Source organism: Pan paniscus, chromosome 7 (assembly GCF_029289425.2).
Source record: "Pan paniscus chromosome 7, NHGRI_mPanPan1-v2.0_pri, whole genome shotgun sequence".
NCBI lineage: Eukaryota > Metazoa > Chordata > Mammalia > Primates > Hominidae > Pan > Pan paniscus.
Genome location: NC_073256.2, coordinates 140,438,892 through 140,727,249, shown reverse-complemented (window position 1 = coordinate 140,727,249; position 288,358 = coordinate 140,438,892). Strand labels below are relative to the sequence as shown.

Sequence of the window (288,358 nt, the reverse complement as noted above, 5' to 3'; positions counted from 1 at the left end):
CTCTCAGTAAAATACTTGTTTATATCTATATCATACCACTATCTCTGCTTATTCTAGGAATCTATAAGCTTCTTGAGAATAAATACTGTGTCTTTGTATTTCTAGTGATAAAAGTACACAATAAATACTTGTTAAATAATTGAATTAATGCTAGAGGCAAATGCTAGAACCAACGTTTCATTCAACAGAAAACTGGTGGAGTTATGATTGCCTGGAAGTAATGATGGAAAGAAAGAACAAGTATTTTAAGTTCCTCCCCTTGAAGTGGATCTTCCTCAGAAGATGGGGAGGTTGTCATGTGAGAATAAGGTGAGGAAGGAAATGAAAGAGGTTTTGAATTCATTTTATATGAAGGAGAATTTCTCACCTTGGAGTAGGAATGCTATAGATTTCAAAGCAAAATGTAGGAGAATGGTTTTCGCTTTTTAAAATTTTTGGTCAGGGAGAAGAACATGATTGGAATAGGGCATAGCAAGTTGCAAAAACACTTCTTCAAATTAGTCTAAGGGGATCAGTGACAGCCATGTGACCGAATCAATGTGTACTTTTTTAGTCTTTTTTAATATTCTGTCACTTAGCATCATTCCATGAAATACAGCATACAGCTTTCTTGAAACAAATTTTTTCTTCTGCCTGCTTTTTTATGCCGACTCTACACTCATGTGGTTTTTCCTCTGTGGCTGTTCTTTTGTTCTTAAACATTTTGCCTTTTTTTTTTTTTTTTTTTTTTAATTGAGGTAAGTCTCCTCTGTGACCTAGGCTGGAGTGCAGTGGCACAATCTTGGCTCACTGCAACCTCCGCCTCCCAGATTCAAGCAATTCTCCTGCCTCAGTCTCTCGAATAGCTGGGATTACAGGCGCCTGCCACCACACCCGGCTAATTTTTGTATTTTTAGTAGAGACAGGATTTCACTATGTTGGCAAGGCTGGTCTTGAACTCCTGGCCTCAGGTAATCCGCCTGCCTCAGCCTCTCAAAGTGCTGGGATTACAGGTGTGAGCCACCGCGCCCGGCCTTTTTGCCTTTTTGATGGCATCCTCCTCTACCTTTAGCTTCATGTTGTTCTGCAGAGTTGGTGTGGGGTTCTGTTCTCTTACCAGTCGACACTGTTTTCCCAGGTGGTGTTTTCTACTCTCAAGGCTTTAAATACCATCTGTATATCAACTGCTCCCAAATTTCTATCTCTAGGCCATATCATTTTTCTGAACTACAAGCCCATGTATCTTGATCTTCCCCTGAAATCTGCTGCTCTTCCAAAGTTCCTTGTATCAATAATTCCACTACCATCCATCTAAATGCTGAAACCAGAAACAAAGCTTCTCTCTCCCTTTTTTTTTTTTTGGAGATGGAGTTTCACTCTTGTTGCCCAAGCTGGAGTGCAATGGCACAATCTTAGCTCACTGCAACCTCCGCCTCCCAAGTTCAAGCGATTCTCCTGCCTCAGCCTCCGGAGTAGCTGGGATTACGGGCGCCTGCCACCACGCCCCGCTAATTTTTTTGTATTTTTAATAGAAATGGAGTTTCACCATGTCAGCCAGGCTGGTCTCGAACTTCTGACCTCAGGTGATCCACCCACCTTGGCCTCCCAAAGTGCTGGGATTACAGGCATGAGCCACTGCGCCCGGCCTACACTTGTCCTTTTTAAAGTTCTTTTTCTTACCTCTGGGCTCTTTCATATGCTGTTCTTTTGTCTAGAATGCTCTTTCCTTCTCCTGTACCTATCTAACCTCTATTCCTTATCCTTCATTTATCAGCATAGAAGTCACTGTCTTAGAGAAGTTTTTCTTACCCCTTGAATCTAAACAAGACTTCGTATTTTAACCTCTCATTTAATGTACAATATTTCTATATTACATATTTCATGATTTTTAGCTAGGTATTTTTTTAAAGGTATCAAAGTGGCCTTTATTCATTTAATTTTCCTTTTAACTTTTATAAATGCTATCACAAATTCTAAAAAATCTAGACAAGTGAAAATTTTTTATTATGAAGATATAGATCTAAGAACAGAAGGATAACTATATGCTAGCTTATATATAGTTCCTTGTAAAAATAATGATACATTTAAAAAATAGTAGAAAATGAAAATCTTGGCTGGGCACAGTGGCTCACGCCTGTAATCCCAGCACTTTGGAAGGCCAAGGCAGGTGGATCACCTGAGGTTGGGAGTTCAAGACCAGCCTGATCAACATGGAGAAACCACATGTCTACTAAAAATACAAAAGTTAGCTAGGTGTTGTGGTGCATGCCTGCAATCCCTGCTACTCAGGAGGCTGAGGCAGGAGAATCGCTTGAACCTGGGAGGCGGAGGTTGTGGTGAGCCGAGATCGTGCCATTGCACTCCAGCCTGGGCAACAAGAGCGAAACTGGGTCTCAAAAAAAAAAAAAAAAAAATCTGAAAACTTATCTGACATCTGAAAATGGTAAGTAACTTCCTCTGCGTCTTAGTTCTGATCACTTCTGCAGAAGAATCAAGCATATTTGGGTGAAGAGAGTATTTAATCATTCTGTTTTTATTAATAATATAGTGTGCCCTTCAGAAATTGGTGTAGTCTTTTTTTTTTTCTTTTTTTGAGACTGAGTATCGCTCTGTCACCCAGAGTGGAGTGCAATGGTGCAGTCTCAGCTCACCACAACCTCCTCCTCCCGGGTTCAAGCGACTCTCCTGCCTCAGCCTCCTGAGTAGCTGGGATTACAGGTGTCTGCCACCACACCCAGCTAATTTTTGTATTTTTAGTAGAGACGGGTTTCAGTTGGTCAGGCTAGTCTCGAACTCCTGACCTCGTGATCCACCCACCTCGACCTCTCAAAGTGCTGGGATTACAGGCGTGAGCCACCGCACCCAGCCAGAACCTGGTGTAGTCTTTAAGAATCATCTGAAGTTTCTGGCTCAGCATAATGTTCCCTCTGGCCTTCAGTCTGCCAGTAACAGATGCCTTCTGAGGGTCAAGCTTGCCTAGAACTACCTCCATGAAATCTTCATCTGAAAGTATGCATCAGCAAAACCTTTTCCAGGTTTTGATACACTTTTCCAGAACCACTTTTCAGGTCACTTAGCTGCAATATTTCCACCTTTAGTAATATGCCACTCAAATACAGCATTTACTTTCTTTGCCATCTCACGCCCAACATCCTTAAAAGGCAGTAAGTGACCTTTTTCCTCAAATACAAGGGTATTCTGAAGTTCCTCACCTTCAGAGGGTGTCTTAGCTGAAATATCAGATGTTGGCATAAGATTCACATATGCATTTGAAATGACAGTGTCTCCAGGTCCTTGGACCGTGGTTTGAAAGTGAATTCTGTTTTCTTCCTTCCACATCTCAGTTTGTAGAGTTTGCCCTGGATACACTGGTTTTGCAAAACAAGTCTTAATCACTTTGAATCTTGACAGATTATAAAACATGCCTGGCAAAAAATCTAAATGTACATAATCCATGTACACATAATCCATGTACACATGTCAAAACATGCTAGGCTAGCAAAGTTAGGATCAACGTGTAACAGATTTCAGTTTCTGCTGAGGCAGTACAAAGCAGCCTGATTAAGAGAGATGGTATCTACAAGTATAGCATCAGGTGGTCTATTAGGTATGGCTACAGCTACCTTGACTTTCAGGTCCATTTTCCACCAAAGCCTCCAGAGCCAATGAGAAAGAGAGAGGACTGATTATAGCACATAAATTCCTTCTTAGAATAAGAATAGACATCCATAAGAATTACTACACCAGATCCTTTATCTAGGACATCAGCAACAACTGTTTCACATTTTCATTTTCCTGCTCTAGGAAGTGGTTTATATAACTGCAAGTATTGTTCCCCATAAAGAACCTTTGCAAAGTTCCTTGAAATCCCAGGAACTTCTGCTAATTCTCCACCCATTATCGATTTCTGACTTATGATAACTCCAAAGGTAGGCAAACAGAAGAAATCAGAGCTTCTTTCATGAACAAATTTAAAATCTTTTGGATCCTTGATTGATGCTCCCACTCCAAGGTCATACATAATAGCTTCCAGTTCTGTATAAGCAGAAGAAAATGGAGGGAGTTTATGGCCAATAGCTCCAGCAAATCCTGATGTTGCTGTAGATGTTGCATGACTGATATGATTTGTTGAAACTCCTCCTTCTGAATCTATTTTACTTAGAACTACAATGATACTGCCAGTTGATTTCTGGATACTCTGAGGCTTGCTGGCATTCTCGAAGTCACATGTCTTCTTCCAGTTAGCCTTCACTGCTTCAGCAGTCATCGGCTGATTTTGTCTTACAACCACTCCAAGGGTCCGGTCCCAGAATAATTTTCCAATCCATCCTGCTCCAACCTCAAACAAGCCCCCATTCTCCTCACAACTCTTGGCAAAGCCGAAGGACCAGCGATGCTACATAATCTGGCTTTAGGGCTTCCACAAAATCTTCAGGCATAATCGAGTCAACCCTGATTCAGCATTAGGAGAAATAGTGTTACAATGAATGTTGCTTTTCCTGCCTTCAACTGCAATAGAATTTGCAAGGACCAGAAGACCCAACTTCGCAGCACTATAATTTGCCTGGCCAAAGCTGCCATATATTCCTGAAGCTGATGAAGTGATAATGATCCTTCCATATTTCTGCTTCTTCATGTGATCCCATGCTTTCCAGGGTCACTTGGAATGAGCCCCGCAATTGAACTCTGTGGATGATATCCCAGTCTTCATCACTTATCCTAGCAAAAGAACGGTCCCTCAGAATTCCAGCATTGTTGACCACAACATCTATTCCAAAAGCATCCAGTGCTGTCTTTACAACCTTCTCTTCTGTTTTCACTGAATCATAGCTGGCCACTTTTCCACCTTTGTCTTTTATTTCCTCAACAACCTTATCAGCAACTAAGGATGCTTTACCAACTTCCTCTTAAATAATTCACAACAATTAGTGCTCCTTTTTCTACGAAAGCCAGGGCATAGACTGGGAGCAGTCCTCCCTACACCAGTGACCAGTATCACCAGCTGTTGAAACTCAGTGGTGAGACCATGAGTCCAGCCTGCAGTGACACATACTTTGACTAGGTTTTGTTTTTTTTTTTTTTTTTTTTTGAGACGAAGTCTCGCTCTTGTCCCCCAGGCTGGAGTGCAATGGCGCAATCTCAGCTCACTGCAACCTCTGCCTCCTGGGTTCAAGTGATTCTCCTGCCTCAGCCTCTGGAGTAGCTGGGATTACAGGCGCCTGCCACCATGCCTGGCTAATTTTTGTATTTTTAGTAGAGATGGGATTTCACATATTGGCCAGGCTGGTCTCGAACTCCTGACCTCAGGTGATCCATCCACCTCAGCCTCCCAAAGTGCTGGGATTACAGGCGTGAGCCACTGTGCCCGGAGACTAGGTATTTTTTAATGCTTATTTATTTAATATTTGTCTCACTATGAGATCATAGGCTCTTTAAGGTCAGGAACTAAGTTTGTTTTGTTTTGTTTTATGATTATAGATCTAGCACCTACCACAATCAATTCCCAGTTGGCACTAAATAGGTATCAGTTGACTTAATTGCTGGATAAATAGATAAGAGGATTAAGAAAGCAGAATAGAAAGATATGAGTTTACTAAGAAATGGAGGCACATATAGCTACAGTGAAGGGAAGCCCATACTTCAGAAGGAGAGAAGGATCTTGCTAATAATGGCTTATTTTTTAAAAGATACAAGATCATCTTGATTATATTTTTAGAAGCTGCTTCTGTTAGATTTATCTCATTCCAAGGCCATGAAAGAACAAATTTTCAGTTTGATTTGCTTACAGTTAATTGTTTACATATTGGGCACCTTCCTGAGATTGAAATCCATTTAGTTATGACTGTATATTCTACGCTTTGCATAGTCAGTCAGCAAAATAACTGCAGAAAGGACTGAAAGGTTGTGGGAGTTTTGTTTTGTTTTTTACTAGCTCTGGGAACAAGTATAAAATACCAAGAAATATTATATTTATATAAAAATATTGATAAAAGAAGAGAGCATCCAGCAGTTAATTAAATTATTAGGTTAAAAACAGATGGGGCCGGGCGCAGTGGCTCACACCTGTAATCCCAGCACATTGGGAGGCTGAGGCAAGCCAATCACCTGAGGTCAGGAGTTCAAGACCAGCCTGGCCAAAATGATGTAACCCTGTTTCTACTAAAAATACAAAAATTAGCTAGGCGTGGTGGCGCATGCCTGTAATTCCAGCTACTCAGGAGTTTGAACCTGGGAGGTGGAAGTTTCAGTGAGCTGACATCACACCACTGCACTCCAGCCTGGGTCACAAGGTGAGACTCTGTCTCCAAAAAAAATAAAATAAAATAAAATAAAATAAAAACAGATTGGTTTTTGCTGGACACAGTGGCTCATGCCTGTAATCCTAGCTCTTTGGGAGGCTGAGGTGGTAGGATCGCTTGAGGCCATGATTTTGAGACCAGTCTGGGCAACATAGCAAGACCCATCTCTACAAAAATAATAGTAATAATACTTCGCCAGGTGTAGTGGCGCATGCCTGTAGTCCTAGCTACTTGGGAGGCTGAGGTAGGAGGATCACTTGAGCCCAGGAGTTTGAGACTTCAGTGAGTCATGATTGCCCTACCACGCTTCAGCCTAAAATACAGCTCTAAAAAAAAACAAAAATAAAAAACAGATGGGTTTTATTGGTTAAGATTCTTTGGTTGTAAGTAACAGAAATCCTCTAACTTTAGCAAAAAGGCACATTTTTGAAAGGATGTAAATTACCTCATGGATGTTTAGAACAACCAAAGGTCAATGAGAGGGAACTAGTCCTGCTTCAAGCCCTTGGCTGAAGTTCCTAAAATAGTTGCCATTAATGTGACTTGACAAAGACAAAGCCACCCAGGCTCAGTGATTCTCTGTTCTAGACTTCATAGTACCCTCCTGGTTCCAAAGAATTGGACTGGTCCTGATGTCCACCCTAGTTCCTGCCAGAGACCAATGTCACATAATTTAGACATTATTAGGGGAAACCCATATTATAAGAAAGTGTGACCTTGGCAGGCGACCCGGGAGTTGTCTGCCACAAAAGTTTAACAGATAAAATTTGCTGACTTACTCTCTCATGTCCATTTGAGCCAATTATTTGATACATACGGTGAACACTCACCTTGTGTGCAGTTTATACACAGTATCTCATTCATCCTTACAATGGCCATAAAAGGCCTAGTAGGTAGGTTCTAGTATTATTTTTCTTTTACAAATAAAGAAACAGATGCTGAGACTGATTAAGTCATTCACTCACTATCACACATAAGTGGCAGAAGCAGGACTTAAATGAGGTGTCTGTGACTCGAAACCCATGCTCTTAACAACCTTCCTTGAACAGACACTGTATGGCTTTGGCACTCAGCATTCCAGTATGCGCCAGTGGCAACTCCTGCAAATGTTGGTAACCCTACACCTGAGGGTTTTCTCGTGACTCACGGTGGAGGTGGTCTGGAAGTGGCAAAGAGTTAACACCCCTGTGAGTAGCTTCTGGCTAGACATAGATGGGAGTTGGTGAATAATGCCCCTGTTCCCTTGGCCCTTTGGTGGGATATCTCTGAGCTGTGTTCTACACTTTATCTCTAGGTTCTCCATTAGAGTTGAGCACGAGGTCCCACAGCAGCAACCGGCTAGAAACTGTACCGTTGCTAGCTTCCTTCCCTTCCCTTTCTTATATCCCCACTCCCCTACTCATTCTTCTTGGCATCACCTCCCAAATGAACCACTTGCCCTCATATCCTTTACTCAGGGTCCGTTTTAGGGGCAGCCCAACCTAAGACACCCACTCTCTTTAAAAAATAAAAGTAGGAAAAATTAAATACTCCAACAATAACTTTTTAAAGGTTTCGCAGCTACCAAACCTCACAAACCAGCATTAATATCCCCAATATTTTATGGTGGAAGCATTACAATTTTATTTTCAAATTTCTTCCCATTTTAAAGACTGTTTTATTTATGGCAATGTTAAATTGTGCTTCTAAGAGGGAAAATCTGGAAGTTTTGTGTTTAGGCTATGTAATTTTAGTGTGCAAAGGTTGGAAATGAAATCACTACATTTGAGCCATCAACCCTGCCAACATCCAAGCTCTGGCTGGGAGTCAGAGAACAGCACTTAACATGCAGCGAGAGGGCTCCTGAAATACTTCTACCTTCACAGCACATGCTGAATCAAAATGATTTAAATGCCCAAAAGATATGGAACTAAAATATTTAATAGATCAAAGGGAGCCAGACATGAGTACTCTGGACATACAGACATTGTGAGCTACAAGTATTGATTTAAAGGACCATTGTGAAACTTCAACAGGCTTGAAGATTGACTTGTGAGGAAAAAGGGGGGCTTGATGCAAGAGATAATGTATTCATGAAATAATTTGGAAACTGATTACGTGTGATGAATCCTAATTATAGCTATTTACTCTGGTGAATATTTAGGAAAATCAGGATCTTAAAAAAGACACAAGCTTTTGCTTTAATTATTTAGGAAGAAAAATAAGTTACCCCCAATTTTATGTTCTGTAATTTTTTTTTCATTCAGTTTACATGTTTTATATTTAGGACCACTACATATGTCTCTTTTCTGTTTCTTCCTTAAATTTTTCTTAAGTCTTTTTTCCCATCCCACTAGGGAGAAAATGTAAATTACCATCAACCAAACGAATTCCCTGGTTTCTTCTGAACCTTCACCTCACAGCTGTTGCATGAAATATAATCACTAAAATACTAGCTAAATGAAAAATGTCTACCCAAAAAGACTTTAAAAAATATTCTTAGACCAAATAACCTTGAAGGAGAATAGGCAGAGACAACTACACATTTTCTTTCATCTAAAAATAGCCAGTTTGGAAATACACTGAAATGCTAATAGTGGCTAGGAAGGGAGAAACATAAATGGATTCTCATCTCTATTTTTTAATGTTTCTGTAGTGAATATATTCCTTTGTTCATACAAATGTTTTATAAAAATTTAAAAATTGCTTTTAAGCCAAAATTCTTATTTTGTTATAAAACCCGAAATATCTTAAAGGCGGGCCAAAAAAGATCAGAAAAAAAATCCTTGTGTTTGTAAACTGAAAAATTTAAAAATATAAAATAAATTTAAATATAAAATACAAATAAGTATAAATAATAAAATTTAAATATAAAATATTTAAAAATCTTATATTTTTATATTGTCCCTCAACTGTCTTTGGGCGAGTATTTTTCAAGAAAGTTGTTAAAAGTCTACAAATCTATCTGTATGATCAGAAAGGTGTTTAACCTTTGGGTATATGTGTAACATAAGCACAGCAATATATTATCTTGTTAGCTGTAAACTGCATACTTGCAGTTTCATATCTGGATGCATAAGCTATGAAACAGGAGTGAAATAAATGTGTGAGTAGACTACAAATTGAGAAATTAACTTAGTGAGAAGTCCAAGCTAATCAGTCTATATTTTTAAAAATTGATTTAATATTCTAAAAGCATATGTAGTAACACCTAGGTCTATATTTTCAATTTTTAACATTCATAACTAAAATGAGATCAAGGTAGCTAAAATATATTACAAATGACAAGACCCAACACTAATTTAAGTTATGATTAGGGATTTTTTTTTTTTTTTTTTTTTTGAGACAGGGTCTTGGTCTGTCACCCAGGCTGGAGTGCAATGGCGTGATCACTGCTCACTGCAGCCTTGACCTCCCAGACTCAAGTGTTCCTCTCACCTCAGCCTCTCAAGCAGCTGGGACTACAGGCATGTGCCATGGGGCCTGGCTAGTTTTTTTATTTTTAGTGGAGACGAGGTCTTACTTCAAGACCCAGGCTGGTCTTGAACTCCTGAACTCAAGCGACCCTCTAGCCTCAGCTTCCCCAAGTGTTGGGATTACAGGCATGAGCCACTGAGTCCAGTTGGGGTATTTTAATTATAGTCATGAGGGCAGAGACTGTCTGTTTTGTTCCATAAATATGTGCTAAATTTATGTATATATAAACATATAAGCTATATTAAAGACCTACTGTGTGCAAGGCATTAGGAAAGATACAAATATGAATGCAATATGGTCCCTGCCCCCAAAGAGCTTATAATACAATAAAATATGTCAAGTTGCGTCTAAATCTAATGTAAACATCCAAACTGCATCATACCTCACCAAAGAGTTTAGGTTTGCCTTGACTTTTACTTATTTTTTTGGCAACGGAGTCTCACTCTGTCGCCCAGCCTGGAGTGCAGCAGTCCTGGCTCACTGCAACCTCTGCCTTCTGGGTTCAAGAGAGTTTCCTGCCTCAGCTTCCCAAGTAGCTGGGATTACAGGCGCACATCACCACGCCCGGCTAATTTTTGTATTTTTTGTAGAGACGGGGTTTTGCCATGTTGGCCAGGCTGGTCTTGAACTCCTCACCTCAGGTGATCTGCCTGCCTCGGCCTCCCAAAGTGCTGGGATTACAGGTATCTCCCACCGCGCCCAACCTGCCTTGACTTTTTTAATCATCCAAGGCACAGAAGGATGGACTGTAGGCTTTACTGTGTGGTGGAAAAGGAGGGCCTGTGGAGTCAAACATGTGTTTCAATCTTCTTGAATAGGTTCTCCAAAAAAGATGCCTTTTGTTAAGGTAACATGGAAGAAACATTTACTGCTCACCAAAATACCTATTTGCTCTACCACATTTCCCATAACTAGCCACATTTCTTGTATATGGCCAAAAAGAGGAAGCAGCCTGGGTCCCTGAGTCACCACTTAGAAGCGAATCGCCCTAGAGAATCACTGAGGGCCCAAAGAAGCCTCGATGACTGAAAAGTTATGTTAAGACTGGGTATTTGGGGTTTGTTACAGCAGCATAGCCTAGCCCGTTCGGACAAATAGAGATAATGTGTTCACATGATGGTTGTTGACCTTCTGATGGAAAGATCTCCAGCCCTACCAGCGTCCTGCAACCCAATATTTGAACTTCTGCCTCCACAATTTGTGGAACTTGAGCAAATAAATCTTATGCCCCAATTTTCTTATCTACAAAATGGGGGATGTAGTATTAATACTCATAGGATTGCTCTGAAAATTACATTAGATTATATAGAAAAGTACTGAGCTCAGAACCTGGCAGGTAGAGGTTCTTCATAAAAGTTGGTTACCTCCCTTCCCCCTTGAATGAGGCCAGTGGTTCTCAAAACTGACTGCATTTTGGAATCATCTGGGAAGCTTTTTAAAAACAAAACAAAAGAGTGCCTGTATCTCACCATAAACTGAATAAATCAGAATCTTCGGGGGGGTAGAGCTGGGGTGCAGATTTTTTTTCTTTCTTTGAATAGACCAATAAAAAATAGATGTTTTCAGAAAACACCAGGTGATTCTATTGTCTAGCTGAAAACCATTGCCTTCGGCAATGTGGAAACAAAATGCTATTTGATTAAACATAAGATAAACTCGCCATAATATAAAAAGCCTTCAAAAAGTAGCCAGTATGACCACCCTTTTCATAGACTTGGAACTTTAAAAAATTACAAACCACAGAGAGTCAGTAAGTAGTTACTGAATATTCTTAGGGACTGAAAGACATTCGGAAATGCAGAACTGTGGATAAGCCCAGGAAAGAACAGGCTGAGATACTACTTGCATTTTGTAGTTTATAATGATTACTGTTTTCCTCCTACTATGGGCTGAATTGTGACTCCCTCAGAATTCATATGTTAAAGCCCTAACTCCCAGTGCCTTAGAACGTGACACAGGTTGGACACAGGGTCTTTGCAGAGGTCATTTAAAATGACGTCAGGAGGGTAGATCCTAATCCTGTGTACTGGTGTCCTTATAAGGAGAGCAAATTTGAACACCAACATATACAGAGGGAAGATGATGTGGAGACGCAGGGAGAAGATGGCCATCTGCAAGTCAAGGAGACAGGCATGGAAAAGATCCTTCCCTGATAGCCCTCAGAAGAAACCTCAACCCTGGCTAGGCGCAGTGGCTCACGCCTGTATTCCCAGAACTTTGGGAGGCCGAGGCGCGCAGATCACGAGGTCAGGAGATTGAGACCATTCTGGCTAACACGGTGAAACCCCGTCTCTACTAAAAATACAAAAATTAGCCAGGCATAGTGGCGGGCGCCTGTAGTCCCAGCTACTTGGGAGGCTGAGGCAGGAGAATGGTGTGAACCTGGGAGGCGGAGCTTGCAGTAAGCCGAGATTGCGCCACTGCACTCCAGCCTGGGTGACAGAGCTGGACTTTGTCGCAAAAAAAAAAAAAAAAAAAAAAGAAATGTACAGAGAGGAGATGGATTTTATAAGGTCCTTGAAATTGAGTCCTTTCACTATTTGATGGAAAGGTAAACTCAAATTGTAGAGAAGGCGACGTATGTCCAGGAGATGTAAAGCGTTGTCTTTGCTGGCTCACAGCCATCTTCTGAAGGAACCGTCGTTGCTTACAGCCTCTGCTGCCCAAGTAAAACTGCTCTTTCCCCACAAGACTGGCTTCCCCTCCTAACCTGGCAGATTGCACTAAGCTGACCTTTTAAGAAGAAATGTGCTGGACCAATCAGGTTCTCTCTTTAGATTTGGGAATTGGGGCATTAACTCTAATGAACAGAGCTCAACAGTCATGTTGGACTCCTTGGCTGAGGCTACTTAGCCAGGCCATGTTCTCGAGGAGACTTAAAAGGAGTCAAGAGGCCAGGCGCGGTGGCTCATGACTGTAATCCTAGCACTTTGGGAGGCCGAGGTGGATGGATCACATGAGGGCGGGAGTTCGAGACCAGCCTGACCAACATGGAGAAATCCCATCTCTACTAAGAATACAAAATTAGCAGGGCATGGTGGCCCATGCCTGTAATCCCAGCTACTGAGGAGGCTGAGGCAGGAGAATCGCTTGAACCTGGGAGGCAGACGTTGCCGTGAGCCGAGATTGCGCCACTGCATTCCAGCCTGGGCAAAAAGAGTGAAACTCTGTCTCAAAAAAAAAAAAAAAATTTTAAAAAAGGGAGTCAAGAGAGGAGACGATGGAGTAGACCTGCAGGGTCAAAGAGTAGCTTTCATTCCTGGATTGAGCTAGCTTAAGAAAGTTTCGGTACCTCACAACCAGAACTATGTTGACTGAACAGTATGAAATCAAGAGTAAGAAAATCAGGGCTAACGTCCTTCCCTGAGGAGCCACATAAATCAGCCTGGTCTCTCTTCCATGCAAATTCATAAGACTTTCAGGCTGGAAAGACCATAGAGAGCATCATCAGGCTGATATTTTCTGGGAAGTTAAGGTAACTTTTCATCAACTATTAACCCTTTGATATAGGACACAACAATTGTAATGTTATCTTCATTTTACAGATGAGTGAAAACATAGACAGGTTAAGAAACCTGCCTTCAGTCACATAGTGTGGTAACTCAATGACAGAAATGGCCACAATTATTTGCCGTTCCCGTAACCTCATCCTTTGCAATGTGACTTTGCAGCTGCTTTCAAGAGGTGGGATCAAGCGGAAAATGGCAGTGCACGCCTGTAGTCCTAGCTACTCGGGAGGTTGAGGCAGTAGGATGCCTTGAGCCCAGGAGTTCAAGGCTGCAGTGAGCTATGATTGTGCCACTGCACTTCAGCCTGGGCAACAGCAAGACCCTGTCTCTCTCTCTAAAAAAAAAAAGGAGGTGGAATCAGGGCTGGCTCTGTGATTGGCTTTGGCCAGCAAAATGTGGCAGAAATGACAGTTATGTCAGCTCTGAGCCTAGGCTTCAAGAGATCTTAAAGGCTGCTTCTGGCTTTCTTGGAACACTGTGGCTGCTTGTGAATGAGTCCAGGCTATTCTACTGGAAGATGAGACAAAGTGGCCCAGTTCCTGCTGTGATCAACAGCCAGCCATCCACTGAAGGTGTGGCTGAAGCTGTCCTGCATAAGCCAGCCCCTGGATATATGAATGCAGCTGTCCAAGACCAGGCAGCCCCCAGACAGCCCACCTGCTGACCACAGATGCCTGAGCAAGTCCAGCCGAGATCAGCCAAACCTGCTCCAGTTCAGAACTACCCAGATTAGCAGACTCAACCAGCTGACCCACAGACCTCTGAGGTAACTAATTGCTTCATTTTTTAAGCCACTAAATTGTGGTGGGTTTGTACTTCTTGATACAGTTAGCAAGTGGCAGAGAATCTGGGATTTGACAGTGACCATCTGACTTCAATGACAGTGAATGCTCTCAAATCCAGTGCACACTGTAGCTTGGCGAATGCAATGCCTTCTTTCTTAGAAGCAGTGTATGTAACATCTTTATTAGGATTTAGGACTGGTCAGGATGGATTCAAAATCCAGCTTACTTATCCTGGGTAGGTTAATCTCTCCAAACTTTAGCTTCCTCATATGTTAACTGCAAACAATACCCACTATCTCACAGAGATACTAGGAGGGTATAATGGGATAACATATCTAAAGTGCTCAGAGTTTAATGAGCTGTGACCTTTCCTAGAATATGGAAAGTCTGCAATGGGTCCGAAAGTTCTTATTGACTGAAGGCATTTCCTTCCCAGTGTTGATGTCCATGTAACTGACAATTTTAGGAATGGTATTTCTTTTCAGAGTTTTTGTAGCTTGTAACCCTTAGTTATTTCTACAAGAAATTTTTCCTTAATTATAAGCGTTTGTTTAGACGAGTATTTCTCAAAGTCTGCAGCTGCATGTCAAATGCAGATTCATGGCCTCGTCCCAGACCCACTGAATTAGACTCTTCCAGGAGTGGGGTCTGAGAATCTATTTTTAAAGAAAGTTCTCCATAATTTTCATGAACATTAAAGTTTAAGGACTGCTACTTAGACTTCTCTGCAAAGACTGAAACACAGTGAATTATTGCATTTTCTCACTCTAGCATTGCTTTCTAGTGGAGGAGTGTTCCCTAGGGTTATTTGTATGCTACATTTTTATGTTAAAAAATAGATACTGCCACTTTTTCCTTAGAAGTCATGCTGATACAGCCACTAAGGTTTTTTTGGTTGTTTGTTTTTTTTGAGACAGAGTCTTGCTCTGTCACCCAGGCTGGAGTGCAGTGGTGCACTCTTGGCTCACTGCGGCCTCTGCCTCCCGGGTTCAAGCGATTCTCCTGCCTCAGCCTCCTGAGTAGCTGGGACTATAGGCACATGCCACCACGCTCGGCTAATTTTTGTATTTTTAGTACAGACAGGGTTTCACCATGTTGGCCAGGATGGTCTCGATCTCCTGACCTTGTGATCCACCTGCCTCAGCCTCCCAAAGTGCTGGGATTACAGGCGTGAGGCACCCTGCCTGGCCAAGACACTAAGTTTTGGTGGATATAGAGTTACACACCAATGAATGCATCAACCCAGATGACACTATGATTAAAATATAAAGTGTATCAATGTGTTACTCTTTGAATGAATACTGGAAAATCAGTTTTCCTCTCTGTTTTTCTTGTTTTGCATCTATAGTCCTGTAGTACTATATATGGTCCTATGCTAGAAGTAGAGGGAAAGAGTGGAGTGGGAAGGAATTTTACAAGTACCAAGAATATTGACTTGTTTTTACTGTTGTTACTACCAATAACATTATTATTTTCACAGAGCAAGCACTAAGAGAAACAGGAAACGGCTTGACCCCTAAACTGCCTTAGAAAGTTTATTCAGCCTGAACTAGTTTTAGTAGGAACATTTTTGTTCACCTTCTAATGTAGCCATTACAGAAAATAGTGGGAGCACTTCACTAGGGCTAAATTCTTAAGTTCACCTAACTGTAGTCAAAAGTTTAAAGTGTCTTAGTTTGATGTCTTTTTGGCTGGTCTATTTCATGGTATCATGTTTTTAAAAAGACTTTTTCACAAAAAGTGGAAAAAGGAAAAATAATAACAGAAGGGAACTACTACAAAAAGTGCTGTTGGAAGCCTATTCCTCTTCAGATGACACCAGAGCTTAGAACTTTTTATCCAAAGCTCTTCATTTCCTACCAATATTTTTTTTTCACTGTTCCAAAGGTGGAAGAGGCTCTGAATAGCAAAAGTGCTGTGCTTTTTAAAACCTGCTGAACAACTTCTATCTCTAAGAGTACTGAAGTTTTGCCATACCAGTTTGAGTATGACAAACTGCAAAACATATGCATAAAAAAATCTAGACTTCTAATTGTGCCAATCCATGGTTAAAAAAAAAAAAACTCCTGGAGCCACGCAGCTGTTAAAATCCATCATATTTACAATTTTTATAAATGAATTTATTTTAATAAAAACAAGTTACTCTGTGAGCCTGATCTCTAAGCAGATTTATGTGGGCTGGCACAATCTGCTATGCTAAACATATATTCATATTGCTTAAGTCTGCAACCAGTTTTTTTTTTTTGAGTGGTGATGATAACAGTCTTGCTTTGTAGAAGGATACCAAGTAATTGGCAGCAATTCAGCTAAGGACATTGTTCTCAGCACTGTGTTTTCTTGGACAGAATTGCCCTGTGGGCATGACCCTAAACTGGGAGAATTCTGGACGGCTGGCATTGGACAGTGAACCAGGGAGACAGCTTATAGGGAGGAGGAGGTGACTCTATAAACTAGTGCTAAAGTAGAAGAGGAGAAGGAAGAATAAAGTGAGGGAGGAAGTGGGGGTAAAATGTGAAGTTACAGTCAACAGCTCCACATCCCTAAAGGGGTCTCTTCTCATCTTTCACTTGACACATCTTTATGCTCCTGTTTTTTGCTTGGCTACTTGATTGTAAGTTCCTGAAAGACAGGAAAGTTGACTAACTCAGCTGTACATCTCCCACAGTGCCTGGCATATACTGGCACACACAAAACCTAGTCATCGGCCGGGTGTGGTGGCTCACACCTGTAATGCCAGAACTTTGGGAGGCCAAGGAGGGCGGATCACGAGGTTAGGAGTTTGCAACCAGCCTGACCAACATGGTGAAACCCCGTTTGTACTAAAAATACAAAAATTAGCTGGGTGTGGTGGCACGCGCCTGTAATCCCACCTACTCAAGAGGCTGAGGCAGAAGAGTGACTTGAACCCAGGAGGCAGAGGTTGCAGTGAGCCGAAATCGCACCATTTCACTCCAGCCTGGGCAACAGAGCGAGACTCCGTCTCAAAAACAACAACAACAACAACAACAAAAGAAAACTTGTCATTAACTGTGTAGACAAAAGAATGAATTTCTCTATTTGAAGCATTTCCAGACCTCTTCCTCGGTCTAAAGAGGTTCCCAGCGAGGGCACTACTGCCCCTCAGGGGCATACTGAAATTTTGCCGGGACAGTTTTTGTTTTGCATTCTATTGGTGGCAGAGTATTTACATTGTGAAAACTCTGTTATTTTAAAATTTTTCTTGATATTAGTACATACAGTATTTTATTATGAACTACTTTCTCCTTTTTCACCTTTATTAGAACATTACATTGGTTTCTTGAAATTATTTGTAGAGATAGTTTGCATTAGGAATTTAACTCCAGAAGAGTAAAGCAGTGTTATATTTTTTGTTGTAAATACAGGGCATTGAATGTGGCAGGGTTGAATACCTTTGCTTATAAGATTAAGCCTTATCCTACACAAGTTTTAGGATTCCAGGATGAAACCTACAAATAAAAAGAATATTGTAGAACACTGATTTCAACGATCAGATTCCACGGCCAGGCGCGGTGGCTCACTCCTGTAATCCCAATACTTTGGGAGGCCGAGGCTGGCGGATCACTTGAGTTCAGGAGTTCAAGACCAGCCTGGCCAACATGGCGAAACCCTGTCTCTATCAAAAATACAAAAATTACCCCGGCGTCAGGTGACGGGCCCCTGTAATCCCAACTACTCGGGAGGCTGAGGCAGGAGAATCGCTTGAACCCGGGAGGCAGAGGTTGCAGTGAGCAGAGATCGCGCCATTTCACTTCAGCCTAAGCGACAACGCGAGACTCCGTCTCAAAAAAAAAAAAAAAATCAGACTTCCACTTGAAGCAACTGCATCTTTTAGGATTAATGTGGCTCAGCGGAGCTCTGCTGTGCTTTTAGGATTACTGTGGCTCAGCGGAGCTCTGCACAAAGGGTCCGCGACTGGGATGGGGGTGGGGAGTGAACGTCAAGGGGCCCAGGAGCGCTCGAGCGTCCAAGGCCCGGCGTGTGGAGCGGCTGGAGGGTGAGTCGCCGCTCTCCGCTTTGGTTCTGTTCCTCCACGTTCTGACCGCGGTGCGGGGGAAAGGGAAAGTGACTGGGGAGGGGCGGCGACGCCGGGCAGTGTTCCCGAAACCCCTGGCCCTCGCTGGCCCCGCTGCGGGGCTGGTTCCCTGAAAGCCGACGGGATGTGATGCCCTCGACTCGGACAGAAGCCTCTGGAAGAGCGAGTGGCGGTTCGCAGGGAGGAGGGCGGCTGAGGGGCAGAGGGCGGCTCCGCCTTGCCCGGCGGTTCTGAGTGCAGCTGAACTGAACTTTCGGTGTCAGCGGGTGGAGCTGCGGCCCGCGGAGGAGTGGGGTCCGAAGCGAGGAGAGGTGGAGCTGCCGCTGACAAGGGGCGCGGCGACTTCTGTCAGGGCGCCGGGCTCCCGGCCGGACTCGCAGCAGCCCCCCGAGGGGCGGGGCTTCCGCCCAAAGGGGCGGGGCCTGGGTCGTGTCGCCCCAGGGGATGGGCGTGTGATGACAAGGGGCGTTTCAGTAGAAGCCAGCATGCTTACCTCTCACGATCCAGCAGTGACATTAGGAAGGCGGAGCGCAAGGAAGGCGGGGCTGCCTTCTGTGCTGACCCGAGAGAAGACCAGGCTTCAGTCGACAGCGGGCGGAGCGGTCGCAGGCAAAGGGCGGGGCCATTTCGAGCCCTGGGAAGGCGGGGCTTCTCCTGACAGGGGGCGGAGCTTCCGCAGTCTGGGGCGGGGCTTCTGTTGACAGGGGGGCGGGGCGCCTCCCTACCTCCCGCGGTGCGCCAATCCCCGGACTAGGGGCCGGGGTCGGACCCCAGAGGAGTAGCAGGGTCTGGGCGTGGAGAGCTCGGCGCCGCACGGGGTGGGGGCGCGCGGAGGACGCGCGCGCGGGAGGGCCCCGCCTTGGCCGGCTCTCTCCCTTCCCCCTCCGCCCCCGGACGGCCGCTGGGGCGCGCGCCTCTCCTCGCACCCCCACCCTGAGTCCCCACACTCCGCGGGGCCACCGAGCTGCTGAGGCCCCTTTGCGGGCCCGCCGAGCGGTTCCGGGTTTAGGGTTCACAGGTCAGAGTTGACTCCCTGAAAAGTGCAGCCGGTTTGAAATGCAAGATGGCGGCGGCGTGGCGCTGAGAGGCGCGGCGGCCCCTGCAGGTAGTGGCGCGAGCCGGCTCCGCGACCAGCGGGCCCGGAGACTCTGGGCTGCGGGTGGGAACTGGAGCGCAGAGTCCGCGGCCGGCATGGGAAAGGCGAGTAGCGCGGGGCCTGGCGGGAGGAGGGCAGCCTCACAGCAGAGACTCCTGGGGCTGAGCCCGCTCGCGGCGGCGGGTGGCGGGGTGGACCCGGCGTGGGGCGTCCGAGGGGGAGGGACGGGGCCTGCCTCGCGGCTGGGTAGTCGCCGCAGAGGGACAGACAGACCCACAGCCTCCCTCGCTCTTTTTGGGTGTCTCCGCCACCGAAAGAGCTTGGGGGCGGGGGGCTCTCTGGAGGGCACATCTCAGCCCCCTGCCTTGGTGAGGACCCAGCAACTTAGGATTGTTGAGAGGAGTGAAGACTGCGTATTCCCAGCGGAGGGCGCCGCCGGAGGGAGCACCTCAGTAATGTTGGGAGTCCTAGAGGAGGTCAGGAGCGCTGTCCTCCGGGGGCGTGTGGCTGCCTCGTGGGGGACCCAGTCTCCCTGAGAGTAAGGAGAGATTCTCTTGCTGGAGCTGAGCGCACTGACTGAGGTTGGAGCCCCAGCAAACCCTTCAGGAGAAGTCTTTACCTCCAGTTCAAGGAAGGCTGTGCGCACCCGTTTCGGGGCCAGGCCATGTCCCAACTTTGGGAAAGACTGGGAGTTGAGTCCTTAAGAACCATATTACGATTGTGAGGAAGCCCTGGGATTTAGGGAGAAGTTAATTAAAGAGGATGGTAGGGGCGTGGGGGTGTGGGGGCTGACCCATGGGAATCCTCCAAGCCTTAGGGCCCACAGTGAACAATCTACTAATACCTCAAGGGGTATAAAAGGCTGGGAAGGAGAGGTGTGAGAGGAACAAGGTCTAAGGGCAGGAAAGAAGAGCCCTGGCAGATCCCCTTTCCTTATATATTTACACCAAAGTTGGAGGTAAAGGGACTTGGCAATTCTTTGTTTTAGTACCTTTCCTGTCCTTTCTCCTCCGTGGGTAACTGTAAGGAAAGAGCATAGCCCCTGAGAAGGAAAAGATTCCATTTGATATCCTTAGCTTAGGTTAGTGAAGGATCCAGCAGCTGGGAAGGCGTCAATGAGAGACAGCAGGCGGGGGAATTAGAACAGAGACTAGGGATGAGAAAAGAGGAATACAGGGAAGATATCGGACAGAGCAGGAATTCCACAGCCCTTTTCTGTCAACTCAGCCCAGCTATTAGAAAAAAAAAAAATGCGAAGAGCTAATATTTGAGAGAAAAATGTAAAGGCTGAGACAGAAGTCGTGATGTGATTAGGTTGGGATTCCATGTAACTTAAGCAATTCTCTTGGAGGTTAATGTGATAGCACAAAAAGGAAAATCACAAAATTGGAAAATATACAGCGGTTCACGGTTAGGGAGGAAGAAGCAGTCTCCCCCCAGGAACAGTGAATATTTGGTTTGGGGTGTGTGTGTGTGTTGTGTGTATACATATATAAGAGCACTTTAGATTTGCTGGTGTTGGTCATTGTTTCTCAGTCTTTGTCTGAAAGCTTTAATTTGTGTTATATGGTGCTACATTAATTATCTTTGTTTCTGAAAAATTATTCTGAAAAAGTCATTTGTTTTTATGTCGGGAGCGAAGGTGAGCAGGAGTTGGTTTTAACAGGGAAATTGGCCCTAGTATACCCATCGATTATTTTAATTTCTAAAGTAGCAATTCTGACTCCTGATTTTAAGCAAAAGAAATGTGAGTACTGCCAATGACAATAATGCGGTAACAGGACATAAAAGAAAAAGGGCTTTCATGAATATTTTTTTCCTTTTAGCTTTTCTCTCCTTTCCCAAAGCATGTTAAGGCTAAGCAGACTAATTTTATACAAAGTAAAATGTATAATCGTGGACCTTTTCGATATAAAATGATAGCATTTCAGTTATCAATGAATCTTTTTTGTTGAAGTACCTCTTCAGATGCCTTATTTAACAATCAGGATTAAAATGAGAAAGAGTAATACTTGGGTAACTGATGATAGTGATGATTCATAGAGATTTCTTGAACCATTCTTGTATTTTCGAAAGAGCTTTAACGTCTTCAATGGAAATGTTTTAAAGATACAGTTCAAGTAGAAACTAGTTTAGAACTTTACATTTGGAACATTTTATGCATGTGTGCTGTTCTTTGGTTTCCTCAATGTTCATGTAGCTCTGGTTTTATATTAAATTCTGAACAGATTAGGCTGGGTGAACCAGAGAGGCATTAATGCCAGATGGTTTGAAAATATGCTAAATCCGAAAACATAAATGTGCCTGTGCTAGTGAACACTCATTAGTAGATTTCTTTCCTTTATAGCTAAGCTTATTATTTCACTGGATTTGGGGGGTAGTTCATGCATGATGTAGCAATTATTTCACCTTTAATGATAATTGTAAGTTCTTTTTTTTTCAATAATTGGGGACAAAGTTTTACAGTTATTAGCGAAATTAATAGCATAGGAGAGGTGGTTCATTTTGAAGATTTTTCTCCCTTTTGTATTATTATATTTTATATTAAGATGGAAAGGTTATATTATGATGTATTATATTTCTTTCTTATGCTAATTAAGCATAAAATGTGATATTTGAGACTTAGTTTGCTGTAAATTATAACTTAATACTTAAATGAAAATGCTTTTAAAATTATTAAAATGATCACAAATGTAGCTGAGGAAATAACCCTTTTATTTGTGTTGCAGCATTGTGGATTTGGGCCCAAAGACTTTACTTAAATAAACAGTGTTGAAAGTTCAGCACCTAGTTTTTAATCTAATATCATAGTCAATGCAATTATTCAGAGAGATTTTTGGAATTATCTATTGTACTGTTTATGGTGCTAGCCAGTAATACACATTTTTAAAATCATTATAAATATTTATTTATGTTGTGATAAGCACATTTACTGTTAAGACTAAATTTTTTGAACTTAAAATCCTTTTAAATAATCCTACGTAGTTTCAAAAGTAAGTTATATTTCTGTTTTTAAAACTGATACTATCTTTAGAATAAGAGCCAATGTTTCTATACTATTATTGATAAATTTTATTGTATCCTTGTTGCTCTGATATATTTTTAGTCATCAATAACCAGATTTGCATGACTGAAGTTGCTGACTTAGATTATTAATCAGAATATACATTTGAGTTTACATTTTGGAGATCTGCATTTTATACAGGATATTCTTAAAGTAAATATTAATATGTAACTTTGTATGTAGTTGCCAGGTTTTGATCTTAAAAGATACTTAATCTTGGCATTTTATACAATCAGTTTCCAACTTAAGAGGTAAGACTGTATACCTTTGGTCTAAACAAATGTGATGATATACTTTGTAAAATAAGTATATATGAGCAGTTTAAGAATTATGTTTATTCAAGGGAGCCAGTTGAATACATTTTTTTTTTTTTTTTGAGACAGGGTCTCATTCTGTGGCCCAGGCTGGAGTGCAGTGGCATGATCATGGCTCACTGCACCCTCAAACTCCTGTGCTCAAGCGATCCTCTCTCCTCAGCCTCTTGAGTAGCTAGGACTACAGTCATGTGTCACCCACGCCCGGCTAATTTTTAATTTTTTTTTTTGTAGAGATAGGGTCTTGCTGTGTTGCCCTAGCTGGTCTCAAACTCCTGGCCTCAAGCAATCCTTCTGCCTTGGCCTCCCAACATGCTGGGATTACAGGTGTGAGCCACTGCACTCAGCCAAATAAATCATTTTTAATGCAAGATTTTAATTTTCAGTTCTTAGTTTTAGATTTTAAAAAATATTATTATCAGAATTTATCTTAACAAAATTAAAATATCGAAGTCATAGCCATATCATATATTATTGTAAATAAAATAACTCTTTCATTAAATTTTGGTGATTTCCTATTTCTCAAGATTTCTAACTTCCTTTTTCCCCTTCTTAAAAGTCTTTTCCTTTTTTGTTTTTTAGTGAGAAATGAAAGAAGATAGGAGGTTCTGATATTTCTAAGCACTAAACTAATAATTATATTTTTCTTCTAAGTTTATTCTCTTTTACCATCAAATATTCTTAAAAAGAAGTTTGTTAAAACTTTGCTAGACATGGGCTATACTTGGGAGTGGGGAAGATCATGAGAACAATTTCTCCTCGTTACTATGATAAAATTACTTATATCAGATGTTTGCTAGTTCTATGAAATACCCCTTAAATATGTCATACAGTAATGATTCATTTTGAAGCTAAGGTCAGAAAAAGTTTGTGGGGGAGAGGTTAAATTTGATTGATTAATATCTGCCTTTTGAAGCCAACTTGTTCCAGCATGATTTAATATGCTCAGAGGTATGAAATGGCAAATAAATTTTGTTGGTTGGTTGTTACTCAGATTCTTAAAGTATTTTATCACTTGTCAACAGTTAGCAAATTTTAAACAAAGATTTCTTTGCTAACATTCATTGTGTTCTGAGTACCAAGGAATATTCCAGAAACTTTACACGTGTTACCTATTCCAATCCTCACAACAACCCTATTAAGTAAATAGTATCCTATTAATATTACCAGTCCCATTTATAGATGATGGGGCTGAGGCACAGATAGGCTAAGCCATTTTTCTAAAGTCACACAGCTAGTAAGTGGCATGCTGTATTTGAACCCAGTCTGTTCCAAATTCCAAGCTCTCAGTCTTTTTTTGTAATCCATCTACTACCAGAACAGCTTGTTCTGTTTTATTATATAATGTACATAGCTGAGATGAGCTCTTTAATTTTTGGAATTCACTCATACTAAATTAAGAAAAATACTTTGAATTAGATAGAAATGTTCTAAAGTAATCCCAGTATCAGGAATTTAAATAACATCAGGCAACTAGGATTTTCATTCAAAAGCACTGATGAGCTCATTTTTGCTCCTCTGGTATCCTGGTGCCTTTACATGTCTTGGCAGCTCTTCTCAAGAGACTCATTCGGTAAAATATCTTGCAATTACTGTGTGATTTTAAGAATGGATTGAAGTAGGTTACCAGTTTCCTAAAGTATTAATAATTCATTTTGGAAAATAATCTTCCCTCTTTGGCAGCTGTTTCCTATCTTCTCTTTTAGTCCACATCCTGTAGATTGATGGCTAACGAGTGGCGGAACGAGGAGATACCAGGAAATGAAATTGTAGAGTCCCAGGCTACAGAGATAATAAGATGCTCCACTGGGCCTACCAGGAAAATGCTCTTTTGCTTTTCATGAAAATAGTGTACTTATTCAGCCTAAGTTTTAACTTAACCTAGAGGTATTTTACTAAAGGACTGGTGTATTTACATTGTTTCTTGATGTGAGAAGTTTCTTCATAAACTTGTATGTAATAGTAGCAGGAATCAAAAAATAAGGTTAATTGGGAAAATACTCTTCCTTAATATTTATTCATTATAGTTTACAGAGAATAGTGCTTAAAGAATACAACAAAAGGCCGGTTAGGGATCATGCCTGTAATCCCAGCACTTTGGGAGGCCAAGGCGGGCAGATCACTTGAGCTCAGGAGATAGAGACCATCCTGGCCAACATGGTGAAACCCTGTCTCTACTAAAAATACAAAAATTAGTTGGGTGTGGTGGCGTGTGCCTGTAATCCCAGCTACTTGGGAGGCTGAGGCAGGAGAATCGCTTGAACCAGGGAGTCGGAGATTGCAGTGATTCGAGATTGCGCCACTGCACTCCAGCCGGGCGACACAGTGAGACTCCATCTCAAAAAAAAAAAGAATACAACCAAAATTCTTTAACCCTTCAAAAGTGTTATTTATGACTGTTCTAGTAAGAGAAGCAATTGTAGCTTTATTAAACTTTTCTGATGGGTTTAACTGATCTAGATTATATACAACAACATATTTGGACAGTAATTGAATTTTCAGAGAATTATTTTCTGTTTATTTGATTGCATGATATTAATGCTTCACAGTGCACTGATTGTAAAGCCATTTGGTAGTAGCTTTCAGGCAAAAACGACATGGCTAAACACCAGTCATTTTGTTAGATAACCCCATGTTTGTAGATCAAGTACTACTAGTTTGTTTAACTTGTTTTGGCTTGTGTTGTCAGCATTAATAATCCTCTCCATTCTGATTAACATAATAAATTAGGATACAAATATCACTAGGTTTATGTACTAACACATAAGCATATACAACTACTCCCATTTCTTAGTTTAACTAAATTGTCTTCATAACCTTTGTATACTTATTTATTTATTTATTTATTTATTTAGAGTCAGAGTTTCGCTCTTGTTGCCCAGACTGGGGTGCAATGGCGCAATCTCGGCTCACTGCAACCTCTGCCTCCCCGGTTCAAGCGATTCTCCTGCCTCAGCTTCCCGAGTAGCTGGGATTACAGGCATGCGCCACCACGCCCAGCTAATTTTGTATTTTTAGTAGAGACGGGGTTTCTCCTTGTTGGTCAGACTGGTCTCAAACTCCCAACCTCAGGTGATCCGCCGGCCTCGGCCTCCCAAAGTGCTGGGATTACAGGTGTGAGCCACCGCGCCCGGCCGGTATACTCATTTTAAAGAACTCCCAATTTCTGCATCTCAATTTTCACACTAGAGACGGCATATATTCACGTTTTGAAATTTTATTCAAAATGGTCTAATAGTTATTTAGTTGTTCTATATGATATAGATAGAGTTTTTTAATGTGTAGTTTTTGTGTTTCCTACCAATATTAGGATTGGTATTTAAATGGTTCTTTTAAAGTTTTGATGAGGGAATAAACTTTTTTTTTTCAAAATTACATTTATTTATTAAAAGCTAAGGCATTAAATTGTAAAAATTTCCTGACTAAGGCTAAATTATATCTAGAATAATAAAATACGACTTTTTTGTAGGAGAAGACAGACTGCTGCTTTGGACCTATTGGTAATGATGGCCTGAGCTAAACATCTAACTAGAAGGGATACCCTTCCATTTCAAAGAACAGAATGCTAAGGAAGCTGTGGCAAGTATGTGTTTCATTGTTTTGGTATGGTAAAACTCAGATACTGAATGTACTCACTTTAGATCCCATGATACTATATTTGTCTAAAGTTTTTAAAAGCTTTCCTTAAAAAGCAGCAGACATATGCTTAACACTTTTTTTTAATATACTTTCAAATTTTAAGAGCTGTAACTACAGGACTGCTTTAATTTGAAAGGAGACGGCATCATACTTCATAATAAATCTTGTATATTTATAATTGATTTTAAAATTAGTATTTGATGAAATCTGCTGTGTCAGGCACTATACCAAGTGCTGTGATAACAGAGGTAAACAAGACAAAATGTACCTTTGGTATGGGGAAATTGATCTAGAAATTTTGCTATGCTTTTGCCTATATCCAGAAAAATGCTTCAGGATGTACAAGAACAAATTCTGAAACTGTATTTTCAAAACGTAGGCTACTAATAATAGTTAATTATAAGAGTCAGGATATTAATTAAATACTCTTACTTACATTAACCATACCAAAACTTAAATATTTGAATATTGATCCTTTTGTAGTTCTTAAGTGTGATGATTGGGTTTTCATGCTTATGTGTGAAATGTGCCTTTCTCAAACCTTGTTATGACACTGGCACATTACCTGTGTGACGTAAACAATATATATATATTTGAATGTATTTGTACATAATTGTTTTTATATTTTATCTGATTAATTAATTGGCTTTTATAAGAAGCATTTGTCCTATTGTTATTTTAGATGATTCCAGAAAATACTAGGAAAGATTTGATAAACATTAATGTGGTAGTTTTCATTTTTAAAAAATGGATAACAGAGTTCTTGTAAGTTGATATTACCAATACTGATTACTATTATCTTTCAAAGTATTTTGAAAAATCAAATCATTATATCCTCAGTGAAGTGGGTAACAGTTACCTTACCATTATAAATAGGGAAGATAATGACCAGATGAATGGTTTTTCAGTCTTCAAAGATAATCTCACTTGGAACTGAGAATAGCATTCTTGTGTTAGACTGGCTGTAAAAGACTTGACACACCTTCTTGAGAAAAGTAGGGAAAAATTGTTTTCGGTAGAAAATGACTTTTCGATCACATTCACAAACTCTTCACAAGATAAGAGATTTCATGATACTGCTAGTTTATATATCACTTTCAATGTATTTTACGTACTTACCTACCTACCTGCCAGCTGTGGGGAGAAAACTAGGATGTTAGTGTCCTAGGGAGAGACCTTTCAAAAAGATATTTCACTCCCGCAAATCTGTGGTCAGAGCTTGCCAGAAAAAAAATCTGTCCGATTTGGATTCTTCTTTTAATCTTTAGTGTCATTAAGGTCTGCTTTCTCAGATGGAAAAAAACAGATAGAGAGGATAGGGTTTCTTACCTTTCAGCCTTAATTAGCATTAGCAAAGGTATCCTCTGACATTTGATTATCTTTGACCACAATTTCTTAGATGCTTTCACTTTTATTATTTTTATTCCTGTTTGTATATTCACTTTAATACTTGATTTTCTATTGTCTTGAGACTATTTTTTACAGTTTTCTTGAGACTTATCTCTCAGGTCATGATTGTAGGTTACCAGCAATCTTTAAAAACATTTGCTGTGGATGTAAATTTGTGTTGTCAAATTCCTAATTTAATTTTTTAAGAACTTGATGTTTCTAAATGTTTTAACATTTTATTTTTATTTTTACATTTTAACTTTGAAAATACCTTAATTGTATAAAATCACCTTTATTTTTTTTAACACGGTGGATACCTTTTGTTTTAATATGACCTAATTCTTTGTTCGTACTGTTTAGGCATTCCGTGATTTTTGTAGATTTGTAACTTTTAGTTTAATACAAACGTGTTAAAGTATTTTCAGCTGGCTAAACAGAACTCTTGACTCAGAGAGAAGTGAAACTAAATAGAATACAGAGTCCCAAACATTCTCGGTATATATACAAATGCAGATTCCAAGGGATTCTCAGTGTGTATATTTTTGCTACCTAAGAACAGTTTTATTTTTGATGCTACATCAAAATTAACATGATCCCTAAAAACTATAGTATCTTCTAAATGCTCTTTTTTTTTTTTTTGAGACAGAGTTGTGCTCAGTTATCATCCAGGCTGGAGTGCAATGGCGCAATCTCGGCTTACTGCAACCTTCTTCTCCCAGGTTCAAGCGATTCTCCCGCCTCAACCTCCCGAGTAGCTGGAATTATAAGTGCACGCCACGACGCCGGGCTAATTTTTGTATTTTTAGTAGAGACAGGGTTTCACCATGTTGGCCAGGCTGGTCTCAAACTCCTGACCTCAGGTGATCCACCCGCCTCGGCCTCCCAAAGTGCTGGGATTACATGCGTGAGCCACCTCACTCAGCCCTAAATGCTCTTATTTGACCCAGAATTGTTGTAAAAAACAAAGTTTGTGGCCAGGCACAGTGGGTCATGCCTGTAATCCCAGCACTTTGGGAGGCCGAGGCGGGTGGATTATGATGTCAGGAGTTCAAGACCAGCCTGGACAAGATGGTGAAACCTCGTCTCCACTAAAAAAATACAAAAATTAGCCAGGCGTGATGGCGGGCGCCTGTAATCCCAACTACTTGGGAGGCTGAGGCAGAGAATTGCTTGAACCTGGGAGGCGGCGGTTGCAGTGAGCCGAGATTGTCCCAGTGCACTCCAGCCTGGGCAACAGAGTGAGACTCCGTCTCAAGAAAAAAAAGTTTGTTTTTATTCACGTAAAATCTTACCAAATAGCATGCTTTTGTGGCTAACCAGGCCAACATATTGTTATCTGTTAATCATTTAATTTGAAGTCCAAACAGCCAGAAAAACCAGAAGCTTGCAAATTCAGTGCAGTTGTGGCTCTGTTTAATTATAAAATATTTTAGACTTTTTTTTAGTAGTAGGTAAGCATAGAATTTGAAACAATCCACTAACTTCTTATAGTGTATTACATTGAGGACTTATTTTTAATCTTTTTTAAAATGTAGTAGAACACTATTAAAGTATAGTTTTCTCATAAAACAGAGAAGTAATGATTCTAAGTGCAAATTTGCATTTGCTGTCTTTATAATAACTATACCCTTTTCTCCTGAATTTCACTGCCAAAATCATTCTTTGAATGTTTTATCTCCCTTGTTTTACTCTTAATTCACAGATTTAAATATACTCAATTCATATATAAAACTGATGTATTACAATGACATTTTAGATGTTAGTAAATGTTTATTGAATGTTCATTGCTGTACTTTAGTAAATAGAATGTTTTAGATTCAAGGGTGTTTTAATATTCATGACTAAGGTAATTTTTATTAAGAATTTTACCATCGAAAGTAATCTATAGTAAATCAAGCACAATTGTTTTTATAGCTCTTCTATAAATGAGTGTTTAATGAAGTAAAATGTATGTAATAATACATAGTATAGTTATATTTAAAGATTTTTTTTTTTTGAGATGGAGTCTTCCTCTGTCGCCCAGGCTGGAGTGCAGTGGCGCGATCTCGGCTCACTGCAACCTCTGCCTCCTGGGTTCAAGTGATTCTCCTGCCTCAGTCTCCCAAGTAGCTGGGATTACAGGCACCCATCACCACACTCAGCTAATTTTTCTATTTTTTTAGTAGAGGCAGGGTTTTACCACGTTGACCAGGTTGGTCTCGAACTTCTGACCTCAATTGATCTGCCCACTTTGGCCTCCCAAAGTGCTGGAATTACAGATGTGAGCCACCATGCCTGGCCTAAAGACACTTTTTAGCAAACATTATTGGGGTCCTAATAAGTATTTTGTTGGGCCCTGGGAATATAGTGGATAGCTAAGTAGATACTCTTTCTGATCATAAAAGAAGAACTTGAATAAGAACTCTCAAACTTTTTAGACTGTGATAAAACACATTTTGCTTTCATTAAATGCTTTTCTGTAGAGAACTATTACTTGTAAAATTGTAAAAATTGTAAAAATTGTAATTGTTTTGATGAGTTCAGAATCATAAGTTGATTGATGGGTATCCTACCCTCAGGAGAAGATCCAGTATACAGATAGATCTACGGAAACTGGCTAGTCTAGATCTACACCCTGGAGATTGTGTTTGAGTGGTCTTGAGAGCTCTTAGAGCCAATCTGACTTCTCAGAGCTCCAAAAACTATACCTGAATGCTACATACTGAGGGATTCTTGCTTCCCTGGAAAATCCTTTTTTTTTTTTTTTTTTTTTTTTTTTTTACTTTGATATTTCCTTCCTTCCTTCTTCCAAGCCTCCCTTCCCCTCCACTCCTCTCCCCTCCCCTTCCCACTTCTCTTCCTTCTCTTTCTTCCTTCCTTCCTACTTTCCTCTCTTCCTCCCTCCCTCCCTTTCTTTTCTTTCTTTTTTTTTTTTTTTTTAACAAATTTGCATGTCATCCTTGCCCAAGGGCCATGCTAATCTTCTCCGCATGGTTCCAATTTTAGTATTTGTGCTGTGGAAGCCAGTACTGGAAAATCCTTTATGTAGCCATGTTTTTTGCCTTAATAATAGAAAAGAAACTTTGTTTCCAGCTTGACCGTAGAAAGATTGGTCATAAACTGGCCATAGAAATATTTTAGTCTATTTGCAATTTTAGGGTCTTGAAGCTGTTGTTTGTTGTACTTTATAATAAAGCAATGTGATAACAATATTAAAGAAAATTTGTAGGCTAGGCAGGATAGCTCATGCCTGTAATCCCAACACAGGGAGGCAGAGGTGGGAAGATTACTTGAGCCCAAGAGTTCAAGACCAGCCTGGGCAACGTAACGGGACTCTGTTCTCCCTAAAAAGGAAAAAAACAAAGCAAAAGAAAAAGAAAACTTGTGAAGATCACACATAAAAATGTCACCCATAATCTCGTGAAATTTTCATTTTTTTACATGCTCTCATCTCATCTTTGTTCACATGCATACATATTTCCTCACAGTTATAATTAATATGCAAATTTTCTGAGTTTTAAAAAATTTAATAGTAAATGGGTAGTTTTTCCATATTCCTTAATTACTCTTAAGATTATCAATTTTAATGGCAGTATAGCAATTAAATTAATTTGATCAGTTTTCTAAAAACACTTCCCGTACTGAAAAGTTAACTGAAAGCAGTTTTGAAAAGTAATTACATTTACAGTGCTGGATGCATTGACAGCATACTTTTTTTTATTGGCCAACTTAATTTTAATTGTGTTTTAATTGCAGAGTCACCTAGCTACTGAGTTGTGCAACTGACCTCTAACCTCTTTTTATAGGTAAATAGTGCAAGCTTCCCCAAATTGATTTTGAGCCCTATTTTTAGTTGACCTTCAAATAGAGGATGTGATGCCTTCAGCTAATAGTGATTTCTATACAGCAATTTTCCTGTCCCAGTCCCATTGCACTTTAATGACAAAGGGAGATGAATAGGAACGACATCCTAGAAATTCTTATTCTGTATTTTTACTTTTACTTTTTCATCCAATTTTTGTGCATTTTCAGCTGATTAAGTTGCTAAAAAAAGTGAGAGAATTTATAATATTAAAAAATGGTATTTTTTTCTGGAAAGAATTTTTCAGGGACTGAAAATAGCATCAATTAGGCACCTGCTTTGTATCAAAGTAAGTGAAGGAAGCATTTTTACTTCCTCTGATGTGGATACTACTGTTTCTTTTTCCCCCAGGGAAGCCTTCTCTGCTTCTTTTCTAGAAGCCTCCTGCAGTGTACTGATATCTTTCTTACTGCACTGATCATAGTTATTCTAAGTAATTGTTTACTGCTTGCTTTCCTTGCTTCACTGCTGGTACCTGAAAAACCAGAGACTGCCTGTCTTGGTCACCATTGCATCATTATTGCCTTTCACGTGGTTGACATTCAACAAATTTGTTGAATTGAAGAATCTTGGTTTTATACATGAGAAAATTGAGGTTGAATTGAATAGCTTTTCCAGGCACCTAACTACTAATTGACAAAGGTGACTGCAAAACCTGTGGCTTTACCCTATTCACAATGACTTTATGAATTAATTACTCTGGGCCTGGGATTCTTCTTCCATAAAAATGGGGCAGTTGTACTAAGATTAAGATCCTTGTTTCCTCCAAACTTATGACTTTATAATAATAATTCCGAGGATACCTTTGTTTGCCCTTTGGTCTATTTTTAGACTATACACATTATGCAGAATTGAGCTTTTGGACCAAATCTTGAAACTCTTTTGGGACTTCTCAGTCTCTTTTTAGAAATATGTTAAATAATACACTGACCTTACTTTTGTTAGCAAAATCATGGGGACCTGACAGTGGATTATAGCAAGCAAATAGTCTTTTTTTTGAGACAGAGTCTCTCTCTGTCACCCAGGCTGGAATGCAGTGGTGCGATCTTGGCTCACTGCATCCTCCACCTCCCGGATTCAAGTGATTCTCCTGCCTCAGCCTCCTGAGTAGCTGGGATTACAGGCGCCCACCACCATGCCCAGCTAATTTTTGTATTTTTAGTAGAGATGGGGTTTCACCATGTTGGCCAGGCTGGTCTCGAACTCCTGACCTCAAGTGATGCACCGCGCCCCCGCCAGCTTCCCAAAGTGCTGGGGTTACAGGCATGAGCCACTGCACCTGTCCTCTCTAGATGAGTTTTCAAATTTCATGGCTGAGCAATGGCTCAATGAGAGGAGGATTTTTGATGAAACTGATATATTGTCTTGAGATCTCTCTCTATATATATATGTGGGGTTTTTTTGTTTTTTGTTTTTTGTTTGAGATGGAGTGTTGCTCTGTTGCCCAGGCTGGAGTGCAGTGGTTTGATCTCGGCTCACTGCAACCTCCACCTCCCGAGTTCAAGTGATTCTCCTGCCTCAGCCTTCCGAGTAGCGGGATTACAGGTGCACGCCACCACTCCCGGCTAACTTTTATATTTTTAGTAGAGACGGGATTTCACCATGTTGGCCAGCCTGGTCTCAAACTCCCGACCTCAAGTGATCCATCCTTCTCAGCCTCCCAAAGTGCTAGGATTACAGGCTCATCCAGCCGATATGTTTAAGTTTTAAGCAAAAGGCTTTTAAACACATCTCAGAACCCCTGAAAGGTGGAAGTGGGGATTGTAAGATTCGTGGAATTTGGTCAGAGAGTAGTTTAGCCTCTGCCTCCTCCAACCAGATAGCTCCTCTTTTTTTCTTTTCTTTCTTTTTTTCTTTTTTTGAGACAGAGTCTCGCTCTGTCACCCAGGCTGGAGTGCAGTGGCTTGATCTTGGCTCACTGCAACCTCCACCTCCCGAGTTCAAGTGATTATTTTGCCTCAGCCTTCCGAGTAGCTGGGATTACAGGCGCCCGCCACCACGCCTGTACGGCTAACTTTTGTATTTTTAGTAGAGACGGGGTTTCACTGTTGGCTAGGATGGTTGATCTCCTGACCTTGTGATCCACTGGCCTCGGCCTCCCAAAGTGCTGGGATTAAAGGCTTGAGCCACTGCGCCTGGCCGATGGCTTCTCTTTTATCTGTTTTGACCTGGGATTTCTCATAGCATTTTGTTTGATGAAAGGGCTCCCCTGCTTAAAACAAAAAGTTTGAAAACCACCATTTTGAGGAAAAAGTTTCAGAAAGAAACCCTCTTGCCTTCCAACTATTATTATACCCCAATTAAATATAGTCTCTCTCAGATTCCAGGAAAGTAACAGTCACAAAATAGGTTACTCCTCTGCCTTTCAACAATTCCCTTTACTGTTCAAAATATGAGTGCTGCTCATTTATTACTCTTCCACTTACTATTTTTTTTAGAAACAGTATCTTACCATGTTGCCCAGTCTTGAACTCGTAGACTCAAGGAATCTTCCTGCCTTAGCTTCCTGAATAGCTGGATTACAGATGTGTACCACCATGTCTGGACCACTTATTTGGAGCCATTTAAGGAATTCCCTGTTTCTAATGACAAAAAATGATCAAACATCTGTGTTGATACTTGAAAAAAAAATGGCAACCCCTATTTGATTAAAAGATAACATTGGCTTAGTTTATAACATTTGGTTAAGAAATAGTTGTAAATATCAGTGATTTCTTTATAATATCTTAGAAATCAAGAGTGTTTTAAAGAAAAAAAGAATGACATCTTTGAGAGTAGGGATCTGGATTATTAATACCACTATTATTTTTAAACTGATGCTCTTTATTTGGTAATATGGGAAATTAGGGAACAAAGGACATTTAGTCCAATTTTCCTTCTGCTACTTGGATGTGTAGTCTGTATTTGAATAATTCCAGTGAGGAGGATTTTACCATCCTTCAAAGTCAGGATATTCTCTCTTAGGACTGCTCTCTTTCCTAAAAATGTCTCTCCATTTACTGACTAGATGTATTGTCTCATAGGGACCTGGTTTTGCTTAATAATTTTTGAAGCAAACTCTCTTCTTCTCCATTCAGCTGGGATGCCAGTAAATTAAAAATAGCTCTAATTTGTGGTGGAGAATAAATGAAATCACTTACCCATTTTATTCATTTTCAGTTGGATTAGACTTCAGAAACACAAACTTTACTTAGCATAAAACTTTTTATTTTAAAAATTTTAGGTATAAAATTTATTTAAATATATTTTATGATCCTAATTCATTTTTTCTTGATTATTTAAAGTTATTATTGTGAATTTCAGATACTGTTCTCTATGGTGATGCCTCCTGCAGGTCCTGTTGAGTTTTGTAGGACTATTTTCCTCTTCATTCTAGTCAATTTAATAAACATTGAGTGATTACCTCCCTAAATTCAGGCTTCTTATATGCACTTGGGAATGCAACATTAATGAGATGTCAGCCAAAATAGCTCAGCTGGGAGAGTATTAGGTTGAAGATACAAAGTTCCTTGGCTCAATCCAGAGTTTTGGGGACTTTGTTTTATCTCAAAAAAGCTGTGTCTCAGTCTCTTTGTGTTCCTATAAAGGAATACCCAGAGCTAGGTAATTTAGAAAGATAAAGGGTTTCTTTGGTTCACAGTTTTGCAGACTGTACAAGAAGCATGGCTCCAGCATCTGCTTCTGGTGATGGCCTCAGGCAGCTTCCACTCATGACAGAAGATGATGGGGAATGCATGTGGGCAGAGATCACATGGCAAGAAAGGAAGCAAGAGAGACAGTGGGGAGGTGCCAGGCTCTTCCTAACAACCAGCTCCTGCAGGAACTGGTAGAGCGAGAACTCACTCATTACCACATGGACAGCACCAAACTGTTGATGAGGGATCTGACCCCATGACCCAGACACCTCCTATTAGGCTCTGCCTCCAAGATTGGGGATCGAATTTCAACATGAGATTTGGAGGGATCAAACATCCAAATTATAGCAAGCTGTTATTCAAAATGAGACACAATATCTAGAGTAAGGAGACCACAGATATGGATGGTGGTGCAGGGACAGAAATGTAACATTACTCTGCCATGTACAGTATGGTAAGTACTAGACTAGAAAATAAACGGGAGGAAATGGGACCAAATGAAAGGGAGAAGGTGATCTCTAGTAGGGGTCCCCAACCCCTGTGCCATGGACCAGTACCAATCCATGACCTGTTAGGAACTAGGCCGCACAGCAGAAGGTGAGAGGTAGGCAAGCAAGCATTACCGCCTGAACTCTGCCTTCTGTTAGATGAGCAGCAGCATTAGATTCTCATAGGAGCACAACCCTATTGTGACTGTGCATGCGAGGGCTCTAGGTTGCGCACTCCCTGTGAGAATCTAATGCCAGATCTGAGGTGGAAGAGTTTCATCCCAAAACCATCTCATCCCCTCGCACCGCGGTACGTGGAAAAATGGTCTTCCATGAGACCGGTCCCTGGTGCCAAAAAGGTTGAGGACTGCTGTCCTAGAGGGCACACAGATCAACATATCAAGTGTCCTAACCTAAGGAAGGGCCTGAGTAAGGGTCTGAAAGTGCATTGAATGTCTGTGGAATGGCAGCCATTTCTGGTATACCTAAAGCATAAGGAAACAGGAGGAAGGAAAGTGAGGTTAGACTAGGTTGTGAAAGGGATTATATGTCCCGCAAGGAGTTTGAACTTTGTTCCTTCAACATTAGGAACCTGTGTCAGGAGACTGATGTGATTAGATCTGCTTTATAACTTTTGGTAGCATTGTGGCAAGTGCTAAGAATAATGTTTCTGGTAGGCCAGGCACGGTGGCTCATGCCTGTAATCTCAGCACTTTTGGAGTCCAAAGCGGACAGATCACCTGAGGTCAGGAGTTCGAGTCCAGCCTGGCCAACGTGGTGAAACCCCGTCTCTACTAAAACTACAAAAATTAGCCAGGCGTGGTGGCAAGCGCCTGTAATCCCAGCTACTCAGGAGGCTAAGGTAAGAGAATCATTTGAACCCAGGAGGTAGAGGTCACAGTGAGCCGAGATTGCGCCACTGCACTCCAGCCTGGGTGGCAGAGTGAGACTCTGTCTCAAAAAAAAAAAATAATAATAATAATGTTTCTGAAACTTTGATCATTCATCCTCCATCTTTGCTATTTTTGCCATACTTGAAGCATGCTTTTGGCTGATGAGATAGACCAGTAGGAAGAAGAGGACATAACTAATGAACTAATGGATTAAATTTCTTGTCTTTTTTTTTTTTTTGAGATGGAGTCTCACTCTGTTGCCCAGGCTGGAATGTAGTGGCATGATCTTGGCTTACAGCAATCTCTGCCTCCTGGGTTCAAGCGATTCTCCTACCTCAGCCTCTGGAGAAGCTGGGACTACAGGCACCTGCCACCACACCTGGCTAATTTTTGTGTTTTTAGTAGAGACGGAGTTTCACCATGTTGGCCAGGCTGAATTTCTTACACACTTAATGGCCATAATATTTTAGTATCTGTGAATGCTTTTTATAGTGTTAAAGTTCCTCCCTTGTTAACATTGCCATTTCACATTAATAATAGTGTGCTTGCCAAAGCAGGCCCTTTCCCCCTTGTCTTCTAATATATAGCTGGCTAAAAAATTTAAATGAATAAGCTTGTGTCTGACCCAAGGTAAAGTACTTAACATTCAATGAGCTGGCCTGGAGAGATTTATTTTGATCTTTAGAGGACATTTTTTTCTGATTCTTATCTTATTCTAGATCTTTGTAACTGAGCTATCCAGCCACTTCATATAAGTGAACTATAACTATAATTTGTTTAAAAGATCATAGTTACTCATTTTAAAACATTTTTAAATTTATTTTAATGTAGGTGATTGGAGTTGTGCTTCAAAAATTTCAGAAATTCAGCAGTATTTTATCTGCCAACAATAAGCTCTTTACTTGATTGCACCATGAGAAAGCTGCTAATGAGACTTGTTGAGCACAAAAATGGACTTGAAGAACCAAAAGCCATTGTTTTCAAATGAAGAACACTGAACAGTTTTAAGCCTCGATGCTTTTTAATCACCACTGAGCTTTTCCTCATAACATCAGAATGGCAAGCAGGCGAAAATCAACAACACCTTGCATGGTCCTTGCCAGTGAACAAGATCCAGACCTTGAGTTGATATCAGATTTGGATGAAGGTCCTCCTGTGCTTACACCTGTAGAAAACACCAGAGCAGAGAGTATCTCAAGTGATGAAGAGGTTCATGAATCTGTGGATTCAGACAATCAGCAAAATAAAAAAGTTGAAGGTGGATATGAATGTAAATATTGTACTTTTCAAACTCCAGATCTAAATATGTTTACTTTTCATGTGGATTCGGAACATCCCAATGTAGTGCTAAATTCATCCTATGTTTGTGTCGAATGCAATTTTCTTACCAAAAGGTATGATGCACTTTCTGAGCATAATCTGAAATATCACCCAGGAGAAGAGAATTTTAAGTTGACTATGGTGAAACGTAATAACCAGACAATCTTTGAACAAACAATAAATGATCTGACTTTTGATGGTAGTTTTATTAAAGAGGAGAATGCAGAGCAAGCAGAATCTACAGAAGTTTCTTCTTCGGGAATATCTATCAGTAAAACTCCTATCATGAAAATGATGAAAAATAAAGTGGAAAATAAACGGATTGCAGTTCATCATAACTCAGTTGAGGACGTTCCTGAAGAGAAAGAGAATGAAATCAAACCAGATCGTGAAGAAATTGTAGAAAATCCAAGTTCTTCAGCTTCTGAATCTAATACAAGTACTTCCATTGTAAACAGAATACATCCAAGTACTGCCAGCACAGTAGTGACACCAGCAGCAGTTCTTCCTGGATTGGCACAGGTGATAACTGCTGTATCTGCTCAGCAGAATTCTAATTTGATTCCCAAAGTCTTAATCCCTGTTAATAGCATTCCCACCTACAATGCTGCATTGGATAACAATCCCCTTTTACTTAACACCTACAACAAGTTCCCTTACCCAACAATGTCAGAAATTACAGTTCTTTCTGCTCAAGCAAAATACACAGAGGAACAGATCAAGATATGGTTTTCAGCCCAACGTTTAAAACATGGTGTTAGTTGGACTCCCGAGGAAGTAGAGGAGGCAAGAAGGAAACAATTCAATGGAACAGTGCATACTGTACCTCAGACCATAACTGTTATTCCTACACACATTTCCACAGGGAGTAATGGTTTACCATCTATTTTACAGACATGCCAAATAGTTGGTCAGCCTGGTCTGGTCCTTACTCAAGTGGCTGGAACAAACACCTTGCCAGTTACAGCACCTATAGCCTTGACAGTGGCAGGCGTTCCAAGTCAAAATAATATACAGAAAAGTCAGGTACCTGCTGCTCAGCCTACTGCAGAAACAAAGCCAGCAACAGCAGCAGTTCCAACTTCTCAAAGTGTCAAACATGAAACTGCATTGGTAAACCCTGATTCATTTGGCATTCGGGCAAAAAAGACAAAAGAGCAACTGGCAGAATTAAAAGTTAGCTACCTTAAAAATCAGTTTCCCCATGATTCAGAAATTATCAGACTTATGAAAATAACAGGCCTGACGAAAGGAGAGATTAAAAAATGGTTTAGTGACACAAGGTACAACCAGAGAAATTCAAAGAGTAATCAGTGCTTACATCTCAACAATGATTCCTCTACCACCATTATTATAGACTCCAGTGATGAAACCACGGAATCCCCAACTGTTGGTACTGCACAGCCTAAGCAATCCTGGAATCCTTTTCCTGACTTTACTCCCCAAAAGTTTAAAGAGAAAACTGCAGAGCAGCTTCGTGTCCTTCAGGCAAGTTTTCTCAACAGCTCTGTACTTACAGATGAAGAATTAAATAGGTTAAGGGCACAAACCAAACTTACCAGAAGAGAAATCGATGCTTGGTTTACAGAGAAGAAGAAATCAAAAGCTTTAAAGGAAGAGAAAATGGAAATAGATGAAAGTAATGCAGGTAGTTCCAAAGAAGAAGCTGGAGAAACTTCTCCTGGAGATGAATCTGGTGCACCTAAGTCAGGGAGTACAGGCAAGATATGTAAAAAAACACCTGAGCAGCTGCACATGCTTAAGAGTGCATTTGTCCGGACACAGTGGCCATCACCAGAAGAGTATGACAAGTTGGCCAAAGAAAGTGGGCTTGCTAGAACAGACATAGTTAGTTGGTTTGGGGACACCCGTTATGCTTGGAAGAATGGAAACTTGAAATGGTACTACTACTATCAGAGCGCCAATTCAAGTAGTATGAATGGTCTGTCTTCCCTTAGGAAAAGAGGGAGAGGGAGACCCAAAGGACGGGGAAGAGGAAGACCGCGTGGGCGGCCTAGAGGAAGCAAAAGAATTAACAACTGGGACAGGGGACCATCACTCATAAAATTTAAAACTGGAACTGCAATACTTAAGGATTATTACCTGAAGCACAAGTTTCTTAATGAGCAAGACCTTGATGAACTTGTTAACAAATCACATATGGGCTATGAGCAGGTCAGAGAGTGGTTTGCAGAAAGACAGAGAAGATCAGAATTAGGTATAGAATTATTTGAGGAAAATGAGGAGGAAGATGAAGTTATTGATGACCAGGAAGAGGATGAAGAAGAAACAGATGATAGTGACACTTGGGAACCTCCACGACATGTGAAACGGAAGCTGTCTAAATCAGATGACTGAAATGTAAGTTAAGAAAATTTTTAATCTGCGTATATGTTCATCAACCACATACATTTTGAACAGTCACCTTGTTGTATCAGTCATCTTCATTTTTGATATTTTCTGAAGTAGTTTTTCTTTTCCCTAATAAGACTAGGTACCACTAGTATAGCTAAGAGATAAATGATTATCATGTGTAGTTTTATTATTATTATGTAGAGTTTAATGTCTTAATTATTATTTTTCATATGAATTGGGTTTTTTTAACTTTGTTTTGAAGGAAAGTTACCCAATCTCTATGAAGGGAGACTGGCAGGCGGGTTGAGGGGATTCACAAACAAATACTAAAGATAACTAAAATGTATTTTATTGCAATGCCCCCTTCACTAAAGCTTCATTTTTTGCCTATTTAAGGAAATAATTCAAAAATGAAAACTAAAAAGAAGGGGAAAAGTACACCAAAGGAAAGACTTACCACAGGGTTGAGGATTGTGCAGTTTTAGGAAACTAGGTGAAAATGGGTATCTTTTCTTCTTCATTGCATTGCTCCCAAAACTTTACTAGACTTTTAACTAGAGTTTAAAATGCTTTATGTATTTATGAAATTACTCAGTATCTTTTTAGTAATTTATAAAATTACTCAATATCTTTTTCTGTTAAAAGTCAAAGGTCTGTTTTAGGCCATATATAAATTCATGTTTGCTTAGGCGGCATCTGTCTTTGAAAACTGTGATATAAATTATTTCTGTTTTAGAGATCAAAAGGCAAATAACAGATTTGATATAAACCCAATTGCTTAAAATATCTTTTCATTCTTTGGTATAAAACAAACCTGCTACCAGCACTAACATTGTATTTGATTTAAAGTATATCTCTGTAGTCTTAAAAATGCAAATAAATATGGCTTAAATTTGAAAGGTTTTGGCATTTTCCTTAAATCTTAGTTCTTTTATAAATTGGATTAAAGTTGAACTGTAGTTGCAAATCAGATACCTGCTTTGGAGTTAGGAATTGAATTCTTAATACTTCTGGAATTTAATAACATAGTTTTATTCTTTGCTATTCTTTGTTTTGGAGTGTTCCGGGGTAAAAGTACACTGTTTTGAAAACAATGCAGTTGTCATGAAATGTTTGTGTATGTCTGTCAGTAGTCCAAATAGCATCTTGCTATCAGAAATGACTGCAGTGTTCTCAAACAGTAAGGAAGGAAATGAGACGTAGACCCTCATTATTATTTTACACGTGAGCATGCTTGCTTATTTCCTTGGCTTTTTGCATCAGTATCCCATCCCCTACTTTTATGCTCTGTTATTCTGTGCAGTTTTTCCTTAATTCCCTTACATCTTCTCTCTGGTTTTATTTATTTTAACAATTATTTATAGAGAGCTTAATATGTACCAGGCACTATTCTTACTGCTTGGCAATCCTTTTTCAGGTTTTCTCCTTGTTAATATTTTTTAAGGGATAACAGATGAAACTAAAAATGTACCTGTTTTAATAAGCAGTATAAATATCATTCCAGGTTATAGGGTATAATGTAATCATTTTAGGTTATAAGAAGTTAAACAGTTTCATACAGCTTTATCCTGAAGTGCAGCCCTCCATTTCCTAATGTCAGAAATCTTCAGAGCAGGCTTTCTTCTGACCCAGATACATAAAATATTTTTAACAGGCATTTTTTTTATTGCTAAACACAAGAATGTGCACTCAGCCAAGATTAAATCAACAAATTTGTTGCTGCAGTGAATGTTGTTGTTGTAACCTCTGCAATGATTTTTTTGGGGAGTTGCAGTCTTCCAAAAATAATGTGAATTTTTCTGTACAGTTTAGTTCGACCTTTAATTTTGTATAGATAATTCTTATGTTATATATTAACACTGTAATGGATACTAATTCTGGTCAGAAAATTCATCCTAAAACTACAGTTTTCAAAAGACTGTATGATGTATGCTATACATGCCCTGTATTAGTCCATTTTCACACTGCTATAAAGAACTACCTGAGACTGGGTAATTTATGAAGAAAAGAGGTTTAGTTGACTCACAGTTCTGCCGGCTTAACAAGAAGCATGACTGGGAGGCCCCAAGAAACTTACAGTCATGGCAGAAGGCAAAGGGGAAGAAGGGGAAGCAAGCACATCTCACCATGACCGAACAGGAGAGAGAGCGAAAGGGGATGTTCCACACAACTTTCAAACAACCAGATCTCCTGAGAACTCACTCACTATCATGAGAACAGCCAGAGGGGAAGTCCACCCCCATGATTCAGTCACCTCCCACCAGGCTCCCTCCCCCAACACTCCCTGATTAAAAGTTATGTATGGGCTTATACAATTTCAAATGTAAAAACAGCCTATTTACATATGTTGAAACAATAAGATTTTGTGGTATCACTGTCCCTTAATAATTACAATTCAAGGTAAGATTTGGATGGGGACACAGAGCCAAACCATATTATATACTTTTGTGATAGCATAGAAGCATGCCTTGCTTTTTAAATACACAAAAGTCTAAATTTCTGAAACATCAAGTTATCCTTGGCTGAGTAAAATAATTTTTCACTTGTAAGAGGATTCACCATAGCCTTCTCTAAATAGTTATTTCTTCATTTAAATATTGTTCAATTTACCAAAAAAGTTACCAAAACCTTCCCAAAATAGTTATTACAGGAAGTGAGGACATATATATCTTTTGCACCTTGTATAGAAATAGAAAAAAGTACAAGTCTTTAGATTTCATAGTCTGCTTATTACAGATACTGACAATGAAATATATACTCCCTGCTCATACAGTTTGAAATAAATTATTACATAAAGATGATAAATGTTTATAAGTAAATCTAGCATATGAAGAACATATACATAGATGAGTTGCACACAAAGCCTAGTGTATTATGGAAGACATATGTGGCAGGTAATCTCAAGAGAATACAAAAGATGTATTTTCATGAATAATCGATACTTTTATTTCTAAAAGTAGTAAAAATTAAAATATGGTTTTCTTTAAATTTTCAGTTTTTTATGATGTTTTTCTTTTTTAGCTGCCTAAAACGTTGAAGGAGAATCAATTCTTCAACTCAAGATGTCTGATTTACTGTGAATTTGCCCAATCTTTGATGACATTGAAAACGTTTTGGGGCATACACACTCAAAAAGCAGGATCCAATACCCAAAAGAAATGGAACTTAATGTTGTGCCAAAGTTAAACTACTGCAGTTGGTGGAAGTTCTGCAATGTAAATAGAACACTAATTAAAAAACAACTTGTAAAAATGCAATTTAAATTTTAATACAGTACATTTTTATTCTAATATGATGGAGACATTCTGAATCTTAGACTTTCTGAGGGGGTTTAATGACCACTAGAGCTTGTCCTCATATTCAGTCCAGTTTAATACTGTATGTCTAGTAAGATGGGCTATATATTGCCTCTATTCTTTGAGATGTGATTAAGCTTAGAACTTTGACCAAAAATTTTACAGTAAAAATTGTTAGAAATGGGTAAAAAAAAAAAAAAAACCCTGATTTATTACTATGTCTTATTTATCAGACCCTGCACTAAGATTAAAAGTTGTGCATGGGCTTATACAATTTCAAATGTAAAAACAGCCTATTTATATATGTTGAAACAATAAGATTTTATGGTTTCACTGGCCCTTAATAATTGGATCCTTCATTAAACACATCCATGAATACCACTGTTTCTACTGTTACTTGTTCCATTAGAAGCTGATTTGCTTTTTATTAAACTGCAGGAAATTAATTCTGAAGAAGGAAAAGAAACTGGCATGGTAATTTGGATAGGGTGAAGCTTTGAAATAAATACTGCACCAAAAATGTGAAAAAGAATCACGTAGTAAATGTATACTTAGTGTTTTCTTACAATCATGGAAATCAGAAATGTTTATACAGGTGTCAGATCAGAATTTTTAAGAGTTATCTTTCAGTGAAATTTTACTTTTATAACAGTTTCAGTGAATAGAGAAAAAATTCTGAACTGATCATAATGAGTTAAAAGTTAGCTTTTCACTTATGAATCATGGGAGTGTTAACTGTTAGCTCTTGCCATATCAGGAGACTGAAAGTTCATACTAATTTACAAACTTTGTAAAGACTGGTGCTGTTCATTCATATTGGGAAGAACCCTTTCTTTTGTGACCATAGGACCATTTTTCAAAATGCGCTTTCTTCGTAGAAGAAATGTTCAGTTTAATTAGCTTTGGATTTTAACATGTTTTTCTGAATGACCAGATGTAGGCTTAGCCAGTTTATTTTCTCTAATTTAATGGATAATAAATATTAAGCTCTTGGTTAAATGTTTTTCAGCCATTGAAAATGTTATGAAAAAGCCTTGAATATGCATGCTGCTTTCATTTTTATAAACTTTTTATTTTTTAACTATAGCTTTATTAGTAATTCCAAAATGCTGCAATGTAGCTGATTTCCTCACTCAGACAGCTGGCTTTGTGGGTGGCTTTTTTCATACTACTGTTAACTTTTTTAAAAAAGAAGCAATGTAAAGACCGTAATGCACTAAGCTTTTTTTTTTCTTTTACACGTTTAAAAACTTCTTAAAGCACTCTGTAATATAATGATTAAATTGCTCCCTTTTATAAACATTGCTAATGTGGTCTGAGTTTTGTTTGACAATAATTTTAATGTTCTCAAAATTTGAAATGTCAAGTATTAGAAATGAAGCCTTTGAATATAGTTGTTTCCCTTGCAATATGTTAACTCTGTGTAGCTGTATATAACTATTAATAAATTTCCCTCATCTCTTTTATAGGCCTGATAAAACTCTTCTCTGACGTTTGCTAGCTTTTAAATATATTTATTTGACAGAGCAAAAGAACCCTCTTCTGGTTGATTGTGACCTTGAATACAAAATAAAAGTTAGTAGTGATTAGTAGTTTACAGTGACCTTTTTTTTTCATTTTATTAACAAAGTCAATTTTTAAAACATTGTGGTAAAATATATATCACATACTATTTGCCATTATACCAGTTTTTAAGTGTAAATTCAATGGCATTAATTATATTCACAGTGCTGCACCACCTTCACCACTTTTCCAAAAGTTTTTCATCACCCCAGACAGAAACTCGGAACCATTAAGCAATAACTCCCCATTCCTCCCAGCCCCTGGTAACCTCTAATCTACTTTTTGTCTCTATGAATTTGTGTATTCTTGATATTTCAAAGAAGTAGAATCCTACAATATTTGCCCTTTTGTGTCTGGCTTATTTTAACTTATAATGTTTTCAAGGTTCATCCATGTTGTAGCATATATCAAGACTTTGTTTCTTTTCATGGCTGAATTATGTTTTATTATGTGTGTGTGTGTGTGTCTGTACACGTGCACTTCCCCCCACACACATTTTGTTTATCCATGTATCTGTTGATGGAAACTTGTTTTTTTCCCGCCTTTTGGCAGTTGTGAATAATGCTGCGGTGAACATTGGTATACAAGGATCTGAGTACCCATTTTCAGTTCTTTTGAGTATATCAAGGAGTAGTATTCCTGAATCATGTGGTATTCTGTGTTTAATTTGTTGATGAACCACCAAACTCTTCCACAGTGCTAAAATGTTCTCTGAAGCACCTGTACCATTTTACGTTCCACTAGCAATATACAAGCATTCCAGTTTCTCCACATTTTTGCCAACACCTTTCATTTTCAGTTTTAAAAAGTCATTATAAGCCCAGTGCGATGGTCTGTGTCTGTAGTCCCAGCTACCAGGGAGGCTGAGGTGGGAGGATCTCTTGAGCCTAGGTGTTTGAGGCCAGTGAGAGCAATATAGTGAGACCCCATCTCTAAAAATAAAATAATAAAAATTATAACCATCCTAGTAAGTATGAAGCAGTGTCTCATTGTGGTTTTGATTTGTGTTTCCCTAATGATGAGTGATAATGTCATTAGGAAAATGCAAATCAAAACTACATCTTTTCACATAATTATTTGTATATCTTCCTTTGAATATATTGAAAGTTTGTTCAATCCTTTGCCCAGTTTTTAATTGGGTTGCCTTTTTGTTGCTGAGTTTTAGTTCTTTATATATTCTGGATGTTACAGCTTTATCAGATACAGATGCTTCTTGACTTAGAATGGGGTTTGTCCTGATAAACCCATTGTAAGTTAAAATTTTTGTAAGTTGAAAATCCATTTAATACCCTGATGAACTCACCATAAACTTGAACTATCATAAACTATTACTATTTTTTGAGACAGAGTCTCTGTTGCCCAGGCTGGAGTGCAGTGGCACCATCTTAGTTCACTGCAACCTCTGCCTCCTTGGTTCATGCGATTCTCATGCCTCAGCCTCCCAAGTAGCTGGGATTACAGGTGCCCGCCACCATGCCAATCTAATTTTTTGTATTTTTAGTAGAGACGGGGTTTCACCATGTTGGCCAGATTGGTCTCAAACTCCTGACCTCAGGTGATCCACCCACCTCGGCCTCCCAAAGTGCCAGGATTACAGGCGTGAGCCACTGCACCCGGTCACAATCATAAATTATAAATCCATGTGTTTCTCAGTTTACTATGGGGTTAGGTTACCATGGGATTATGTGTTAGTAAATCCATCTTAAGTCCATCATAAGTTGGGGACTGTCTGTATTATGATTTGCAAATAAGTTGATCCTCATTATGGATTCTGTATATGCAAATTTGCCTACACATTAAAATGTATTTGTAACCCCCAAATCAGTATTCATAGTACTTCCTTGGTCATTCCTGCACATGTACAGAATGGCAAAAAAAAAATGTTCCCAGCAAAGGTCAACCAAAGAGATGCTTTGCCTTGTTTCAGGTCTCATACTGTAGAGAAGTGTGTGTGTGTGTGTCCATAGGAATGAAAAAGCATCCTTTTGTAGTCTATTTAGTGCTGTGTTTTCCATATTTTTCTGCTTTCTGCAGTTTAAAATGGTCCCAAGTGTAGTGCTGAAGTGTTGTCAGTGTTTCTAAATATTAGAAGGCTGTCATGTGCCCTATGGAGAAAATATGCGTTAGATAAGCTTCATTCAGGCATGAGTTACAGTGCTGTTAGTCGTGAGTTCAGTGTTAATCAATCAACAGTGTTAAATAAGGTGTCTTTAAACAGAAAAATACAAAACATGGTGATGTTTTGATTGATTGATAAATATATTGTGACCAGAGGCTCCCAGGACCCTAACCCTAGGAGCATGTGTTCAGGATTTGCTAATTCAGTGTGACTTTATAGAATGTAATAACTGTGAATAATGAGAATTAGCTGTATTTTTCCCATTCTGTAGGCTGTATTTTCATTTTCTTGATAATGTCATTGATGCACAAAAAAGTTTTAAGTTTTCCGAAGCCCAGTTTATCTATTTTTGTTGTTGTTGCTTGTGCTTTTGGTGTGATAGCTAAGAATCTATTATCAGGCTGGGCGCAGTGGCTCACACCTGTAATCCCAATGCTTTGGGAGGCCAAGGCAGGTGGATCACCTGAGGTCAAGAGTTCAAAACCAGCCTGGCCAACATGGCAAAACCCTGTCTCTACAAATATAAAAAAATTAGCTAGGTGTGGTGGCACACTCCTGTAATCCTAGCTACTCAGTAGGCTGAAGCAGGAGAATCACTTGAACCCAGGAGGTGAAGGTTGCAGTGAGCTGAGATCGCACCACTGCACTCCAGCCTGGGTGATAAACCGAGACTCTGTCTCAAAAAAAAAAAAAAAAATCTGTTACCAAATTCAAGGTCATGAATAATTTTCTTCTAAGGGTTTTATGATTTTTAGCTCTTATATTTAGGTTATTAATCCATTCTGAGTTAATTTCTTAATATGGTGTGAGGCAGGGGTCCAACTTCATTCTTTTGCATGTGGTAATCCAATTGTCCTAGCATCATCTGTTGAAGCAATTATTCTTTCCCCCATTGAATGGACTTGGAACCCTTGTCAAAAACCAATTGGCTATAAATGTGTGAAGGTTTATTTCTGGACTCTTAGTTCTGTTCCATTGGTCGATATTTCTATCCTTATGCCAGTACCACACTGTTTTAATTACTGTAGCTCTGTGGTAAGCTCAGGCTAGAGAGGCCATGTTTGGGATGTGTACAAACAAGGCAGAGAAAGCCATTCTGCCTAGACAAACAGAATAAATGAGAGTACCTAAGGTGCTAGAATATGGGGCAGGCAGAACCAGCCAGTGACAGACAGTTCTCCAAGTCTCCATGAAGCTCTGCCATTTTGTTTTTGGGGGATATTTAACAACATGTCAAATAAAGTTAACTTTGAACTGATCTGCTCACTGCCTGGGACTTTAGACAGGTTACCTCTCAGATCCTATTAATATTTCCTCATCTATAAAAATGGGAATAATAGTATCTAAACTCAGAGAGATTATGAGAATAAATAAAAACAATAGGGTGCCCATAGCATGACCTCATTATAGATGCTCAATAAGTGTTGGTTCTTTCCCTCCCCTACTTGCAGATAGGACATGAACAACTGACTTAGAACTGAGAAGTGCTCCTCTGTTCCTTTTGCCATTTCCTGGTTCTCTCTCTCTCTTTTTTTTTGAGATGTAGTTTCGCTCTTGTTTCCTAGGCTGAAGTGCAGTGGTGTGATCTCAGCTCACTGCAACCTCTGCCTCCTGGGTTCAAGCGATTCTCCTGCCTAAGCCTCCTGAGAAGCTGGGATCACAGGCATGTGCCACCATGCCTGGCTAATTTTGTATTTTTAGTAGAGATGGGGTTTCTCCATGTTGGTCACACTGGTCTTGAACTCCCTATCTCAGGTGATCCGCCAGCCTCAGCCTCCCAAAGTGCTGGGATTACAGGCGTGAGCCACCTTGCCCGGCTCCTTTCTTTCATTTACCCATTCACCCATCCATTCAACAGGATTTGGATCTCCATTAAATCAAAAAAACACATTTACTGCAGTGGTCTGGGCCAATCCCTGACTGGGGGCTGAGTTGACAAGAGTGAAAAAGACACCACCTCTAACCTCCAACAGTCCACAGAGTGCTAAATGCCACCGTGGATGGATAGAAGCATGGAAGAATTACAGGAAAGAAGGAGGGCTGCCTGGAGGAGGTGCTGGTTACCTTGTGATGGGGAACTCAATCAGTCACCTCAATCAAAAATCAGATTTTTATAGATAAAATTCTACAGAAACAGGTTTTAATCACAACCACACAATTTTGGATACTTGCAGAATTCCAGTTTCCTAACACTGCCTAACACTTGGCATTTCCTTAGTGTATAAGGTGGATTTAACAGTTACAGAGCATATAATACCCTTCTATTTTATTGGTTTACTTTTGAAAAATGACATTACCCTAGCACCTCTCTATCAAATGAGGCAGTGGTGTGTAACTTGGGGTCCCAGACCCCTGGTCCTCAGTAGTGATAGGAGTCTTTGAAGTGTTTTCATTATTGCCAGAGGTCCGATGCTAATCATATTTTACTTTTCTTCAGGCTTCCCAGGGCCCTAAGAGCTGGTGCTTTGCTTTCAAGTGGAATTCTAATGTACAATGAGGCAATGCCAGTAGACTCAGGCTGGGTAGAAGTTTGGATTGGCTGTTATATAGGATCTGGATTCTATTTTTTAAAGGAAAAATAATTATTAGCTAATAAATGCTGTTTTATTTTATATAGAAATCCTCCACAACTTTCAGGGAGAAACTGAAAGGGTCATTAGTGGTAAAAAGGCTGGAAACACCCGAGCCCAGGAATCCTGAGTCTAAAGGGCAAATAACTACCTTTTATCCATAAGCACCCTGACACTTCCTGACCGTTTCAGCAGAAAAAAAAAAATTTTTTTTTTTTTTTTGAGGCGGAGTTTCGCTCTTGTTGCCCAGGCTGGAGTGCAATGGTGTGATCTCAGCTCCCGCAACCTCCGCCCCCCAAGTTCACGGGATTCTCCTGCCTCAGCCTCCCAAGTAGCTGGGATTACAGGCATGCACCACCACACCCTGCTAATTTTGTATTTTTAGTAGAGATGGGGTTTCTCCATGTTGGCCAGGCTGGTCTCGAACTCCCGACCTCAGGTGATCCACCAGCCTTGGCCTTCCAAAGTGCTGGGATTACAGGCGTGAGCCACCACTCCCGGCCAGAAAAATGTTCTTAAGTGGATCTTGATGAATTCATTCATCAGTAACTAATGCCTGGAGGCCGTTCAGCTGGAGCCTCCCACCTGAGGCTGCTGGATAAATGAGCTGGTTCCAGATTTTGGCAATAATTAGCAGAGAGATGGATTCTGAAACCTGGGGTTGTGGATTAGGTGAGTTTGTGGAGGAAAAAGTTGGGTTGAAGAAAGAACGCTGAACCTGGTCAACATGAAAGAACCCCTCTGTACTGAAAATACAAAAAAGTAGCAGTGTGTGGTGGCCCGCGGGAGGCTGAGGTGGGAGGATGGCTTGAGCCAAGGAGGTTGAGGACGCAGTGAGCCGAAATTGCGCCTCTGCACCCCAGCCTGGGCGACAGAGCGAGACCCTGTCTCAGAAATAAATAAACAGATAAAATAAAATTTTAAAAAACAAACCTGGAAGACAGATAAATGGTGGAAGAGAAACTGGTGAGAGTGAAGAGGAACAGGAAAAAAATCGGGGAAAACCTTTATGTTTATTTCCTACTGTGTAATATGGCACAATATTGTGCTGTACAGTATTGGCCAGCATTTTGTCAACAATCTTTACTTTCTAGAGTCAAGAAATATCTTAAAAGTATAAGAATTGTAGTAAATGTTAGTCTTAGAATTTTGAGATTTGGTGTTCTCCAGGTCGAATGAATGCTCCCTGATCTAGCCTCCCACGGTATATTTCTGTGTCTTTTCTTTCATAAATGCGTGAATGACTCCGGTCTTTGTTATTGGTGGTAGTGTCTCTTGTCCGGAAGCACGGAGAGTACGCATTCATTTCTGTATTTCCCAAGTTTCAGCCACATAATGACCGAAACTTAACAAGTTACTTAACCTCTCCAAACTCCAATATCTTCAAAATAGGATTTGCAAAATGGGAATCACTTTGGCTTTCATAAGGTGGTTGTTAGCCGAAAAGAAAAAATGTGCTTAACACAGTGACAGGAATGCACAGTGGTTGACAATTGGTACTTGCACCGGGCTTAGTGGCTCACGCCTATAATCCCAGCACTTTGGGAGAACGAGGTGGGCGGATCGCTTGAGATCAGGTTCGAGACCAGCCTGGGCAACGTAGTGAAACCCAGTCTCCACAAAAAATACACAAGTTAGCCGGTCATGGTGGCACGCGCCTGTAGCCCCAGCTACTTGGGGGACTGAGGCGGGATGATAGGTTGAGTCTGGGAGTTCGAGGCTGCAGTGAGCCATGATCTCACCACTGCACTCCAACCTGGGCGACAGAGCGAGACCCTGTCTCGAAATTATTTTATTTATTTTATTTTATTTTATTTTTTATTTTGAGACGAAGTTTCACTCTTGTTGCCTAGGCTGGAGTGCAATGATGCGATCTTGGCTCACCACAACCTCCGCCTCCCGGGTTCAAGCGATTCTCCTGCCTCAGCCTACCGAGTAGCTGGGATTACAGGCGCGCGCCACTACGGCCGGCTAATTTTTGTATTTTCAGTACAGACCTGGTTACTCAATGTTGGTCAGGCTGGTCTCGAACTCCCGACCTCAAGTGATCCGCCCACCTTGGCCTCCCAAAGTGCTGGGATTACAGGCTTGAGCCACCGCGCCCGGCCTCTTATTTTAATTTTTAAAAAGGTACCTGCGAGTTTTAAACAGCTACTCTGGGGCCAGCGTGCTTTTTGATGGGTGCAGGTAAGGATCATTCTGTCCATCTCCTGACACAGAGAAGTCAAAACCTCCTTCCTGGGGTTCGGTCAGTTAGTGGGTCAGATAATCATCTCAGCTCAACCACTACTCCCAACCAGCAGCGGCCACGTCCCCGCGTCGCCCTCAAAGACTACAAGTCCCAGCGTGCCGCGCTCTGGGCCGTGGAAGCCCCGCCTTTTCCGGCGGGCCCCGCCTCCTCGTTGCCCCCGTCGCGGGCGCGCGATGGATTCCGGGTGCTGGTTGTTCGGCGGCGAGTTCGAGGACTCGGTGTTCGAGGAGAGGCCGGAGCGGCGGTCAGGACCGCCCGCGTCCTACTGCGCCAAGTTCTGCGAGCCGCAGGTGAGAAGCTGGGGCCTCTTCGCCTTATCCCGGGCCCCAGGCCTCGCCCTCCGCGGGGCCCCGGCCCCGGCCTCGCCCCTCCGCCCGCGCGAACGCAAACCCTGGCAGGCTCCAGCGCCCGCCGCGTCCCCCGCCGTCCCTCCTCCTCCACGGGGAAGCGGCTTTCCCAGGCCCCATTCCGGGTCCATGGGCGAGAATCCCCGCGTTGTCAGCGGCTTGACTCCCACTTGGCATTTGGCCGGCCTGGCTGCTGCCGGCTGGTCTCAACGCCCCTGCCCTGCAATCTCCGGTACCTCCCGTTTGTCTTCACTGCTCTTACAGCCGGGCAGTCAGGCCTCCCAAAACGGTGACCTCCGGCAAACCCACTCTCCCCTCCCTCTTCGGCGAGCTCCCCCTGCCCGTACCAACCCCGCGCTGATGGTTAAAGTCCTTCAGTTATATCCGTTTTTCAAGGCACATCTTAAATGTCATCTCCTCTAGGAAGTCTTTTCTGATTTCGTCTTCCAGCCAAATATTTTTGTCTTTGGCCCCCTTCCCTCTATTTAGCTTCTACTTAAAGCACTTGTCAGTATTCCCACAAAGTCCTGAGACCGGGAGTGCTAAATGATCGCACCAGCATGAGTTCTTGATGCCCTTGGCAGTGCCTAAGAGTTTTTATTCATAATAGTGACTCCGCGAATATTTTTGAATTAGTAGAGTATTACTTCCTATTCTTTCATGAGTGTAAATAGTTCATCAGTCAAAACTAATATTTATGGAAAATACGGAAGTGTTCCGGGCACTGTGGTGGGTTCCTTCGCATATACTGTCTCATTCGTTCCTCACAATTGTACTGACAAGATGCCAGGCACTCGATAATTACTGAATTGTGTTTTTGGTTATTTCAGTTGCATTTTCTCCTTATCACATACGATCTTTCAAAGTTACCTTCAGCCCTGGATCATGTAGACTCAAAACAGGGATTGGGCTTGGAAATCATGTGGCAGAACATTAAAAAAACTCTGGTTATGAGATAGGACTCTTGAATTCCAGTGTTGGCTTTACCACTTGCCTTGAAGGTGTCAGCTCCTTATTTGTCCCTTCAGAAAAATAATACATGCTGGCTCACAGAGTTATCGTGGGAGTGAAATGAGATAATGTATATGAAAATACTTTGTCAGATCTGATGTGCTGTACAGGTGCATAGAATTTAATATAAATTCTAAAATGAAGTGATTTTTTTTTTTTTTTTTTTTTTGAGGTGGAGTTTGTTGCCCATGCTGGAGTGCAGTGGCGCGATCTCGGGTCACCCCAACCTCCACCTCCCGGGTTAAAGCGATTCTCCTGCCTCATCCTCCCAGCTAGCTGGGATTACAGACGTGTGCCACCATGCCGGCCTAATTTTGTATTTTTAGTAGAGACAGGGTTTCTCTACTGTTGTTAGCCAGGCTGGTCTCAAACTCCTAACCTCAAGTGATCTGCCCGCCTCGGCCTCCCAAATTGCTGGGATTACAGGTGTAAGCCACTGCGTTTCGCTACATTATTTATTCAATAGTCAAGCAATCTCAGTCTCACTTTCCTTTTTATCCATAGGATTTAAATCAGTAGAAAAGCAAATAAAGTATCCCAGATGGGTATTTCCTCAGACTTCTCTCCTACAGGTTTTTGGTATTTGGTTGCATTGGAGCCTCCTTCTAGCCTTAATTTCTGTCTCCTTTGCTGAAATTCTAGTTTTTTGCCATTATGACATTTTCATAATAGCACCATATCTATAATTCTTCTTTCCTATGTCCTTTCAGTAAAGAATTGTCAATCCCTATTCCAGTCACACTAAAATTTATCTACAAGAAAGCATGTCTCATTTTAAAGAACCAATGTGGGCTGGGTGCGGTGGCTCACACCTGTAATCCCAGCACTTTGGGAGGCCAAGGTGGGCAGAGGCAGGATCACTTGCGCTCAGGAGTTCAAGACTAACCTGGCCAACATGGTGAAACCCTATCTCTACAAAAAAAAAATACAAAAATTAGCTGGGTGTGGTGGCGCGCACCTGTAATACCAGCTACTTGGGAGGCCGAGGCATGAGAATTGCTTGAACCCAGGAAGTGGAAGTTGAGTGAGCCGAGATTGTACCACTGCACTCCAGCCTGGGCGACAGGGTGAGACTCTCAAAAAAATAAATCCGTAAATAAAGAACTAGTGTGAACTATGCTAGATAAATGTAGGTTCCCAGGCACCACAGCCCTATGTATTGAAAATGCTGCAGATAAAACCATACAGTTGTGTGCTGCTTTTCTAGAGAGGTATCATATTATTGATGTGCTTATTACCTGTGATAATTTTTTTTTTGCTTATTAAATTTATTTTTAATTGAGACAGGGTCTCACTCTGTTGCCCTGGCTGGAGTGCTGCTGTGATCTGAACACAGCTCACTGTAGTCTCCAAGTCCCAGACTCAAGCAGTTCTCCCACCTCAGCCTCCCAAGTAACCACATCCCACATCTGGCTCCTTTTTTTTTTTTTCTTTTTTTTTTGTAGAAATGAGGTCTCCCTATGTTGCCCAGGCTGGTCTCAAACTCCTGGGCTCAAGCAATATTCCCACCTCAGCTTCCTGAGCAGCTGGAACTACAGGTGCATGCCACCATGCCCAGCTAATTGGGTTTTTTTGTTTGTTTGTTTGTTTTTTGAGACAGTCTCGCACTGTCGCCCAGGCTGGGGTGCAGTGGGATGATCTCTGCTCACTGCAACCTCCACCTCCCGGGTTTAAGCAATTCTCCTGCCTCAGCCTCCCAAGTAGCTAGTATTACAGGCGCCCGCCACCACACCCAGCTAGTTTTTGTATTTTCAGTAGAGACAGGGTTTTGCCATGTTGTGCAGGCTGGTCGTGAACTCCTGGGCTTAAGCTATCCAGCGGCCTCGGCCTCCCAAAGTGCTAGGATTATAGGCATGAGCCACTGCGCCTGGCCTGCCCAGCTAATTTTTAAATATTTTGTAGAGATAGGGTTTTTCTCTATGTTGCCCAGAGTGGTGTCAGACTCCTGGCATCAAGCATTCTACCCACCTGGGCCTCCCAAAGTGCTAGGATTACAGGTGTAAGCCGCTGCACCTGACCAGCTTGTGAACATTTTAATAAAAACAGCCATAATTAAAATGTTCATTCTTTGTCAGTGTGTTTCTCTTGAGTCTCATCTTGAAGAAGTCTTTTTTTGACGTTTAATCAATTATATTATGGGAAATTGCTTCTGAATATGAGGTGGAAAAGCATAGCTCACTCTGTAATAGGCTATTTTCATGATTTCAAGTGGTTTTATGAAGAAACAGAAAGCAGTGATGATGTTGAAGTGCTGACTCTCAAGAAATTCAAAGGAGACCTGGCCTACAGACGACAAGAGTATCAGGTAGAATTCAACATATAGAAGATGGTGGTGCTTGAAGTGGGCTCTTGTTTTATCAGTTATGGCATATGTAAATAACAGTGTACCAAGTTAGTGTGGTGTTTATGAAGATGAGTTTAATCTTTTGTGATGTGTGTTTATAATCTGAGGCTCCCAAGTTTCCGTTCTTTTCTGCTTGGCTCTGTATGATTTGTTTGTTTCCTGTAACTCCAACAAAAGGATCTCTTTGGGGTCCTTGTCCTTGTAGGCTTATTCCTCAAGGTTCTGAATCTCCTCATTACTTAGGACCCTCTAGCACAGACATTTCACAGTGCCACAGGAGCAAATCACCCCAAAATGTATAAGAAAAAGAACAACTAGATGTTAGATTGCGTTACATATGTATCTCATTTCATCTGCATGAGAATCCTGTTTTTATTTTGCTGATGAAAAGGTTATAAAGTAAGTTAGTGGCAATACCAGAATTCAAAGCCTAGTATATTTGGTCCCAGAATGTTCTTTCTGCTATATCATGATGCTTTCCATAGTAGTAGTGATTATATTCTCTAGCCATTCCTTCTCTACCTTTTAGGAAAGTAGGATTGACTAGATGTATTAGTCCATTTCCATACTGCCATGAAGAAATACCCAAGACTAGATAATTTATTTAAAAAAAAAAAAGAGGTTTAATGGACTCACAGTTCTACATGGCTGGGGAGGCCTCACAATCATGGCAGAAGGTGAAGGAGGAGCAAAGTCACGTCTTACATGGCGGCAGGCAAAGAGAGTGTGTGCAGGGGAACTGCCTTTTATGAAACTATCAGATCTCGTGAGACTAACTACCATGAGAATAGCATGGGAAAAACCCACCCCCATGATTCAGTTACCTCCCACCAGGTCCCTCCCACAACATATGGGGGTTATGGGAGCTGCAATTTAAGATGAGATTTGGGTGGGGACACAGCTAAACCATATCACTAGAATACTGAAATCTTCTTTAATTCATTTAAATATTCATGTAATTCATTGGTCAGTTATAACATTACTTTCCACCTAGGAAAAAAAATCACCCCTATTCTGAATCCTTTTTTCTGTTATGTTTTCCTCCTTTCATTTCTTTATTTAACAAATAATTTCCAGAAAGCACTGCAGGAGTATTCCAGTATCTCTGAAAAATTGTCATCGACCAATTTTGCCATGAAAAGGGATGTCCAGGAAGGTCAGGCTCGGTGTCTGGCTCACCTGGGTAGGCATATAGAGGCGCTGGAGATTGCTGCAAACTTGGTGAGTGATTTTATTGCTTATTTTCACACACATTCCTATAAGGGTGGTCGAATGGTGTATTTTTTGAAAACAAAACAAACTTCTTGCTAGCTATGGGTTTGGATAAGCAGAAGAAAATTGTCAGGGGTGTGAGAGTTTTATTATGATGAACAACTTGGAACCTAGACATAATCATTTTCTTGTAATATTTTTCTTGTGTCATGCTCAAAATTCTGTATTGCCTGAAAATCTCCTTTGCAGAGGTTTTTCTCTTGTTAGGAGTAACATTCAGTGTGGAAGGACTATGAGTGATCTGTTTTCTTCGTTAGATTGTTTTTAGACGTTGTTCTCCAAAATTTCTACAATGAACAGTATTTTTCTAAGCCAAAAAAGGTCCCCCCCACAAAATGACTAAATACTCATTACCAAGCCACACTTAGTAGTCCTTTTTATTTTTAAGTGGAATTTGCAGAATTTTTTTTTCTTTTTCCTTTTCCCCAGTCAACGAAAGGGACACTTTATGACACTTTATTGAGGCCCCAGGGCCATGAGGCCTGGGCAGGACCCCGCTCTTTGGGGAAGGAAGAGCCTTCTTTGTCCTTCGTCTTGGGGTACAGGTTGTTGGTGTGGCCGCGCTTCTTGCAGGAGTTGACAGCACGGGGTGGTGCAGGCGGGCACAGCACTTGCGGCAGATCATCTTGTTGTAGTTGTATTTCTGGGCGAGCTGGCGGAGGGAAGGCTCAGTAATGCCACCTCGCAGGCGCAGCACCAGGTGCAGAGTGGACTCTTTCTGGATGTTGTAGTCTGAGAGAGTGCGGCCATCCTCCAGCTGTTTGCCCGCAAGTATCAGACGCTGCTGGTCAGGTGGGATGCCCTCCTTGTCCTGAATTTTGGCGTTGCTGGGCTCGATCTCAAGGGTGATGGTCTTGCCTGTGAGGGTCTTCACAAAGATCTGCATCTCTGCGTCTGGAGCTCGGCAGCCTCGCTGAAGAAAAAGAGGGAATTTTTCTTTCTTTCTTTCTTTCTTTATTTCTTTTTTTTTTTTTTTTTTTGAGACAGAGTCTCACTCTGTCACCCAGGCTGGAGTGCAGTGGAGTGATCCCGGCTTGCCGCAACCTCCGCCTCCCGGATTCAAACGATTCTCCTGCCTCAGCCTCCTGAGTAGCTAGGATTACAGGCATGCACCACCACACCCAGCTAATTTTTGTATTTTTAGTAGAGACGGGGTTTCACCATGTTGGTCAGGCTGGTCTCAAACTGACCTTGTGATCCACCCGCCTCGGCCTTCCAAAGTGCTGGGATTATAGGCGTGAGCCACTGCACCCGGCCTTCTTTTTCTTTAAAAAAAAATTTTATTGCCTTTTTCCACACGTTCTAAAGCGGAATTTTTTTTTAAGGGATAAAGAAAGGTAGTTCTTTCCAGTTCTAGATTTTATTGCTTTTGTTTCTAGGTTAAGGCATTATTTGTATTGATTGTTGTGTAAATTTTATATGGGAATTAGTCTAAATGGACTAGTTTTCTTCCTCGGAGGGAATTAAGGAGACACTGTGGCACCGATTTTGAGCTTTGTGGATGTACCGCCCAGCGATCAGCCTAACGTATGCACACAATTGAGCTGACATCTGCCATCTCATTAACTAAGAGAAATCCCTAACCTTTGTTTGCTTAAGCCTTCACTGCATAGGACCTCAGCCTCTTGCAATTCGAGGAAACTTTGGCAGTAATTGTTCTAAGAACATGGAAAACAGCTGTGTTTTGTTCTTTCTTTTCTGTTCTCTACTAATTGGGGGTTAGTGCTTAAGCTGAAAGATAGATAAATCGACTTCTTAAGGAAGCGTTTGCATGAGCAGTTAACTTGATGGGATTTCATTGTGTTCATTTCTAGTCTTCCCCAGTCCGCAAATTAACAGTGCTCTTGGCCCTTCCGGTGCCTTTCTGTAGCCTTTATTACTGTCCTGCTCGCTCGGCGTTTCTTGCACGTCACTGTTGTGCTTCCTCCTCCTCCTCTTTGATTGTTGAAGGTAGTGGCAGCTGGATTCCTGGCAGGGGTTGGGTCATCTCTGGTTCCTTCTAGCTTAGGGAATCTGTTTCGGTGGCTCAGAGAAGGATCTGTTGCCAATCAGCCGATGCCAGGTCTCCGGTGCTGGGGATGGTTACTAGGCAGGAGAAACACCAGTCAGAAAACCCTGGACTTTCAGAACTGTGCATCAGGCGTCCTGGCAACCTGTTGGGCAGGACTGTCAGGTGGAAAGTGGGCTCGTGGGGTTCGCCCCTTTCTGTCGGCTTCACACATGATCTCAGCGGACCTTGCGTGTCTGCACGGCATTCTCATTTCCTGGTAAGCTGTGTTTTGTTTTGTTTTTTAAAATTTCTTCTCTACCTGAGGACCCTCGCCTTTTGTTACTAGCTCTGGCCCATATCTGTTTTTTTGTGACGGTGGTTACTGTCTTTTCACATTCTGTAGGGGGACCTGTCGCAGTATGTAACATTGAACAAAATAGACAGCAAGTCCCGGGGTGGCCATCAAGATTCGAACATTTTCTATTCACAATTTCTGCTGAAATTCATTCACCTCTTTTCATGATTTTTGGATAAAATTTATAGTAGGACTTATTTCTTAAATAATTACAACATTTTCTTATAGTGGTTGGTATGCCTGTGTGGTAACTGGTAAGAAAATGACTTTCTGGTAGTAAGTGACTCCTTTTCATTTATCCACTCAGCACTCAACAAACATTTCAGTCCTACTATTTTCCTGGTTCTGGGTTCGATGCTAAGGAGACAAACAATATATCGTGTACATGCAGTGCTCATCTAGTGTCTGGTCGGTTTAGCCAGCGCACATACATATCAGATCTTTTTTTCTTTTTGAGATGGAGTCTTGCTCTGTTGCCCAGGCTGGAGTGCAGTGGTGCGATCTTGGCTCACTGCAGCCTCCTCCTCCCAGGTTCAAGCGATTCACCTGTCTCAGCCACCCAAGTAGCTGGGATTATAGGCATGTGTCACCACACCTGGCTACATTTTTTTTTGTTTTTTTGTTTTTGTTTTTTTTGTTTTTTAGATGGAGTCTCGCACTGTCGCCCAGGCTGGAGTGCAGTGGCGCGATCTTGGCTCACTGCAACCTCCGCCTCCTGGGTTCAAGCGATTCTCCTGTCTCAGCCTCCCAAGTAGCTGGGATTCGAGATGCCCGCCACCACATCTGGCTAATTTTTTGTATTTTAGTAGAGACGGGGTTTCACCATATTGTCCAGGCTGGTCTCGAACTCCTGAGCTCAGGTAGTCCACCCGCCTCAGCCTCCCAAAGTCCTAGGATTATAGGGATGAGCCACTGCACCCGGCCTTTTTTGTATTTTTAATAGAGACGGGGTTTCATCATGTTGTCCAGTCTGGTCTCGAACTCCTGAGCTCAGGCAGTCCACCCGCCTCAGCCTCCCGAAGTACTAGGATTATAGGGATGAGCCACTGCGCCCAGCCTTTTTTGTATTTTTAATAGAGACAGGGTTTCACCATGTTGGCCAGGCTGATCTTGAACTCCTGACCTCAAGTGATCTGCCCACCTCGGCTTCCCAAAGTGCTGAGATTACAGGGGTGAGCCACCTTGCCCGGCCATATCAGCTCTTCGTAAGTACCTTTTATTCCTTGACTTTTAGTATAACTGACTGTAGCTCTCCTGCTTACCAGCCATATTATGGCAGGCAAGTTATCTAACCTCTCTGTGACCCAGTTGCCTTATCTGTAACATAAGGAAAATTACTGAATCTATTTTAAAGCACTGTCAGGAGGATTAAATGAGGAAAACACTTAGAATAGTGCCTGGCACTGCGTAAACACTCAGTAAATGTTAACTGTCATCATCATGTTATTGTTACAGAAAGAGTTGCAGTATTCTGGAAAAATCACTCACTCATTTAAATAGATTTTTTTTTTTTTTTTTTTTGAGATGAAGTCTCGTTCTGTTGCCCAGGCTGGAGTGCAGTGGCGTGATCTTGGCTTACTGCAAGCTCTGCCTCCCGGGTTCATGCCATTCTCCTGCCTCAACCTCCTGAGTAGCTAGGACTACAGGTGCCCGCCACCACACCTGGCTAATTTTTTGTATTTTTAGTAGAGATGGGGTTTCGCCATGTTAGCCAGGATGGTCTCGATCTCCTGAACTCATGATCCGCCCGCCTTGGCCTCCCAAAGTGCTGGGATTACAGGTGTGAGCCACCACGCCCGGCCTAAATAGAATTTAATTTCCAGAAAGGAGTTTACTAATCCACCTCTCAAAACCCTACTATTGACAGGGCGCAGTGGCTCATGCCTGTATTCCCAGCACTTTGGGAGGCCGAGGTGGGCGAAGGTCAGGAGTTCAAGACCAGCCTGGCCAACATGGTGAAACCGCATCCCTAATAACAATTTTAAAAACTCTCTTGGTGTGGTGGTGGGCACCTGTAGTCCCAGCTACTTGGGAGGTTGAGGTGGGAGGACTGCTTGAACCTGGGAGGTGGAGATTGCAGTGAGTCAAGATCACGCCACTGCACTCCAGCCTGGGCAAAAGAATGAGACTCCATCTCAAACAAATAAAACCCTGTCATCAGGATCATAGTTTGTGAGTAACAGCCTCCACCCTAACACACACTTGCTTTATCAATATCAAAATGTTTTTGAGGCTGGGCACAGTGGTTCATGCCTGTAAGCCCAGCACTTTCAGAGGCCGAGGGGGGTGGATCACTTGAGGTCAGGAGTTCGAGACCAGCCTGGCCAATATGGCTAAACCGTGTCTCTACTTTATGCAAAAATTAGCTGGGTGTGGTGGCAGGCACCCGTCATCCCAGCTACTCCGGAGGCTGAGGCAGGAGGATTGCTTGAACCAGGGAGGCAGAGGTTGCGGTGAGCTGAGATCGCACCATTGCACTCCAGCCTGGGCGACGAGAGCGAAACTCTGTCTCAAAAAAAAAGTTTTTGAACAATATAAAGCCCTATAGACTGGTTACAGAAGAAGGGTAGCATTTGTTACAGATGTAGTCTATACATGTTGTTTTCCTTATAAATGACATGATTTGACTTTAGAAAAGTCATTACTCAAACGTGATTTAACATCTGTGATGGCCGAGGAGCTGTGCTCTGTACTAGGAATTTACATTGAACAAAAGCTCTTATGGAGCTAAATGGTCTGTTGGGAAGGACAGATGCTGAACAATAGTAACAATAAAACGAGATGTGTTCTGTCTTTGGGAAGGTACAGTGTCACCAAATCAGTCGTATGGGGCTTTATCTCCTATCTTTTCACTCAATGTGGGAATATTTAGAGCTGCCCGCAGGCCTTCACTTGCTGGTGTACAGTTTCCTGGGGCCGTACACCAGGTAGTTTTGCTCATGTTTCATGCTCAGTGTGGTTCTGTGAGGGAGCCTGATCTGGACGCTTGCAGGCCAGGCTTTCCTTAGACCTCACATCAACTTGAGGGTAATTTGAGTCTGCCATCTGCTCTCCGCAAACTTCAACTTAGAAAAAGCAGGCCTGTTTTTACTAACCCAGAGGACATTTGCCATATGGCAAGTTAGGCAAGAGATGGTGGCGCTGGTTAAGGAGATTTGAAAAGGATTTTCTGATCAAAAGGAAACTAAGCAACCCCTTTTGGCCAAAAATAATAATTGATCTTGGTAGTGGTTACCAGGGAAGGCATTTGGATTCAATTAGAATGCGTCATGAAGCATGGAGAGCTTCAGGGCTATCCTGTTTAAAATGTCTAAGCCAAATAAAATTTGGAAGTGGAGTTTGTTCAAATCCTCAAGGAAATTACCATTTGGATTTTTAGAAAGCCTTGAATATTACAATGGAATCATTAGGCCAGGATCTAAGAAAATTGGCTGGGTCTTTCAGATATCTGGCTGAAGACAGTAAAGATTATAATAAAAATTGGAAATAAATGGATATTTATGTTTTTGATGCTGAACATTTGGCAGGCCACCATCTAGGAATTGTTAAGTTATTATGACATTAGGATGTTTGGGAATGGCTGGTGACTCTTTCTCTAGGTAGCATATATCTCTCTGGGTTTACGGTTTCAAACATGAGATATATTGAAATATATTTAGGTCACTCGTATAGCTACTGAAAGATACTTCTAATTTATAACATATACAACTTGGTTTTTTAGGCATTCTCATTTTATATGGAAAATTCTTTGAAGTTTAAACTTCTTAACCTTTTTTTTTTTCTCCTTAGGAAAATAAAGCAACCAACACAGACCATTTAACCACGGTACTCTACCTCCAGCTTGCTATTTGTTCAAGTTTGCAGAACTTGGAGAAAACAATTTTCTGCCTGCAGAAACTGATTTCTTTGCATCCTTTTAATCCTTGGAACTGGGGCAAATTGGCAGAGGCTTACCTGAATCTGGGGCCAGCTCTTTCAGCAGCACTTGCGTCATCTCAGAAACAGCACAGTTTCACCTCAAGTGACAAAACTCTCAAATCCTTCTTTCCATACTCAGGAAAAGACTGTCTTTTGTGTTTTCCTGAAACCTTGCCTGAGAGCTCTTTATTTTCTGTGGAAGCGAGTAGCAGTAATAGCCAGAAAAATGAGAAAGCTCTGACAAATATCCAAAACTGTATGGCAGAAAAGAGAGAAACAGTGTTGATAGAGACTCAGCTGAAAGCATGTGCCTCTTTTATACGAACCAGGTAAGCTGAGAGTCACTGAAGCAACGCTTGGTAATCAGCTCAGAGTAAAGACTTTATTTTCTAATTTTAAGCTTCAGAAAGTTCTAGGCTAGACATTTGGTATATATTTTGGAATTTTTCCTATGGTTCTGTTAAACGTTTGTCATTCTAGTGTGTAATACTTGGAAACAAAACTACATTTGTTTAAGAATACAACCTGTGTTAGCTGGTGTGGTAGCACATACCTGTAATCCCAGCATTTTGGGAGGCTGAGGCAGGTGGATCGTTTGAGCTCAGGAGTTTGAGACCAGCCTGAGCAACATGGTGAAATCCCATTTCTACAAAAAATTTTTTTGAAAAGTTAACTATGTGGGCCGGGCGCGGTGGCTCACGCCTGTAATCCCAGCACTTTGGGAGGGTGAGGTGGGTGGATCACAAGGTCAGGAGATCGAGACCAGCCTGGCCAACGTGGTGAAACCCTGTCTCTACTAAAATACAAAAAATTAGCTGGGCATGGTGGCACGTGCCTGTAGTCCCAGCTACTCAGGAGGCTGAGGCAGGGGAATCGCTGAACCCGGGAGGCGGAGGTTGCAGTGAGCTGACATCGTGCCACTGCACTCCATCCTGGCGACAGGGCAAGACTCCGTCTCAAAAAAAAAAAAAGAGTTGACCAGGCATGGTGGTGCGTGCCTGTAGTCCCAGTTACTCAGGAGGCTGAGATGGAATGATTGCTTGAGCCTGGTACGTCAAGGCTGCAGTGAGCTGAGATCACACCACAGCACTCCAGCCTAGGCAACAGAATGAAACTCTGTCTCAGAAACAAAAAGGAATATAACCTGTGTCATTGCCCAAGATGGAATGTTAAGATTAGAAAACATTAAAAAATTAGGAAAATAAAAATATATAAAACACTGAAAAAGGGAGAGGAGATATTTTAAAGAAGGAATTTTCTGTTCGTATATTCCACAGAAATCTACTAAAGAAGAAAATTAGCTCTTGTATTTGAATTGCTGATAATGGGAGTAGATGATGCTTAATTCATTCTACAGAGAATTCCCATGGTTTGTGCCTAGGAATACCAAGTACTTTTTATCCTTAAAGTATAAGAGTTTGAGGGAAGGGTAGGGAGAATACACTTGACCAGTTCTATAAATGATGAGAAAAGAAGCAGACTCTCTCATGTTTCAAATGGTACCAAAGAATGTACAGATTTTTTAACTCAGGAGGATTCAAGAAATATTAACAGTGAGGCTTACTGAGAAGTGGTATCTATTTGGCAAATTTTATTTTATTATTATTATTTTTTTGAGACGGAGTTTTGCTCTTATTGCCCAGGCTGGAGTGCAGTGGTGTGATCTCCACTCACTGCAACGTCTGTCTCCAGGTTCAAGCAATTCTCCTGCCTCAGCCTCCTGAGTAGCTGGGATTACAGCTGTGCACCACCACACCTGGCTAATTTTTGTATTTTTAGTAGAGACGGGGTTTCACCATGTTGGCCAGGCTGGTCTCGAACTCCTGACCTCAGGTGATCCACCCGCCTCAGCTTCCCAAAGTGCTGGGATTACAGGAGTGAGCTACCGTTCCCAGCTATTTGGCAAATTTTAAAATGTATTCAGTGGATGCTTGTTTAGATTGACCGTGTCACTAATTCAGAGGCACATTGAATGACAACCGTGTGCCAGACATGTGCTTGGTGCTAGGATCACAAAGATCATTTAAAAAGCAGTCCCTTATGCCCCTCACTCACTCAGAGAAATGGTATGTCTAGCCTGTAACTGCCAGCACAGGTGCTAAATAGTATATCAGTGCTGTGAGCAGAATTCTGGGGGGACCAACGTCAGGGAGCTGTTGGCGTGGCCAAAAGAAGGAAGCCTTTACAGAGGGGATGATGCCTCTGCTGAATGGTCCCTGTAGGAACCCTTGTCAGTTGACTGAGTGCTAGATGCTTTGTATACATTATTTCATTTTAATCCTCATGACTCTGGGATACCTATTGGGATCCCACTAGATGGATCAGGAAACTATTAAAATCATTCCCAAAGTGGTGCAGCTGTGAGGTGCAGGGCCAGGATTTGGAGCTGGTCTCTGATTCCAGACCCATTCTTTCAGCTTATCTTGCTCACTCCACGTTAATATTCCCCACGTGGGAAGAGGCATGCTAGGTAAAAAGAAAGCACCGCCCAGAGGGGCAGAGGATCCGTTCTAGAACAGTGTTGTCACATTGTCTGGTGGTAAGAGCAGCATTGGTGGTAAGGGCTCAAGATAGGCTATGGCCACAGTGCCAGGGTGGCAGAGGAAGTAGGAAGTAGGACTTTGGTGTCAGAACTGGTTTTGAAGAACTTAGTAAATTGCTGATGCTAAGTGGATGAACCTGAACTCTTGCAAGCGGTCTGACCTTGCACAGATTCCTTAAACTCTGCTCTCTAGTTGCTTAATCTTGACAGATGGAGAAATGGGGAAAATGCCTGCTTCCTGGGGTTGTAGAATTAAAGTATTTAAAGTACTTATTGTCCTGCATGGTATGTAGTAGGCATTTGGTAAATGTTAGATTAGTACTTTTATTTTTGTTGTTTTTATTGTTAACACAAGATGTTTGGTGTCACAAGGGTTTGGTCTTTGTGCCGAAGGCCTGAAGAGTATTTGCAGGTTTTAAATACAGGAGCATGTGATAAGACTGTGTGTGTGTGTGTTTTGGGTTTTGGTTTTTTTTTTTTTTTGAGACGGAGTTTCACTCTTGTTGCCCAGGTGGGAGTGCAATGGCACGATCTCGGCTCACCGCAACCTCTGCTTCTCAGGTTCAAGCAATTCTCCTGCCTCAGCCTCCCGAGTAGCTGGGATTACAGGCATGCACCACCATGCCAGGCTAATTTTGTGTTTTTAGTAGAGATGGGATTTCTCCATGTTGGTCAGGCCGGTCTCGAATTCCCGACCTCAGGTGATCCACTGGCCTCGGCCTCCCAAAGTGCTGGGATTACAGGCGTGAGCCACCGCACCTGGCCAAAACCTGTGATTTAGAGAGCTCTGGTGACTGCGATGCTGGATTAGAAGGAGGAGCTAAGGACTGGAGGTTGTGGAGTAATTAGTGGAAGATGATGAGGGCCTGACCTAGGCTGGTACAGTGGTAATAAAAAAAAGAAATGGATGTCACTGCACGATATAATAGACAGGACTTGGTGACCAGCGGAGTGTGTGGGAAGGTTGAGGGTGAGGAGAACGGAAGAGTCTCTACAGAGTCTCTCGAGGATGCACAGGTGGATGGTGGTGCCTTCCGCTGAGATAGGACACCTGGGAGGATGAGCAGAGCCGATTTGGGGTGGAAGGCAATGATTTTAGGCTTGAAGTACCGAGTCGCAGGTGCCTGGAGTATATCCAGAGGGCAGAAAGCAAGTTACATCAAAGGGGTAACGAAGGTGAATGCTTCCCGAGGCCGGGTAGGTGATGTCAACAGGTCAGACTGAAGCAGACAGATGATCATTTTACCTGTGAGTCAGGTCAGGCTCCTTTCTGAAACGTCCAGATGGCTTCCCATTGCACTTACGTCAATTCCGCATTTCTTTCCATGGCCTGCAAGATCTGATTTGAATTGGCCCTGCCTTTTTTTCCCACCTCATTTACTACACAGTTTTCTCTCTGTGTTCCAGCCACAGTGATCTTAGTGATTTTCAAGCATATCAAATTTGTTCCTGTGTCAGAGCCCCCTTCTCCCTGGCCAAGCCCTCGCCACCAGATGTTCCCCCACTGGTTCCTCATCAGGTAGCTCGTAGCTTGCCTGGTATCTCAAGGAAGCCTTCCTGCCTATACCACCGCATCTGAAGAGGTTACTGTGTCCACCCTGTCTTGGGTTTTTTTCCATAGCACTTGTCACTACCTGAAATACTTATGTGCTGTCTCCCTCCTTCCATTCATTCCATGAGGCCACAAGTGTGTTTTGCTCATCAGTATCTCTCATTGCCTAGCGTAGTGTTGGACATGTTCCACAGCATGGAGAGCCAGTGCTTCTGGGCATCGCAGTAGGTACCAGTGAGAAAAAAGGGGAAAATCTGCATATTGAGTATTTATTAAAAAAAAAAAAAAAAAAGCCAAATGAGGAAGACAGGAGGAAGTTAAATGAGAGAGGAGACCAGCTATGATCATGACGGGGAAGTCAGTGGTAAGGTATCGCAGAGTGGTTGTCAGAGGGTCATCAAAGATTTGGCCCTGCTTGGGGTAATTGAAGTGTGCTAGCGAATCTAATTAGTCCTTGCGGTCAAGTTGCTGTGGGGTCAGCGAGATGGAAGGGTCACAGAACACTGACTTCAAAGGAGCAAATCCAGAGGGCCTGTGTGAGAGGAGTCTGATTGGGAGGCTCGTTCCTTTCACTCCAAATTACTTATCCTTTCAATCCCTTGACTTCCACAGGAAGCTCTTTTGAGGCCGGAAGCTCTTTTCAGGTGTTGCTCTCTGAAGATTTCTTTGAGCAGTTTTAGTCTTTATATTTTAGAAAAGATGAATCTCCAATGTAAAGTTGGGCAATTGATTCCAAGTCGGAAGCTTTAGGGATTGAAATGATAGTTCTAGTGAGGGTGGGTACCTGCTTTTTAACCTGGTGGGACTTGCAGCCGACTCAATACCTGGGCTCTCTGAACGTTTCCTCGCAGCTTTCCTTTATCTGGAAGCGTTGGGACTTTTCGCCACGCATTGAGACTTTTCGGTTTTTCAGGCTTCTGCTTCAGTTTACCCAACCTCAGCAAACATCGTTTGCTTTGGAGAGGAACTTAAGGACTCAGCAGGAAATTGAAGATAAAATGAAAGGGTTCAGCTTCAAAGAAGACACTTTGCTGTTGATAGCTGAGGTGAGTGTATCCCTCGGGTTTATGTGAAACGAAGCATCATAGATATTTTCCCTGGCTCTGATAGCATTTTTTAAAAAGCAGGGCCAAATTTAATCTACTGAAGGACTTGTCTCCCTCCTCTGTGTGCCTTTGGATCACTCAGCAATCACCAAGGCGGCCTCTTGATCGGCATTCCCCTGCAGCGTGCGGGACCGCAGGGGCTGTGTTTCATGTACTTGTCAGTGCTTGTTAGCACCTGCCTGCCTGAACATCATCAATGCCCAATAATTGTTTGTTTCAGTGCTGAGTAAATGAATGAATGAGTGCTTACATTTGTGTAGCAGTTCTGTTTTTTTTCCTCCATTCATCATAACAGCTTGTGAAGATGAGTAGAGCTAGAATTGAGGCTCAGAGAGCTTGTGACTTGCCTGCGGTCAGATTTTCAGTGGGAGAGCTGGTCTGGAGCTTGTGTTTGGCAGCTGCAAGTCCATTTTATTCCTGCTCTACCCTGTTACTACTTTGATGGTTGCATAGAAATTCAAAGGTAATTTTTTTTAAACTAACATGTAAACCTTCCTCGACTTTTTTTTTTTTGAGACAGAGTCTTGCTTTGTCGCCCAGGCTGGAGTGCAGTGGCACGATCTCGGCTCCCTGCAACCTCTACCTCTTGGGTTCAAGCGATTCTCATGTCTCAGCCTCCCGAGTAGCTGGGATCACAGGCATGTGCCACCACGCCCTGCTAATTTTTGTATTTTTAGTAGAGACAGGGTTCACCATGTTGGCCAGTCTGTCTTGAACTCCTGGCCTCAAGCAATCTACCCACCTCAGCCTCCCAAAGTGCTGGGATTACAGGCCTGGGCCACCATGCCTGATCTCTTCCTTTTACTTCTGAGAGGCTACACTGGTTTGTTTTTCTCCTGTGTTTCTTAATGTTCCTCTGCCTCTTGGGACTCAGCTGGTTTCTTCTGTAGCGTAAGTAATGGCATGCTAAAGATTCCCTTGACCTCTCTGTTTTCTACTTTTCTGTCACAGAAATCATCACCACACCCCTAGGTTCCATTGTCACCTCTGGGTTGATTACTCTCCAGTCTTTATCTCTAGTCTTATCTCTGGGACATGTGTCTCACATCAGATTAATTGCCTACTAGGTGGTTAACCTGGGATAATTATTGATTACTCTTCTGTCACTTCAAGTACAAAATGTCTAAAATGGAACTACTCATCAGAACACTTCCTGTAATCCCAGCACTTTGGGAGGCCAAGGTGGGTGGATCACTTGAGGTCAGGAGCTCAAGACCAGCCTGGCCAACATGGTGAAACCCCATCTCTACTAAAAATACAAAAAACTAGCCGGTCGAGGTGGCAGGCACCTGTAATCCCAGCTACTCGAGAGGCTAAGGCGGGAGAACTGCTTGAACCCGGGAGGTGGAGGTTGCAGTGAGCCAAGATTGTGTCACTGCACTACAGCCTGGGCAACAGAGGGAGACTCCGTCTCAAAAAACAAAACACAAAAAAACACTTCTGGTCAGTCTTTTAGTTCTCCCAAGTTCCACATCCTCCAGGAAGCTTTTCCGGAATATTCTGCTCTGTGGTCATTTCTCCTTCCTCTGAGCTCAGATAGTGATTGCTTAAATAGATAGCTCTTTGGGCCCTAAGAAGACATAAGAATGTGTCTTATGTTTTCAACTAGATACTAGGTTCCTTATAAGTAATAGTATGTTTTGGCATCTTTGTATTCTTCACCATGCTCGATAAATCTGTTGGTTGGGTGGAAGGGTAGTTTCCTGTGTAGACAATGCATGTGATATACCAGTGGAGCTTTTTAAAAAGATGGAAAATGTCTGGGCCCTCGTTAGGATTGTAATTAGGATTATAATGTACATTTTGTTTTGTGCTTGTTTTTATTTTTTAAAAGGTCTCATTCTGTTACTCAGGCTAGGCTGCAGTGCATAATCTTAGCTCACTGCAGCCTGAAATTCCTAGGCTCAAGTGGTCCTTTCACCTCAGCTTCCCAAGTTCGTAGGATTACAGGCACCCACCACCATGTCCAGCTAATTTTAAAATTTTTTGTAGAGGCAGGGTCTTGCTATGTTGCCCAGTCTGGTCCCAAACTCCTGGCCTCAAATGATCGTCCCGCCTTGGCCTCCCTAAGTGCTAGGATTATAGGTGTGAGCCACCATGCCTGGCCTTTATTTTGTGCTTTTAATTTTAGTTGACTTGTAATAACATAGCCCCATATCCTTAAATATTCTATGATCACATGCTTTTTTTTCCTGTTTGTAATTCTTTTATTTGAATTAGGATCCAAATAAGGTCTAAATACTATATGTGGCCCTTTTGTCTCATGTCTTTTTTATTCTATAACAACTGCTCTTCTCCCTCTTTCTTTTTTACTCTGATAAAATATGTAACTTAAATTTGCCATCTTAATCATTGTTAAATGTACAATTCAATGGTATTAAGTACGTATACAGTGTTGTGCCGCCATGACCATTATTTCCAAAATTTTTTCATCACCCCAAACAGAAACTCTACCCATTAAGCAATAACTCCCTATTTTCTTCTCTCTCTACCCGCTAGAACCTCTAATCTACTATTTTTCTCTGTGAATTTATCTATTCTAGATATTTTAAATAAGTGGAATCATACCATATGTGTCCTTTTGTGTCTGCTTTATTTCACTTAGCATAATGTTTTCAAGGTTTATCCATATTTAGCATTTATCAAAACTTCATACCTTCTTATGGCTAAATAATATTCATATATATGTACATATCTCATTTTGTTTATCTACTCATCTTTTGATGGATACTTGAGTTGTTTCTACCTTTTGGATATTGTGAATAATGCTGCTATGAACATTAGCATATAAGTATGTTTGAGTCTCTTTTTTTGTTTGTTTTTTTTTGTTTGAGATGGAGTCTTGCTCTGTCACCCAGGCAGGAGTACAGTGGCACTATCTCGGCTCACTGCAGCCTCTGCCTTCCAGGTTCAAGCAATTCTCCTGTCTCAACCTCCCAAGTAGCTGGGACTACAGGCGGGTGCCACCATGCCCAGCTAATTTTTATGTTTTTAGTAGAGACGGGCTTTCACCATATTGGCCAGGCTGGTCTCGAACTCCTGATCTCAAGTGATCTGCCTGCCTCGGCCTCCCAAAGTACTGGGATTACAGGCATGAGCCACTGCACCTGGCTAAGTCTCTGTTTTTAATTCTTTTGGATATATACCTAGGAGTGGAATTACTGCGTCATATATTAGCTCTGTTTAACTTTTTTAGGAACTACCAAACTGTACATTTTATTTTCTGTTTTCTGATATTTACCTAACATTATGACATGGGCATGACCCTATATCCTAAATATTATTTGAGTACATAATTTTTAATGACTGGATAGTAGTCAATTTTTGGACAAACTATAATTTACTTAGTTCCCTGTGTTGAACATTTAACAAATACTCAGTACCTATTTTAATAAATCCTTGCAAGAAAATCAATATGTGCCTTTGTACCTTTTGGAACAGATTATTAGAAATAGAATTGCTGGATTTAAATATATGAGCATTTTTAAAGACTTAAGCACATTTCCAAATTGTCATTTAGAAAAGTTAGTTCAATTTATATATCCTCTAGCAATATGTGAAAGCATTGTTTTTTCTACCCTGATCCTGACTATTAGATTGAACCATGTGAAATCAATCATTTTGACCTCTGTTTTATATAATTTAACTTAATAATATTACTTTAAAAATTGATAGCTTGGTAGATAAAAATGTAATGTTTTTAGCATTAATGTTTATTTCTTTACTATTAAGATGAACAATTTTTTCATGTGTTATTGGCCATTTGTATCATGTCAAATGCCTAGTCTTGCTTTTGCTTCATTATTCTTTGTTTTTCGTAGCAATTTTAAGAGTTCTCTCTATATTAGACTTAAGTATCTTTCTATAGTTACTATATTTTCTGAAGTTTATGATTTTTTTTGGCATATGGAAGTTTAAAATGTTTATGTGGCTGAATGTTTTGGCAGATTTTTTGACACCTGTAAATATTGTGCCTGTCTGTCCCTCTTTTGGGAATAGTGTGTTGTTTGGGTCTTACTATTATTCATTTATCTTTTTTTAAGAAAGGCATTTTTGGTGTTTTATCCCAGATTTTAAAATACTACATTTCACTGAATCCAGGAAATCATCAGTTTTAAGACATATCATTTGATGTGTCACTAAAAGAAAAATAAAATGCCTGCCAGGCGTGGTGGCGCACGCCTGTAATCCCAGCACTTTGGGAGGCCGAAGCGGGTGGATCATGAGATCAGATCAAGACCATCCTGGGTAACACGGTGAAACCCTGTCTCTACTAAAAATACAAAAATTAGCCAGGCCTGGTGGTGCACGCCTGTAATCCCAGCTACTTGGGAGGCTGAGGCAGGAGAATAGCTTCAATCCAGGAGGCAGAGGTTGCAGTGAGCCAAGATTGCACCACTGCACTCCAGCCTGGGCGACAGAGTGAGACTCTGACCCCCCCCCCTCCAAAAAAAAAAGAAAAATAAGATGCCATTTACACTATCACATAGAGCCTCACTCCAGTGGTTATCAAATACATTTAAAAAAATTTTTTTTGGAGGCGGGGTCTCACTCTATCTCCCAGGCTGAAGTGCAGTGGCACAGTCATAGCTCACTGCAGCCTCCAACTCCTGGGCTCACGGCATCTTCCCACCTCCGCCTCCCAAGTAGTTGCTGGGACTATAGTTGAGTGCTGCCATACCCGGCTGATTTTTAAAAAATTTTTTGGCCGGGCACAGTGGTTCATTCACATCTATAATCCCAGCACTTTGGGAGGCAAAGGTGGGTGGATCAGTTGAGGTCAGGAGCTCAAGACCAGCCTGACCAACATGATGAAACCCCGTTTCTACTAAAAATACAAAAATTAGCTGGGCATGGTGGCACTTGCCTGTAGTCCCAGCTACTTTGGAGGCTGAGGTGGGAGAATTGCTTGAACCCAGGAGACAGAGGTCGCAGTGAGCCAAGATCGCACCACTGCACTCCATCCTGGGCTACAGAGCGAGACTCTGACTCAAAAAAATGATAATTTGTTTTGTAGGGACGGGGATCTTGCTCTGTTGCCCTGGCCGTTCTCTAACTCCTGGCCTTAAGCGACCATCCTGCCTCGGCCTTCCAAAGTGTTGGTGTTACAGGTGTGAACCACCACACCTGGCTCAGATACATCTTGATTTTAGAGATGTTAAAATACAAAAACAAAAAAGTATCTTAGAACTGGTGAAATACCAGGCTTTAGTAAGTACTGACTGTTGCCTAGTGAAGCTTGGCTCTCATTGGCAATTTCCTCAAACAATATGTAATCTTTGAAGATTTAAACCCAGTCCGCAAAACCATTATTTGAGCCTGCTTCTAATTCATTATAATTTGAGTTTTCATGAACACATTCAATATCCGGGTTTGCAGGAACCTTGGAGATTATCTAATGCAAATCTATGTGGAACTTAAATTCCCTCTACAACATCCCTGCTCCATGACTACATAAGCTTTCGTGACAGATGGTATGAAATGTTTTGGAACTTAAGTTTAGTTCATTGTCATTAAGGGCAGTCTGCTTACTTAGTGGGTTCAGGTACAAGCTTTCTACAACCTAACTTTGTGATGTCTTCTCAAAGAAACTAACCCAGAATCTTGGGACATGACCCTGTGTTCATCTGGGCCTGATTCTGACCAGTAGGGAGCAGTATTGTACCTTCATTGGTAACCGGCTCCTTAAATCCCCAAGATTGCTTTGGTTATAGAGGGATTAGAGTCCTTTTGGGTCAGGAAAAGGTGGGCCCAGCTACATGCTACAGTTGCATTCTCACCAACAGAATATGCTCTTTGAAACAAAAAGGGTAACTCAGTACTCCTGGTAAGCCAAATAGTACTGCTGCTGCAGCAGCACCAGAGTGATTCTTTCACTTGGGGAGAATGAGGGTAGAAATATGGGATATTTTATTTGTCCTTGGATAACTACTTCTGAGATCAGATGAGATCGGGCACAGTCAGGGTGGTATGGCCATAGACGGATAACTACTTCTAAACAAACATCTTTTCAATGTGTTGGGAATGTCCCCTGGCTGCTCAAGTATTTTCTGCCTTTGAATGAAAGCCTTCACAGTTGATAACTAGCATTCCATGTCTGCTGCCTCTTTTATTGGGACAGTTTTTTTTTTCCTCCTGTTACAGGTTATGGGAGAAGATATCCCAGAAAAAATAAAAGATGAAGTTCACCCAGAGGTGAAGTGTGTTGGCTCCGTAGCCCTGACTGCCTTGGTGACTGCATCCTCAGAAGAATTTGAAGACAAGTGGTTCAGAAAGATCAAAGACCATTTCTGTCCATTTGAAAATCAGTTCCATACAGAGATACAAATCTTGGCTTAGTGGGTTATAAAAAACAAAACCACAAATATCTTGTACTGTATTAATTGTCCTTGTTTACTTAAGACAGTATCCATTGCTAATCATGGAGTATAAATGATTATTTATGTTTTATAAAACTGGCTTCTGTCTCAAATGATTTCTACTGCATTCAGTTTATGTTTTGTTTTCTTTTTGGATTTCTCCTATCCCGTTACAAGTACTGTATCTTAGGACTATTATGCCTTTGGAAGATAATCTGTTGCGGAAGTGTATCAAGGAGGCTTTTAGATTTGTGGTCTTTTAAAAACAGTTACTATATTATAGCCAGCAGCATAAGAATCCACATTGGTTAGGTAAATTCATTGGGAATGACCAAGAATGTTGAGATGTGAAACTAAGCTATTTCTAAGAAGGGTGTGCCAAGCACTGTGAAGGGTCTGAGATCTTACCCTACTTGTAAGCTAACAGCTTAGCCTCTCCCGCTTTTCATGGATGCTGGCAGAAAGGAGACTCCTGGGTCAGAGACAAAGGATTTTATAACCCATGGCCCAGCAAGCAGTATAAACTTCAGTGTATTTGCATCAGTTTCTCTTGCCTCCAAGTCCCAAGGGCACATAATAGGCACAGAAGGAATGCCTACGCTCACATACAGTGAATGTGCATTACCATGTCTCGTGATGCAATATGACTGGTTGCCGTACAGGAGAGGAGTGCTGAGTTTGGGAAACTCTAGTCTTTGATAATGGGCAGTGAGCATGCTTGCCCTTTGCTCCAGAGGTGGATGCTGTCTCCTTTTTAAGGCTGCTCGCCCTGCAGACATCTTGGAGAAGATAGTCTGGAGCAAAGAACACTGAGTGCCTCTCTCACAAGATGCACAGAAACACGAGAGAGCTGTGGAGCTTTGTCTGCCAGGTTGATCATCCTGTCCTTTTTCAGCCACATGACTTTTAATCACAGTCTGTAACATCATCTTAAATACAAAGGGCGATTACCTTACTCAGTGAATTAGCTGGGATGGAAGAGCTCCCTGATGAGGAATTTAATAATAAATCAAAAACCAGCAAATGTCCTGCACAACTTTTTTTTTTTTTTTTTTTTTGAGACAGAGTCTAGCTGTTGCCCAGGCTGGAGTGCAGTGGTGTGATCTCGGCTTGCTGCAACCTCTGCCTCCCAGGTTCAAGCGATCCTCCTACCTCAGCCTCCCAAGTAGCCGGGATTAGAGGCATGCACCAACATGCCTGGCTAATTTTTGTATTTTTGTCCCGCACAATTTTTATTTGATCTCTCTCAGCAGAGGAAGAGAAAGCCAGCCATGGGCTAAAAGGTGCAGTCATCAGGGTTTCCCTTCCACACTCTTCTGTCTCACTCGCCCTTTCTAATACTCTCCTCAAAACAGGCAGAGAACTGCTCTTATATTTTGAACAACTCTTTTTTTTTTTTTTTTCTTTTTGAGATGGAGTCTCACTCTGTTGCCCAGGCTGGAGTGCAGTGGCACGATTGCGGCTCACTGCTGCAACCTCTGCCTCCCGGGTTCAAGCAATTCTCCTGCCTCAGCCTCCCAAGTAGCTGAGATTACAGGCATGCACCATCACGCCCGGCTAATTTATGTATTTTTAGTAGAGATGGGGTTTCGCCATGTTGGCCAGTCTGGTCTCAAACTCCTGAACTCGTGATCCACCTGCCTCGGCTTCCCAAAGTGCTGGGATTACAGGCATGAGCCACCGCGTCCAGTTGAACAGTTCTTTTAGTGACTTCGATAGCATGACCAGCAGTTGCACGTTTAGTCTTTAATGTGAAGCCAAAGACTGTATCATTAGTAGACATTTCAATTTTAGGAATTAAAAATTGTGAAGATCCTTCCACAGCACCTCATTGGTGTCCCTCTATGCATTCGGTCGTTACCTGTCAAGTATTGAGCTATGATGTGTCAAGCATTGTGTGGTTGCTGGGGAGACACTGGTTATCGTGGAGTTTGTGGTCTAGCTGTCGATTGCCCTCGGGATGGGACATAGACTCTAGCATGGCTTGCCAAGCCCTTCATGGTACAGCTCTGGCTACCTAGAGCCCCATCCTTCACTGCTGCTCGCCTTTAAATGGACTGTGACCTTCACCTCAACCCATCCCCGCCCCCATCCAATGGCTAATTCACATTCATTTTTCAGGTCTGGTTTAGATGTAGCTTCCTGGAAGTCTTTCTGACCTGCCAGTGGTGGGAGGTTTCCCACTTCTGTGCTCCCTTACTGCTCGTTCAGTCCTATACTGACTCTTATTCCTGTGTTTTGTATTCCATGTTTGCCTGATGGTTTGCCACTAAATTTTTTAAAGTCAGGGACTATGACTGTTTTGTATATATTTGTGTCCCCAAGGCAGAATAACCTGGCATCTCACTAAATATTTTTTGGAAGAATTACTGAATGAATTGGCCAGCATCTTAATTTTGCAAAAGGTTAATACCCTGCAGATCTGATACTGTGCTGAGGCAGTCCTAGCACTCTGCCTGTTTCTGTCTGTAGCTAAACCTCTTCCTTCTGTCCATGTGATCTCCCTAGAAATGCCCCATTTTTTTCCTCTAACCCCTCTCGGCTTCTGGTCTGTATCCTAGCCCACTTGCCAACTTGGCCCTTGCTTTGAGCATTTCATCTTCTGGCTTTCCTCTCCAACTTGCTGTCTGCATCATCCTGAATGCCCAAGTGGTCTTCACAGATCCTACTCACACCTCACTTCCGCCCCGCCTCGCCTTCCTGGCAGCAGTGTGTTGACGCAAGTGAGAACCTGGCCTCTTGAACTCTGATGCCTCTGCTGTAATAAAGGGTGGGAAAGGACACCCAGGAATACTGGGCACCTCTGGGTTTCATCACACAAAGTCATCACAATCATTTCCAGCACAGATGGTGAAGGTAATTGAGCAATGATTACACTAAAGAAAAACCTTCAGGCCTGCCAATTCAGACATCACTACCCTTAACAGTGAGTGAGTCACTTAGAAGGTGAGCAAATGTGCACCACAGATGTGACTGCACTCCAGGTGCATGGGGTGGGACCTAAGGGAAATTTCTTGCCTCTTCCACTCTCAAAAGGCCTGTCTTCAACATTTGCTCCTCAAGGGGAATCTATGCTGGATGTCTGAGAGGGTAAGAGTCTTTTTTTTTTTTTTTTTTTTTGAGGTGGAGTCTTGCTCTGTTGCCCAGGCTATAGTCCAATGGCACGATCTCGGCTCCCTACAACCTCCCCCTCCCAGGTTCAAGCGATTCTCGTGCCTCAGCCTCCCAAGTAGTTGGGATTACAGGCACGCACCACCACACCCAGCTAATTTTTGTATTTGTAGTAGAGATGGGAGTTTTACCATGTTGGCCAGGCTGGCTCAAACTCCTGAACTCAGGTGATCTGCCTGCCGCAGCCTCCCAAGGCTCTGAGATTACAGGTATGAGCCACTGCGCCTGGCCATCTTTTGTCCTTTATATTCTCACACCCCTACCATCCTCACACTGGGTCAGAGGGATCTTGGAAAGATATTCTCACAGTCCTGGCCGGGCACAGTGGCTCACTCATGCCTGTAATCCCAGCACTTTGGGAGGCCAAGGTGGGTGGATCACGAGGTCAGGAGTTCAAGATCAACCTGGCCCAAATGGTGAAACCCCGTCTCTACTAAAAATACAAAAATTAAAAAAAAAAATACAAAAATTAGCCGGGCATGGTGGCAGGCACCTGTAATCCCAGTTACTCGGGATGCTGAGGCAGAGAATTGCTTGAACCTGGGAGGCGGAGATTGCAGTGAGCCGAGATCGCGCCACTGCACTCCAGCCTGGGGAACAGAGTGAGACTCTGTCTCAAAAAAACGAAGAACACGTCATTCTCATAGTCCTTCATGAGGCCTGCGAGGCCCCACATGGCCTGGCCCTGACCCACTCCAGCCCAACTCGCTTTGCTTCCCTTGGTACTGTACCCACCCTGGTTTCCTCTCTTGTACTTGGACTCCTCAAGCTTGCCCTTGCTCAAGCCTTTGCCCATCCAGTCACCTCCACTTTGAACATTCTCCCCTGCACTCCCCCAGCCCAGCCTTAAACGTCCCCTTCCTGTGGATCTCCACCCAAAGGTCACTCTCAGACAAGATGCTCCCGATCCCCAGACTGGCTCGGGTTCCCCTTCAAATGTCATCATATGCCCTGTGCTTTTTTTTTTTAAATAGCTTATTGGAATTGTAATTAATTTATTGTATAATTCCTCCTGGCCAGATCACAAGCTCTAGGGTGGTGTCTCTGGTTTGCCTTCTGTGGTGGAGCTGAGCTCCATGGACGTGCAGTGGCATCTGCCATTGCTGCCTTCCTGGAGCTCAGGCCCTTGCAGAGGCAGTCTGAGGCATGGCAAGCCACAAGCACACAGCCTGTCCCCACCAAACCCCACTTCTGGCGCCAGAGGTGGCCCTGTACCCTGCACAGAACCATGTTTCAAAAAAATGTGCTTCCTTTTAGGAAAACCTTAGGCAAAAAATCTCTACAAAACAAATCTAAGGCCACCATTTATTAAAAGATGTTTTAAAGGGCAGCTTTATAGTGCTTTTGAACTTGAATCTAGGTAGTCTGTTTACACCCTGCTTTCCAGGGGATTAATCAAAACAACAAAACAATGAGCAAACAGAGAGGGATGTGCAGAAGAGCCCAGAACTCTGCCAGTGTGGCTGCACATGCAGTCAAGTCGGACTCGGTCATCCACACGCGCTCGCTTTCTCTGTGCCTGGCCCTGTGCTGTAGGGTCAGAAGCTGAAGAGAATGCCCCCCCAACCTGCAGAAGAACATTCCGAAGAGTGGCAGCTCCATTTCTGTTTTCCTAGTCAAAATGTGTCCATCAGGAGACTTTGCTAAAGAAGTTTGGAGAGGAAAGGCATTTGTCCTCCTTGTCCTTTTCTCCCTCCTTCGCACAGGGTGGCTTCATCACCTAGCGTTTTGGTGTTGTATCTGCCCAGCTTCTGAGCTAACCACCACCCTTGCCCCCCCTCCTCTCTCTTTCACAGGGGTGAGTACCTAGCAATCATGTTTGTACTCAACTACCTTAACTGATGCGGGAGTCAGGGGGTGTACCTGACCCAAGCTGTACCTGGCTAATCAGATTCTCTCCCAGAGGTTCAGAGATGATTCTTCTCATGGGTCTGACCCTAACAAGCTCAAAAGTAGGGGGGTGGCTGTGTTCTGCCAAAGTGACTGAGGAATAGACAGGGCAGGACTGCAGAGAAGCAAAATGAAGGAGATGCCCCAAAGGGGCAGAGGGACAGTTCTCTGCTTTGCTACTTTTTTTTTTTTTCTTTTTTCATTATTTGAGACAGAGTTTCACTCCTGTTGCCCAGGCTGGAGTGCAATGGCGCGATCTCGGCTCATCACAACCCCTGCCTCCTGGGATCAAGCAATTCTCCTGCCTCAGCCTCCTGAGTAGCATTCACCACCATGCCTGGCTAATTTTGTATTTTTAGTAGAGACGGGGTGGTCTCGAACTCCCGACCTCAGGTGATCCGCCCGCCTTGGCCTCCCAAAGTGCTGGGATTACAGGTGTGAGCCACCACCCCTGCCTGCTTTACTACTTAGGATTCCAGGCTCTTCCTGGTCTCTAGGGCCTGAGGCCTCCATGAGAACCCTGGAGTGTGGTCGGCGTGCCCACATCCTAATCCCCAGAACCTATGAATACATTAGGTTACATGGCAAAGGGGAATTGAGGTTTCTAATCAGCTGACATTAAAATAGGGAGATTATCCTGCGTTATCCAAGTGGGCCCAATGTCATTGCTGAGATCTTTAAAAATGGAAGGTCGAGGTGGAGAAAATCAGAGTCGGAAAGATGCTATGGCACTAACTTAAAGATGGAGGAAGGAGCTATGAGCCAAGAAATTTGGGTAGAAAAGGCAAGGAAACATTCTCTCCTACAGTGTGTCCCGGAAAGAGCACAGCCCTGTAGACACCTTGATTCGAGCCCAGTGAGACCCGTCTTGAGAATCGGAATGAGAGAATTGTAGATGAAAATGTGTTGCTCTAAGTCACTGTGCGTGTGGTCATTTCTTACAGCAGCAATAGGAAACCAACACACCAAGTAACCCAATCCTTGCAACTCAAGAATCCTAATATGGGCCACTTGAATCCTTCTAACCTTGGCTTGAGAATAACACTTCGTGTCTCAGAAGGCTCTTTATAAATGACATACTTTCACTCATTGGCTTAATGGTAAACCTTGATTTAGCATTGTGGTAGGCAATATCAAAGATCAGAGGCCACACTGGCTTTTAGGCAGCTCCCATCTACTAGAGTTCAGGACATCCACAGAAGTGGAACTGTTTTGTTTGTTTGTTTGTTTGTTTGTTTTTGAGATGGAGTTTTGCTCTTGTTGCCCAGGCTGGAGTGCAATGGTGCGGTCTCGGCTCACTGCAACCTCTGCCTCCCAGGTTCAAGCAATTCTCCTGCCTCAGCCTCCCAAGTAGCTGGGATTATAGGCGCCCATCACCACGCCGGGCTAATTTTTGTATTTTTAGTAGAGATGGCGTTTCACCATGTTGGCCAGGCTGGTCTCAAACTCCTGACCTCAGGTGATCCGCCTGCCTCGGCCTCCCAAAATGCTGGGATTATAGTTGTGAGCCACCACGCCCGGCCAGAAGTGGCACTTAAGAGGGGGCAGGAGGGAGCGAGGCCTGGATAGTGCAGCATGCAGACAAGGGCTGGGGCTCTCAAAGAAGCTTCAGGAAGGAGGTAACATCTGAGTTGGGCCTCAGGAGAGACGAAGGTTTGCAGCAGGCTCAGTGGAGAATGAGAGGTACCGTGTCAGGATCCTCAGCTGAGGGATAAGGAGAGCAAAGGCAGAGAGGAAGTGGAGGCTGGTGGCCAGCTGAGCGGCCGCAAGGGAGGTGGTGGGGAATGGGGCTGGCAGGTGAGCCAGCGCTGAATCACGAGGCCCCATCGATACCCTGGTGAGCAGCTTGGCTGTAGTCAGACGGAAAGCTTGTGAACAGGAGAATGGCTGGTATTGGGCTGTGCTTTAAATGGCAAATCTGATTTTACTTTCTAAATGTTAAACTACCTTTGAGCTTCAAGCAGTATGTGTTTTCTGGGAGAGCCCCAGGTATAAGTGCTCACCTGGAGGGTGGAGGTGAACTCAAGACACCCAAGAAGAGGTGCCTTGGGGATCCACACTGATGGAGAGGGCATCACTCTCGGCTGCTGTTGAACAGAGCCAAGCTCTTCCCCAAGGCTCTCCCCTCTGGCTGGCATGCCTTGCCTGCCTTTTGTGTGGCTGGCTCTGTCTCCCTTCCAGGGCTCAGCACTGATGTCTCCCCTCATACAGACCTTCCCTGGCCCCTGTCACTGCTCCATATCATTCTCTCGCAGTCCAACAAACCTCAGATCAGGGCAGTGCAAACCCCAGAGGCAGCAAGGCTCCGGACACCTTCATGTGAGCTGAGTGCCAGCACGATTCTCTTTCCCCTGGCACGTTGTAGGCCACAATTGTGATGAAATACATGAATGCAGGCCCCTTTGAAGCGGAACCCAAGGCTGGCCTCCCCAAGCCCAGACCTCCAGGGCTCTACACCCCCTTTTTAATTGCAAATCCAGGATTTGGAATAGGATATTCAGCAGGGGAACCACTGCATGAGTCCCGTCCGGATTAGGAAGGATAATCTGCTTTACTCAATCTACAAAGTCAGGTGTTAGTATCATCCAGAAACACCCTCGCAGAAACATCGAGAAGAATGTTTGTCCAAATATCTGGACGCTCCATAGCCAAGTTGAAACATGAAATTAACCATCATAAGTCCACCTGGCATCTGTGCACAGCTCCTTAAACTCTTCATCCAATTGACTGGTGTCCTTATAAGAAGAGGAAATTGGAGATGCAGGGAGACCCCAGGGGCGCAGGCACACAGAGGGATGGCCACATGAAGGGGCAGCAAAAGAAAGGAGAAAGGCTATCTGTGAGCCAAGGAGAGCGGCCACAGAAGAATCTAGCTCTGTGGACACCTTGGTCTTGGACTTCCAGCCTCCAGAACTATGAGAGAATACATTTCTGTTGTTGAAGCTGCCCATTGTGTGGTGTTTATGTTTCAGCAGCCCTAGCTAGGTACACACTGCCCTTCCAAACACAAACAGGGAAAGCCCCCTGCAGAGGATTTTCTTACTCTTCCCTTTTCTCTGGGCTGCTTTGTGTGCTTCGTCGGTGGCATCTTCCTTATCTCCAGGGTTTGCATTTGTTATTCCTCCACGTTCCTGAAAATCAAGGGAAAGGCCTGCTTGTATTTTTCCGGGGAGACTGGGAAGATAGGGCTCAACGACCTTGGGGATTCTTCACTCACCACCATGTCAGTGGGAGAATCTGAAAATCTCTGTTCTCAAGTCAAGGCCACTAGCCTAGAAAGTGTCTTTGTGTGAATTTGTGAAGGGCGTCCTTGCCTGACTCAGGGAGTGGGCAGTAGGGGAAGGTGGCCTTGGCAAGCATAGCTATGGAGGACTTCAGCCTCCCCGGCGCGCCGCCGTCGTCTGCGCTGCGCCTCTCCATCCGCCCCGTGTGCTGCATCATGGTTTCATGCTCTCCTTCACCACACGCTACAGAGGAAAGAAGGATGGAGCGCCCTAGGAAGCAATGCCTGGGTCAAACGAAATACAGTGAACAACAGCAAGAGAAGGTTGTGTTTATGTTTGCACGTGTGTCTGCAGTATTTACATCCTCTAATAACAGTTCCAACACAGAGACACTCTTCAGGAGGAAGCTAGGAAAGTGAGTGACAGTTTCTCTGTGTCCACCGGCTTCTTGGATCAAGTTCAGAAAGTGAAATATTTGGGCCAGACGCAGTGGCTCACGCCTGTAACCCCAGCCCTTTGGGAGGCTGAGGTGGGTGGATCACCTGAGGTCGTGAGTTTGAGACCAGCCTGGCCAACATGGCAAAACCCCATCTCTACAAAAAATACAAAAATTAGTCGATGTGGCGGCGGGCGCCTGTAATCCCAGCTACAGGGCAGGAGAATTGCTTGAAACTGGGAGGTAGTGGTTGCAGTGAGCTGAGATCGCACCACTCCAGCCTGGGCGACAGAGCAAGACTGTCTCAAAAAAAAAAAAAAAAGTGAATTATTTGAAGAAGCTGCTTTGACATTTTCATGACAGGCTAGCAGGGTCAGCACGAAGACTAAGTGAAGGCGAGGCAGCCCTTCCTCCCCTACATTCTGGAGGGACAGAGAGTGAAGGTGGTCTTGGGGTATCTGATTATTTGTCTCCCCTGTAGGAGCAAAGCTCCTCACCAATGTTCAACCAGGGAGGACTGACTGTGCCCTTGGACTGTCTGTGGCACCATTGTAGCATCCTGTGGGTCCAGAGAGATACCTTTGGTCTCTGGGCTCTTATGATGTAAATGGAGAGACAGGAGAGCAGTATCTGATGAGGACCAAGTGCAGGTAACAGATCATTCCTAGGAGAGAGGGGCTCTGAGGAGCAGGGTTGATCATTAGCAACCCACACCTCAGTCCATGTTGGCTGACTGTCCTGTAGATAGGTCCCATGATCCTAAGTCCCTGGTTTGGGGGATGTGTTTGACCCTAGGTGAGGTACCCCAGGACATGAAGATCATAGTATTTCTTCATTCTCTCATGTTCTTCATGGTGGCTGTTCACATGCAGGTCCCTCCCAGCCCTCTCCGTGCCCTGGGAGTTCTTTGAGGCTGATAGATGCGTGTCCCGGAGCTGACACAGTGCCTGGCACATGGGAGATGCTAAGCTGCAGCTGTTGAAATTCACACTGTAGTAGAGACTCCATATGTTTAAAGACACGGAGTGACACTCTAGCAAGCAGGCCCCAGCAAGGGAGGTACAGGTGTGATTATAACCCAGAGCAGAATTAAAGATGGAACGTGACCCGGTTTTGTAGGATTTGAAAGTTGGATAAAGACTTCTTCTAGCTTTCAGATAGACAATTGCCAGGTGTGTCAAACCACCCCTAATCCTGTGGTGGAAATAGTTTGTGTGTCGGGGGGTCTTGGGAATCCAGAGCAATGGCCTAGCCTGGAGTTGGGGGGTCTCAGAGGCTGTATCACTCGGGCAAAGCTAGATCATGGTGCAGGAAGAAACAACCCCCAAATCGCAGTGGCTTAAACAACAAAGGTTTATTTCTTGCTCACTACATATCCATTGTGGGTTGGTGGGGTGGGAGTGGGGGATTCTGCTCATCGCTTAGGACCCCAGGCTGGCAGAGGAGGGCTTCAGCTGGAGAGCTGCTTCTATGTGGCAACCTGGACCCAGGCTCTCAAAGCTTCTGCCCAGAAGTGACCCTTGGAGGTTCTGCTCATGCTCCACTCGCCGGGGCAGCCCCGACCTAACCTCCCAGCAGGCAGCGCATCACACGTTACAGGTGCCCAGGAGAGGAGAAACTGCACCTTTGTCAACAAAGACGACCACGGAGGGGAGACTGCTGATGGAGGGTGGTCAGGAGTAGGGGGGCTTGTTCCCGCCTGCAGGTTCTCCCCTATCTACCAGGACTGAGCTCGACACAGGCACAGGCTGAGGCCTTTGGAAAGCTGGGCTTGGGAGCTTCTGTGACCTGGCAAGCTTTGCCTTCCTTAAACTTTCTCAGCAGATGGTGAAATCCAATTTGGAATGTTCAGCCGGGCCCAGTCATTCTAACCTCATCTCAGCCGTCAGCTGTGAAACAACAAGGTCAGGGCTGGGTTCAGAAAGCCATCAGGAACCAAAGTGTTGTTTGTTTTTTTGTTTTTGTTTTGTTTTGTTTACTTTCAGGAACTAAGGAGGAAAAAAGTGAAGGACAGGAATACAATAATTAATAATAATAATAATAAAAGAAACCAGAAGCCAAGATGCCCCAGATCATGCTGGGAGCAGTGGAGAATTGGAACAGAGGGATGGATGGGCAGAGGGGACTAGGGAGGATGCCACAGGCCGTCAGGGGTCAGAGGCCACCAGCAGGAAGAGCTCTGTGCTCTCGTCCCTCCACAGCGAAGGCTGAGCTTCCCCGCCAAAAACCGACAAGGGAGGAGAGGGCCTAGAAACAGGAGAAGGATGTGGAGTTGGCACCTGCTCCCCTCTGGCTGCCCAGCCTGGATCACATACCACTGACCCCGCTATCACACCTGAGGTGCAGGGTTAACTGTTACTTTCTCTGGGAAGTGTCTCTGACATCCCACCCACCACAGGGCTGGCCAACCCTCCTCTATGCTCTCTCTCTCTCTCTCTTTTTTTTTTTCTGTGACGGAGTCTCGCTTTTTTGCCCATGCTGGAGTGCAGTGATGCAATCTCAGCTCATTGCAACCTCTGCTTCCTGGGTTCAAGCAATTCTCCTATCTCAGCCTAATTTTTGTATTTTTAGTAGAGACGGGGTTTCACCATATTGGTCAGGCTGGTCTCGAGACCAGGTAATCCACCTGATCTCAGGTAATCCACCCACCTTGGCATCCCAAAGTTCTGGGATTACAGGCATGAGCCACCACGCCTGGCCCCTCCTGTATGCTTTCTAAGCATCCTATATTTCTTTGCACTCAGCTAGGCTGTGCCCTCAGGACCTAGTTCCACCCCAGAAACAAAGAGGGGCACTGTGAATTGAGAAGGAATGAATGATGGGGCTTGTGAGGTTCAGCATTTATTCCTCAGGAGGTGACCAGGCTGGTCAGAGGCACCTGGATCTGGGGACAGCTGAGCCCTCCCTGCTGCTCAAGACTGGCCTGGGCACCGCAGTGGGGCCAGTCCTGGCCCCTGACAACTCAAGCTCCTAGGTCCAGTCTAGACTCCGGGGACCTCCAGGCCAGCCCAAGGCTCTTTGAAGCAAGAATCTGAGTCTACTAAACTGCCTTGTCCAACCCAACACCCCAAACTCCTCAGCTAGCTCCATCCCTGGTGGCTACAGCTTCAGATGGCTCCCCCATACAACTCATAGATACCGGTTCTGGGGCCTCACCCCTAATTCATTGGGCCCAAGGATACCCTAGTATTAGCCTTTCCTAGGAGGAGGAGTTTCCCCAACTCTCCCGAAACATCCAGAATGTTCCCACACCTTCTCCTCAGTCTTTCTTTCCTGAATTTCTTGGGAGTGGACCATTCCTGGACACTGGGAACCAGAAGTACCAAACTACCATCTATCTCTCAGTGCCTCTGTTTACCCATTTGTAAAACTTGGGCTGCATTTCCTGCTTCTTACGGAGTTTTGGGGATCATTAATATTAAAGCCCGGGATGATCTCTGGAAGACAGGGACTCTGCTTTCATGATTTTATCCTCTAGCTGCCCCACAACCTCCCTGGAACCTTCTGGAATGTGCTGCACAGGTCAAACTAGAGCGGGGAACCCAAGGACTGGTGGGGGCCGGCAAGTGGATGGCCTGGGGCCTGGGAACATTGAACCGTGGCAGTGATTTTGAGTGTCTTTTCAAAGGGAAGTGGCTCAACGCCACTCGTCGTTGAGGTGGGTCTTTGGGTCTCAGGGAGTGCCCAGCCCTGGGCCTGCGAAGGGCAGCAGGGGAAGGGACCTTCAGAAGTGAGGGGAGGCCTGCAGGAAGGGCCTCCAGGTTGGAGTCAGCCTCGGCACCAGGCCCAGCTGCTCCAGCTGCAGCCGTGTGGGCCTGTAGGCCCCCAGGTTGCTGTAGACAGCGGCGGGCGGGCCGTCGTGGGGCCGCGGGGAGAGGTGGGCCTGGGGACTCGGGGCTCCCCAAGGGCCGTGGTGGGGCTGGAACCGGGGCGGTGGAGGCGGGTGTGGGGCCGCGGGGCTACCGGGCCCCGAAGACGCGGACACACTTCGGGTACCGGGGTGGCTGCCTGCCGAGCGGCCGCTGAAGGGGTTGGAGGACGTGCGGTCACTGGCGGAGCCACTGCTGCTGCTAAGGCGGCCATTGGCCGGGGCTGCTCCGGGCGGGACGGGGGCGACCAGCCGCGGGGACTTCAGGCCCATCACAGGCTTGGAGGAGGCGTAGAGGTGGCGGAACTCCTCGTCAAACAGCTCCACCGCCTGGCCTGTGAACTTGGAGAGGATGTTCCGGTGCACGTGTCCGCAGAGCCAGGTGAAGCTGGAGGGGAAGAGGAGAGAGAGTGATGGAGGAGAAGGGGGAAGGATGGGGAGGGGAAGTGGAGGAGGAGCGGGAGGGGAGGAAGAGGGAGGGAGGAGGTGGAGGAAGGAGAAGGAGGGAGAGGGGAAGTGGGAGGGGGAAGAGGAAGAGGAGGAGGGGAGGGGGAAGGGAAGTGGGAAGGGGAGGAGGAGGAAGAGGAGGACAGATAGGAGGCTTCGCCGGCCCAGGCCCCAAGATCCTCCTGGGGGACCAGTCTGGGAGTTGTGGGTCCCCTCGGGGCAGGGACGGAAGGGGACCAACCCATGCCCACTGCCCCTCCTCTCGGGCTCATTTCATCCTGGCAGAAACCCTGAGAGGGAGACATTGCGACACCTCTCTTACAGACGACAAAACTGAGGCTCAGGGGCCAGAATGTGTTTGCGGGTGAATAATTAAGATGCCAGAGCGAATCCCTGGCCTCAAGGCTCCCTCCTGGTGCTCAGATTGCAGCCCCTTAGAGGCTCCCTGAGGAGGCAGAAGGGAGCTGAGTCCCAGGGGCCCGGAGTCTGTGCTTAGGGTAGTCACCCAGCAGCCGGGGCCTTCTCGTCTCCACCTGTGCAATGTGGAGCGCCAGCGCCTTTAACCACACAGGGGTCGGGAAAGCCCCTGCAAAAGGCGGCTGCTCTTGGGAAGCCGGGCTGTGTTTTCATGAAAATCTAAAGCGTTCCTGAAAGGATTCGGCTCCATTTTCAGGCACAGGGACCCAGCAGGGATGAGTGGAGGAGGAGCACCGTGCGCCTCCCGTTGACGCTGACAGGAGTGGTTTATGGAGGAAGCACCCAGACAAGAGGCCGGGGCTGTCGGGGGGAGGGGTGGTGGAAGACACCCTCAAGGAGAGGCCTTGGGCCACCACTTACAGGTTTTAGGGAAAAACAAAATGCCTAAGGCAGTTATTACTTTGTATGATTCCCAGATTTTTTTTTTTTTTTGAGAGTCTTACTCTGTCACCTAGGCTGGAGTGCAATGGTGCGATCTCGTCCCACTGCAACCTCCGCCTCTCGGGTTCAAACGATTATTCTGCCTCAACCTCCCAAGTAGCTGGGATTACAGGCGCCCGCCACCACGCCCAGCTAATTTTTGTATTTTTAGTAGAGACGGGGGTTCACCATGTTGGCCAGGCTGGTCTCGAACTCCTGACCTCGTGATCCGCCCGCCTCAGCCTCCCAAAGTGCTGGGATTACAGGCGTGAGCCACCGCGCCCGGCCTGTTTCCCAGATTTAACCCAAACTCTTTTCTGTTTCCGATGGAAAACTCCTTTCGTTCCTCCCCCCGCCCCCTCAATGCTTGAAACTCTGGTAACAGCATAGACCTCCCGAGAGCACCAGGCTAGAGGCTCCTGGGCTCCTGCTCAGGTGAACTTGAAGCAAGAGGGAGAGGATGGTCGGGGGAATGGTCGCCGAGCCGGGACAGCGCCAGAGCTAAGCAGAAACGGGCCCGCCAAAGATAGGATCGCAGCCCCCAGCCCCCAGCCCACCTGTCTTGCCACCCAAAGGCCTGGCCTCAGCCCAGGGTTGGGAGTTCTCTGCTCTGTGAGGCAGGGCGGGGCCGCACAAGGCTCGGATAATCCTGGGAACAGCAATGAGGCTTTGTTTAAATCTCACCTCCCGCCGGGAACCACCCACACCCCCAGAGAGGTGAGCAGCTGATGCCGAGCCAAGCGCCAGCCCTGCCACGGGACAGGAGGCAAGCGCAGGGACAAAGGGCCACACTGCACTCAGAAGCCAGTCGCCCTATGTTGTCTGAATCAGGCTGCATGGGGCAACATAGCTGCTGCTTTGCTCAACAGAACAAGTCCAAAGAACAAGTCCAAAGACTTCCTGGCAAGTCCTCAGGTCCCCAGCACCTGTGTCCCCGATTGCACTGTGCCCTGCCCCAGAGCACCCCCACACCTGCACACCCGCGCATCTCACGCTTTAGCTTTTTTTTTCTTTTCTTTTAAAATTTTTTTTTTGAGACGCAGTCTTGCTCTGTCACCCAGGCTGGAGTGCAGTGGCGTGATCTCGGCTCATCGCAGCCTCTGCCTCCTGGGTTAAAGCAATTCTCTGCCTCAGTCTCCAGAGTAGCTGGGATTACAGGTGCCCGCCACCACACCTGGCTAATTTTTTGTATTTTTAGTAGAGACAGGGTTTCACCATCTTGGCCAGCCTGGTCTTGAACTCCTGACCTTGTGATCCACTTGCCTCTGCCTGCCAAAGTGCTGGGATTACAGGTGTGAGCCACTGCCCCTGGCCACGCTTTAGCTTTTATACTTTTGATCACAGCCCATGAGCAGAAATACGTTTCCTTTCTTTTTTTCTTTTTTTTTTTTTTTTTGAGACAGAGTCTGGCTCTGTCGCCCAGGCTGGAGTGCAGTGGCGCAATCTCGGCTTACTGCAAGCTCGCCTCCCGGGTTCAAGCCATTCTCCTGCCTCAGCCTCCCAAGTAGCTGGGACCCGCCACCATGCCCGGCTAATTTTTTTGTATTTTTAGTAGAGACGGGGTTTCACCGTGTTAGCCAGGATGGTCTCGATCTCCTGACCTCGTGATCCGCCCGCCTCGGCCTCCTAAAGTGGTGGGATTACAGGCGTGAGCCACTGCGCCCGGCCAATACATTTTATTTCTATTGTTGTTTGGCCCATAAGTACATAGCATTCACTTAATCATCTTTGGCTCATGACCAAACTCTACTCATTGGTCTATTCATCACCCATTTTCACTTATTTAACTATTTAATTGGTGATTTTAAGTAATATAGTAAGCACTTATGAACCCACTACCTAAAAGAAAAGGTCACATCTTTTTTTAAAATTTTTTCTCTTAAAAAAATTTTTTTTGGGGCTGAGATGGGATCTTGCTATTTTGCCCAGACTGGTCTTGAACTCCTGGCTTCAAGTGATCCTCCCTGCTTGGCCTCCCGAAGTGCTGAGATTACAGGCATGAGCCACCACACCTGGCCAAGGTAGCATCTTGAGGATAGTCCACATCTAGCCATAGGGTCCCTTCTTGCATCCCTTTCCCAGGACCCCTGAACTAGAACTCAGCACATCATGAATCCTGTGATCATAACGCCCTTGCTTTCCTTTTTCCATAATTACAGAATTTTTTTTTGTCCTTTTTTTTTTTTTTTTGAGTTGGAGTTTCACTCTTGTTGCCCAGGCTGGAGTGCAGTGGCGCGATCTAGGCTCACTGCAACCTCTGCCTCCTGGGTTCAAGCGCTTCTTCTGCCTCAGCCTCCCAAGTAACTGAGATTACAACAATGCTGGCTAATTTTTTGTTTTGTTTTTTTAACCATGTGTTGCCTCTTTGGTGAAACGCCTGCTTATGTCTCCCACCCACTTTTCTGCTGTGCTCTTGTGCTCTTGTGAGTCTCAGCACTAATCTCTGTCAGGGGTGTGCATCTTGAATAGCTGCTTCCAGTTTGTAACTGACTTTTCACTTTCTTTAAGATGTCTTTCTTTTTTTCTTTTCTTACTTTTTTTTTTTTTTTTTGAGACAGATCTCATTCTGTCCCCCAGGCTGGAGTGCAGTGGCTTGATCTCAGCTCACTGCAACCTCTGCCTCCCGGATTCAAGTGATCCTCCCGCCTCAGCCTCCCGAGTAGTTGGGACTATAGGCGCGTGCCACCACACTCGGCTAATTTTTGTATTTTTAGTAGAGACAGGATTTTACCATGTTGGCCAGGCTGGTCTTGAACTCTTGACCTCAGGTGATCCACCTTCCTCTGCCTCCCAAGGTGCTGGGATTACAGATGTGAACCACCACACCCAGCCAAGATGTCTTTCAGTGAGCCAACATTCTTAATTGTAATATAGTCAGATTAAGCAAACTTTTACGGTCACTGCTTTTTTTTTTTTTTTAATGTGTGTATGTTTTCCTTTTAAAGAAATCTACTGAGAGTTTTAGTTTATTTTCAACATTCAAATTCTTTTCAACTATTGCAAGTTGATTTGTAAACAAACGCGTGCATGGTGGGTAGTAATCCCATTTTACATACGGGGAGTTATTTTTTCCAGTTCCTCCTTTCCCCACTGCTCTGTCATGCCCTGTGGTGTGTGAATATGTGCCTGAGCTTTCTGTTCTGTGTGTCAATTTGTCCCTCCTCCAATGACACATTGTCTTGATTACTGCAATTTCATGACAAGTTCTGAACTCTGGTAGGGCAAGTCGTCCCTGCTTGTTTTTCTTTTTCGGATTTATCTTGGCTATTCTTGGAAAAGCACATTTAACATCATGACCCACAAGTACATAACCACACAATAATTTCCAGAACATCCTTTACCTCAGCGTGGTCTGATTATTTTTGTTCTATTCCGTGTCATTTAAAAAAAATGCTAGACATCATCTACTAAATTGATTTCACACCCCGCTAATGGATGGTGAGGCACAGTTTGAAAAACTGCATTCTTTCAGGACACTGAATGGTCAGAACCCAATGTGCTTTTATTCATTCATTCAACAAATATTTGTGGCCATGTATAATGTATCAGGTGCTGTATTTACTGTACTTCATGCCAGAAAAGCAACAGAGAAGAAAACATACCCAGTCCAGTCCCTGACCTCATGTCATTTACAATCTCAGCTAATCAAGTTCACAAATAAATAATTCCAAATCATGATGGGAGTGAAGCCATAGAGGATAAGAGGGCTCGGGGTGGGGTGATCAGAAGTCTCTGAGGCAATGATCTGGAAGCTGCCACCTACAAGATAAAGAGTAAGCAAGATAGAGACAGCAGGAATGAGCTCTCCGACGGAGGGCATGAACAGCAAGTGCAAAGGCCCTGCGACTCGAAAGAGCATGAAAGACTGAGGAAGCGGCCAATGTGGCTCCAACACAGTGGAGGAGTCGGGGGATCCTACTGAGATAGAGGCCCTGGTAAGGATGTAGATTTTTGTTGTTGTTGTTGTTCCTAGGAGCAGTGGCGAGTATTGAAGGATTTTAAAGTGGTTTGATCTGGTTTGTGTTTCTGTTCCTGGGAGAGAAAACCCATGGATGGCAGTGGGGGCGGGGCAGGAGGCCAATTAGAAGCCAGGATGATGTCTTGCTGTTGTTCCCCATCCTGTTCCCAATGCCCAATTTTGCCTGCCTCTTCCCCACCAGGGCTGAATAATTCTCATCCTTCAAGGCCCAACTCCAGCCAATGGCACCGACCTCCTGGACCTGCTAGGCAGAAGTGGTGGCTCCCTCTCAGCTGACCCCAGAGCACTTCCTTAGCTCCTGCTGATCTCAGAGCACACACACCAATCCACTCTGGCCACTCAGCAATTTTTCTTAATGGCCCTGGCATGGCACCTATGCTGGGGTCAGACCCTCAACCAGCCCTTCAGTGTTGAAATGCACAACCTCAGCCCTCTAGCCTCAGCGGAGGAAGCAGGGCTCTTCAGTTTGGGAGAACCATATACAACCAGAAGAAGGGGCCAAAATATCTGAAGCCCCCAGGTAGCGGGGCTAAAAGAAAGGGATAAATGGCCTCTTCTGTTTTTTTTTTCTTTGTTTGTTTTTGTTTTTACTGGAAACAACTCTAAGGGGAGACTGGTCCCAGGGAAGATGATCCCCTGAAAGGCTAGTAAGCAGATCACCTTTGAATGTCAAGGGCAAAATCATTGTTGGTGTCCTGTTCTCCCTCCAGGAGCTGGCTCCTCCGCAGCTCCCAGGAATGACAGTAAACACAGACGGCCCTGCATGTATTCAGGCTATGGCCGCCTTCCTCCTGGGCTGCACATCAGGCTAACAAGCCCAGCCCTCAGCTTCACAGAGATTGGAGAGCTGGTGACCCTAGTCAAGGAAGCTGGTGACCCTGGATCAGTTGCCTCCCCTCTCTGTGCCTAAATCCCCCACCCCACTTCTGTCAATTAGGAGGATGATGCCTTCTTCAAAGTGTTGTCATAAAGATTAAATCCTTATTAAAGTCTGTTTTTGTTTTTGTTTTTTTTTTTTTTTTTGAGACAGTCTCACTCTGTCGCCCAGGCTGGAGTGCATCTTGGCTCACTACAACCTCCACCTCCCAGGTTCAAGTAATTCTCCTGCCTCAGCCTCCCTAGTAGCTGAGATTACAGGCGCGTGCCACCACACCAGCTAATTTTTTTTGTATATATATATATTTTTGTTTGTTTGTTTGTTTGAGACAGAGTCTCGCTCTGTCACCTAGGCTGGAGTGGATCTCAGCTCACTGCAACCTCTGCCTCCCAGGTTCAAGCAATTCTACTGCCTCAGCCTCCCAAGTAGCTGGAATTACAGGCACCCACCGCCACATCTGGCTAATTTTTTGTACTTTTAGTAGAGACAGGGTTTTGCCATGTTGGCCAGGCTGGCCTCGAACTCCTGACCTCAGGTGATTCACCCGCCTCGGCCTCCCAAAGTGCTGGGATTACAGGTGTGAGCCATCGCGCCCCTCCTGATTTTTTATATTTTTAGTAGAGATGGGGTTTCACCATGTTGACCTGGCTGTTCTCAAATTCCTGACCGCAAGTGACCCACCCCGCTCAGCCTCCCAAAGTGTTGGGATTACAGGCATGAGCCGCCACACCTGGCCCTTATTAAAGTTCTGATCACACCTGGCCCAGTCCCTGACATCCTTCAGCAATGTTAGTTCTGCTTCCTCCTGTCCCTGCCCAGGGCGAGGGCCCCCCAGCTGCGTGATGGACTCTGGAAGGGCAAGTGCAAATTAAAAATGAGATGCTTAATTCTTCCCACTGAAAATAAGGGAAGAGACCTTCCCCTTCTTCCTTTTCTACTTCAAAAATTTTAGCTGTATGCAAATCACACTCCATCCTCCGGTGTTCTGGAAGAAGGTGGGCCTGACTGCAGCTGTCCTCTGACTCCACAAGCAGAACCTCCCTACTGTAATGGGTTGGATCCACTTTGCCATATGAAAGAGTGAGGTTTTGTTCTGCCTGCTGTCTCTGTAGTGAGTTGCCCATCATGTGCATCATATTCTGGTCTAATGCTTACTTGATAACACAATTGTTTTCCTTCACTTCTACTTTCGTAGGGAAGTTTTCTGAGAGGAGATTTTGTTTCTCATTTTAATTCCCCAGTAGCTCCCATAAGACAGGGAGAGATGAACTCCACTCCCATCTGCCTTGTGTGGAAATGCTTTCAGACTTCTCTGCTGGCTTCTTTAGTTGGAGAGTGGGCTGGGCAGCGGGGCTGAGAGGTGTTGAGGGTTGAGGGCTGGGGGAAGGCATGTTTTCCAGCACTTTCCCTCTAACAAACCCTGCAGAAGGATAACACACAGGAAGGGCCCTTACCTCCTGGAATAATGCTTCACAAATAAAAAAATTAGTATACTTTCATAATAATAGCTCTTTTCTTTCTTTCTTTCTTTTTTTTTTTGAGACAGAATTTCACTCTTGTTGCCCAGGCTGGAGTGCAATGGTGCAATCTTGGCTCACCGCAACCTCTGCCTCCTGGGTTCAAGCTATTCTCCTGCCTCAGCCTCCTGAGCAGCTGGGATTACAGGCATGGGCCACCACACATGGCTAATTTTGTATTTTTAGTAGAGATGGGGTTTCTCCATGTTGGTCTGGCTGGTCTCGAACTCCTGACCTCAGGTGATCTGCCCACCTTGGCCTCCCAAAGTGCTGGGATTACAGGCGTGAGCCACCGCGCCTGGCCAATGATAGCTCTTTTCTAATTCACAGAAACCCACTGGAAAGTGAGGTCAAACCACTTTATACAACAGACCAATGTTAGTTAAGCATAAAAATGCTGGTAACAGTAATAATCACGGCCTGCCTGGTAAAACTCACGAATCCTTTTCAAACAGACCCTGCTTGGAATTATAATTATTAATATGAAAATAAATTTGAAAGTATAAATAATACCAATGTCTTAAACAACAATACACTTTTTTTTTTTTTGAGACGGAGTCTCGCTCTGTCGGCGGGATCTCAGCTCACTGCAAGCTCCGCCTCCCGGGTTCACGCCATTCTCCTGCCTCAGCCTCCCGAGTAGCTGGGACTACAGGCGCCCGCCACCATGCCCGGCTAATTTTTTGTATTTTTAGTAGAGACGGGGTTTCACTGTGTTAGCCAGGATGGTCTCGATCTCCTGACCTCATGATCCGCCCGCCTCTGCCTCCCAAAGTGCTGGGATTACAGGCGTGAGCCACCGCGCCCGGCCACAACAATACACTCTTAAGTGACCTTTTTTTAGTGCATCTCAGATGCCCAGCAGCGAAGTATTTACACTTGCTGTTTTACTTAATTTTACAACAATTCTAATACAAATGGAGTGCGTTATTGTTTTCCATTTTGTTCTGATGAGGAAACAGGCCCAGAGAGATGGCAGGTACACAGCTATTGAAAGTTGGGTATAGAAGCTGGGAGCAGTGGCTGACGCCTGTAATCCCAGCACTTTCGGAGGCCGAGGAGGGCGCATCAATTGAGGTCAAGAGTTCGAGACCAGCCTGGCCAACATAGTGAAACCCCCGTCTCTACTAAATATACAAGACAATTACCCGGGTGTGGTGGCACACGCCTGTAATTCCAGCTACTCAGGAGGCTGAGGTGGAAGTATCGCTTGAACCAGGAGGCTGAGGCTGCAGTGAGCCGAGATCACGCCACCACCACGCTAGGCAAAAGAGCGTCTCAAAAAAAAGAGTGGGGTACAACCTAACACATTCAAATTCTTCTTCTTCTAGGAGAAAGCATAATGTATGAGATATTGTTTGGTTTAAAAGTGAAATGATATGGATTTGAGGATTCGAGGGTGGAACAATTCATATTTCGAGAAGCTGAAGACAGACATTCTGTTTTCCTGAAGGTGTTAAAGGGAAGTTTATCTTGGGAATGTGTTTCAGCTTAATCTGCCCAGCATTTGACACCATTTGGTAGAGGGAGGAAGCCCCCACTCCTAGCGCAGTTCTGATCTCCCTGAAATGTTTGAAATCCCTCCCGGTCGCTTAAGCTCCTTCATCAGTTTTCATCATGCGCACAGATAATAAGAACTTGTTTCTCAGCCTTTTATCTTTACATCTTTGTTTCCAAATGCCTGTGTTCCCGGGCCTTCTCCTTTTTTCCACAGAGATAACTGCCCCATGGTCGTGTGCAATGCAGCTAGTGGGTCCTGGGAGGGCGCAACGTTTCTCAAAAATAATTGCCTAATCTTGAACTTTGGGGCAGGACATTATAGATAAGAGCCTCCGGGTAAGAAGACTTTTTTAAAAAAACATCCAAACTTTGATCTACTGAAGTTCAGATCACTTTATTTATTTATTTATTTATTTTAAGGGAGAGTCTCACTCTGTCACCCAGGCTGGAGTGCAGTGGTGCGATCTCTGCTCACTGCAGCCTACGCCTCCTGGGTTCAAAGTGATTCTCATGCCTCAGCCTCCCCAGCAGCTGGGATTACAGGTGCTTGTCACCATGCCCAGCTAATTTTTGTATTTTTAATAGAGACAGGGTTTCACCATGTTGGCCAGGCTGGTCTCAAACTACTGACCTCAGGTGATCTACCCGCCTTGGCCTGTCAAAGTGCTGGGATTACAGGCGTGAGCCGCTGCACCTGGCCCAGATCACTTTACAGTGTATCATGTGCTTTGGGGCTACTGAGGAGACAGCTCAGCTGCACCTGTTCTTTGATTTCAAACTGCACCTGTTCTTTGATTTCAAACTGTACCTGTTCTTTGATTTCTTCCCCCATGTTCCGGGAATCCTCAGCTATTCTAGCCCTTGGCTCAACCTCCTTCTTCCCTTTAGTGATGCAAAACCTAAGTTCCCCGGGGAATAATGTGTGCCTTGAAATGGAGTGTCAAGAGCGCCGCAAGAATTCCTCAGCTAATATTCACAATCGCCGAAAGGGGGAAACAACCCAATGTCTATTGATTGGTGACCAGATAAACCAACTGTGGTCCATCCTGTCCATGGAATATTTGCTCAGCCATGAAAAGGGAGGAAGCACTGACACACGCTACAGCTCGGATGAGCCTGGAAAACGTTATGTTAAGTGAAAGAAGCCAGCCACAAAATGCCACATATTGAATGATAATTCCATTTACATGAAACAGGCACTTACATGGGGACCCTCGGTGCTATGAAGGACATTCTAGACCTCAAGGCAAGCTGGGAAGGAAGGTGTGAACTGCACTTGTGTGAATGTGCCTCCTAAGCCACATTCTCTTTTTTTCCCATAGCCTTGTTCTCCTACCTTCAAATTCTATAAAGTTTGAGGACGGAATGACATATTTTAGAGATTCTTCTCTGAAAACTTGCCCCACCCTAGGCCTGAGTGAAGGGCAGCCATGTTTTTGCCACATGCCAAGTTCCCTTCTGCCACCCCTGCCCCAGCCACAGGTAACTGGCTCAGGGGTGGACACCAGACTCAGAGACAGCTCATCCACTGGTGGGTGATCTGGGCTGACAGAATGGTTGGACCAGGGGTGATGGTGGTGGGGGCTGGGCTGGGAAGCCCCAAAGTTTAGGGATGAGGAGGTCAGATTTAACTTATGCAATCCATGAGGCAGGAGAGAGAACCAGAAAAAGTAGCTAAACAACAGGCCTGTGGACCCATGAAAGCCAGAGTGAGCAGCTTTTACCCTAGCTTTTCCCAGACTTGGGGAGGCCTGGCAGCCCCTGGTCCTGCCCTTGGCTGTGCCTGAGATTAATTGCCACAGCCTTACAACACCCCCTTCTGCCTTTACTTAGCCAGTTTAAGTAGATTTTCTGTGCCTTACAGTGAAACAGCCTTGACGAACTTAATAGGAACCAAAATGTCGAAAAACAGTGCAGGAAGGTCCTTGTTGTATTGGGGAAGAGAGGAGAATTATCACACAATTTTGGACTTGGTTTGGAAAATATGTAAAGTATTTTAAAAACTGAAGGAGTCCCATTAAAAGAAAAGAATAAAAATATAAATTATTAAGCTTCGTAGCAAGCAGAGAAAAAAAGGAGCTATCTAAAAAAGAAGCAATATGAAAACCTCTCCATTCAACTGCAAACACAAAAGGGGAAAAGCAAAGCAAAGTCAAAATATAAATATTAGAAATAAATCCAAATACATCAGCAATCACAATAACTAACTGGATTAGACCTATTAAAAGACAGAGATGATAAAACTATACTTTTAAAAACTTCAATGAGGCTGGGAGTGGTGGCTCATGCCTATAATCCCTGCACTTTGGGAGGCTGAGGTGGGTGGATCATCTGAGGTCAGTAGTTTGAGACCAGTCTGGCCATCATGGCAAAACCCCATCTTTACTAAAAATGCAAAAATTAGCCGAGCATGGTGGCAGGCACCTGTAATCCCAGCTACAAGGGAGGCTGAGGCAGGAGAATCACTTGAACCTGGGAGGCAGAGGTTGCAGTGAACTGGGATTGCACCACTGCACTCCAGCCTGGGTGACAGAGCGAGACTCCGTCTCAAAAAAACAAAAATTAATGATATGTTGTTCACCAAAGACACACTTAAAATCTATCAGCAAGTTTGAAAATAATGGGATGGAGAGAAAGTTATACTCTGTGCTGTAGACTGAATGTCTGTTTCTGCTCCAGATTCATATTTGAAATCCTAATCCCCAATGTGATGCTATTAGCGTGTAGGGCCTTTGGGGCATAATTAGGTCATGAAGGTAGAACCTTCAGGAATGGGGTTAGTGCCCTTGCAGAAGAGGCCCCAGTGAGCTCCCTCACCTTTTTTTACCATGAAGGGATAAAGATACACTTTCACTGTGTCACACAGTGAAAAGGCAGCAGTCTATGAGACAGAAGGTGGGCCTTCCCCAGGCACTGAATCTGCCCACACCTTGACCTAGGACTTCCCAGCCTTCAGGACTGTGAGTAATGGGTTTCCATTGTGTATAAGCTACCCAGTCTATGGGATTTTATTATAGCAGCCCAAATGGACTAAGACACTGTACAAATATAAGCACAAGGAAGACTGGAGGTAGCAATGTTAATATCATTAAAAGTGGAATTTCAGCTAAACGGCACTAATAAGGCTAAAGAAAGATAGCACATTTTAAATGTAAGGGTTTTTCCCCCCCTTTCTCTCTTTCCCTTTATGCTCATTTGTCTCTGGCTAGAGATTTGCCAGTTGGCTTCACCTAGCTTTGGAACAGCATTGCGGACTCCTGCTCCCTGGGGAAAGACTGCATCCTTAACACCCCCTGGAAACCTGCCTTCCACTCCCAGCTTATCCCAATGTTTGTGCTCATATTTCACTGGTCACTACTATGTGTTTGCAGCAGAGGAAGCAAGAAAAGATGTAACCAGTTGCCCTCCTCTGCACTCTCTGTCACACTCATCACCTTCCTAAACAAATGTTCCCAAATGACCTTCGGCTGTTCCTCCCTTCCTCAATTGCTCTCTCATTTCATCCCTCCCACAAAACCCACCATCAAATCCACTTCCCTAGCGCCGCCACTGAGAACATTTCAAAGAATATCTTTTAAGCTCTGAAGTCAAGTTTCAAAGGCAGACCCAGGCAAGGTAGCATTGTTAGAATAAATGGGTGGTCAGTCATTTGGATGTAGGAGTCTATGTGTGAGGGTCTAAACACAAATTGAGGCCGGGCGCAGGGGCTCATGCCTGTAATCCCAACACTTTGGGAGGCTGAGGCTGGTGGGTTGCTTGAGCAAATAATAAAAATTTAAAAAATAAAATGGGGCTGGGTGCAGTGGCTCACGCCTGTAATCTCAGCACTTTGGGAGGCCACATGGGTGGATCACCTGAGGTCAGGAGTTTGATACCAGCCTGGCCAATATGATGAAACCCCGTCTCTACTAAATATACAAAAATTCGCTGGGCGTGGTGGTGGGTGCCTGCAATCCCAGCTACTTGGGGGGCTGAGGGAGGAGAATCGCTTGAATCCTGGAGGTGGAGGTTGCAATGAGCTGTGATTGCACCATTGCACTCCAGCCTGGGTGACAGGGCGAGACTCCATCTCAAAAAAAAAAAAAAAAGCAATGGGATGTGCACACACACAACTAAACAAATTGCATCACTTTATAATCACGTCTAAGATATCCGAGGAGGGAAAAGAAGAGGATTCTATGTCCTATTGCAATATCAAGGGAAACGGAGGCACCTGGAAATGCCTCTCTACCTGGAATTCTTGCCAGAAAGGGTCCACATTTCTTGCCTCTCACCCCATCTATGTGATGCAGCTCCAGCTCCGGGCAGAGGGAGACCTTCTGGGAGCTGCTGGGGGTGTTTGTGTCTGAGCAGCGGGAGCTGGTCTGCACCTCACTCAGCCCTTGTTCTCCATGAATCCTTGACAGGAGATGAATCCAAGGCTCACCTGTAAGATCCAGACAGGACAAATCTCCAGTCTGAGATGATGAACTTCTCCCGGATTTGGCCAGCGAATTTCCTGCCTGACTTGGCACAGTATATCTCTCCTTCCACACTCCGGATGGAAATGTTCTGTTGGAGGGAAAGTCAAGGTGTCACTTCCTAATTCTGTCTATAGAGATACATTTGGGCTTTAGGCTGGATGTTTATGTTCCCTTTACCCCCATTCTGTGTTGAAACCTAATCCCCAGGGTGACGGTACTAGAAGGTGGGGCCTTTGGGAGGAGATTAGGTCATGAAGATGGAGTGCTCATGAATGGGAGGAGTGCCTTATAAAGGAGGCCCAGAGATCTGCCTCACTCCTTCTGCCATGTGAGGACACAGCAAGAAGACAGCCATTTATAAGCCAGGAAGTGGGCTTCACCAGACACCGAATCTGCCAGAACGTTGATCTTGGAGTTCCCAGCCTCTAGAACCATGACGAATAAATTTCTGTTGTTATGAACCACCAGTCTATGGAATTCTGTTATAGCAGCTGTGATAGACTAAGACAATTTGTGCATGAAAATGTCTGGTAGAATGTTCATCAAGATGGAAATGTGTTATCTCTGGTTGGTGGGATTCTGGACCATATTAATATTTTCCCTGGGCTGAATTGTCTAAATTGTCTTCACTGTCCTGGCATCAGCTGGCAACAAAAAAAAAGGAAGGTGGTAGAATTCAAATAAGGCCGCAAATAAAAGAAAAGCAAGGGCCTAATGCCTATGGAGCCCTGAGTCTAGGCCCCCATGAGCCACAGGTGGCCTGGCAGTTACTTGGAGGCAAGCCCAGCCCTGCCTTGTATGTGGCTTGACCTGAGTCCCCGACCCTAAGCTGTTCAGAGGGAAGGCTCGGTGCAGCCAGAGGAGGTGGTTTTGTGGAGGTAGCAATAGACCCTGTATTGTCTTAAGCAAAGGTGAGTCTGCAACCCTACCATGGCTCTATTTATCCCTTGTCTTCCCTGTAGCACCTGCTGCTCCCGCTGTACAGCTGGAAGGCTGGAGAAATGGAAGAGCAGGTAAAGTGTGGGAGTCTCAGGGTTAAGGCTGAGGGAGGTGGAATACTGTCTGGATTCCTCAAAAGACTGCTGGTAGCTTGGCAGGTCCTGGGAAGGGCTGTCCTGCCTCCAGCCGCTTCCCCTGGGCTTCTCCATAGCTCTGTGAGATCTTGAGAGGAGGGACACCATTGTCCTATGGTGAGCAGAGTACTGTCAGGTGTGGCCAGCATAGGCCATGAAAGCAAGGCCAGTTCTGACACTTCTGACCTGTTTCAATGGCCTCGTGCCAAGGAGGTGTGATCCACGTCATGCCAAACAGACCAGCAGCCAGAGGTCCCAAGGCCTGTGGCAGCAGGAGGCAGCACTGAACTCAGCTGCATCTGTGCAGAGGGGAAGGGAGGGAGGGAGGAGGCTTCATTCTTACCTGGGAGGTTCTCCCAGAGGACAGAACCTCTCTTGCCTGAGCTAGAGGAGACTGATCAAAAGAACTCTGAGGGCCACCCATCAGCTGTTCAGCCAGGCCTACTCATGAAAGCTATGGGTGGTGTTCACATTTGAATTAGTTGTCCTCAAATTTGCGTGATGAATCAAACCCTTATCGCTGGGTTTCTTTTCTCTTTGCCAGGAGAGGGAAGTATGGGGTTCAGTTAAGTCCAAGAGGATCAATGTCTTGTTGGGACCAGGGAGTTCTGAACATGCACCCACAGACCCTGGAGGTTGCCTGCCCTGTAAGATGCAATCCCTGGGCTTCACCAGCTGAGAGGAGAACTGGAGTACATGGCAGAGATGCTGCTCACCAGATACTCATGACCCTTTACATTTCCCAGCATCCGTGCATCTGGGTAAGGTCAATGAGTTATAAGAGAAAGCGATGGAAATCTCCTCCAGGTCAGATCCTGGAAACATCCTGCAGAGTCTCCCAGCCTTCTCTTTCCCTGTCATGGTTATCTTAGAGGCCGTGTATTTCTCATGATGTAGCTACAATATGGAGGAAGGCCATCTGACCTACATAGGAGTTTGTTTGAGCAAGAAATGAACCTTTATCGTGTTAAGCTATTAACACAAGATGAGGGACATTTGTTACTATTGCATAGACTATCCTATCTGGACTAATATGAGTACCCTTAGGACTCTCACTGGGGCCCCTACCTTGAGGTGACTGTCAGAGATCTGGACTTTGTCACACATCTCCTGGAAGAGCTTCACACCTCCCTGGTCCAGGAGCACACAAACGAACACCCCACGCTTGTTGGCTGCCTCTAGAATGTCACAGAAGATCTCCACATCCGTGAACACATCCATCAGGATGACCAGGACCTGGGCCAGGGCAGAGTGCTCAGTTACCAGAAAAGTCAGGGCCAGGTGCTAACTGGTTTCACCCAAACTGCCTGAGTCCCAGTGGGCCTGGGAGAGCTGTTCCCATTGGGCCAGAGGGGAGAGGATGGGGTAGAGTGGGTCTGACTGGGCAGGATTAATGGAAGGAAAAGGAAGAGCTGGAGTGGAGGCCCCTGCGCCTGTCCTGATACCATCTCTCCAGTCCCACCACCTATCTGTTGGCCCCTATGCCCATTGTGGGAGTGGGGAGTGCAGAGGAGGAAGGGAAAAGTCTAGAAAGAGAAGGAGAGCAGAGAAGAACAAGAAGAAGCATCTCAACCGGTTCTAGGAGAGGACTAAAGTTAAGGTTATGGATTCTCAGCCACTTGGAGCTAGAGGGCACACTGTGGCCACTGATTTTCAAATGCTGTTAAGCCGTGGAATCCTATCCTCAAACAAAATCCCATGTGGAGGCACCATATATAAGCGCCTAGAACAAGCTGCTCCCCGTGGGATGTAGAAGGGAGTCACACTCTACCCATAGCTACTGCATCATGTGTCACAGTAGAAACTGGGGAGGGGAGTTCTAGACATCCAGCAAGCAGGAGAGACATCTGTGTTCCTCCTGCCAAGCATTCATCCTCCCTTCTTCTGCCAACAGCATCCCAATCTGACTTTAAGGAATTGCCTCTCCTCCACAATCAATGTGGTTTGGAAGGGTCTATTGCCATTCTTTGATTGGATATGGGGAGACCACATGACCAGGGCTAGACCAATGGGAGCATGGCATCCTCTGTTGGCCACAGACATTGGTCCAGAGGTGGTCACATGATCTAAGTTATTCTAATGAGTCAGCCCAGGACTTTAGCTGGGACTCCTGGGAAAAGGAGGTGTTCTTTCTACAAGGTTGCTTAGCTGGTATTTTATAAGCAATGGCTGCTGGCAACCATTTTTGCTACCTCTTGGGGAGAGCCTGCCTGACAATGAAGCCATCCCTGGAGAAAGCAGCCAGGAGGTAGAGACAGAGTCCCAGCAGTGTCATTTGGACACCTGGTTCCAGCCATGCCTGAGACCAGTGCCACCCTTGACTTTTCCGCTGTGGATGTCAATGAATGTTTCTCTTCTTCTTAAGCTTGTTTGGGTTTACTCTCTGTCACCCAGTCATGAGTCCTTTCTAATACCTTAATTGTGATATATTGACAAGCAGCTTATTAGGCAGTCATTAAAAATGTTGATTACTGCTGGGCGCGGTGGCTCATGCCTGTAATACCAACACTTTGGGAGGCCGAGGCGGGCGGATCATTTGAGATCTGGAGCTCGAGACCAGCCTGACCAACATGGTGAAAGCTCATCTCTACTAAAAATACAAAAAAAAAAAAAAAATTAGCTGGGCTGGTAGTGCACGCCTATAGTCCCAGCTACTGGGGAGGCTGAGGCAAGAGAATCGCTTGAACCCAGGAGGCGGAAGTTGCAGTGAGCCGAGATCGCACCACTGCACTCCAGCCTGGGTGACAGAAAGAGACTCTGTCTCAAAATAAAAAAATAAGAAAATAAATAAAAATTTAAAATGTTAATTTTCTTTCTTTCTCTTTTTGTTTGTTTGTTTGTTTGTTTCTTTCTTTCTTTCTTTCTTTTCTTTCTTTTCTTCCTCTCTCTCTTTCATTTTTTTTCTGTAGACATGGGGTTTCACTATGTTGCCCAGGCTGGTCTCGAACTGTTGGGCTTAAGCAATCCTTAAGCCTCAGCCTCCCAAAGTGCTGGGATTACAGGAATGAGCCACCCAACCTGCTCCATTATAATCTTATGGGAGCACTGTCATAGATGTGGTCTGTTACTAACCAAAATGTCATTATTCCATGCATCATTGTAGATAAGCCCAAAGCAAAAACTAGCAGTCATGTTAGGATGGGGGATGTGAACCCAGAAAATAAAACAGGGCTCAGTTAATTTAGAAAGTTTATTTTGCCAAGGTTGAGGACATGCCCGAGGAAGTCCTGATGACATGTGCCCAAGGTGGTCGGGGCACAGCTTGATTTTATACATTTTAGGGAGACATGAGACATCAATTAATAGATGTAAGAAGTACTTTGGTTCAATCTGGAAAGGTGGGACAACTGGAAACAAAGGCAGGAAGACTCAAAGCCAGGAGGGAGCATCCAGGCCACAGATAAGTAAGACAAAAACTGTTGCATTCTTTTGAGTTTCTGATTAGTCTTTCCAAAGGAGGCATCAGATATGCATCTATCTCAGTGAGCAGAGGGGTGACTTTGAATAGAATGGGAGGCAGGTTTGCCCTAAGCAGTTTCCAGCTTGAGTTTTCCTTAGTGATTTTGGGGGCCCAAGATACTTTCCTTTCACAGGGAATACGGCCATTCCCTTTCTTCAAGATTATCTGTAATAATAAGTTTCCACTATCTTTCTAATCATTGCAATATATTTTTTAAAACCATCGCCATCTGGGAAGTAGCCAAGGAAAGAGAGGTGTCTTACTGGCAGGCCAAACTGATGGCTGGTATCCACTTGGAATCAACTTTCTGTGATGTGGATGGATAGCTGGACAGGGGAGGGAACTCCTCAGAGATTGCTCACCCTGGGCAGGGCAGGAAATCGGAAAAGATGTTCTAATAATGAGGCTGTGATCATTAGAACCATGGCCCTGTAATAACACAATTAATTGTCTTGCACACATTTAGCCTTATAGCACTGAAAGCAGCTTAGGCTTTCCCTGTTTGCTGAAAGATAAATGCCTCCTCTTCCAAGGTATTGACAAAAGAAACAATTCCCTCCCTCCCTGATAGGTCAGTAAGTACTTCCAGTTCTATGCCAATGAATCATCATTTTCCTGAGACAGGGCTGGTGAGCTGGTGATTGAACAGAGACAGGGGCAGGTTTGGAAATAACCCAGCATCTTGAATTAAAGGATGCTTGGAAATACAGGCTCACCCTGTTTAGGTTTATCTTGTTTGCTTCCTGTTGGGATTGTCTTCCAGCTGGATTAATTTGAAGCCAGTAACTGGTTTGGACCACTGTTCTTCCTAAGAAGGTATAGTGGGTTGAAGACCAGGCACGGTGGCTTATGCCTATAATCCCAGCACTTTGGGAGGCCGAGGCTGGTGTATTGCTTGAGGCCAAGAGTTTGAAACCAACCTGGGCAACATGGCGAAACCCCATCTCTACTAAAAATACAAAATCAACTCAGTGTGGTGGCGCACGCCTGTAATCCCGGCTACTTGGGAGGCTGGGGCAGGAGAATCGCTTGAACCTGGGAGGCAGTGGTTGCAGTGAGCCGACATCACACCACCGCACTCCAGTCTGGGTGACAGAGCGAGACCCTGTTTCAAAAAATAAAAAAAAAAAAAAAAGAAAGAAAGAAAGAAAAAGAAAAGAAAAAAGAAAAAGAAGGTATAGTGCATTGAATGGTGTCTCCTCAAAAGATACGTCCAACCCTAACCACCAGAACTGTGCATATGACCTCATTTGGAAAAAGCTTCTTTGCAGATGTGATTCAGTAAAGGATCTCAAGATGATCATCCTGGGTTATCTGGTGGGCTCTAAATCCGATGATACATGAGAGATATCAGAAGAGACGCACCGAGAGAAGAGGAGAAAGCCGTGGTGTGAAGCCTAAAGCAGAGATTGGAGCGATGCGGCCATGAACCAGGAATGCCTGGAGCTACCAGAAGCTGGAAGAGGCAGAGAAGAACCCTCTTCTAGGACCTTCATAGTGGGCTCAGCCCAGTGACGCCTGGATTTCTGACTTTTGGCCACCAGAACTGTGAGGGAATAAATTTCTGTAGTTTTAAGCCACAAAATGTGTGGTAATTTGTTATGGCAGCCATAGAAAGCTAACACGAAGAATAGCACATAACCCAGAGAAAAAGCCTTCAGTCTGGAGTCAGGGAACTTTGACGCTCGTCCTGATGCTGCTGGGAATTAGCCTTCAAACAAGTCAATACCTCTCCAGAACTCAGTTTCTTTATCTATAAAACACTACACAATAATAGCACGTTAGCTATCAGAAAAGATGGGTCTAACCATAAACCCAGATAATGTAAATTACAGTACTATAAAATAAAGGTGATTACGTTAGTATATGTTTAAAATATGACTGTCGGTTTTATATGCATTGTTCATGAGAAAGTGTGGGTAATGTTAGAATAACAGAATGCAAGAGTGTTGTTCTAAGCCAGGTTATGGAAGAGGGTTAAAATTAGTGCCCAGGCTGGATGTGGTGGCACATGTCTGTAGTCTTCAGAGGCTGAGGCAAGAGAATTGCTTGAGCCCAGGAGTTCGAGTCTAGTCTGGGCAACATAGTGAGACCCAGTATCTAAAAAAACAAAAAACAAACAAAAAAACCTAGTGCTACTCCTCTATGGGTATAAGCCAAAGAAATAGGATATAGAAGGCTGTGTCTTGTAAGGCCATTCAGAGGGGCCAGCACAGCAGGGAGGGGCTGCCGAGAGGGAGAAGGACACACTCGCCATGACACCAGGCTGAAGAAAGAGGGTCTGGAAGCAGAGCCTGGCATGCTGGTTCCAGGAGTCCCGAGCTCCAGTGAGAGGAGGCGCCCAGCCAGGGGATGCTGTCTGCTGGACCACAGCACTCTCAGGGCCATCCTGTGGGGACCTCACTTCCTGGCTGAGAATTCCTTGCTCCTTGCCAGGTGGATGTGAGTTTCTCAGGGGCTGGAAATCCTCAGGGGAAATGAGATTTGGGTCCTGTTGGGGCTGCCATCCATGTTGGGCACAGTTGTTGGGGCACTCAGCACCCCACCTCCACTCTATTTTCCTCCTTCTTTTTCTCTCGTATGTTTTGGTGCTCCTTCTGAGCCTGCTTTTGAGGGATGAGTAATAACAACAGCAACTTTCTGTTGAGCACCTTCTATCAGACCTGTGTCCACCTCAGATGACTTTCACCACACGATGGCCCGGTTTCCAAATGAGGAGCAGAGGTGCAGGTCACTTTCCGACACCCCCGGGCTAGAATGCAGAGGTGGCCCGGACCCCCACCAGAGTCCATACCTCAGACTTTCTGCTTCAGGACTAAGAGAAGGACTGATGTCCATCTGTCTGCCTATTTGTCTGTCTGTTTCCATCAGATACAGCCTGAGGGAGGGAGAAAGGAGGACATTCTAGAAAAAGAGCAATAGGCCTGGTGCAGTGGCTCATGCCTGTAATCCCAGCACTTTGGGAGGCCGAGGTGGGCAGATCACTTGAGGTCAGGAGTTCGAGACCAGCCTGGCCAACATGGTGAAACCCCATCTCTACTAAAAAAAAAATAATAATAATAATACAAAAGTTAGCTGGGGTGGTGGCATGCGCCTGTAATCCCAGCTACTTGGGAGGCTGAGGCACAAGAATTGCTTGAACCTGGGAGGCGGACGTTGTAGTGAGCTGAGATCGCGCCATTGCACTCCAGCCTGGGTGACAGAGCGAGACTCAGTCTCAGAAAAATAAAAAATAAAAAAATAAAAAAGAAAAAGAAAAGAGCAATAATTCCAGCCCCCAGTTTCCCTGCCAGGAACATCATCCTGCCTCGTCCCCACTTCACTTTCTCCACTGGCCCTGGCTTGCCTGAAAAACTCCATTTTGTGGGCCCCCACAAAAGGGGGTCCATTTTGTGTCAGGACCCCCTTCCACTCTAAAAATTATTGTTGATCTCAAAGAGCTTTTGTTCATGTGGGTTATAGCTATTGGTGTTTGCCATATTAGAAACTAAAACTGAATAGTTTTTGAAATAGTTCTTTATTATTAATAGTTATTTTAAAATATCAATAATAAGCCCATCATATGTTAACATAAAATAACAATTTTAATGAAAAAGAAATGTATTTTCCAAAACAATAACAAAAATGTGGTGAGCAGGGCGGCACTGTTTTGCATTTTTGCAAATCTCTGATGTCTGCACCTTCACCTCGTCAGAGCCGCTTCTGCGTGAATCTGCTGCGAAGGGTTGTCTGGGAGGAAGTGGATGGGAATAATCCAGCCCCACATGGGATAAGTGGTTCGAAAGGGCAGGGTCTTACGGCCGCTGAAAGGGCCCCAGGGACCTCAGGGATCCCCCACACCATGCTTTGGGAACCGCTGCTCTCAGTCTTTGGCTCTGGCCCTGACAGCCTCTATTCCTGTCCTCACCATTTATCACATCCCCAAGCTCTGGTCCCATCACCTCCAAGACACATGGGCCCTCTCAAACCTCCTGACTTTCGCATGTGACCCTCCTTAGGCCTGGAATTCCTTTCCCTTCCTTCTCTGCCCAGCAAACGCTTACTCAGCCTTTGAGACTCAACTCCGAGACCACCTCTTCCGTGAAGCCTGCCCTAATCCCTTCCTCCACTTCCAGGCACCGAGGGTTGCCCAAGCCTGGGACTGCCATCGTCTAATTCTTTCTCCTCTCTCCTAAGGAGCAGGTGGTTGGCAGGGAGCTCCCCAGAGGGAAGGATCCCTCTTGGTCCACTCTGCCATCCTGGGTGTGGGGGCACATTAGGCTTTGTGGAATAAGGGAAGTGTTTTTTTGAGACAGAGTAATCTTGCTCTGTTGCCCAGGCTGGAGTGCAGTGGCACCATCTTGGCTCACTGCAGCCTCCACCTCCCAGGTTCAAGCGATTCTCCTGATTCAGTCTCCTGAGTAGCTGGGATTACAGACATCTGCCACCACACCGAGCTAATTTTTGTATTTTTAGTAGGGACGAGGTTTCACCATCTTGGCCAGGCTGGTCTTGAACTCCTGACCTCAGGAGATCCGCCTGCCTCGGCCTCCCAAAGTGCTGAGATTACACGTGAGAGCCACCGTGCCCAGCCTGGAATAAAGGAATTTGGGCATGAAGGGAAGGAAAGAGAATTCCTGCTTCTTCCAGAGCTGAAACTGCTCCAGGAAACATCTCTCATGCTGGGTCTCTCAGTTGGTTCCCTTCCGGCTCCGCTCGGGGGCTGAGGCTTAGGAGAGGGAGAATTCAAATATATTTCCCCACTCTCTCCTATTCTTCTCATCACCTACTTCCAAGGACAGCCTAGGCTGAGGCTCCAGCTCCCCAGCTGTGTCTATGGGAACTGGCTGTCCCTGAGTCCCTGCACGTGGGGGGGTGTGTAGGTGCATTTGTGTGCATTCGTGTGTGTGTTTGTGTGTGCATATGTGCATGTGTGTGTGACAGGGACATCACAAACCCTTCCTTCCACTCTTAAAAATTATTGGTGATCTCAAAGAGCTTTTCTTCATGTGGATTATAGCTATTTATGTTTGCCATATTAGAAACTATAACTGGCCAGGCACGGTGGCTCATGCCTGTAATCCCAGCACTTTGGGAGGCCGAGGTGGGTGGATCATGAGGTCAGGAGTTCAAGACCAGCCTGGCCAACATGGTGAAACCCCATCTCTACTAAAAATACAAAAATTAGCCTGGTGCGGTGGCAGGTACCTTTAATCCCAGCTACTCGGGAGGCTGAGGCAGGAGAATCGCTTGAATCTGGGGGGCAGAGGTTGCAGTGAGCCAAGATCGAGCCAATGCACTCCAGCCTGGGTGACAGAGTGAGACTCCGTCTCAAAAAATGAAATTAAAACTGTGAATTGTTTGAAATAGTTCTTTATTATTAATAGAGTGCCTGTTAACCAATAATTATAACCAATTAATTATTATTGGGTGCCTGGCAGACACCCAAACGGGTGAACCCCTGAGGGTCCCAGGACAACAGGGAATGGTGGGGACTGTGGCAAAGGGGACCCACCCAACGAAGCAGCCAAACTCCACGCCAGCAGAGCCCACCTGCTAAGAGGAGCTGGAAGTTCTAACTTTCAGGTGAAATCTTCAGATTTTTAAGTGTTGTCCTAAGTTCGTAACATGCTGTGTTGGTCCAAAGGACATCAGCGGTGTCAGGGTCCTAGAGGTGGATGCAGAAGCCTCACTGGGTGTGGAGTGGGGAGGAGAGGGACTCAGCCAGGGGACTCTGTTTTACAAGCCCTAACCAGGCTTCCTTCCAGGGATCCTCCCTCACCCTTCGAGCAGCTGCGATTGACAATTTCCCCCAACAGCACTGGTCCCCACCCCTCGGGAGAGCACTGAACTTCATGCGGAAAGACCAGAACTGGCACACTCAGGAACAGGCCTTTGGAGCCTGGAGGGACTTTAGTCCGTCATAGGAGCTGAGCCCTAAGGAGTCCAGGGACTTGCCTGAGGGGATACAGCCAGCGCCGGGCCACAAAGGCAGCGTGGGCACTCCTGGCCGCCTGCCTGGATGCATCCTCAAATGCCGCCCTGCCACAGAAACATGAAATACTGCTCCAGTATTTAGCAGCCCAGCCACACTAAAAGCCAACGCCCCACCTGTTGTTACCTTCGACTAAATTTTCCAGAACTCTGCTCCCTCCCTCCTCCTCCACACATGGCCTCTTCACCCTTGGATGGTTTATCTGGAAGCTTAAGATTTCACACGGTATTGAACTTTGGAGGGAATTCAGTTATGAGACTGGGACCCTAGCAAAAAACCAACCCAAACATCAGCATGGTCTTTTATGACTTCTTCTAAGTGTAACAAAATAAATAATTTGAATGAGAGAGAGGGAGAGAGGGAGACAGAGAGGATTTTACAGATGATGAATGTTTTTCCTTGGGGTCCATTCTCCCCTGCCCCTCTGCAGCAGCAGGAGTGAGGTGTGGGCACCCACAGCCTGGTGCTGGAGTCATTTTGTGCACCTGGGGTTGAACAAGACCCCTGAGCTCAAGTCCCTTCACTCGTCTCCGGCTGACAGCAGGATATCACTTGAGGGTGGAGATCTCGGGGCATTGGGAGAACTCCTGATCCAGCTCTTACAGTGCCTGAAATCCTACCAGCCCAGCTCTGGGCTTGAAGGGTTTTTCTCTTCTATCTAAAGATACTTATCAAAGTGTGAATATTCTGGGGAGAGAGAAACCCCCTCTGCTGCCTACTCCATCTTCTGCCTGGCCACTGGCTGGATTCAAGAGCCACAAGGTCATCTGTGGGCAGACAGGTCTTAGCAGAGTCTGAGAGGAGAAGGGGCAAAGGTGAGCCCAGCGGAGTGGCCCCGTTACATTTGGAAGCGCAGAGGTGGGCACCTAACACAGCCTGGGGAATTCACGAAAGGTTTTCTGGGGAAGAGGCTTTCATGCTGGGTCCTGAAGCAGGAGTAGGTGTGTATCAAATGAAAAGCAGGGAAGGCAAGCATGGCCAGGCAGAGGGAACAGCACACGCAAAGGCCCAAAGACAAGCTCTACAGGGCACTTGGTATGGAGCAGGAGGAGGTGGAAGCCATGCTAAGGAGTTTGTTCTTCCCATTATGGGCAACTGGGAGCTACCGAAGGCTCTAAGCAGGGAAAAGACCAAATTAGATTTGTCGTACAGAAAAGGTTGCAGGGCACTGGGGCTCACACCTGTAATCCCAGCATTTTGGGAGGCTGAGGTGGGCAGATCACCTAAGGTCAGGAGTTCAAAACCAGCCTGGCCAACATGGTGAAACCTCGTCTCTACTAAAAATACAAAAATCAACTGGGCGTGGTGGCATGCGCCTGTAATCCCAGCTACTCAAGAGGCTGAAGCAGGAGAATCGCTTGAACCCGGGAGTTGGAGGTTGCAGTGACCCGAGATAGTGCCACTACACTCCAGCTTGGGCGACAGAGCAAGAAGAGCAAGACTCTGTCTCAAAAAAAAAAAAAAAAAGAAAAGAAAAAAAAGAAAAAAAAGAAAAAGGGAGGAAAAGCCGCTTTACTGCAGTATGGAGACTGCGACGCTGGGGATCAAAATGGAAGAGGGGGCCAGGCAGGAAGCGACTGTGGGAGTTCCAGTGATAAGTGTTGGTGGCCTGGACCCTGGTTGTGACCGGTGGGATCAGGAGGTCAGTGGTCCAGGGCAAGGCGGACAGCAACGCCCCTCCATCCGAAGCCCCAATTATCTGGACTCTCACCCTGGGAGCAAAATGCACCCCCCTCCCTGCTCCATCAGCCCCCAGATCCTCCCTGCTACTTGGCCACGGAGACAGGGGCTTTGCCATCGGTACCTGGCTAGTCCGGGTGATGCAGCGGCGGACGAGGTCTCTGATGTTGTTGTGCTTGTCGGTCTGGAAGTACACAGTGGCGCTGGATTTTTCCTTCAGGTAGGGCTTCTCAGCTGAGGCCCAGCTGTGCAGTAGGGCCGGCTCGCTGCCCTCTGAGGCCACGGGGAAGTAGGTGCCGGACTGTAGGGAGCTGGAGTCCAGTCCCTTAGGGCCTGCTTCCGCCCCTCCCAGGGTGTCTGGGGGACACGGGGGCTCCCTGGCCTGGGCCTGGATGTACTGGGCCTCCACCGAGGACAAGAAGTCCACCTCGCCTTCCTGGCTGAGCACCCGCCAGTAGGCTTCAGAACCCCCATCCAAGAGGGCGTCCGTGGCCAGCCGGGCACTCTCGTTGTCACTAAAGTCAGCCCTGGCTGGCCGGACCCACTGGCTCTTGACATCTTCCAGACGCTTCCGGATTTTTCCCAGGTGCCTTGACCGGCTCATGCCTCCCGTCCCTGGGTGGTGCTGGGGGAGGCTGGCACGTCAGCTCCTCCCTGGGTGGTGCTGGGGGAGGCTGGCACGTCAGCTCCTCCAGATGTGGGAAGCAAATGGAACACACCACGGAGGAGTGGGGCTCCCGCACCCCCGGGAGGCTGCCTGCTCCCAGGACCAGCGTGTAGGGCACCTCCAAGAAGTGATTTACCGCTGTCCTGAGCAATGCTTCTCAGAACTCCTCATCTGCAGCCGCGGGATTAGCTTATCTCTCAGGGCCACCTGCCCTGCCCTCGGGCCGGGAGGGCTGGCTCAGACACCTCCTTGGCACAGTCAGCCATGGGATATTTCCTCTCCTCCCAGCCGCAGGGGGAGGCGAAGGTGAGCCGGCTTTCCTGCTGGGTTTCACAACTCTCCCTCAGGCCTTTGTTACCAAGCAGGGAGCCTCCCTGGCACCACCAGCCCAGCTGGAGGATGGGCCTGAAGGAGGCCTGCCTGCCTCTGCTCCCCTCCTGGGTGCCTCGATTCCCATGCTGTTTCAAAGATAAGAATTTCCCTGTGGGGGGAAAGATGCCATCCCTGAGATGTGCCCCCCGCTCTGTGTGAGGAGGGAGCTGGACACGGGCCAGGGAGAGCTGTTGACCAGGCGCGCCTCCTCTCCTTGGTCACACCCAAGTGCCCACCCCTCCCTGCCCTATGAAGGAGCTCCTTTCTCCCATGCCCTCTCAAGTGTTTGTCATTGTCGTGTTTGCAGAGACCGCAAAGAGGTTCCAGTTCTCAGGCCAACGCTTCCTCGCTGGAAGTGGCTGCTTGGAACACTGTCTGGAGAACGAGCCGAGGCTGCCGGGCGGCCCACGAGCCCAGGGGACCAGTCGGTCTTGGCGCTGGAGTGAGAGGAGCAGCACGTGGGTTTGAAATCTATGAACTCTGAGGGGAGTGACCACGTGTTCTTTCCAGATCAGATCGTGGTCTGACAATGGGATGGACTGCCTAGAACCCTGACCCTCTTTGGCTGGGCTCTGCTGGAAACAGGCTCTGAGACTAGGATTTGAGTACAAGTGGTTGGTCGGAAGATCATTCTGAGAAGTACAGAGAGAAGTGGGGAAGAGAAACGGGAAGGGAAGGAAGCCAGGCCAGGTGAAGTTGAGGAGCAGGCCACTGTTGTGGACATCTGGGTTCATGGACATCTCTGGGGACATCAGGGGGTTCCAGCCTGTGGGAACCTCTGGGTGATGGTGCCAAATACATCTCAAGGTTTTCCTGCCCAAAGGGTGAGAAAGCTGCGGAGTTTATCTGAGTCCTAGTTATCATTGGCTGAGGGCTGCTCCCGGGGCCAGTTCACCAAGCACAGCCCTGAACCCAGAGAAAGCCTTCAGGCAGTGTCAGGTGCTACAGGCAGAGTGCTGTGGGAGTGGTGAGGAGCGAATAAATGAAAGTAAAGAAATGAAAGCAAAGAAATGAAAGCAAGGCCCTGACGCTATCTGCTCCGGGATGACACCAAGAAATCAGGATTGTGTGGTCTTCAAAGAGCCAGGATATGGTAAGAACCTGATGTCTGTCAGTGGCATAGCCATTCTTTGGAGAAAAACAGCTATGAACACCTGTAACCCTACTGTAGCTGTGGCCCTTGTGCCTGAGCCCAGCAGTACCACAGTATTTTTTAAAGTGTGGCACGGCTGGGTGCAGTGATCACGCCTGTAATCCCAGCACTTTGGGAGGCCGAGGCAGGTGGATCACTTGAGGTCAGGAGTTCAAGACCAGCCTGGCCAACATGGTGAAACACTGTCGCTACTAAAAATACAAAAAGCCGGGCCTGGTGGCATGTGCCTGTAGTCCCAGCTACTGGGGCAGGAGATCAGGCAGGAGAATCGCTTCAACCCAGGAGGCAGAGGCTGCAATGAGCCAAGATCGCACCATTGCACTCCAGCCTGGGCAACAGAGCGAAACTCTGTCTCAAAAAATAAAATAATAAAATAAAATAAAAGGAATCTCTCTCTCTCTTTTTTTTTTTTTGGAACATCGAAGGAATCCAATTCACAATCTTGAGCAATCCTCTCTATTCCATTTTATCTCCTCCCTACAATCCCTGGAGGTCAAAGAGGACAAATCCAATAAACCCTCTCTCCCATTGCCTTTTTGGATCTATGCCTTTTCCCTTCTGCCTTTGCCAACTCTTGCTTCTGGAGATTGATGTAAGCCCCTTTCCCGCATCCTCCTCTCATCTTCCTTCCTCTCTGGTCTGGTCTGGTCTGTGTCCTCCTCAGGTCATTCTCTGTTCCTGCATCACCCAAGTCCTGTCCCTAGTCTAGCGAGATAGACCGGGGGCAGGGCAGTGGTCCATGGATTTGCTCGGCTTCACTCCATGGCTCCAAAGCTGTCCATAGAGACTATACTCTCAGTGACCAGTTCCTGAGTTCATTACTAGAGAAGTTTCTCTGAACGTGTAGAGCACGGGGAGCCAGGAGGGGAAGGTGAGCGTTTTCTCCTGAGCATGAGGTGGCTTTAGGTATTGCTTCATGGCAATTTGGCAACTGCCATGTGCCATTGAAGATGGTTCTTATCTTCCTCTGGAAGAGGAAGAGGACACAGTCTGAGTGGTTCCCATTTATGTTATTTTTTTTTAAGTTGTCAATGGCTCCCCATTGCCTGTTAAACTAAGTACCAAGTCTTGAGCCTACCTGAGAAACTGCACAAAATGGTCCCACATGTTCATTCCAGCATGGCTTCTCCCATACTTGGCCATCGCTGAGTGCTCACTGCATGCTGGCTGTCTGTACTGAGGGAGAAATGGATTATTAGTCCTCATTTCACCAAAGAGGAAACCGAGGCTCAGAAAGGTCGAGTTACTTGCCCAAGATCACTTAGCTGGTAAATGGCAGAGCCCATGTACTTTCCACCATTCCAAGCTTCACTTTTTTCTTTCCCATTCCCCTTCCCTTTCTACTCACAGCACATTACAGATCCTCTTATTGGTTCCTGAATATGCATAGGGGAGAATTTTAAAAGTAGGTGGGTATTCTGGGGTTCTCCTTTCACCTGGAACTAATTCTCTTTCTTGGTTGAATAAATGCTTGAGTGTCTCCCTGAGACAGAGGTGAGTATCCTGTAGGGACCATTTTCTCCTTGTCTTCTCACAGAGCAGCTCTTTAAAACAAAACAAAACAAAAGGAATCCAAATGAAACTTTTCCCTCTAGAGCCCTGCTTCTGTCCCCAGCTCTTGGTCTTCACACAGACCCAGAGATTCTAGTTGAAACCTGTAGAACAGTGAGCAAACACACCGTACATGTTAGTGCCACTCATCCTCCATCCCTGGCAGACATTACTAGTTGATCATAGGATTCTGCCAGTGAGCTGGGAACTGTTCTGTTGCCACTCTTTATAGAGATTATCTTAGTCCATTTATGCTGCTCTAACAGGATGCAACAGACTGGGTGATTTATAATGAACAGAAATTTATTTGGCTCATGGTTCTGGGGGCTGAGAAGTCCAAAAGCATGGTGCCAGTATCTGGTAAGACCTTCTGCACTGTGCATCCCATAGTGCATGGCAGAAGAAAGAGAGAGAAGGAAGGGGCCGAACTCATTTTAACAAACCCACTCCCATGATAATGACATTAATCTCATGAATACATGAAGGCAGAATACTCATGGCCTAATTACTTCTCATTAGGCCCCACCTCCCAACACTTTTGCACTGGGGATCAAGCTTCCAACACATGAACTTTAGGAGACACACTCAAACCATAGCAGTGATCAAAGAGAAGTCCTCACCTGAAGGAATGTTGAAGGTACTGCAAGCTCTTCAGTTACTGATGAGAAAACTGTAGCCCAGAAAGAGGAAGTGACTGTTCTCCAAGTCATCAAACTGGTTGGTGATTCTCATCAGCTTAGTCTCTCATCTCTCCTCGGCAGCCCAGCCCTGTGAAGTATCCTCGTTCTTGCCGGCTGTAATAACAAACTTCCCCACCTAGGATTACACTTCTGAACCAGGAAGTCTGGCCAGCTGTTGAACTGCACGTTCGTACCTTGAAAAATCCTTATCAAGGAGCCCTCAGTGACAGGCACTGTGGATTATGGAGGACTCCACTTCCCTTCTTCCTTCCTGTGGCCATCTGAAGTGTGGTTGTCTCCTTTTCATGAGGTCATCCAACAATAAGAGAAAGGATGAGAAGCCGGGCTCCTGTTAATAAATGAGTGGCATTGGGGCTTCTTGAAAATCCCATTTATCTAGGACAGTGGCACTCAGCTGGAGGTGATTTTGGACCCCCATTCAGGGGACATCAGGCAACATCTGTAGCCATTTTTGGTTGTCATTCTGGGGGCCTGGGTTGCTAACTGGCATTAGTGAGAATAAGCCAGGGGTGTTGCTACAACCAACAACGCACTGGAAAGTCCCCCACAATACAGAGCTGCCTGGCCCAAAACACCTGCAGCGCTGAGGCTGAGGAACACGCTCACAGGTGACGGGCCCTCACCCGGTGACCGATGTGGGGATCCCAGTCCCCTGCCATTGTTCAGTCTGTTCCCCAGTCTTTCCTTCCACCATCATAACTTATTCAAATCTTTCCCAGCATTCAAGGTCTATATCCTGAATCCGACCTATGCTGGGAAGCCCTCCTGGTGAATTACCAAGTGACTGTAACTACTCCTCTTCTGGTCCGCAAGGCGCTTGTAGAATATGTCTCAGGGAGTCTTGTCCTGGTCACTGGTGTATTACCCCATCTCCCACTGCTTCTAATTCCTTGAGCAGTGCAACAGCAAAAGGCTTACATGAACTTTGAGTTGGGCACAACTGTGTCCAGACTGTGCCTATGATAGAGGACCTCAGGAAGGTCACATAGAGGACCTTACTGAACTTCACTTTCCTCATCCCTATAGTAACATTTGTGGGGCACGTCCCATGTGTGTGCGGTGGTGTCCTATGTGCTTTTCATGTGTTAACTCACTTCAGCCTCATGACAACCCTGTGAGTAAGTGCTACTACCATTCCGTTTCATGGATGAAGGAAATAAGGCACAGCGGTAACCTCAAAGGACGTGAGATCTAAGGGCGCTGCACTGGGTGGTCAGTGAACAAACCTTGTCCAGTTTCTGCTTGGCTCTTTAGCTGGAGAGAGTGCCAATGTTTCTGAGCTTTCTACATCATTGATATTGTACTCTCTGTGCAATTTTATATATCTTGCCTTCTTTTTTGCTTAGCATTACTCAGAAGTGTATTTTCCATGTCATTAAAAGTGTGCACGCTTCCCTGCTCCACACCTCCCCTCTCTTTTCTTCTGGAACAATTCAGTCCTAAAGCCACTGGGTGGGTCAGAGCAAGGTGGGTGTCAGTGGTGGGAATGGGCTTGGTGGCTCAGAGCATGTGTCGGAGCCCAGGCCAGGTGAGGAGGTGCAGGGGGCTGAGGGGGTGAGGGAATGCCTGCATAGGGCGTGAGGGTGTGTCCTCACAGGGGCCAGTCAGAGCCCAAACAGGGCAAAGAGGGTGTCCATGTGGGCAGGGGAGCTGCCTGTAAGGGGTGTCAGAGCTCTAGCTGGAGGAGATGGGGAAAGATGGGAGATTGGTTACATACAGGAGCATTGATCAAATAAACAAAGAGATTAAAGGTAAGGGAAACCAGGTTTCTTATTGTCAGAGCAGGGAGCACATAGAGAAAAGGGGGAAACTGAAATGGACTTGTTACATATGAATTGGAGACACTGATTTGAACTCGCAGCTTTCAATACAGATAGATAAACTTAGATAAAAAATAAATCTGAATATATAATATATATTATAAATGAATAGAATATTAATACAGCAAATTCTAGAAATATTATATATACACATATATATGTGTGTGTATATATATATACGTGTGTGTGTGTGTATGTGTGTGTATGTATATATATATATATTCTCCTGTTCTGTCTGCTGACAGCGATGCTCAGACTGCAATGTGTGTGCCTAGTGCCCAGGGCTTCTTGGAGAAATGGCCAATTTCAAGTCCAGAGCAGACAAAGTACAAAGTGATCATGGAGCATCTGATGCCAGAAAGCAGGAAGGAGTTCAAAGAGTGATGAGGCCATGTCAAAAAGACCTGGAAGCCAACTTGAAGGGGTTCCCACTGGCTTACCTGGGACAATCTGAGCATGAAAATCATGGCCATAAAGGATTATAATGCATGAAATAAAGTAGGAAACCACAAGACCAGATTAATACAAATGAATACATATTTTGAAAGTTTGAGAAGGAATGGGATAAAGTTTCAAATAAATTCCTGACAGGGCGTGGTGGCTCACACCTGTAATCCCAGAATTTGGGGAGGCCAAGGTGGGTGGATTGCTTGAGCTCAGGAGTTCGAGACCAGCCTGAGCAACAGGGCAAGACCTCGACTCTACCAAAAAAAAATTAGTGTGGTGGTGTGTGCCTGTAGTCCCAGCTACTTGGGCAGCTGGGGCAGGAGGATCACTGGAGCCCAGGAGGTCCAGGTTGCAGTGAGCCGTCTTCGTGCAAGGCACTCCAGCCTGGGCAACAGAATGAGACCCTTTCTCAAAAAAATAAAATAAAATAAAAATAAACTCCCCATAAAATACTTGATAATTACAAAGGGGAACAAGAAACTTTACAACACAGACACTTATCAGACACCATCCTAATCAAGTGATCAAAGTGACCCTCATCAAAAAGGGACAAACTGAAATCTTGAGCCACCTGAGAGGATGCAACAAGGTGACAGAATCGCTTCTGTGATGTTCCTGGCAAAGATACATGATCAGAATAGAATTAGGAGGAAATATCAGACAAAGCCAAATGCGAGGACATCCTACAAAGTAACTGCCCTCTCATCTCAGAGCTATCAAAGCCATTATCTTAGGGAGGTCTGGGGAACTGCTCCATATTGAAGGAGACTAAAGAGCTCTGATAACTAAATGTAACGTGTGATTCTGCACTGGATTCTTTTGCTACGAAAGACACATTGGGACAGCTGGCAGAACTTGTAGGGGACCTGAGGATTAAAGGGCTGCAATTTATCACTGTTGATTTCCCAATATTGATGGTTGATTTGTAGTTTGTAAGACAGAATCCTAGCTTGTAGGAAACACACAAAAAATAATAGGGATGATGGCACATTCTGTCGGCAGCTTTCTCTCAATGGTTCAAAAGAAAGGAAATGGCTGGGCGCAGTGGCTCATACGTGTAATCCCAACACTTTGGGAGGCTTGGGCCAGGAGTTCCAGACCAGCCTGGTAATATAGTGAAACCCTCATATCTACAATTTCTTTTTAAATTAACCAGGTGTGGTGGTGCATGCACCTGTAGTCCCAGCAACTTGGGAGGCTGAAGTGGGAGGACTGCTTGAGTCGTGGAGGGTGAGGCTGCAGAGAGCCATGATCACACCACCACCCTCCAGCCTGGGTGGCAGAGTGAGACCCTGCTCAAAAAAAAGAAGCAAGACCCTGTCTCAAAAAGAAGAAGAAGAAGAAAAAGAAATAACAGGAGGAGGAGGAGGAGAAGGAGAAAGGAAATACTTTGTATTGGTTTTGCACTGCTTCAATAAGGTTTTGATTTAAAAAAATGTTTTTAGGCCGGGCGCAGTGGCTCACACCTGTAATCCCAGCACTTTGAGAGGCCGAGACGGGCCGATCACGAGGTCAGGAGATCGAGACCATCCTGGCTAATACGGTGAAACTCCGTCTCTACTAAAAATACAAAAAATTAGCCAGGTGTGGTGGCGGGCGCCTGTAGTCCAGCTACTCGGGAGGCTGAGGCAGGAGAATGGCGTGAACCCGGGAGGCGGAGCTTGCAGTGAGCCGAGATCGTGCCACTGCACTCCAGCCTGGGGAACAGAGCAAGACTCCGTCTCAAAAAAAAAAAAATGTTTTTTAGGTCATCCCATGAGAAGGAAACAATCAGAAAAATCCAGAACATGGGACAATCTACAAGACAACGGGCAGGGCGGGTAGAAAGGGCAGCAGCAGGGACGGATAGTCCTGTTGCATATACTCTGCATCCTGGCGCAGCCCGGTAATGTTTTTCTAGATGAGGAAACTGAGGCACAGGGAGGTTAAGTAAATTCCTTAAGGGCCCCATGACAGAGCCTGGATTGGGTTTGTCTGTAACTGCTGGTTTAAGCGGGAATCTCCTCCTTTAGGCTGTGAGCAATTTGGGGTGGGGGTGGGGTCAGGCATGACTTAGCTTCTTGGAACTCCAAGTGCCTATCCCAGTTTGGGGCTGGCACGTCAAAGGCACCGAATGAGCACTTAGGTGAATAGACAGCAAAGAGCTCCTGAATCACAGGCCAGCTCACGCGGATAGAATGCACACAAATAGGACTCCAGAGCTTGTCCACGGGGCAGGAGTCAGGCCAGGGACACAGCGACCTGGAGGAACAGGGTGCCTGTTTGACCTCCAGGGGCAGCTGCCACCCTCTCCTGCCACTTCCTCATCAAGGCCTGCAGCAGCATGAAAATCATACAGTCTCCTTACCCAAAGACCCGAGAAGTGCAATTAAGTTGAAAATTAGTTGGCATAATTAATTAGACGGGTAAATAGCTCCCTGTCAACATCAATCAATCCATTCTGCCTAAAATCAGCTCAGCGAAGGCAGGCCAAAGAGCCCCTGCAGCGCTGGCCTCTGCTGGCAGGCAAGGTCAGAGAGTGGCAGCTGGAACAGGCCAGGGTGTCCTGCCGGGCACCCTAGACCCCACTCCCCCATCGACAGGTCCTTTACAGTTGCTTTTTTTTTTTTCTTTTTTGAGACAGAGTCTCACTCTGTTGCCCAGGCTGGAGTGCAGTGGCACAATCTAGGCTCACTGAAGCCTCCGCCTACCAGGTTCAAGTGATTCTCCTGCCTCAGCCTCCTGAGTAGCTGGGATTACAGACACGTGCCACCATGCCTGGCTAATTTTTGTGTTTTTAGTTGAGACGGGGTTTCACCATGTTGGCCGGGCTGGTCTCCAACTTCTGGCCTCAAGTGATCTGCCCACATCGGCCTCCCAAAGTGCTGGGATTACAGGCATGAGCCACCACACCTGGCCTTACAGTTGCTTTTCATGGGAGCCGTGTCTCTGCAGGGTTGTCCTCAGCGATTCCATCTTCAGCATCTGGCAAAAGCACTGCTCCATTCCCAGAGAGCCACAGCTGCAAATGCCTTTGCCCTCTGGAGTTTCCCAGTTCAGAGTCTCCATTCCATTGCTCAGGATTTCCGACATGCATAAAAACCATGGGACCTCTGATGGTTGGTTAGGGCATTGTAGAAACTTAAAAAATCAAAGTATAACTTATTGGCAATAAAATGTACCCTTGTTAGTGTACAGCTCTCTGAGTTTTGAGAAACACATACAGTTGTGTAACCACCATCATGGTCGAGATACAGAATATGGCGGGGCATGGTGGCTCATGCCTGTAATCCCAGCACTTTGGGAGGCTCAGGCAGCCAGATCACCTGAGGTTAGGAGTTCGAGACCAGCCTGGCCAACATGGTGAAACCCCGTCTCTACTAAAAGTACAAAAATAAGCTGGGCATGGTGGCAGGTGCCAGTAATCCCAGCTACTCGGGAGGCTGAGGCCGGAGAATCTCTTGAACCCAGGAGGCAGAGATTGCAGTGAGATGAGATCACGCCACTGCACTCCAGCCTTGGCAACAGAGCAAGACTCCATCTCATTAAAAAAAAAAAAAAAGATACAGACTATTTCCATCACTGCAAAAGATTCCCCCTGCCCTTTGTAGTCACTGCTTCCCCACCCCATCGCCGGGCAAGAACTGGTGCGTTATCTGTCCCTAAATTTCTGCCTGTCCCAGAATGTCATATAAATGGAACCATACAGTTTAAGCCTTTTGAGTTCTGCTCCTTTCTCTTGGCATAACACACTTGGGATTCATCCGCACTGTGGCATGTGTTGGTGGCTAGCCGCTTTTTATTGCTGAGTAGCATTTTATTGCATGGATGTACCACAGTTTGTTTATCTGCTTCCCAGCTGAAGGAGTTGGGCTCTTTCTAATTTGGGGAGTTTATGACTAAAGCCACTATAAATATTTATATACCGGTTTCTGTACAAACATGCTTTCATTTCACTTAGGTCAACACCTGGACGTGAGATTGCCGGGTCTTATGATAGGTGTCTGTACAACTTGATAAAAAACTGCCAAAGCGCTTGCTGAGGTGCCCGTAACATTTTGTATCCCCAGCAGCAATTTCAGTTGCTCCACATCTTTGCCAATGCATAACTTTAAGAAATGATAACATGCATTGCTGGTCATAGCAGGGCTGGCTGCATAATTTTCTTTTTTCTTTTTTTTTCTTTTTTGAGACGGAGTCTTGCCCTGTCACCCAGGCTGGAGTGCAGTGGCACGATCTTGGCTCACTGCAAGCTCCGCCTCCCGGGTTCATGCCATTCTCCTGCTTCAGCCTCCCGAGTAGCTGGGACTACAGGCGCCCGCCACGACGCCCGGCTAATTTTTGTATTTTTGGTAGAGACAGGGTTTCACTGTGTTAGCCAGGATGGTCTCGATCTCGTGACCTCGTGATCCGCCCGCCTCGGCCTCTCAAAGTGCTGGGATTACAGGCGTGAGCCACTGCGCCCGGCCTGGCTGCATAATTTTCAAGGCCCAATGCAAAATGAAAATGTGGGTCCTTTTGCTCAAAACAAAAGGGAAAAAAAATGCCATGAAATGTACTAAAACAGAAAGGGTTTCCTTTTCTTCTGCAATCTTTCTCTTGACTTCTTGTAGTGTTTTTCTTATTTGCTCTTGGTGTTTTAAGTAAAGAAAATTTAAAATTTAAGATTATTAGTAGTCTGGGTGTGGTGGCTCATGCCTGTGATCCCGACATTTTGGGAGGCTGAGGCAGGCGGATCACTTGAGGTCAGGAGTTCGGGACCAGCCTGACCAACATGGTGAAGCCCCATCTTTACTAAAAATACAAAGAATTAGCTGGGTGTGGTGGCGCATGTCTGTAATCCCAGCTACTGAGGAGGCTGAGGCAGGAGAATCGCTTGAACCCGGGAGGTGGAGGTGGCAGTAAGCAGAGATTGTGCCGCTGCACTCCAGCCTGGGCGATAGAGCAAGACTCCGTCTCAGGAAAAAAAAAAAAAAGATTGTTAGCATTCATGTTTACATTGTGCAATGACATTTTAAATGCAAATATGAGAGTGTTTAACTTGTACATGGAATTACTGAAATTACACAACCCATATTTTGTTTGTACATGCATATGTATTTCATTCTTACCAGAAAGTAGAAATGCTTCACAAAATGAGCTCAACTATTTTTATTTCACTTCTTGATATGCACACATTCTACCAACACTCTCTACCTTTGGCTTACTGATGAATAAGAACGGCAGAGCAGAAAAGAAACTTTGGGTTGCCTTATCTTTTTAATTTTTTTTTGAGACAGAGTCTTGCTCTGTCACCCAGGCTGGAGTGCAGTGGCATGACCTCGGCTCACTGCAACCTCCACCTCCTGGGTTCAAGCGATTCTCCTGCCTCAGCCTCCCGAGTAGCTGGGATTACAAGCACAAGCCACCACACCCAGCTAAATTTTGTATTTTCAGTAGAGATGGGATTTCACCATGTTGGCCAGGCTGGTCTTGAACTCCTGACCTCAGGTGATCTGTCTGCCTCGGCCTCCCAAAGTGCTGGGATTACAGGCGTGAGCCACCAGGCCTGGCAGCCTTATCTTTCTTGGTCTTTCTGTGTCATCATTTTGAGTGTAACCTGGTTGGTCAGTGTGAGGAAACAACACAAGTAAGAAAGCATATGGTAGAATTCCTTGGTCATTTATGTTTCTTGGAGCGCCATTGCCTTTTTTCTGCATTTAGGCAAGTTGCAGTTTGAACAGAAAGTATGGCTTCTCAGCTCTGTCACACCCACTGAGTCACAGAGGTAGAACACTTACCTTGTGCTCACTTTGAGTCTTGCTGACCTCCCATGCATCGTGGGTCTCCTGGAATTAAGTGCTCACGGGACAATGTGAATGCTATATGGGGATGGGTCAGCAAGGGACTCTAGACACCCGAGTTCACTTATCCTTCTGTTCACACCAGCATCAGACCTCACTTATGAAATCCAAGTTCAATGATCAAATCATTGAGGATTTTGAGACATTTGCAACAGAGCATTAAACCAAGTGTGGGGTCCTTCTGAATGTGGGGCCTGTGGGACTGCACACATGAAGCCAGCCTTGGGTGACAGCATAAGGAAATTAGTTTCCTCACATTGCATTATTTGTGAAACCAAATTAAAATATTTTTTGTAATTAAAAATATTAAATCCCCGAAGTCCCATCTAGTTGCATCATTTGGGGAGTTTTTTGTGTTTATCTATCTAACTTGTGCCTTGTCTCTCTGGTGAAATTGTCTCTTTTTCTAGAACGAAGATCATAACTTCTGCTCTTTCATATCCAGCATAGCACCTGGCCGAGGCCAGAGGACCCAGTTCAGAAGCTCAGGAATTCAGAAGGGACTAATTGCTTTTTGGGGAAGTCCACTAAAGGAAGACCGTTTCTTCACCCACAGCAAACTTCTGACACCAAAAGTGTGGGTTTTTCCACACCAAGCAATTATCCAGTTCTCTGCAGGCACCAGCTGGATGTCCTGCAATTTACTTTTATTTTTGAGATAGAGTCTCACTCTGTCACCCAGGCTGGAGTGCAATGGTGTAATCTTGGCTCGCTGCAGCCTCTGTCTCCTGGCTTCAAGCGATTCTCTTGCCTCAGCCTCCAGAGTAGCTGGGACTACAGGTGCCCACCACCAAGCCTGGCTAAGTTTTTACATTTTTAGTAGAGACAGTGTTTCAATATGTTGGCCAGGCTGGTCTTGAATTCCTGACCTCAGGGGATCCACCCACCTCAGCATCCTAAAGTGCTGGGATTACCAGCATGAGCCACGGCACCCAGACGTGTCCTGCAATTTAATTCAACTCTGACACTAAGTACCTGGACTTAGCACAGACCCCACAGGTTAAGGGCTCAGTCCAACAAGACCACTCCCACTTCGGATGCCAGCTGCAAGCAGTGGGGCCTCAGGTTTTCCCACACTTCTGTCTGGCTTGGCTACAAATCAGGAGTTCCCACAATCCTCTCTTCTCATTTGATCACTTGCTATAATGGCTCACAGAACTCAAGGAAACACTTTACTTATGCTTACTAGATTATCATAAGGGATACAAATGAACTGTCCGATGAAAAGGTACAAAGGGTGAGGTGCAGAAGGGTCCCACCCACAGGAGTTTCTGCCCCTGTGGAGCTGAGGTGCACCCTATTCCTTGAATATGGATGTGTTTACCAACTGGGTTTAGGGTTTTTGCGGAGCCTCTGTCCTCCCCAGAGGGTAGGGGTAGGAAGTGAAAGTTCCAGCTATCTAATCATGTCTTGATCTTTCTCATGACCAGCTCCCATTCTGAAGCTATCTAGGGGCCGCCAGCCACCAGTCATCTTACTTTCATCAAAAAGGTACTCTTGTCACTCTGGAGATTCCTAGGGTCTTAGAAGCTCTTGTATCAGGAACGGAGGACTAAGACCAAATATTACAACAAAAGGTACTCCTATCACCCCTGTCACTCAGGAAATTCCAGGGTTTTAGGAGCTCTGTGCTGGGAAGTGGAAACAAAGACCAAATATGTCTTTCTTATTGTATCACAACGTCTCACACACACTGTACTGGAATAAGCTCCCAGAGCCACCCTAGCTTTGTCTGGGTGCTGGGTGGGGAGCAATAGCACTGAAGCCCCCTGCACCACACACACACATACAGCTGTGAGTGGGGGCGAGGAAAGGTTGAAGATGTCAGACGGCACAGGAGGGAATGTATAAGGAGCTCATCCCAACGCCATCTCGTTAACAACTTAGAGGTGATTCTCATGAATAGTAAATAGTTCAGGCCATCAAACAGTCAGAACCTGCCCAAAGTGGCCCTCAGGCTGGCAGGGGTAATCAGAAGGCCTGTCCCTCCAAGCTGGGCTGGGAAACCCTTCTTCCATAGGACTGCATTGTGTCTCCTTTCCTTGAAAATAACACTACTGGCGTTTGCACTTTGTTTTGTAAATATTACATGTTCATTGTAAAAATTTGGGAAAAACAGACAAGCAAAAACAAATAAAATAAAAATTTTAAAAAGCAACAGAACATCTTTCATAGCTGCACCACTGGACATCAAAATAGTTAGGCTGGGTGTGGTGGCTCACGCCTGTAATCCCAGCATTTTGGGAGGCTGAGGTGGGCAGATCACCTGAGGTTGGGAATTTGAGACCAGCCTGACCAACATGGAGAAACTCTGTCTCTACTAAGAAATAGAAAATTAGCCAGGCGTGGTGGTGCGTGCCTGTAATCCCAGCTACTTCGGAGGCTGAGGCAATAGAATTGCTTGAACCTGGGTGGCAGAGGTTGTGGTGAGCTGAGATCGCGCCATTGCACTCCAGCCTCGGCAACAAGAGCAAAATTTCGTCTCGAAAAAAAAAAAAAACAGGCCAGGTGCAGTGGCTCACGCCTGTAATCCCAGCAGTTTGGGAGGCCGAGGCGGGTGGATCACGAGGTCAGGAGATCGAGACCATCCTGGCTAACACGGTGAACCCCGTCTCTAATAGAAATACAAAAAATTAGCCGGGCCTGGTGGCGGGCGCCTGTAGTCCCAGCTACTCGGGAGGCTGAGGCAGGAGAATGGCGTGAACCTGGGAGGCAGAGCTTGCAGTGAGCCGAGATCGTGCCATTGCACTCCAGCCTGGGTGAAAGAGCGAGACTCCGTCTCAAAAAACAACAACAACAACAACAACAAAAACCTGTTACCATTTTGCTGTGTGTTGCAGCAACAGTGTAGATTAGATACCTTGGGGTTCCCTGCAACCTCCCTCGAGTGTTCTCTTCCAAGGCATCTGAGAAGCTCAAAATGTCTTTTCCCTGGCGGGGTACCATGGCTGATGCCTGTATTCCCAGCACTTTGGGAGGCTGAGACAGGTGGATCACCTGAGGTCAGGAGTTCAAGACTAGCCTGGCTAACATGGTGAAACCCCGTCTCTACTAAATATACAAAAATTAGCTGGGCGTGGTGATGCATGCCTGTAATCTCGTCTTCTCGGGAGGCTGAGTCAGGAGAATCGCTTGAACCTGGGAGGCGGAGGTTGCAGTGAGCCAAGATCGTGCCGTTGCATTCCAGCCTGGGCCACAGAGCAAGACTCCATAAAAAAAAAAGAAAAAACCTTTTCCCAGCCCTCCCCAAAGCCAGAGCTCTTCTAGGGACCTGGGTCTGACAAGCAGGAGCATCCCCACATGACTTGGAAGGCATACATGAGCCATCTGAGCAGGTCACATGCAGGTATTGGTTCTTCTTCAGCAGCTTAGACAGGAGCAAGTGCTGGTGCCAGGCCGTGTATCAGAGGGGGAGTTGAGAGTCGCAGCAGGGATGTCCCATGGTGTGGCTGGGCCTCCTCCTGGCTGGGTTGTCCTTGTTTTGTGGCATCCAAGCATGGTTCCCTGATCCTCCTGGAAATTCTGTAATGAATTAACACTCTGTAACAAATCCCTTTCTGCTTAGCTAGCTAGAGTGGATTCTGTTGTCTGCAACAAAGAACTTATTCATTAGGCTTCAGCTTAACTCTCATCACCTCCTTCACAGCACTTACCATAATGTGGAATTAGCTCATTTATGTATTTGTTTACCTACATAATGTCTCTTAATGAGGGAGGAACCATGTCTGTCTTGTTCACCAGTTTAATCCCAGTGGCTGTCTCATAGCTGCACTTCATCAATGTCTGTTGAGTGAAACATCTGGCCACCTTCCAGCAGCCTCTGTCCCAAGGGAGAACAGAATACCAGCTTCAGCCCCTTCTGTGGACCAAGTGGGTTGTATTCCTTTTGTGTGTACTGTACAACCTCTCGCCACCCTCACTGCCAACTCTTGCCGACTGCCTCTTTTTGCAGAGAAAGGCAATGTTCTATAACAGGGGTGTCCAATCTTTTGGCTGCCCTGGGCCACATTGGAAGAAGGAGAATTGTCTTGGGACACACATAAAATACACTGACACTAACAATAGCTGATGCGCTAAAAAAAAAAAAAAAAAAAAAAAAAAAAAAAAAGGATCCGTGCATAAATCTCATAATGCTTTAATAAAGTTTATGAATTTGTGTTGGGCAGCATTCAAAGCTGTCCTGGGCTGCATGCAGTCCTCAGGCCATGGGTTGGACAAGCTTGCTCTAGAAGATTCTGGTTTACACCCCTCTTTGGCTCTAGTCACTTGCAAATTGTAAGGATGAATCAACTCACTGTGACCAATTCCCTGCTTCCCTTCAATAAGCAAAGACCTGCTCTCTCTCTCTCTCTCTGTGTGTGTGTGTGTGTGTGTGTGTGTGTGTGTGAGAAGTGGGGGCAGATGTTTGAATATTAAAAGGCCGATGGACTTATATCATGCATTCACTTATAAACTTATATCATGCATTCATTCCACACTCAGTGAGTGCCTACTGTGTATGTATGTGGGGGTTGCTGGAGTCCCGGTTCTGGGACCCCCAGATCAATCCCTTTTGGGGGCCTGGACCTCCCAGTAAATGCCACTTTGTAATCAGACTTTCTCCCTTGGGCCATCGAGCTGTCATCTAAAGTAGTGAAACCTCTAAGCCTTAAACTATGAGCCAGATGATGCAACTGCCACAATCCAATTGTGCAATTTCAGGCACAAACGCTATGTTTGAGATATAGGCTCAGGGGTAGATTTTCGTGATATGATTTCAAAGGCTTGGTGCTCAGACAGCCCGGTCCCTGCGTGCCTGGCTCCTGGAGATAAGAACCATGAGACCCAGTAGCCTTGTGAAGGAGGGGGCCTCATGGCTCTGTGTCCTCATGGCTCTGGCCTGGGGTGATGGGGACACATACTATTACCCCATTGCTGTTATACCTGTTGGAACTGTGGGCAGAACCACTGTGTTGTTCTAGGCCTGAACTTGGAAGGAGCAGGCCCACAGTTCCTTGGGGCCCCAGGGCTGCTGGGAACACACCCACTCCGACTTATCTCATCTGTCAGTAGGTGCAGAGTGGAAGGGCCCTGTGAGGTGAGTCCTGTAACTCTTTCCTCTCCTCTGGCTAGGGGGCCTCGCTGTCTCCCCACCAAGTATACTGAGAGAGGGCAATGGCCTTAGAGCCCACTCTGGGCCAGTCCATGGAAAGGTTTACTCAGTTACAGAAATCAGAGCCTGCACGCCTTTGGAACTAGAAAATAAGTCTGATCAGACTAAAACCTGGGGATGCAGAAATGAATCAACAACAGTCCCTGCCCTCATGAAAAGCTGAGCCATTACAGTGCAGGGTGGAAAATGTTGCATGCAGTCATCAAACACACAAATGCTCGAGGGCCCACCATGGGCTCTGCACAGTGGGTACCGCATGGCCCCTGCTGTGTGCCTGGTGCTTGTGATCCGGTGGGAACGGCAGTAACTGAGAAATCATGGCACCGCACGGTGATGAGGCTAAGGTCTGGGGAGTACAGGGCTGGGAGGGTGAGCAGCAGGGAGCCAGCTCGGGAGGCCTCTCTGTGGCCACAGAGGAGAGCAGCAGGACAGTCATCAGCCGGGTGGGTGGGGTGGAGGGAATGGAGAGTCCGTGGGGTATGGGGTGGGGGAGGAGTGGGAAGAGATGGGCTGGGAGGTGAGCCCGCAAGGGCACGTGGGCACCCTGGCTTCGATGTCATGGTCAGCGGGAGCTTCCGAGGCTGTTCAGCAGGACACGTTAGCTTTTATGACGGCTCCCTCTGGCCACAGTGTGGGGACAATGGAGCCCCTCTGGGAGCATCTGGGCCTGCAGGGGCGAGGCCTTCCTTCTTCTTCTGGGTGCTCTGTCAGCACCACGCAGAGCGATGGCTCTCAGACCCGTCCAGCAACAACAGGCTGACTCACACCTCGCCGGCCACTTGTTGAGTAGGAAGTTGAGCTGGGAGGACCATGGCCTTCCGCTCCCCTGCACAGATGGCAAAAGAACTGCTGGCTGCTTCCTGCAGGGCACGTCTGGAGAAAACCCTGCTCCCTGCTCTGTACATCCAGGCTCCCTGGGCCTCCCTCGGCTTGCCCAGCTGGCTTGTCACAGCCAGAATGAGGAGCTGAGACACTTGGGCTTACCACCAAGTCCTGCCATGTCACCAAGGCCTACGGGGAAAAGGCCAGACCCGGGAAACCTTCGCTGCTTCCCAAAGCGCCACAGGAGAACTGAAACCCACCACAGGCCCTTCCTCCCCAGCCCCCTCCCGGCCCTGATAATCCTTCCCCTCACCCAGCCCCCGACTCCCTCTGTATCTTTATTATTTTTATTATTTTATTTTATTTTAATTTATTATTTTTAGTTTTGGAGATGGGGTCTTGCTGTGTCACCCAGGCTGGAGTGCAGTGTCGTGATCTCGGCTCACTGCAACCTCTGCCTCCCGAGTTCAGGCAATTCTCCTGCCTCAGCCTCCTGAGTAGCTGGGACCAGAGGTGCACGCTGCCACGCCCAGCTAATTTTTTGTATTTTTAGTAGAGACGGGGTTTCACCGTGTTGCCCAGGCTGGTTTCGAACTCTTGAGCTCAGGCAATCCGCCTGCCTTGGCCTCCCAAGGTGCTGGGATTACAGGTGTGAGCCACCGCGCCCGGCTATTATTTTTATTTTAAGCAGAGAGAACTGGAAAGGAGAGGGGAGTCACGGTGTGCATAGATTCTGGAGCCAACTCACCCTGACGTCCCTCCAGCTGGAGCAGCCCCTGCAGAGAACTGTTTTGAGAAAGCCAGGCTGTGGCTGTGGCCAGGCAAGATGCAGCCCACAGTCCAGCTGTGACCCCTGCCAAGCAGATGGAGACAGTGACCTGTGGCGGGGTGGGATGGAAGTGCAGGAAGAGGCCAGGAGTGAAAAGCGAAGCCCCAGCTCCTGATGCCTGTGAATGCCCTGGCTCGGCTTAGGCCATTCTCGGGGCTTCTGGTCCTCACCCTCAGGGAGACGGAAAATTATTCTGGGTTCCCTGGGGTGAAACAGCAAACCTGCCGAATCTAGGACAGCACAGACTTTTTGGCTGTCCACAAGCTCCGTAGACATTTGTTATCAAATACATGCATAAGATGTTCACTTAGTATTTGTTACTAATTGGGAAGAATGAGATGTTCTAGAATTAGAAGACCTAGGGCTGCTAGGGCTAACATAACAAAAATGCTACAGCCTGGGTGGCTTAAACAACAGAAATTTATTCCTGCACAATGCTGGAGGCTAGGTTGAAGGTGTTGACAGGATTGGTTTCTTCTGCATTCTCTCTCCTTGGCTTGTAGATGGCCACCTTCCTCCTGGGTCTCCTTATCATCTTCTCTCTGTGTGTATCTGTATCCAGATCTCCTCTCCTCAGAGACACTACTGCAGTTACTAAGAACAGGGAAGATATCTATGTATTGGCAAGGAAAGAGGTCCAGCTTACTGTTAAGTGGAAAATGTCACAGAACAGTAAGTACCATATGATCTTACATAGATACCTAAAACCCAAGTGTTTATTTTTATGTTTGTGTGTAGGAAGACCACTCACAGGGCTTCCCTATGGAAGGGGAACAGTATTAGGAGTGACTTGAGGGGACTTGACTTGTGTACATCTATATGTGTGGCACATTGGATTATTCTTTTTTTTTTTTTGAGATGGAGTCTCGCTCTGTTGCCCAGGCTGCAGTACACTGGCGCTATCTCAGCTCACTGCAACCTCCATCTCCCGGGTTGAAGAGATTCTCCTGTCTCAGCCTCCTGAGTAGCTAGGATTACAGGCACATGCCACCATGTCTGGCTAATTTTTGTATTTTTAGTAGAGGTGGGGTTTCACCACCTTGGCCAGGCTGATCTCGAACTCCTGACCTCAAACTATCTGCCAACTTCAGCCTCCTGAAGTGCTGGGATTACAGATGTGAGCCACTGCGCCTGGCCTGGATTATTCTTCATTCTTTTTCCTTTCCTTTGGCCTGAGACTCTGCACCCTCTGCCACAGTAAGCTGAGTATTTTTCCCTGCCCCAGTAATGTTGAACTTGGCCATGTGACTTGCTTGGGCCAAGGGAGTTTTGATGTATATACCCAGAGCAGGGGCCTTAAATGTGCCTCCTTGGCATGGCTTTGTCCCTTGGGCTGTTGTGACTCTTTCAGAAGAATATACCTTAGTGAATGGCTGGTCCAAGGAGAATGCGAAGACTTGAAGGGCAGACTGAACCCAGGCTCAGCCTGGAGCTGAACCCAGCTGATACACAGATTCATGAGCAAGAAAAAGACGTGCTTACCTGAAGCTGAGTGAAACAAGTCAGACACAAAAAGACAAATATGGCAAGCTTCTACTTATATAAAATATCTAGAATACATACATAGAGATGGAAAATAGATTAGAGGTTACCAGGGACTAAGGGAGGAGGAATGAGGAATTATTGCTTAATGAGCACAGAGTTTCTGTCTGGGGTGATGAAAAAGTTTTGGAGCTAGAAAGTAGCAATGGTTTCACAATGCTATGAATGTACTTAGTGTCACTGAATTATAAACTTTAAAAATGGTTAAAATGGTGAAGGATAAAAGACTACACTTTGGGTACACTCCTTCGGGTGACGGATGCACCAAAATCTCAGAAATCACCACTAAAGAACTTATCCATGTAACCAAAAACCACCTGTACCCCCCAAAGGTATTGAAATAAAAAATTTTTAAAAATGGTTAAAATGGGCTGGGTGCGGTAGCTCACACCTGTAATCCCAGCACTTTGGGAGGCTGAGGTGGGCAAATGGCTTGAGCTTAGGAGTTCAAGATCAGCCTAAGCAACATGGCAAAAAATCTGTCTCTGCAAAAAATACAAAAATTAACCGGGTGTGGTGGCACACCCATGTGGTCCCAGCTACTTGGGAGGCTGAGGTGGGAGGATCACTAAGGCTGGGGAGGTGGAGGTTGCAGTGAGCTGTGATCACACCACTGCACTCCAGCCTGGGTGACAGAGCAAGACTCTATCTCAAAAAAAAAAAAAAAAAAAAAAAAAAAAGGTTAAAGTGATAAAGTTTGTGTTACATATATTTACCACAATTTAAAAAAAAATAGGATAACCAAACTCATTTACTTGTACACTTAAAATAGGTGAATTATATGGTATGTGAATTATATGTCAGTAAAGCTGTTTAAAAAATAAAAGGCCAGGTGCGGTGACTCATGCCTGTAATCCCAGCACTTTGGGAGGCCGAGTATATATAAAACTGAGTATATGACATTTACAAATATACCCAATGGGCCGGGCGCAGTGGCTCACACCTGTAATCCCAACACTTTGGGAGGCTGAGGTGGGCAGATCACGAGATCAGGAGTTCGAGAGCCGCCTAACATGGTGGAACCCTGTTTCTACTAAAAATACAAAAATTAGCTGAGTGTGGTGGCGCGCCTGTAATCCCAGCTACTCAGGAGGCTGAGGCAGGAGAATCGCTTGAATTTGGGAGGCGGAAGTTGCAGTGAGCTGAAATTGCACCACTGCACTCCAACCTGGGCAACAGAGTGAGACGCCATCTAAAAAAAAAGAAAAGAAAAAGGAAAACACATGCTTGCTGTTTAAGCCATTACGTTTTGGGTGGTTTGTTAAGCGGCATTAGCACAGTAAGAGCTGACTAATACAGCATGGCTGTATGCGTATATTTTATAATTAGTACATATTATTCGTGCAATTGAAAATAAGCAAAACCAGAATTTATTGCATTCATCCAAACAGGCCCCTCTTTCCTGCTTTCCTCCCCGGCGGTGGCACTGGAATGTTTCTGGACATTGCTCATCCCTGTTTGGAGTGACTTGGCTTCTCTTGACAGCCAGACCCAAGTCCTGTGTCTGTGGAATGTGCCTTCACATGGCTCCCTCCTTTAGCTCTCTGTAACCACCTGCCAGGATGTGTTTTCATCACCTGGGCCTGGATGGTTGCCTGGGTGTGCTGGGGGTCTCCCTGCCTGGGTCCATTTGGCACAAGGGAAAAGGAATCACTCTCAACAGGTTTCCATTAAGTTACCCTGCTCAGTCAGCCAGGAGCCCTCCTCCCAGAACACACACACATACACACACACACACACACACACACAGATACACTTTCCACTCTGTAAAATGGGCTTCTAATAAACTCTATTTCTTGTTGCTCAGAGGCATGCTAGGTGATCAATGAACGCATTCAAACATAAAATATGTACTGTAGGGGGATAGTATTCTGTGGGGGGAAGTAGAATGGAAATGAGTTCAAGGAGGCAGTTAAATGTAAACTTTCCAAATGTTGGGAGACATATTTATATATATTCAAAATAGATTTTGGTTTGTATGGAATCCATAGCATATATAGATGTCATTGGGTACTTTTTTTTTTTCTTTTTTGAGTCGGACTCTCACGCTGTTATCCAGGCTGGAGTGCAGTGGCACGATCTCGGCTCACTGCAACCTCCACCTCCCGGGTTCAAGCCATTCTCCTGCCTTAGCCTCCCGAGTAGCTGGGATCACAGGCGCCCACCACCATGCCCGGCTAATTTTTTGTATTTTTAGTAGAGACGGGGTTTCACCATGTTGGCCAGGCTGGTCTCAAACTTCTGACCTCAGGTGATCCGCCCGCCTCGGCCTCCCAAAGCGTTGGGATTACAGGTGTGAGCCAATGCACCGGGCCCATTGGGTATATTTTTAAATGTCATATACTCAATTTTATATTTTAAAAAAATCACCATTTACATACACTGGTAATTACGTCTTTTGCAATTGTTTATAATGAAACTGTTTTGATATCAACTTAACATTATGAGAGGAGATGCCCAGAAGTTTTTCAACATTATTTTAGGGAATGCACGGGAGGAAAAGGATTTGGAAACTGCTGAGAAGGGGGGCGGTGATCGTTTGAACTTGGTCAGGTCGCCTGACCTTGAGTTTGAGTTTCGCTTTCGTAAGTGAGGGGCAATTGAAGCACTGAGCCCTTCGGGTTGCTCTAGGAGTGGAAGTAAATCAGCCACCGCCGGCAAGGCGCTTAGCTGGGAGGAAGGAGTGCGTTCAGCCTGGGGAGGAGGGTGGGAGAAGGAGGCAGATGAAGGCAATGGGGATCAGGTTTTCGCGGGGGTATGTGACCTCCGACCCGGCTGACGTAGGGCAAGGAAGAGATCCCCGTCTCTACAGAGGGGCCTGAGGGCAGGACACATCAGGCCTAGAGCTGCCGGTGCAAAGGCCTGGGGGCCGGAAGGTCTTGGTCCGGGAGCCCCGGCGCAGGCGCAGGCTGAGGCCCTCGGGTCCCCAGCGGGTCCTCGCCATCAGTCACTCTCTACGGGCCAGACCTGGGGGTCACGGCCTGCAGGAGCCTCCCTGCGCGGCCCCACTCCCTCATCTGCGACCCCGTGGGGAGGCGACCCTGACCACCCTCGTTCCGGACTCCAGCAGGGCGCCTGCAGCCAGCGGTCCCCTCCCGAGTCTCCGCTCCTGCCGGGATTCTGCAGGAGCGGGACCTCATCGCCGCGGCTGGGAAGCCGTTCGAGTTTCATTCCACTCGAAGGCTCAGAAGGTCTTGGAAAATTGGGGACATACATCTTTAAAAGCTGGAGACACTTTACGGAGCGAAATATCTGCACCGCCCCCGCCCCCAACTCCTGTTCTACCTCCCTTCCCCGGGCAGGTCTGGGTGATGGGGCCACCTTGGCGTGGGGATCGCGCCTGGTACCCTGTACCGGCTAGTGGCGCGGTGTGTCCCTAGGCTAATTTGGAAAAAGCCGAAACCTGCGGGGCAGCGGCGGCGACCCCTGGCACAGCGTCCCCTGGCGGCCGCCGGGCTCAGCCAGGTCTGGGAGCCGGGAGGTCGCCGGGAGAGTGGGCCCAAGGCAGGATCAGCCCAGCCCCTCCAGGTAGCCTCCTCCTCCTCCTGCTCCTCCTGCTCCCCTGCCCCCTTTCTCTCTCTCTTTCTCCTTCTCCTCCCCAACTTCCCTTCTTCCTCTCCCTCCTCCCCTCCTCTCCTCCCTTTTCTTCTAATTCCTACAGTTCGCCTTTTAAATTAAGGTACGTCAACATTTAAATAGCTTATAGATTAACATAGTTCAAGTATGTTTTTAAAAAACCTGTTCAAAGGTATACAGTGAAAAGTCTTCATCCCAGAAAAACTGTCAGCCAAATGTTAAAATTGAGGGGCATTCTACAAAATACCCGACTAGTACTCCTCAGAACTGTCAAAGTCATCAAAACCCAGGAAGAATCTGAGAAATTGTCACAGCCAAGAAGAGCCTAAGGAGACAGGACCATTAAATGTAATGTGTCATGGATGAGGTCCTGGAGCAGAAAAACGGACATCTGGTGAAAACTAAGGAAATCCGAGTCAAGATGGACTTTAGTTAAAGCATCAACACCGGTTCATTACTTGTAACAAACAACCCATACCAACGACCAATGCTAATAATATGGGAACCTGGGTGCAGGCTTGATGGAGACTCTTATTATCTTTGCAATTTTTCTGTGACGCTAAAACTGTTTAGAAAATAAAGTGTATTTTTGTAAAAAGAGTCTTCCTCTCACCCCTACCTCCAACCATACAGTTTCCACCCCTCAGCGTATTAATCATCTATCTTAGCTTTTTTTTTTTTTTGAGACGGAGTTTCGCTCTTGTTGCCCAGGCTGGAGTGCAGTGACGCGATCTCGGCTCACCGCAACCTCCGCCTCCCGGGTTCAAGCGATTCTCCTGCTTCGGCCTCCTGTAGCTGGGATTACAGGCATGCGCCACCACACCCGGCTAATTTTGTATTTTTAGTAGAGATGGGGTTTCTTCCATGTTAGTCAGGCTGGTCTCCAACTCTCGACCTCAGGTGGTCCTCCCGCCTAGGCCTCCCAAAATGCTGGGATTACAGACGTGAGCCACCGCATCCGGCAATCTTAGCTTTCTGTGTGCAAATACTAGCAAATATAAACATCTACCCCTTTCTACAGAAATAGTCTCATACTCTTGTTACAGACCATTATGCCTGTGACCAGTCAGTTCCCTGTTGTACACTTGGGTTGTTTCCTTTTCGTTTTTTCTTTTTTTTTTTTTTTTTCCTGTTCAAATACGACTTCAGGGAATAACTGTGGAAGTGGTGAGTTAATATGTTGGGTAGCTTGCCAGTCCTGGGACTGCTACACCCGAAAGTGGGGCTGTTTGTAATTGTGGTAGACAGGACCGTTGGGATTTAATCTGCATGTTAATCAGCATCTCCTCGGGCCTGCAGATCTGGGAGAAACAGCTGGATCTAGGTGACACTCCCAGTCCGCAGTCCGCAGGGGATGCCCCAGCAACCTTACCAGGGAGTATGCCCCCTGGGTCGGATTCCCGCCGGTGCGTGTGGATGCGCGCTTCCCGAGGCTGGCAGAGGTCCTGGGCTTCCCACCCTAGACCGTGGGATCCAGGAGCTTCCCGAGGACTGGGTGTCAGTCTCCGGGTCTGGGGTCCCGGCAGCCTGCCCCACCTCCAACTCCTCCTTCCTCGCCCCTCGGCCACCCGCCCGGCAGCTCCCAGTCCTTCTCCCACTGGGAGGTGGAGCAGGCCCCACCCCCATCCACTCCGAGATTCCTCTTCGCCTATCCTCAGCAATTGTGGTGCCTGCTGTCGAGATGGTATGTCCCTACCTGCTTGTACTCATACTGCCTTTTGCCCCCTTAACACCCCGCCATATCTCTCAAATTCTAGGTGATTAACAAAATTCCACCCCCAATATTTTCTAAGGAAAAACTTCAGACAAATAGAAAAGCTGACAGAGTTGTGCCGTGAATATCCGCACACCCACCTAGGTCCACACGAACCTCTCCCCACTCCCTGTCCTTCCGTCGGTCTGTCCATCACTCGTCCTTTCCCTGGGAGGCACCCAGACCCGCGGGCGTCCACACACTCTCCCCAGGGGTCCCCACGCCCGGCCTTGCCCAGAGTTCTGTCTCAGTTTCCTTTTATAAATGTACCGTATAAACGCCGTATAAATGTACATACGGCGAAAAGTACAAATCCTCAATGTGCCACTGTCTGGCTGATTTTAGACAGTACGTGGAAGAGTCTTTTTTTATTATTATAATAGTTATGTATGTATTTATCTGAACATGTGTTAGAGAAAAACCCTTACCTGTTTTCCATTTATGATAGGGGCACGAAGTTTCCTTTAGCAATAATGTAGGTAAATGAGCTTATATAAAGGGCTGGGAGGAAGGGGAGGGGAGTGAAAGGGAAAGGAGAGGGGGCTTCCCAGTTAACACATTAACTCACTGCTTCCACGGTTATTCCTGAAGTCCTGTTTGAACAGCAAAAAAAAAAAAAAAAAAAAAGGAAGAAAAAATCAGAACCAGCTCAAGTGTGCAACAGGGCACTGGCCACAGGAATGGTGGTGAAAAAGACTGCAGTCCTGCAGTCTTGCAGTCAGAAAGTCTTGCAGTCAGTCCTGCAGTCAGAAAAAGACTGCAGGACTGCGTCCCGGAGCCCGGCAGCCCCTACGAAGCGCAGCCTCAGCCGAGGAGCTGCAGGCGGCCGTGGAAACCTGGGGCGCCGGGAGGAGTCCGGGGACTGGCGGGATCTGGGGTCTGCAGTGGGGGCCGTAACAGCGGGTGTGTGTGTGTGTGTGTGTGTGTGTGTGTGTGCGCGCGCGCCCGTGTGTGTTTTCCAATCGTTATGCATCTTCGCCCAACTCCTTGACCCTGGGTTTGTTCCTGTGAACGCAGCACCCAGCACAGGGCCGGGAACACAGTGGGTGCCTGATAAGTGTTTCATGCGTTCACGAGTGTGCAAACGGTTTGTACGCACTACACAAAAATAACGGTTCACAACAACAGGAGGAAAAATCCCCCTTCTCCGTGTCGCCGCTACCCAGTGAGGCATTGCCAAGCCAGCTACAGTGTTTGTTAATTGACAAACGGGACAGGGGCAGGACGCAGCGAAACTAGAATTCCGAGTATTCTGGACGGGATTTACAGCAGCAGTAAAAGTAAAAGTGGGCATGCGCAGCAGACCAGCTGTATAGCCTCAGAATGATCCGTCCGGATATGCTTACTAGGTGCCTCGTTAGCGCAGTAGGTAGCGCGTCAGTCTCATAATCTGAAGGTCGTGAGTTCGATCCTCACACGGGGCACAATACTTTTGCTTGCTGTACGTACAACCCTGCCGGAAAGAAGCGTTTTGTTTGCTTGTCAAAGTCCGGGGGTGACAACAAGGGGAAAAGACATATCTGCGACGAGTGTCCTGGGACCAGGTGAACCTGTTAAGAAGTACCCCCGCCAAGACCACCCTCGCACTGCGGCCTGAGTGTCCAGGAAAGAGCACGTGTAAGGGCCTGGAGCAGTCCCCGACTCCTCGACCTGCCCTCGCCCTTGCCCTTGGGCACTGGCCGTCGCGGGGCGGGGAGGGGGTGTCGCGCACAGCTCTGGGTTAGGGTAGGAGTCCGGGTGGTCACAGTCCAGGACGGCGCTGCGAGCGCGGCCGAGTTCAAGGCCGTCTAATGGAGGCAACAGAGGAGTGGCTGGGAACACGGTGTGGGCCGGCGAGGGAGCTGCGGGATGGGTAGGCAGCATTGATGAGGGAGGCCAGCGGTGGGCACTGAACCTATCTGGAAATGCAGGTCATGATAGGGTCTGGGAGAGGGGTGTCGGGGAGCTCATGCAGGCAGCTGCGGTATACCATATGCCGGAAGCTGTGTCATGACTGCATCTGAAACAGACGCTGCAACTGCGGTCCTCACCTGCTACGTTCTTGATAACTCAGCCATTCTCAAAGATCCATCTCCCTTCTGCCCAGGTCAAACAGCGAATTAAATTATGATGGAATAGCTATAACCAGCCCTTCATCTTTCAACTCTTTGCTGGTGGCATGAGTCTCTTCAATTTCCCTGGGGATATTTTTTTTTTTTTTTTTGAGACAGGGTCTCACTCTGTTGCCCAGGCTGGACTGTAGCGGCATGGTCTTGGCTCACTGCATCCTCCACCTCCCAGGTTCAACCAATTGTCCTGCCTCAACCTCCCGAGTAGCTGGGACTACAGGCACGTACCACTACACTCGGCTAATTTTTGTATTTTTAGTAGAGACGGAGTTTCACTACGTTGACCAGGCTGGTCTCGAACTCCTGACCTCAGGTGATCCGCCCACCTCGGCCTCCCAAAGTGCTGGGATTACAGGTGTGAGCCACCACGCCCGGCCCCTGGGGATAATTGCGATAACTTTTTACTAACCAGGTTTACTGTCCTGGTAAGGAGGAAATTCCAGGGGCTTTCACTTGAATCTTTCTAGGATAATAGCTCTTACTCAATGGGTCTTAGTGCCAACGAGGAGAGTCTGCCATTTTTCATGTATGTTTATTTCAATGATATATTCAGGTACTCAGAAAATAACCACGGGTTGGTTTCATGGCTCTATTCACCCTCTGTAATTCAAACTTTGCTCAAGACTCCTTTGATCAACTGACCACCGTTAGCTGTGACTTTCACTGGTAGGCCATAGTAATTAGTGTCAATTCAGAAACCATGTTTAGTAATCCCTGTGAGATATGGGTGTTTTCTTTTCCCTAGTATGCAATCCTTCAAGTAAATGGCAAGAGGTTTCTTTGGGGAAGGGTTAAAGAATACTCGTAAGCATGTATATGTCGTAAGCATGTATATGTGGCACTGCTTCAGGGTCCTTCCTCAGGGGGACCTGGCCTCCCCTTCAATCAAGAGGCTTTGGATCTGAGAATTATTTTCATACTGGAAACTGGGTGACAGGTATGACTCTCCATGGTGATGACTCGAGTCAGTTTTTCGGCTACCAGGTCTGGAGTTTTTCCTGTTACATATCTCAAGCAACATTTTAGTAGGCTGTCTATCTATTTCATTCTTAGGGACAGTGTAGTCAATTACCAGTAGCCTAAAATCCTTTACTACTACTACCGCCCTGCTGCCCTTTACTGTAAATGGTTGTCTGGTAATTAAATGGTTCTGCCTGGCCTCTGCTGCCCCAGAATTCCATTATTCCCACTGAAACCAGGGAACACATCTGTGGTGGTGGCATCTCTCACCATCATGTCTTGTTGCATGAGCCACCACAGAGTTTTTCAGGTTTGTGGGTGCTCCTTGCTCAGTGCCTTCATAAAGGAAGTAGCTTTTGGGCCCAGAGCATGGCATTGGGAGGTGAGTGAGGAGGCCAGATGTGATCAATCCACCCCTACATTCCTACCTCCCTGAGCCTTTGGATACCTGCATCCACATCATGCCAGGGAAATTCTGGCATCTGTCTCATTAGATAGAGGCCAACATTGAGTCCACATTCCTGTCAACCAACCAAGTAAACTGTGGAGCCACTTTCAATAGTATGAGCGTGGCAGTTATCAATCATCTCAGGTCTGCAGTGATGGGCTGGGCTCTTGAGGCATTTCTCCTTACAATGCGCATGATGCTGAGCTGTCAATAGAGGGTGCTGGAAGGACACTGCAGGAGAAACAAGGCTTCTCTTCCTTGCTCCAACGTGCTGTTTGGCTTACTCTTGCTCTTGCTTCACGGCCCACCAGCGGTGCGTGTGCATGGGGGACATCTAGTCGTGCTCTGCCCCAACCATGTGCCTAGTGTGCACAATTGCTTTATGACTTCACAGTCCTAGCCCAATGACCATGTCACTATAGTCTTCCCAGCATGGACACTGGCATGTTCTGGGTCTCATGCCAGAAGTACCACCCTGATGCACTCTGAGCACCTGCCTGCTGGCCTGTTTGCCTGTGCCTGAGGGTGGTTTCTTGTGGCTCTCTGGATATGGCCAGCCTGCACACTACCCTGACAAGCGGGGTCCTTATGCCCTGCCTCCCTGTGCATTTTTACCAGCCTTGGATTTTCTGTGCCCAGATTTGTTTCCTGCTGCCTGGAGACATGGACTACCCCTGGCCTGGCCAACTCTGAGACCCTCCCCAATATCCAGTGGTCTGCAACCACACCTTCTTTGACCAGGTCTGACCTAAGCCTGGGGGAGGGAGGAGCCTCCCTTCCAAGTCTGTCCTTCCTTAAGTACTCTCCTCAGTCCTACATACCCTGTAGAGTTCTCTTTACGTCTTCATAGTTGCTCCCATCATAGTTTAGTCTTTACATTAAACTTTCCTTATCCAAACAGCTGTGTAGTTTGCTTCCTGACTGGACCCAGACTGATACAATGAGATTAAACATTAAATCCAGACTCAGATAAGCACACCCATATTAATAAATTAAGCCTTATGCAGCCCTTGCAGTCAACTGCTGTTAACGACCTACACGCAATGACTTTGGAAAGACCTTTAGCAAATGCTGAAATCTTGCTCAACCTGGGAGAATTCATACTAGAGAAAAACTCTATGAGTGTAAATAAATTTGAAAAGGCCCCTAACCAACTTAATAACTTATTTAGCACCACCGAATTCTTATTGGAAAATAACTTTCCAAATGTAGCCCAATGTGGGGAGTGATTCAGCTGAAGCCGAACATTTAGCCAACATTGCAGAATTCACACCAGAGAGAAACTTTATGGATGTAATAAATATGAAAAGGCCTATAGGGACCGCTCTTCTTTAATAAACTCAAGGGAGTAATGGAGATAAACTTTTTGAATGTAACAAGGAATTTTAGCCAAGTTCAGCCCTTATTCAATTCCAGAGAATTCACATTATAAAGAAATTGAAGATTGAAGATATAAATGTCAAGAAGCAGGAAGAAATAATCAGAAATGTCTTTCACATATTTCATTAAATGTGATAACCTTTGCAATATCAACCAAGCACATATGACTGAGGGGATTCAACCAAGTATCTGAAATCTGCTAAGGCAGTGATTGCATCAAGATTACTGGAGAAACGTAGGCTCAGAGACAACTGGAAGCATGTGATAAAAAGAACTTCATTTGGGTGAGAGCATTCATAGTGCACTTTCACTGAATGAACAGGAACTTTTTTCAAAAATTAACTACTGCAGTTCTATATATAAAAAAGAGGGTTTTGTACGTGTATGTGGTGTGTGTAGCTGTAAAACAGACCTGACTAGGTATAAATCCTAGTCAAAGAGGACCTGAAATAGAGGTAAAAAACTGCAATAGACAGCTGTTTCTGGGTGGCAGAACCACAGAATTTTAGAATTTCAATGCTTTCCGGTGAGCAAGCAATTCTAGTCCACCAAAGTTCCCATCACACTCTACATATTCTATATCCTGGGATTCCTGTTGTCAAAAAACACACACCAGCTTGGCCCATGCAGGCATATGTTTGCAGCCACCTAAAAACGTATGGAAAACTAGGCTGAGGAAAATACTCTTGGGAAACCAATGCCGTGTATAATGCCAGGATATCATTTTAGAACTTTGCTTATTGGGCAAGACAGCACTTTGCTGAAAATATTTGATAAACCATAAGATTATGCTTCGTGGCCCCAGAAAAAATAATTAGTACTACATATTGTACACTTACTATGTGTCAAGCACTGGGCCAGGAACTTTTTAGGCCTGATCTTTGTTTTTGTTTTGAGATGGAGTCTCACTCTGTTGCCCAGGCTGGAGTGCGGTGGCGTGATCTCGACTCACTGCAACCTCCGCCTCCTGGGTTCAAGTGATTCCCCTCCCCCTGCCTTCCAAGTAGCTGGGATTACAGGCATGTGCCACCACACTCGGCTAATTTTTGTATTTTTAGTAGAGAAAGAGTTTCATCATGTTGGCCAGGCTGGTCTCGAACTCCTGACCTCAAGTGATCCACCCACCACAGCCTCCCAAAGTGCTGGGATTACAGGTGTGAGCCACCACGTCTGGCCTGCCTGATCTTACTGAATCCTCATATCAAGTATTTCTACCCTCCTTTTAGAGAGTAAGGTTCGGGAAGTCACAAGCAGCCCCACTCTGGAGCTAGGAAGTGGAGGGAGGGAGAAAGAGCAGTCGGTGCTGCCAGAAGAAGCAGGCAGAGGGCAGAAGGAGCTGGGCAGAGATGAGATGTTACAAGTCCGGTGGGGTCCCTGACAAAGAGGGGGTCCCGCTGGCAGAGGTGGGGGTGGGCAGGAAGATGGTGATATAGGCCACTCCACGCTGCTGGCGCTCTCCACCTGCTGCTGACGCTCTCCACCTGCTGCTGAGTTCTCTCTCAGTCCAGGCTACAGAGCTGTTGAGATGGTTTCCTGTTCTTTATTTCTCTATTCATCTTTAAGATAAACCTTTATCAACTAAAGTTATTGAGGTTTATGCTGGTCCCTGCAACCTGAAAGCTTAACACAGCTTTAACAGTTTCTAAAACATTTTTATTGTAAAAAGTTCAAGAAGCCATTTACAAGCCAAAAAGTATCAGAATTAAATAACACATAATTTTTATAGACACATTTTTCTGTACAAAGGGCTGATCTTTATAGGAATTTTAAATAAATAATCTAAAAATCAATGTCACTGATTGCAAAATAGGTCTCTCTCTCGACCGTCTCAAGGTGAAATGCATTCTATGCAGCCAAAAGATGAGGGGTTTGACATCTGTGACGAGCCCGGGCAGTGAGTCTCTGGCGAAGATTTCTCACTTTCTTAATAAGATTCTGTCCCGTGGTGTCCCATTCTACTGCTCTTCTATTTAAAGAAACTTGAAAATGAAATTTAAAATTTAGAAAAGCTGAGTTTTCTGATGTTAGCGGTGATACAGCATTTATTTTAAAGATAAATGTGTTGTAAAAACAAATAATGAAATGCAATTCTAAAACCTAAATTTTACATATAACCTGGCCCTAGGTGGTTCCATTTACAAGCCAAATAATTATTTGTTGGACTGAATGAATGCTAACAGAGAACTTCTCTGCTTTGAAATACTTGGGATACAAACAATCTTAAGTTAGAAACAAAGCTTGTTAATTTAAGAGAGAATTTGAGTTTGTGCAACTGTAAGCTTCCTCACAATGATGCTTAATAGTAATGAGAAAAGGCACTCCAAGTCATAAAACTGTGAAATATATACCATGGCTACCTTTCCAATAAATAAATAAAAATAAGTAAATCAAATGCTTTTTAATATTGGCTAATATCAGGAAGGTCCAGAATCAAGATTAAAATACTACATGTCCAAGTGTAAGAGCGTTACTGATTTAGAGGGGCTAGTGAACACTGAAATTTTTTTTAAAAGCCCTTAAAAATATACTTCTCTGAAATTTAGTTACATATTCAAATAGTCAGTCAGCTTCAATTTCTGAAAAACTGTTTTTCCTCCCAAAGAAATACAACTTTCATGCTTTTGTATTTTGCTGCCAAATAACCTAAGGTCACCAAATAACCATTTGATATGTCAGAATAGAGAGTAGCTGAGAATCTCTCATGCTTCATCTGACTCTTGAATGATTTTTGGTTTAATTCATATTCTGGCACAGAATTTATAGATGCATATAAAAATGTGAGTTAGCAAAAATATTTTACACAATACTGGAATCTCATGACTTGGTATTAGGCATATTTCTTATAAAGCTCGTCTTTTTGGAACATTGTATAAAAGTTTGTTCTTCCAAAAGAACTCAAAAGATCTTGTTAAATACTGCTTCATCTATATGGCAATTTTATTGAAAAAAATTAGTTGAAAGTAAGTTTAACAGAGTGTCTTTTCTCCTCCTCCCTTTTAAAAATAAATAATATACTTTACTGGGAAGATTGTTAGCTTCTTTATGGATGGCCTAATGCTGTGATTACATTTCTGTAAGATGTTTCTACTCTGTCCCTTCTAAAAAACCCCAAACCCTCCAATGAACCCCGTCCAGGGATCAAAAGTCAGCTCATGAGCATGAAGCCATTTGCCTTTGGCCGTTCTACTGCTGCTGGGGCCCAGAATTCCATCGGAGTGCCCAGGGCAGACACATGTTTTCAATGGTTGTTGGAGGGAGCCCAGCCCAGATGAACAGAGTCAAGAAAATCCAACTATGCAATAGCTTTGAAAAACAACGCTGAGATTTTTTTTCACAAGGATGTCAAAATAGTTATGAATCTCATATTATCAACCTAGTTAGAGACTTCTGTTAGAACCTCCAACTATGTTTTTGGGCAGCAGTGCTGGTGCTCAAGAACTGGAGTGGCGTTAGTGGATTCAGCACATTTTCTTTACTTGGAATTTGGTCTGCACCCAGTTCTCCCACTGCGGAATCTGAGAGAATCTTGCTGCCTCCCTTTTAGGATTTTCATTATCAGTGCCCTGGGAAAATGGCGTCCACATGCTATAAATATAATTTAAGCCAAAATTTTGCTTAAATATTGTGAAATTTAAAATGGCAGAATAACATTTTCTTGCTTATCAACTTACTCTGTGTTGAGGGATCCATTTCAGAAGAGTCATTTAATTGTGAGGTTCTAGGCAAACAGCTTGAGTCCTGTTCATTTTGGAACCTGGGTTCTTCTGTTATAAAAGTGAGGAGATTAAGATGATGTTTGGGAGTGAGTAGAAAGGCTTACTAATTCCAAATGGTCCCTAGTAAGTTACAATCACCAAGGATGGCTAAAAACTCCTTTCTTTTCTATTTTAAGAAGAATGCGGTCAACATTCAAAAGGCAAGGAAGTGTCATTAGTGAGAATTAAGAGCTGAGCTGATTTCTGTAAAACGTACTTTAAAAACACTTTCAGCTAAAACAAAAAGCCAACAAACTCAAAAATATGGATATTAAGATAGAGATTACGAAATGTGATCAGCAAGGCTTCCCTGGAAACTGTTATGAGCTGATCACTACTGGTTTTAGCTAGGCAGGGCCTCATCACAACATACAGCAAATCAGAGCCAGCCATAGGCAAGTTTTACCCGAACCCTTCTTAGAGTAGCAGGCAGGGCAGTGCCCTAGCAACTAGTGGTGCCTCCCCTACTTTTATCAATTACTCTCCTCATCTCAAAACTTACACTCACCCTCAGCTGTGTTTTCACTGTTCCCTAACTCCTACAGCAGCACATCCAGTATGACACCAAGGTGTTTTTAAAAACATTTGCATCCTGACATGGCTTATAATGGTCCCTTCCTTTCTACTCCCACCGCTAGCATCTAAGCTCCATGTGTCCAGCCCAGAATGCTGGGAGTCTCATTGAATCGGTAAGATGTCTGCCATTTACCTCCCTGAAAAGCTTTAGCTAATGGTTTTACCTCATAGTTTTAGCTCAATGAGTCATTAAGGTAATGTGACTAATCACCAAATGACTAATTTGAACTGGTGGGGGACTGGAATCTAACATCTGAAGGGCGGGACATGGCGGAGGTAGTAAACGTAATCTGCAATCTGCACTGTTCCAGAGAACGGTTTCTGCGGACAGAACTCAGCGGAAAAAGAAAAACAGAAAAGAAAAAGCAGATTGAACTATTTTACTAAGAAATAACACTTTTTTTTTTTTTTTAGACGGACTCTTGCTCTGTCACCCCAGGCTGGAGTGCAGTGGCGTGATCTCGGCTTACCGCAACCTCCACCTCCTGGGTTCAAGCGATTCTCCTGCCTCAGTCTCTGGAGTAGCTGGGATTACAGGTTCACGCCACCATGCCCGGCTATTTTTAGTAGAGACGAGGTTTCACCATGTCGGCCAGGTCGAACTCCTGACCTCAGGTGTATGAGGGGTTTTAAAAGTAGGCATGATTTGGCCTCCCAAAGTGCTGGGATTAGAGGCGTAAACCACTGCGCCTGGCCAGAAATAACTCCGAAATAAAATACTTGTAGCAAATGGAATAAGGTCACGAGCTTCCCCGTCTACCAGCATTCTGGCACAAGCAGGCTGGCCACTGCTACATCTGCTGCACAGATAAGACGCGAATCAGGTGTGGTTCCTCAGATCTTTTCGTTTCTTTATTTTTTAGAGACAGTCTCACTATGTTGCCCAGGCTGGTCTTGAACCCCTGGGCTCAAGCCATCCTCCCGCCTCAGTCTCCCAAATTGCTAGGATTACAGGCGCCACCATGCCCAGCCAGAGCTGAGATCTCACAGCTCCCTCTCATCTGTCCTCCAAAATTCAACCTGCCCACTCCTGTTCAATTCATCTTCCCAAAGGGCTGTGTTGTAAATATTATCTCTGTTCAAACAACTAATGATTACCTTTTGTCTCCAGCAATGTTTCAAACACTGGCTGGGGATATTCACTCGTGAAACTTTAAAACAAAAATCTAGCTCCCTAGTTTCTACCCTAGAGCTACTGACGGAATTATTACTATTATTAGATCTATTGAATTAAATCACTATTGGTGAGGTCTTGAACATGTGTATTTTTTGAACACATATAGGTTTGTATTTTTTTTTTTTTGAGTGGAGTCTCACTCTGTCGCCCAGGCTGGAGTGCAGTGGTGCAATCTTGGCTTACTGCAACCTCTGCCTCCTGGGTTCAAGCGATTCTCCTGCCTCAGCATCCTGAGTAGCTGCGATTACAGGTGTGTACCACCACGCCTGGCTAATTTTTGTATTTTTAGTAGAGATGGGGTTTCACCATATTGGCCAGGCTGGTCTCAAACTCCTGACCTTGTGATCTGCCCACCGCAGCCTCCCAAAGTGCTGGGATTACAGGAGTGAGCCACCGCGCCGGGCTCAAAAATGTCATTTTCTTAATGGTAGGTGATTATCTCCTGCTTTTAGGATTAAATGAATCTGATTAAATCTATATACCCTGATTAAGAACATGACTGACACATCATTCAGTCATAAACTTGAGACTTTTGAAAACTGGATGTTTATTAATCAAATTATCTCTATTGGTGAAATTCAGCAAGGTTAAAAAACATACATGGTTGACTGGTCAGCCAAAAAAAATTTAGCACGGAGGGAAGACATCATGGAGGCAGAGGGGCAAAGGTGTAGGAAAACTACCAATGACGAAAGCTTTTCACAGTTTCTTACCTTTCTCTATTTCTACGTAGATAGCTCTCTAAAGATTTTCTATTTTTCTTTCTAAAACAAGGGTAAGGCTGGGTGCGGTGGATCACACCTGTAATCCCAGCACTTTGGGAGGGCCACGCAGGAGGATCACGAGGGTCAAGAGATCGAGACCACCCTGCCCAACATGGTGAAACCCCGTCTCTACTAAAAATACAAAAATTAGCTGGGCGTGGTGGTGGGCGCCTGTTGTCCCAGCTACTTGGGAGGCTGAGGCAGGAGAATCGCTTGAACCCAGGAGGTGGAGGTTGCAGTGAGCCGAGATTGTGCCACTGCACTCCAGCCTGGCGACAAAGCGAGACTCCTTCTCAAAAAAGCAAACAACCAAAAAAAAAAACAAGGGTAAGTGTGAGAGGGTGAGGGAGAAGTGACAGCTCCCATGATTAGTATCTTTTGTAAGCCAGTTTTAAATATTTAATTCGTGCAGAGTCACATTCTACTCCTCTCCACCTCCCTGAAGTACTCTTGGTGCTATTTGGGACCACTAAATCTCAAGTATGAGTGGTAATGAGGGGTTTTAAGAGCAGGCATGATTTGGCCGGGTGAGGTATAATCCCAGCACTTTGGGAGGTCAAAGTGGCCAGATCACTCGAGGCCAGGAGTTCAAGACAAGCCTGGGCAACATGGCGAAACCCCATCTCTACTAAAGATTAGCTGGGCATGGTGGCATGCGCCTGTAGTCCCAGCGACTCAGGAAGCCGAGGCAGGAGAATTTCTTGAATGCAGGAGGCAGAGGTTGCAGTAAGCCAAGATCGTGCCACTGCAGTCCAACCTGGGCAACAGAGTGAAGTTCTGTCTTTAAAAAAAAGAAAAAGGTAGGCATAATTAAATGACCTAACCTATATTTTCACTCTTCAAATTTGTGAAATGAAAAAGTAATGCACATAGCATATTCATGAAGCCAAAAATTGGAAAGAATCCAGATGTCCATCGACTGATGAATAGATTAAAAAAATACATAATATCCACACAATGGAATATTATTCAGCAATAAAAAGGAATGAAGTACTGGTACATGCTACAACATGGTTGAATCTCAAGACATTATGCCAAGTACAAGAAACCAGACACAGAAGACCATATATTACATGAATACATTTACATGAAACTTCCTGAATAGGTGAATGGACACAAGGTAGTTAGTAGCTGCCAGGGGCTTGGGGGAGTGAGTGGAAATGGGGAGTGACTGCTAATGGGTACTGGGTTTATTTTGAAGTGCTGAAAAATGCTCTAAACTTGCTTGTGGTGATGGCTGCATGACTATGTAAGTGTATTTTTTATACATGATAATATAATGACATTGAATAATACATTTTAAATAGGTGAATTAGGCTGCGTGCGGTGCTGGGCACGCCTGTAATCCCAGCACTTTGGGAGGCTGAGGCGGGTGGATCACCTGAGGTGAGGAGTTCGAGACCAGCATGGCCAACATGGCGAAAACCCATCTCTACTAAAATAAAACAATTAGCCAGGCATGGTGGTGTAAGCCTGTAATCCCAGCTACTCAGGAGGCTAAGGCAGGAGAATCACTTGAACCTGGGTGGTGGAGGTTGCAGTGAGCTGAGATCACACCACTGCATTCCAGCCTGGGAGACAAGAGCGAAACTCTGTCTCAAAAAAAAAAAGAAAAAGAGAAAGCAAAAAGGTGAATTATAGGGCATGTGAATTATGTATCAACAAAGCTATTATTTTAAAAAGCAATGTATACACATTATAAAAGGCTGAAACAAAATAAAACACAGTAAAATAAAAGCTCCTTGTTAACTGTACTCTATAATTTTTGGAAATCTTTTTTTTTTTTTTTTTTTTTTTTTTTAAAGAGACAGGGTCTTCTCTGGTGCCCAGGCTAGAGTTCAGTGGTGTGATAATAGCTCACTGCAGCCTCAAACTCCTGGGCTCAAAGAGATCCTCTCGCCTCAGCCTCCAGGGTATTTTACAGTTTTAAATTATAATTTTGATTTTTCAGTTGATGCCACTGTAAGCCTTGTATCGAAACCTAATGTTGGATCAAATCCTATGAGAAGTTTCCATGTGATACTTGAATATACTGTTGTTCTGAGGACCAGCTTTTGGCAAAGTACATATTTTACCTTGGAGCAACAGAATCAAACAGAACTCCACAGGACAGTCTGCACAAACTTTTTCCTCGACTGGGACTCTGTTTCTGTAATAGTCCCACCTCAGCCCACCCTTTCCCACCAAAAATATGGTAACCAGTGATTACTTTTTACTTGAGCAGTAGATTGAATAGAAGTGCCAAAATACATCCCAATAATTTATTCACTGGCCAGGCACAGTGGCTCACGCCTATAATCCCAGCACTTTGAGAGGCAAGGCGGGAGGATGGTTTGAACCCAGCAGTTTGAGACCAGCTTGGGCAACATAGTGAGATCTCATCTCTACAAATAATTTAACAAATTAGCTAGGTGTGGGGATACACGCCTATGGTCCCAGCTACTTGGGAGGCTGAGATGGGAGAATTGCTTGAGCTCAGGAGGTCGAGGCTGCACTGAGCCATGATTGCATCACTACACTCCAGCTTGGGTGACAGAACAAGACCCTATCTCAAAAAAAAAAAAAAAATCATAATAATAGACCCTACTAAAAGAATAAATCTGTAACATCATGGAGAGAAAGGCCTCTCAGACACTCACCTTTATGACATGGATTTTCAGCATGTTCTACAGCCGCATTTATCTCTTGCTTTAAAAACCACTTTCTAGACGCATCTGAAAGAGCAGAGGCTTTCTTTGCTGATCTCAAACGGAACTCTTTTCCTTCAGCTTCCTTCCACTAAATTCAAATAAATGGAAAAAAAGATTACATAAAAAGTACAGTAATACACATTTCACAGTGGAATGAGCCCCTTCTGTCTTCTCTATCCACTTTCCTTTATATTCCCATGGCAAGTAGGATCTGTTTGGTGTTATGGTAACTGGGGTGCCTGTGTTGGCCCAAGGCTATTAAGAGCCTTGAAAGCAGAGGCAGGTTTTATCCAACCCCCAGTATTGCAGAGTGCCACAAAGCACACAACTATATCCCAATAATTGCTGAAATAATAATGCATTTCAATAAGTTTCAAATCTCAAATCTTATGAGACTAAGCTAGTTTTGTATTAGTGGCAATTGCATTTTATTTAATTTGAATGCTCTATCTTAATAATAAAATCTACAAAATTCAGAGAATGAACTCTTTGCCCAGCTCTGGTCCACATGATGACCACAGGGAAGTCAAGTGATTTCTATTCACCCTTATTTTCTTCTCCATAAAATGAGAAAATAATAATCTTAAAATTAGCTCAGAAGGTAACTAAAATAAATTTAAAATCCAACTCCTAAAGTTTGCCGAAATTCTGGAAAAGCTACAGCTTTTACATGGAAACACATAATTTTTATGCTATAGAAATAATAATGCATTAAATAACAAAAACTTTTTTAAAAATCACAAAATAGGGCAAGGAAGGATCACAGAAATCCATCCCTTTCATGTTACTGATGAGGGGGCTGATTCTGAGCAATTTCCCAAGGCCACGCAGTAGTCAAGTCAGCTTTACAACGCAAGACACTAGACACAAGGAAGGATTTCTGCAGAACGTGAAAGGCCCCTACAATGATTCTCAGCGAATTCTCAAAAGTACCATTTTACCCAAAGTCCAGCAGCAGTGAATTTCACACAGTATAGCCCTAGTGTCAGCAATGTTTATGATGAGAATGTGAGCTTCCACCCCTGTTTTCCTGAGAACAGCCTCAGGGTTCTGGATATTACTCCCACCCTCTCCAAGCCCTTCTTTCCTGTCCTAGAATGGAAGGGTTATAAGATAAGGCTCCATGCCACTGGGATGGGGTAGGAGGAAAATGAATCCGGAATAGTGACTTGAAGGAAATACACTGTAAGAAGCCAGCTTTCAGAATAGACATTGTGATACAGCAACAGAGAGAAGCAATTAAGCCAGGTATCTAGATCTTGATCTTTCCCCAGCTCCTCAGGGTCCTTAGGAAAGTCTATGGTACCTGCGATAATATCTCCAGAGCACAGATCCCAGAGTCTTTGCGAGGATCAACCAAAAGATACACATGTGTGACATATACTATTAATTACCTCCTCGGACTCCATTCTTTGATTCTTCTTTAGCAGTAGAATCTTTTGTTTTTATTTTTAGCTATCTTATTAACTGATAGGAACAGAATCTTAATTTTATTTGGGATGATAATGCTCCCTGTGAAGAATACTATTTTTCTCAGCATCCTTTGCTGACAAATGTGGCTTGAAATATGATATGAAACTCCTGGAAAGAAGTTAGAAGGGAGTGTGACTCAGATGGGAGGCAGAACATTCGCACTTGTGCTCTCCCTTCTCCCTGCTGCCTGGAATGTGTATGTGATGGCTGGAACTCCAGGAGTCATCTTGGATGGTAAGGTAACCTTGAAAATGAAAGCCATACACTAAGAAGAGGTGCAGAAAGGCTGAAAGATGGCATTTCCTTGATAACCTTGGAGCCACAATACTAACCCTAGACTCCCTACCTCCAGACTATATTTTCTATCCTGTTCATAGTCACTGTAATTTGGGGTTTTGTTACTAGCAGCTGTGTACCATTTCTACCTATTCAGCATCTTTTACATTGTAAGTATAAAGAATTAGCTAAATTAAAGTACTAATATTATTCAATCAGCCAGAACAAAAATCCAGGAAGTTGAGAAATTGAAGCACACTAATGTAAATGAGAAAGACGCTTAGTCATTTTTAGGTAGTATCAATATTAGACGACGTCTCTGACAAACACCTATTAAAATCAGATTATCTTTTCCAGCAAAAACGACTTGGTATGATGCTTTTGTCATTTGACTCTGTACTATTTCAAAATTTCAGTGCTTAGGCTGGATAAAGGGGCTGACGTCTGTAATCCCAGCACTTTGGGAGGCTGATGCAGGCAGATTGCTTAAGGCCCCGAGTTTGAATTTTGAGGCTGTACAACAAAGTGAGACTCTGTCTCTTAAAAAAAAAAAAAAATCAATGCTTGATATTAAAAAGTTTATAACACTATTTTTTACCTTCTTGGCTTCCTCCTCCACCATTGCATTTATTATCTCTATTTCTTTCCTTCTGTTTTCCCTAAGGAGTTTGGCTACTTCTTGGTAACATTTGTTTCGTTGTAGATCATCACATTTTTGTTTATGTAAAGACTGAATCTGCCAGTCAGTATTTAGGCATGCTTGTTCAGCCTTTGCCAAATTTTCTTTAATCACCTAGGAAAAAGTTATACATTTCAGAAACAAGGTCAAACTACTAGTACATAAAATGAAGGTATAACCATTCAATGTATCCAAGTGTCTGGGGCAGTTGTTCACAACTCCGGCTGCATATTAGAATCACCTGGGAGTGTTTAAAATAAGCTGATGTCTGGGCCCTGCCACAAGCCAATTAAACCAGTCACTGGACAGTGGGGTACCAGCACCTTTAAAAAGCTCTTCAAGTAGAAATTAGCTGGGCGTGGCGGCGCGCGCCTGTAGTCACAGCTTCTCGGGAGGCTGAGGCAGGATAATTGCTTGAACCCAGGAGGTGGAGGTTGCAGTGAGCTGAGATTGTGCCACTGCACTCCAGCCTGGGTAACAGAGTAAGACTCCATCTCTACAAAAAAAAAAAAAAAAGAGCTCTTCAAGTGACTCTAATTTACAGCCAAGGTTAAGAACTTATCGGCTAGGGTATGGGTGGGATTCAACAATTTCCATGTTTTCAGCACTCTGAAGAGGAGACTCTGAAGAAGAGCCCATTTTAACAGACTGGACAGAAGCCTATTAAAAAAAATGGAATATCTTGAGGAAATCACCTAAGAGACTGTTGTACAACAGAAGGTATCTACGGTACACTATTCCTGGTTTTTGGAATAGGAGCAGACTGGTACACATACCCATTTAACATTTTGTTAAAGAGATAATAGAGAAAGCTCTTCTTTGAAAGTCTCAAGTTCTATTTCAATTCACTTAAGTCAGCATTTCTGAAAGCGTACTCCGTAAGAAATTCTCTGAAATACATCTTGGAAATTCTCTTAAATATTCACAAATGTACAGTATCCTCAAATTTGGCATGAACAATACCTCACTTTAAGACAGCATTTCCAATACTTATTTGACCATCCCCCATCTTATTGAATAATAGTTAATAGTCCACACAATACACTTGGAAGTGCTGGCTTACATACCATGCAGGGACCATGCAGGGACCTGATGCTTTGAACCTAATCAACTCAGGGACAATTTCAGAGGCAGAACACAGAAGGACAGTATAATTTGTAAAGTCACTATTCCTTTGCATTTTCTTTTAAGTCACTATTCCTTCGTATTTTCTTCTAAGTCACTACTCCTTTGTATTTTCTTGTCACTATTCCTTTGTATTTTCTTTGAGGAAATTCCTTTGTATTTCCTCAAACTGTAGGAAAAAGACATGCATATCATGTGATTGTCAGTGAAGTAAGCATCCCATATATAAAAGGAAGCAATGTGAGATTCTAGGAACTGTGACAACTGAAGCAAAGAAACAAACTAACTCAACTTCACAGAGTTTAATTTCGATTTTGTTCTCTTAAGAGGGTGAAAGATGAAAATTTCTCCTCTGCATGTACACTAAATGGATCATATTTTTACCTTCTGAGTTTTCTGGCTCTGGGTTTCACCTGCTTCTATCAGCTTATGAAACATGTGTTCTTCAAGATCCACTTTTCGTCTATAGGCATCTGCATCTGCTCGCATTTCTTTTGCAACAGCTTCTTGATTTTCAGTAAGATTCTGTTAAAATCATTTGTAAAAAAAAATCACTAATTTATATAACGCTAGAATATAAAAATGACTTTTTTGAGATAGTAATATGCACACAAATAAAAGCTGTAATCATCTAATTTTCAAAGTAAAATTCAAAGACTGGAGACATCAGCAAAAATGGCAGAGTAAGGACTCCTGGAAATCCTCTCATCTATAAAAGCATTGAGAACACTGATAAAAAAAAAATGTCAAAATGAACTTTTTCAGCATTCTGGAAATTAACCAAAGGCTTGGAGCTATCTGGGGAGCATTTACTTATAAAAGTGGCTGAATCTTGGTAAGAACAGCTAGCTCTCTGACATTTCATCTTGCATTTTTCCTGTTCCCACCCCACTCCCAAGCTATGCATTAGTCTTTTTATTTTTTGAGACAGAGTCTCACTCTGTCACCCAGGCTGGAGTGCAGTGGCACAATCTCAGCTCACTGCAACCTCCACCTCCCGGGTTCAAGTGATTCTCCTGCCTCAGCCTCCCGAGTAGCTGGGATTACAGGTGCATGCCACCACGCCTGGTTAACTTTTTTGTATTTTTAGTAGAGACAGGGTTTCACCATGTTGGCTAGGCTGGTCTCGAACTCCTGACCTCATGTGATCGGCCTGCCTCGGCCTCCCAAAATGCTAGGATTACAGGTGTGAGCCACCATGTCCAGCCTATGCATTAGTCTTGAAAACCAGCAGCCTGGAAGCCAAGGAAGGAAGCCAAGCAAAAGGGGGTTGGATGGAGCTCCTTCAAACCACCATTGCTGGAGAACTGTCACTGTTTGACCTGTCTGGTGGTCCCTGAAAGACCACTCCTAAGGCTGTCTTTTTTGATCTCACTCAGAGCTCACCTAGTGCAGAACAGCCTTATCCCTGGGGAAGTTGCTGAAAACAATTAGAGCAAACTGTTGAGTATCTTGGCTACTTGGGGCAGTAGATCTTAGAAGAGCAACCAATAGGCTAAGTAAAAAGCTTAACAGGAAAAACTGGAGAATCAGATGTCCCCAGGAGGCTTAAAAAAGCTCTGATAGGTTCCTGGAAGGTCATGTGCATGTGTAAGGCTGTGCATATGCTAAGGGCTGTGTTCTCAGACCAGAGAAAGACCTAAGATCTCACACTTCTGGTCAACTCTGAGGTTTTGCATAACCAGGAAGCGGAATCTAAAAAGTATAAACTGCCTAGCTGAGTGATAAAGGCGTGCCCTAACATGCACACAGAGCCCCTCAACAACTACTAGAAGCTTACTGGTTCAAAGAATCTATTAAAATCTCTGTTCAATCATTTGCTGACCCCCAAACTACCTGAGTAGAGATGTCAGTGGTTATATACAACAAAGAATAGGGACTTTCAAAATTAGTTCAGAAAAGTCACTAAGCAAAGAAACAAGAAGAAACCCTGGGGAGGGGAGACAATCTTATTTCCAAAATTGCCACATTATATTCCAGACAGTCTTTGAGTTGACGTAATGATTTTTTGATTTTATGATGGGTCTCTCAGGGTGTTACATGAATTTTCAACTTAACAATATTTCTATAAGTTATCAGGACATAACCCCATCATAAGTTGAGGAGCATTGTATTTAAAATGTCTAGTTTTCAACAAAAAATCACATGACTATTTGAAAAAAAAAAAAAAAAAAAACAAGAAATATGTGCCAGGCATAGTGGCTTATACGTATAATCCCAGCACTTTGGGAGGCCAAGGTGGGAGGACTGTTTGAGCCCAGGAGTTTGAAACCAGCATGAGCAACATAGTAAAACCCTCTCTATAAAAACTACAAAAATTAGCAGGGTGTGATGGTGTGCGCCTGTAGTCCCAGCTACTTGGGAGGCTGAGGCAGGAAGATTGCAGGAGCCCGGGAGGCAGAAGTTGCAGTGAGCTGAGATCACGCCACTGCACTCCAGCCTGGGTGACAGAGTGGGACTCTGTCTCAAAAACAAAACAAAACAAGAAATATGACCCATACATACTTTAAGTAAACATTAATCACACTATCTCCAAAGAAAATATAAAATGGCCAATAAACATATGAAAAGATGCTTAACATGCTAAGTGAAAGAAGCCAGTCATAAAAAATCACACATTGTATGATTCCATTTATATGAAATATCCAGAATAGGCAAATCCATGGGCACAGAAAGTAGCTTCGTGGCTGCCAGGGGCAGGGATATAGGAGAGTAAATGCTAACAGGTACAGTAGTTGGGAGAAGGATAGTAAACAGCCTTCATGAAAATGTAGGTTAAAAAAGCCAAATACAAATTGTATGTATCAAATAATCTCATATCACTATTAATGACATTAGCAGTTGTTATTTCTCGAGGGATTTTTTTCTACTTTTCTAATCATCTATAGACAGCATAATTACCTTTATAATTTGCTAAAAATAAAAATATCTTTCAATTATATGCAAAAAGATATATATGTAAAGATGCTTATTATCAAAAATTGTAAACCACTTAAACATCTAACAACAGAAGAAAGCTTAAATAAGTTATGGTTCACCAGCAGCCACTACCAATGACAGTTACAAAAATATGTAGCCATTTAGAAAAAGAATTTTAAAAAGAATTTTATTAAGCGAAGAAGAAAAGCAGAACATAGAATTTTAGCTACTCCATAAAGAAGTAAAATCATGTATGTGTAGAGATTAAGGACTAAGAGGAAACAATGGAACTCTAAAAATGGTGAAGAGGATCAAAGATTGGGTAGTGGTATGAAGAAACATATTGGACGACGTGTGCATACTGGAGTTGTCCATTAGCTTTTTAAAATAATAGAGCTTTTTACGCCAAAGGGAAAAGAGGGAAACTAGTATCTATCCAATATGTATCATACATCAGACACTGTGCAATAAAGGGTTAACTCAGTAGGCCTGAGTAATTCAAAACCTGCACATTCTAAAGAAAAGACTGGCCCTTGATCAGTTCCTGGGAGATAATCTCTAAGCCCCTGGAATACTCTGCCTGATAAGAGTGTCTGTATACCTGGAGATATTGGCCATGCCAGCTGGTTTATACTAAATGATGGGATCTGGTGGGAACCATGGGCCATACTCTATCAGTTTGACCTTTGGAGGGGCTGTAGAGAAAGTAACTAAAGTCAGCCACATATACACTCCATGTCTACATGACCCCCAGTAAAACCCTGGACACCAAGGCTTGAGTGAGCTTGCTTGGTAGGCAATAGTCTTACATACTGTCGCACATCTTTGCAGGAAATTAAATGCTGTCTGTACAACTCCACTGGGAGAGGACAACTAGAAGCTTCTGCCTGGTCTCTCCTGGACTCCACTCCATGTGCCTTTTACCTTTACTGATTTTAATCTGTATTCCTCTACTATAATAAAATGTAACCATGAATATAAGAGCTTTTCTGGAGTTCTGTGAATCCTAGTGAATCACTGAATCTGAGGGTGGTCTTGGGGACCCCTGACACAGAAAAATACATATTAACTCATTTAATCTTTATAGCCATCTTTGCAAGACTGGTATTATGCGAAGGAGAAGGTACATACATGTGAAAGACAGATAGAAAACAGACTTGATAAATGAGGTCCTAGAAGATTATGAGGGGATGGGATCTGGAGTACAGGTCAGTATTTACTTGTTTCTTTTAGTTTATACTTAGTTTCATTCTTTTGTTGAACAATAATTTGATTCAAATTAGATACATATGGAATGTTGAGCTCATGTGGAGGTAATCATAATATTGTTGGTTTTCTGGGACATAATTTCTTTAGAAATAGATACATTTAATCAACCTAATGTAAGAGATAAATTGGGCAGGTAAAGTGGCAATCACTACAGCCAATTTGAAAAAGGTAGTGGCAGCATATCCGTACCTAACTGACCAGATAAAGTTCAGGATTTCATATATTTGTTTTGATGAATAGTTTAACTCTTCTCTAATCCTATTGGTTTGTTTAAATAAATAATTCCTTCAAAAGACAGCAAAAAGAGATTAACAAACATTTGCCTCCCATTCTGATACACAGAAAAAAAACTCAGCATAGGCTGGGAGCAGTCACTCACACCTGTAATCTCAGCTTTTGGGAGGCCGAGGCGGGCGGATTACCTGAGGTCAGGAGTTCGAAACCAGGCTGGCCAATATGGTGAAACCCCATCTCTATTAAAAATACAAAAATTAGCCAGGTGCGGTCGTGGGCACCTGTAATCCCAGCTACTCGGGAGGCTAAGGCAGGAGAATTTCTTGAACCCGGGAGGCAGAGGTTGCAGTGAGCCGAGATCGCGCCATTGTACTCCAGCCTGGGTGACAGAGTGAGACTCCATCTCAAAACATAACTTCTGTTGCAGGAATGCCACAGATTAAAGTTATGCACTCCTATGGGTAACTTAAATCTTCTCATGAAGAAACAACAGCCAAATGCTAATTAAGGGACATTCTACAAATTATCTGGTTTACATGCTTCAAAAAATATCAATGTCATAAAATACAAAGACAGAATCACGAACATTTCTTATTTTAAAGGAGACTAAAGTGACAACAACAAAACAATGGATGAGAGCTCAGATTTTCTTTTGCTCTAAAGGACATTTTGGATACAATGGATCAAATCTGAATAAGGTTTATATATCAGATCATCTTATGTTAATTTCTGATTTTGAGAACTGTACTGTGGTTATATAAGAAGATTCCTTGGTCTTAGGAAATATACACTGAAGTATTTAGAGGTAAAGGAGCATCAGGTCTGTAACAGTTCAGAAAAACAAGTATATGTTTGTGTGTATATATGTGCATAGGTAGAGAAAAAGAGGAAGAGAAAGCAAATTTAGTAGAATGTTAGTGTTTAAAAATCTGAGAGACAAATATCTGGAAATTCTTAGTATTTTTCTTGCAAATTCCCTGTTAGTTCTAAAATTATACCCTTCGATTGCCACTATCCTCCACCCCCAAAGAAAATATAGTAAAGTTTAGCTTAGTCCAAATGAATTACATCTAATTCCAAATCATGGGAGACTCAGCCAAACTGTAAATCCCTTGCTCAGTTCTAGAAGAAATTCAGTGTGGAGACTTTAAAAGTGGTATAGGTGTAAATGGATGCTATATGGTTTAAATCTCACCTAATGTGGATATCAAACATATATGTTATGTGTTGTGAATTCACAGTTATCACTAATTTCAAACTAAAAGTATGACTTTTTTTTTGAGACAGGGTCTCACTCTGTCACCCAGGCTGAAGTGCACAATCTTGGCTCACTGCAGCCTCCGTCCCCCGGGCTCAAGTGATCCTCCCACCTCAGCGTCCTGAATAGCTGGCACCACAGGTGCGCACTACCACATTTGGCTATTTCTTTGTATTTCTAGTACAGAGGGGGTCTTGCTGTGTTGCCCAGGCTAAAAGGTCTGACTTTTTAAGTGGGCTGAAAGAAGTGAAAACTTACAGTTTCAACACTAAATGAGTAACAAAACATTTTTCCTAAATAATAAAAATTTATATTAACAAAGCTCCTTTTTTCCAGTGTCTTGAAAACTGAATAGTAAGTACTAAGCAGATATTTGCTGAGTTAACTCCAGAAGATTCCAATTTAAAGTACTTTACAGGCCAGGCGTGGTGGCTCATGCCTGTAATCCTAGCACTTCAGGAGGTCGAGGTGTGAAGATTGCTTGAGCCCAGGAGTTTGGGACCAGCCTGGGCAACAAGGTGAAACCCTATCTCTACAAAAAACACAAAAATTAGATAGGCTTGGTGGCGCACATCTGTAGTCCCAGCTACTGGGGAGGCTGACGTGGGAGAATCACTGGAGCAGGGGAGGTGAAGGTTGTAGTGAGCTGAGATGGTGCCACTGCACTGCAGCCTGGGCAACTGAGTAAGACTGTCTCAAAAATAAATACATAAAAATACAAATAAAGAAAGAAAGTACTTTACAGCTCCTGACTGATTTACCTTTCAGGATCCTTGTGAGGTATTGAGGTAATTTTGTAGTCACTATTACGTAATTACAGGAAAATTTAGTAAGTTGGTAAAAAATCCTGAGGCAAAATCTGGGGCCTACATCTGGTGCTTCAGACACTAGACTAAGCTGCTAACAGAAACATGAATTAAATAATTACAACAAACTGTACATTCAGACATTTTGGCTACCTTACAATCCTGCATGGCACTATATTCTGCTTAAAAAGTGAATAAAATGAACACTAGAAAACCATGAATAAATACAGTCTAAAATGGGTTTATACAAACCCTGCTTTTCTTTTTCCTTCTTTTTTTTTTTTTTGGAGATAGGGTCTCGCTCTGTTTGCCCAGGCTGGAGTACAGTGATGTGATTATGGTTCACTGCAGCCTCGAACTCCAGGGCTCAAGTGATCTTCCTGCCTCAGCCTCCTGAGTAGTTGGGACTACAGGTAAGCATAACCAGCTAAATTTTAAACTTTCAGTAGAGATGGGGTCTCACTATATTGCCCAGGTCTGGTCTGGAATTCCTTAGCTCAAGTGATCCTCCTTCCACCTCATCCTCCCAAAGTGCTGGGATTACAGGTTTGAGCCACTGAGCCTGGCCAAAACCTGCTTTTCTTATGTTGGAAATAACTGAATTATACCTTCTCATAAAGTCTCTTTTGTGATTCGAGTTCCAGCTGTCTCATTTCTAGGTCTCTGGCTGTGGCAGCAATTTCTCGATCTCTCATATATACCTATGGCCAAACAACAAACTGTAAATACCAAAAAGAATTTACAAAATAATTTTTAACATATTTAGTAATCCTGAAATCTGAACGACCTACTAACAGTATTTAAAATAACAGCAATTGGGTTTTTGAAACCAGAGTAACAGACAAAGATTAATATTCACGGCAGAATCTAGGAATAATCTCTCAGTTAAAGTTAAGTTTAATTTAAAAATAAAAAGCACAGTACCATATGCCCATCTACTCAGACTGGAATAACAGACAGCAGTTCTTACAGTATTACAGTAACCAATATCATGAGTTAGAAAAACTTGAGCAATTTAAATCTGGGGTAGATAAAAATATAACATTTATTTAATGCTCTTTTTGACTAAACTTCTCTACTTTTATAAGTATGGTTTGACAATTAACAATTCTAGGTTTAAATTTCTTGCAGACGGTTCAACCTGTATGTGTTCTGCTCCAAGTGAATTAATTTAGAGTTCACCTATTTCCAAAATTTGATTAGTTGGAGGCTTTTTATTCCTATATACTAGAGGCTTTGGATATGGGATATAGCACTCTCTAGAGACTCTTAGAAATGATCTTAGATATAAGGTGAAATGTTAGATATTGTCATTATGGTAAAAGACATGCTATCGAATACCTAAAATAGGAGAAACACTAAATGAGAATACAGTTGGATGTGCAAACATATATATATATCCAAAGACTAAAAGAGAAACATGGACCAGGACCAGTTCAATTTAAAGAGGTTATTGGGAAAGGAGCTAGCTCAAAGGTTGGGGGAAGCTTGATTGTGTGAAGCAAGAACAGTAATAATGCCAGGAAGTGGAGGAGAGGTGTGGCCTAGCAAATCACGCTTTTTAGGAATTTCAATTACAGAGCTCTTTTACTTATGAATTTTCAGAGATACAAACAGCTATGTGCCACAGCAAAAACCAATCAGCTTTGCTTGCTGCTAACAGATGTTCACAGTCACATGTACTTGTCACTTCAGATTCAAGCAGCCTTTCCTGCTAGAGTCTGAACCATGAGAAGAGCTTTTGCAGTTTGGCAGGGTCAGAGCACAACATCAGAACAGGTAGCTGGGAGGACAGGAGGCTGGAAGGGTAGGCGGAGGCCAGATCATGTTGCTGAAAGGAGTTTATAGAATCCTTGGACCAAAAAATGCCTCCTCCTGTTTCAAAGGGGTTTAGAATAAAGACATCAGAGTTCTGAGCTTACTTTGCGGGAAGAACATACACTTTTCTACAGTAATGAAGTATCAATCTCATTCACTAGACGAGAAAATTAAAAGAAATCTTGGATTTTGAAAACCAATTTAAAATTAACAAGCTTTAAACAAAACAAGAAGTATCATGCTATAAAGAGATGACAGATTTCTAATACTATTGAATTAAAAATACTTTGAAAGACTTAGGCCAGGTGCCTGTAATCCCAGCACTTTGGGAGGCCGAGGTGGGCAGATCACTTGAAGTCAGGAGTTGAAGATCAGCCTGACCAACATGGTGAAACCCTGTCTCTACTAAAAATACAAAAATTAGATGGGTGTTGTGGCAGGCACCTGTAATCCCATCTGCTCAGGAGGCTGAGGCATGAGAATTGCTTGAATCTGGGAGGTGGAGGTTGCAGTGAGCCGGGATCGCACCACTGTACTCCAGCCCAGGTGACAGAATGAGACCCTGTCTCAAAAAAAAAAAAAAAAAAAAGACTTAAAAAATACTTAGTATTTTATCAAAACTAGGCTTGAAACTCTAAATTAGTGCATAAAGTCAGTGCAATCCTAATAAAAATTCCAATAGGATTAGGAGAGGTGAGAATTCCAAAAGTGAAACAATTCTTAAAGTCTACTTGGAATGATAAACATTTGAGAATACTGAGGAAAACTCTGAAAAGGAAGACTAATGAGTGAGAACTAGGCCTAGTTAGTAAAACACTTCAAAGCTACTGTCATTCAAACAGTGTGGTACTGGCTTAGGAATAGAAAAAGCGAGGAAGGAGATCAAATATGTAAGAGAATTTAATATGTAAAAACCATCAGTTGGCAAATGACTTGGATAATAGTCAACAAATGGTGTTGGGACAATTGACTTGCCTTTTGGAAATAAGTAAGCTAACCTGACAGAAAGTTAAGTCTAACTTGACAAAAAGATGGACAAATGATACAAATATGTAATGTGTAATTCTACAAATGGAAGATAAGTAACAGAAAAGATACTTAACCTCACTAACAATAAAAAAAGGCAAATTAAAATAGACGATTTGTCATCTATCTGCTTGGCAAATATTAAGACTGATGCAGTACAATTGACTATACTAGGGAGTGGGTACTCTTACAGACTTAAAAGAGCTGAAACTGTTTCATTTTTAGAGAACAATTTGGCATAATTTAGAAGTTACTCAACAAAAGTATGTGTGCAAGTACTCAAAGACTTTTACAATGTAGCATGGTTTTGTTATTTGCAAAACACTGCAAATAACCGAAATGTCCAATAGCAAAGGATTAAATAAGCTATTAATTCAATGGAATATTATACAACCACAAAAAGAGAAATAGATACACATATAACAAATATGAAAAGATATTCAGCATATGTAATTTTAAAAAGCAGGTTACAAAAACAATGTATAATAAGAATAATCCCATTTTTGTATAAATATAGGAAAACATGACTATAATTACTCCTCTATCTATAGAACATACCTGAAAGTCTATGTAATTAACCTTTTTTTTTTGTTTTTTGAGACTGAGTCTCACTCTGTCGCTCAGGCTGGAGTGCAGTGGCATGATCTCGGCTCACTGCAGCATCCACCTCCCAGGGTCAAGCAATTCTCCTGCCTCAGCCTCCCTGCGTAGCTTGGATTACAAGCGCCTGCCACCATGCCCAGCTAATTCTTGTATTTTTAGTAGAGACAGCGTTTCACCATGTTGGCCAGGCTGGTTCCGAACTCCTGACCTCAGGTGATCTGCCCGCCTCAGCCTCCCAAAGTGCTGGGATTACGGGCATGAGCCACCGCACCCAGCCAATTAACCATTTTTTAATAGTGTTTCTCTGGGGATGATATGAGAACTAATGGAGAAGGTCAATTTTGAATTCTGTATGTTTTGTACTGGAAATTATTTTTATTCTGGCCACAGATAATTTTTATATGAAAAAAGAATATGTCCCCTAATTAAAAATTAACTGCCGGGCTTGGTGGCTCACGCCTGTAACCCCAGCACTTTGGGAGGCCAAGGTGGGCAGATCACCTGGGGTCATGAGTTTGAGATCAGCCTAGCCAACATGATGAAATCCCGTCTCTAAGAAAAATACAAAAATTAGCTGGGTGTGGTGGCGTGCACTTGTAATCCCAACTACTTGGGAGGCTGAGGCAGGAGAATCACTTGAACCCGGGAGGCGGAGGTTGCACTGAGCTGAGGTCACGCCACTGCACTCCAGCCTGAGCAACAGAGCGAGACTCTGTCTCAAAAAAAACCCAAAAAAAACCAAAAAAAAACTTAATGGCTAACTGATACTGATATTTCTAGTTTTAGAGAAATAGTCACCAAGGACACTCGACTAATTTTCCTGGCATTTCTTAAATATTTAGCCATTTATGAAATACAAAAGAGAATGAGAAAGCTGAGGTGAAAAGTAAATAAAATTAAAGTGGCTATTTAGTATTCATGGTGGACTCTAAGAATATTATTTAATTTGAAGGTGTTCATTACATTTAAGTGAGAGTAAATGGAGATGATGTATGAGAACTAAGTTAAGAATAATAAACCTTTCTCCCAATTTCATCATCCAGTCTTCTTAGTTCCATTTCCTGTTGATCTTGCTGAAGCTTCAGAAAACGCCTTCTTGCAGCATCTTGTAAGTGCATTTCCTTTACTTTCAGCTCTCTTTTCACAGCAGCTAGCCTTAAATACAAAATACATCAAGTGGAACAAATACAGCAATTCCTAATATGATTTAGTTTTTTCATAACAGGTCTGCCATGCTGATCATTTCAATACAATTGATATCCTTTATTTGAAAGAAGAATGCCAGAACTGCTCCACCGTTACCAAAGATGATGTATACTTATGCTTTGAGAATTTTAGTAGAAAGCTCACTGGCTCAGTTCAGTAATTCCTTTTAACCCACACTATAAATCTGTTACATAAAGTTCCATCTAAGAATAAGAATCAATAAACACAGAAGTGAGTTTCCCAACTATTGGGCTTAGTCTCAATGTTTATCCCAATTTACACATTTTACCTTATTAACATACTTTTATGTATTTATTTTTAAGTTTTTTCTTTTTATTTTTTAAGAGACAGGGTCTCACTATGTTGACCTCCTGGGCTCAAGTGATCCTACCTAGTAGCTGGGACTATAGGTATGTGGCACCACACCCAGCTAACATACTTTTGACTAAGCATTTAATACTCATTCCCCTGTCCTCCGAAGTGTTAAATGGGTAATGACATAATCATTCTATGTTACAACTGTCAGGTCACACAGATATGTTTAAAACACAATTAAAAAAATTATACTCCACTAAAGGTGATGTACCTAGCATTCTATTACAAAGCATTTCTGCCCACTATAGAATAATGTTTCTAAATAATGTCCTTCAAGGAACATTAATCCGTGCAAAGCTGTATTATATTCAGCATAGCTTTAGAATTACATTTTACTACATAGCAATTTTTTTTGAAAAGTGGTATATAAAGATTCTTTTTATTAACTTAATAGTTGCTTTATAGAAATGCTACAGCTGGGTAATCCTATATATAATGTTGTTTCTAAAATGAAAAAATGAAAGAGCATAAAAATTATTCAACTAATTTATATGTCCAGATTTTTTTTTTAAAGTGATAACACATACCTCTGTCTTTGTTGTATCATTTTCTCCTCCTCTTGTAAGAGCATTTCTCTTCTTGTTTCTTCAGCTTTACGAAGCAGCTCCTGTTTCTGGTACCAAGCTTCATCTTCAACTCTTTGCTGGTCGACTTTAGCTTGCATATCTTCAACTGTCTGCCTTAAGTAGGTAATATTATTATGAAAACACAAAGAAGAAAGCTAAGAATCATCAAAACACAAAATGTATACCGATTAATGTATAATCTATTTTATTTCCATATGCAAGAATTAACTATCTTTAATATTTCTAGCCTTCAAACTCTGATTTTACACAAATACTCATAATTTAAATGCATTTTTTTTTTTTTGAGATGAAGTCTCACTCTGTCGCCCAGGCTGGAGTGCAATGGCGTGATCTCCGCTCACTGCAACCTCCTCCTCCTGGGTTCAAGTGATTCTCCTGCCTCAGCTTCCTGAGTAGCTAGGACTACAGGCGCGTGCCACCATGCCTGGCTAATTTTTTGTATTTTTAGTAGAGATGGGGTTTCACCACGTTGGCCAGGCTGGTCTCGAACTCCTGACCTTGCGATCCGCCTGCCTTGGCCTCCCAAAGTGCTGGGACTACAGGCCTGAGCCACCACACTCAGCCAAATGTATTTTTCATTAAAATTTTCTTATTATGTTTATAACATAATATCAGAAAAAGAAAAACTATTCCATAATTACCTCTCTCTTAAGTAATCCAGTTCATCATTCCTTATTCTTTCTCGTTCCTGTGTTTGATAGTCCACAATAAACTTTGGATATTGATTAAATACTGGATACTGCCCTTTTGTCAGTGCAACAAAAACATTAAGCATGCTGTCTGGATGAATGTCAGTAGGCGTGGTCTCCATGAGATGATAAACTTGTCTAATCACAACATTTATATCCAGGTTATTCCGATGGTGAAAAAAAAACTGTAAGAAAACTTGGTGTTTAAATCAAGATTTACCTGACAAAGCAATTATGAGGTAGAATTAAAACAAGAATTTAAAAAAAGTATATCTATCTTTAAGAATATATATTTTTTTGCAAATTCATTAAAGCTTTTCTTTACTCAAGTTTTACAACGAAGACAATTTATTTAAAAAATGTAAGAGTTTCACAATCATAAGAAATTCTGACATAAAATTAAAAAATGAAGGCTTTTCTTACAATAGAAAAAGAATGCTTCAACAATGGAACAAACTCTGCTTGGATTTTTTTTTTCTTCAAAATCCAAAATAAATTATAAATTAGCCTTTGAAAATAAATTAGCTTGCTTCTTTAAAAATATCTAAAAAGTTTCCACATTATCTTGTTTTGCTGGAAGATCCAAATTAATGTATCACGGGATTATGAAGTAAAAATAAAGTGTAATTGGACAGTAACCACTAAATAAGTAACACACACACACACACACAAGAACCCAACTAATTCATCTCGTCTACCAAAAGAGCGTCTACTTTTTATAATGATCTTAATGCTTTCTTTCAGACACTTTCCTGCCAAGTCTCAAAACTCTCATAGTTACCTTTTGCATGTGTAATAAGCATTCAGACCCTCTAAGACCAGATGGGTCATGATAAGATTATGCACAGAATAACAACTCTCTACCTGTTAAACATCCTTTATAAAAGCAAAAAGCAGCCGGGCGTGGTGGCTCATGCCTGTAATCCCAGCACTTTGGGAGGCCGAGGCAGGTGGATCATCTGAGGTCAGGGGTTCGAGACCAGCCTGGGTAACCTAGTGAAATCCTGTCTCTATTAAAAATACAAAAAACTTAGCTGGGCGTGGTGGCGGGCACCTGTAATCCCAGCTACTCGGGAGGCTGAGGCAGGAGAATCTCTTGAACCCAGGAGGCAGAGGTTGCAGTGAGCCGGGATTGCGCCATTGCACTCCAGCCTGGGCAACAGAGCGAGACTCTGTCTCCAAAAAAAAAAAAAAAAAAAAAAAAAAAATGCAAAAAGCACAAACCCCAATATTATCATGATTCTTTTCTTAAGCTATGATTATAAGACTACTAGCCTGCTATAATTGCCTACTTTATTGTCTATAAACTGTACACAGGCAGGGATGTGGTCTAACTTGTTATCCTTTATATTCCTACTACCTAGCACCAGTGTCTGACATATAACAGGGACTCAATAAATAAATGGATTTTTCAGTTGAAATAACTGATATGGCCTGGCACTGTGGCTCACGCCTATAATCCCAGCACTTTGGGAGGCCGAGGTGGGTGGATCACGAGGTCAGGAGTTTGAGACCAGCCTGACAGCATGGTGAAACCCCATCTCTACTAAAAATACAAAAATTAGCTGGGCATGATGGTGCGCACCTGTAATCCCAGCTACTCAGGAGGCTGAGGCAGGAGAATCGCTTGATCTCAGGAAGCGGAGGTTGCAGTGAGCCGAGATCACGCCATTGCACTCCAGCCTGGGCAACATAGCGAGACTCTGTCTCAAAAAATTTAAAAAAAAAAAAAAAAGAGAGAAATAACTGATACTTGAGAATCTTCTCTTAAGAACAAGGACCGTTACCTCAAAGTCATCTTTAAGATTACAGCTGAGCAGAGGCGTTCTAGAACATATGTTGTAGGCTACAACAGTCATCAGAAGGAAGGAAGGATGGTTGGAAAAGATATTATCAAACAATTTCAGCCACTCCTCTCTTGTCAGCACTTCTGAGAACACAGTTTCAAGAAGAGGCCATGCATATAGCTAAAACAGATAAGGAAAAATTTATTATTTTTCTAGGGAAAAGTAAAAAGGGAGTCATTGGTAATATTCCCTTACCTTCGATTTAAGCTATGAAAATCATATTAAATACATAATTATGAAAATAACTACCTTAATTTGGACCCTTCTTTACAGACTTTCAGGAAGGCAGTTTAATGAAGAAAAAGAATGGAATACTGTTAAAAATACAACATGTAGTATGCTTTTTATTATACTCCTTCAAGAAAAGACTGTTTATACCAGAACCAATGTTAGCTTACAAAATAAGGCATGTTATTCTAAAAACCTTATGCTTCTTACCTGGGAGGTTATATCATGATCTATGAAGTGTTGCAGCAGTTCCTTGTCATGAAATGCCAAAACATTTTCTATCATGCTAAGAATATTGATAGGAGGATTAGGAAAATATTCAAACCAGTGTTGACACCAATTGACTATGAAGGAAAAAAAAGAAAACATATCTTTAAATATCTTTCTATGTTATCAAAACTCTTTGCAATTCTTAAATGTATCCAATCTTTATGTTCTCAATATGTCCATGAATAATAAAAAAAAACTCTTTCTATTGTATGACAATCGATTTTAAAATTCTATCATGTTAACATAGTATGTTTACAGAAATTTTGCGAATTTCCTTACAGTAGTCAATGAAAAAGTGTTAATTAAAACAATCACAACTTCCCAAAGTACTCCTGATGGCATTCTGGCTCCTGACTCCTGCTTTGTTCATCACCTGATTAACGAAATGATCTTTTTAAAAAGGGCCCCTATTTAACCCTTCATTAAATGTAATCAACATTAGCATGCCAATCTCCTCAAATCTACTAAAATTCACATGTAATCAAAATTAGAAAACTTAAGGAAAATGTTCAAAATTACATCAGCAATATACAAAAACAAATGTGTATATACTGTATCCCTAATCCCTTAAACATTATAATGACAATAAAAATGTCCTCATTCTGAGGAAAAGACTGATTGTTCTATAAGCACGGTAATAAGGAATAACCAGGAAATAGCCACCAGGACTGGTTTTATATCTAATTGATCATTGACAACTTGTTTCAGTAAACTTGACTTGAAAACCAACCAATCAGTAACAGTGGCATTCTTTGAAAGTCAGCTAGTCCAAAGTAGAATATATTCAACTAACTCTAAGGCTGACTTTGACTCACTTGCACTCTGTAATCAGTAGAACGACCCACAGATTGTTCTCAAAACCGTATATAAGACCATCGATTTCTTTTGTTCAATAAGACTATGTTTAACTTCTTTAATTTTTAAATTTTTTTAATTTTAAATATTGAGTTGTAGATTCATCCTTTGATAATAAGATCTCCTATCTCAAAATAGCAAAAGAAGGCTTTATCAGCAGAATATTAGATTACAGTGGTTTATAAGAACTTTCCAATTCTGGAGTTCCATTATTTCACTTATTATTGATCATTTAAATTTGAGTTAATAATGAAGTCAGAAATAAAATCTTGCAAAGACTGAGCTTTAAAAAATATTTCAAATTCTCTGTAGCTCTTAATTTTTTTTTTTTTTTTTTTTGGTGAGACGGAGTCTCACTCTGTGGCCCAGGCTGGAGTGCAGTGGCGCGATCTTGGCTCACTGCAACCTCTGCCTCCCGGGTTCAAGTGATTATCTTGTCTCAGCCTCCCAATTAGCTGGGATTACAGGCACCTATCACCATGCCCAGCTCATTTTTTTTTTTTTTTTGTATTTTCAGTAGAGACAGGGTTTCACTATGTTGGCCAGTTTGGTCTCGAACCCCTGACCTCAGTTGATCCACCCGCCTTTGCCGTCCCAAGTGCTGGGATTACAGGTGTGAGCCACTGCGCCCAGCCCAGCTCTTAATTTTAAGTGGAAAAATATGGTTCAGTACCTGAGTACTTGTTATGTCTCAGACACTGGTAGTTCTGAGAACTTAAAACACCACACATATACCCAAAGGCCTGATCCTTACAATCTTCATTAAGAGAGCACTGTTTTTCCTTAGCAAGAGGATATCCTACTGCATACAGTAACCGTCTGCCTGCTCTTAAGTATTTTTATTCTGCTTTGATGCCACCACAAAAGCATGGGTAGAGGACCTAGAGAGAGAACTGACAGATAGCAAAATACAGAGAAATGATAATTGTGTGGAGAGTCTTTGTTAAACCAAAAGACTTTATGTCTGGTCATAAAAGAGACTCTAGTGTCTAAAAAAGACTTTTACAAATACATTCCAAATTATACGTAGATGTGACTTTTCCTTCAAAATGTCTTCTAAGTCCCAACTAGACTATAAACCTAAAAGCCAAAACGATGGCATATCCCAGCAGTGCTAGTGCTTAGCTGAAGTTCAGTAAATTTTTTTAAATTGTGCTTACTTAGAAGCACTCAGAATGTCAACAAAACAGTTGCAACTTTTTTTTTTTTTTTGCAATTATGGAGTGGTATTCAGTTAACAAAACATTTATTTTGTATAAGCTACATTAGAGAAAACTGAAGATGAAAAACTACTATCCCCATTCAAAATAACTAATTTGTGCTGTGGATTAACAAAAACTTGCTTTTAAATTTCCATGCCAATTTATAATCCCCATAGTGTACCAAGCGAAGTTAATCCTATTGAAAATATCACCAGGACAAGACTATCCAAAGACATTCGATAGGGTGTTAACTATACAAAAAAAGACACTGTACAGTTTAAACAAATGTTCCGGAGCCTTACATTTCAAATTTTTTCTTTAAAAGAAGTGAGTGTGTACAGGACTGTTAAATGCTCTATAGACAAGAAGAAAATTCTGTGCCAGAACCAACTTATTCATTGTCTTCTTGATCTTCCTCATCCTCCTCCTTTTTCTTGCTTTTTTCAGCCTTGATGGTTCTCATTTTTGCTGCATCAGGCTTTCCTTTAGCTTGGTATGCAGCAATATCCTTTTTACATTTTTCCTTTGGCTTTGCAGCCTTCTTGTCAAAAGGCTGTTTGTTATCTCCAGTGGTGTTGCTCCACGTCTCTCCCAGTTTCTTTGCAGCATCACCAATGGATAGGCTGAATGTTCTCCTTTGATTTCAAGGCAATATTAAGAACAGAACAAGAAAAAGGCCAAAGGAGGCCTCTTGTGAGATGCATTGGGATCCTCGAACTTCTTTGTTTCCCCTTTAGGAGGGATGTAGGTTTTCATTTCTTTCATGATGAAACTTCATCTGCCTTTGCCATGTCTTCAACTTTTCCCTTCCCTTTAGCAGACGTGGCCTGCCATTTCTCTGAAGCCCTTCTTAGAAAACTCTGAGAAGGTGACTGGAGTATCTGGGTGCTTCTTATGCTTCTCCTGGCAAATCTGCACAAAGAACGCACGTGATGACATTCTGCCTCTCAGCTTCTTGGAATTGCCTTGCCAGTGTTTAGTTCTTTTTCCTCAGCAAGGGTAGAGTCACCCAGTGTCCACTGGGCTCGCATCTGTGCAAGTGGAGCTCCAGGTACTGCAATGGCCGTGAAAGCAGGAGTCAGACGCAGCCTCCTCACTTGCTCCCCTCTGAAAGGTTACTCTTTAATAAATGTTTATTGAGTAAAACTAATTTGAGACCCTTGATAAAAATCCATCACTCATGCTGACCATCCAAGAGGAAACAATAATCTCCCAAATTTAGATTTCAGGCATGTTTGTTTAGAAGAGAAAAATCAATTTCCTTAGTATAAAACATTTTAGCTATGTAACAAGATTTTACCAGAAATAAAAAATTTAGTTTTGCATGCATACCTAAATTAACTATAATCTATTTCTTTCTGTATTAATTATAGTAAAATAGATGTTATTTGCCACTTTAACCATTTTTAAGTATACAATTCAGAGGTATTAATCCCATTCAGGGTTATACAATGATCCCATTCAGGGTTATACTATCTATTCCCCAAATCCTTTCAATACCCCAAATAGAAACTCTGTATCCATTCAGGACTAGCTCTCTGTCCCACTTTCCCTAGCCCCTGTAACCTCTAATTTATTTTCTGTGTCTATGAATTTACCTATTCTAGATATTTCCTAAGTGAAATCATACAATAACTGTCCTTTCGTATCTAGTGTATTTCACTAAGCATGATGTTCTCAAGGTTCACCCGTGTGGTAGCTAGCATGCAGCAGGACCTCATTGCTTTTGAGAGCTGGATAACATTCCATTGCGTGTATTTACCACACTTTGCTTACCCATTAATCTGTTAATAGATTGTTTCCATCTTTTGGCTATTGGGAATAATGATGCTATGAACATTCACACGTGGGTATCTGTCTAAGTCTCAGTTTTCAATTCTTTTGGGTATATACCCAGGAGTGAAATGATTGGGTTACACGGTAATTCTATGTTTGGAATTTTGAAGAAATGGCAAATTGTTTTTTCATAGTGACTGCACCATTTTACATGTCTACCAGCAATAAATGAAGGTCCCAATTTTCCCACATCCTCATTAACATGTATATAACATTGTTAAATTATAGCTGTCCTAGTAGGTATGAAGTGGCATCTCACTGTGGTTTTGGTTTGCATTTCCCTAATGACTAATGATGCTGAGCATCTTTTCATATGCTTGATGGTCATTTGTATACTGCCTATGGAGAAATGTCTATTCAAGTCCTTTACTCATTTTTTAATTGGCTTGTTTGTCTTTTTGTTATTGTGTTTCTTTTGCTTTTAAAACACGGTAGTGCTATTGGCAGGTAAACTAATACTTGTATTAGTCTGATTTTCTATTGCTATAAAGAAATACCTGAGACTGGGTAATTTATAAAGAAAAGGGTTGAATTGACTCATGGCTCTGCAGGCTGTGCAAGCAGGGCTCCAGCACCTGCTTCAGGAAGTGAAGAGAGCAGGAGCGACAGATAAGTTGAGGGCCTCTGGAAGAGGGCAGGAACGAGAGCACAGGGCAGGTGGTGCCACACTCTTTTAAACAACTAGATCTCGTGTGAACTAACTGAGCGAGAACTCGCTTACAACCAAGGCAATGGCACTAAGCCATTTATGAATGATTCACCCTCATGGTCCAATACCTCCCACTAGGCCCCACCTCCAACATCAGGGATCACATTTCAACACGACATTTGGAGAGGACACACATCCAAACCATATGACAACCCTTTTGGGGAATCAATTATTCACATTTTATGACCCGATAACACCAATTCTGGGAATCTACCCAAAGGGAACTATTATGTTCGCATGCGAAGATAGTTATAACATTGTTACTTTTAATAGATAAAATGCCGGGTGCCGGGGGCTCACGTCTGTAATCCCAGCACTTTGGGAGGCCGAGGTGGGCGCGAAGATAGTTATAACACTGTTACTTTTAATAGATAAAATGCCGGGTGCCGGGGGCTCACGTCTGTAATCCCAGCACTTTGGGAGGCCGAGGTGGGCGGATCACTTGGGGTCAGGAGTTCGAGACCAGCCTGGCCAATGTGGTGAAACTCTGTCTCTACTAAAAAAATACAAAAATTAGCCGGGCATGGTGTGGCGGGTGCCTGTAATCCCAGCTACTCGGGAGGCTGAGGCAGGAGAATTACATGAACTCAGGAGGTGGAGGTTGCAGTGAGCACTACTGCACTCCAGCCTAGGTGACACAGTGAGACTCCCGTCTCAAAAAAAAAAAAAAAAAAAAAAAAAAGAGGTTAAAATTAGAAACAATCTAAATATCCAAGAAGATTAAACTAGTACATGCACATTATGTAATAATAGCCAATAAAAAATGTTTATGAAATTTAATGTATAAAAATAAGGGAAATATATATAACATGAAGTAAAAGTAGTATAACAACAAAAAACTGCTTTAAAAGTGTGGAAAAATTAGAAAAATAAAATTCTTGCACTTGGGGAATATATAAATGATATATCCATAAAATGAAATACTATATTATGCAGACAATAAATTATTATTATTATTTTATTTTTATTTTTGAGATGGGGTCTTGCTCTGTCTTGCCCAGGCTGGAGTGCTGTAGAGCAATCTCAGCTCACTGCAGCCTCCGCCTCCTGGGTTCAAGTGATTCTCCTGCCTCAGCCTCCTGAGTAGCTGGGATTATAGGCATGCACCACCACACCCGGCTAATTTTTGTATTTTTAGTAGAGACAGGGTTTCACCACGTTGGCCAGGCTGGTCTCGAACTCCTGACCTCAGGTGATCTGCCCGCCTCGGCCTCCCAAAGTGCTGGGATTACAGGCATGAGCCACCGTGCCCGGCCTCCAGATTTTCTTCTAAATAAAAAGGTTTACATATAAATGCTTCAATTGTCTATTTTATGTTTGATACCTTATTGTTTCACACTTTCGTGACTTAAAAGTAGAGACATCTAGAATTGTTAAATGTTGCAAAGGTGCAAAGACATCAGGAAAATGTATAAGAATCCATTCTTGATCTTATACTTTAACAAGTATTTACTTACTTATGAGAGTAGCAATAACTTCAAAACAGATGAGTTGGTTGTTCTGGAATAATTTTACAAATGGAAATGCCAAGAGTGGAAGATACGGTGTGTCACTAAAAATGACAGACCAGTGAGCTAATGCAGATAAGGTTCTGTGAATAAAATAACTTAGCATTAAAATTTATTTGAATAAATAATATCTTCACATGATAAAAATTTGATACAAAAAGTATATTTGGTGAAAATTCTTCCTTGTACCCCTATCATCTAGTTCACCTCTCCAGAAGTAACCATTGTTAAAAGTATAAATCCTTTCTTAAAAAACCACAAATGGTAGTATATTATAAAAATTGTTCTGTACTTTGCATTTTTCAATTAATGGTATCTTGGAAATAGTTTATATCAGTATATGCAGAACTTCCTTACATTTTACAGATGGATATGATAGCTTCGTACCGATACACCTTCATTTCTTTTTTTTCTTTTGTTTTCCCGAAACAGGGCCTCGCTCTGTCACCCAGACTGGAATGCAGTGGCATAATCATGGCTCACTGCAGCCTTAAACTCCTAGGCTCAAGTGGTCCTCCTGCCTCAGTCTCCTGAGTAGCTGGGCCTACAGGTGTATGTATGCCACTATGCCTGGCTAATCTTTTTTGCGGGTAGAGACAGGGTCTCACTATATTACCCAGGCTGGTCTCAAACTCCTGGGCTCAAGCGATCTTCCTGCCTCAGCTTCCCAAAGTGCTGGGATTAGAGCGTGAGCCACTGTGCCCAGCCACCTTCATTTCTTTAACATGATCTCTATCGTAGGGCATTTGCTTTCAGTCTTTTATAAGCAATGCTGTGCTTAATGCCACTGTATGTGCCACACAGTGTGTATCATTCTTCACCTGAGAATACAGACTTGGAAATTCCTAAAGTGGAATTGCTGAGTCAAGAATACGTGCATTTGTAATTTCGAAAGTCAGTGCCAAATTAGCCCCCACAAAAAGTGTCTATTTACGTTCCTATGACTCGCGTAAAGGGATGCCTGTTTTTCATACTCTTGCCAGCATATTATCAACGATTTTTAAAAAACCTTTAATCTAGGTGAGAAATGGTACTTCAACGTAGTTCCAATTGGCATTACTCTATGAGAAAGATTAAGCATCTTTTCATGTTTAAGAACCACTTCTAGGCTGGGCACAGTGACTCATGCATGTAATCCCAACATTTTAGGGGGTTGAGGCAGGAGGACTGCTTAAGCCTAGGAGTTTGAGACCAGCCTGGGCAACAGAGCGAGACCTCATCTCTACAAAAAATTAAAAAAATTAGCCAGGTGTGGTGGCACACGCCTACTACTCAGGAGACTGAGGCAAGAGGATTGCCTGAGTCCAGGAGTTTGTGGCTGCAGTGAACTATAGTCACACCACTGCACTCCAACCTGGGTGACAGAGAAAGATCCTGTCTCTAAAACAAAAAACAAAAATAAATAGAAAGAACCATTTTACCACTGTAAACTGTATATTACATTGTTTATCCATTTTTTTTTTACTGGCTGGTCCTTTACATGTTTATTTATATAAGCGCTTCATACATTAAAGAAACCAGCGTTTCATTTGTCATGTTTTGCATATGTTTTTTCAGTTTTACATGAGTCTTTGTTTTGGAAATTATTTTTACATATAGAGATTTTTATTCTTATCAACCTCTTCTGGATATGTCATACTCAGAAAGGCCTTCATTTCCTCTGGGATTATAATTCTCCCACATGTACTTCTAATACCTGTACTGTTAATTTCCTTTTTTTAACTTTCTGTTTTGAAATAGTTTTACATTTACAAAAAAAACCCTGCAAAAATAGTAGAGTTATTGTATACCTTTGACCTAAATTCCCCTAATGTTAACATCTTGCACATAGTACAATGATCAGTACTAAGAAATTAACACTGGCACGATGCTATTCACTAAATTATGGACTTTACTCAGATTTTACCATTTTTCCACTGATATCATTTTTCCGTTATTTCTTTCATTTCACCAACCCCAGATTCAACATTACATGTGTTTTGTCTCTCTAGTTTCTTCCAATGTGAGAGTTCCTTAGTCTTTCCTTATTTTTCATGACAATGCCATTTTTGAGGAATATCAGTTATTTTCTAGATTGTTCCTCAATTTGGGTTTGTCTGATACTTATGATTAGAATGAGGTTACATATTTTTGGCAAGAATATCACAAAAGTGATGTGCATCATATTGACATCTTATTACCAGTCATTTTATTTATTTAATTTTTGAGACAGGTTTGCACACTGCTGCCCAGGCTGGAGTGTAGTGGTGCTATCATGGCTCACTGCAGCCTTGAATCTCCACACTCAAGGAATTCTTCCACTTCAGCCACAAGTAGCTAGGACTATAGGTGTGTGCCACCATGCTCAATTAATTTTTAAAAATTTTTTGTAGAGGTGGGTTTCTGCCATGTTTCCCAGGCTGGTCTCAAACTCCTGGGCAAGTGATCGGCCCACCTTGGCCTCTCAAAGTGCTGGGATTACAGGCATGAGCCACCACGCCTGGTGTACTAGTGATTTTAAATGTGCTTACTTGGTTAAGCTGGTATCTGCTGAGTTTATCTACTACAAAATTACTATTTTTCCATTTGCCATTAATAACCATCTTGGGGGAGATATTTTAAGACTATGCAAATATCCTGTGAATCCTAGAATTTTTTTTTTTTTTTTTGGAGACAGAGTCTCACTCTTTCACCCAGGCGGAGTGCAGTGGTGTGATCTGGGCTCACTGCAGCCTCCACCTCCCAGGTTCAAGCGATTTTCCTGCCTCAGCCTCCCAAGTAGCTGGGATTACAGGTGCACGCCACCATGCCCAGTGAATTTTTGCATTTTTAATAGAGATACAGTTTCACCATGTTGGCCAGGCTGGTCTCTAACTTCTGACCTCAGGTGATCCACCCATCTTGACCTCCCAAAGTGCTGGGATTGCAGGCATGAGTCACCGTGCCCGGGCACTCCTAGAACTTTTGTCCAGTAGTTTTAGCATCAATTGGTGGATCTTGCCTCCAACAATTATCACTGTGGTGTCCCAGTGGTGATTTTCTATATCTCTAATTCCTTCTATATTTATTAGAACTGTCCCTTCTCCCTCATTTATATCTTTATTTATTCAATTATTTATGTCAGGATGAACTCATGGATATTTATTTTATTCTACAAGTTATAATTGATTGTTATTTATTTTGTTCCTCAAATTGTTCCAGCTTTGCCACTGGAAACTTTTAGGTTGAGTCATGTGCCCTTGTGACATGCCCATCCTTTCAGAGCATTTCCTTACTTTATGGCACTAAAAGATGCTTCACGTTCATCTTGTATTTTCCCCACACCACTAGGTGCGCTCACTGTTACCAGGGTGTCATTGTTAGGCCTTCTCGGTAGAAAGAGCTTGGAAATATACGCATGTATACTAACTCCTGCATACATGCATATCTATATTTCTTTCTGTGTCTATTTATCTGCATATATGTTAAGAACTAACACTATCGATTCCAATCAACTACTGCAAGATTCATTCTAGCCCTTTTGCTTTTTTATCTTCTTTCTCTGAGAGTAAGAAACCTGGCTCTCGTCTCTATTTAGCTATTTGTGTACAAAAAGTGGCTTCTATACATAAAGTAGTTTCAGACTTGCTAACTCCACATTTATTTCTAATACTTTGATGGTTTTGTTTTTTTAAAAAGGAATTAAATCTTTAGTTCAAGCAGAATTTATATGGTGTAAGATATGAGGTATGCTTTCAACTTTTTCTAGATGGCTAGCTAGTTATTCCATATCATTTACTAAATAACCTATCTTTTCTTCATTACTTTGAAATGACATCTTTAAAAACAAGTCAATTTTGGAATGTAGCTGGGTCTATTGTTAGACTCTGCATATCTATTTATATGTCAGCAGAAATTTCAATGCTTTATAATAGCTTTTAATATTTTTAAGGCTAATTCCCTTTCATTACTGTTTAAATATAAATTACTTTTCTGAGTATACTTTATAGTTAATGTGGCAAGCAGAATAATGCAAACTGTCCCCCTCCCCAAAAGATGTCCATGCTCTAATCCCTGTAATCCATGAAGATATTATTTTACATGAGATTTTGCAGATATGATTAAGTTAAGCACCTTGGGGTGAGGGCATTAATCCTGGACTACCTGGGTAGGTCCAATCTAATCACATAGGTCCTTAATATCAAAGAACCCCTTCCTGGTTGTGGTCAGAGGGAGATACGACTACAGAGGAATGGTTAGAGAGGTGCTTTGAAGACAGAAAAGGTGGGTCTGAGTCATGAAATATGGGAAACCTGCAGAAGCTGGATAAGGCAAAAAAAAGGATTCTCCCCAGAGCCTCTAGAAAGGAATGTGGCCCTGCTGACACTCTGATTTTAGCCCGGTGAGATCCATCCCATGGTGAACTTCTGCCTACCAAACTCTAAGGATAAATTTGTGTTGTTTTTAAGCCACTACATGTGTGGTAATTTGTTATAGCAGCAATAGAGAACATAGTTAATGGAGTTAATAAGCTATGTCAGACATTTTTTATTATTCGATATAATACTCAGAACAACCCCAGGAGGGAGGGATTAGCATCATTACTGAGCCTAGGACATGGAATTCCAGAGAATGTAAGGAAATCCTCATTTTTGGAAGGGCTAGAAATCAACCTAAATACAAGAACATGTTCTCCTAAGGATAGTACTTTCATAATTACAGAAGTTACATATTCAACGCTGAGTTCCCATCTTTTTACTGACTCTCAGACTGACAACAAATAAAGACTGATAACATCCAGTGTCGGTGAAAACACAGTAACACTGGCATTTCCCAGGGTTGGCAGAATTTTCTGAGAGAGAAAGAAAAAATGAATGATTTGGCCTAGTAGTTTCAATTCTAGAAGTCTACACAAAAATATTCACACAAGATATTTATGAGGGTATTTATTATAATATTGTCTGAAAAGCAAATAAACATAAAATAACCTAAATGTCAATTAACAAGATGAAGACTTAAATCCTGAAACATCCATCTATGTGCATTTTTTAGAAAGAAGTAAACCTACATATACTGAGAGAAAGAGGTCCATGATAGACTTGAAAGTAAAAAGGAAGATAAGCGGCAAAATAGTATGTATAGTATGATTCCATTCTTGTTAAATGTATGTGAATACTTTTGCATTATATACATACAAAAATATCTATACAAAAGTAAACCAAACAATTACCTCTAGCAAGTCAAATTGGGGCTGGAAGAGGTGCTGATTTTTTCTTCATAATCTTCTGTACTGTTTGAATTATTTTACAAAGAAGGAATATTCTTTTTGTCATTGAAAACGAATACTTTAAAGTTACTTTTAAAAATACTGTATCACAGGCCGGGTGCAGTGACTCACACCTGTAATCCCAGCACTTTGGGAGGCCGAGGCGAGCAGATCACCTGAGGTCAGGAATTCCAGACCAGCCTGGCAAACTTGGTGAAACCCTGTCTCTATTAAAAACACAAATAATTAGCCAGGTGTGGTGGGAGGTGCCTGTAGTCCCAGCTACTCTGGAGGCTGAAGCAGGAGAATCACCTGAACCTGGGAGGGGCAGGTTACAGTGAGCCAAGATGGCACCACTGCACTTCAGCCTGGGCAGCAGAGTGGAAACTCTGTCTCAACAACAACAACAACAACAACAACAAAAACAAACAAACAAAACAACAACAAAAAACTGTATCACAAAAAATTCCAAACATATATAAAACTAGAAAGCACGATCATGCCCCATGAGCCTGTCGCCTGGCTACAACAATAAATCCATGTTTTATTATACTTCTTTCATTGACTATATCCCCTCAATTTTTGGCTAGACTATTATAAAGCAAATCCCAGACATCATGCCACTTTATTCTTTTAATACAGAAGTCTACAACTCTTTAAAAAAGTGAGGGAGGGATGATTTTCTTATGTAGTCACAATGCCACTGTAATGTAAATAAAATTAACAATTATTTTGTAGTATTGTTTCATAATCAGGCAAGACTCAAATTTCCCCAATTGTCTAAACAAGACTCATTCATTGATCCATTTTTGTAGCAGAAAAAAAAGGCTCACTCATTGAATTTGGTTATCGCCCTTAAATCTCTATCTCTTTTAATGTAGAATAATCCCTCCCTTTTAAGTTACAATTTTGAATTTTAGTAGAAACAGAAATGTAAAATTTAAATTTAAAAATTTAGAAAAACAGAAATTTAAGAAACAACAAAAAAATTGCTGTGAAGCTTTAACTAAACTAGGATTATAATTTAAAGTACACCTACATAGAATTAGAGTTACAATGGTAACTTTAATTGTAAATGTACTAATAGGCATATAAGTATATAAAGCGTAACAGCTTATTACATTTTATGAGAAATTTCAAATGATATGAGCAACTTCTTGTCACTTTAGGAAGATCTTTTGGAAAATACATCTCAAGAAGGTCCCCATGTATACACTGTATTTAGGTAGAAAACATCAAAATTATCTCTCTGATAATTTGAATTTTTAATCAAATTTATAGCTTACACTATGATATTAAAAGTGTTACCTCACTCTTTCCCAAAAAGCAGAGCAGTATTATAATTAAATTCATTTGCTCTTAATGTGAATGTGAACAGAACTCAATGAAAGAGTGAAAAAATCCTAAAATATTCTGTTTTTAAGTTGTACTACTGGGGATAAGGAAGAAGCATCAACAAGTACCCAAGAAAAGCATTCATAATTTAGAAAGTCTAAAATCCTAGGATACGCAAAAATTATAAGAAATTTTAGATACCTTAAACAGTTACTTGAGTAACTTTTACTTATTGATAAAATCAGTTCTTCATTCCCTACAGTGAGGGGGTCAACAGAAGGAGAAAATGTTTTCTACCTTGTCCTCTGAACTCAGGAAATTTATTATTTCAGAAGAATGCACAAAATCATCATTTTTGAAGTAATGTACTCTCCTCTTTTAATTCCTTCGGCATCTGATGAGAGACTTCACTCTCTAACCAAGATATTTACGGCTCTCAACCTAGAATATGAACCTAAAAAGCAAAGGCAAGGCACTGACGGTCTACACTGGTATTCTAACAAACGTCTGAACTGTGATGTTATCTTACACACAGACAGGAAGCATAGTAAGTGTGAAGACCAAATAGAAAAAGTAAGCAAATTCCCATCTCTAAGTCATCTCTTAACAAAGTTATCTGATGTTTTCTCTAATTGAAAAGGGCAGTATATTATATATTTACCCTTTGACTCAGCATCTAACATTTATGAATCTATTCCAAAGATACACTTAATAGAAAAAGACTTATGGGCCAAACTAACTAATGCAGCATGCTTGTGACAGCAGAAGATTGAAAATAATCTACATGTTCATTAAGGGACAGGCCAAATAAATAATGGTGCATAATGCAGGTATAAAAAAGATGAATATTTCTGTACATTGCTTTAAAATGATATCCAGAATATGTTGTTAAATTTAAAAAGCAGAGTACAGAAAAGTGTAATAGTATACAACCATTTACCTAAGGAGGTAAATACAAACATATTGGTAAATACAAATAAGATATTTGCTAAAAGGATGACTTATTGGGAGGAGAAGTAACAGGACAAAGGAAACAGAAGTCAGCCTGTTCTGAATGTACCTTATTTTGTAGATTTGATTTAGAAAACATGTAAATGTTTTATAAAAGTATAAAACAAATTAAATTAAATACAAAAATTTTTCAAAAAACTGAAAACAAATGAAACAAATTAACCTGTGTAGTGAGCTAGTGGCATTATCATATGAAGTGGAGTTATTTCAAGTCATTTTAAAACAATAATTTGGGCTGGGTGTGGTGGCTCACACCTGTAATACCAATACATTAACACCAATACATTGGTGGTAGAGGCAGAAGGATCACTTGAGCCCAGGAGATCCAGATGAGCCTGGGCCACATAGTAAGACTTCATCTCTACTTAAAAATAAATAAATAAACTAGCCAGGCATGGCGGCGCACACCTGTAGCAGCTACTTGGGAGGCTAAGGTGGGAGGATCGTTTGAGCCCAGGAGTTCGAGGTTACAGTTAGCTATGATTATGCCATTGTACTCCAGCCTGGGTGACAGAGCAAGGCCCTGTCTCAAAAAACAAAAACAAAAATGAAAACAATAATTTGATTATATATGCCTAGTGGGATATAACCTAAGGACAAAAAGAACTATAAAAGATATTTTGGACTGCTTTCAATAATCATAATATTCACATTGTTATTATTTATAGTTATATAGTTTTTATTATACAGCATAAATATATGGAGCTTAAAAACCATTGTGTGAGTGTGTGTGTGTGTATGTGTGTTAAAGAAAATAAGGAATTATGTCAATGCTGTTAGAAATCAAGATTTTTAGCATAAGAAAAAAATACAAATATAAAATCAAAGCAGCTATGCAAATTTGTAATCTTAAATCTGAATTGAAAATATTAGTATGAACTCCTGGTTCTATGTACTGAAAAGGTCTATATGTTCAATCTGAGTTCATAATCAATACACTGATTGCTCTGGGGAGCTCCAAGGTAATAAGTTTACTATTCTGAAAACTGTTTAAAAAAAAAGATACCAAGCATTTAACTTGCCTTTTCCTACATGGGTTGTATCTTCCGGTAACCAAGTAGTTGATCCTAAGAACTTTTTCGTTGGAGAAATTTCCCGGTTTATAAAATGACAAGGAACAGAATTATATTATCACTGTTTTGCTAATCTCTGGTGAAATAATGGATCTAGGCAATAATCATCAATGGACAACAACATCACGAAAAGAGAGACAGCCAGGTATTAATTATAATCTGCCTAACAGAAGTACATAAAACCACCTAGGAAGTTTTCTTGCAAGCCAAAGAAACAAATACCAAAGGGGGGAAATAAAAACCTTGACTCAGATCAAGCCCCTAGCTCTAACTGCCAGTTTATCGTAAATTCAGGAGAAAGAGAAACATGTTAAACAATACTATGAAATAAAATCAGCAAAATCCAGAACATAGAGGGCTGTATGGGTTAAATGACCTGGTTTCTCCAACAAATAAATTGTAAGAAAAAAAGAGGTATCAGAGTCTATAGATTAATCTCAGTGGGGTATCAACCAAATGTAATGTGTACACGTTGTTTGAACCCTGATTTGAGCAAGTTAACATAAGAAAATTTTTAAGACAATCAGAGGAATGCTGATTGAATATTTGAACATACTGAAGAATTATTAATTCTTTTTTGTGTGTCAGTATGATAGTGTACTTATGTTAAAGAAAAAGAGTCCTTATCCTTTAGGGATACATATGTATATATTTAGCAAGGGGAGTGTGTGTATGTTGGGATGTGGGGTGTAGAGTGAGTGGGAATATTCACCCAACGTGATTGGCTATGAGTTGGCAATTGTTGAAGCTGGGTGATGGGCATGGGGATATTTGTTACATTATTTTTTATTTATGCTTGAAATTTTTCAAAATAAAAATTATTTTTAAAAAAAGTCTTCGGCTCTGGAACCTGGGCTTAATCTTAGCTCTATCACTGCTGTGACTTGATCATATTTCCTAGTCTCTCTATGCCTTAGTTTCTTTACCTATAAGTCAAATGTGCCTAACACATGAAAAGCATGTTAAAGGATGAGCTATTGTTATTATTAACATTTACTGGATGCTTCCTAGGAATGGACTCTAGCATATGCATTCTAAAAGAGATTCTCATCTAACTTTCCCAATAGTCTTATGATGTTGGTGTTATTACCCCCACTTTTAGATAAAAAAAATTAAGGCTAAGAAGTAAAATAACACGTCTTACATCACAATCATTAAGTGGTAGAATAAGAATTCAAAACTAGGTCTTTTGCCTTCAAATTCAAAGCTCTTTCCACTATGCCTCTGTTCTTTTTTTTGAGATGGAGTCTTGCCCTGTCGCCCAGGCTGGAGTAAAATGGCGTGATCTCAGCTCACTGCAACGTCTGCCTCCAGGGTTCAACCGATTCTCCCTGCCTCAGCCTCCCGAGTAGCTGGGATTACAGATGCCCGCCACCACACCCAGCTAATTTTTGTATTTTTAGTAGAGATAGGTTTCGCCATGATGGCCAGGCTGGTCGCCAATTCCTGACCTCAGCTGATCTGCCCGCCTTGGCCTCCCAAAGTGCTGGGATGTTCTTTTAGATTAACTGAAAGAGTCCTATTTTCTGAACACAACACAAACTAATATTCACATGTAATATATGTGCATGTACATTTTTAAAATTAAACCAACATATCACATAAGGATAATCAAACTGACAAAACAATATTTTATAAACAGGAGATTTTATAACATTGCAATTATTAGTTACAGGTCTCATACACATTGCTGCAATATATAGAACATACCTCTGTAATACTCTGAGTAGCTTCCTACTTTTGATGGGGTATTTCTTCTGAAGGTTGAGAAACGCCACATGAGTCCCCTTATCTATGAGGGTACTAAACGCAGTATGATTTTCAGGCAGTTGTAGCAGAGAGCGCCAAATGAACATTCTGAAATAAAAATATATTTTAATCCCCCCAATTTTTTTTGAGTAAAATTGATGTAACATACAGAATTTAAATTGTACCTGTATTTTGTTGGATATTCACCATAGCCTTTTAATAAGATTTGTAAACGCTTTTTGTTTAATCCATCTGGTAATTCATTCTACAAAGAAAAAGACAATATTAATAAATGACACAATCATTAAAACTGAAAAGGTGACAAATGGTAATCTAGTCCACAGTGACTTCCCAACTTTAGAAAACAACACATAGTAAGACATATTTGTGTATCATAGGTCTTTTCCCCACTCCCCTCTCTCCCTCTCTTGAGCATGCATATACGTAGCCAATAAAGTTCATGATATAGTACCTTCCCTAAACAAGCTTGACAAACTTTTTCTTTAAAGGGCCATGATATGCTTTGGCTCTGTGTCCCCACCCAAATCTCATCTTGAATTACAATCCCCACAATCCCCACTTGTTGAAGGAGGGACCTGGTGGGAGGTGACTGGATCACGGGGGTAGTTCCCCCATGCTGTTCTCATGATAGTTCTCACGAGATCTGATGGTTTTGTTAAGTGTTTGACAGTCTCTCCTCCACATATTCCTCTCTCTCCTTCTGCTGCCTTGTGAAGAAGGTGCCCGCTTCCCCTTCACCTTCTGCCATGATTGTAAGTTTCCAGAGGCCTCCACAGCCATGTGGAACTGTGAGTCAATTAATCCTCCTTTCTTTATAAATTGCTCAGTCTCAGGTAGTATTCTTTATGGCAGTGTGAAAACAGACTAATACAGGCCAGTTAGTAAATATTTTAGGTTTTGCGGGCCAAGAAGAAAAATCAAAATTATATATTTATATATAACTACTTAAAAATGCACAAACCATTCTTAGCTTGAATAGCGGAATTAGGCCCATCGGCTGTCATCTGGGACTCCTGCATCAAGAGCAATCCACTCTGACCGCTCCTCCCCCACCTCTCTCTTTCCTTAAAATTCTAGGCAATTCCTAGCATTAAAGCATCAAGGACAAGTCTGGCAGAAAAACATGTGGGAGTTCATCATTTTATCCTAACATCAGCTCCTGCTGATAGTCCCTTATATCTAAGACTTTTAAGTCGATTTTTATCTTAATAAAAAATATTTTATAGAATTTAGGATTATAAAGCTGTTTTCATATATTATCTCAACTGGATCTAACAACTATATGAAACAGATGAAATGTCTTCCTTTATTTGAAAAAATGGGAAAATCAGAGAAGTTTGGTGAATTGCTTATGGTCACAAATCTGCTAAATCTTGGCTCAAGACTCGAAGCCAGACTTTCTGATTTCGTTTAGTCCTCTTTTTACAACAAGAAACAGGTAGTCCAATGTAAGAGAAGGGTGAAGGGAAAACCTAAGATGATGGTGAATGAAGATACTTGAGTGCCATGTTAAAGGTATAGAGGGCAACTAGAACAAATGAGAGCAACATGATCCAGGAAGACTGACTTCGTCATCAAGATACCTGCTGCCATTGAAGCTTCTTTTTAAACAAAGAAAAAGATGCCCTGGGGAGTTTGGCCTCAATTTGACCTGTCCTTGTCTTGGCCATGAGCTGATAAAGTTCCTTCTTTTCTTTCCACGTGATAATGCAAAGATTAGTTGAGGACTTGCACTTCACCCCATAGAAGTGTTCTACTTTGACCTACTTTTTAGAACTGGCTATGGTTTCCTTGGAAGCAGCTCCATTCCTTGACATATTTCTGTAGGATATCCACATTGGATCCACACTACAATGCTGCCAGATACCCTGACATGATGAGCCTTTTACTTCCCAAAGTTACTCATGACCATTCCCACCCAGTTTTCCCAGAAAAGGTCCTGCAAACTCTGAAGCCAGAACATCTCAGAGATACCATTCAGCTTATCTTTGCATTAAAGCATTCATTAAATAGGAGCAACATTGCCCAGTCTTTACATAACTAGGCTAGGCTTGTGTCTGCTATTCAGTTTTTTCTTTAAAGAAGTAATATTTTGTTTAGAGTTACGTGAAGAAGTTATAAAACTATAAAGAAAATCAAGGGCATAATTAACACAAAAGTGAGGACAATGGTTATATATATGGGGTAGGGAGAAAAATGTGATGGGGGATAAGGACACACGGGGCTCCAAAGCTACGGTAATGCTCTATTTCTTCATGTGGAAATGGGTATGTGCAGAAAAAAGTGAACACAAGCCGGTCTGAGCCTGCTACCCTTAGAAGGCTTACTTGCAAGGTCAGCCTTTGGCTGGTGTCTAGAAGTTGAATTTCAGGAAAGTTCTCACCACCCCTAGAACAAATAAAGAGTGGCTCATTGTGCTTTAACTGTTTGTATAATGTGGTTTATGCTTAATGCCCGCCTTCCTTCTGGGAGTCTGAAATTTGAAACCTGTTAAAACAGGGTACCTACAGAACCAGCCTCTAGTAAAAATCCTGGGCACCAGGTCTCTGATAAATTTCCCTGGTAGACAATATTTCACACATATTGCCACACATATTCATTGATGGAGGAATCAAGGATGTCCTGTGATTCCAGTGGGAGAAGATTCCCGGAAGCTTGTGCCTGGTTTCTTCTGGACTTCACCCCATGTGTCTTTTCCCTTTGCTGATTTTGCTTTGCATCCTTTCACTTTAATATATTATAGCTATGAATATGGCTACATGCTGAGTCCTAATAAATCACCAAACCTAAGGATGGTCTTGCAGCTACCTGACACAGGATACACGTGTAATCTTTTTATTACTTTTCATTAAGCTGTAATCTGTTTTAGACACTCTTCTGTGTTGCAAATTTTACAATTAAAAAATGCTTAAAGAAAAAAGAAGTTACAGTAGTCCCCACTGATTTGAGGAGGAAATGTTCCAAGATCCCTAGTGGATGCCTGAAACCTCAGATAACACTGAACCCTAAATATATTATGTTTTTCCCTATATATACATACCTATAATAAAGTTTAATTTATAAATTAGGCACAACAATAGATTATCATAACTAATAATAAAATAGCACAATTCTGACAATACGTCAGTATCAGTACTTTTGTGCTCTACAGAAGTTTTTTAAGTAAAATAAAGGTTACTGGAACACAAGCACTGTGATACTGTGACAGTAGATCTGATAACCAAGACGCTACCGAGTGACTATGCTAGACAGAATGATGGTCATGTGCCAGGTGGAACAGAGCAAGATGGCAGGAGATTTCGTCATGCTACTCAGAACGGTGTGCAATTTAAAACTTATGAATTGTTTTTTCTGAAATCTTCCTTTGAATATATTTGGACCACAGCTGATTACATGTAAACAAAACCATGGAAAGTAAAACCATGGATAAGGAAGGACACTGTATTAAAATCAATGTGAAAAATATCAGGTATTATTAGTGAGAATATGGAGCAACTAGAACTCTCAAATACTGCTGGTAGGGATGTAAATCAACTACTTTTCAATCAACCACTTAGGAAAACTGACAGTATTTACTAAGTTAATCTACAGTGTATCAGTCGAGTAGTTATTCTGGGGTGGGTGGGGGTGAGGGAGAGAGAGCGTGGAACAATAAGCTGATGGTAATGTTCCAGTTTTTGATCTGGGTGCTGGTAACATGGTGTGTACATTTTGTGAAAGTTCACTGAGCTCTATATTAATGTGTACTTTGTATATGTGTGTGATTATATTTGTCATTAAAAAGTTTTCAAATCCCTTGAAAATAATGTCACTTCTCTATTAATAGCTATATTTTCTTTCTTTCTCAAAGTAATATGGCTGGGTGTGGCAGCTCATGCCTGTAATCACAGCACTTTGAGAGGCCAAGGTGGGAGGATCACTTGAGGCCAGGATTGAGACCAGCCTGTGCATAATTTAGGTTACAACTTTATTCTCTTCATTTTATTCTCTTTCTTTAATTCCCAAGAGAGGGAAGAGTGGTGATGGCTTAGAAATCACAAGACTTGTCTACAGCAGAATCATGACAAAGTTTAATTACCAAATATTCTTACCTTTTTACTTTCAAAATCACCAGTCAGGTCTTGTTTTAATATTCTAGTTTGCATTTTGCTTTCCCTAGATTTTGCTGGCTGCTGTACTCTCCCTGATGTTACTTTCATCTTAAGATCACTGGAACTCAGCTTATTCTTGGGCAAATCTTCAATAACTTTCACTAAAGGCGGAGGTGGCTAAATGGAAAAATAAATATATATATATTCTAATGGATATCCTTGGAAGATAGGCCTGTTAATGTATGATTTTCAAAATTTGCTTTAATAACATGCCTTAATATGTAGAATTATTCTTCAGGCAAAAAACTTAAGTAAAATGTCTAGGAACATTTGCTTTGACTAATAAATCAAAGCAAATTTCTGCTGAATCCTTTTGAAGAACATAATAAAGATACATGATTAACAATAGCAATAAATATAATTATTCCTTGAAAGCTGGCCTTAAATCATTTAATACCAAATCATGTTTACACATACATGGTAAAGTTAGTATGGTGATTATTATCTACAGCAAAAAAGGTACAGTTAGAGGTATGGCTCTCTAGAATTCTGACAGAAGTACCCTAATATTCTTTGGGGTCAAGTGAAATTTCTAAGAGGAAACTGCCAAATGACTTTCTTCTAGAAGCATGGAACCTCTGCCCCTCTATCCCTTGGTTAAATGTTTTAATCTGCTTAGTGATCATTATTAGTTCCTTATTGTATCAACAGCTTAAGCAGTTCAGACAATGTGACTTAGAACCTATACTTTCATTTTTATGGGGCCCATCAAACACGGAAAAAAACCTGAACAACTTCAATTTACTTAAAGTAACATTACTCACTAGAACATTTTCTCCATAAACAATATTCTCTTTGAAATCAAAAGATCTTCCTTCTTCAAAGGAAGTGAGCAAATAAGGTAACTCAGGCTTTCTAAGTTCTAAATACAATTAAAACACAATGACCATTTACAGTTTATGATTCAATTCTTCAATTCATCTATGGGATGGGATTAATAGTGGTCTGACTTATGAATATTACCCATATTTAATATCCTTAAACTATTTTTTGACTTCAATCCATTCTTCTAAATTTTTATTAAAAACACATATATTCTCTGTAAGGTAAGCCACAGCCTGTGTTTACAAACAATAAATAGCGCTTCAATGCTACGCTTGGGGAACACTTTAACAAGTAAAATCTTAACAAAAAGCTTCAAAACACAGAAAAAAATGGCATTAAGTAGACCACAAAAAGGATACTTGTTTACACCATGAGAGCTGAAATTTACTAAAATTTTATTAAAATTAAAATTTATTAAAATTTATTAAAATGTCACAATTTCCCGTTTGAGCCTTACCCTCTACCATGAAGTATAACCTCCCAAAAAAGAACCTGAGAAACAACCTGACGTGACATACCTTTGTAGTGTTAAACCTTCAACACTTAAGAATTCATTTACTCTATTACCACAATACCAGAAATTCTCCAATGACAAGAAAATAAAACTGGTACAAATGAGACAAAGGTGACTTATGATTTATAGAGAATATAGAATTGAACATTAATGTAGCCTGGAACAGCCATAAAGACACTGATCATACTGGGAATGTGTCAAAAAATAAAAAAGATCATTCTACTTCCAAGCTAGCTTTTCTATTCATGTGATATCAATTTGCTCAACAGATAACAAGCAGAAAGGAACTCAATGACTCATTCTTACCATAGTTTTTCTCAGCTCTCTGCCTGCCTCTATTAAGAAGGTTTGGCAAGGCTGGACGCGGTGGCTCATGCCTGTAATCCCAGCACTTTGGGAGGCCAAGGCGGGTGGATCACCAAGGTCAGGAGTTCAAGAGCAGCCTGGCCAACATGGTGAAACACCATCTCTACTAAAAGTACAAAAATTAGCTGGGCGTGGTGGCACACGCCTGTAATCCCAGCTACTAGGGAGGCTGAGGCAGGAGAATTGTTTGAACTCGGGAGGCGGAGGCTGCAGTGAGCCAAGGTCACACCACTGCACTCCAGCCTGGAAGACAGAGTGAGACTCCATCTCAAAAAAAAAAAGAAAAGAAGGTTTAGCTAGTACTGTAAAACTGACTATTCAGCAGGCTGAAAACTCTCTCAGTAAGAGCAGATATTAATACATTTTAAAAATTTTATTAATATATAGCACATATTATAATGTAAAAATATATTTATATAGTATACATAATGATATAAAGAGCAAAACAGCAGCAGAGTATAATCCCATATGTTTAGAGACAAGTATGCATACACACACATGTGCGTACACACAGAAACATATATGTATAGTTAATTCTCACTATTTGCAGTGGTTCTATAAAGTCACCATGAACACTCGATTAGTGAATACTGAAACACTGCTCCTAGGGGAAACACAGAGTCAGGTTCCTGAGAGCCTCATTAATCAATCAATACATATATGTGTGTTTCTGTTTAAAGACATCTTATTTAATACACATTGCTGATTCCTTATCATTGAACTCACAGCTTAGCACTATAACTCATTCCTGAATGAGTTTATTTAACACATGTATTTTCTCTGTAAGGTAAGCCACAGCCTTCCTGTGTTTAGAAACAATAAATAGCGCTTCAGCGCTACGCTTGGGGACCACTTTAAGCAGTAGAATCTTAACAAAAAGCTTCAAAATGCAAAAAAATAAATGGTATTAAGTAGATCACAAAAAGGATACTTGTTTACACTATGAGAGCTGAAATAAGAAGACAGAGTGTTGCCTCGTTTGACTTCAGCTGGGAAAAAGGGTATCTGGTGACTCAAATTTTCACTGCTCTGTGCATGTCCCTGAATGACCATGAAAGCACTGCAACTATTAATTTTGAAGTTACAAATAAATTTTAGTGAGCAGGTGAATTCTCATGTATAGAATGCACAAATAATGAGGAGTGACTATATATATTTACACACATAGAAAAGAAATTGGGAACGTATAAATCAGAATCTTCTGAGAATGGTGAGACTTTCAGTGATTTGTATTTGTCTGTTTGCTATTCTGTATATTCTTATTTTTTTCTGCAATAAGACACTACTTGTATAATTTTTTAAAAGATAAAACAAAAAGGAGGAGGCACAAACTTTTTTTTAGAATAAAAAAAGGTGGCAAACGCCACTCCAAATGCACCCAATCTCATGTGATCTTGGAAGAATTGGAACACCCAGAACTGCTAGTTACTCACTGTGTGATTAATTTTGAGCACGAACTTCTTCCTGTGTAAAATGAAAGGGTTAGACCAGGTGATCATCAAAGTCTCTGTTAGAGCTACCAAGGTGCAATTTCAGACTGGAAGACACACGGACAATATGACTGGTTAGCTGGGGGAATTTTAGATAACCAGAGAAGAGAAGTGAGGCATGCATTTTAGTGAAATGGATGGTGTGGATAATAGATGCAGAAATAAGGATGGTGTCTATGGGGATAATGAGGGAAGCTATAAGTTCGAGGCAATAAGTTAGACAGGTAGACAAGATTAGAGAGAACACTGAGAGCCAGGCAGAAGAGTCTGGACTTAATTCAACAGGCGAAGGAAGGAAGCCACTAAAGTAGCATTAGTTAAGAAATGATGATGAATTATTTTAGAAGATGGAAGGATGGGCAGGGCAAGTACTGAGGGCTCTGAGTTTAAGATATTTCTTTAAATTACCATTAGTCCAGAGTAGTTAATGAAGACCAATACAAGGATAGCAATTATGGAAGTGGAGAACAGACAGCACATTTATAGATATTTCAAATTTAAGAAGTTGGGCTGGGCGTGGTGGCTCACACCTGTAATCCCAACACTGTGGGAAGCCAAGGTGGGTGGATCATGAGGTCAGGAGTTTGAGACCAGCCTGACCAACATTGTGAAACCCCATCTTTACTAAAAATACAAAAATTAGCAGGGCATGGTGGCGCGCGCCTGTAATCCCAGCTACTCAGGAGGCTGAGGCAGGAGAATCGCTTGAACCCAGGAGGCAGAGGTTGCAATGAGCCAAGATCGCACCATTGCACGCCAGCCTGGGCAATAAGAGCAAAACTCCGTCTCAAAAAACAAAAACAAAAACAAAAACAAAACAAAAACAAACAAGTTATATGACTTAGTATTGACTGGATTTAGAAAATAAAGGCATAGGAAGTCATAGAACTTCAAGGTTTCTAGCCTATGAGATGGGAAGAAAACATGAGAGAGAATTGCAGAAAGAAGAACTCTTTTGGGAACAAGATAATGAGTAACACCTAAATGAGAGACATCAAACGGAGATGTCCCTCAGGAAGGCAGCAATTTAAGAATGGAGCATATGTGAGAAATCAAGGCCAGAGATGTGGCTTTGGGAGTAAGAGCAACAAAATATATCCAGAAAAATGGATAAGTTCCAGGTAAGTTAGAAATAGTAGTATAAAGATTTTATTCTTGATGATATAATATGTGTTTATAAAAAGCTGATGTTGATTACTTCATCATACATACCTTATTTATTTCTTGTGTTAAAGCCTGAACAGAATATATGTTTAGACTTCCATTTTCCATAATAGATGCAATATACCGTCCATGTGGGCTAATTGCTGATGAGCTAATTCCTTCATCGAGGCTCCCAATCTCAAAGAGAAGTTTACAAGTCTGTATATTGATAAATCTCATAATACCATCTTGACTTAGTACTCCAAGAACCTAAGAGAGAAAAAATATAAATTCCTAAAAACATGTGATAGTCAATGTCTGAAAGTCCTACTATATACACGTCTTTACATATATGCAACGTTTGTGTATGTACGTGTGTGTGTATATATGTGTGTGTGTGTATGTGTGTATAAATATATATATTTTGAGAGGGACACCTAGAGGAAATTCTATTCTCAGTGAGATATTATATGTTTTATTTTATTATTATTATTATTATTGTTTTGAGATGGAATTTTACTCTTGTTGCCCAGGCTGGAGTGCAGTGGCGCGATCTCCACTCACTGCAACCTCCGCCCCCTGGGTTCAAGCAATTCTCCAGCCTCACCCTGCCGAGTAGCTGGGATTACAGGCATGTGTCACCAGGCCTGGCTAATTTTTGTATTTTTAGTAGGGATGGGGTTTCACCATGTTGGCCAGGCTGCTCTCGAACTCCTGATGTCAGGTGATCTGCCTGCCTCGGCCTCCCAAAGTGCTGGGATTACAGGCATGAGCCACCGCACCTGGCCTGATATTACCTATTTTAAAATCACAACTTATGGCTCATGTTGATTATGCCCTGGCTCTAATCAGAACCAGCAGGGAACCTATCATGGTAGACTATGGAAAGGTGCCCTAAGAATCTTCCCTTCCCACAGGCAGATCATGCCCACTGACGACATATACAGGGGACAGAGAGGATTAGACAATGATATAATTTGAACGTGTCTCTCCAACAGCAAATATTAGAAACTTGCTCAATGCAACAGTGTTGGCAGATAGGGCCTAATGAGAGGTGATTAGGGCATGAGGGCTCTGCCCTCATGAAAAGATTAATGCTGTTATTGTGGGAGTGGGTTTGGTATAAAAGGATGAGTTCGGCTCCCTCTTGTCCCCTCCCGTTCCTCCCTCCCTTTCTCACCCATATGAGGCCTTCTACTATATTATGACCGAGAACAAAGGCCTTCAAAAGATGCCAACCTCTAGATCTTGGACTTCCCAGCCTCCAGAACTGTGAAAAATAAACTTACATTGTTTATAAATTACCCAGTCTGTGGTATTCCAATACAGCAGAACAAAACAGACTAAGACAGACAGTTCTTAACTTTTGCCTCCACACTGGCTATCAGAAACAAGGAGGGTGGAGGGTTTGCCTTCCCGTACCCTTTCCACAGCTAATCAAAGCTAACATCAGCCCTGCTGCCCCCACACAAACCTGTCACTCCCACTGAGGCTCCCCACTGTCTGCCTGTTTTCAGCAAATATTTTAAGTAACATTTGGAGAATGGAGAGTTTGTGAGTTGCAAGGGTAGTGGAGGGGTAGGAGGGAAGCTAGTCTTTTAAGGGGAGAGAAAAGTTTAAATTTTAACTCATAATTTCAAAAATTAAAAACATGTAATAAAGGCTGGGCACGGTGGCTCACATCTGTAATCCCAGCATTTTGGGAGGCCGACACGGGTGGATCACGAGGTCAGGAGATCAAGACCATCCTGGCTAACACGGTGAAACCCCGTCTCTACTAAAAAATACAAAAAACTAGCCGGGTGTGGTGGCGGGCGCCTGTAGTCCCAGCTACTCGGGAGGCTGAGGCAGGAGAATGGTGTGAACCCGGGAGGCGGAGCTTGCAGTGAGCCGAGATCATGCCACTGCTCTCCAGCCTGGGTGACAGAGCGAGACTCCGTCTCAAAACCAAAAACCAAAAACCAAACCAAAACAAAAAAAACATGTAATAAAAAAGTTTAAGCAAATAAACCCCTATGCTGCCTTGTCTAAGTGCAGGTTCTCTTCCCAGTGGCAGTGGCTGGTAAGTGATGCCACCATGTGATTGCTTGAAATGCTGATGTCACTTATCATACAAAAGATGGTAAAAGGCAGTTTGGAGGTGACACTCTATAAAGTTCTCCTGTTGGTTGGCTTGTAGGAAACAAAGCCCCTCATCTGCAGTTGATGCAACTCCTCTGGAAGTCAATTGGGCAAGATCTACCCAAATTACAGATGCACATAACCTTTATGCCACTATTTCAACTCTGGGATTTTATCCTACAAAGAGGATGTGTGAAATGACACTTGCGAAAAGCCATTCAGTGAGCATTATTTGTAACAGAAAATGACTAAAAATAGGTTAACTGCCAATAGGAGACTGGTTTAAAAAATAAACTGCAACACTATGCAGTTGTGAAAAAGAAAGAAGTTCTGCACTGATATAGAACAATTTCCAACTTAAGAATAAAAGGTAGACTGGGCGCAGTGGCTCACGCCTATAATCCCAGCACTTTGGGAGGCTGAGGCAGGTGGATCACTTGAGGTCAGCCTGGCCAATATGGTGAAACCCTGTCTCTACTAAACATACAAAAATTAGCTGGGCATGGTGGTTCATGCCTGTAGTGCCAGCTTCTTGGGAGGCTGAGGCGGGAGAATCACTTGAGCCTGGGAGGCGGAGGTTGCAGTGAGCCGAGATTGCAGCACTGCACTCCAGCCTGGGAGACAGAGCTAGACTCCATCTCAAAACAACAACAAAAAAACTGGAAGAATAGAAGGTGCAAGGCTGTATAAAATAATGGGAAAAACATAACACTATATATAACAACAGTGGATATGGGGGGAGGTGAACAACTAGACAAATGGTAGAAAGGCGTGACAGACTTCCTACTGTATGCTGTTTTATGTTTTCAACCATGTTAATATATTACCTAATCAAAAAGTAAGTAAAATGGACATGATATATACATACATGCATATGTATACATATATATGTAAAACATATATCTAATCTGTTAAAATACAAGATCCACGACAGTCTATTTGAAATAAGAAAGTTAAGGTTTGACAGAACTCAAGTCTTAAAAAGGAATAAGCGAAGGGGGATGGAGGAAGAGGCCCTTTGTAAACTAAGGAAAGATACCAATAAAAACATGTTTCACAGGAGTGAGCAACCAGTCAAGATAAATAAAATAACAACACAATAAAAACATTTTAGTTCTAGTCCAATCTTTAATCCTTACAATTAACAGGAATGTTGACGAGTCAATGTTTCTTGTCGTTAGTGTTATAATCTGTAAAATGGGGAGAATATCTTTCCTGCCTATGCCAAAGAATTAAGGATCAAATGAAAAATTGCATGCTAAAGCACACTGCAAACCATAAAGTACAATATAAATTTACAGTATGTTGATTTTATAAAAAGAGCAAACTGTCAATAGTATAAAGAATACAAGATTTTGAAATTTTTTTCAATCCTAGACTCTTCACAAAAATAACATATTTGTAATTTCAAATTCTTGTAACAGCCAGGGTGTAAGTTAAATAAATAAGATATAATATAGTTCAGAGACGGATGCGTTCTTTCTCAAAAAGTACAGTGCCCTACATTTATGTTACTAACCTGATTAGAACCAGCATCAAAACTATCAGGAAGAAATTCTAGATGGCGAATGGCTCGAACTTTAGTGGGCATCTGGATAATTCTAAAGAGCTGCCTAGCTTCCAAGCACCACAAATGAAGATGATTTGACTTGCCTCCAGCAGCCAGGATTCGGCCATCTCTATATAAACAAAAAAGTGAGAAAGAAAAACGGGCTCAATTGTTTGCAGCAGCACTGTCCGACAGAACTTTCTATGATGACAGAAATGTGCTGTGTCTATGCTATCCAATATGGTCACACTAGTCCCATGTGATTACTGAGCACTTGAAATGTGGAGTCATTCACGCATTTATGAAAGAAAAGACACAGAAATATACCGTGGGAGGCTAGATCAGGGAGCATTCATTCGACCTGGAGAACACCAAATCTCAAAATTCTAAGACTAACATTTACTACTACAATTCTTATACTTTTAAGATATTTCTTGACTCTAGAAAGTAAAGATTGTTGACAAAATGCTGGCCAATACTGTACAGCACAATATTGTGCCATATTACACAGTAGGAAATAAACATAAAGGTTTTCCCCGATTTTTTTCCTGTTCCTCTTCACTCTCACCAGTTTCTCTTCCACCATTTATCTGTCTTCCAGGTTTGTTTTTTAAAATTTTATTTTATCTGTTTATTTATTTCTGAGACAGGGTCTCGCTCTGTCGCTCAGGCTGGGGTGCAGAGGCGCAATTTCGGCTCACTGCGTCCTCAACCTCCTTGGCTCAAGCCATCCTCCCACCTCAGCCTCCCGCGGGCCACCACACACTGCTACTTTTTTGTATTTTCAGTAGAGAGGGGTTCTTTCATGTTGACCAGGTTCAGCGTTCTTTCTTCAACCCAACTTTTTCCTCCACAAACTCACCTAATCCACTCCCCCAGGTTTCAGAATCCATCTCTCTGCTAATTATTGCCAAAATCTAGAACCAGCTCATTTATCCAGCAGCCTCAGGTGGGAGGCTCCAGCTGAACAGCGTCCAGGCATTAGTTACTGATGAATGAATTCATCAAGATCCACTTAAGAACATTTTTCTGGCCGGGAGTGGTGGCTCACGCCTGTAATCCCAGCACTTTGGGAGGCCAAGGCTGGTGGATCACCTGAGGTTGGGAGTTCGAGACCAGCTTGGCCAACATGGTGAAACCCCTGTCTCTACTAAAAATACAAAAATTAGCCAGGTGTGGTGGCAGGCACCTGTAATCCCAGCTACTTGGGAGGCTGAGGCAGAAGAATTGCTTGAAGCTGGGAGGTGGAGGTTGCAGTGAGCTGAGATAGTGCCATTGCACTCCAGCCTGGGGGACAAGAATGAGACTTCGTCTCAAAAATAAATAAATAAATAAATAAATAAATAAATAAAGTGTGATAATACTATGGTTATATTTCCAAAAGGGCCCTTATCTTTCAGAGATAAACTGAAATATTTATGGATAAAATGATATGCTTAGGTTTTTCTTCAAACAATGCATTGGAGAAGTAGGTGAAGTTATTGATAAAAATAGAAATGGCTGGGCACGGTGGCTCATGCCTGTAATCCCAGCACTCTGGGAGGCTGAGGCGGGCGGATCACAAGGTCAGGAGTTCGAGACCAGCCTGACCAACATGGTGAAACCCTGTCTCTACTAAAAATACAAAAATTAGCCAGTATGGTGGCACGTGCCTATAATCCCAGCTACTCAGGAGGCTGAGGCAGAAGAATCGCGTGAACCCGGGAGACAGAGGTTGCAGTGAGCTGAGATCATGCCACTACACTCCAGTCTGGGTGACAGAGTGAGACTCCATTTAAAAAAAAAGAAAAGAAAAGAAATGGCCATTCGTTGATGATTATTGTAGCTTATAGAAATATTTAGTGGTTCTGATGGAGGAAAGGCTGGTATAAATAAAACAACACACACACACAAACAAAAAAAAAGAAGAAATTCTTAGGGGTTCATGTATTTTTCTATTTTTGTGTATATTTGATATTTTGCAAAATAAAAAAAGTTAGCAGATCATATCTAAATTTGAAGGTAACTTTTTCTAATATGACAAAAAGATACTGAATAAAAACTAAATGAAAATTTGTAATTTTTTTATCAGAAATTAAATTTCTTAAATATTCCTAGTGTCTTAAAATGCGCATTACCTGGTTACAGCAAACACTTTGTATAATATACTAGAGCTTTCAGGTGGAGCTGGCAATTGATATTTGCAAAAAAGTGTGTCACATTCCCAGGCAAAAATGGAATTATCTTTAAAACAGCTGAGGATGGTATTACTTAATGGTAGAAAGAAAACCTAAGGAGGAATAGAGAAAGTTAGTTTTCACATAAGGTTCACATAGAGACTTTAAATTTAAAATTATACAAGTAGTCTATTTTGCTTTATTAAAATATTATTTTCTTAAGCTGGGGAAAATACATTTCTAATATATGACAAGGAGTAATACTGATTATTTCATAAATTATTATTAACTAAAAAAAAAAACCCTTCAAACGAAAACTAGGTATACTATAATGACTAGGCAAGTCACAAAATTCTAAATGACAGTTTAAAAAATTTCACCTAATGTTATTAAACAGTTAAATGAAAACAAGATATAATTTTGAGTATCAATTTTACTTTTAAAATAAAGCACATTGGTCAGGTGTGATGGCTCACGCCTGTAATCCCAGCATTTTGGGAGGCCGAAGCAGGCGGATCACTTGAGGACATAAGTTCGAGACCAGCCTGGCCAACATGGTGAAACCCTATCTCTACGAAAAAACACAAAAATTAGGCCAGGCGCGGTGACTCACACCTGTAATCCCAGCACTTTGGGAGGCCAAGGCGGGTGGATCACCTGAGGTCAGGAGTTTGGGACTAGCCTGACCAACAAGGTGAAACCTCGTCTCTACTAAAAATACAAAAATTACTCAGGCATGGTGGCAGGCATCTGTAGTCCCTGCTACTTGGGAGGCTGAGACAGGAGAATTGTTTGAACCTGGGAGGTGGAGGTTGCAGTTAGCCAAGACCCCGCCACCACACTTTAGCCTGGGTGAGGGAGTGAGCCTTCATCTCAAAAAAAAAAAAAAAAAAAAAAAAAAATTAGCTGGGCGTGTGCCTGTAGTCCCAGCTACTCAGGAGGCTGAGGCAGAAGAATCCCTTGAACCTGGGAAGTGGAGGTTGCAGTAAGTCAAGATTGCACCACTGCATTCCAGCCTGGGTGACAGAGCAAGACTCTGTCTTCAAAAAGAAAGCACATACATGCATAGACAAAATGGGGTGTGTGTCTATAAATATTACTCCCACAAAATGGGGTGTGTGTCTATATATATTACTCCCACAAAATGGGGTGTACATATTTATTACTCCCAGTGGCAGTGTATGACAGTGTCTTTTCCCTATACTTTCACCAACATTTGATATTTTTTAAACATCTATCAGTAGTTAGTATTTAATATAGTGTTTATATTAGTATATAGTTCTATAATACTATATATAGAGTAAAAAAAGGCACTGTCATACACTGCCGCTGGGAGTAAAAATTAGTTAAAGATGTTATATGATATGTGTCAACAGCCTTAAAATATATATCTTCCCAAATTAGTCAGTTTGCTTTTAAAAGTTAGTCCTGGCTGGGCACGGTGGCTCACACCTGTAATCTCAGCACTTTGGGAGGCTGAGGTGGGTGGATCACCTGAGGTCAAGAGTTTGAGACCAGCCTGGCCAACGTGGTGAAACCCCGTCTCTACTAAAAATACAAAAATTAGCCGGGTGTGGTGACAGACGCCTGTAATCCCAGCTACTCAAGAGGCTGAGGCATGAGAATCACTTGAACCTGGAGGGTGGAGGTTGCAATGAGCTGAGATTGCGCCACTGCACTCCAGCCTGGGCGACAAGAGTGAAACTCCATCTCAAGAAAAAAAAGTCCTTTGGGAATACTGGGCAAAGTGTTTCAGGATAAGTAAGTGTTAAGCCATTTTTTTATACGAGTAAAAAGGTGCAAATGCATATATAATCCTATCTTATTACAGATTCAGTTCATTTAATGGACAACTGAGAGTGAAACTGATAGTAAAGTTGAAAATGTCATCACTTTATTCTCCTAATTTTCATTTTTCTATCACATAAGCATAAACAATGCTTCCTTTTGTTAATGCAAAATTATTAACGGAAATTAACCAATATTTTCTCATAAAAGTTTCAGTGGCCTCGAATATAATTTTGTGTGTCATCTGTACAACACACACACATATATAATGCACTAGAGAACATACTGGTTAGCAAAAATAATCTACTCAGGATTAATGCCAATAAGACAATAAAAAATACGAACTCAACTACATCAGATACTGACAGATCAGGCAAGGGCCTGATCAAGCTCCTCCCTTCTTCCTTGGCTCACTTTGCTAAAGACAATCTGTGGTAGATCTTTTGCTATTAGATTCACTGTTAGGAAGATTTATAATATGAAGGCCTTACAGATTTCTATAATCTATAATGAATGCATTAAAACACTGTTTCAAAACTGATGTCAAAAAGTGACTTAAGAAAATTATTATTATAATTAGCAGTCATTTTTCTGGAAAAGTAATAAAGTTTATTCCTACTGGGAAAAGCAGAAGCTTAAAAGTTAATGAGCATCAACTGCTATTTTAGCAGAATAACTGTGATAGATTATTGCCTACATGATTATTCATTACTAGATTTGTGATTTTAATTGCCATATTTTAATGATTATAAAATTGTTCCTAATGAAGCATGTCATTATTATTTAGATAGTGTCATCTCTTGAGAAACATAAAAACCTTAGGAAAAACTTCAAAACATTAACAAAGTATACTTTTTGGGGGGTTAGGTTCAAGGACGGAGCTGTAGTTTTTCCTTGTAGAACACAAAAATCCTAAGCTTTCCAATTCAGTTTTAGGAGGTAGATGAACTCTTTTCAAGGTTTATTTTACCTTATTATTTATTTATTTATTTATTTTGAGACAGAGTCTTCCCTCTGTCACCCAGGCTGGAGTGCAGTGGCGTGATCTTGGCTCACTACAACCTCCCAAGCAATCCTCGTGCCTCAGCCTCCCAAGCAGCTGGGACTACAGCATGTGCCAACACGCCCGGCTAATTTTTTGTATATTTTAGTAGAGATGGGGTTTCACTATGTTGGCCAGGCTGGTCTTGTTGGCCAGGCTGGTCTAGAACTCCTGACCTCAAGTGATCCACCTGCCTTGGCCTCCCAAAGTGCTGGGATTACAGGTGTGAGCCACAGTGCCCAGCCCTTTTTCAAGGTTTAAAGAGTTTAGGATACTAATATTAGCAAGTTAAGGTCAAATGTATTATTTGTATATTTAGTATTTAGTGAGTGTCCTGGGTACACAGGCTGAATTGAGTTCGGCAAAACACTCTTTATTAGATGTTTTCTGATATCCATCACAAAGCCTTTTCTGATACCTGCTGAATCACAGTAATCACAAATCCCGGGGATTCCAAAATCCTTAACTAATGAGCTGAATATCTTACCCCCAAACATCAACAAAAGAATAAAAATGTACTAATTTGAAGAGGTATAACTGGTTTACCTGAGAAGCAGTAAGGCTTTAGATAAAGACAGGTTTGAATTCAAACTGCAATTCTCTCCTAAACTATGTGATACTGAACAAATTACTTAATATTTCTGGACAAAGTACTTAATATTTCTGAACTTCGGTTTCCCTTCTTGTAAAATGGGGATAATAATATCTACCCTTTAGGATTAAAGCTTTAAAATAACTATTTAAAATGAAGGTTCAGGGAACATACTGAATAATGGGTATCTATTACTATTACTAATAATTACTGCTATTACTGCTTACAAAAATCAGCGGAAAGAGGTTAGACTGGTAGGTTCTTTAAAAACAGTCTGAAATCAAAGTTCCATAGTTCCTTTTCTGAAACCCTTGGGGCCAGATGTGTTTCAGAATGCAGATTTCCAATTTTAGATAGGTAGTATGATGTACATTCTATAACATTATGTAGAACTTTAGGAGACCTGGGGCAATGCCCCATACTCAAATATATTAATATTTCAGCCTCAAGTCAATTCAGTTCAGATTTTGCTGCCAAATGAATTGAGGTCAGATCGCATTTTGCCACTGAGTTATTTAAATACTTTTGGGTTTCTGAATTGTTAATATAATGTAACTAAAAAATAAATAAGAGTTACTCCACAGTTTTGTTTTTTTGAGACAGGAGCTCACTCTGTCGCCCAGGCTGCAGCACAGTGGTGTGATCTTGGTTCACTGCAACCTCCACCTCCTGGGTTCAAGTGATTCTTATGCCTCAGCCTCTTGAGTAACTGGGACTACAGGCACACGCCAGCACACCAGGCTATTTTTTGTAGGGACAAGGTTTAGCCATGTTGCCCAGGCTGTTCTCAAACTCCTGGGCTCAAGCAATCAGCCTGCGTCTTAAAGTGTTGGGATTACAGGCATGAGCCCATGTGCCTGGCACCCTACAGCTTAAGCAAATTATCTAACTGCACTGAGATAATCCTATCATAGGCTTGATGGTAAAATTGCAACAGATGCAATTTTACTAAGTACTTACTATACAACCAGCACTGTGCTAACTTTGCATAGATTATCACACTTAATGTTGAAACCAACACTGAGGGAGGTGCTACGGCTGAGTATTCCTTATGCAAAATGCTTGGAACCAGAAATGTTTTGGATTTTTTGGACTTTGGAATATTTGCATTATACTCACCAATTGAGTATCCCTAATCCGAAAATCTGAAATCTTAAATGCTCCAATGAGCATTTCCTTTGAGCTTGATATTTGAGTGTCATGTTAGCACTCAAAAAGTTTCAAATTTTGGAGCATTTGGGATTTCAGATTTTCAAATTGAGAATCCTCAACCTGTATTGTTTACTATTTTTTCCCATACATAAGATAAATAACTTGTCAAAAATGTTTAACATGAATCTACTCAAACCTTTAGACTTAATGTCTAGTTTACAGAAAATGCAGGTGAAAGACAGACAAGTTAAACAATAATGATGAAACAGAAAAAACAACTCCAGAATGTGGGGCATTTTCTGAGATAACTGGTCTGTCTGATCTCTCCAGAAAATTAATGTCATGAGAAAAAAAGAAGAAGACTGTGTGAGATTAAAAGAGCCATCAAAAATGAAATCCATAACAAAAGACCCAAAGCAAGTTACTGAAGGGTCGCATGTGCAATCAAAACAAACAAATAAATAAAAGTTCTATTTAAAATATAGAATCAGAATCTGTAATAAAAATATGAGTTTAGTAAGAATTTGGTAAGAATTAACGTTTTTAGGGGCACATGTTCTCAGGCTCTCCTGAGGGCTGTGTCACGGGAAAAAATTTTTCGAAAAAACGAACGTTTTACTTTAATATTAAGGTTACAGTTATTTCCTGTTTACAACTGAAGTGGTCATCATCTGGCCCATCTCTAGTCTTTGTACAGCCCAGGAGCTAAGAATGGTCACTTTTTTTTTTGAGATGGGTCTCACTGTGTTGCCCATCTTGGTCTTGAATTCTGGGGCTCAGGGGATTCTCCCACCTCAGCTTCCAGAGTAGCTGGGTACCTGGCTTGAAATGGTTACATTCTGAATGGTTATATAATTTTGCTCTTGAACTGCAAAGTCAAAAATATTTACTGGCCCTTGAAGAAAAATTTGCTGATAACTTAAACTATAGTGTATTTTATTTTATTTTATTTTATTTTTTTTTGAGACAAGAGTCTCGCTCTGTTGCCCACACTGGAGTGCAATGGTGCAATTTCGGCTCACTGCAACCTCTGTTTCCCGGGTTCAAGCGATTCTTCTGCCTCAGCCTCCCCAGTAGCTGGGATTACAGGCATGTGCCACCACGCCCAGCTAATCTTTGTATTTTTAATAGAGATGAGGTTTCACCATGTTGGCCAGGCTGTTCTTGAACTTCTGACCTCAGGTGATCCGCCCGCCTCGGACTCCCAAAGTGCTGAGATTACAGGCGTAAGCCACCGTACCCGGTCCTGTTTTATTATTTTAGAGCAATTTACTATATGCACACATCACACTATATATACATTTTCACATTTAATTTTATTCTTATAGCACTAACATTAATATACTTAGGCACACATCATACTATACATACATTTTCCACAGTCCTAATTTTTAAACTAAAATGTCTAAATGTCCAAGCAAGGTTTGCATTGGCAACTATTCAGCGTATACTCATTTTAATTTCATAGTAAAAAGAACAGATGGTTTTTGTGTCATGTGTCATTGTTTCATAACTCTGTTTCCATGTGAGTTCAACTCCCAATGTTCTCTTCTTTGGAACTTAAAATTCAAAATGTAAGTACTAAAGCAATTAAAGAAGAAAAGACCTACTAAGACATTTGGCCTAAATCCCTAATGAATAAGCTGGCACAACTTTTATCTCTTTTTAATTGTTAAAAGCACATTAAAGAACTCTGGGATTTCCATGGAGACTACAAAGTAAATTTTTGGTTGACATGCATTGCTAGCTGTTCATGTTAATAACCTAGAAATTAAAAGCAGTACTGCATGTATAATATAACCTGAAGCAAAATAATTAATCACACAAGAGACTCAGATACTCCTGAAAATAATATTTAGCTAATGAAATAGAAAGAAAAAAAACCTGACAACCAAAAGACGGTGGGCGTTAAGGAGACGGCCTTCCTTGGACTAAAACAACCTAGCAATGCCACATTTGAACTGGCTTTGAGGAATAGGGCCTGTGTGCTCATTTGAATAAAATCAGCCAAATAGAAAGCTTTGAAGAGGAAAGACCTATAATTCCATCTTCCTCTGACTTCTCCACTTCTAACATTTTGAACACCAAAGCCTGGCACAGAACAGGTGCCCAGGCTGGGCGTGGTGGCTCACACCTGTAATCCCAGCACTTTGGGAGACCAGGCGAGTGGATCACTTGAGGCCAGGAGTTTGAGACCGGCCTGGCTAACATGGTGAAACCCCGTCTCTACTGAAAATACAAAAATTAGTTGGCTGTCATGGCGCACGACTGTAATCCCAGGTACTCAGGAGGCTGAGGCAAGAGAATCGCTTGAATCTGGGAGGCAGAGTTTGTAGCGAGCTGACATTGTGCCACTGCACTCCAGCCTGGGTGCCAGAGCCAGATTCCGTTGCAAAGGAAAAAAAAAAAAAAAAAGAACAGGGAGGAAGAAGGAAGGGGAGAGAGGGAGGGGGAATCGGTGATGTGGACAATGTAGCATGACACAAAGTGCCCGCTCCCTTAGGGTGGAAGTCACAGACAGACCCCTAGAGCTGAAGAGATATGACAGGCTTGGATATGGGGACTTGGAGGAGGAAGAGTGACCGGGGCACTACAAAAAGGGTGGGACAGCCAAAAGCTCCTTGACTCCATCCCAGGATTTGGGAGGCCTGACTCTGCAGAAAGGCTCCAATCTGGCTTCACACCCTGTCAGCTCTGGCACTTGCAGCCGCCAGTGCTTCCAGTCTCCAGACCCTGTGTCTTTGTGTTTGGGGAATAATAAACACTGCCTACTTCACTGAGGCAGTGTCAGGACTGAGTTGAGATAATGTACGGAAAGTTCTTAATACAATGCCTGAAGCATAGTAAATGCTTCAGTAGCTATTATCACAATTGAAGAAAGGGTTAGATTTGACTAGGTGGAGAGAATGGGAAGGTTACTGGGTGTGGTAAGGAGGGAGGAGGGGGTAGCAGTGTGGAAACCCTATGAAAGAGACCAGTTTGGATGTCATATAGGAAATCACAGGAGATGACAGCCAGGGGACGTAAAGGACGAAATAACAATGGGAGCTACTATATAAGGGCCTGGCACTCGGCCAAGCCGTTGACATGAATTATTTATTTTATCTCATTTCCTCACCAGCCCTGGTAAGGTGGTTACCACAGACCCATTTTCCTGCTCAGGAAACGGAAGCCCAGAGAGGTTGGTTATGTGGCTTGTCTGTTAAAAGAAATGATAGAACCAAACTGGGGCATCTGTGGGGCTCAGAACAAGAGTACAACTGGAGGCCCATATACCATATGTTTCTACATAGTTGGGAAAAAAACAAAAGAAATGGATTTTTAAAAGGTGGTATATTTACACAATGGAATTCTAAACAGCAATAAGAAAGAACAAACTACTAATAAATATTATATGGATGGATCTCAAAAACATTATGCTGAGTGGGGCCCGGCACGGTGGCTCACGCCTGTAATCCCAGCACTTTGGGAGGCTAAGGCGGGTGGATCACAAGGTCAGGAGATGGAGACCATCCTGGCTAACAACAAAAAAAATTAGCCGGGCCTGGTGGCAGGCACCTGTAGTCCCAGCTACTTGGGAGGCTGAGGCAGGAGAATGGTGTGAACCTGGGAGGCGGAGCTTGCAGTGAGCCAAGATCACACCACTGCACTCCAGCCTGGGCAACAAAGCAAGACTCCATCTCAAACAAACAAACAAACAAACAAAATTATGCTGAGTGAAAAAAGCCTTACATAAACTATTATTGCATAGTTCTATTTATATGAAATTTTAGAATAGGCAACACTAGTCCATGGTGGGAAAACGTAAGAGTGGTGGTCACCCAGGGAGGGAGATGATGGAATTTTCTGGGATAATGTAATGCTACAGCTGCATAGGTTACACAGGTGTGTGTATTTGTCAAATTTAACAAATGAATACTTAAGACTTACATATTTCATTATATATAAATTTTAAATCAACAAATATTGACCCCTAGTCAATTAAGTACAGGCTTAAGTATTCACAGGGGAGTATGCTGATGACCAAAGTTTACTTTAAAACACACACACAGCTGGGCATGGTGGCTCATGCCTGTAATCCCAGCACTTTGGGAGGCCGAGGCAAGAGGATTGCTTGAGCCCAGGAGTGTGAGACAAGCCTGGCCAACATGATGAAACCCTGTCTCTACTAAAAATACAAAAATTAGCTGGGCATGGTGGTACATGCCTGTAGTCCCAGCTACATGGGAGGCTAAGGCAGGAGAATCGCTTGAACCTGTAAGGCAGAGGTTACAGTAAGTTGAGATCATGCCACTGCACCCCAGCCTAGGTGACAGAGCGAGATTCTGTCTCAAAACAAAACAAAACAAAAACCAAAAAAAAAAGAAAGATGGATAGACCCATAAGAGAGTATGGTACCATGTAAAGTAGAGTAAAGGATAGTACAGTAACATGTTAATGGTAGAATCTAGATGCTGAACGTACACGTGTTCAAAAATTCTCACAAATCTACTGCATGTTTCAAATTTTTCATAATAAAATGTCAGAGGGTTAAAAATGAAAACAAAAGCAATCAACTAAATAACTTTCGCCTTAGGACAGTTGAAGTTACATAGCTATAATTTTAGAAAAGAGCTCACTAAGTTATAAATTGTAGCTATAGGCAACATCTTTGTGTTGGCCACTTTGCTTTGCTTGTTGCTGCGTTACAGAGCTACAAGGACAAAGTGAATCATTACTCTTATATCATCTATACATCCTGTTGACCAAGAAATTAGCCCGAGAAGCACAACAGACCAAGATGTCCCCCCTCACTGACCTTCTGTATACCCACAGACTGGCGAATATTCAGCTTTCTTTTTCTCTGAAAGGTATCCAAGTCCCATAATTGTGCTGTATCAGAAGAAGTTGTGATGGCATATTTCCCTGATGCATGCACAGAGATCGAAAATACTGATGATTCATGTCCTCTCATCCAGCTAACTAGCTCCTTGGTGACTGTGGTAAAAAGTAAAATTGTTACCCAGGTAAAACACTGTATGTCTAGAAGTAACATTACATATAAACACCATAGATGAACTGATCCAATGGGTGGTTAGGTATTATATGAGGCACCTCCATTAATATCCACAAAAATGGAAGCTTGTGTCTAGTTGATAAAGTGTATGATGGGACATGTTAGCAACATCTCATTCATGTAGGAGACAAGGCTGACAAAGGCTTTGATGAAGAATAACTTCAAAATTGATGCTAGTGAGTTTGGGCTTTCTCTTGCAGGTAATTTTATGTAAAAGAGTACCATATCTAGTCTGTGTTTTAGAAAGAGCACTTTGAGGATATCTGGTGGAGGGGAAGAGATTGAACAAGAAAGACTAATTTATATGTTGCTGTAATAATTCAGGCAGGAGATATGGAGGGCCTCAACTAAGAAAGAGGCAATGGAGAAAAGAACAAATCCAAGAGCTACTAAGGAGAAAAACAAAAAATATTAGCGATCAAATTGATGTCCTGAGATATAAGAGAAGTGAAGGCTCCAGTGGTTCCAGCTTAGTTATTTAAGCAGATGGTGATACTGTTAGTGGATGTAGGAAATACATGAGGAGGGGCCGGGTGGTGGCTCACGCCTGTAATCTCAGCACTTTGGGAGGCTGAGGCAGGTGAATCACTTCAGCCTAGGAGTTTGAGACCAACCTGGGCAACATGACAAAACCCTATCTCTAAAAAAATAAAAAATAAAAAAAATAATAAATACATGAGGAGGAACAGGTTTATCAATGTGAGATACTGATAATACATTTGGTTTTTAAACTTGATTCTGATGTACTTGTGTGTATCTTTGTAAGCAGAGAAAACAGCTTGGTAGGGAAAACACCAAAAACTATTCATGATAATTATCACTGGGTAGTAAAAGCATAGGTGATTTTTATTTTCCTTTACGCTTTTTTGTATGTTTGCAAGTTTTCTACAGTAGGCATGTTTTACTTTTATGATCAGAATTTTCCCCCCAGAAAGATGGAACTTGAGAATAGTCAGAAAGCAAGATATAAATCTGGGAAACATTATGATACAAAGTAGGTCAAAACTGAAAACAGAGAAACAGACAAATCCCTTAGAGAAACAGCAGTGGTTTCCAAACACCATTCAGAGGTCTGGCATTAGTTAATGATAAATTTTCCATTGGTCTTCAGTGAAAGAGAAAAATACAGATAATGCAGTGAGTTTTTCATAAAGTCAAATTTAAAGTACTACCCTTTCATCTGTATTATGTCACTCCCTGTTTATGTTGAAAGAAAATCCCTTGTTTTATGAAACTGTATTTTTTCCAATGTCAATTAGCAATATTAAAAGTTGACAAGCTATGTGAGTTCTTCCACTTTTTTAATGGGGTCAAAAATCCAAAAGTCTAGGAACCACTGAAAGAATTCAGGAGACATGATTAAGAAGCAGTTAGAAAGACAGGAGGAGAACCAAGGTAATATAATGAAAACCAAACCAAACCAAAACAAAACAAAACAAAAAACTTTCAAAGTAATCCCAGTTGTTAAATCCTATAGAGAAGTAGGATGAAAGGTATAAAGATGACTTAAACAATCAGGGGTTAGGGTTACTAAGGACCTTGGAGACAGAAGTCTCAGTAGCATGGGGTAGGGGATGCAAGGGTCAGAGTCAGAATTAATTCATCAATGGATACTGCAAAGAAGCAGAATTTGGCAGAGAGGGGAAAGAAAGAAGGAGGGAGACAGTGTCTAAGGAAGGGGCTTCATGGTGGGGGTTCAGTAAAGTAGAAGAAACTGTAAGACCACAGAACAAGGAAGAAAAAGAGAAGAGTGGAATCTAAGGAAAGGTGAGTTATAAAGACTTCATTTTTCTGATATTTTGTCACAGCAATGTTTGTAATGCCAAACACTGAAAACAGTTTGAAAGTCCAGCAATAGGTAATAGGTTAAAAAATTATGGTAAACATCTATACAATGGAATGTTAGGTATTGATTTTAGATATGCTACACGAATTTTAATGAGGTAAAATTATCCCACAAAACAATACAGATAGGATAATTATGCATTTGTTAGAATATAAAAAAAGTACATACATAGAAAACAGACTGGAAAGAGAGAGCCCCATTATGAAAACACTGTGTCTCTAGGCAGTACTGCAGAATCACTGTTTTTTTTCTTCTTTGTATGTAGGATGAGAGTGTAGTACAGTGATTAACAGCAGTGACTCTGCAGCCAGACCACCTAGGCTGGAATTCTGGCTCCACTGCTTATAAACTGTGGGACTCTGATTAAGTTACCCATGTGCCTCAGTTTCCTCATCTGCAAAATGGGGATGATAACAGTATTCATCTCTGTGGGTTATGATGATGATTAAAATTAATTAATGTGTATAAAGTCATAGAAAGTCCCTGGCAAAGAGTAAACACTATGTGTTAGCTATCACTATCTTTACTATTATTATTTATACATCTGCTGAATATTAGAACACATTGATTATTTTAATAAGAAAAAAATACAGTTGAGATACCTTTTTTAAGAGTAATACGTTTAGTCTATAGAACTCTGTGTTCTCAATTTAAAAACATAATGTGGTATAAAATACACAGGCTATATTAAAAAAAGATACTGTACCTGTGTAGTAAAGAATTCGACCTTTACAGAGATGTCTGGCTTCTATTTAGGCTCCTGAGAGGTAACCTCTAAACCCTTGACTTAGGGGTGTCTTTGTTATTCCTGGCGGGTCCCTCACACTTTACCAGATAGCTTATGCTAAGAAGACTCAGAGTGGGAGATGGCCACACGAGAAAGGTCAACCGTGTGATTAGAAGTTTGGGGCTTTTGGGACAGGTGACATCAGACTAACTTCTAGGAGGAGAGGAGAGCTGGAAACGGAGTCCAGCCACGTGGGAAATGATCCAATCAATCACGCCTATGTCATAGAGCCTCAGTAAAAACTCTTGACACCAAAGCTTGGGTCGACTCCCTGTGTCAGCAGTGCTTGGCGCAGATGGCCAGCCACACACCAATGCTGGGAGGGTCATCTGAGAGGGCAACGCGTCCCTGAGGACAATGGAGGCTTCCCTTTTGGAAGCCTCCCAAATTCCACCCCATGTTTCTCTTCCTTTGGCTAGTTATACTTTGTACCCTTTTGTTATATTAAAACTGTCATCATTAAGTGTAGTGCTTTCCTGAGTTCTGTAAGTTGTTCTAGTAAATTATCAAACCTGACAGTAGTCAGGAAACCCTGACTTTGTAGTCAACTGATCTAAAGTGAGGCTGTTTCTAGGACCCCCAGCTTGCACCTAGTGTCTGAAGGGAGGGCTGTCATGGGTACTGCTCCCTCAAGCTGTACAGAGTGATAAAGTTCTTGCAGTTCTTCAGTCTATATTTTACTCTGCTTCAAAAGAAAAACAGGAGAACTTCTTACCTGTATCAAAACATTTAATAGAATAATCAGCTAATGCCACAAGGAATTCAGATTTCCTACGAAGATTAAAGGCCAGAGCTGTGCAAGCTTGTGCTGTTCGCTGAACAAGATTGAACCTATTAAGAGATCATTGCATTAGTATCATAAATTCTTCCAATAATTACAAATTCCATGTGGAAGGAGTCCGTAGAGACGGAGAAAATGAAACCCAGAAAAATGAGCTACCATTTTAGGCCAAAAATAGATTACGAAGGGTGCTATGTGCCATATTAAGGAGTTTGGATGTTATCAGAATAGGAAACCACTGTAAGTGTTAGCACAGCAGAATCACAATCAGGTATGTGTTTTAGGAAGACGATCCTGGCAGCAATGGCAAATGGATAGAGGGACAAGGAATAAAGGAGATCACTAAGAAAGTTACTACAGAAAATCTCAGCCAGAGATATGGGAGCATAAATAGGAGAGGTTTCAGAAGCCAAGCAGAGGTTCGGTATGGATTCAACATGGAGTGAAGAAGAGGGAATCAGGATGCGATCTTGCGTAAAATGAAGATAAGAATAGATACAGGGCTGGTGTGATGACTAAATGAAAGAATACATGTTGAGTGCTCAGTAGAGTACTGAACACCTAGCTGGAGTTTAATTTACAAAAAATTAAGCTTTTGAACTTAGGCAAAAGAGGAATAAGTTTGGGGTTAGGAAATAATAAACCTGCTTTTAAACATGTTGTTTAAGGCCCTTGTGAAACTGATCTAGAGTCATGCTGTCTGAAAGAAATACAACGTGGGCTACATACGTAATTTAAATTTTTCTAGGAGCCATATTAGAAAAGTAAGAAGAAACAGGTAAAATTAATCTTAATAATATATGATATGCTTTGGCTCTGTCCCCACCCAAATCTCATCTTGAATTGTGGCTCCCATAATTCCCACATGTTGTGGGAGGGGCCCAGTGGGAGATAATTGAATCACGGGGGCAGTTTCCCCCACACTGTTCTCATGGTAGTGAATAAATCTCACGAGATCTGATGGTTTTATACAGGGAAACCCCTTTCCCTTGGTCTTCATTTCTCTCTTGCCACCACTACATAAGAAGTACCTTTGCGTTCTGCCATGATTGTGAGGCCTCCCCAGCTACATGGAACAGAGAGTCCATTAAACCTCTTTTTCTTTATAAATTACCCAGTCTCGGGTATGTCTTTATTAGCATGAGAACAGACTAATATACTTTATGAACTCAATGTGTGTCTAAAACATTAGTATTTCAATATTTAATCAATTAAAAATTATTGAGATATTTTACACTTTTTATCATATTAAGTCATCAAAATCCACTGTGTATTTTAATTTTACATGTGCTTCATATCTCAATTTGGACCAATCACTTTTCAAGGGCTCAAGAGTTACATGCAAGCTAGTGGCTCCTGGAGAGCCCAATCTAGAAGATTTCTAGTAGGTAGTAGTAGCAGAAGTAGGTCTAAGTCAACAGTGTTTACATGGCAGATGAAGCCTGAGGCTTGGTGGTGATGTGATTATCGAAAAGAGTACCTGAAATATGGAAGGAAGTAAGCCAAAGAAAGATGTCTGGGGAGCACAACATGAAAGGGGAAGGCACTGGAAGAAAAGTCAGTAAAATAAGGGGGAAAAATGATCAGAGAGGTAGAAAATTCAGCAAAAGCTGTACCATGAAGCCAAAGAAAATAATTTCAGGCAGGATGGGAAGACAAGAGTATTTACTGTTTCAGTAAAATGAGAACTGAAAAGTGACCAATGGATTGAACAATTAGGAAGATTTTGAGGGAGCCCAGTATACTGGGCTTTATGATCAAGTCTGATTTTTAAGTCCCAGCTCTGCTGCTAACTGCTCAGCCACAAATGTTTTTAGTGAAGGGTGGCAGAATATGCCATCCCGAACATCCCACTTTGGCATAAGGATTACTTTGAGCTAAAGGTAAATGAGAAAAAGCAGATATAAGGAAAGCTCTCAGCCAGGTGCGGTGGCTCACGCCTCTAATCCCAACACTTTGGGAGGCCTAGGCGGGCAGATCACGAGGTCAGGAGATCAAGACCATCCTGGCCAACATGGTGAAACCCTGTCTCTACTAAAATACAAAAAATTAGCTGGGCGTGCTGGCACATACCTGTAGTCCCAGCTACTTGGGAGGCTGAGGCAGGAGAATTGCTTAAACCAGGAGGCAGAGGTTGCACAGTGAGCCGATCACGCCACTGTACCCCGGCCTGGGCAACAGGGTGAGACTCCGTCTCAAAAAAAAAAAAAAAAAAAGAAAAAAGAAAAAAAGAAAAGAAAAGCTCTCTGCTCTTGTCTAAAAGTTTACATAAATTTGCATACATTTACAAAGGGGTCCCTCTTCCCTTCTCTACCAGGAAGGACAACGGTTGATCACAGGAGTTGACTTTAGATCTTTATCATCCTGAAAATAGCACCAGAGAAATGTATATAACTACCATTAGTTTCCCATATATTTGCCTTCCCACAATTTGCTGCCCCTAGAGACTCAAGGTCCTCTTCTTTTGTCTTGTCACTTCTCTAAAAATGTATTGTTCTTTGATGAAGATGCTATATAAGCCAGAGCATAAGCCACTTTTTGAGTTAGCAATACCTGGATACTGTCATGTGTTACATGCATGACACAAGTTGATAACATCTCATACTAATACCTGGATACTCTGGGTATTCTAATGTGTTACACGCATGATAGATATTAATAACTTGTTCATTCTTCTCTTGTTAATCTATCTTTTGTTACAAGGGTCCAGTTGAGAATTTAGAAGGGTAGAGGAAAAATTATTTTTTCTCCCCAACAACCAACAGTGAAAAGGGAACAATGGACAAAATAGTAACACTTATGGTGCAATATCTCAGGAGAGGCTATCGAAGATAGGGATTAGCACTAGAAGAAATTAAGATCACCTGTTTTTATGAATAAGGTAATGAGGGCTGAACTTTATGAATAAGGTAATGAGAGCTGAACTTTATGAATGAGGTAATGGGGGCTGAACTTACAATATACTTGAGGCTGCAATGGGGAAGGAGAAAGGAAAGCTTGAAGGTATCTATTTTCCCATGAATCAGGAGGCCTGGCAGTCAGAATAAGAGTAGAGTCCAATGCAAGGAGACAAGGAAATTGGTAAAGGTTTGCGACACTTGGTGGAGAATAGGAAACGTTAAGTAACAGTAGACAAGCAAATGAAGTGCAAAGAGTCCTCGATGTTGAAGTTCATTATTCTGTCATGAAATCAATCAACAATTATTTTTATTTTTTTCAGAAGTATTAGCAAATAGACAGTGGTACTGATTTAAGATTAGGAATTGGTGAGGTAAGTTAAGCAAGAATAAAGGGTAGAAAAGTTGGGCCCATGACTTTTTTGGTAAAGGGCAGAAACAATGATTTACAGATTTTTACCTAATGAATCACAGAGAAGTAAATTATATGTCACATGTTTTCTTTAACTATTTAAGTTACCAAGATCAAGTTTCCCATAATAAGAAAACTCTCCTACATAATCACAATATAACCATCAGCACCAATAAATTACATTTATACATTACCACCATCTAATCCTAAAACTCCAATCAAATTTTGCCAATTTTCCTAATAAGTTCTTTATAGCAAAAGGATCAGTCCAGATTCATGCCTTTGTCATGTCCCTTTCATCCCCCTCAGATTAGGAGTTCTTTAGTCTTTACCCAACTTGCATGATCTTGTCCCTTGTAGAGATATCAGCACAGTTTTGTTATTAGATGTCCTTAATTTAGCTTTGTGTGATGATCCCACTGATTAGATTCAGGTTATATATCTTGGGAGGAATATCACAGAAATGATGCCGTGTTCTTTTCACTGCATCCTATCAGGTGGCACACAAATTTTGATTCATTCCACTACTAGTTATATTAACTTTAGTCATTTGATTAAGGCAGTGTTTGCTAGGCTTCTTCATTATATAATTTTTTTTCTTCTATAATTAATAAGTATTTTGTGGGGGGGTACTTTGTGACTATTCAATATCCATGCCTTACTAAACTGTTTGTATATTGGTTACAACATGAACTCATAGATTTCAATTTTATTCAATGCATGACCCATCTCCAATATGACCAGAGGGAGCTCCTTCAAGCTGGCAACTGTGTCTTTTTGACACATCCCGAACATTCTTTGAACAATTCCTTCTTTCTGGCTACAAAATGTTACAGGCTCATCCTGTACTTTCCCTGTCTGCATTCTGAAATTGGCCATTTTTGCAAATATCCTTGATTCTTTTTAGTAGAAAGTGGTATTTTGAAAACAAGAACTCAACACCGGGTATATTCATTGCTGCTGGCATGCTATTGCTCCCAGGCCCTCTGGGTGTACGAAGCTAGGGAATGTGTACATATATTTGTACATACCTCTATTTAGTGCTATATCTATCTCTATATATTCAAAACCAGGGGTTCAAACTGATATATCTAATTCCAATACAATACCATGGGGTTTATTCTAGTTTTCTGCCCTCCATATATGTAAGTCTCTTTTCTAAGAGTGAGAAACTTGGCCCTCATTATCCCTAATATATTTATTTGATCAAAGCCCCCTGTATTAAACTAGCTTCCCATCACTGCCCCATTCGCTATGCAGACACCCTCTGCCTCTCTGCTAGGCTGCTGCAGCTGTCCTTCCCTCTTAGCCCCGCTGCATGAATACCTATCTCCATCAATCCCACTTAATTGCTTTCGGACTAAATTGTTTCACAAGGGAAGAGAAGAGGAAGAAGAGTGAAAACCAACTTTTTTTTTTTGAGATGGAGTCTTGCTTTGTCGCCCAGGCTAGAGTGCAGTGGCAGTGGCACGATCTCGGCTCACTGAAACCTCCACCTCCTGGGTTCAAGTGATTCTCTTGTCTCAGCCTCCCAAATAGCCAGGATTACAGGCGTGCACCTCCACACCCAGCTAATTTTTGTATTTTAGTAGAGACAGTGTTTCACCACGTTGGCCAAGCTGGTCTCGAACTCCTGACCTCAAGCGATCCGCCCGCCTTGGCCTCCCAAATTTCTGGATCACAGGCCTGAGCCACCACACCCAGCTGAAAATCAATTCTTTAAAATTCTTAGATCTGGCACCCCACAACAACAATGTGCAAAGAAAACTGTGTTATTTCTACATTGCCTCATGATGTACCAGAAATTGATAAACTAGCAATAATGGGCTGGGTGCAGTAGCTGGAACCTGGGAGGTGGAGTTTGCAGTAAGCTGAGATCATCCCACTGCACTCCAGCCTGGGTGACAGAACAAGGCTCCGTCTGAAGAAAAAAAAAAAAATAGCAATAATAAATTTTAAAATTTAAGAAAAAAAAAGTAAACTACTAGAGATACTATTAAAACCAGCACTTTAATTCTTTAAAATGTGAACCATGTTATCATTCTGTTTTTTCCCACTTTCGTCCTTTAGCACTTATGAGAGTATTTTGCAAGGTACCTGAAATATAATAGAACTTAATAAATCTTTCTGAATGAATAATGAATAGCAGGTACGAAAACAGTCAGTGAATTAATAACTTGTTAAATAATGTAGATATCAATGGTATCAGCTTACCTGTTTCCATGTAAGTCAAAAACATAAATATTTCCTTGGTGGTCCCCAGCAATTAAGCAGTCGCCTGTGCCATCAAAAGCCACATTCAAAAATCGCAAAACTTTTGGATGGTAATCGGAAGTGTTGTGAATAATGTTCACTATAATTCTGTCAAAGAAAAAAACCCAAACATTGAATCTATGTCACGTATTACTTGATATTATGAAAAATATGGCAAGTAAAGCATTTCGTCTGTTCATTCTTCCCTCTCCTACTGCTACCGCTATACCCCCGCTCCTCTAGAATCAATCTTACCAGGATTTCAGAAAAACAGGTCAGAAGCTACTCATTATCAAAATAGCTACTGTTCATTTATTCATCAAATACTTGAAAACTCACTGTGTCAGACACAGAACAAGCCAGGTGCTAAGAATAATTGATATGGTCCCTGCTTTCATGGCACTTACAATTTAGTAGTAAGGACAGACTTTAAAAAAATAAACACACATATAAACAGATTTATAAACTGTGATTAAGTGATAACAACAGGGTATGAGATTTTGTTTTTGTGTATGGAATGTTTCACAGTGAATTACGCATGCATGAGTTTTACTTCCATTTCTAATGTATCTACCATGAATACCCTGGCAGGCGAGTTCTGTAAGGACAGGACCACTGCTTGCTCATTACTGTACCCCAGCACCTGGCCTACAACACACAAAAGACACTCAAAATATGCCTGCTGAATGAACAAATGCTTTAAGAAATCATTCTTTAAAACCCACATTAATCATACTGCCATATAAAACAGTAAGGGAGCTTATTTTTCAATCTTATTCTGGAGACACATATGTAATGATTAAACTTAAATGAAAACGAAAATATTCTAACCTGAAGTTTTAAACACTGATACACACACACACACACACACACACATACACACAATTAAAAGAAAAAATAAAGAAGAAAAATCAAAACCAAACACGTCTCTAGAAAAATTTCAAAAAATTAGCCAGGCATGGTGCATGTGCCTGTGATCCCAGTTACTCAGGAGTCTGAGGTGGCATTATCACTAGAGCCTGGGGAGGTCAAGGCTTCAGTGAGCCATGATCATGCCACTGCACTCCTGCCTGGGTGACACTGTAAGACCCTGTCTCCAAAGGAAAAGAAAAATACGTATAGGGAAAAAAAGATGAATACAGCTAAATATTAACAGCAGCTGTCTGCAGGTAATAGCAATATGGTTAATTTTTTTCCCCTTTCTACTCTTCTATCTTTTAGACATGTTATTTAATGATTACATACTATTTTCATAACAGGAAAGACAAGAATACATGTGTTTAAAGTTACCCTTTTTGAGAGAAGGATCATATACCCTGTATCTGTTGAAAGAAAATTTATAAAATTAACTTACAGCACAAAATAACTCCTTAAAATAATATATGTGCGTATATTCTGGTCACAAAGATCAGAATAATCCCATTCTTTATTGCAACAATTGTTTTTAATCATGAAAATTTTATCTTAATTGATTTTTCATAAATTTTTGGATTTTATTTTTTTTTTTGAGATGGAGTCTCGCTCTGTCACCCAGGCTAGAGTGCAGTGGTGCAATCTAGGCTCACTGCAATCTCCACCTCCTGGGTTCAAGTGATTCTCCTGCCTCAGCCTCCTGAGTAGCTGGGATTACAGGTGCACGCTACCATGCCCAGCTAATTTTTTGTATTTTTAGTAGAGACAAGGTTTCACCATGTTGGCCAGGCTGGTCTTGAACTTTTGACCTCGTGATCCGCCCACCTTGGCCTCCCAAAGTGCTGGAATTACAGGCGTGAGCCACTGCACCTTGCCTAGTTTTTGGATTTTATATTAGAAACATCTATCTTCATTATAATTTCATTAAAGTATACTAAATTGAATTAAGTGGATTAAACATTTTCTCCATGTGTATCTAAACATAAGGCTTTTTAGACTCATTAAAGGAAATAGCAAAATTCTTAACAATGCTTATTTTTATCTAGTCCCCAAGGAATTAAAAACACAAAAATAAACGTACAGAAATGACAAGCAATATCAAAATGTTTCATGGCAACTAAACTCAGAGCAAACAACTTTTTCCTCCAGTCTTATTTTCTAGAACACTTATTACATGTTCTGGCTACAAAATTACACAATCATTGTTCAAAATATGAAAAATATAGAAATACACTAAGAAACAAATACTCAATTATAATCCTACCATGTAGATGTAATCACAATAGTGACATTCTGCCCGATTTTTCATATAAATCACACGTAAAAAATTTATTTTAGAGCAACTTCCTTTCAGATTCTCACAGATTGCCTGACAGAGTTCCTCAGTTCTCAAACATAAGAAGAATATCAAATATTTACTGAGCACCAAATGTGTAAGACAACCTGTCTGGTAAATCTGATTCTCCCCACTGACAGCCTTAGTGATTAACTTCCCCAAGGTCACAGAGTTGGTAAACGGACATTTACTTCAACAAAATACATCTGACTCCAAGTCAGTGCTCTCTGCCTGTCTAAACAGCATGAACAACGGGTTTTAACGAACACAAAGATAAGCTATGCTTTAGTGGAAGAAGCAAACAAGACATTTGGATAATCAACCCATTTCTTTCACTTTTTGAATCTTGCACATATATCTAGATATTTTGTATCATCAAGAAAGAGAAGGCGAGTTGGCTATAACTTTTAGAATGTTTAGAGAATACCAGAGGTGGGAGTGGTATTCACACAAACTCAGAATTTGAAAATGAAAAACTTGAGGAATCCCCACTTTAGAGAAAATTTTTTATTCAATGTAGTTGAGACAGCGGCATTGATAAAGAGGCCTGACAGTAACCAGGAACCAAACAAGCTGCTGGTAAAACGTCTCGCATCGCACTTTGGATATACAGAGTAGGCACTTAAAACTGATTTGTCGGCCAGGCGCGGTGGCTTACGCCTGTAATCCCAGCACTTCGGGAGGCCAAGGTGGGTGGATCACGACATCAGGAGATCAAGACCATCCTGGCTAACACGGTCCGTCTCTACTAAAAATACAAAAAATTAGCCGGGAGTGGTGCGCCTGTAATCCCAGCTACTCAGGAGGCTGCGGCAGGAGAATCGCTTGAACCCGGGAGGCGGAGGTTGCAGTGAGCCGAGATCGCGCCACTGCATCCGACTCTGGGCAACAGAGCAAGACTCTGTCTCAAGAGAAAAAAAAAAATTCTGATTTGTCAAGAAGCAACCAAAGGATCAATAGAAAAATCACTAGAGGCCGGGCGCGGTGGCTCAGGCCTGTAATCCCTGCACGTTGGGAGACTGAGACAGGCGGATCACCTGAGGCCAGGAGTTCAAGACCAGCCTGGCCAACATGGTGAAACCCCGTCTCTACTAAAAATACAAAAATTAGCCGGGCGTAGTGGCGCGCGCCAGTAATCCCAGCTACTTAGGAGGCTGAGGCAAGAGAATCGCTTTAACTCGGGAGGTGGAGGATGCAGTGAGCCGAGGTCGCGCCACTGCACCCCAGCCCAGGCGACAGAGCAAGACTCCGTCTCAAAGAAAAGAAAAATCACTGCTCGAACAAGAAACACACTGAAACAGGAACTCAAGCAATTTCCGTGAAATCCTAGGGAATTAGGAGCAATAAGATCACTCTGCGTGCAGAAATCGAAATCCAAATGGCACCGCTTTGTAGCAAAGGCTTCCAGGGAAATCACACAAGACAGGCTGAGCCTCAAACAGGACAGGTAACTGGGAACAGAATGAAAAGCAGCGCTGGCCGTACTAGAAGCCCCCCAGCAATGCATAATGAACGCCCCAGCCCCTACAAACACGCCGATAAGTAAACTCCAGAGAACCGGAAGTGTGTTTTGTTCCATCGCCGTCCCCAGCGCTTAGAGGCGTGCTTGGCACACAGTAGGAGCTCAACAAATAGTTGATGAATGCTTGTGCGTCTAAACACATCCAAGGATTTAAGGATGGATAAACTGCAGCCTTTGGAAGAGGCAGAATTGTCCTGCTCTTCCACCCCGCATCTCCTCCTGGAGTTCTGCTCCAGCTGCAACTGTTAAATACTCACTGAGCACCTACTACGTGCCAGGGACACTAGCGGGATACCGTGATCATAAAAGCAGGAGAGTCCCGGCACACAGCAAAAGCCGCAAGTTCCCAGGTCTGAGAACCACCGGCCTCCTCCTGCTCCGCGCTGTCCCGGACCAGACCCCCGCTCCCAGAACTCAGAAGGGGATCTCTGCGGACCCTGGCGTCCGGAGCCATCTGTTCCACCGCAGGTCATCCAACCCAGGGATGCGGGGCAAGGTCAGAGCCAGAACCCGGAACGCTGCCTGACGCCCGGCGTCCCCTCCTCGCCGGTCTCCATCCCCTCCACAGCCCGCGCCCTCCCGCCACGGCCTTTACCCGTCCCGCGTGGCCGGGGACGGCTTGCGGTGCCATATCTTGCCGCTGTCCTTGTTGCCTAGGTCAGTGCTCTGCATGGCGAAGCTCACCCACGACCGCCGGCGGCCCGCTGGGTAACCGTCCCAGCGCCTTCCCGGCAGGCCCAGCGCTCCTGGCCCGGGAAATTTGAGCTCCGGCCGCGGCGGCCTAGGTCCAGCACCAGCAGGCCGTACCAACCCCCTTTCTAATAACAACCAATTGGAAGGCTGATCCCTCCCAAAATCCGCCCAAGCGGCCACTCCCTCTCTGGACAATGTAATCGACCAAAGACCTTCTCTTAGACTCCACCTCTTTCTGAGCTCAGTCTTCCCGCCCCCGGACCCAAAGCCTTCTGGGAATCGTAGTTTTCTGCAGGTGGATCATAGACCCGAGGAATTGGCTTGGGAATTCCGCCCTTTGGGAGCCTCGTGGGGTTTTAGGCTCCCATCAGAGGCAATAAAAGTCATTTTCTCCTGTGGTCCCTGCATTCCGTTCTAAATTGCTTTTAGGGATTAAGGAATTGTATAGAAATAACTAAGAGAAGCAAGGAAACAAGTGCAGAGAAGCAAGGAGACAAATACATTGAGAACTGATGGGTTCCTTTCATAGAACGTTCGGGCTCAAATGAAACTTACAGATGAAATAGTTCATTCTTCCTGACCTTTTCACCATCCTCATGGTTTTGTTTCGTTTCTTCAGTTTCGTAATCTGACAGGCCTTCCAGCATTATGATGTCCAGTCCACCAATCATGGTCCAGAAAAGCAATAATATCAACAACTGGCTGCCTCGACTTTAGCGTTCCTTTGATAAAAATTCACTTAGTGCCTCCGGAGCGCTTACTAGGTATGGGGCACTTTTCTACTATACCGAATATATCAACTCAATTAATCCTCGTAGCAAATTTACAAGTTAGGTAGTACTAATTATCTCCATTTTTAGTGCTCTATGAGGTTGTGCATTAATTTCCTGAGGCTGCCCTCACAAATTACCACAAACTTGGTGACATAAAAAAGCAGAAATGTATTCTTGGGAAGTTCTTGAGGCCATACATCGGAAATCAAAGTGTCTGCAGCCTCCTTTCAGGGTCTAAGCAAGATTCCCTTACTTGTCTATTCCAGTTTCTGGGAGTTGCTGGCGTTCTCGGCTTGTGATCGCATCGCTCCATTCTCCGCTTCCATCTTCACACGTCTTTCTCCTCCTGGATGTATCTTTTCCTCTTCTGTCTGTTTCAAATCTCCCTCTGTTTTTCTCTTATAAGGAAACTTGTCATTGGGTCCATATGAATAATACAGGAATACAGGATGATCTTTTCATCTCAAAATCCTTAACTTGATTACATCTGCAAAGACCCTTTTTCCAAGTAAGGTAACAGTCACGGATTTTGAGATTAGTATGTTGACATATATTTTGGGGGGCCACCAATCAACCTGTTACAGGTAAGTACTAATATTATCCACTTTTGCAGACAAGGAAACCTTAAATCTTTCCATTCCTAGTCTCTATGTTGTTCTACAACAGAAAAATGATGTTAAAAAAATTATATGGTCGTGGTATTTGAAAAGTTCAAACTCTTGATCAGAAAAGCAAATTCTCAAAAAAAATACTAACGCAGATTTTTAAACTTTATGTTGTTATCAACGGGTGGCTCTGAGAGATCAGACAACTTGTAATGACCTATTGCAGAGGAAGCAACTGCAGCTCTTATTTTTATTTATTGGTTTTGAGATGGAGATAAACTACATGTATCAATGTTTGCATTATTATTTAGGAAACTTAGAATCTTAAATTTAAGATACAGTGCCTAACCTGAAACAGATTATTTCACAACATTTCTATCCCACACCATTAACCAAACAACCTTTTTTTATCGGAAGCAAAGATGAATCTGCTGAATGATTTTCTTAACTTCTCTAGCTTAACCTAGTTTGGGCTGTCTCAGCCCATGTGACCATCCTATTCAATCTCAGATATGTGATAAAGAGGTTTATATGTTAGATCTTCTGGACTCCCACTTTGTACTTATCTTTTGATTTAGGGGGCACAATTTGAAGGTCAGGCTGAAGAGATGTGTACCCACAGCTGCTAAAGTTCTACTCATTAGATCTCCCAGTTTTTACAACACTAATTGGTAGTCTCTTGTGATCTAGTTCCTTTCTGTATTATTAGTCACTCAATAACAGGTACATACTATTTATATGTATCTATCTGTATATATACAGATAAATAATGTACAGATAAATATATATACATATATATTTGGATATCCAAATGTATATATATGGATATACACACACACACGTATACACTTACAACACTAATTGGTAGTCCCTTATGTTCTAGTTCCTTTCTGAATCATTAGTCACTCAGTAACAGGTACATACTATTTATATATATATATACACACACATATGTTATATATATAAAATACATATACATATATAAAGGTATCTATATGTATAAAAGTATATAGTATAAGTATACCTATATACCTATTATATATATGGTATACTATATACCTATACTTTATACCTTTATATATAAAGGTATACTACATACCTATTTATATATAAAGGTATACTATATACCTATTTATATATAAATATACCTTTAGTATACAGTATACCTTTGTATAGTGTAAAGGTATACTATTTATATGTACTTTCATATGTATTTATAAAGGTACACAGTATGGACCTTTATACATTTGTTTGTTTGTTTGTTTGAGATGGAGTCTTGCTCTGTTGCCCAGGCTGGAGTGCAGTGGCGTGATCTCAGCTCACTGCAACCTCTGCCTCCCAGGTTCAAGTGATTCTCCTGCCTCAGTCTCCCAAGTAACTGGGATTACATGCTTGCGCCACCACGCCCAGCTAATTTTTGTATTTTTTTTTTTTTTTTTTTTAGTAGAGATGGGGTTTCACCATGTTGGCCAGGCCGGTCTCGAAATCCTGACCTCAAGTGATCCACCCACCTCGGCCTCCCAAAGTGCTGGGAATACAAGTGTGAGCCACTGCACCTAGCCTATATATATTTATATGTGTATATATATAAATACATACACACACAAATAATATGTACCTTTATATATATTTATGTACATATAAATAGTATGTACTATATAAATAGTATGTACATATATAAACAGTATGTACATATATACATATATAAACAGTATGTACATATATACATATATATATTATATATACACATATGTACCTGTTATTGAGTGACTAATGATTCAGAAAGGAACTAGAGCAGAAGGGACTACCAGTTAGTGTTCCAAGTATATACATATAAACAGTTTTACTGAGAAATAATTGACATTCAATAAACTTTACATATTTAAAGTGTACAGTTTTATAAGTTTTTAGGTAGCTAACCCCCCCCATGAAACCATCACTATAATCAAGATAATGAAAACATCCATCATCCCTAAAAGTTTCCTCATCTCTCTTTGTAACCTTTCTACTCCCACCCCACTTTGCCCATGAGCAACCACCGATCTGTTTTCCTTTCTTTAGTTAACATTTTCTAGAAATTTATATAAATGGATTCATAGACTACGTGTATGTATTGTACTTTGGTGTCTTTCCTTTTTTTTGTTGGTCTGGTTTCTTTCATTCATCATAAATTTGAGATTATTTTGAGATTCAATTGTGTTTTTGTATGTATCAGTAGTTATTCTTTTTTATGGCATCAATTGATATGGTTTGGGTTTTTGTCCCCACCCAAATCTCATCACGAATTGTAATCCTCACATGTCAAGGGTGGGACCAGGTGGGAGGTGATTGGATGGATCAGAGGAGCAGCTTCCCCCATGCTGTTCTCATGATAGTGAGTGAGTTCTCACAAGATCTGATAGTTTTATAAGGGGCTCTATCCCCTTCACGTAACACTCTCTCTTGCCTGCTGCCATGTAAGATGTACCTCTTCCCCTTCCGCCATGATTATAAGTTTCCTGAGGCCTCTCCAGCCCTGTGGAACTGTGAGTCAAATAAACCTCTTTTCTTTGTAAATTACCAACTCTTGGGTATGTCTTTAAAGCAATGTGAAAATGGACTAATACATCAATATACCACAATTTTTTTTTTGAGACAGGGTGTCATTCTGTTGCCCAGACACGAGTGCAGTGGCATGACCACGACTCACTGCAGCCTTGACCTCCCAGGCTCAAGGGATCCTCCCACCTCAGCCTCCTGAGTAGCTGGGACTATAGGTGTCACACCTGGCTAATCTTTTGTATTTTTTGTAGAGACAGGGTCTCACTGTGTTGCCCAGGCTGGTCTTAAACTCCTGAGCTCAAGCTATCCACCAACCTCAGCCTCCCAAAGTGCTGGGATTACAGGTGTGTGCCACCATGCCTGGCCCAATATACAACAATTTGTTTATCCATCCATCTGATCCACCTGGTGATGAACACTGGAGTTGTTTGCAGTTTTTGGCTATTCCGAATAACACTGCTGTGAATGTTCTTATGCAAGTCTTAGTATGAACGTGTGCTTTCATTTGTCTTGGATAAACCCTAGAAGTGGAATAGTTGGGTCATATGGTAGGAGTAAGTTTAACTTTTTAAGAAACTGTCAAACATTTACAAAGTAGTTGTGCCATTTTACATTCCCACCAATAGTATGAGAGAGTTCCAGGTGCTCCACATCTATGATGAGTCTGTAATTTTAGCTATTCCATGTTGTAGTGGTATCTCATGGTGATTTCAATTTCCATTTCTGAAATGACAAATGACGTTCAACAACTTTTCACGGGATTATTTGCCTTCTGCATACATCCTTGGTGAATTATTTGTTCATATCTTTTGCCTTGTTTTTAATCGTTTTGTTTTTATTGAACTTATTAAAGAAAACTTATTATTAAATTTTCATAATACTTTACATATTTTGGATACAAACTTTTTATTCTGTATATGTTTTGCAAATATTTTCTCTCAGTCTGTGGCCTTTTTTCCCATTCTCTTAACAGTATCTGTCAAAAAGCAGAAGTTATTAATGTCTACAAAGATCAATCCATCTTTTCTTTTATGGATTGTACTTTTCATGTCATATCTAAGAAACATTTTCCCAAACCAAGGTCACAAAGATTTCTTCCGTTGTTTTTTTCTTTGTATTTCAAATATATTCTTAGAAGAATGGAAAGTTGTGTGTGTCTAAGGGTATTTTAGATTTTGCTTTGCAAAGCCCTTTCTCCTTGTGCTCTTACACACTACACTTTCGCAGCTGAAGGATGTCTTTCTTTTTACTATGATAATATATAATTTGGACAGAAAGAGAGTACTTCTAATTTGTTTGCTAGAGGGAGCTTAGTGGACATATAGATTGCCTAACATCTGAATACCCTTTTGGTCTGGGAAAAGTGTCACGATATTTGGAAGTAAAGAAGTGAAGCTATTCTCTTTCCCAGCTCTTTGGTAACTATATTGATAAGTCTCCAAAAACCTAGGCCAGTCAAGAGGTTAGCAAGCAAATTAAAGTAGTACAGTAACAAAAATAACTATCCCAGCACTTGGTGAGGTCAAGGCGGGCAGATCACTTGAGTCAGGAGTTCGAGGCCAGCCTGGCCAACACGGTGAAACCCCATCTCTACTAAAAATACAAAAATTAGCCAGGTGTGGTGGTGGGCACCTGTAGTCCCAGCTACTTGGGAGGCTGAGGCAGGAGAATCGCTTGAACCTGGGAGGTGGAGGTTACAGTGAGTTAAGATTGTATCACTGCACTCCAGCCTGGGTGACACAGTGAGACTCCATCTCAAAAAAAAAAGTTAACAAACAATAATTGAAAATATAATTAAAATATTCTGTATAAGAATAAAATACAATTCAAATTAATACAATTTTATTCACATAAATACAATTCAAATAATCTCTTTAAGAGCATCAAAGAGAAAGCAGTTAATAACCTTTAGCAAACTTCTTAAAATATCCCCTTCCCACCTTATTCAGTGAGGCTAGACTAAGTTATGCCACAGTAACGAACAATTTCAAAATCTCAGTGGCTTAAAACAGCTTTTTTCTGGCTGGGTTTTCAGTTTATCTTAGTCTCTCAGGGATCCAGACAGAGGGAGCAGCTAATATTTCAAAAGTTTTTGGTTGATGTGTTAGTAGGAAAAGAGTTCTAGAGGTTCTCACACCAGCAATTAAATGTTCCAACCCAGAAACGTCATTATTGTTTTTGCTTCCAACTCATGACCAGAACTGATGTAGGAGTTAAGAATAAATTATTTAGGCAGGTAGTGAGGGTAGGGAAGTCCTTGGTAAGGTTTTCCTTTTAATGAAAAGCAGCCCCCAAATCATTTTCTTTTCTAACAAGGAGCAGCCTGTAAAATCGAGCTGCAGACATAGACAAGCAAGCTAGAAGCTTGCATGGGTGAATGCCAGCAGTTGTGCCAATAGGAAAAGACTACCTGGGACTAGGCATGTTCAAAATGGCATCTCCATCGTCCCTTCTCTTTGCCAAACCATGTATACAGCAAGAAGCAGACAACATGGTGCTGGCCAAGTAGAAGGCTCATTTGCATAATAAGATTAGGGTAGTGTGGCCAGCATTCCCCAGGCATTATGTAAACGTCACACCTGGTCCAACCAATCTGTGGGCCCTATGTAAATCAGACACCACCTCCTCAAGCCTTTCTATAAAATCTGGTTTACTCTGCCAAAGGCTGGAAGTCCCATTCGGGCTCCCCACTCTATTTCAAGAGAGAGAGCTGTTCTTCTTCTTCTTTTGCCTAGTAAACCTCTGCTCCTAAACCCACTTCTTGTGTTTGCATACTTGATTTCCCTCGGGTAAGACGATGAACCTTGGGTATTTACCCCAGACAATGATGCTGCCTCAGAACTATGGCTACACGCTTAACACAGAGCTAGGAAGTGCAATACTGCTAAATCAGTTATATATAGTTGCAATAAAGCTGTGAAAAAAAAGAAAACAACCACCAAACCTCTTTAGCATTTAACCATAAGCATTTATTGCTCATGCATCTGGAGTCAGCAGGTGGCTCCACTGATCTGGGCTGGGCTCACAAACACATCTAGGGGCCAGCTGGTTTTCAGCTTTGTAGGCTGACTTCATCTGGGGCAACTGCAGTAACTCTATTCCAAGTGGCTCTCATCCTCCCACGCTAACCAAGCATGTTCTCAAGGCAGTGGCAGTGGTGCAGGTGAGCAAGCAGACGTGCAATTCTTCTAGTCTTGGAGCTGGCACACCATCACTTTCATCTCTTCTTAATGGCCAAAGTCAGTATGTGGCTGAGCCCAAGGGCTGAGTATTATATTGCATTCATGGCAGGAGAGCACTGAAAAGTTTCATGGATCCAGGGAGGAGTGGAGAACGGAGACCAATTATACAATCTACAACACCTACCATGTGTTTGGAAGGGGGAAGAACCTAAAATATTTGGTGAAAAGCATTAAAAACTCCCACACCATCCCTATTTCTCAGTACCTAAAATCTCCACAACCCTCAGGGCTTCCTCCTTTTCTCTTCTAAAACTTTTCTCAGCGCCCATAAACACTAGGGTTTCTGACTCTAACTTCTTTGTTAGAAGCTCAGCTTTATCTTTCTGCTTATTTAGCTCTTTTTCTCATTAACAGGAGTCAAATGGAGTCTAGAAGCTGACCCAGAAACTAGAATCTTTCCTTGTGAGAATGTTGAGGGCCAGGTGCGGTGGCTCAAGCCTGTAATCCAAGAACTTTTGGAGGCTGAGGTGGGCAGATCACTTGAGCCCAGGGGTTCGAGACCAGCCTGGGCAACAAAGACCCTGTCTCTATTTAAAAAAATAAAATAAAATAAAAAATTTAAAAAAGAAAAGGAAAAATATTAGGAAGAGTACACACTTATGGAACTCTCTTCCCTCCATGTCAGATACTCATTAATTGTGTGATTCTTTGATTAATGTTGCCTGTCCCACAGGACTGTTAACTTCATGAAGACAGAGCTCCCCAGGGCCTAGCATAGAGTATGGCATGGAAAAAGTGGACAAAAGACCAGTGCTGTGACTCACACCTGTAATCCCAGTACTCTGGGAGAGAGAAGTGGGACAATCCCTTAGGGCTAGGAGTTCAAAACCAACCGGTCAACATAGCAAGGCCCCATCTCTACAAAAGAAAAAGAAAAGTGGACAAAATATATGTGTTGAGTGGGGGACTTTACCTGTTTTGTGCTCCCTAGCATCTGGCACAGTGTTAGGCACATAGTAAGCCCTTAAGACATGTTTATTGAACAATTGAGCTATTATTTAAACCTAAACAACTTCAGGCTATGTTTATATATATATAATTTATCAAACTATAGTGGGAAAGAAGAAAAAAAAACAAAACGAGGCTGAGTTTCTAATCCTAGCTCAGTCACTACATTGTTGCATGATCTTGGGTAAGTCACAACCTCTCTGAGTCTCATCTTCCTCACCTGCAAACAGCAGGAATGGAAAAATGCTCCCTTAACCCCCTTCCATTTCTCACATCCCATGCTGCTAAATATACAACATGGAAGCTCATTTATGCATCCCTTGACATTTTTCTTCTGTGTAATTGCAAAGAAAATATTATTTCATATTTTTAGGTATGCATTCAGAAGGCCACAAGCAGACATGATTTATGTTTACACACAAGTTTTCTTCCTGACACACATAAAAACATGGCTGCATTTTATGAAAATACCTCTTGAAGTTGTCAATGTCAAGTTTGGAACTTCCGAAAGAGGTTTCTTTTTTGTGGGAAATAGGATTCCCTCATCACTTATTTCCCTGTTTCTTCTGGGATTTCTCATGACACACATGTGACATGTCACTTCATTTTGACTTTTGTCACAAAGAAACCCTGGTACCTATTTTCCACACCTCTATTCTTGTTACCCAAGTATAGCCAACTTTTGATGCCCCAAATTGGAGACAGCAGCGCAACCCAATGCTTCTCAAACAAACTGGCTTAGTAACTACTCCTGAAAAACTTAAAGCTTATAAATGACCATATTCAATGTGTCTGCAAAATCCTTTCTACCAAAATCGGAAAAGGGCCTGGATTAGCTCTTCTCCTCTCTATAGGTAGGCCATATCTTGCTCTTGTCACTCATTGATTTAATCATCAGTGGATCATTCACTCAATATTTTGAATGCCAACTAGGCATCAGGCCCTGTACAAGTACCTGGAGTTGCAGAGACAAAATGAGATGAGTTTCATGTTCTTGGAAAGCTCACAGCTTAGGGTGGAATGGGAAGTTCTAGGGAGAAATAGATGTGTGACTATAATACCATGTGATCAGTGTTATACTGATGTGCCTCAACTTATGATTAAGTTGTATCCTGGTAAATTCAATGTAGTTTAAAAATATCATAAGTTGGCCAGGCACGGTGGCTCATGCCTGTATTCCTAGCACTTTGAGAGTCTGAGGTGAGTGGATCATTTGAGGTCAGGAGTTCAACCACCCTGGCCAACATGGTGAAACCTCGCCTGTACTAAAAATGCAAAAATGAGCTGGCATGGTGGTGAGTGCCTGTAATCCCAGCTACTTGGGAGGCTGAGGCAGGAGAATCACTTGAACCTGGGAGGTGGAGGCTGCAGTGAGAAGAGATTGCGCCACTGCACTCTGGCCTGGGCGACAGAGTGAGACTCTGTCTCAAAAAATATATATCATAAGTAAATACTTTTTTTTTTGAGTTGGGGTCTTGCTCTGTCACCCAGGCCAGAGTGCAGTGGCACAATCATGGCTCACTGCAGCCTCAACCACCTGGGCTCAAGTGATTCTCCCACCTCAGCCTCCCAAGTAGCTGGGACCACAGGTGTATGCCACCATGCCTGGCTAATTTTTTTTATTATTTGTATAGACAAGGTCTCACTATGTTGCTCAGGCTGGTCTTGAACCCCTGTGTTCAAGTGATTGTCCTGCCTTGGCTTCCCAAAGTGCTAGGATTACAGGTGTGAGCCATTGCAGCCTGCCAAAAAATGAATTTAATAACTCTGACCTACTGAATGTCAATCATAGCTTAGCCTAGCCTACCTTAAACATGCTCAGAATACTTACATTAGCCTATGCTTGAGCTAAGTCATCCAATACAAAGCCTATTATATAACAAATAATATTTATAATAAATTTATAGTAATATTCCATGAATAGCTCATGAAATCTATTGAGTAATGTACTGAAAGTGAAAAACAATGCTTATATGGGTTGAAGTATGGTTCCTACTGAATGCCTATTATTTTTGAATATTCATAAAGGCAAAAAAGCATAAATTGACCTGTCACAAGTTGGGACCATCTATAACTGAGGTATTGGTAAATTTCAGAGAAGGGAGTGATTAATTATCTGGGAAAGAGAGAGAGATGTTAAAAGAAGAGTGACAGGCCAGGCGCAGAGGCTCACAACTATAATCCCAGCACATTGGGAGGCCAAGGCAGGTGGATCATGAGGTCAGGAGTTCAAGACCAGCCTGGCCAACATGGTGAAACCCTGTCTCTACTAAAAACCATAAAAATTAGCCAGGCGCATTGGCAGGCACCTGTCATCCCAGCTATTCAGGAGGCTGAGGCAGGAGAATCGCTTGAACCTGGGTGGCAGAGGTTGCAGTGAGCCGAGATCATGCCACTGCACTCCAGCCTGGGCGACACAGCGAGACTCCATCTCAGAAAGAAAAGAAAAAAGAAGAGTGACACTTGAGCTAGGCCTGGAAGGATGAGGTGGAAAAGGCTTTCTACACAGAAGAAAGAGTTTTGGTGGTTTCTTGTTATTGCCTGTATTAGTCAGGGTTCTCTAGAGGGACAGAACTAATAGATGTATATATAAAGAGGAGTTTATTAAGGAGTATTAACTCACATGATCACAAGGTCCCACAATAGGCCATCTACAAGCTGAAGAACTTGGAGGCCAATGTTTGAGGGCAGGAAGCATCCAGCACACGCGAAAGATGTAGGCGGGGAGGCTAAGCCAGTCTTGTCTTTTCACGTTCTTCTGCCTGCTTTTTATTCTGGCCTCGCCGGCAGCTGATTGGATTGTCCCCACTCAGATTAAGGATAAGTCAGCCTTTCCCAGCCCACTGACTCAAATGTTAATCTCCTTTAGCAAGTCCCTCACAGACACCCCCAGGATCAATACTTTGCATCCTTCAATCCAATCAAGTTGACACTCAGTATTAACCATCACACTGCCCATCCCACCTAATGCAGTAATTTTGTCCCCATTTGACTAACGAGGAAACTGAGGCTTGGACTGGTTATATAACTTGCCCAAGGTTATACAGCCATTAAGCCAAGGTTGAAATGTAGACCTAGCTGGCTCCATTGTCTCACTCTGCATTTCCTATGCCTCTCTGCCTTTGTAGATGGGTCTGCTAGTCTGGTAGACTGATTAGTTCTATAATTCTTCCAAAAGACCCATCGCTCAGACCAGAAAACAATTTATTGCTAACCTGGGTTAAAAATTTCTGGGAACCTTTATAACAAAATTCTGTTCTAATCTACTGAACGTCAATCATAGCTTAGTCTAGCCTACCTTGTTTAAAAAAAAATAAATAAAATAAAAAAGTTTCAACCAAGCAAGGATTAAATTTAAAAAAAATTATTTTTAAAAAGAAAAGAAAGGGAAGGCAAGGCAAAAGAGTTCCTTTGCGTATGAAAGGGAGTCTTGGTACATAAAGAGGCTGTCAATGCTGAGAGCATTTTTAAAACATAGTAAAGCACAGAGGAAGTGGGGCTGGGGGAGGATTGTAACCATGGATAGTTCCGCCTGCCCAGCACTCTTACTTCCACCGGCAAACCTACCTACTGCCCTCTCCCAAACCCTTCCTGGACAGGCTCCTTAGCCCACCCTCATTGGTCGTATGATTGGCATGGGGGTGGGGCCTGACTCAGCTGAGCCAATCAGAACCCAGTGCTGGGGGGGAAAGAGAGAGAGAGAGAGAGAGAGAGAGAGAGAGAGAGAGAGAGAGAGAGACAGTGTGTGTGTGTGTGTGTGTGTGTGTGTGTGTGTACGTGTACTCCCTGGTAGCAAAGACAGGGAGTAGCCATAAGCAATAGCTTTGTGGTGATGAGTCTGAGAGGGGATAGCTAAAGGTCAGGACAAAGCTGGAAAAAGCGGTGGGAAGAGAGCATCCTGGCAGTATTTACGTCCCTTGCTTTTTTTTTTTTTTTTTTTCCTTTTGAGACAGAGTCTCGCTCTGTCGTCACCTAGGCTGAAGAGCAGTGGCACAATCTCAGCACACTGCAACCTCCACCTCTCAGGTTCAAGCGATTCTCCTGCCTCAGCCTCCCGAGTAGCTGGGATTACAGGCATGTGGCACCCCACCCGACACATTTTTGTATTTTTAGTAGAGACGGGGTTTCGCCATGTTGGCCAGGATAGTCTCGAACTCCTGACCTCAGGTGATCAACCCGCCTTGGCCTACCAAAGTGCTGGGATTATAGGCGTGAGCCACTGCTCCCGGCCACATCCCTTGTTCTAATTGCCCCAGAAGTTGATCTGGCCTTCTGACTTTCCTGTACTGGAGCTAAAACATTGCCTCTTATTTGGAGAGTAGATGGAATTGGAAGAAAAAAGGGCGAGGGAAGGCTTCAGGAGGCGATGATGCATGAGCTCAGTAGGGAAGGATGAGTGGCGCTTACCAAGGCGGAGGAGACATTAGAGGAGGAAATAGCGTCTGTAAAAATCCAGGAGGTTGTGAAGCGACAGGATAGCTTCCAGAAACTAGAGTTTTGTTCAATTAAAGGGCAGGATGCACAAGGAGTCATTGGGCATATACAATGCTTAGCACTTTGAAAGCCTTCAATAATAACAATAACAGTTACTATTATTTCTATGTGGAGAATGGCAGAGGAATAAGAGTTATGCTGAAGTTAGAATATAAAAGACCCAGCTAAGCACAGTGGCTGAATCTTGTAATCCCAGCACTTTGGGAGGCCGAGATGGGCAGATTGCTTGAGGCCAGGAGTTCAAGACCAGCCTGGCCAACATGGCGAAACCCTGTCTCTACTGAAAATACAAAAATCAGTTGGGCATGGTGACACACGCTTGTAGTCCCAGCTCCTCAGGAGGCTGAGGCAGGAGAAACGCTCGAACCCTGGAGGTGGAGGTTGCAGTGGGCCAAGATCATGCCACTGCACTACAATCTGGGCAACAGAATGAGACCCTGTCTTAAAAAAAAAAAGAAAAAGAAAAAGAAAAAAATCACTAGAACAAGAAACACACTGAAACAATGTGTTTTATATGTGTGTGTGTGTGTGTGTGTGTGTGTGTGTTTTAGGGGCCAGGCATGGTGGCTCACACCTGTAATCCCAGCACTTTGGGAGGCCAAGATGGGCAGATCACTTGAGGCCAGGAGTTCAAGACCAGCCTGACCAACATGGTGAAACCCCGTCTCTACTGAAAACACAAAAATCCGTCGGGCATGGTGATACACGCCTGTAGTCCCAGCTCCTCAGGAGGCTGAGAAAGGAGAATAGCTTGAACCCTGAAGGTGGAGGTTGCAGTGAACCAAGATGGTGCCACTGCACTACAATCTTGGCAACAGAACAAGACACTGTCTTTAAAAAAAAAAAAAAAAAGAAAAAAAGAAAAAAATCACTAGAACAAGAAACACATGGAAACAATGTGTTTAAAATATATATATATATATTTTAGGGGCTGGGCGCAGTGGCTCACGCCTGTAATCCGAGCACTTTGGGAAGCCAAGGCTGGTGGATCACCTGAGGTCAGAAGTTCAAGACCACCCTGGTCAACATGGTGAAACCCCGTCTCTACTAAATATACAAAAATTAGCCGGGCATGGTGGCGGGTGCCTGTAATCCTAGCTACTCAGGAGGCTGAGGCAGGAGAATCACTTGAACCTGGGGGGCAGAAGTTGCAGTGAGCCGAGATAGTGCCATTGCGCTCCAGCCTGGGCAACAAGAGCAAAACTTCATTTCAAGAAAAAAAATATATATATATATGTATATATACACACATACATATATATATATACACATATATACATATATACACATACATATACATACATATACAGATATATACACATATATATACATACATACATATATATGTATGTGTATATATATATACCGAGTCTGCCTTTCTAAGGAGTTTGGATCTTATCCTGAAAGGTTCTAAGGAAACTCCTTTTTTTCTAAATACATCCCTTTGACTGCAGTGGGAAGATCACTCAGAGGAGTCTGAGGCTGCAGGCAGAAGTTGAATATTTATTTAAGCAGCTTAGAACACATCTCTGATTTTTTCTGTACTGACTCATTAAAACTGGGAGAGGGGAGGTACACTGCATCATAGTTCACAGTAGGGGAGCTGTTATTCCACAAAAAGTGAAGAAGCCTTGACCAAGTCAGGCAACAGTTAGGTGACAAATTTATGGAACTATTGTGTAGGAAAGTTGGCATTGCAAAAGAAATAGTTCTGTTTCATCAGTAAAGCAGAAATATGTGTCACGCTGCTAACTGATGCAAACTTGGCAATGCTTTCCATTGCCTAAATGGCTCAACTATTTGGCCTTGTGAGGGGGAGGAAGAAGGCAGAAACCATTGCAGGTGAACTATGACATAGTGTACCTCCCTCTCTCCCCACTTTAATATGAGTCAGAACAGAAAAAAATCAAAGAGATGTGTTCCAAGCTGCTTTAATATTCATGCTTAGGTGTTCTCATAAAACATACATGAAAGCAACCAAGGGTAGTGTTTCATGTATAATCAAAAGGATTTGGCACCTACAGCTAAAATAGTACAATATCAGAGGAGAGGAAGAAATGTGATGTTGATGTTGACAGGCAGCAAGATCATGCCCATATACAATGAGAAAACTGCTGACATAGATTAGGTTTCTAAAAGGGTTTCTCCACTCTAAAGGAAGGAGGAGCCCAAAGGGTGAAGCTCCCAGTCCCATGACAGAATGAGCCCTGCTTGCAGGTTTCGAGTCTTTAGAGCCCTTCCACGTGGCCAGGAGAGGAGGTGGGGGTGGAATTATCAGCCTTTATGACATCTAAAGCTGTTCTAAGAAGTAAAGACAGTCTAGAGCCACTTGGGCCATAGCCAGAACTACATAATATTCCATCATATAGGATGTGGCATAATTTTGTAATCTCCCAGTTGTTGGCAGTTGGGTTTAAAAAAATATTTGCAGTCTGGGTGGTGGCTCACACCTTTAATCCCAGCACTTTGGGAGGCCGAGGCAAGCAGATCACCTAAGGTCAGGAGTGTGAGACCAGCCTGGCCAACATGGTGAAACCCTGTCTCCATTAAAAATATAAAACTTAGCTGAGTGTGGTGGCAGGCACCTGTGATCCCAGCTACTCAGGAGGCTGAGGCAGGAGAATCACAATCTCACTGCAGAGGCTTCAGTGAGCCAAGATTGTGCCATTGCCCTCCAACCTGGGCGACAGAGTGAGACTCCCCGTCAAAAAAAAAATTTGCAATCTGCGTGCCAGAAAAATTAATATCTAATTGTGCTATTGCAGGAACTAGTATAAACCAGCTTGGAAAGATTCTATCAGTTAGGCTGTAAAATTATAATCTGCAGGTAGTGAGTGACCTATTCCAAAGATCCCCCTGGGCAGAAGGCTGTGGGGGTCAAAAGATGTTGGGACTGTCTCCACAGAACTGAATAATTAGCCTTGATTTGCAGGCGCCCAATAACATTTGTGAGCTCAGAGGACAAGTTGTCAATCAAGCATGAGAAAATGCCAGTAAACTATGAGTAAAATGCCTCTAATTGCTGTAAGGGTGGAAGACAAAGTGATTGAACTAAGCATTTATTGTCCAGTAAAGTATTCTAGGGCAGTGCAGTATCCCTCCTCGGGCACCCTCCCTGAGGAGTAAGGATGACCAGCAAGAAATCGGCACCTAACAGACCCCTCCTCAGCCAAACATCACATCAACTGGCTCTTCAGTTTCTTTCCTTCTCTGTGTGGCCTTAGCAGTACAAACCATTTTTTCCAAGTGTTTTTGTTTTTATTATATTGATGGGTTTGATAAATACTGCAAGCAACTTTCCATGTGAGAAAAGAAAAAGATAAGAGGATAAGCACAATAGATCACGATTTATTCTATAGACTTTGGAAGAGTACTGTCTGTTAGTGAAATCAGGCCCAGCAGTTGGGCCCAGCAGCTTAACCCTGCAGAGAATTTCTTTTCAAGGAAGTAGGTGTGAACATCTGGGGCATGGAGAGGGTAATGGAACCAACATTGACTAGACATCTGTGCCAGGTATGTGTTAGCTGCTTTTCACTTTATTCTAGTTTGTTCTTTGGCCTTGCTTCCTTTTTTTTTTTGATGGAGTCTCTGTCTGTCGCCCAGGCTGGAGGGCAGTGGCACGATCTCAGCTTACTGCAACTTCTGCCTCCTGGATTCAAGCAATTCTCCTGCCTCAGCCTCCCGAGTAGCTGGGATTACAGACACCCACCACCACACCCGGCTAATTTTTGTATTTTTAGTAGAGACAGGGTTTCACCATATTGGCCAGGCTAGTCTCAAACTCCTGATCTCAGGTGATCCACATGCCCTGGCCTCCCAAAGTGCGGGGATTACAGGCGTGAGCAACTGCACCTGGCCTCTTTTTTGTTTTTAAATCCCGTAGAAGGTCCTACTTGAATTTAGCATTATATTAAAACCTCTAACTCATAGGTACTGTGAACATAGAGTTCCAATTTCATGTTTTCTGTTATGTTCTCCTCACTAAATACATTTGCATTTATTAGATCTTGTCCCTGAGTAATGGTTGGGAAAATATGCGTAGTATACTTAAAGGCATGAAACCCAGACACCTGAGTTCCACTCCATTGCTTACTGTAATAGTACTATAACCTTGGACAAAGTATTTAACTTCTCTGTTTCTTGATTTCTTCATCTGTAAAATCAGTATCATAATAGGACTCACCTCATAGAGTTGCAAAAAGTTTAAACAGCATCAGGCAAATAGAAGTCCTCAATGGGTGTTAGCTATTATTAAAGCCCTGCCAGGCGGGTACCAGTGATGTGCTATAAATGTTTAATGACCGCCTCTCTGGACAAAAAGAGTTCTGGTATGTAACATTTGGCAATTTCTGTGGTGGAAGTACTCCTGTGATGGCCAATTTCAGGCTATCGATGTAATATCACTGAATGCAGAGTTGGACAGAGGTAAGCAACAGTACACTATTATATAGTATGTTCACTGTACAGACACAGTAGACATAAATAACTTCAAGAGCATAGATAATAGTAAAATACAGCATTATAATTAGAAAGGCTGGGCGTGGTGGCTTATGCCTGTAATCCCAGCACTTTGGGAGGCCGAGGCAGGTGGATCACCTGAGGTCACAAGTTTGAGACCAGCCTGGCCAACATGGTGAAACCCCATCTCTACTGAAAATACAAAATTAGCTGGGCATGGTGGCATATGCCTGTAATCCCAGCTACTTGGGACGCTGAGGCAGGAGAATTGCTTGAACTGGGAGGCGGAGGTTGCAGTGAGCCGATATCGCGCCACTGCACTCCAGCCTGGGCAACAAGAGTGATATTCCATCTCAAAAATAAATAAATAAATAAATAAATAGGAAGTTGGTACTTATTACCTTTTGAAATATAATGTGTTTTAATGTAAGTTTATATAATTTAATTTAATTTTGTTTTTAGAGACAGGGTCTCTCTTCATTGTCCAGGCTGGAGAGCAGTGGTGTGATCATAGCTCACTGCAGCCTCAAACTCTTAGGCTCAAGTGTTCCTCCTGCCTCGGCCTCCCAAAATGCTGGAATTACAGGCATGAGCCATTGCACCCAGCCTAATTTAATTAGAAAAATATAATTTTAAATTTTTTGTTTCCATAGGTTTTTGGGGTATAAGTGGTATTGATTATGAGTAAGTTCTTTATTGGTGATTTGTGAGATTTTGGTGCACCCACCACCCAAGCAGTATACACTGCACCCAATTTGTAGTCTTTTATCCCTCACCCCCTTCCCACCCTTCCCCCCAAGTCCTCAAAGTCCTTTGTATCCTTCTTATGCCTTTGCATCCTCATAGCTTAGCTCCTGCTTATGAGTGAGAACATACGAGTAACATATTCCTGAGTTACTTCACTTAGAATAATGGTCTCCAACTCCATCCAAGTTGTTGTGAATGCCATTAGTTAATTCCTTTTTTATGGCTGAGTCGTATTCCATCGTATATATATATGCCACAGTTTCTTTATCTACCTATTGATTGATAGACATTTAGGCTAGTTCTACATTTTTGCAATTGCGAATTGTGCTCTAATTTTTAATAACAGCTGTGTTTAATAATTGACTCAGAAAATTCAACATTTGGCTCCAGTAGCTGGTGTGAGCTGGCTACAACAGTGCATTCAACTTTATCAACTTAGACATTTGATAATACTTTAGTTGTTTATTGCTGTGCAACAAACCAGCTCAAAACTTACTGGCTTAAAACAACCGTGATTTCCTTTTTTTTTTTTTTTTTTTTTACAATTCTGTGAGTTGACTGGGCTCAGCTGAACAGTTCTTCAGCCCTGCATGGTACAGCCAAGGCCTCTCATGGTTGCATTCAGCTGAAGCTCAGCTGGGGTAGAACATCCAAGATGGCTTCTCATCCATCAGGGCCTCTCTCCACATGACCTCTTATCATTCAGTAGTCTAGCTTGAGCTTCTTCACATGATGTTGGCATCTAAGAAATGTTACGCTGGGAGTGGTGGCTCACATCTGTAATCCCAGCACTTTGGGAGGCCAAGGTGAGTGGATCACTTGAGGTTGGGAGTTCAAGACCAGCCTGGTGAAACCAGATTCTACTAAAAATACAAAAAATTGGCCTGGCATGGTAGCATATGCCTGTAGTCCCAGCTACCTGGGAGGCTGAGGCAGGAGAATCGCTTGAACCTGGGAGGCGGAGGTTGCAGTGAGCTGAGATTGTTCCACTGCACTCCAGCCTGAGTGACAGAGCGAGACTGCATTTCAAATAAAAAACCCCAAACAAACTCAGTGTTTGTCAACCGGGGTGATTTTGCCATAAAGGACATCTGGCAATATCTGCAGACATTTTTGGTTGTCATACCTGGGGAAGAGGTTCTACTGTCATGGGGTGGCCATAGATGCTGCAAATTATTCTACAATGCACAGGACAGCCCCTCACAAGCAAAGAACTATCAACCCAAAATGTCAACAGTGCCCAGGTTGAGAAACTCTGCACATAACCTGACACATGCACCATTTTGGCTGTTTAGTATGTACACTTTCTCTTTTCAACCCATTTTCCCCTGCTGCTTTTGAGAGCAAGTACAAGGTATAAAATTCTCTTAGCGCTCTCTAAATGTGTGTTCAGCCTATTTGGCTTGGCTTCAAACAAATATGACAGATGTAGCATTTTTGGCTCAAATGCCTTGCCAGTCAAGCATATGCATGTTTGCACATCACGTTTGCAATGACAGCAATAATATTCTGTGACTAAAAGGGGTTGCACATTCAACTTTTACTGAGACATCTCAAATTATTTTGTTTTTCCTCTGAGTCTTTTGGCTCTCAGGCGTTCTTGGTGCCTCTCTCTGCTCTCTTCCTCAGGTAAACGGTTCTCTCCTGTTCCTCGTGATACCAAGGTTACATTTGCTCTTTTTTTTTTGAGAAAGAGTCTCGCCCTATTGCCCAGGCTGGAGTGCAGTGGTGCAATCTCAGCTCACTGCAACCTCCACTTCCCAGGTTCATGCGATTCTCCTGCTTAGCCTCCAGAGTAGCTGGGACTAGAGGTGCGTGCCACCACTCCCGGCTAATTTTTGTATTTTTAGTAGAGACGAGGTTTCACAATATTGACCAGGTGGTCTCAAACGCCTGACCTTGTGATCCGCCTGCCTCAGCTTCCCAATGTACTGGGATTACAGGCATGAGCCACCACACCCAGCCACTTTTGTGCTCTTTTTATAAAGGGATGCCCATTTATTAGCTCAGTTTTTTTCTTTTCCTTTTTTTTTTTTGAGACGTAGTTTCACTCTTGTTGTCCAGGCTGGAGTGCAATGGCACAATCTCCACTCACTGCAACCTCTGCCTTCCGGGTTCAAGCAATTCTCCTGTCTCAGCTTCCCAAGTAGCTGGGATTACAGGCATGCGCCACCATGCCCGGCTAGTTTTTTGTATTTAGTAGAGAAGGGGTTTTATCATGTCAGTCAGGCTGGTCTCAAACTCGTGACCTCAGGTGATCCACCCACCTCGGCCTCCCATCGTGCTAAGATTACAGGCATGAGCCACCGCACCTGGCCAATAAATATGAATTGAGCTCCTACTGTGCGCAAGAGCTGCTCTGGGTTGGGGGGGCTACAGCAGTGAACAAAACCAAGTCATGCTTGCATGCAGCTTGCATTCCAGCTGGGGAGACAGACAATGAACAAATAAGAAAATAAATGATATGTTGGGTAATGAAAAGTGAGGAAACATTTAAGCAGAATAAAGGGATGAGACTGATAGCATGATAGCAAAAACTCCCCTCCCTTCCCCTCCCCTCCCCTCCCCTCCCCTCCCTTTCTCTTCTGTTTTAGAGACGAAGTCTCATCTCACCATGTTGCCCAGGCTGATCTCAAACTCCTAGCCTCAAGCAGTCCTCCTGCCTCAGCCTCCCAAAGTGCTGGGATTGCAGGTGTGAGCCACCATGCCTGGCCCAAGACAGGTTTTCAGTAATGCACTATACTGTGTGGAGGTTTGGTTTAAAAGAACAGAAATTTATTCTTTCACATATCTGGAGGCCAGAAGTCCTAAGTCAAGACCGGGCATGGTGGCTGGGATCACACCTGTAATCCCAGCACTTTGGGAGGCCAAGTCAGGCAGATTACTTGAGGTCAGGAGTTCAAGACCAACTTGGCCAACATGGCAAAACCCTGTCTCTACTAAAAAAATTCAAAACTTAGCCAGGCGTGGTGAGGCTCACCTGTAATCCTAGCTACTCAGGAGGCTGAGGCAGGAGAACTGCTTAAACCTGGGAGGCAGAGGTTGCAGTGAGCAGAGATCGTGCCACTGCACTCCAGCCTGGGCAACAGAGCGAGACTGTGTCACACACAAAAAAATCCTAAGTCAAGGTATTGACAGGGCTGGTTCCTACTGGAGGCACTGAAGGGGAGTCTGTTCCATGCCCTCCTCCTAGTTTCTAGAGGTTGCTGGCGATCCTTGGCATTCCTTGGTTTGTAGATGTGTTACTCTAATTTCTGCCTCTGTCTCCACATGATCTTCTCTCTCTCTTTCTCCCTCTCTCTGTGTGTGTCCACATTTTTTCTTTTATATTAAGACACCAGTCAGGCCAATTGAAGTGGCTCATGCCTGTGATCCCAGCCCTTTGCGGGGCCGAGGCAGGCAGATCACCTGAGGTCAGGAATTCGAGACCAGCCTGGCCAACATGGTGAAATCCTGTCTCTACTAAAAAAAAAAAAAAAAAAAAAATTAGCCGGGTGTGGTAGCGGGCACCTGTCATCCCAGCTACTCAGGAGGCCGAGGCAGGAGAATCGCTTGAACCCTGGAGGCGGAGGTTGCAGTGAGCCAAGATCATGCCACTGAACTCCAGCCTGGACTCTGTCTCAAAAAAGAAAAAAAAAAAAAAAAGAAGACACCAGTCATTGGATTTGGCCTCACCCTGATTCAGTATGATTCAGCTTAACCTGATTACATCTGCAAAGACTCTATTTCCAAATGTGACATTCACAGGTACTGGGTGCTAGGGCTTCAACATACCTTTTGGAGGAACACAATCCAACTTGCAACAGTGTTGTTTTGAGTTATCACAATAACTAGGGGACATGCAGCCATGTAGGGCAGGGGCCAGGGGTGCTAGGAAGACATTCCACAATGTGCAAGATGGCCCACACCCATTTGTCAATTCCTAAGATACTGCTGTAAGTAAAAACCCTGTTTGTAATATCTGAACCTAGAACTAACTCTGTTTTACATATAAACATAAAGAATATTTATAGGGATTCAGTATACACTAAATTTTCCTGAAATGCAACCACTCTTCTACTGTTTTCTTTCTTTCTTTGTTTTTAACTATTCTACTGTTTTCATCGAGAAAGACTGTACTATTTTTCCCTTTCACTTTTTTCTTTTTAGAGATGGGAACTTACTCTATTGCCCAGGCTGGAGTCCAGTGGCACAATAATAGCTCACTGCAGCCTCCACTTCCTGGCTCAAGTGATTCTCCCACTTCAGCCTCCCAAGTAGCCGGGAATAGAGGTGGGTGCCACCAAACCTGGCTGATTTTTTAATTTTTATGTTTGTAGAGACGGGGTCTTGCTATGTTACCCAGGCTGGTCCCAAACTTCTGGCCTCAAGTTATGCCCCTGCCTTGGCCTCCCAAAGTGCTAGGATTAAAGGTACTGAGCCACCACACCCAGCTTTTTAATTCTTTTTTTTTTTTTTTTTTTGAGACGGAGTCTCTCTCTGTCGCCCAGGCTGGAGTGCAGTGGCGCGATTTAATTCTTTTTTACTTGTGTGTGTATTCTTAGTTCCTCTTCTTTCTTACATGAAAAGTAACATATTATATACTATTTTGCACTTTACTTTCTTCACTTACTAGGGTATCTGACATTTTTTGTACAATATTTTATGCTGTTACAAGTTTATCTTCAAGGTAAACTACTAAAATTGCCATTGTCGAGTTAAAGAGTAAATGTATACATTGTTTCTATTGTTATACAATATTTCCTATTGTACTATTTTTTGCCAATCTGATAGGTGAGAAATGGTATCTCAGTATGATTTTAATTTGCATTTCTCATATTATGAGAAAATTGAGTATCTTTTAATGTTTTAAGGTAATTTAATTTTTTTTGTGAATTATCTGTTTGTGTGTTTTATCTGTTTTTCTGTCAGGTTTTTGGTCTTTCTCCTCCTCATTTTTTACAAGTTCTTATATACTTGGTTATTTTAGCCTTTTATCTATGATATATCTTGGAAATATTTTCTCCCACTTAGTCATTTACCTCTACGTGATTTTTTGTCATGCAAACACATTTTATTTTTACATCATTGAATCTGTCTTTTATCACATTTGAATTTTTATGCACTCTACTATATTCAGAATTTTTCCAAGGGCTGTCCACCATTGTGGACAGTCATGTAACCAATGCCAATCGATTCAGCTGGTGGTGTTTGAGCCACAAATACAACACATGGATATCTGTCTGCATTTATAGCTCTCAACTCACCATAAATCTATAACTGCAAGCACCAGACGTTTTCATGACGTTTGCTAATATAGTTGTGCCTGATCATTAACATTAAATCTATATTATAGTAGAAGTTAGTTTCCTTTTTTTCTCATTATATCACAATTAGGGCATTATATTTATTTTATTGGAGTTGTAATTTATAACCTATGGTTTTCATTGTGGCATTGGGATAGCAAATATTTTAAAAGACAGCATTTGGCCTGATAGGGTTGAGCACCACTCCTCTGGGGGAAGTGTGTTCCAGGCTAAAGGTACAGCAATCACATGAATGCCTTGAACTGTCCAATGCAGGGAAGGTATTGAGGCTGGAGCAGAGTGACAAGGGAAAAGTGAGAGGTCACAGAAATTGCCAAGGTTCACATCATATAGGGCCTGGAAGGTCATGGTAAGGACCTTGCATCATGCTTTCCACTCTAGCTAGAATAAAATGCAATGTGGCTTTGAGCAAGAGAGTGACAGGGTCTCATTTAGGCTCCTGTGGGATTGCAGACTGCAGAGGGGTGCAATGGAAGCAGGGATACCAATTGGAAGTCCACTGCAGAAGTCCAGGCACTAAGGACGGGTGCGGTGGCTTACTCCTGCAATCCCAGAACTTTTGGAGGCTGAGGCAGGTGGATCACCTGAGGTGGGGAGTTTGAGACCAGCCTGACCAATATGGTGAAACCCCGTCTCTACTAAAAATACAAAAATTAGTCAGGCTGTGGTGGCATGCACCTGTAATCCCAGTTACTCAGGAGGCTGAGGCAGGAGAATCGCTTGAACCTGGGAGGCGGAGGTTGCAGTGAGCCAAGATTGCACCACTGGACTCCAGTCTGGGTGACAGACGGAGATCCTGTTTCAAAAAAAAAAAAAAAAAAAAAAGTCCCGACACCAGCATGATAGTAGTTGGGCCAGGGGGTAGCTCAGTGGAAAAGTTGGGAAGTGGTTTAATTTGGGACATATTTTGAAGGTGGAGAGGTCAGGATTTGCTCACGAAATCTATTTAGTCTTGTGTGAGGAGCCATAAAATCCAGGCTCTACCTGGGCGGAACTTATACTCTAGAGGAGGAGACAGCTACTACACACACAAACAGTTATCAAACTATGTTCTAAGTGCAATGATGGTGATTTGTGCAGGGTATTCTAGGAGTACAGAGGAAGTTGGTGGTGGGTATTTAACCTAGCCTGGGTGGTGGTGACTGGGATAAGGGTAGGGAAAAGTTCTAGGATGAATCATAATTCATTGCAGTCAACAAGCTTTTATTGAGCACCTACTATGTACCGGGCACAGTCCTAGGCACTGGGGACACAAAAGTGATCAAAACAAAGTCCCTGTCCTCATGGAGCTCACATTCTAGAGGGCATGATCTGAGACCCTCTTCTTGTTTTGTTTGGTTTTTCTCTAGAGACAGAGTCTTGCTCTGTTGCTGAGGCTGGAGTGCAGTGTTGTGATCATGGCTTGCTGCAGCCTCGACCTCCTGGGCTCAGGTGATCCTCCCACTTCAGCCTCCCAAGTAGCTGGGACTATAGGCACATACCATAATGCTTGCTAATTAAAAAAAATTCTTTTTTTGTAGAGATGGGGTCTTGCTATATTATGCAGGTTGGCTCTTCCTGTTTTTGGTGAAAGCAATTTATATATATATATATATATATATATAGTATATATGTAACATAACTCATTGGTGTTGTAAAGCTATAGTCATAGGATTCTGGAATGCCATTCTCTTGGGGCATCTGACTGTTTTCAGAGAGAAAGAAAGAGGAAGGGGAGGGAAGGGCTTTGACTTGAGTAGGAGGAAGGGCAGGCAGGACTGGAATGAGACTTTTATTTTTATTTATTTATTTATTTATTTTGAGATGGAGTCTTGCTCTGTCACCCAGGCTGCAGTGCAGTGGCGTGATCTCAGCTCACTGTAACCTCTGCCTCCCAGGTTCAAGCAATTCTCCTGCCTCAGCCTCCCAAGTAGCTGGGATTATAGGTGCCCACCACCATGCCCAGCTAATTTTTGTTTTTAGTCGAGATGGGGTTTTACCATATTGGCCAAGCTGGTCTCAAACTTCTGACCTCAGGTGATCCACCCGCCTTGGCCTCCCAAAGTACTGGGATTACAGGTGTGAGCCACTGTGCTTGGCCCAGAGTCACCTTTCTAAGGTGAAAAGCAACATGGCAATATGAAGTACGTGGGCAGATCTGGATTTTTTTGGGCCTAAAGTTTATACAGTTTGGAGGACCTACTTCAAGAAACATCATATAAAATTATGAATACAGGGCTGGGCATGGTGGCTCATGTTTGTAACCCCAGCACTTTGGGAGGCCGAGGGGGGGAGGTCACTTGAGGTCAGGAGTTTGAGACCAGCCTGGTCAACATGGTGAAACCCATCTCTACTAAAAATATAAAAATTAGCTGGGCATGGTTGCAGGTGCCTGTAATCCTAGCTACTTGGGAGACTGAAGCACGCGCATCGCTTGAACCCAGAAGGCAGAAGTTGCAGTGAGCCGAGATCACACCACTGCATGCCAGCCTGGGCAACCTGGGCAACAGAGTGAAAACTCTGTCTCAAAAAAAAAAAAAAAATTCACAAAGTTTTGCACAGAGCCTTGGAAAGGCCTGTGCAAGTGAGGGGTCCTGTAGCCTAAGTTTGATTAGGTTCACAATCACACCACCTCTGGGAGGAAGAGTCATTGAGCTGTTAATGTCTTTTTATTTTAAATCCTACTCCTGGAAATCAGTTCAACAAAAGGATCGAGAGGCAGTGTGGCCTAGTGGGTAAGAACAGTAAAAGACAAGGTCCTTTCAATAACCTACAGTGTCCCCCATGATTCCAGTGACTCTCTCCTTCCTTTGTCTCTTGACCCTCCATCCCCACTCTCGCTCCACTCAGCCACATGGGTCTTCGTGTTTAAGGTCTCCATGCCAGCCACATTCCCACCTCAAGGTCTTTGCCATTCCTTCTATCTGAAGTATTCTTCCTCCAGATCTCCACACTGCTTGCTCTTTCACCACCCTGAGACGTGTACTCAATATCTTCTGAGTTTGCAGTGAGGCCTTCCCTCACCAGCCCAAATCTCCTTTTCTTCTTTTTTCTTTTCCTATTCCTATTGCCAGTTTACCTACTGTACATGTTACTTTTTTTTTTTTTTTTTTTGAGAGGAGTTTTGCTCTTGTTGCCTAGGCTGGAGTGCAATGGCGTGATCTCAGCTCACTGCAAACTTCACCTCCCGAGTTCAAGTGATTCTCCTGCCTCAGCCTCCTGAGTAGCTGGGATTACAGGCGCATGCCACCATGCCTGGTTAATTTTTGTATTTTCAGTAGAGATGGGGTTTCCCCATGTTGGCCAGGCTGGTCTCGAACTCCTGACCTCAGGTGATCTGCCCACCTTGGCCTCCCAAAAGTGCTGGGATCACAGGCGTGAGCCACCGCGCCCAGCCTGTACATCTTACTTTTATCTCTTTCTGTTGTCTTTCTGCCTCCTCTAGAATGTAAGTTCCAAGAGGGTGGAGATAATTGTCAGTTTAGTTCACTGTTTAGAACTGTTATTGGTATATAACAAGCACTGGACAAAAGCATTGCTGAATAAATGAATGAAAGAGCACCACCTTTGGGCTGGGCGTGGTGGCTCATGCCTGTAGTCCCAGCGCTTTGGGAGGCCGAGGCGTGCGGATCACTTGAGGCCAGGGGTTTGGAACCAGCCTGGCCAACATAGCGAAACCCTGTCTCTACTAAAAATACAAAAAAGTAGCCAGGCATGGTGGTGGACACCTGTAATTCTGGCTACTTGGCAGGCTGAGGCAGGAGGATTGCTTGAACCCAGGAGGCGGAGTTTGCAGTGAGCCGAGATTGCGCCACTGGCACTCCAGCCTGGGTGACAGAAGCGAGAGGGAGACGCTGTCTCAAGAAAAAAAAAAAAGCACCACCTTTGGCTTTAAATAGATCTGGGTTGAAGTTTTATATATGCACCTGCCGGCAAGTGCCAAGTTACTTAACTTCTCTGAGGCTGTTTCTTCATTTGTAAATGGAAATAAAAGTACTTCATAGGGTTGAAGCATTGTTGTAAAGACTAATTAAAACCATGCCCATAAAGGGCATAGCTGAGTGCCAATCAAACTGTAGACACTCAGCAAATGTTAGATATTAGTAAATAAAAAAGTTAGCTATTAGTATAAAATGTATATGCATAAAGGTATTCATTATAGAACTATATATAGTATTTAAAAACAGGTATCAGAAAAAGGAAAATGGTCAAAAGATTCTGCCACATCACTAGTAGAATATTAGTCATTAAAATGATTATTAAGACTTTGTAGAAAGAGAAAGCCTTTAAAAATAATTATTTAAATAATATTATTAATAAATTAATAATAAATTTAATAAATATTCAATATTATTTAAAAATAATAAATATTTTTAAAAGCCAGTCAAATTTAGCAGTAGGGGGTTGTATACCAACTTTAGTGACACTAATGTTAATAAGTTCTGATAAATCACTACCATCGGACCAGCCAGAAAGCCTTTGAATGTAAAGTTACAAGAAAAGACCAGACATGCCTGGCCTACCGTTGCTCTGATTTAAACTTCAGTGTTTCTAATGGCCGAAGTTGTATTCCAGAGCATTCACTTTCTATGAATTCTAGAGCACAACTTAGAAATAAACACTGCCAGGCCGGGCGCGGTGGCTCACGCCTGTAATCCCAGCACTTTGTGAGGCCGAGGCGGGCAGATCATGAGGTCAGGAGATTGAGACCATCTTAGCTAACACGGTGAAACCCCGTCTCTACTAAAAATACAAAAAATTAGCCAGGCGTGCTGGCGGACGCCTGTAGTCTCAGCTACTAGGGAGGCTGTGGCAGGAGAATCGCTTGAACCCGGGAGGCGGAGCTTGCAGTGAGCGGAGATCGCGCCACTGCACTCCAGCCTGGGCGACAGAGCAAGACTCCGTCTCACAAAAAAAAAAAAAAAAAAAAAAAAAAAAGAAATAAACACTGCCAGATATTGGGTGTACATTTTTCTTGTTCTTGTCTTTTTCTCATGCACGTGTACTTTTAAGTTTATCAGAGAAACTTTCCTTAGCCCTCCACCTAAGCCAGATAACCCCTGTTTTCTTTCACTGTACCTTGGTTATGAGTAGTGGGTACAAAACAATGGTGGTGGTAGTAGAGGGAAATAAACAGAATAAACCTCAGGCAATATCGTCAAGTATTATCTGTTATTTATATAAATATCTAGCTTTTATATCAAAATTATCTTTTTGTAAGGCTGTATCAATTTATATTCCCACCAGCTGTGTTCTTCGTATATTTGCTATCCACTGGTTCCCAAATGTTGTATACTCTCATTACACTGTGGAATATTTAATGCCTTTTTGTTATGCAAAAACCGTTTTTATTAATTAACATCAAGGATATGGTGCTGACAAATATTCTCTAAAATTATGGAATGTTGGAAACTCTGCTGTCTGACATTCTTTCCGTGTGAATGGAACATCCCATTCTTGTCCAGAGCATCTGAGCCATACAGGTCACTTTGACACAGGATTTTCAATACAGGTACAAAGCTTTAGATAGAGTTTTCAGACCCAACGTTTCACATTTGTCTTCACTTTGAGATTTCCAAGGAAAGAGCCTGCTTCCTACTCAGGTCTGATGTTAACCTGATGCTACACATAGCTCTGCTTTGCTTCGAGTCTATCAAACACTGCTCCAGTTAATTCTTACCAAAAATTCCCCCCATTCCCATAACCCAATAATGACACTTCCGTTTGATGAGAGGCATTGAGGTTCCTCTGGAGTGCAGTCTCCCTTGCTGCAGCAAGTTAATAAATCTAACTTTGTTGACTACAGGTTTGTTCCTGGTGCTCTTTATTGGAAGACTTTAACAATCTTAAACTGTAGGCCCCAAATCCCAAAACAACGGGAAACTCTACTCAGTATCTTTTCTTTTTTTCTTTTTTTTGAGATGGAGTCTGGCTCTTGTCCCCCAGGCTGGAGTGCAATGGTGCGATCTTGGCTCGCTGCAACCTCCACCTCCCGGGTTCAAGCGATTCTCCTGCCTCAGCCTCCCAAGTAGCTGGGACTACAGGCGCCCTCCACCACACCCGGCTAATTTTTGTATTTTTAGTAGAGACGGGGTTTCATCATGTTGGCCAGGCTGGTCTCGAACTCCCGACCTCGTGATCCGCCCGCCTCGGCCTCCCAAAGTGTTGGGATTACAGGCGTGAGCCACCGCGCCCGGCCAGTATCTTTTCTTAAAGATTCCTTCTTATACAAGATGAATTAGATAAGATGGATCATTTTGGCTTTTAGTTACTCCAACATTCCAACCTAGTTAGAGCGGCTTTTCTCTGTGCATGGAAAATTCTTCCCCCAGATCTCTGGCCTGGCTGGCCCAGTTCATACCTAAGGTAGCCATCTGTCCTCACACTGCCGCACCCCCACCCCGTCACTCCACCTCATCATCTCATTTCATTTTCCTATTTTTCTAATCACTCTCTGAGATTATCTTACTTCATTATCTATTTGTTTATAAATTATCCCAATGAGGATGTTGAGATCAGGAGAGAGGGTACCACGACAGCGCTGACAGCCGCAGCTGCCCAGTGTCTAGAACTGTGCCCAACAAACACTTGTGGAATGAGTGAGCAGACGAGGAACTAGACACTTCGTTTGCCTTCGTTCCCTTTAAATACCCTCCAGGTGGATCCAGCCGCATTAAAACTCTGAGAACTAGGTGAATGGCATTTGGCCTCGCCACTGGCCGGAGCGTTTGCCGTTGCTCCAGGCAACCACTGTTTTCCCACCAGTCGTGTCGTCGGTCTACCTGGCTCCGCCCCCCAGGACGCCGCGCCTCGGCCGGGCGGTAAAATCGGCGCTTACCCTTTAAGCGGCGGGACTTCTGGTCACGTCGTCCGCGGTCGCCGGAAGGGGAAGTTTCGCCTCAGAAAGCTGCCTAGCTGGTCCGAATTCGGTGGCGCCACGTCCGCCCGTCTCCGCCTTCTGCATCGCGGCTTCGGCGGCTTCCACCTAGACACCTAACAGTCGCTGAGCCGGCCGCGTCGTGAGGGGGTCGGCACGGGGAGTTGGGCGGTCGTGTGCATCTTGGCTACCTGTGGGTCGAAGATGTCGGACATCGGAGACTGGTTCAGGAGCATCCCGGCGATCACGCGCTATTGGTTCGCCGCCACCGTCGCGGTGCCCTTGGTCGGCAAACTCGGCCTCATCAGCCCGGCCTACCTCTTCCTCTGGCCCGAAGCCTTCCTTTATCGCTTTCAGGTACTTACCGGAGACAGGGGGCGTGGAGACTACAGGCCCCAGGAGGCCCAGCGGCGGCTAAGCGTAGGCTGGCATGTTGCGGGCGCGCGGTGCCTGCTGGGATTTGTAGTGCGTCCGGCGCCGGCGGTGTAGGGCGGGGTCCTTTGGGCCCGGGGAGGCTCTGGGATCTGGAGCGGGGTGCTGGATAGCTGGAGTTGTGGGCTGGCCTGGTGGGGAGGGGTTGACTTCACTAGTATAGTGAGATTGTGCTTCCCGCTCTTCGCACTCAGTGAAGGAAGCAGTGAGATTAGTCGTTGGTAGTTGTCAATCTGTTGGACGCTGGCGATTAGGTCCGCCTGGAGCATTGTCGTCTGACCTCCCTCTGTCACCCACGTGGGTGGCCTGTAGGTGTCAACTTCACCAACTTATAGCTGAGTTCCTTTCACGTTAATGGAGTTTTTTTGTTTTGTTTTTCCTATAGGAGTGACTTAAAGTCAGAAATACAAAGAACGAGTGTATTGTTCTGCATTTCCCTCTAGCCCTAATTTAGTGTCCCCCACGTAGTAATAGAATGTACGAAGGAATGGGCAAAAAGTACATTTGTCCAGAAATGGAAGGCCTTGTTATTTTCTTAAGCATGAAGGAAACAGTCCAGAGTAACATTTCTGTCAAGAGAGTGCCAGTTTTCTGAAAGTTATCTGTATTCACCAATTTCTGATTTAAAACTTCAGTCAGTGGCAGGTCAGATAGCAAGATCTGGCATTAATTTCAGCCCTTTACTTGGCCTATGGATAACATTTTCTTGTCTTTCCCTGTCTTCACTGGGTATTACTTCTTGGTTTCCTTTGCTGGTTCCTTATCTTCCTGACTTTTAAATGTTAGGATGTGCCTTGGGAATCAGTTATAGGACCTTTTCTATAGACTCTCCCTAGCTTTAGGTGGTCTCATTCATTCAGCCTCAGGGCTTTACATACTTTCTATAAACTGGAGATTCTGAAATGTAAATATAAATATCTTCAGTCCAGATCTGTCTCCCTATTTCCAGATTTGTGCATCCAGCAGTTACTTGAAATCACGACTTGGATGACTAAGAGTCATCTTCATCTTAACGTGTCCAAAACTGAATCCCCTTTCCCCCTTTGCCTTAGAAGTGAATAGCAACTCCGTTATTAGAGGAGCTGAAGTTAATTGTCGGAGTCATCTTTTATTTTTCTTGTTTTTCTCACACCCCACAATCTGTCAGCAAATCCTATTGACTCTACTTGAGACATATATCCAGAATACAATGCCTTTTCATTCTCCATTGCAAGCCATTATCACTGCAATCTGGTTCCTTTCCATCTTTTCTCTAGACAGCTAGAGTGATCCTTTTAAAACCTACATCAAGTCCTGTCTTTCCTCTGTCCAGAATCCTACCATGTCTTCTTAATGAGTAAAATCCAAGTCCTTTCAGTGGCCTGCAAGGCCCCTGCTGCCTCTCTGACCTCATCTCCTACTACTCTCCAACTTGTACCTTAGGCTCCACAATGAGATCCTTGCTGTTACTTCAGTGCTTATCTGGATCTCTCCTCAGGGCCTTTGCACATGTTGTTTCTCTGCCTGAGGAAGATAACCGTGGCTCAATTGTTTACCTCCTAACCTTCTTCAGATCTCTGCCCAAATGCCATCTTGTTGACAAGGCCTTCTCTGATGGCCGTACATAAAATAGCCCATCCTTCACTCCACTCCCTTATCCCTTATCCTTCATTTTTCTTTCTTTCTTTTTTTTGGAGACGGAGTCTCGCTCTGTTGCCCAGGCTGGAGTGTATATGGCGCAATCTTGGTTCACTGCAACCTCTGTCTCCTGGGTTCAAGCGGTTCTCTGTCTCAGCCTCCCAAGTAGCTGGAATTACAGGTGCACGCCACCATGCCCAGCTAATTTTTGTATTTTAGTAGAGACGGGGTTTCGCCATGTTGGCCAGACTGGTCTTGAACTCCTGACCTCAGGTGATCCACCCGCCTCAGCCTCTCAAAGTGCTGGGATTAGAGGCGTGAGCCACTGAGCCTGGCCTTATCCTTCATTTTTCTTGCTACATATTATCCTTTGGTATTTATTAGTCTGCTTCCCCTCAGAGAATAAGGCTCCATGAGAGCCGTTCACCACTGTCCTTGTTACCTAGAATAGTGCCTGGGACATAGTAGGTGCTTATATATTAACTGAGTTGTTGGAAGTAATTGGGCACTTGCTGTGTGCTGGGCACTGGGGTACAATAGTAAATAGGACTGAAAAGGTTTCAGATCCTGTGAAGACATAGAGGCACGTGTTTTAAGGGGTGTAATATTTGATAGGGTGTTCCACCCAGAAAGGCCTCAGAGAAGACATTTGAAGAAATTGGAATACTGAGGAGCCAGCCAGCCAGCTTTGGGTAGATCTGGCTCTGGAGACAACCTTCCAGGAAGGACTAGTAAGTGAAAGGCTCAGAAGCAGGAGCTGGGAACAGGAAGAAGACTGGGTTGCCAGCTGGCACAGGGTCAGCTGTAGGGTGAGGATTAGTAGATGACAGCAGGGAGATAGCCAGGGCTGGGTGCAGTAAAGCTAAGATGGAAAGGTGGGTTAAAGCTAGATCATTGTTGAGCCTTGTAGGTCATGTTAAGAGGTTTGAACTTTATTTTGAGGGCACTATGAAGTCTTTGGAGCCTTGTGAACAAAGGACCGACAGATTGCCCTGACTATTCTGTGGAGTGGACTTTGTGTGTGTATGGAGGGGGTTGAAGGAGGAAGGGCTAGGTGATGAGATCAGAGAGATGAATCCAGTTAGGAGGCCAGAGAGATGGTGGTTTGGATCAGTGTGGCTGTGAAGATAGAGAAAAGGGCATAGACTTGGCAGAGGGGACGAGATTACAGCTGAACGGATATAAAGAGTGAATGGGTGAAGCGAGCAGGACTGAAAGATACTACTGTTTTCACAGGAGCAGCTGAGTGGATGGCGGAGCCCTTGACTGAGATGGGGAATGGTCAGGGATACCTGGGTTGGGAGTGGGGGCTGGTATGGATGAAGAGTTAGGTTTTGGCTGTGCTAAGTCTTGAGATGCTTTTCAGGCATCCATGTGGCGAAGCCAAGGGAACAGTTGGATATAAAAACATGACTCTGGAGTGCAGCTGGAATTGCATACTGTTCTTTGTTTATTACTTTACTAAATATTTGTTGGCTGAGAGAATGTTGTGTACTTTGTCCCTGGTGGCTTGTTGGGTAATGTGTGGTCATGGGGAGCAATGGTGGCATATTAATGTGTGAGAAGGACCTGGTCAAAACCGGCTTGTTGTCCCTGTTAGCAAAATCCTCACTTGTGTAGTGATACTAGTGACTGCACGATGTAAATAAGCACATTGTAAAGAAGCAATGTAAATAAGCCTAACAGGCTGCGGGTGTATAAGGTTAAAAGTGGTGAACTGATTAAAAAGAGTAATCGTTCTTGTCACATCTTCCACGATTTTGTCATCTTCCCTGTATTATTTCTTCTCAGCTGCCAGCAGGAGGCAGGACAGTGTACTGCCCAGGTGTGAAAAGACCAACAGCTGTACCTTGTCTTTTCTTCCTGTTACTCTGATTCTTGCCTATTTTGGACACATGTAACTTTCAGACCCACCTGGAGGAACTCATTTGCAAATGAAGCAGTCAAGGAAAAACTGCATTTGAGAGGCTGCTGTGCACGGACAGTGTGCGGTGTGCTTTAGCAGAGTTCTGCTAGAAAGTTCCTTTTTTCCTTAGAAACTGAATCTTTCACAACTTACAAAAATGGGGGAGTGATTGATTTAGAATTGTGTGCTCATGTTGGAAGTGACAAGTTATTTTTCCTCCTCAGCTCTAGATTCTTGTGTGTAGCTTGTTGGTTTAGAACGCTGAGGTTTATAACGTTATTTCTTTAGTTTGGATAGGTTGAAACAGGTGTGTGTTAAGACTCATTATACTGTTGTCTACGATTTCTCCCTATTCTGAGTCCCTCAGATTTATGTTCATCAATCAAATAGTTCACAATAATGAAATGTCTTCATATTAATCGTTGATTAACTACACAAGAGGTGGCAATTCCTGCTGCCTTTGTGTTTTCTAAGGTTATGTCTCCCAGGGCCGCCTGCATGGCTATATTTCTTCATTTCTTTGGACAAAATAACATCACCCTGTTACAACTTCCCCGAGGTCATGTCACTGAACTCTGACAGTCATCCTGAGATAAGTGTTACCCCCATTTTGTAGACAGCTTCAGTTTCAGTTTCTATTTCGTTGAGTCAAGGATAGTTCTAAGCTGTTTTGTTTAACTCCTTTGCATAATATCTACGAAAAAAATAAGTATGTAGCAAAACATTTTTGAAGGTGATTTCTTCCAAATCAATCATAGCAAATTATTTTTCCTTTTCTATTCGAGTAGAAAGGCTGTTAGATTTCAAGTAGTTGAATCATGGTCTCAAGGCCTGGCTCAGTCCCCTGCTAGTTGTGTACCCTTAGGCAAGTTATTTATCCTGTCTGAGCCTCAATTTCTTTAGGATCTGAGGATAATATCATAGCATATTAACTTTGTTCTAAGACTCCATTGATTATACGATGCACCATCAATTTAATGCAACTTTTTTGGGGGACAGGGGAGTAGAAATTACATTAAACGAGTGTATTGATTGTAAGACACTCTAATTTCAGAAACACAGGAACGAGTACCTTCAAATTGAGGAAATATGTTATCTACTTCTTGCCTCTAGTATGTAGAACACATAGAAAGATGTTTGTAATACCCAGTAAGTAGCCTGATAAATAAGCTATTCAAAAATAGTTGCCTCCTATGTGGTTGGTATGGGAAAAAAAATAGTTGCCAATTTTTATTTATCAGCCAATACTTTGTGCCTTATTTCCTTCTCTCCTGGACAGTAAGATTCTAATTTTAATTAGTAATTGAAATTGAAATGTAACTGCTGGATGATTATTCTGCTTTGTCTTAAAAGCATCCTGACTTGAAACGGGAAGATGTGAACTCTTGATTTCTCTAATTTATTTCCAGGAATAAGAAATGGTACCAACCAATTCTGTGACTCAGCCTTGTGCTTATATTTGCCAAGCTTTTGCTTATATATCACATTTAACCTGATGACAGCAACCTTAGGAGACTGATTTAAGGGTGTATTGGGGAAGAGAGACATTTCAACATAGCAGGGAGGAGAATGAACTTGGACTATAGGCTGAGCATGGAAGTTCTATATCCATCAAGGTTTGGCTATAGAACTCTAGTGGCAAGTGTTTTGGTACGTAATTTAAGATCTTTCCTTAGTAGTCCTGTCCATGTTGAACAGTTCTGCTGTGTTCTATAATAATGTTGCCCATTAGATTGTGGCTTTTTAAAAAACTTTTTATTGAGTTACAATATACAAGCAGGAAAGTGTATGTATAATAAGTTTATAGCTTGAGTTTTTAAAAATTCAAAACATGTATACAGCCAGCATTCAGATCAAGAAACAGAATCTCTAAAAGCTTTCTCCTGCTTCCTTCTGGTCACTGTCCTCTCTAAGGGTAACTATGCTCTTGATTTTTAATACCATGTATTGTTGTTGCCAGTTTTTATGCTTTTTATAGGTGGAATTATGAAGTATGTTCTCTTTTGTGTCTACCTGCTTTTATCAACATTATGAGAGTCACCCATATTGTTGCATGTGATTATAGGTTGCTCATTATGGGACCATACCACAATTTATTTACTCATTCAGCTATTAATGGACCTTTTGGGCAGTTTCCAGTTTGGCTATTATGAATGGTGCTGCTATGAACATTCTAGTACATGTCTTGGTAACATATGTACTTCTTGGTGAGGATAAATAGTAATTTCTGTTGCCTATATATCTAGGAGTAGATTTGATGGCTTCTAATTGCTCTTTTTAAAGATTAAGTGCCTTTCATTTGTTTAAATGAATGGAAGGGGCCTTTTCTTGCCTACCCGTTGTGTCTCCCCACCCAGCAAAAAAGGCCACAGTTTACTAAACTAGCATTTGTCACACAGGTGCTCATCATCCTTCTTGCTTGGTGACTGATATATACTTAAGTCCAAATCAAGTGATCCTTATTATTTCAGACAAATCCTCACTTTTCATACTTAAAAAAAAAAAAAACACTCGATTCTGGATGGCAAATTATTTCAGTAGCAGATTGTTTAGAAGATTTTAGCTAAAGGATGGCTGCAACCTACAGTCTGAAGTTGTTGGACTAATAACTGAGAAACAATGTCTTATGTGTTCTTTAAGGGTGTATATAGCAGTGAGCACATGGGCTACATGTCCTTGTTAAGTGAGGAACTCTAATTAGGGCCCAGCTTTCCTCCTGAAAAAACTGGGATCATTATGGGCCTGGCCTTGAGGTTGCTGTGGACTTAAAATGAGATACTCCCCCACGAGTCCTCTCAGTAAGTGTGAGGCAGGCAGTCCTCTGTCTGCAAGTCGTGGCTCTTTGTGCTGCAGTTGGCTGCCTCTTAGGCTTTCCAGGGTTGAAAATGGGCCTCTTCACTCCTGGCACTGAACGTAAAGCCAGTTCCTTCTCCTTACTGTTTACATATCAGGTCGAGGAAAAAATGGGATTTAGTTGGATACTTACAATGGGGATTTCCGAAATATGTTACACTGTGTCCTTCTAGAGATAAGCTGTCTTCTGGTGTTTTCAGATTATAATTTTAAAGTAACACAAAAATAATATTAAGTCTTTTAGATCAATGAAAGCAAGTATAACTCAAGGGTAGGCTTAATGAACAGGGAAAAGAAGTGAGATATTTTGACAGACACTGATTTCCAAAGAACAGGTGCAAACAGTGACTAAAAATAGTCTTATGTCATCAGCATTAGAGAAAATGTAGTCAGACAAAAACGAGGTTTCTTTTCCAAAACCAGGCCTTGAGTAACTTATAGGAATATGGGGGTAGTTGAAATATGAATTTATAAAAACTGGTTAGCGGGTGTTTCTGAAAAGATTGTGATAATACAATTAACACACCCACACATATTAATTCTTTTTACATAGTATCTTTTTAATTCACTTTCTTAATTCCAACCTTTTACAAATCCTGTAAGATAAGGAAGGCAGAAGTCATAGGATAATGTCATTGGGTAGATGATGAAGCCAATTTGACGTCCATACTTTTCCAAGGGTCCAGGGCTACCTAGAGGGTTTGCTTCTGGTCTTTACTCCCAGTCCTTTTCTTAAGCACAGAGAATTAATTAGTAGGTTTACTCTGAGTCTATTTCAGGATTATACAAGTGCCTGTAGTAGTGAACACTTACACTAATTGTAATTGTACCTCATAATACTGATGCCATTTGTGAGAGGGATTGTAAAAATAGGGGCTCAGTATCACAAACTCTGGAGTCAGACTGTCTGGGATAAAATTCTAGCTTCACCACTTACTGGCTGATACTTAACCTTTTCTCATCCTGTTTCCTCATCTATGAAATCCGTCTCCTGAATCAGTGTGTGTAAATAAACTGAGTAGCACATTAATTTATTGATTTCTTTAAAAAAAATGAACTATGGAAATTGAGGCTCGGAAGTGGTGACTTATAAGCAAAAACTTAAACCCAGGTCTTCTCAAGTCATCTCCAGTTCCCTTTCCACTAAACTATCCTGTTTCTGTGATAAAGTTGTGAATGAATCAAACCAAATGTTAACCTATTTTATTTTTCTGGTTTAATACACGTTTCTTGGAAAGTCACTTTTTTGGTACGCACATCGCATTTCCCTCTACAAGGAATTAAGCTCTGAGGGTTACATTCCTGTACTTGGAGAATGGAACTGGCCAGTCTGTATGTGGCCAGTCCCCGTGACTGACGTCCTCCACTCCAGCCACACTTGAATTGTTAGCAGTACCCATTCAGTTATTGTGCTCTTGCAATTCTTGGGGCCTTTGTAACAAGTCCACATGTCCCCTCCCTTGTGCCAACCCTTTCTTCCTTTGACAGCCTTCCCCACTACTCTGAGGAATTCAGGGGCCATGTCTTTTGTGCTTGGTACATGCTAGTGTGCAATGAGATAGACACATATCTCTCACACCAAAAGCCAGCATTTTGCTGCCATTTCCAAAAGTTTAGGAAGGCCATCTGCTTCAATCACTATTTAGCATTGTTCTGGTGGGGGTGCCAGCCAGTGAATTAGATAAGAATGAAATAAGATACAAAAGTTTATTTACAGCTAGGGTTGTATGCTTGGAAAGCCCAAGAAGCTCAATTTTCTTTTTTGTTGAGACATAGTTTCGCTCTTGTTGCCCAGGCTGGAGTACAATGTCATGATCTCGGCTCACTGCAACCTCTGCCTCCTGGATTCAAGCGATTCTCCTGCCTCAGCCTCCCGAGTAGCTGGGATTACAGGCATGCGCCACCACGCCCGGCTAATTTTGTGTTTTTAGTAGAGACAAGGTTTCTCCACCTTGGTCAGGCTGGTCTCGAACTCCCGACCTCAGGTGATCTGCCCGCCTTGGCCTCCCAAAGTGCTGGGATTACAGGCATGAGCCGCTACTCCCAGCCGAAGCTCAATTTTCAATATTGTAGGCAGTAAGATACTTAGCTTTTGTGGTTAGGTATAAAAAGATAGAAAGAGATAGCTCTATAGACAACTCTAAAAGCTATGAAAAACTTCTTGGCTGGGAATTATATCAATATCACATGGATATAATAAAAGTGGTTCTAATTCATTTAGAAAAATAAAATATTGAGACTAACCAAGACAATTGTGACAATTGTTGAAGAAAAAAAGGGGGAGATATTATTTAGCTGTTTAACTTTACCAGCTATTAAAATATGTTATAAAAGGAATAGAAACTAGGCTAGGCCCAGTGGCTCATGCCTATAATCTCAGCACTTTGGGAGGCTGAGGTGGGAGCATCATTTGAGGCTGGTAGTTTGAGAGCAGTCTGGACAACATAGGGAGAGCCCGTCTCAAAAAACAAACAAACAAAATTACCAGGTGTGATGGTACATGCCTGTAGTCCTAGCCACTTGGGAGGCTGAGTGGAGAATTGCTTGAACCCAGAAATTTGAGGTTACAGTGAGCTGTGGTCAAAACACTGCGCTCCAGCCTGAGCAACAGACTGAGACCTTGTCTCAAAAAAAAAAAAAAAAATAGAAAATAGGAATTAAAATAACTTGATATTGGCATAGGAACCAATTCCAAACAGAATGGTGTTAAAATAGACCTTAATGTAAAAGAGACTAGAGTATAAACGTTCAATGAAAGTAGTTTTTCAAATAATTGGAAAAAATGTGGGTTACTCTGTAAATGGGGTTGGGAAAACTGGGTGACTGTTTAGAAAAACAGTTGGATCTCTTCCTCATTCCTTGGATGCACCTTGAAAGTGCTAAAATAAAACCATGAACACTTACATTCTTGGAGCGAAAAGACTTTCGAAACATGACACATCATGGGTACATTTGCCTACATTTAATTAAACTTTTGTATGTCAAAATATGGCAAAAACACCATGAAAGTCTAATGACAGATCAGAAAATGCTTGCAATGATGAGAAAGAGAAATTTCATAATGTATGAGGAAATGCAGCCAGGTGCGATGGCTCATGCCTGTAATCCCAGCACTTTGGGAGGCCAGGACAGGTGGATTGCTTGAGCTCAGGAATTTGAGACCAGCCTGGGCAACATCAGGAGACCCTGTGTCTACAAAAAATATAAAAATTAGCCAGGTGTGGTGGTGCATGCTGGTAGTCCCAGCTACTTGGGAGGCTGAGGTGGGAGAATCACCTGAGTCCAGGAGGTGGAGGTTGTAGTGAGCTAGGATCATGCCACTGCACTCCAGCCTGGGCATCAGAGCAAGATCCTGTCTCAGGGGGGAAAAAAAGAAATGTAAATCCAGAAGAACAAATGAATAAAGGAAATGCTCAGGTTTTTAAAACGTGAAAAGGTGCTTGACTTCTCATAATGCAAATAAAAATTAGTTTTCAGATTGGTGAATATATAATACATGAAATGGTGAGAGTATGGAGAGAATACAGGATTCATCTACTTTTTAGGAGGAAGTATAAATTGAGCAAACATTTTTGTAGGCATTTGGCAGTATCTACCAAAATAAATGGTTATGTCTGTTGCTCTAGCAGATTTATTGACAGGAACTTATTCTGTATATGCACATATAAAGAGGATATACAAGAATATTCATTGTGGCATTGTAACAGTTTAAACAAAAGTTTAGACATTCACATACAAGGAATACTATGAAGCCAATTAAAATATTTTGTAGGGAATGAACCAAGGTATAAAACAGTGCCATATAGAGTAGGATAAAGAAGAATGAGTAATAGTAACGTGTATTTCTTAGAGGAAATACAAGACACTGATCAGCTGTTGTTGGGGAACTGGGAGACTGGAGGTTGGGAATTAGGCTTGTTACTTTATTATTTAATTTATTTAAATTAAATTAAATTAAATTTTTTGAGACGGAGTTTCGCTCTTGTCACCCAGGCTGGAGTGTAGTGGCGCGATCTTGGCTTACTGCAACCTCCGCCTCCTGGGTTCAAGCGATTCTCCTGCCTCAGCCTCCCGAGTAGCTGAGATTACAGGCCCCCGCCACCTCACCTGGCTAATTTTTGTAATTTTATTGGAGGCAGGGTTTCACCATGTTGGCCTGGCTGGTCTTGAACTTTTGACCTCAGGTGATCTGCCTGCCTCAGCTTCCTAAAGTGCTGGGATTACAGGCATGAGCCACCGAACCTGGCCTGCTTGTTACTTTAGACCCTTCTTATGTTTTGTTTGTTTTTTCAGGGAAATGTTTTTAAAGAAAAAGTGCCCCTATTGCCTATTTAGTGCATTGGTTTGAATAAAAAATTGTTGTTTTACTTCTGCCTTTGAATGTGGCATTTTTGGACAAGGTTTGTCATTCCAGAATATTCTTTCCCTAAATAGAGGCATTACTGTACTGTTGGAAATTAAGCCTTTGTAATTCATTTTTTGATGTAGGCTTAATTGTATGCCTGATCTCAGCAAAGACTAACCATATACTCATATAGTATTGATTTTGTTTCAACTTGTTTAGAAATATTTGTTGCTTATTTTATGATGTCGTTTTATTCCATTGATTTGCAAAGTGATGTGATTGTATTTGGTGTGAACACTTTTCTTCAGTTGTTTTCTTGAGTTGTGTTGGTAGGATCACTTTCACACCTCTCATTGAGGAGGATGCTTTGTTAATTTTGTTTAGTTAAAAGGGAAAGAAATAACCAGGCTTACAGAAACTAACAGCTGTGTTTATTTTGATCTGGACAGATTTGGAGGCCAATCACTGCCACCTTTTATTTCCCTGTGGGTCCAGGAACTGGATTTCTTTATTTGGTCAATTTATATTTCTTATATCAGTATTCTACGCGACTTGAAACAGGTATGTTACCCATGGTTGTTTTAAGCATTGTTTCTTTCTCATTTACTAATCCATGTGTTTACTTTGGAGCAATTTGGAGGGCAGTTAGCATTACAAAAAGAAACTGCATAAGGATAGTAAATGCTCGGTGACTGTGCCAGGACTGCACCAGGCACTTAGCTTACTCAATTTTTAATCCTCACAACATCCTGAGGTATAAGTAGCAGTGTTACCATTTTATAGATGCAAAAAGTAGCAGATCAGAGGTTGACATGGCTTGTCCATCTCCTTAGTGGCTGAGCTGTGTGCCTTTCATTTATTTTGAGGGTCTCACTCATTTCTTTTGCAGCAGTCCTTGTCCTTCAGTGCAGAATTGGGCTGGAGTATATATGTCTTCTAGATTGGGGTTGAAAAACATCAATTTATGTAATTAAAAGCCTAGATTTATTCTCTAATTGAAAAACTCAACTCTAAAATACAGTATGTAGCCAAGATTTAATAATATATGGTAGTTTATCAGGTATGAGTACCAATGTAATATTTTATTTATTTATTTATTTATTTATTTATTTATTTTTTGAGACAATCTTGCTCCGTTGCCCAGGCTGGAGTGCAGTGGTGCCATCTCAGTTCACTGTAGCCTCTGCCTCTCGGGTTCAAGCAATTCTCATGCCTCAGCCTCCTGAGTAGCTGAGATTACAGACACCTGCCACCATACCCGGCTAATTTTTATATTTTTAGTAGAGACGGGGTTTTACCCTGTTGGCCAGGCTGGTCTCAAACTCCTGACCTCAAGTGATCTGTCTGCCTCGGCCTCCCAAAGTGCTGGGATTACAGGTGTGAGTCAACGTGCCCAGCCAACCTATGTAATATTATGGATAAGTTTGAAAAATCTTTTCATAAAAGTGTCTTACTGAATTGTCATTTATTTCCTACAATACCTTATATGCTGTCTGAGTCACTTATACTAAAGAAACAATACATCAATATACTGTGTTACAATATGGATATAATTTTGTTAAATTTAAATGACTTTGAAAAGGCTGACTGACTTCAGAGACTTTATAAACTTGCTGGCTGTTACCTCAGGATAGAGAACTCTGAACTACCCTTAAGTGTGTGTAAGTCAGTGCTCATATGGTTGAGAATTGCGAATCAGTCTCATCACTGCAGGGAAATAGTAGGATGGGTATTTGATGTCAAGTAACATTTTTCCTTAAATTGGCATTTGCTTTTAGGTTCTTTTTAAAAAGAAAGAAATTGTATTAATACAAAGTGTAAGGTCATAGACTATTATATTACTATTGGGAGGAACCTAGTTTATTTCCTGAGTTTTACCAAAAGATGAATTGGAGATTCAAGGAAGTGAAGTAACTTGGCAGAAGTGAAACTGACAACTAGGCCTCTCACCACCATATTAGGGGTTTGATCTTTAAATCTACCAGAATATGTGATTTTTATTCTCCTTTGTTCCAGTTGGACCCGTAATGATACCGAGTGCTTAGCAGTCTGCCTTTCTGGTATAACTTAATTGAGCATTAATTTGTTAGAGTAATTTTTTTTTTTTTTTGAGACAGGGTCTTGCTCTGTCACCCAGACTGGAGTATAGTGGCACAGTCATGGCTCCCTGCAGCCTTGACTGCCTGGGTTCAAGTGACCCTCCCACCTTAGCCTCCCTAGTAGCTACAAGTATGGGTGTTAAACCGCCACACCTGGCTGACTTTTGTATTTTTTGTAGAGATGGGGTTTCACCATGTTGCCCAGCCTGGTCTTGAACTCCTGGGCTCAAGAGATCTGCCCACCTTGACCTCCCAAAGTGCTGGGATTACAGGCGTGAGCCACTGTGCCCAGCTGGAGTAATTATTTTATATTGATAGTAAACGTTATATCAATAGTAAAATAGATTAAGTGTGGATCATCTATGATCAGTTATTTAAAATTTTATTCTGGAAAATTTTCAAACATATGCAAAAGTGGAGGGAAAAGTCAATGAACCTTTTTTCTTTTTACTGAGACCAAATTCACATAACATAAAATTCATCATTTTAACCATTTTAAGGTGTACAATTCAGTGGTCTTTAGTATATTCACAATGTTATGCAGCCATCACCACAATCTAATTCCAGAACATTTTCATCATTCCCTAAAAAAGCCAAAGCAGTCACTCTTTACCTCCCACTTTCCCTCCTCCCAGCCTTTGGCAACCACTAATCTACTTTCCGTGTATATGGATTTACCTATTCAGGACATTTCATATGTCCTTTGGTGACTGGCTTCTTTCACTTTGCACAATGTTTTTAAGGTTCATCCCTGTCATAGTGTGTGTCAGTACGAACCCCTCCTTAACCATCTAATGGTTATCACCTCTAATAGTTATCTCATAGCCAATCTTGTTTTATTTATATCTATCGCTGTCCTCCACCCCTGATTATTTGAAGCAAAATGCCAGGCATTTCATTTGTAAATATTTCAGAATTTAACTCTGAACTATAAGGACTTAAAACATAATTCTAATGCTATTATTAAACCTAAATTGCAATAATTCCATGGCCACTTTTTTTTTTTTTTTTTTTTGAGATACAGTTTCACTCTGTCACCCAGTCGGGAGTGCAGTAGCGTGATCTCAGCTCACTGTAACCTCTGCCTCCTGGGTTCAAGTGATTCTTGTGCCTCAGGCTCCCGAGTAGCTGGGATTACAGGTGCATGCCCCCACATCTGGCTAATTTTTGTGTTTTTGGTAGAGATGGCATTTCGCCATGTTGGCCAGGCTGGTCTCGAACTCCTGACCTTAGGTAATCCACCTGCCTCAGCCTCCCAAAGTGCTGGGATTACAGGCGTGAGCCACTGCGCCTGGCCAATGGCCACTTTTATTTTTAATTGCCTTCTTGTGCTTTGAATCCCTTTATCCAACCCTATTACCTGGTCAGGTAATACAACAAATTGTAATGTTATTCTCCCTGAATACCAATTTAGGACAAATTTGTGGGATTATTAGGTCATTGGTCTCTTTTATTTGCTTTGATTTTTATAAGTTGCCCCCTCATTCCCTACTCAACAACTACAGAGCATTTTGAAAGGCTTGAGCTGAGAGGCATTTTTTAACAGCTTTATTGAGGTGTAATTCACATATGGTACAACGTACCCATTTAAAGTATACACAATTCATTGGTTTTTAGTATATTGACAGAGTTGTACAGTCATTATCACACCCATTTTTGTAATATTTCACCACCCCCAAAAGAAACCCTACCATTAGCAGCCATTCTCCCTTTTCATTTAATCCCTTCCTCCCCCACACCCTTAGGAGACCACTAATTTTTTTTTTTTTTTTTTTTTTTTGAGGCAGGGTCTCACTCTGTCGCCCAGGCTGGAGTGCAGTGGCACTGTCTTGGCTCTTTGCAACCTCTGCATCTCGAGTTCAAGCAATTCTCATGCCTCAGCCTCCTGAGTAGCTGGGACTACAGGCACGCACCACCACATCTGGCTAATTTTTGTATTTTTAGTAGACAGGTTTTCACCATGTTGGTCAGGCTGGTCTCAAACTCCTGACCTCAAGTGATTCGCCCACCTCAGCCTCCCAAAGTGCTGGTACTACAGGCGTGAGCCACTGTACCTGACCAAAACCACTGATCTTATTGACTCTTTAGATTTGCGTGTTCTGGGCATTTCTTAAAATCATACAGTATCTTGTTGCCTTTTGTGACTTATGTCTTTTACGTAGCATAATGTTTTCAAGATTCTTCCATATAGCCTGTATCAGTACTTCATTCCATTTTATTACCATTAAGATTCCATCGTATGGATATACCTCATTTTGTTTATTCAGTCATCAGTTGATAGACATTTGACTTGGTTTCATTTTTTGGCCATTGTGAGTAATAGCTGCTATGAACGTGTAGAGAGGAACTTTTGAGATCATTCTATTTAACACTCTTATTTCATAGATAAGAAAACAGTGATCTGGAGTGGTGGTGACATGTCCCAAAAGTTGCAGAGCTCTTTGAGTTAATGCAGTTAGGACTGGAACCCAGGTTCACTGATCCCCAGTTTTCTGTCAACCACACAGCTTTAAGTTAACATCTTGACAAAATGTTTGCCACCTGCACATTTTCCTGCCTGGCTGAATTGTTAGTTATATAGCAGAGTTGGCTTATTTGAGGTTTCTGATTTGAACTGGAAGACTGTAATTTGAAACCAGTTAATTTGTAAATTCTCAGTTGCAAGCATGTCAGATAATATAGTGCTGTAATTTATATGATTACAATATTTTAAGTACTCAGTCTAAAGACTCCTTAGGAATCAGACAGCCAAAGCCACATCAAAAGAAGCACAGCTATTATTAAAATTGGGAAATTGTGTTAGAATTTCAGCTGTGATTCATCATTGTGATCCTCTAGCATTAGGCCTGCTTAACACTGTGGCTGAAGTGTGCTTTGAGGTATCAAGGGAGAAATAAAGGAGAGTAGAAGACACTTTTGCTGGAAACCTATTTTCTTTTAGATATATCTTTTTGCCTTACTGACACTTGTTGGGTTTCTTTTTTTAAATTGACTAGCTGTATCATGTAACTGTGAGGGGGTGTGGAACGGGGAGGGAAAGTAACTTTCAAGCTAGAGTGATCTTACAGTCATTTCTGTTTCTTTTTTTTTTTTTTTTCTTCTGTTAAAGTCTTCTAACTGAAGGCATTAGGAATTATGTTTATACGGGAGGCCGTTGTTGATTATTCTGCCCAATAAGGTATATGGCGCAGTGACAGGAGCCCTGTGCTAGTAATTTGATGTCACTCTGGTTCTAACAAGCGCTGTGACTTTGGTCATGTGACTTTAACTCCGCATCTGTAAGAAGCAGGTCGTAGGTCTTTCCATTCTCCCTTCCAGATGCAGTATGAGGACTGAGTCAGAGGCAATGGAAAGGTTTGGCTGACGCTTTATTCCCTCCTTCCCCCACATTGTTTTCCCTTGGTAGAATGTACGTCTCTGGAAGACAGAGACTTTCTTTTTCAGTATCTAAGGCCAGTGTGGTACAGGTGGTTGTGTGTGTGTATGTGTGTTTCTAATAATAATGGTAAGTACCTCCCAGCATAGCCATGCTGGAGGAGACACAATAGGAGACAAAACAGGCATGGTTCCTCCTCTGACAGAACTTAACGGTCTAGTGGAGGAGGACAGGGATCAAGCATGTAATCCAGAATGCGGCCATCAGGTCATGGCGAGAGCCAAGAAGGAAAGGCTGACAGGCTGGGAGGGAGCTTGGGGGGCCTCACTGGTCTTTGGGATACAGGGCTCAGAAGCTGTGGAATTGACTGTACTTTCTCCGGGTCTGTTTTAGCCTGTGGTAGTCAGAGCATGTCACTTACTGGAATTCAGTTAGGAGAGCATAGATTAACCTTACTCAGGTAACTTTGATTCAGGGCTTTATTGGGGACGTTGTTTAGATATTTTAAAAAATTCACTTTTTTAGAGAGGAGTGGTTTTTAAAATGTTCTCATTTTGGCTTTTTCTGTAACTTTTTGAAGTGTTTCTCTATGTAGATGTTACTTTGTTGTGAAATTCTGAAACATGACATTTGGCTTGTTTTTGTTTCCAGGAGCTTTTGATGGGAGGCCAGCAGACTATTTATTCATGCTCCTCTTTAACTGGATTTGCATCGTGGTATCCTTCAGTCTGTGATTTTGGGCCAGAAATAAACCAGTTTTTTTCCAGGTTTGGGGAAATAGACCATATTCTGTAAACGTTTCAAATTACAATATTTGCATCTTGGTTGACTACCGTTAATAAGAATAATTATAGTTTAAAAAAAAAAACTGTAGTAAATCATATAGCCCTTGAGTGATGCATTCTCTTACCATTTGTGGGATTTTTTTCCACCTTTGGTTGAGTAGTTTTATGACTGTTCCCTCTTCTTGTTCCCAGTTCTCTGTGTTCTCATGTGTGACAGCTTGTTGACTGAGGCACAAAGAGAGTCCGTGCCATGAGACAGCTTTTGAAATCTGTGGTCCTTATCAGAAAATTAATTTACAACCAGCATCCTTTTCTGACTTCATTGCTGTCCTTCTCTTGGGGTCCTACATAGTAATTCAGTCCCTCTGTGAAGTACCCAGCTCTGGGAAGGGACACAGTACGTTTCTCTGCTTTGTATCAATAGCAGTTGTCAGCAGCCCTCCAACTGCAGGACTCTTACAGATGGTGAGAGCAGCAGCAGCTCTCGATGTCTCAGGTCCTGTGCAAAATTGGTGAGCTCAAAATTGGCTTTGGGCTCAGCTGCCATTTAAACTTGGCTGAGGGCCAGAAAATGTGGCACTGTGGATGCCCTTTCCCCTCCTTTGAGGGAAGGAAAAAAATATTTTGGACTTTAACCATGCTATAGAGTCCTGAGAATGTAAGTAGAATGATTATTTCCTTCAAAGGCTACAGGCATCTTCATCCTTTATTTGAAGGAGAGATGTTAAAATGCAATAGCAGACAAAAAGGATGCCAGATGACCAGACTAAGTCATATGCGGAAGCTGTTGATTTCTACTATGTCCTTGTCATGGTATCGTCTAATGGAATATACATAATGAAGATTAGATACCTTTGTGTTGTGGAATGTTTTAAGCAATCTGAACTATAGAAAAGTATTTTCCTTCAGAACACTGGAATTAACTTAAAAATTTTTTTAATTAAAAAAATATGTATATAAATTAGAGATGGGGTCTTGCTATGTTGCCCAGGCTGGTCTGGAACTCCTGGCCTCAAGCAGTCCTCCCATCTTGGCCTTCCAAAGTACAGAGATTACAAGCATGAGCCAAATTACACCTGGCCAAGTGAACTTTTAAATGGGAGGAAAATAACCACATCAGTCTTGACGAGGTACAGAATGCTTTTTTATGTCTGATCTTTAACTTTACAAACCAAGATTACTGGCTTAGCAATGGATATGCAGGTAAGTGTCCATTTAAACTATCTATTTGCCCTTTTATTTGTTTCAAATATACTATTAGTGGCCTTTGTCAGAAGTTGAAATTGCATTAACTATGGGGTTAATTATGTGGTATTTTGAAATTATAGAATTACAGCTGTTTTATTTATTTATTTATGAGATGGAGTCTTGCTGTGTTGCCCAGGCTGGAGTACAGTGGCTTGATCTTGGCTCACTGCAACCTCTGCCTCCCGGGTTCAAGTGATTCTCCTGCCTCAGCTTCCCGTGTAGCTGGGATTACAGATGCACGCCACCACACCCGGCTAATTTTTGTATTCTTAGTAGAGATGGGGTTTCACCATGTCACCAGGCTGGTCTTGAACTCCTGACCTCATGATCCGCCTGCCTCAGCCTCCCAAAGTGCTGGGATTACAGGCGTGAGCCACCGTGCCTGGCCCATAGCTGTTTTATTTTGAGGATCTTAAGTCAGCTAAATCTTTGAAGATCTTACATGAGCTATCTAAATCATTGCTTTCCTTGCTCATTTCTGGCCTCTTTTTGGTGTTCGAACATTGACAATAATGGTTGTCTAGTATTTTCTAGGCATGTGACAACAATGGTTGTCTAGTATTTTCTAGGCATGTATATGGATGTTTTTTAAAAATTGAGATTATATAGTAATGCTTTGTTGCTTACTTTTTGTAAATAACAGAGCTTGACTCTTACATTTCTGAATCCATCTAAAATAATATAGTTTTGTTGTATTTTATTATAGGATTTTGTAATATTCATTGTATGATAAATAATAGGATCAATTTATAATTCTGATCAGTTGAGTTTCCCTTTACCCTGGTGAGGATTGTTGTGAAGAGGCGGGGTAAAAAGCTTAGTAGATGTACACCTTTTTTAAGTGCCTCTGGAGCCTGGTTTTTACATGTCGACTTCTTTTGCAGTTGCTGATGATTCCTCTGATCATGTCAGTACTTTATGTCTGGGCCCAGCTGAACAGAGACATGATTGTATCATTTTGGTTTGGAACACGATTTAAGGTACTTTGCCTTGGTTGGAAAAGTGTCCTTTTCATTTGTCTGCAGAAATCCCTCTTCAGTCCAGAGATGTACTTTCTGACTCATCCAGAAGGGGTCACTGCAGAGCAGTGTACCATAGGCAAGCCCCTTTCTGCCCTCCTCAATCCCAGCTCTATTTAATTAGCCAGCCTGGAGTCCGTTGCTGGCCTTTGTTTCTTCACTCCCTCTGTACCTCGGGCCCCTCAAGGTTATGTCCCTGAGTGATCTTATGTGTCTGTGTTAGAGAGAAGGAGAGATAACTCATGTGAAACCCTGCTTTAAAAATCTGTTCTTATCCCTCCCTCGTTCCCTGTTATTTGCTTTATACTGAGCTGAAACAGATTGTTTTTGCCCCCAAACACTTCTCTTTGTACATTCTTTCACAATTTTCCACCTGTAACATCTTGATTCTCTTCTTTGTATAAATCCTACCCATTCTTAATTTGAGTTGGAACTGAACATATTTCCTGAATCTCCTGCCTAGAATTAGTCTTACGTTTGGGCTTTTTCAATACTTTGTGTTTCTGTTTAGTACTTAGCACATGTAGCTGTAAAGTTATTTAAGTATAACCCTCTCTTTCCTAGTTTGTGAAGTTTCTTGCAACTCCTTTAGCTCTTGGTATGATGTCTTGGATTTGGTAAGGGGCTCAAATGTTGAGTTCATCTGGAGAGCTTTCTTATTTGGGAGAGTATTAGTTTAAGATATCAATGCATAATGAGATAAAAATTCAGAGGAATTTTGCAAGATATGTAAAAGAAGAACCTAAAAAGATGGGGTATGTTTATTTTATTTGTAGCAATTTGTTGGCTGGAATCTTAGTGTGATTCTGTCATGGGCCTTGCTTTTAGTAGCATCTGTAGGACACTCATCTGCTTTTTGAAGCTGTTTGTTTATAGCAGTTCAGCAGGGCCTGTATTGCATCAGACCTGTGGGCAAAGTACTGTGTCCTTCTAGTTACAAGTACACAATTAAGTCTAGTTTTAGATAGGAAGGTTTAAGTATAGTGGGAATAATGCTAGATTGATCCTAGAAATTTTGCAGTGACCTTCCAGAGGATTTATATAAAGCCCTTGTCAGTGTATCCTTACCCACTTTAGTCCCCGTAGTAGCTGTGTCCTCGTCAGGTGTGGCTACTCACATTTGCATATATTCATTCCATCCTAGGCCTGCTATTTACCCTGGGTTATCCTTGGATTCAACTATATCATCGGAGGCTCGTAAGTGATATTAGATTTATTTAATTGGAAACTAATCCTTGGAAAATTTCCATTAGTTTTTATCTTTCTCTAACCTTTATACAACTTTAAAGAATCTCAACATTGACGCATTAGAACCCTATATTTATGGAATAATTTCACTTCAGTTGAATTGATTAGATTGCAGGGCTTTAAGCATATTTAACCTTGAATGGTTGTGATTTTGTTAACTTATTGTTACACACAGTATGTTCCTATGTGTATAGTACAGGAATAAATATGTATTTCTGGATTCACTATTCTGATTGGGCAAACAGAGACCTAATTTTTATCTGAGTTGGCTCCTCTAAGAGCTATGTATAAAATTACTATGTCTTATATTCTTAAGGCATTTCCAGAATGCCTTGGAAACTGCCGATCGGTCGTAGAAATCCAGATTCTTAGATAGGATACAATTTTGCAAGTGGTTTGATGATACAGAACTTTTTTTTTTTTTTTTTTGAGACGAAGTTTCACTTTTGTTGCCCAGGCTGGAGTGCAATGGTGCGATCTTGGCTCATTGTAACCTCTGCCTCATGGGTTCAAGCAATTCTCCTACCTCAGCCTCCCGAGTAGCTGGGATTACAGGCGCCCGCCTCCATGCCCGGCTATTTTTTTTTTTTTTTTGGTATTTTTAGTAGAGATGGGGTTTTGCCATGTTTGCCAGGCTGGTCTCAAACTCCTGACCTCAAATGATCTGCCTGCCTTGGCCTCCTAAAGTGCTGGGATTACAGGCATGAGCCACCATGCCTGGATGATAATACAGAACTTTTGGCCAACCAGGGTCAAATATCTAGTCTATTGGTCAGGAATTAGAGCTAGACATAGGAATAGCTTTAATTTATCCAGTCAGAATTTTAAAGGGAGGATACCAAGATGCAACTTCTCTAAGAACTCCCATTTCTTCATTTTTTCTGTTTATTTATTTACTTACTTATTTTTTCAAGATGGGGTCTCGCTCTGTCACTGAGGTTGGAGTGCAGTGGCGTGATCTTGGCTCACTGCAACCTCTGCTTCCCAGGTTCAAGCAATTCTCATGCCTCAGCTTCCCGAGTAGATGGGATTACAGGCGTGCACCACCACACCCAGCTAATTTTTGTATTTTTTGTAGAGATGAGGTTTCGCTGTGTTGCCCAGGCTGGTCTCAAACTTCTGACCTCAAATGATCCGCTCGCCTTGGCCTCCCAAAGTGCTGGGATTGCAGGCATGAGCCACTGCACCCAGCCAGAACTCCCATTTCTTATACTACAAACTACTTTTAATATTTCAATCCATTTTTATATTGCTGGTTCTTCATGTGTCTGACATATTTGCTCTGTGTGATCCTAACTTCTTCTGCATATTGCTGGGGAGAAGTGAATGGATGGAGCAGACTGTTTAGAGCAAAGCACATTCTGAACTTGGTAAAGCTGCTCTTCCACTCAGGAAGGTGAAGTCTGAAGTAGTTGCAGGTGTTGATTTGCCCCTGACGGGAATCATGTTGCAGGTGAAGACAAAGAGGATATGTAATAGTAACAGTAGATCTATACACTCTTGAGGTGACCTGTATGTAAGCCAAGAGAAAACTGAAGAAGGTCAGCGTTGATTTCAGGGTGCAAGTTGGCTTTCCTAAGTGATCTCTGTGGTGTCTTACACTCAAGGGTACAAGATGCAAGGGAGAAGTGCTTAATGGCTCCAGGAAAGGGGGAACAGGCATTTATTGTTCCTCTTTTCCTTACTCCCACGCTTCTCTCTTGGTAGCCTTCATGTTTGCCCACATTTTATAAATACAATATTCATGACTGAAAGCATTCAGAAGCATGCTTTGCAACTTCCCCAACTCTTGAGGCAGGAAGTAGCAAAAACAATATTTTGAGGATGGGCTGGTGCTTGAAAGAGAGGTCAGAGGGGCTGCTGGCCTTGAAGAGCGGCAGGCCTCATTGGTTCAGCAGGACTGATTTCCCGTCTCCCTCAGAATGCATTTGCCACTCAGACTACAAAAGTGCTCATTGTCAGCTCTCACAGACTCCCAGGGACTAAATGGGCTGCCTTGAAGGCTCTCTTCCTTATGCTGTTAGTTAAAACTTGGTGCATCTCTATTGCTTGAATGTCTTTAAACTCATTTGGCTCTCTTTGCAGGGTAATCAATGAGCTTATTGGAAATCTGGTTGGACATCTTTATTTTTTCCTAATGTTCAGATACCCAATGGACTTGGGAGGAAGAAATTTTCTATCCACACCTCAGTTTTTGTAAGTGTTTTTGTCCTGTCTCATCTAACATTTTACTGCCTGTGTTCTTAGTGCATCCTAATGAGAGCTCCATGAGGAGTATGATTTACCCCTATGCCCCATCTGGAGAAACCTGAGGCAACAAGTGACTTATCCTAGTCACACAGTCACAGGAAGTTAGGTATTAAAGCTTAGGCTCAGTTGCCTTCCTGTTAGTCTTTTAGCCAGGGACCACTGACAACTAGATTCCAACATTACAGGAGGCATCTCAGCTCTCTGAGCCTGCTGAGGGACCTGATGCAACTCCAGCGTGCGAAACAGTAGGGTGGGGAATGGGCAGAGTCACAGGTTAGTGGGGTGTCTTTTCTTGGCCCATCAGTTTTTACCCATGATTTTGCCCAAGGAAGGGTAAGTTAGCGTGTTGGTCAGCAATTTTAAACATTTTTATATTAAATACTATGGAGTAGACATTTTACAGGACTGTTCAGCGTTAAAATGAGAGACTTGAGGTTTGTATAGTCCCAACCCCCTGGGAGTTTGTGCTCTTTATCTGCTTTTAGGGTTTACTGAAGTGGGCTGGTAAGGGCAACAGCTTTGATTTTTGAGACAAACTTGGATTTGAATCCCAGTCCCCTCAGATAGCAGTTTTTATACTGGGAAAGTTACTTAATCAAACCTCCAAGCTTCAGTTTGCAAGCCTGTAAATTGTGGGAGAAGCCCCTGTCTCACAGGACTGCATGAAGTAAGATACACCGTTGGGAAGCACAGTAGCGGGTTCTCGGTAGGTAAAGCTAGCTGCCATATTCCTAAAGGTGGGGGTAGGAGAGCAGGATTTTGACGATCTGAGAGGAGACGCGCACACACCCAGAAGCATGTAATAGTCGTGTGACCGTTCTGTCAGTGAGGCAAAAGGCTGTCGAAGAACGGGCCAGTTAAATCACCATCTGGGTGTCACAGCCTGCCTGACAATCATGCCTAATCTCATATCAGGGATATGCAGTAATAGCTTGCATTTGAAAGCTTTAAAAAAACAAACAAACCAAACCCTTCCACATCTTGCTAATTTTAATGTTTTGCAGTTCTGTCATTCCTCTAAGGGATCAGTGAGGGCAGTAAAACTTGAGCAGGCCTCCTCTTTCTCCCCTTCCTTTTATAGGGTAGGGGTATGTTTTTCAAAGACTTTTCAAATTGTGAACTGTAATATACAGAGATATACCATATTGGTGGTTGTGGTGTGTGTGTTTTTCTTTAAGAGAATAAAAAGAAACTTGTTTCTCTTCTGAGCCTTGAATTGCCTTCAGGCTAAAAAAACAAATGACCAATCTGGTTTCTAATTATCAAAGGACATAATAACAGCAGGTTTGGCTTTCTGATCTAGGTTTATCAAGTAGGATGGCAGATGCATCAATTAAAAAAAGCTTGGTGCTTTTGGGGGGCAGCCAACAGTTACTTTACTTTAAATGGCCATATTCTAACTTAACGGCTTGTAGCTACTTCTCAGTTGTGGGCAACACAGGATACAAGATTCTAGTGGCAAAATCAGCGAGCCCTGGAGCCTGCCTTCCACTTGAACTTTCTCTGTTGGGGGAAGTCCTTCTGCTAAATTTTGCATAAAGATCAGATGACAAAATACAGCTCCTTGCAAAAGCAGTAACTGCTTTGAAATTACCATAAATTTTTGTTGATTATGTATAATTGGGTATCTTTTTATACTAATTATTTGCATTTAATTTCACTATCTACTTAAGCAGTGGAGATGGCTTCCATATTGTCTTAGAGTGAGTAGCAAAGCAAGACAGCCCTAGCATTTTCTTCTGCAAGTGTTCTATTTTATTATGTACTTTGGAGGAATATTATTGTACCAAAAGGCATGGATGTTGAGAAGCCAGCACTTGGAAAATACATTTTGATTTAATGGTAAAGCTGTATTTGTTTAAAATGGAGGAGGTGAGTATAGGAAGGTATAACTGCTTTTCTAAATGGAATGCTGATACATTTGTATCACCATTTTCCATTCCATTTAGAATAGTTATATCTTCTCTGTACACACTAAACTTTGTGTTTAAAAGGGGTTTTTGGCCAGGCGTGGTTGCTCACGTCGGTAATCCCAGCATTTTGGGAGGCTGACGGGGGTGGATCACGAGGTCAGGAGATCGAGACCATCCTGGCTAACATGGTGAAACCCTGGCTCTACTAAAAATACAAAAATTAGCTGGGCATGGTAGCGGGCGCCTGTTGTCCCAGCTACTCGGGAGGCTGAGGCAGGAGAATCGCTTGAACCCGGGAGGTGGAGGTTGCAGTGAGCTGAGATCATGCTACTGCACTCCAGCCTGGCGACAGAGTGAGACTCCGTCTCAAAAAAAAAACAAAAAAACAAAAAAAAACCCTGAGTTGTTGTCTGTTTTGGGAAGAGGCATGAAGGTATCGAGTATGATGTAAACAGACTCCAGTCACTGACTGCTGTCCCTTCCCAGGCAGGATGCATGTAGTATAACAAGTAGTGCAGGGCGCAGGCTCTGGAGCCAGGCTGACTAGGTTGGAATCCTGTCACTTTTGAAGCGCTTCACTCAGTGTTGGCTCAATTTTCTTGTTTATAAAACAGGAGTAATAGTAATGCCTACCTCATGGGGTTATTGTGAAGATCAGATGGATTTATAAGCAGGCAGCACCTAGTGTAAGGCAATAATTACTGAGTAAATTCACATAGTAACTGCTCTAGTATAAGGTCAAGTATAAAGCCTGTCCTCTTCAGGGTTTCTGCTGTGGACAAGTCACCTGTCATGACTTACTCTGGCTGCCAAGAAGGGTTTAAGCGGAGGTATCAGATCATGCTCTCTGCCTTCAAGCAAAATTTTAAACATTAGGATCTGCTAAGTGGAATAGGTTTAAACACATTCTCAGTTTACTAATAAAAGAGTCAAAGATGGGAAATAGTTGGAAAATACTATTGAGAGTGTAGGCTTGGGTTTAAGTTCTCTTAGCTGTTCTGTGAACTCTTACTTTATTAATTTTAAGGTGGGAAATCATCTAACCTTCTGGGGCCCCAGCTCTCCCACCATCTGTGAGAAGGGAAGAATGTACCTGGAAGGCAGATTCTGAATAAATTTTAAAACATAGCCATACTTCCAACATAGAAAGCCTTCTTCCCCCGTCTCCTTTGATGGGCTCAGCTGAGAGCCTTTTAGAAATGCTGTGCAAGGCTCAAACACGCAGGCTGTGGATTTGGCCTTTGAAAGTGAATGTATTTTGTATCCTTTGATCCAGTTTGAGCCATATTTAGATATACCAAAATGCTATCAGTCATTCTTTGGTTGCTGGGCTTGTGGGTGTAATATTTTTGTTTCCATACTGTTCTGCATGGATTACTTTTATAAGCACAGAAAAAAACGTTCAGAGTGTGAATTTAGCTGAAATCTGAATACATTTAAGAAACATGAAAAACGAATGCCGTCTGTGGTCAGGTCATGGAGCTGAGCACAGAAAAGACAAAGTTAAATAAGACGTTGTCCCTCGCCGCCTTCAACATGACAAGTGCCATGGGAACAGCAGGAGAGGGAGGTGTTCTTGGAGGTCAGATAACTATGTGGAAGTGACTTTGTTCTCTTCTCTCCGTTTGTGTCGCCGTCTTTCTGCACCAGGTACCGCTGGCTGCCCAGTAGGAGAGGAGGAGTATCAGGATTTGGTGTGCCCCCTGCTAGCATGAGGCGAGCTGCTGATCAGAATGGCGGAGGCGGGAGACACAACTGGGGCCAGGGCTTTCGACTTGGAGACCAGTGAAGGGGCGGCCTTGGGCAGCCGCTCCTCTCAAGCCACATTTCCTCCCAGTGCTGGGTGCGCTTAACAACTGCGTTCTGGCTAACACTGTTGGACCTGACCCACACTGAATGTAGTCTTTCAGTACGAGACAAAGTTTCTTAAATCCTGAAGAAAAATATAAGTGTTCCACAAGTTTCACGATTCTCATTCAAGTCCTTACTGCTGTGAAGAACAAATACCAACTGTGCAAATTGCAAAACTGACTACATTTTTTGGTGTCTTCTCTTCTCCCCTTTCCATCTGAATAATGGGTTTTAGCGGGTCCTAGTCTGCTGGCATTGAGCTGGAGAGCTGGGGCTGGGTCACCAAACCCTTCTCAAAAGGACCCTTATCTCTTTCTTGCACACATGCCTCCCTCCCAGTTTTCCCAACCCCCACATTTACAACTAGAAGAGGTTGCCCATAAAATTGCTCTGCCCTTGACAGGTTCTGTTATTTATTGACTTTTGCCAAGGCTTGGTCACAACAATCATATTCACGTAATTTTCCCCCTTTGGTGGCAGAACTGTAGCAATAGGGGGAGAAGACAAGCAGCGGATGAAGCGTTTTCTCAGCTTTTGGAATTGCTTCGACCTGACATCCGTTGTAACTGTTTGCCACTTCTTCAGATATTTTTATAAAAAAGTACCACTAAGTCAGTGAGGGCCACAGATTGGTATTAATGAGATACGAGGGTTGTTGCTGGGTGTTTGTTTCCTGAGCTAAGTGATCTAGACGGTAGTGGAGTTGCAGCTACCACGGGTTAGGTTTAAACCATGGGGGATGCAACTCCTTTGCGTTTCATATGTAGGCCTACTGGCTTTGTGTAGCTGGAGTAGTTGGGTTGCTTTGTGTTAGGAGGATCCAGATCATGTCGGCTACAGGGAGATGCTCTCTTTGAGAGGCTGCTGGGCATTGATTCCATTTCGATCTCATTCTGGATATGTGTTCATTGAGTAAAGGAGGAGAGACCCTCATATGCTATTTAAATGTCATTTTTTTGCCTATCCCCCATTTTTTGGTCATGTTTCAATTAATTGTGAGGAAGGTGCAGCTCCTCTCTGCACGTAGATCATTTTTTAAAGCTAATGTAAGCACATCTAAGGGAATAACATGATTTAAGGTTGAAATGGCTTTAGAATCATTTGGGTTTGAGGGTGTGTTATTTTGAGTCATGAATGTACGAGCTCTGTGAATCAGACCAGCTTAAATACCCACACCTTTTTTTTCGTAGGTGGGCTTTTCCTATCAGAGCTTGGCTCATAACCAAATAAAGTTTTTTGAAGGCCATGGCTTTTCACACAGTTATTTTATTTTATGACGTTATCTGAAAGCAGACTGTTAGGAGCAGTATTGAGTGGCTGTCATACTTTGAGGCAACTAAAAAGGCTTCAAACGTTTTGATCAGTTTCTTTTCAGGAAACATTGTGCTCTAACAGTATGACTATTCTTTCCCCCGCTCTTAAACAGTGTGATGTGTGTTATCCTAGGAAATGAGAGTTGGCAAACAACTTCTCATTTTGAATAGAGTTTGTGTGTACCTCTCCATATTTAATTTATATGATAAAATAGGTGGGAGAGTCTGAACCTTAACTGTCATATGTTTTGTTGTTCATCTGTGGCCACAATAAAGTTTACTTGTAAAATTTTAGAGGCCATTACTCCAATTATGTTGCACGTACACTCATTGTACAGGCGTGGAGACTCATTGTATGTATAAGAATATTCTGACAGTGACTGACCCGGAGTCTCTGGTGTACCCTCTTACCAGTCAGCTGCCTGCGAGCAGTCATTTTTTCCTAAAGGTTTACAAGTATTTAGAACTCTTCAGTTCAGGGCAGAATGTTCATGAAGTTATTCCTCTTAAACATGGTTAGGAAGCTGATGACGTTATTGATTTTGTCTGGATTATGTTTCTGGAATAATTTTACCAAAACAAGCTATTTGAGTTTTGACTTGACAAGGCAAAACATGACAGTGGATTCTCTTTGCAAATGGAAAAAAAAAATTCTTATTTTGTATAAAGGACTTCCCTTTTTGTAAACTAATCCTTTTTATTGGTAAAAATTGTAAATTAAAATGTGCAACTTGAAGGTTGTCTGTGTTAAGTTTCCATGTCCCTGCTCTGCTGTCTCTTAGATATCACATAATTTGTGTAACCAATTATCTCTTGAAGAGCATTTAGGAAGTACCCAGTATTTTTTGCTGGATTCATTCCTGGATGCAGAATTCCTGGGTTTTCATTTTAATGAAGGAGGATGCTTGCTAACTTTGAGTGAGGAGTCACATCTGATTGTAGCATGCTTTATGGCATTTTTATAGCTTCTACCTATGGATCTGAGTCCTGGAACTTTATAAAATTAGTTTAATCCTGTTTCCTCATAAGGCACACACAGACTAGGTAGCAGGTGCCATGACATTCCTGAGCCCTTTTTTTTTTTTTTTCCTCGAGGGTGAACATCCCAGTCTGTATCTTGGGCCTTCGACAGGCCAACTTCACTCATCACAAGGTGAGGTGACAGGAAGCAGGTTGTATGTATGTCCCTCTTCTATTACTGGGGAAATACTGAAGCAACAGAAAAAGATCCCGCTTATTTAGAAGGACACATTGCCAGTATCATTGTGTTCTAAGCTACCTTTTGAATGACATGGATCTAATAATAGGCAATGTTGCAGTTGCCAACATCTTCGTTTATTGCCAACTCTGTTTCTGAGGTCCCTGCCCCTCTTACACTTTCAGCAGTAACTTAACACTCTGAATAACCTTTAAAAGAAGTTATTCCTTTCTGGACTTTATACTGTTTGTATCTTAGAAGGCTGGGCTGAGCAAATGGGTTTACTGGCAGTTCACTTGTTTGCCTTCCAGAGTGACTGGTGATCAGAATTGGCCAGGAATACCATGTCCCATGTTTACTTCTTTCTTAACCCTACCTCCCACCTTCCCTCCCTGTCCCTCCCTCTCTCTCTCCCTCTCTCCCTCCCTCTCTCCCTCTCTGTCTCTTCTTTCTTTGTTTTTTTTGAGACAGGATCTCACTCTGTCACCCAGGTTGGAGTGTAGTGGCATGATCTCGGCTCGCTGCAACCTCTGCCTCCCAGGTTCAAATGATCCTCCCATCTCAGCCTCCTGAGTAGCTGGGACCACAGGTGTGTGCCACCACACTCGGCTAATTTTTTGTATTTTTGTTCGAGATGGAGTTTCACCATGTGGCCCAGGCTGGTCTTAAACTCCTGAGCTCAGGCAAGCCACCTGCCTCGGCCTCTCAAAGTGCTGGGATTACAGGCCTGAGCCACGGTGCCCAGCCTTTCCCACGATTTATATGTGTGGTTTAAACCTAGGCTCCTTCCCCTATGGTCCCCTTATCTCACATCAACTCTGTTTGTTCCAGTAGGAACGCCATGTTCGGGGCATACCTGGGCACTGAGCATTAATGTGCCAGGTATTTTATGAAAAAGCCTCCAATTTACGGTTTTTAAAATCTGGCTATACATAAGCATTAAACTTGAGATTTAAAAAAAAATGCAGGTATCTTGGCTCATTCCCATTCTACATACTTTTGAAGTTGATTCTGACGTTCAGCTGGATTTGGGAACTTGTGTTTAAACAAACTTGTGAAATAGTATTATCCCCATTTTCCAGATGAGGAAACTTAAGCTTCAAGTCTCTTGATTAAAATCAGGCAGCGGCCAGGTACGGTGGCTCATGCCTGTAATCCCAGCTCTTTGGGAGGCTGAGGTGGGTGGACCTTCTGAGGTTGGGAGTTTGAGACCAGCCTGACCAACATGGAGAAACCCCATCTCTACTAAAAATACAAAAATTAGCTGTGCGTGGTGGCGTATACCTGTAATCCCAGCTACTCGGGAGGCTGAGGCAGGAGAATGACTTGAACCCAGGAGGTGGAGGTTGCGGTGAGCCGAGATTGTGCCATTGCACTCCAGCCTAGGCAACAAGAGCAAAACTCCGTATCAAAAACAAACAAACAAACAAAAAACTAGAAGGTGCCAAAGACAGGATATGAACCCAACTCTGTTGCGGCTTTTCAGTGAAGGAAGCCAAAGCAGATGCAAATGGACAATGTCTCTGTCTTCACGATGCGTCCTTTCTACTGAGGCAGTCAGCTTGGCCCATTGTAGGTACTCATATTTGTTTAATAAGCAAACAAGTCATTATAATACAATTCACCAAACTACCAGAATAAAAGGAAGTAAATTTCTTGGATGAGAGGCTAGGTCTTGAAAGTGATGGACAGTTCTGGTCAAGATGGAGGAAGCCACTTGTTGTAGGTGGATTTAGAAACAGCAGCAGCAAGAGCAGAAACTTGGGAAGAGAGAACCGTGTGCCCGGACCTGTAGAATACAGGTAGGGAGTGGCAGGGAAAGGGGTTCGGAAGATAGATCGGGGCTTGTATCAGGAAAATCGTTTTGTGTGATTGCTTGAACTTCAATCTGCGGGGAGTGGGGAACATTGAAAGGCCTTCATTTTGGTCTTTAAAAAGTAGCTGGCAGCCAGGTGTGGTGTCTCACACCTGTAATTCCAGCACTTTGGGAGGCCGAGGCTGGTGGATCACCTGAGATCAGGAGTTCGAGACCAGCCTGGCCAACATGGCAAAACCCCATCTCTACTAAAAACACAAAAAATTAGCTGGGCCTGATGGCGGATGCCTGTAATCCCAGCTAATCGGGAGGCTGAGGCAGGAGAATCGCTTGAACCTGGAAGGCGGAGGTTGCAGTGAGCCGAGATCGTACCACTGCACTCCAGCCTGGGCAACAAGAGTGAAACTTCCTCTCAAAACAAAAAAACAAAAAAGTAGCTGGCTGCCCCGTGGGGAGTAGAGGGAGAAGGCTGGAAAGAGGAGAAATGAGATAGTGACCACATTTTGTGTTGGTTGCTGTGCAGCAGGTTTAAAGGAAGAGTTGGTTTAAACCAGGGCAGTGGGGTTGGGGACTGGATTGGAGGGACCTCCCAGACAGAGAATTGCTGGCACTCAGTGAGGAAAAGGAGGGCTTTCTCGAAGGGGTTTCCATTGGTGATCAGGGCTGGGATCTGTGTTTCACACACAAGCTGGGTAAAATGCTATTTCTGGCTGTTGGTGCTGCAGCCATTGTAGACAATTAGGTGCTGGCATCCTAACCTGGAAACCTAGCCACTATTTGTAAGCATATTTCTGTGGAAAAAACATTGAGCTCCAAATCCATCAACTTGAATGAAAATGAACTTTTAAAATATGATGTCTTCCTGAAATGGGAACAGCTTTGCAGAAGGCCCCAGTGAAGAAGAAGCAATTCTCTTGATTCTATCACCAGCATTTAGGGCCCAGTTTAAATGTCATTTCATCAAGGAGAGGGCTATTAGACCTGCAGGCAAGGTGAAATGTCTTCTCACGTAGCCACTGGCACCCTGATCTCTGCCTTTGACGCTTGTTCCACCTGTGATCATTTGCTTAATATCCCTCCCATGGCTTGTAACCATCCTCAGGACAGGGACTGCATCTTATTTACAGCTGTTTCCCAGTGCATAGCACAGGCCTGCCACATACAGGTGCTTAAGTGTTTCTTGCACTGAACTGAAATTTGGCCTGTGTAGGAATTTGTCCTGCTTAGGGAGAGAGCTAATAATGGCCAAGTCTCCCAGGAGCATTGAATGATTTTTTTGTTGTTCATCTAAG

At 42.7% G+C, this 288,358-nt stretch overlaps 5 protein-coding genes, 4 non-coding genes and 2 pseudogenes across 28 annotated transcripts; 6 read left to right on the top strand and 5 right to left on the bottom strand.

The window, feature by feature from the left end:
• Positions 1-683: 683 nt before the first annotated feature.
• LOC100995307 (peroxisomal multifunctional enzyme type 2-like) lies at positions 684-7,016 on the bottom strand (annotated as a pseudogene).
• Positions 7,017-17,841: 10,825 nt separating this feature from the next.
• On the top strand, positions 17,842-44,716 carry ZHX1 (zinc fingers and homeoboxes 1). 5 transcript variants are annotated; one of them, XM_034966561.3, is made up of 4 exons: positions 17,842-18,043; positions 26,026-26,139; positions 37,273-40,122; positions 43,138-44,716. In XM_034966561.3, exon 3 carries the CDS (start codon positions 37,498-37,500, stop codon positions 40,117-40,119), a length of 2,622 nt encoding a protein of 873 aa, XP_034822452.2. In that variant the 5' UTR covers positions 17,842-18,043; positions 26,026-26,139; positions 37,273-37,497; the 3' UTR covers positions 40,120-40,122; positions 43,138-44,716. The 5 variants fall into 5 exon arrangements, with proteins under 5 accessions (XP_034822452.2, XP_003820532.3, XP_003820533.3 ...); XM_003820484.6 differs by lacking the exon at positions 17,842-18,043 and adding an exon at positions 18,765-19,187; XM_003820485.6 differs by lacking the exon at positions 17,842-18,043 and adding an exon at positions 18,784-19,282.
• On the top strand, positions 26,667-26,770 carry LOC112440778 (small nucleolar RNA U13). The gene has a single exon (XR_003028790.1). It is a non-coding gene; the product is annotated as a small nucleolar RNA U13 (small nucleolar RNA).
• Positions 30,487-30,593, bottom strand: LOC112440725 (U6 spliceosomal RNA). The gene has a single exon (XR_003028744.2). It is a non-coding gene; the product is annotated as a U6 spliceosomal RNA (small nuclear RNA).
• A 7,316-nt stretch (positions 44,717-52,032) lies between the features above and the next one.
• C7H8orf76 (chromosome 7 C8orf76 homolog) lies at positions 52,033-74,824 on the top strand. 2 transcript variants are annotated; one of them, XM_003820483.4, is made up of 6 exons: positions 52,033-52,205; positions 55,483-55,578; positions 56,695-56,838; positions 63,024-63,481; positions 68,160-68,292; positions 74,497-74,824. In XM_003820483.4, exons 1-6 carry the CDS (start codon positions 52,089-52,091, stop codon positions 74,689-74,691), a joined length of 1,143 nt encoding a protein of 380 aa, XP_003820531.1. In that variant the 5' UTR covers positions 52,033-52,088; the 3' UTR covers positions 74,692-74,824. The 2 variants fall into 2 exon arrangements, with proteins under 2 accessions (XP_003820531.1, XP_034822453.1); XM_034966562.3 differs by lacking the exon at positions 55,483-55,578 and having other exon boundaries at positions 52,054-52,205.
• Positions 57,206-59,227, bottom strand: LOC134731002 (ubiquitin-ribosomal protein eL40 fusion protein-like; annotated as a pseudogene).
• A 9,271-nt stretch (positions 74,825-84,095) lies between the features above and the next one.
• On the bottom strand, positions 84,096-114,504 carry FAM83A (family with sequence similarity 83 member A). Of its 2 annotated transcripts, XM_034966560.2 has the most exons (5): positions 113,292-114,504; positions 103,122-103,289; positions 100,944-101,068; positions 87,429-87,688; positions 84,096-85,420 (listed from the first exon to the last, which is right to left on the bottom strand). In XM_034966560.2, the coding sequence occupies exons 1-5, from the start codon at positions 113,769-113,771 to the stop codon at positions 85,350-85,352; spliced, it is 1,104 nt and encodes a 367-aa protein (XP_034822451.2). In that variant the 5' UTR covers positions 113,772-114,504; the 3' UTR covers positions 84,096-85,349. The 2 variants fall into 2 exon arrangements, with proteins under 2 accessions (XP_034822451.2, XP_008972185.3); XM_008973937.5 differs by lacking the exon at positions 84,096-85,420 and having other exon boundaries at positions 87,150-87,688.
• A 1,638-nt stretch (positions 114,505-116,142) lies between these two features.
• LOC112440804 (small nucleolar RNA U3) lies at positions 116,143-116,358 on the top strand. Its single transcript, XR_003028808.1, has one exon. It is a non-coding gene; the product is annotated as a small nucleolar RNA U3 (small nucleolar RNA).
• Positions 116,359-132,888: 16,530 nt separating this feature from the next.
• Positions 132,889-255,897, bottom strand: TBC1D31 (TBC1 domain family member 31). Of its 13 annotated transcripts, XM_003820487.4 has the most exons (22): positions 225,730-226,058; positions 221,326-221,472; positions 215,737-215,852; positions 212,131-212,309; positions 202,720-202,871; positions 200,573-200,732; positions 197,002-197,202; positions 192,535-192,711; positions 188,608-188,687; positions 188,384-188,530; positions 177,980-178,113; positions 171,861-171,994; positions 171,363-171,542; positions 169,528-169,760; positions 168,827-168,979; positions 167,738-167,873; positions 163,880-163,972; positions 157,170-157,310; positions 155,580-155,774; positions 153,182-153,320; positions 147,942-148,034; positions 145,902-146,249 (listed from the first exon to the last, which is right to left on the bottom strand). In XM_003820487.4, exons 1-22 carry the CDS (start codon positions 225,804-225,806, stop codon positions 146,116-146,118), a joined length of 3,201 nt encoding a protein of 1,066 aa, XP_003820535.3. In that variant the 5' UTR covers positions 225,807-226,058; the 3' UTR covers positions 145,902-146,115. The 13 variants fall into 13 exon arrangements, with proteins under 13 accessions (XP_034822440.2, XP_003820535.3, XP_034822442.1 ...); XM_034966551.3 differs by lacking the exons at positions 215,737-215,852; positions 225,730-226,058 and adding an exon at positions 255,759-255,897; XM_008973939.4 differs by lacking the exon at positions 155,580-155,774 and having other exon boundaries at positions 225,730-225,936.
• On the top strand, positions 140,726-140,798 carry TRNAM-CAU (transfer RNA methionine (anticodon CAU)). The gene has a single exon. It is a non-coding gene; the product is annotated as a tRNA-Met (tRNA).
• Positions 255,799-284,788, top strand: DERL1 (derlin 1). 2 transcript variants are annotated; one of them, XM_003820489.5, is made up of 8 exons: positions 255,799-256,154; positions 267,400-267,511; positions 273,077-273,141; positions 274,387-274,413; positions 275,343-275,438; positions 276,622-276,674; positions 278,811-278,921; positions 282,539-284,788. In XM_003820489.5, the coding sequence occupies exons 1-8, from the start codon at positions 256,002-256,004 to the stop codon at positions 282,675-282,677; spliced, it is 756 nt and encodes a 251-aa protein (XP_003820537.1). In that variant the 5' UTR covers positions 255,799-256,001; the 3' UTR covers positions 282,678-284,788. The 2 variants fall into 2 exon arrangements, with proteins under 2 accessions (XP_003820537.1, XP_034822450.1); XM_034966559.3 differs by lacking the exon at positions 267,400-267,511 and having other exon boundaries at positions 256,025-256,154.
• Positions 284,789-288,358: the final 3,570 nt, after the last annotated feature.

Bases quoted from the DNA above. Each gene is read 5' to 3' on its own strand.
- TBC1D31 (XM_003820487.4), bottom strand. From the start codon at position 225,806: ATGCAGAGCACTGACCTAGGCAACAAGGACAGCGGCAAGATATGGCAC. The intron at 212,310-215,736 runs GTAAGAAGTTCT...TTTTTACCACAG, and splicing joins TATTAAATGTTTTGATACAG to TCACCAAGGAGCTAGTTAGC. The intron at 188,531-188,607 runs GTACAATTTAAA...TTTTTATTTCAG, and splicing joins GAATATCCAACAAAATACAG to AATGTTCATTTGGCGCTCTC.
- ZHX1 (XM_034966561.3), top strand. From the start codon at position 37,498: ATGGCAAGCAGGCGAAAATCAACAACACCTTGCATGGTCCTTGCCAGT.
- C7H8orf76 (XM_003820483.4), top strand. From the start codon at position 52,089: ATGGATTCCGGGTGCTGGTTGTTCGGCGGCGAGTTCGAGGACTCGGTG. The intron at 52,206-55,482 runs GTGAGAAGCTGG...CATGATTTCAAG, and splicing joins CCAAGTTCTGCGAGCCGCAG to TGGTTTTATGAAGAAACAGA. The intron at 55,579-56,694 runs GTAGAATTCAAC...AATAATTTCCAG, and splicing joins ACAGACGACAAGAGTATCAG to AAAGCACTGCAGGAGTATTC.
- FAM83A (XM_008973937.5), bottom strand. From the start codon at position 113,771: ATGAGCCGGTCAAGGCACCTGGGAAAAATCCGGAAGCGTCTGGAAGAT. The intron at 103,290-113,291 runs GTACCGATGGCA...GCCCTGGCCCAG, and splicing joins GCATCACCCGGACTAGCCAG to GTCCTGGTCATCCTGATGGA. The intron at 101,069-103,121 runs GTAGGGGCCCCA...TCCCTCCAACAG, and splicing joins TCTCTGACAGTCACCTCAAG to AACATTTCCATCCGGAGTGT.
- DERL1 (XM_003820489.5), top strand. From the start codon at position 256,002: ATGTCGGACATCGGAGACTGGTTCAGGAGCATCCCGGCGATCACGCGC. The intron at 273,142-274,386 runs GTATCCTTCAGT...TTACAAACCAAG, and splicing joins TTAACTGGATTTGCATCGTG to ATTACTGGCTTAGCAATGGA. The intron at 274,414-275,342 runs GTAAGTGTCCAT...CTTCTTTTGCAG, and splicing joins GCTTAGCAATGGATATGCAG to TTGCTGATGATTCCTCTGAT.